General features: G+C 50.3%; 5 protein-coding genes and 1 pseudogene across 9 annotated transcripts; 1 reads left to right on the top strand and 5 right to left on the bottom strand.

Annotated features, from left to right (window-relative positions):
• Positions 1-12311: 12311 nt before the first annotated feature.
• PPP1R2 (protein phosphatase 1 regulatory inhibitor subunit 2) lies at positions 12312-39982 on the bottom strand. Its single transcript, XM_084638781.1, has 6 exons — positions 39694-39982; positions 29146-29253; positions 28498-28578; positions 28051-28157; positions 23622-23816; positions 12312-13813 (listed from the first exon to the last, which is right to left on the bottom strand). Exons 1-6 carry the CDS (start codon positions 39867-39869, stop codon positions 13746-13748), a joined length of 735 nt encoding a protein of 244 aa, XP_084494907.1. The 5' UTR covers positions 39870-39982; the 3' UTR covers positions 12312-13745.
• A 24825-nt stretch (positions 39983-64807) lies between these two features.
• APOD (apolipoprotein D) lies at positions 64808-74192 on the bottom strand. Its single transcript, XM_084638780.1, has 5 exons — positions 73970-74192; positions 71763-71916; positions 71003-71124; positions 66930-67015; positions 64808-65272 (listed from the first exon to the last, which is right to left on the bottom strand). The coding sequence occupies exons 2-5, from the start codon at positions 71883-71885 to the stop codon at positions 65037-65039; spliced, it is 567 nt and encodes a 188-aa protein (XP_084494906.1). The 5' UTR covers positions 71886-71916; positions 73970-74192; the 3' UTR covers positions 64808-65036.
• Positions 74193-81647: 7455 nt separating this feature from the next.
• LOC311525787 (very long-chain specific acyl-CoA dehydrogenase, mitochondrial-like) lies at positions 81648-136519 on the bottom strand. Of its 3 annotated transcripts, XM_084638123.1 has the most exons (21): positions 134162-136519; positions 133651-133978; positions 124819-124933; positions 122424-122487; positions 121453-121525; positions 120675-120739; positions 119850-119984; positions 118208-118352; positions 117453-117582; positions 115657-115779; positions 112776-112974; positions 111695-111799; positions 109888-109974; positions 103748-103810; positions 103497-103598; positions 100211-100308; positions 96488-96560; positions 94681-94753; positions 93649-93721; positions 92980-93055; positions 81648-83224 (listed from the first exon to the last, which is right to left on the bottom strand). In XM_084638123.1, exons 3-21 carry the CDS (start codon positions 124899-124901, stop codon positions 83087-83089), a joined length of 1905 nt encoding a protein of 634 aa, XP_084494249.1. In that variant the 5' UTR covers positions 124902-124933; positions 133651-133978; positions 134162-136519; the 3' UTR covers positions 81648-83086. The 3 variants fall into 3 exon arrangements, with proteins under 3 accessions (XP_084494249.1, XP_084494250.1, XP_084494251.1); XM_084638124.1 differs by lacking the exons at positions 133651-133978; positions 134162-136519 and adding an exon at positions 125214-126561; XM_084638125.1 differs by lacking the exon at positions 115657-115779 and having other exon boundaries at positions 133651-136519.
• Positions 136520-140398: 3879 nt separating this feature from the next.
• LOC311526413 (D-beta-hydroxybutyrate dehydrogenase, mitochondrial-like) lies at positions 140399-189437 on the bottom strand. 2 transcript variants are annotated; one of them, XM_084639420.1, is made up of 5 exons: positions 189255-189437; positions 171787-171897; positions 152959-153100; positions 145202-145354; positions 140399-143540 (listed from the first exon to the last, which is right to left on the bottom strand). In XM_084639420.1, the coding sequence occupies exons 1-5, from the start codon at positions 189420-189422 to the stop codon at positions 143071-143073; spliced, it is 1044 nt and encodes a 347-aa protein (XP_084495546.1). In that variant the 5' UTR covers positions 189423-189437; the 3' UTR covers positions 140399-143070. The 2 variants fall into 2 exon arrangements, with proteins under 2 accessions (XP_084495546.1, XP_084495547.1); XM_084639421.1 differs by lacking the exon at positions 171787-171897.
• Positions 151021-151351, bottom strand: LOC311526414 (large ribosomal subunit protein eL33 pseudogene; annotated as a pseudogene). The gene has a single exon. The product of its transcript is annotated as a large ribosomal subunit protein eL33 pseudogene (transcript).
• Positions 189438-189479: 42 nt separating the features above from the next.
• Positions 189480-233961, top strand: BDH1 (3-hydroxybutyrate dehydrogenase 1). The gene is made up of 7 exons (XM_084638961.1): positions 189480-189565; positions 201155-201286; positions 207854-207926; positions 212895-213005; positions 219772-219913; positions 226532-226684; positions 231559-233961. Exons 2-7 carry the CDS (start codon positions 201201-201203, stop codon positions 232026-232028), a joined length of 1035 nt encoding a protein of 344 aa, XP_084495087.1. The 5' UTR covers positions 189480-189565; positions 201155-201200; the 3' UTR covers positions 232029-233961.
• Positions 233962-246625: the final 12664 nt, after the last annotated feature.

Genomic DNA, 246625 nt, shown 5'->3' with positions numbered 1-246625 from the left:
TCGAGCCCGGCTTGGGCTGCGCCCCTCGTGTCGCTTCATGTTAAACCCAGCCCTGGGGGCGAGAGCCCTGCCCGCCCGCCAGCGAGGGAGCGGCCCCCCGGGAGAGCTTGCTGCAGCCCTCCAGCCATTAAAGATTAATCTTTAATTAAAGATCGCCACGTGATGAAATCTCCAGGAATTCCTCCAACCAACGTCAACAGCCCTGCTGTGGCGGAGCAAGAACATGAGACAGTAAGAGCCCTGTACAGGTGTGTTATCCCACAACCCGCAACAGCCGCCGTGGTGCAAGACAGAAACCACAGGACAGACCTCAGTTACAGTCCTGACTCATACTTAGACCCTTTGAATGCAGGGGATTCTTACCCATGAACTTCTTCCGTAAGCATTCAAGAAGCAGACGCCCTAGTAATATGTGAATAGTAACTGCTGTATTTTAAAAGCAGTGAGTAAATATTTAATTACTGACAACCTATTAAGACAATGCTCCTGTGGTGATTTGACTCACTCTAGGGAAGGGTTCAGTCAAGCCTCTGCTCTGGTCATAAAGAGAAACAGATGCAGTTTTACTCGTTTGCAAGGAAAATTGTAAATTGTGATGTTCAAGTCATCACAGAAACCCCGAGTCCCCTTAAATTTGCTCTTTATTTTTATACGTTTAAAGCAGCCTGGACTTTATCTACATTTAGTATTTTTGTGCGTTACACATACATAGAAGAAGAAACATCCTTGGTTTGATTAACAACTGTTACACAATTCAGAATATGATTTTGGACAAATTGCTCAGTCTCTGACTCAAGTTTATCCCTCTGTATAATGAATATAGTAATCGTTACCTCATGTAGATATTGCAAAGCTTCCTTAATTGAGAACAGAAGAATGGGCATACTGGTAGAATCTAGCCCCATATCCTGTCTTCTGACAGTGGCGGCTGCTGCCACATGCTTCAGATGGAATGAACAAAATGGGGTAGTTTTCAAGTGATCCATCCCCTGTCATCCAGTCTCAGCTTCTAGCAGTCAGAGGCTTAGGACACCCATAGCAAGGGGTTGCATCCCTGCACATCTTGGCTAATAGCCATTGATGGTGGACCTATCCTCCATGAACTTACCTAATTTGGAATTAATATTTTTATTCTAGTAAGGATCAGGGCATCCTTGTGTTATGCATTGTACAGACAAGTAACTCAAAATCAGTCCCTGCCTTGGAGCCACCACGCTCTAGGATTCGATGGCTCTAGGATTCTGACAAGATAAACAGCTTAACAACAGACAAATAGAGTTGGGTAACACTACAGAAATATATGCTTGCATAATTAATAGTCAGTGTAAAAAATGATAGCGCTAAAAACATTGAGATCCTCATTTCACATGGAAGCTGCTACAGCTATGCAAAGTGTTGTTACAAATAGGTGGAATTTTCATGTCATTTCCTGCAGGGAAGCACAGAAATCTTGCGGGGGGGGGGGGGGGGGGGGGCTTTTCTGTGGAGTACCACAGAATTCCCCCAGGAGTAATTCTAGGAATAGATCAATACCATACCCATGTTAGGATTCCTTTTGTTCCTAATACACTTTGAAAACTCTTCACTGTCCTTAACTCTGCTAGCCCTTCTTGTGTCATGTTGCACAATTTTAGCTTCTGATATTTATCGCTATCAGTTTCTCCTTTTTTTTTTTAATAGCTGCTTTTATTTCCCCTATAAGGTTGTTTTTTTAATACCAGTTGAGCCTTCTCTCTCAGTTGTGGCATTTTGGGCAATTAGTAATGTATTCTTAAACAGTTCCCTATCATCATTCACATTTTTTCCTTTACATTTGCTCTCCTAGCTTCCATGGGAAGACAGATTAAAGAGACTGGAACTGTACAGCAGGGGCAAGAGACACCTGAGAGGGAGGAATATGAATAGTGTGGATAAAGTCAATAGGGAAACGTTATTTACCTCTTCACATAACAGAAGAACAAGATCACACAGTGAAATCAATCGGCAGAAGGTTTAGAACAAACACAAGAAAGTATATTTTCACACAATGCACAGTCAACCTGTGGACCTCGTTGCCAGGGCATGTTGTGAAGGCCAAAACTGTAACAGAGTTCAAAAAAGAACTAGATTAAAAGCCATTGATAACCCATTAATTTACCAAGATGGTCAAGGATGCAATCTCATGCTCTGGGTATCCCTGGCCTCTGACAGATAGAAACTGGGACTGGAAGAGAGGGGATGGATCACTGGATGATTGCCTCTTCTGTTAGCTTCCTCTGAAGCACCTGGCACCAGCCACTGTCGGAAGATAGGATACTGGGCTAGATGGGCCTTTGGTCCGACCATTCTGACAGAATTCCCAACAAGAATAGTCTGTCCTCCTTGGATGGTTGGAAATCTCTTTGTGGGCGCAGTTGCTTGTCTTTTGGGTTGGGCTTTGTAGCCATCCAGGTCCCATACAATTCTTTATTCCATTAGATCAACCAGATCGTCAGCAATATTTTCTTCAGTTTCCATGCTAAGAACTTGATAATGATTGTACACTTCTACCTATGTGTAATTCCTCCTGGTCCTGTTCTGTCTGGTGGTTGCGGCCTGCTCATCCACATCTGCCGCTAGCAGTGCGGAATGCCACCTGGTCCTCTTGCGTCTGGTGGTAAACTGCCCACCACCCTCTCTGGTCTCCACACTCTAGTTCCTTAGTGGCTGGTTTCTTTCTTTCTTGAACCTGGGGTTGTGATGCTTTCTGAATCAGGTTGTCCAAGTACTCCTTAACCTCTCTGATGCTCTGTCATGTCTGTACTTTGTCCTTCCAGGCCACAAATCTTTTCTTCCAGTGCACCCACCAGCTTGCACTTGGAGGAAATCCGTTCTGGCAGGAAAAACGTGACATCTGTCTACACTGGCAGGTTTCTGCGCAGTAAAGCAGCTTTCTGCGCTATAACTCCCAAGGCGCACACACTGCCAAGCCACTTAGTACGCAGAAACTGCACAGTTGCAGCACTGTAAAAAAAACTACCCTGACCAGAGGCGTACAGCTTTCTGCGTTGGGACTAGAGCGCGCGGGGCCAGTGTAGACACCGTGGTGGATTACAGTGCTGCAATTGGCTTCTGAGAGGTGTCCCACAGTGCCTGTTCTCGCCCCTGTTCATCGGTTTGAACTCTACTGCCCTGCCCTCAGGCTGCCCAACCATCATCCCAACCCCGTAAATTCCTTTGGAATTTTGAAAGTCCCCTTCCTGTTTGCTCGGTGATGCGTGCAGTGGTCTCAGCGCATCTTTCCAGGTGACCATGCCTGCTCCATGCATCAAGCGATTCCCCTCTTGGAGCAATGCTGAGCTGCTGGACCTCATCAACATTGGGGAAGAGGAGGCTGTCCAGTTACAGCTGCGCTTCAGCTGTAGGAATTATGATACCTATGGACAGATTTCATGATGCATGACAGAAAGAGGCCATGACGAGGGGACACTGCAGTGCAGGATCAAAGTGAAGGAGCTGTGGAACGCCTACCACAAGGCGTGGGAGGCAAACGTCCACTCCAGTGCTGCGCCCATGAGCTGCCAGCTCTACAAAGAGCTGGGCACAATACTCGGCAGCAACCCCACCTCCACTGCGAAGGCCACTGAGATACCTGTGCCAGTCGAGAGTGGACCGAGCCAGGAGGAGGAAATCTTGGACGACGATGTGGAGGGGCACAGGGACCCAGAGGCAGAGGACGACTCGGAGGTCAGAGATGCATGCAGCCAGGAGCTCTTTTCTACCCGGGAGGAGGCTAGCAAGTCACAGCTGTCGGATCTTGGCAAAGCGCAAACAGGAGAGGAGGCCCCTGGACAGTGGATTTGATTTTGGGAATCGCTGAAGCGAGTTGTTGGGGGCAGGAGGGTTGCAGAAAGCAGGCTTGTGTCTGTATGATGCGTATACCACCACATGTCTAGTCTGAGTGGTGGAACAGGCTGTTGATTGACTCCCTCACTTCACGGGAATCTGCCTCAGAAACCTCCAGGAAACTCTCACGGAGACACTGAGCAATCTTCTGCCGCAGGTTCTTTGGCAAAGCTTCTTTGTTTTTTGCCCCAATAACAGCAACTTTCCCGTGCCACTGTGCTGTCACGGGGGGGAGGACACCGAGGGGGCAAGGAGAAGACCATTGCTGCACACAGGCGAGCCACATCGGGGCCAGGGCAGAAGCCACAGTCTTGGAGAAGACCCTCCCTTGATTCCCTGCTCACCCTCAGCAGCGAGATATCTTCCATAATGATCACATCCTGTGGAAAGTGTGGGGACAGGAATGATTTTCAGGGCCCCTCATACAGTGCTGGCTGTGCCCAAGGGCCACGTGCCCAGTGTACAGTAGGGTCCAGGAAGAGTGATTTACCCTGCCGCTGCGGCTACTCACCATTTTGGGGGTCTTGTGGCTCATGTCTGCTTGCCTGGGGTCAGCCAGTTAGTGACAGGTATGTGAATAGTGGCTGTGTTTTAAATCACTGAATCAGTGTTCTGTGAATTGCAAACAATACTGCTTCTGTAAACTGTTGCATTTTGGCTTCACAGAGATGACCTTGGGAGCCCAGCTTCCCTCTTTGTTATCGCCAGCTGAACGGCTACGCAGAACTAGAAAGAGAACTAAGGACGACTTTCTGCATAACGTTATGATGCAGTCCACGGCCAAGAAACAGGAATTGTAGGAGTGGCGGGACAATGAGAAGAGGGACCGAAAGGAGAATGCTGCACGCCAGAATGAAGCCACGGAGTGGCTCTTAAATGTTATGGAGCACCAAGCGGACACACACCAGGCGATACTAGCTCTGCAAACTAAGCAGCTCTGCATCCACCTTCACCGCCAATACACTCTTATCAACCTCCTGGTTTCTGCCTGTACCCACGGCACTCCACTCCTGTCCCATCACAGTCCAGCCCTGCGGACTCCCAGTACCGACTGCACTCAACACCTGTCCTTCTGCAGTTTGGCCCTGCTGAAGTGCAGTACCTACTGCATTGTACTCCAGGGATCATATCCAACCTTCTCCTCTGGACATACTCAAATCTTTAGCTGTCCCGGGACCTCACCTCCTCCTGGGACCTTCCATTCCCCCATCCCCCTCAGTGCTGATGTGTTTTTTTGTTTGACTCTCTCCGGCTGTTTTTTAATAAAAGAAGTGTGTTGGTTTGAAAGCAATCTTTATTCTATTAATTGAAATCAAACAGAGCCCTGCAAAGCAACAGACAAATTATCTTAAACCTTCATATTGCATCGTCTGCATCAATCGCAATCACCTCCTAGCATTACAAGCACCGCACTCCCGAGCATAGCAACAAATATTAGTGGCTTTCAGCTTCAAATTGCTGCCTCAAGGCATCCCTGAACCTTAAGACCCTGCGCTGCAGCTCTCTAATAGCCCTGGTCTCTGGCTGCTCAAACTCAGCCTCCAGGCACTGAGCCTCTGCGGTCCAGCCCTGAGTGAAGCTTTCACCCTTCCCTCCACAAATATTATGGAGCGTACAGCACGCAGCTATAAGCATAGGAATATTGTCATCAGCCAGGTCCAGCTTCCCATATAGGCAGCACCAGTGGGCCTTTAAATGGCCAAAAGCACACTCAACAGTCATTCTGCACTTGCTCAGCCTGTTCTTGAACCACTGCTTGCTGCTGTCAAGGTGCCCCGTGTATGGTTTTATAAGCCATGGCACTAGGGGGTAGGCAGGGTCTCCCAGGATCACAATGGGCATTTAGACTTCCCCTATGGTGATCTTCTAGTCCAGGAAGAAGTCCCTGCTTGCAGCTTCCTGAACAGGCCAGTGTTCCAAAAGTTGTGTGTGTCATGCACCTTTCCGGACCAGCCTGCGTTAATGTCTGTGAAACGTCCATGGTGATCCAGAAGTGCCTGGAGAACCATTGAGAAACACCCCTTGCAATTAATGCACTCAGTGGCTAGGTGGTCTGGTGGCAGAATTGGAATGTGCGTGCCATCTGTCGCCCCCTCTGCAGTTAGGGAAGCCCATTTGTGCAAAGCCATCCACAATGTCACACACATTGCTCAGAGTCACGGTCTTTCAGCGCAAGATGCGATTAATGGCCCAGCACACTTCCATCAACACGAATCCAACAGTCGACTTTCCCACTCCGAACTGATTAGCGACTGATCAGTAGCTGTCTGGAGTAGCCAGCTTCCACAGTGCAGTTGCCACATGCTTCTCCAGCGACAGGGCAGCTCTCATTCTCGTGTCCTTGTGCCGCAGGGCTGGGACGAGCTCAGCACACAGTCCCATGAACGTGGCTTTCCTCATGCAAAAGTTTTGCAGCCGCTGCTTGTCATCCCAGACGCGCATCACGATGTGATCCCACCACTCAGTGCTTATTTCCCGAGCCCAAAAGCAGCGTTCCACTGTGGTCAGCACCTCCGTGAATGCCACAAGCAATCTCGTAGCTACTATGTGTGGTGAGATCAAGGTCACACTCCTCCTGCCTTTGTATGGAATGAATCACAGAATATCAGGGTTGGAAGGGACCTCAGGAGGTCATCTAGTCCAACCCCCTGCTCAAAGCAGGACCAATCCTCAAATTTTGCCCCAGATCCCAAATGGCCCCCCTCAAGGATTCAACTCACAACCCCAGGTTTAGCAGGCCAATGCTCAAACCACTGAGCTATCCCTCCCCTTAGTTTAAGGACTAACTCCACTGCCACTCGTGACATGTTGGTCAGAGCGAGCAGCATACTGGTCAACAGTGTGGGACCCATTCCTGCAGCCCAAAGAGGCAGGGCACACAGTACACAAACCATTGAAAGACGGCGCCCAATGTGGACGGAAGCACAGGGATTGCTGGGATGTGAAGCAGTGCATCACGGGGCATTGGGAAAGGAACCAGGATGCCCCACGACCCCATCAGCCTTCTCACAACTCTTAGCGGCAGAAGAGGAAGACATGCTTTGTGGGATAGCTTCCCAGAGTGCAATGCTCCAGATACCACTGCAAGTGCCGCAAGTGTGAACACACTATTGCACAGGCAGCTGACAGTGTGAACACACAACAGCAGATTCCCTTCAGTGCTCTCTGAGCAGCGCTGTACCTGCCGGTGCTGTAACTCTGGCCTAAGTCTTCTCTTTGTTAAGCTAAATAGATTGAGCTCCTTGAGGCAGCAATTTTCCAACAGCCTGATTCTCCTTCTAACTTTTTTTTCTTTCAGAGGACCCCAAAAGGGAATAATGAATGAAATAGTTCATCCTCTCACTATTTTGTCCATCAAGTAGGCCTAATTTCTGAGACACCAATTTTGGTCCATTATTTCTCTTCTCCACTTCTCTTGTTTACCAGGCATGATCTTATCATAGTCTTTGAGTTATAACAGTAGGACTTTTCATTTGGATTAATTCAGTCCACCTCCCTTTTGCATCTTTTCCCCAGCAGTATTTACTGTTGTAGGTTATCGTGTCTTTTATGAACTTTCACTCACTCTTCATAGTTCAGCTCACAATTAGGGTATATTTGTAGGTCCCATTATTACTACCTCACCCAGCATTCTCGTTGCCAAGGCTAGCTCTCCCTCTTTAATCTCTCCTCAACTCTCCTCCCTGGATACATGTCTACTGCTGGTTAGTCTCATGGAGTTGAGGAGAGCTGCAGAGGCAGTTTCATGACTGAAACACAAGTTAAATGTCCTGGTAACGAGTTCTTCAAAATGAAAAAAGGAAAAGGACTGATTCTAGAGATGAACTGATGGATATATAGAATGTCTTCTATGATAGTCATGTGTCTGCATTCGATGGACACTATGTAAGCACCACCTCCACAGAACAAAGTACATTTCTGGTAACAGTGGTGCCATTGGGTGCCGGTCCAGAACACCTACACCATCACTGTCAGTCCTGCTGTCAAAACAAGGGGCAAAGGCAGTTCTTTGAAGGCATATCTTGGTACTGGAAGGGCTTGATGGTCTGTACCAGGGCAGGTGTCTGCATCAACATTGGTGCCGGTACCTCTGTCTCGCAAACCTTCTTCACCAGGGCCTTGCTCCCGTCCCTCAGTGTCAAGCAGGATTTGGAAGACTTGCCTTTGAAAGAACACTTTGAGTCCTTCAGGGGACAAGCACACTGTTCTAAGCTTGCACTCAGTGCGGGTATATTCCTTGGCACCTGAAGTGGATGGCATGCTGCCAGATCTCTCTGCCCTGGAGCTGGTGCCAATGTCTGCCAGGGCTGCTGGTGGCGGTATTGGAATCCTTTCAGCCTTTTCCCCAATGAAACCAGGGTTCTGGTGCCTGGTTACTGGGGTACGTGGCATTGATAGCTGCCATAGCTCTGGCTTGGAGGATGTCTCTTCTCCAGGATCAGACGTGACTTTCATGGATTACTCCAACAGATGTCACTTAAGCTTAATGTCTCTTGATTTTGGGATGCAGGAAGAGAAGGAACAGATCCAAACTTGTGGGATGTGTCCTTCCCTGAGGCAGAGGAGACACCTGCTGTGCACATCAATTAAGGGCATAAGACCACTACTTGATGAACAGGGTTTAAACCACATGGATTTAGGTCTGCTGGGCCACTAGCTGCCGCAGTGCTTCACGCTTCCCATACAGGAGGTGTACAGTGGTGTCTCCCCCAAACCTTTTATTTTTTCTTTGCAATGTTCAATGAAAAGTTAATTACGATGAGAGCGAAGATGGATTTCTTCAGGAAAAGGCCGAGTTTGACATTAGTCACATATTAGCCAGTTGGCCACTCTCCAGGTTTCATCGTGCTGCCCTGGGCAATGCCAGGGAATTCAGGGAGGGCTGTGGCCACACCGCCCCTTTTGCCCAGCACAGGGTGCCTGCCTGGTTCCTGCCGCTGCCATTCAAAACATTCTGATCTCATGCACGAGGAGCCTGTGCACCTACAGTGGGATCCCTACTAAGACTTATGGCTGCAGATACTGGTTAAAGCAGCAGAATGTGTGTGTTACACTTTTGTATATGTTGCTAGACTTCAGTGATGGATAGCTGATGCAGCTTTTATTGTTATGAAAGTTAAAAGGGAACCTCTAAAGGAAAAAGCTGGAAGATGGGGAAGATTGTTCCTTAATGAAGTATGAAAGTAGTTTGAAATGTGTGTGTGTGTGTGTTTGGGTTTTTTCTACACATGAGGAAGCTTTTACATTAGAAATTATCTTTTGAAACACTGCAGCTGCACTTAAACAAGCAAATATGTCAGGATGTGTAAGGAATGGGGATGAAGGATGATACTGAAAACACACCATTGTATAAATCCATGGATACTGTGCGCAGTCACCCCATCTCAGAGTCAGAGGGGTCAGAGGAGGACAAAGATAGATTAGGGGCATGGGAACAACTCCTTTGGAAAGGTTGGGATTGTTACCTAGAAAAGGAGAGAGGTGATATAATCAAAGGGAAGGTGGGGCGGTTGGATGGGGCGGAGGTTCTGGGGGGCAGTCAGGGCACAGGGAACAGGGAGGGTTGGGAGTGGGAGTCCTGGGGTGCCTATCAGGAGGCGGGGATGTGGATAGGGGTCAGGGCAATCAGGGAACAGGGCAGGTTGTATAGGGGGTGTGAGTCCCGGGGGGCCTGTCAGGGGCAGGGGTGTGGATTGGAGTCGGGGGGGAGTCAAGGGACAGGGAGTGGGGGGTTTGGATAAGAGGGTGGGATCCCAGGGGGCAGTTAGGGGTGGGGAGTCCTGGGAGAGAACAGTCAGGGGACGAGGAGCAGAGGGCAGTTGGATAGGGGGTGGGAGTCCCCAGGGGGTGGGGGTGTGGATAGGGGTGGGGGCAGTCAGGGGACAGGGAGAAGGGGGGGGTTGGATAGAGGTCCCAGGGGGCAGTTAGGGTCAGGGGACAAGGAGCAGAGGGGTTGGGAGGTTCTGAGGGGGGCAGGAAATGGGAGGAGGAAGATAGGGGGCCACGGCCAGGCTGTTTGGGGAGGCCCAGCCTTCCCTACCCGGCCCTCCATACAGTTTTGCAACCCTGATGTGGTCCTTGGGCCAAAAAGTTTGCCCACCCCTGTGCTAAAGCAACCGAGTGCAGGCTCTGGCTAGCCTGTGGGTGGGTGGCACCCCCAGCCATGACAGACACTGGACAAAGGGTTCAGGGAAGGGATTTGGCTGCAGGGCACTTCTGTCATCAGAAACAGCAGCTCCTCAGTTGCTCCCTGTAGAAAGAGAACTATTGGCCCTGGGGCCAGCCAACCAGAAGGGCCCAGCTTTAAATGGGGTGTTCCCCTTCAACTAGCTGTTCTTGAGACAGTTTGGCTGTTGAAAGCATGGAGCAGAGAGGAGGTGCCCCCAGACTCCATATCCAGAGGAAGAGGATTTCTCTGCTTTTATACACCACATTGCAGTACTCAGCACCTGACAACCACCATGATATTACAAGTCCATAAGCAATCTGACGATCTTCTTCCTATTAGACAAGCTAAGGAGACTTTTTTCCTTTTCCTCTCCTTTTCCCCACCCTCAAAAGGTGGGCTATTTTTCAATATGGCAGATTTACAACAAATGGCAGGTACCTTGTACAGTTTTTTTTAAAAACTATATATACTGCATTGCAATAATCACAAATTTTGAAACAAATTTACCTAATTTTAGCCTTTCAAATGTCTTGAGATATTGGTGTGGATAAAGCCAAGTAATCCCAGTTTCCAGATTGAAACAACGTTTAAGAAACACCACGTTGTGCCCAAAACAAATTAAATGAACCAACCACCAGCAATAAAACAGAAAATATACACACAATAATATTTTTATAGTGATGGCAAGTGTTAAAGAAAATGTAACATAGAGGATCATCTTTATCAATAAAAACCCACTTAAGAAAAAGATAGATTTGTATTTCAGTTGAACTTAATTTATCCCTAACTGAGGTATCAGGGAGATCATGTGTAGCTTGTTTTTGAAGATCCCTTAGTCAAAGAGCCTATGTGCTCAAAACAAGTTGCCCAAAGTTAATGAAAGCTAGGGGTGTATAAGGAATTCAAGATAACCCTTCCGCCAGGATAGTACAGCCCACCCATACCTGGTGTATTATGGCTTGTCATGGAAAACGGATTCTTTTTAAGATCTACCTTTGTTTACTTAGAAGTAAACAATGTGTGTGTCTATAAAGAAAATCCTGCCCAGGTAGTACTGAGGATGCTAACAGCAGCACCCCCTTGGGGCATTGGCTGTAAATGCGATTCTGTACAAGCAAGAATGAAAAGGGGGGCAGGAGGGAGGGGGGCAAAAGAGAACAAGTGGCTTAAACTGCTCGCTCTTTGGCCCAATCTAGTCTATAGAAACTGCCACGTTTGACACTGAGTGATAGACAGCACATGCAGCATTGAAACTGTAGCTTTACTGCTATGGAGCGGGTCAACACCATTCAGCAGCTGTTTAGCTCCTTTCTTGTAACTGGACAGTTTGTTCATAAGTGATGTCAACCCATCCACAGAGCGGCCCTGTAAATCTAACAAACCAACAATATAAATGGACACATTTAGGAAGACAAGCACAGCAAAGAACTCCAACAGCCACATCCTGGCTCTTGTTTTGGCAGGGGGAGGAGTGGAGAGGTGAAGGAAGAGAACGCCATCCTTCATGGGCACAGGTATCTAGCAGTTAGTGCTTTCTTATATGAACAGATGCTAAAAATTCTCATCTATCAAGAGAACTGGAGAGGGTCTAATCCTTGAGTGCTATGTGCCCTTCAACTCCTGTACTTAATCAGGCCAATGGATGTCAGCTCCCACTAATCACCTCACCTCTCATGGGAGCCCCAGCATCTCTCATGGTTCAGCCAAAAGTGACCAGAATCAAGTTTCAATCAATATTTGTGCAATAACAACATGATCTTTAAAAAAAGATTGACTGGAAAAACTGTAGCAAATAAAGCAACTATTTTTCATATAATCAAGCAAAAACAGATGGCTCACACAATCGCTCCTTACTTCCAATTAATGGAAAAGACAATTACAGCCAGAAATCAAATCAGGCCTCCACCAAAATTATGAGGTTTTTGTTTGCCTTTTCATGATTGAGCCTTTAGGATTCACGTTTTCAAATTTTTACTCCACAACCATGAGGGCTAGAAATGTTTTTATTAATCAATAATGAAAGTTGAGATTCTCACCACTCACACAAATCCAGAAGCTGGGGCTAAGAAATACTAAGTATTATAAGAGCTGGCAACACAGTTATCTACAAAATGGGACACTGACCAGAGACTTAGGAATCCACACACTAATTCGGAATAGCTCATCCCCACACTTTTGGCAGAAGATTCAATCTAGTGAAACATTCCACGTGATTATATTTTTCCAGTGATAAATATGGCATTCTAGTGTTTCAGAAAAGCTCACACGTGAGTTCAAATTAATTGTAAAGTAACTTTTTCATTCTTTTATTCAGACTTCATAAATACATTTTGGACAGGAAGTCACTTTAAAATAGGTCCGTATAATTACAGACGTTTGGAACGTATCAAATTTAATTCAAATTTAAAGAGAAATACAGACATAATTGAATACAAAATATTCCATGACCAACCCACAGCTTTAAGTGTACTTCATTTGCGGAATAAAACCAAGTACTACTCTGAATACCAGTACATCCACACCATAGTCAAGATCTTTTGAGTGGGATGTTATTGTTTACAGTAATCTGTAGGTTCAGTACTCTCTCTCCATCAGGGCTATAGAACCACACTGTTAACAGCACATAAATTATACATTATAGGACAATCTCCCTTCTATTCTTCCAAATAGCCTTCATCTTACAAAAGCAGCTACTGCAAGTTACATTGGATCAGGAAACTTCTAAACCAGTGGTCTTCAACATACAGATTACAAGTCCCAAGAAGGAAATAGGTCATCAGCAGTTACTAGGCAGAGTGGAAGGCTGGCACGATACAAAGCTACGCCATTCCATCTCCATAGCACTGAAGTAGATTTGCTCAGATAAATACTTATCCTCAGATGCTAGCAGCGCGAGTTCACATCACAGCAAGTCAGAAGGTGCAAAGGATCCTAAGGCAGATCTTAAGAGAATCAGTAGAGAGTGACATTTGGGGGGCCTGAGGGGGAAAATACTGGAAAGAAGTTTTGAGATCTGAACAGATAAATAAGGAAAGTTCCAAAACCCATCCATCCCCAAGGGAAGAGAGCATCACAATCAGATGCAAAATCAAGGTCTGCACATCTCCAGTGTACAAATATCCCACCAGTTGTTAGTGTTGTCTTAGTCAGGAACTAGTAACCGATTCCAAACAGATTTCTTTTTAGACCACAAAAATAATGCAGCTCTTCTCTTATAAAGATTGAGAAAATAGGAGTCATGACATACCTCCATCTAGAGTAACAGGTCAAAAAAATTCTACAAAAAGTTACGCTACTAAAATCATCCCTTTTTAACTGCTAAATTCGCCTGATAGTACATATCAACCTGTTTGCTGCACTGCTTGGTTCATGAATTCCAAAACCCTTCTACTACAAGAGATACCACAACAGAGTCAAATAAATAATCAACAAAAGCAAAGATACTGATTTTTTGTATAGTTTAAAGCACGTGGTGACAATATGCGCTACGCAAGTTAATTTGTCTCAAATTTCTGGTTTGATGGATTATGAAGCTGTACTCTCCATGAAATACTAGGCACAAGAATAACCAGTTAGGCAGCTTTTCTGCCTAATATACGAGTCTCTAAAGTTAACATTCTTGGCAATACAACACTATAACTGACATGCCTCTCAATACTTAAGAGTCGCAAAACCATGAAGCACCGTACAAGTTTGTAGCTTTGACAAGCAGTTACAGTTCTGGGCAGATCTCTTCTATGCTGTCCACTCTATTCTCCAGCTGGTCACTAGTAGCATGCGCTGTATAAGAGAAAAAAGGAGAGAGATTATGAAACAGATTTAAATAAATATTCATGGTTTGAACCACATGCACTCACAAGGCATTCCTTTGTTGCCACAAAGAGCAGAGGTAACATTTGGCAACCCTGAAACATACTTGACTCAGGGTATGTCTACACTGCAATGTAAGCCCAGGGTTTGAACTCAGACTCAAGCCTACCCCACCCCCTTCCATCTACATACAAATTGTGCTAAACCAGGGTCCCAGGATCCCACCAGCGTGGAGGGTGCAAGCCCAAGTCAAGTCAGGACCCAGGTTCAAACCCTTTTACTTTGCAGTGTAGATGCAGCAAATGAGAGTAGATTATCAAGCCTTAGGGTTAACAAACCCAAGATCTGTTACCTCAAGTTATACTAACCATGGGCTTACGTTGAAGTGTAGACATACCCTCTGCAACCTGCATTTTTTTCTGGGACCTCAGCCACTACCAAAACCCTCCCAAATAGTTCACTTTATTTTCTCCTAAAATGCTGAAAAAACAGAACCTCTTAGCACAGGGGTGGCCAACCTGTGGCTCCGGAGCCACATGCGGCTCTTCAGAAATTAATATGTGGCTCCTTGTCTAGGCACCGACACCGGGTCTGGAGCTACAGGCACCAACTTTCCAATCTGCTGGGGGGTGCTCACTGCTCAACCCCTGGCTCTGCCCCAGGCTCTGCTCCTATTCCACCCCTTCCCGTGCCCTCCCCTGAGCCTGCTGTGCCCTCTCTCCTCCCCCCACAGAGCCTCCTGCAGGTCAGGAAACAGCTGATCGGGAGGTGTGAGGAGGGAGGGGAAGGTGCTGATTGGTGGGGCTGCCGGTGGGCAGGAGGTGCTGGAGCAGGGGGGAGCGCTAATGGGGGGCTGCTGACGTATTACTGTGGCACTTTGGCAATGTACATTGGCAAATTCTGGCTCCTGCTCAGGCTCAGGTTGGCCACCCTTGTTTTCGCACATACACAGCATGTGAGAACACAGGATCCTTGCTGCACTACGTGGGACCCTGATATATCCTACAAAATTTCTGAGAAGCTACTCATTTGCAGAGCCCAACATACAAAATTCCTGAAACATAGGCACACTCACCACTTTTTAGCTCAATCTTTACTCCTGGGTGGACCTCCTATACAGAGTTTTGAAACAAAGCAGCACAGTACTATAGTGAAACGCTGCATAATATAGTTACAATTAACACATGCCCTCACTTGCTATTTCAGCCTCACCACACTATATGAATTAAAGAAACTAGCACATTAAAGAAAATCTTAGAAGTCATGGGTAAAGGATTTCTGAATCAGACACACCCAAATTTCAGCTCCATACAATATTACAGAAGAAACTTTTGCATTAAACACACACAATACAACAAAAGAATGATCTTATTCCAACCCTATAAGTAACTAACGCCATCTTGCAAATCCCAAAGGGCTTAAGAGAACACCAAAAAAACAATGCTTCCCACTTACCATCTTGGCAGAATGCAGTCCTAAAGTATTTTTATGTAACCCAAGTATTAATTGGTTCAAAGCAACTGTCTAGTGGCTAGAACAAACAAGGAAATTTAAAAACAAGAATAAGAACTTTTGTCTTTGATAAATGATTTGAAGAGCCCAATTTAAAAGGTATCGGGGAAAGTGTTAACAGCCTCCAAATGCCAAAAGGAGTCTGAGATACAAGGATAAAGTCTTTTGAGCAATCAAATGGGGGAGTGAAGATATCCTTTGTGGCACTGATATGAACTTTAAAAAAGAAAGGCTCCCCCACACCCTGACCCCTTTGCTACAGGAAAAGGATTAGTCAAGCTGCCAGCACAGCCACATCTAACCTAAAAAATCTTGCTACAGGGCAAAGCTTTGACTACAGTCACTAAACTAAATTTTCCACAGCTGCATGAATTCCATACAATAGAAATTTGTGACTCAGTCCTGGGCAGATTTTAGATCAATAAAATAAAGTTTCCTGTGCTTAATAGGTTATGCAAAACAATACAGTGGTAAACCTCAGCAAGGACAAAAGTCTAACTAGTGGCCCTACTGTTTCTGGAGGGAAATCAATGAACAATTGCATTGAGAGCTGCCTATGACACCCAGTTCTATCCAGGAATTTGATCTGCGCAGGGGAGATTTCAGAGGGCACACAGCACAACTGTGGTTTTCCCATTTTATCACTAGTATGAGTATTTTGAACCTAAAATTTCCTATCCCCAAGTCAGTCGAGCCAAATGTTCTCAAGTCCGCCTTTTTGAAAACACGCCCACAAATGCAAAGAGTGAAGAATCTGTTGTGAAAAGTCTGTGTTTCTTCCTAAATGGATATAAAACCTAGTTAAGCAAATTTTATCTCCTTTACATTTAAAAATCCTGTACAAGATTTTTTAACTTTGTTTCCTCTTGCACTCAAATCGGAGTTGAGTTGATTTGGTTGGATTTAACCAGGTAGCAATGAGATCAGCCTACATTTCATATAAAGTGGCTTCAAAATGACTGACCAAAATCTACAACACAGAAGCCAAAAGATTATTGTTTAACAACTGAATTCGAGCCTTTGCTAGTTTGTTAATAGAATGAGTCAACTGTGAAATACACTAATTCTTCCCCTAAACAGAGCAAGGGGGGGGGGAGGGAAATCAAACTGAACCCAGATGTAGTACAAGATGGATGCAATAGAAAAATCTTAACAGAATAAAGTGAAATAGACAAGGCAATACTGTTTGTTTTATATCCTCTCTGATTATACTAGAGAGGAGAAAGAGACCATGACCTGGCCTATCAAACACCTTCTGTATGAAAAATTTAACTCAGTTGTTAGGATTAATCAATATTCCCCATTTCTAGCTGGAAAACTGGTCTCCCTGGAACATCCTTTATTGATAGTCCCTGGGGAGGGATAAAACCCATTTTGGATGAGAATTACAAAAGAAGATGGCCCAACTGGATCCTATGCTTACTTAACATTTCCCTCAGAAGGAACTATCAGAGCCCCACAAAGGGATAAAAGACATCTCCAGAAGCAGTGTCCTGATCAGAACCCAAACAAGCACTGAAGTTACAATCTATAAATCAATCAGTTGGGCAAACAGTCCATGAGGTAGAAATTCTCTCCTACAGATGATCCCAAAGGGAGTTTGTCTCAGGAAGCAGATACAAGTTTACTGACATCCAGGGAACCTTATCTTGTCTGAGGACCCTAACCAACAAACAGAAGCCATAAAGAGAGAGTAGACAGGGCAATTCAGAAGGAACTGAAGTAATGCAGTATATAATCCTAAAGCAAATCTACACAACTATTAACACCATGCTTTGCATTAAAAAAAAAAACAAAAAAAACACCACATGACAAGGATAACCAGAATACCTGAAAGCAGAGTCACTTGACACCAGAAAGGAATGATTTAACAGTCTGGCCCACAAACGCACAACATTCAAGGACAGAACAGGAAGGCACAAATATACATTAGGTGGTCTGGCTGTTACTGAACTGGATTGATTACCTTCATCTCTCTCAGATAATTGTAGGTTGTGAGAGATCATATGCACTGACAAGGGCAACTCTTAAATTAGCAGGACCTAAGATGGAGCTTGAGTAAGACCAAAATCTCTTTAAGACCTCTGTTCTGGTGACAATTTCCTCACCTTTTGACAATGCAGAAAAAGGACACTGGACTGGTAGAGTTAAAACTCATTAGCCTTAGGATAAAACAGAAGGGCAGGAATCCACAAGGGAAGGAAGAGAGCATAGGGTGGGAGTGGTATAAAAAAGGATGAAGGGATAGTAATGAACATAATGTCACATGTTTGCCAATGGACTCTGCCACTGCTTGGAGTCCTAATCAAGAGGAAATGCTGAAGACACCGTTTTACTCAGCTTTTTCACAAAAGCACAGATGAAAAGTCCAGATCTTCACACCTAAATATAACTGAATCAGCTTCCTAAGATAGAGACTTTCGGCAGCCAAATCATTCCCCACAAGAGAGTAAGAGACACCCCACGCTTACATACCATGGGAGAAGAGAAAAAATTAGAAGAGACTCTGCTAGATCTATGTGCCATCTCAGAGATATGACAGATGAATGAGAAACCTCATCAACAGACTCTCACTGGTATAATGTGAATTAAGTAAAGCCAAGGGCTCAACAGAAATTTGACTAAAAGCCAACACAGGAAAAAATACAGGATGTATCAGTTTCCTTACTAGCCAAAACAGAAGATGCCTTATCAGAAACTTTGGGTGGAGACTTATTATACGGACTCTGCTATGTAAGTAGACATCTGAAGTGAAGTCCAGCATGCAGAGCCACATATGTGCACAAGGTCATGTGCCCCAGTAGTTGTAGGCAGAAGCTAGCTGTTGTCCATAGGTTGGATTTAAGGCTTCCAGACAGGCACTATGGACTGAAACTTGCCCATTCAAAGGTAAGCCATGGAGGCTGGAGCATCAAGCACTGCTCTTATAATAATTATTCATTGTGTTGATTGTAATGTTGATTTGCCTACATTCAGTTTCTTGCCTACACAAGAAAATAACAATCTCATGACAATGATGTGGTTTTGGACAAGAGTGACTGATCTTCTCCAAACCAGACAATCATCCAGGTACGGAAATATCTGGACACAATTCTAAAAGAGAGACAACTTCCTGAAGCAATACACAGTCCTGTGAGATAGGTCCATGGTAAGGGATAGGAGGGAGCTGAACTGGATGACATGTCCCTCCTTTACAGTGCTGGGCACTTTCCATAGGGAGAGAGGTGAGATATGGTCAGCGTGTTGTCCTTAATCAAACAGTCAAAACAGCTGCTTGAAGGCTGAAGTAGTCTGATGAGAAGGGCCCACTGGGGATGATGCTGACTGGCAATGTCTAGGAGACTTAGGCCTTCTTTTGAAGGTGTCCTGAGACCTCTACTGATATAAAGCTCTGTAGTATAACTGAGGTTTAAAAGATTTCCTCTTTGTTACTGTGGTTTAAACCCCCACTAAATGAAGGGTGGCATTGGAATCTTTGAAGGTGTGCGTGGAGTCACCTGTTGTCTGGGAAAACAGTCAAACCCTTGAAGGGTAAATCTTCTATTGTATTTTGCAGCTCCCTCAGGACACAAGAGGCCGCAGCCAAGAGGAGCCTTCAATTAAGATGGCTGCAGCCATGGAGCACGAGGCAGTATCTGCAGGGTCGGTGGCCACTTGAAGTGATGAACAGCTAGCAAAGTGTCCCTCAGAAACTATGGCCAAGAGCTGTCCTCAGTACTCCGCCGGCACTCTGTCTGCAAATTTGGAGACTGCTGACCAATTAGTAAAGGTGTATTTAAAACAACAGTGCCTGGCAATTTGACACTCTTCTGAAGACTGGCTGTGGTACAGGTCTTCCTGCCATTTAAGTCCAGCCTTTTAAAATCCCCATCTTTAGAGTAGCCTGGAGTGAGACAGCCTGGAATGCTCGTTAGCAGCCATGACCATGAGAGAGTCTAATCAGGTGGGCAAAGAAATAACTGAAGTTTTGCTGAGGAACATGATAGCCTCCGTCCACCTGTTTGGCAGTGGGTGGGACAGAAGCTGACATTTGCTGGAGGGTTTTGGCCAATTCCAGCAAGGCTGGAAAGGGTGACCCTTCCCAGGGCAGGGCTCTGTAAGAGATCTAGCTACCTGTGCCAGTTATCTTTTGCAAGCTCTGCCCATGCTCCCAGAGATGTGGCCACCCTTCTCATAAGATCCTAGAACACTTTAAAATCCTCCAGAAGCGAAATAGATGTTGACTTCTGGGTGACAGCCTCTTCTGGAGAAGATGAAATATTTGGTGGGGGAGCGGGGAGAGAACATCTACAGGTTCCTCCAGTATTGCCCTGTCTTTTGTAGGCTCCAACAAGGGAGGAGGCTGAGGGACTGTAGAAGGGGCTTCCCTAGAGGTCCCTGCTATGGGTGAAGGTGACCTCCTTTTAGACTCTGGTGGAGGTCTAGACCTTCCTGGAATAGTCCAAGATGCTCAGTATGGCTATTCCCTTGGGGGCATTCTACACTTCATACTGCCCCGCAATGTGGTGGGTGCCACACCAGGGCCTTGTAAGAGAGTCAATCATAACTTTTAGATTTGTTATCCCTGGAGAGAGGTCTGCAATGTGACCTAGGAGACCTCAGAGAAGAAACTGGCTTCTTGGGGCCCAAGTCCGAAGAGAAGATGTAACTCCCCTCAGTAAACAGAGATGTTCATGGAGCTCTTGGTGCTTCTCTCTCAATTTTAGTCTCAAAGCTGTGCACGTTTTATAGATGGAGAGTCCGTCCTCTTGTTGTCAGGGTCCAGCTCCGAAGAAGACTTCTCTTTCTTTGGTGTGGTATGGAAGGAGGTACAAACTGAATGTCTCCCCCACCTAGACAAATTAAGCAGATTTTGTACCTACCTGTGACAGGGATCATGGTCCTGCAAGTGGCACATTGCTTAAACCCTGGGTATTTTTTCCATGTTAATGAATTCCTGAAACAATATCTAACTATCATAAACCATACTATACTAAATTTAACTAGAACTATATAAAGCGAGAAGAACTCTTTAGAGAGGCTAGTGAACCAAAGCTAAATAGCTACAGGGAGCTCCAACTCTCACCATACGTAATAAGAAGGAACTGAGAGAGAAGTGGCAACAATGCCCCTTGTATGTCCTCAGCTCAGCTCAACACAGGAGGAGAGTCTGGGCATCTACGCCATTTTGTGGTACTGCAGGTAAAATCGCCAACTCAAGTGCATTGAGTGTATACCTACAGTTGAATGTGTATGTCCACAATCACTTGAAGAATAACCAAGAGTTGTTCCCTGCCTGTAGACCTATTAAATCTGAAAGCCTAACTGAGAGCTGTCGGTTCTCTTAACATTAGCCTCATTGCAGACAATTTTCGGAAGGTTGGTAGGAATTTAAGACAGGGACAAGACATTTACTAACACAGGTTTGCTTAAAGTTAATTCCACTTTTATCATTCCTACTCCCCTAAAAACTATACATATAATCAGTTACTCAAGAGAGAACTTTCAATCCACTAGCAAAGATAAAAATGAAGAGAGATTGGATTTTCAAGAGAAAAATAATTAGGCAAACGGAGCAAAAGTGAATCAGATATTCAGCCTATTACGTAGAGATTAAAAGGTGATGAAGTATTTCACTGGATTAGGCACAGTGATATAAATGAAAGAATAAACTAAACTGCAGAAAGTTAAGCAACTAGTTCACAAAAAGGAAAACTCAAGCTAAACTAGTTAGGAGAGTTACTGGACTGGTAAGCTGGTAAATAAAGCGTTAGAAACTTATACAGTTAATTGGGCATGAGCAGTCAGTCAAGAATTGATAATTACCAGATGCAGCTCAGAAATCAGATTATGAAGCAGGATGGAGTGATGTCAAACAGCAGAGATGGAAAAATACTGCAAACGCGTGCCCGTCTTTCCCCTGGAGAGTGCAGCTGGGGAGCGGAGCTGCCTCCCTGCTTTATAGCAGGGAGCAGAAAGAAGATGGCAGCTTCAAGCCATGGAGAAAGGCCACAAAGATTCCTACTGGTGTCCTCCTTTCCCCTGGAGAGTGAAGCTCTAGTAAATAGCCATTATATGTCTTAGGATTATGCATTACTAGGACCCTACCAAATTTACAGCCATGAAAAACGCGTCACAGGGACCATGCAATCTGGTCTCCCACCATGAAATCTGGTCTTTTGTGTGCTTTTACCCTATACTATACAGATTTCACAGGGGAGACCAGTGTTTCTCAAATTGGGGGTCCTGACCCAAAAGGGAGTTGCGGGGGGCATCAGGGGGTCACAAGGCTATTTTAGGAGAATTGCAGTATTGCCACCCTTACTTCTACGCTGACTTCAGAGCTGGGCGGCAGGAGAATGGTGGCTGCAGGCCGGGAGCCCAGCTCTGAAGGCACAGCCACGGCCAGCAGCAGCGCAGAAGTAAGGATGGCATGGTGTGATATTGCCACCCTTACTTCTGCACTGCTGCCTTCAGAACTAGGTGGCCAGACTGTGGCAGCTGCTGACTGAGGGCCCAGCTCTGCGGGCAGCAGCGCAGAAGTAAGGGTGGCAATACCATACCATACCATCCTTACTGCAGACTGCTGCTGGTGGCGGCTCTGCCTTCAGAGCCGAACTCCCAGCCTGCAGCTGCCGCTCTCCAGCTGCCCAGCTCTGGAGGCAGCACCGCCGCCGGCTGCAATGCAGACGTAAGGGAAGCAGTCCCGCACCCCCCTATAATAATCTTGTGACACCCTCCCCCCAGCTTCTTTTTGCGTCAGGACCCCCTACAATTACAACACCAAGAAATTTCAGATTTAAATAGCTGAAATCATGAAATTTATGATTTTTTGACTCCTATGACCGTGAAATTGACCAAAATGGACCATGAATTTGGTAGGGCCCTATGCGTTACCATAGAAAGCTAAACAATCAGTGGGACTGAGAATGACAAAAGATGCCTCCCCAGGAGCAGTTATTGTGAGCTTTAGCCCCACAGTAATACATATTGGTACCAAAATATGTGATTTTAGTCAAGAATTGAAAATACCAGTTGCCCAGTCACCTTTCCTGGAGACGGTGGGAGCCTAGACTATTTCTGTAGAATTTCTCATTTTACAAAAGACTGTAGTTTATAGTGTTGGGAAGAAAACCTTCCAAATATCAACTAAATGTAAACTAACGCAACACCTTCCAGAGTGCTGACAGCTCTAGTGCCTCTGCTACTCACAACTTTGCCAAGCAGCAGCTCAACAAGGTTAAGACTTCAGATTCATGGCTACTACAGTCTTGCGAGCACCAGTGAAATGGGGGCGGGAGGGAGAGAGAAAACACATCTACTTCATGATGCCCACAGCTGTTTCAAAGAGCTGAGCTGCAGCAAAAGTAGGCACTATAGTTCTTAATGGGGAGGACACCCCAAAAACAGTCTGGGGGGAAGGAGCAGCAGGGTAAGAGATGAAAAGAGAAAGCATGCTCGCTCTCTCTCCCTCTCTCCCCACAACAGCTAGAAGTGGGATGAAACTTCATATTTATAAAAAATTGCTAGCCCGAAGCTGATACAAAGAATGGAGTCCTGAAACAGATTCCATAAACAGCACCCAGCTAGAAACCACAGAACTCTTCCAGCAGGCGAGATGGCTGGGCTTCTCAGTGCAGATACAGAAATGTAAAGTCATTATATAAAATAGGAAACCACATACCAATGTCCTAACTGCTTAGTTGCAAAGTTGCAGTAATGTAAGTGGAAGATTTTAGCTAGAATGGTAGAGACCTGCTCTGCTCTACTCTAACACTAGATTAGTACTTATGAGGTGTGGTGCCAGCCCACAAAGTGGTATGGCAGCACAGCGGACAGCAAGTGCAAAGAGACACTCCGACATGCCCAGTGTTATTTCAGTCATCAGTACAGGTCTTGCTCCCACCTCAGTCAAAGTACTGGCAGCTGCTGCAACAAGGGTCAGCTTGCTCAGAGGAAGTAGGACTGGCTGTAGAGAACTTCTGACGTATTTGAAACAAATGGGCTTACTTGTCCATTGTGTCACCACGAAGGAGAACCCCTGCATTTGGGACAGCAACAATACCAATTTGGTGTATTTCTAAAGCTAAGAACCTAAATGTCAAGATGGTGCCTAGATACTACAATGATGGAGGCTATATAAATATAGCAGAGGGAAGGGGATATTCTCAGCCTTTGTGGTTACAAATTGAGTGGAAGAGAAGGGTAAACCCCTTTGCTTTTCTGCAATTCTGGCAGTTCAAAGGACCACCATGCTTAAACATTCCTTTGACGATTAGCTGCTCACCAGGTTCAATGGTTTCTGTACTCATGTTTTCTACATCTCCAGCATCAGGCATTTCTTGATCTTCATCCTCCTCCTCCTCCTCCTCATCCTCCTCCTCACCATGTAGTTCTTTTGCAATTAGCTGCCTAGCCAATTTGATATTTCGTCCTTCGTTGTAATGCATTTTTCTCTTCATTTCAAACTGTTTCTTTTTTTCTGTGGAAAGAGCAGGAAAAGATTCTTAGATATATTCTTACACTAGTTCTTTGAAAACATTCCAACATATCACTGTTTGCCAGGTAGGAGTTACCTCTCCCAGAGTGTATGTAATCTTTATGTCGTTTAAGTTATTGTATGTTTCGAATATAAAATGTTTTCTTTAAGTAATTAGTTTAAAATATTCTATGGAAGGATTCTGTGTTAGCAAACTATAGCTTAGTGCTCTTAATTACTAGTCAAACTAACAATTAGCAAAATGGCCATACAAATTTTGCAAAGTGAAAATACGTCATCTCAGTAGAGTGGGGCACAACTTACTCCTCGCATGTCCTTACTAGGGGATTAACTCTGTTTTGGGGAGATTTAGAGATACAGCCCCAGGAAATATGGGAAGAACCACAATTTAAGAATTATATTTGTTGCCACTTAATTACCCATAAACAGTTATGGAGGTGACACTAAGAAAAAAATCCTGACGTATTTTAGTCAGCTTCTTCCCCAAAGAAGGAAATCTGAATGGATTTGAGGGAGTCTTAAAAATGCTAGAGAAGCCAACTAGGGGGGGCGCTTTTCTTGACCTGCTGCTCACAAACCGGGTAGAATTAGTGGGGGAAGCAAAAGTGGATGGGAATCTGGAAGGCAGTGACCATGAGTTGGTTGAGTTCAGGATCCTGACGCAGGGAAGAAAGGAAAGCAGCAGGATACGGACCCTGGACTTCAGGAAAGCAGACTTCGACTCCCTCAGGGAACGGATGGCCAGGATCCCCTGGGGGACTAACCTGAAGGGGAAAGGAGTCCAGGAGAGCTGGCTGTATTTCAAGGAATCCCTGTTGAGGTTACAGGGACAAACCATCCCAATGAGTCGAAAGAATAGTAAATATGGCAGGCGACCAGCTTGGCTTAATGGTGAAATCCTAGCGGATCTTAAACATAAAAAAGAAGCTTACAAGAAGTGGAAGGTTGGACATATGACCAGGGAAGAGTATAAAAATATTCCTCGGGCATGTAGGAATGTTATCAGGAGGGCCAAATCGCACCTGGAGCTGCAGCTAGCCAGAGATGTCAAGAGTAACAAGAAGGGTTTCTTCAGGTATGTTGGCAACAAGAAGAAAGCCAAGGAATGTGTGGGCCCCTTACTGAATGAGGGAGGCAACCTAGTGACAGGATGTGGAAAAAGCTAATGTACTCAATGCTCTTTTTGCCTCTGTCTTCACGAACAAGGTCAGCTCCCAGACTACTGCACTGGGCAGCACAGTATGGGGAAGAGATGGGCAGCCCTCTGTGGAGATAGAGGTGGTTAGGGACTATTTAGAAAAGCTGGACGTGCACAAGTCCATGGGGCCGGACGAGTTGCATCCGAGAGTGCTGAAGGAATTGGCGGCTGTGATTGCAGAGCCATTGGCCATTATCTTTGAAAACTCGTGGCGAACCGGGGAAGTCCCGGATGACTGGAAAAAGGCTAATGTAGTGCCAATCTTTAAAAAAGGGAAGAAGGAGGATCCTGGGAACTACAGGCCAGTCAGCCTCACTTCAGTCCCTGGAAAAATCATGGAGCAGGTCCTCAAAGAATCAATCCTGAAGCACTTGCATGAGAGGAAAGTGATCAGGAACAGCCAGCATGGATTCACCAAGGGAAGGTCATGCCTGACTAATCTAATCGCCTTTTATGATGAGATTACTGATTCTGTGGATGAAGGGAAAGCAGTGGATGTATTGTTTCTTGACTTTAGCAAAGCTTTTGACACGGTCTCCCACAGTATTCTTGTCAGCAAGTTAAGGAAGTATGGGCTGGATGAATGCACTACAAGGTGGGTAGAAAGCTGGCTAGATTGTCGGGCTCAACGGGTAGTGATCAATGGCTCCATGTCTAGTTGGCAGCCGGTATCAAGTGGAGTACCCCAAGGGTCGGTCCTGGGGCCGGTTTTGTTCAATATCTTCATAAATGATCTGGAGGATGGTGTGGATTGCACTCTCAGCAAATTTGCGGATGATACTAAACTGGGAGGAGTGGTAGATACGCTGGAGGGGAGGGACAGGATACAGAAGGACCTAGACAAATTGGAGGATTGGGCCAAAAGAAATCTGATGAGGTTCAATAAGGATAAGTGCAGGGTCCTGCACTTAGGATGGAAGAACCCAATGCACAGCTACAGACTAGGGACCGAATGGCTAGGCAGCAGTTCTGCGGAAAAGGACCTAGGGGTGACAGTGGAGGAGAAGCTGGATAGGAGTCAGCAGTGTGCCCTTGTTGCCAAGAAGGCCAATGGCATTTTGGGATGTATAAGTAGGGGCATAGCGAGCAGATCGAGGGATGTGATCGTTCCCCTCTATTCGACATTGGTGAGGCCTCATCTGGAGTACTGTGTCCAGTTTTGGGCCCCACACTTCAAGAAGGATGTGGATAAATTGGAGAGAGTCCAGCGAAGGGCAACAAAAATGATTAGGGGACTGGAACACATGAGTTATGAGGAGAGGCTGAGGGAGCTGGGCTTGTTTAGCCTGCAGAAGAGAAGAATGAGGGGGGATTTGATAGCTGCTTTCAACTACCTGAAAGGGGGTTCCAAAGAGGATGGTTTTAGACTGTTCTCAATGGTAGCAGATGACAGAACGAGGAGTAATAGTCTCAAGTTGCAGTGGGGGAGGTTTAGATTGGATATTAGGAAAAACTTTTTCACTAAGAGGGTGGTGAAACACTGGAATGCGTTACCTAGGGAGGTGGTAGAATCTCCTTCCTTAGAGGTTTTTAAGGTCAGGCTTGACAAAGCCCTGGCTGGGATGATTTAACTGGGAATTGGTCCTGCTTTGAGCAGGGGGTTGGACTAGATGACCTTCTGGGGTCCCTTCCAACCCTGATATTCTATGATTCTAACTGCTACTCACCAAACATAAGTGATGAAATCTGGACCAAACAAAAACACATGGGAACTTTTCATTCGGGGAATGCAACAGCATACCTGCCCCTATTAAGTGATGCAAGACTAACTTCTCTTTAGTCCTATAGAGAACTTGAACAAATCACTGCAGAGGCCAGCAGATCAAGCCTTGCTTGCCAGCTAATTGCCAAGAGGCAGCTACCAGGGGCATATTTTCCAATCGTAGAAGAAAACCTCTTTCCACCCTTCCCTAAGATCCCAACCTCTGAACATGTTCTGTAGTTTTTCCCTATGAAATAGGTGCCTGGTTAGGGTATGACAATTCACCACAACCATATTAATCTTTGCTTCTTGGCAGCCCCAAGTACAGCTTCAACTTCCTTGTCAGAAGTGAAACTGAAAGTTCACACTCTAGAAATGGAGAAGTGGGACCAGAAAAAATGAGAAACAGCAATACCTCTCTGCAGTCTACATCAAACACCTGGGTTTGAAACCCAAGATGTTTCACGGTTTGACCATTCTGTTAAAATGCTATAGTCCAAGTTAATTCAGAGTAGTGTCTGCTTTAAAGCTATACTGAAACAACCTATTGAGGAATCGCTACGGATAGCCTGCTAGCTCCCTCTTCCAGCTGATTCATGGAATTACATTGGCTGGAAAGTGTAGTTGCTTTTCCTGCCCATTGAGAGGTAAAAGTGCTATACAGATAGCAACAGACAGGTATTAGTGATAAAGTCTAGGGCTGTCAATCGCCATTAACTCAAGCGATTAACTCAAAACAAATTAACCTGATTAAAAAATTGATGATTAATCAGTTTTAATTGCAAATATTTGTAATAAACAATATAAAGTGAGCACTGTACCCTTTGTATTCTGTGTTGTAACTCAAATCAACATATTTGAAAATGTAGAAAACACCCAAAAATATTTAAATAGTATTCTATTATTGTTTAACAGTGCAATTAAAACTGCGATTAATTTTTTAATCATTTGACAGCCCTAATTAAGTCCAACTGAAAGGTGTGCAGATTAAGGGGTAACCTTCCAAAATAAAACCATCTCTGGGTCAATACACTAGCATTTGTGGAAACTACTCCCATTACCCTCATCTACAAGAGCTCCTCCAAGACAAGTGAGCCTGATCTTTATGCACTTGCTCCCAGACTAGTTTAGTAGCTGCAATTTAATCAAACCAAATTTGGAAGTATCCAAGTTAACAAGGAATCTAAGTTACCTCCAGAGAGCTGTTTCTCCATTTTCAGATCACAGCATCTTTCTGATGGATGGTACATCTCTTCCTCCTCAGACATTTCTTACTGAAAGAAAAACTATTCAACAACAGAAAAAATAAAACCTACCTCGTTCTTCAGGTGTTAACTCTTCATCCTCATCCTCCTCCTCCTCTTCCCTGCACTCTTCTTCTTGAGCTAGAATCTTGGGTCCTTTACCTTCAGCTGCCACTAACCTAACAAAAACGTACACGAAGACGTGCTGAAGCAGAGTATCAACATCTCATAACAATTAAGTACTCAGCTTGTATGTATACATAAAAAACCTTCTGGTATACATAAAGATACCTTTGTCCATCATTTAGGACTAGTGTCTCAAGTTAAGTTCGAATTTACTCTGCAGAAAGTTTTGTTTTCAATGGTGTCATTTGCATAGGAAGCTACTACTCAGCATGAGTAGGCATAGCAAAATCCAGCTCTTAATAAAAACAGTAACATCTACCCAAAACCAAGAAATTACTCTGAAGACAGACAATTTTCAAACTTTATCAATATTCTATTGCCAGCACCACTTACTTTTTAGCTAACACATCTGCTGTTACAGGTTCATTCAATTCTGAATCACTCACTGCATCTTCATCGTCCTCTCCAACCATACTAGAAAGACAAACATGCAAGAGAATTAATTCTAAACTATCTCTGATAAACATTTTGATCAGTAGTGCAGACATTAGACAGCTTTACTTATTTCAGTTCAACTATTCCTTTAAAACTCAATTCCAGGTTTTTCTTTTTCTGGTTTAAATATTTTGATGCAAACAGTTTTGTTTCCTGTTACACAGATACTAAGTCTATTCATTGCAAGACCCTGCAATGTAATCTACAGACAAAAATGTGTAAAGCTTAAAACATTTAAAGCTTCTCAACATCAATTTATCCCCATTAAAAATGCTACAAAATATTCACCCTAAGCCTTTGTTTAAAACATGTAACATACTTCCAAATGTACCCTAAGTTACTGTTGTCTCATCCAACTCTCATTAACTCATCACTTACAATTCAGATGGATTACCTGAACCCTGTCACGCAGTCAGCTATAGTTCTAGCAGATACAGTATCATTCACAAGCTTAAGTACGCTGCTAAACTACTTAGGTGTAGTCAAGTATTGCGTCATACTCAATTATTAAAGAATGTTTAAGTGAGAATGTTTAAGTGAGTTTACCTATGGTAGGGAGTGCTTGGTTCATCTATTTTCATTAAACCATAGTCCTTGCCTGCTGGATGGTACGTAGCTAGGATGTTCATTTCATCCCACTTTTGGGACTTTTTACTGAAATGAGAAAACAAAGAAAGTTCGTTTCCCCATATGCTAAAAGACATTTTATTCTCTTTTGACAAGGAAGCAGAACATGCAGGTCCTCCTTTGGTTTCCATTTCCTGACATGTACAAATAGGGAAAGGTCAAGCAGATGGCTGGGAGATTCCTTGAATTAATAAGCAAGGAAAAAAACTAATAAAATATATTTTGAGACAAGCACTGTTATAAATTATAACTTCATAGTTCTAGTAAGTGAGCGGTTTTCAATATTTTTTGCAAAATAGATGTTAGACCTCTTTATAGTGCTCTGCTATTAAGTATTTGCTAAATGGAGAGACAGTGACCGAGCAAGTTATGAAAAATGGAGGTAGAAGAGTATGAATTACTGAGTCTTCTGCCTGTCATGAGTATTTATACAACTTAAGTGTTAGTTATCATGTGTATTTTTACACTGTCATGGGGTACACATGAATGTTTTCCCTATAATCTCTGTTCACAATAAGGACTATTACACTAAACAAGAACTTAGAACCACAGAGTTAGAAGGAACTGCAAAGGTCATCTAGTCTAACCCCCAATGGGGAGCCTCAGGTGCTGGTTATTATGTTAGAAAATCCTACCAGATGCCTGATCATCTTTAGGCCCCTAAGATCTGACCCCATATCCTCCAGGGTTTTAAAATTAAATAGATCTCATCTTCTCTCACTGGATCCGGAACAAATCCCTGTGGAACTCCACTTGAGACCTCCTTCCAATCTGCCATCCTTTGATTAATAGTTACTCTGTTTGTGGTTGTTTAACCAATTATGTACCCACTTAATGGTAGTTCCACTGAGCCTGCATTTCTCCAGCTTACTTATAAGAATGTCATGGAATCATAGAAGATTAGGGTTAGAAGAGACCTCAGGAGGTCATCTATTCTAACCCCCTGCTCAAAGCAGGACCAACACCAACTAAATCATCCCAGCCAGGGCTTTGTCAAGCCAAGCCTTAAACACCTGGAAGGATGGAGATTCCACCGCCTCCCTAGGTAACCTATTCCAGTGCTTCACCATCCTTCTAGTGAAATAGTTTCTCCTAATATCCAACCTAGACCTCCCGCACTGCGACTTGAGACCATTGCTCCTTGTTCTGTCATCTGCCACTGAGAATAGCCTAGCTCCATCCTCTTTGGAACCCATCTTCAGGTAGTTGAAGGCTGCTATCAAATCCCCCCTCACTCTTCTGTACTGCAGACTAAGGGCTTGGCTACGCTTGCAAGTTACAGCACAATAAAGGAGCCCCAGGCGCACTAGCTCACTACCTGTCCACACTGGCAAGGCACGTAGAGCACTCTGATTCTGTGGCTACAGCACTGTTGGTACTCCATCTCGGCGAGTGGAATAACATTTGCTGCGCCCCCCGCTGGAGCACCGCAGTGCCAGTGTGAACAAGGTGTTGCATTACTACGCTCTGATCAGCCTCCGGAAAAGTCCCATAATCCCCTTAAGTCAAGTGGCCACTCTTGTCATTGTTTTGGAACCGCTGCAGGAATGCGGATATGCCCTTTGAAAGCTCTGTTTCTGACAGCCAGTATGCTTATCTGCTCCGAGACAAAGCAACCATTAGCGTGGAATGCTGTGAGAGAGAGGGGGAGGCAGAGGGGTGAGGGGGGGTCTGCTGCTGTCTGAACTTACAAGAGAGTATGCTGACATTCTCTCAGCCCCACAAAAACCCACTCTCTCCCCCCACATACACACAACACACTCCCTGTCACACCCCACCCCACCCCCATTTGAAAAGCACGCTGCAGTCACTTGCATGCTGGGATAGCTGCCCATAATGCACCGCTCCCAATGCCGCTGCAAGTGCCGCAAATGTGGCCACACCAGTGCGCTTGAAGCTGTCAGTGTGGACAGACTGCAGCACTTTCCCTATTCTGCTCTCCAAAGGCTGGTTTAACTCAAAGCGCTCTACATCTGCAAGTGTAGCCATGCCCTAAATAACCCCAGTTCCCTCAACCGCTCCTCATAAGTCATGTGCCCCATACCCCTAAAAATTTTTGTTGCCCTCTGCTGGAATCTCTCCAATTTGTCCACATCCTTTCCGTAGGAGAGGCAAAGCTGCTTTTGTAATGAGCCAGCTACTCCCATTCCCTATTCAAGCCCAAATTAATGGTATTAAATTTGCAAATGAATTTTAGTTCTGCTGTTTCTCTTTGAAGTCTGTTTCTGAAGTTTTTTTGTTCAAGTATAGTCACTTTTAAATCTGTTATAGAATGTACAGGAAGATTAAAGTGTTCTCCTACTGGCTTTTGTATGTTACCATTCCTGATGTCCGATTTGTGTCCATTTATTCTTTTACGTAGGGACTGTCTGGGAGAAGGGCATTGCTGGCACAATCTGCAAGGGCACCAAAGAGGGGCTACAACTGATTGTGTTTTCTTTTTCAGATGACTAATGTGCTTTGGAAGCAAAAACCAATCCAGCACCAAAGAAATTCACTAAGTATAAGAAACAGATCTCAACATTAAAAATCCTACCCAAATGTTCTGTTCAAATGTAGTGTGAAGTAAATGTTACTAGGAAGTGAAAAACCATATGGTGATGTTTTGTAAATTGAAAAAAAAAAAAATCCGTGTATTAAAACTAGGAATTAATATTTTGAATCAATTGTACAAATTTTAAAAATACGTATTTTTAAAAATATTTATTTTAACACTTCAGGTAAAACTAAAAATAGTAAAAAAAAAAGATTGATATGCCATAAACTGGAAACAGGTCCAAATGACTTAGGCCCTGTGTACACTGGCAAGTTTCTGTGCAGTAAAGCAGCTTTCTGCATTGTAACTCCCGAGGCACACACACTGCCAAGCCACTTAGTGCACAGAAACTGCGCAGTCGCAACACTGTAAAAAAACCACCCCGATGATAGGTGTACAGCTTTCTGCGCCAGGAGTACAGCACTGCAGGGCCAGTGTAGACACCCTGGTCGATTACAGCGCTGCAATTGGCCTCCGGGATGTGTCCCACAATATCTGTTCTTGCCTCTCTGGTCATCGGTTTGAACTCTACTGCCCTGCCCACAAGTGACCAACCGTCATCACCAGCTTGTAAATTCCTTTGAAATTTAGAAGTCCCCTTCCTGTTTGCTCGGTGATGCGTGCAGTGGTCTTAGCGCATCTTTCCAGGTGACCATGCCTGCTCCATGCATCAAGCGATCCCCCTCTTGGAGCAATGCTGAGCTGCTGGACCCCATCGGGCATTTGGGGAGAGGAGACTGTCCAGTCCCAGCTGCGTTCCAGCCACATGAATTATACCACCTATGGCCAGATTTCACGAAGCATGACAGAAAGGGGCCATGACCGGAACACACTGCCATGCAGAGTCAAAGTGAAGGAGCTGTGGAGCAAACTGCCGCTCCAGTGCTGCGCCCATGAGCTACCGATTCTACAAAGAGCTGGACGCAATACTTGGTGGCAACCCCACCTCCACTGCAAAGGCCACTGTGGATACTTTGGTGGCTCACATGCCAGTCGAGAGTGGACCGAGCCAGGACGAGGAAATCTTGGATTTCGATGTTGAGGGGCACGGGGACCCAGAGGCAGAGGTCAGAGATGCATGCAGCCAGGAGCTCTTTTCTACCCTGGAAGAAGCTAGCCAGTCACAGCCCTCGGATCTTGGAGAAACACAAACAAGAGAGGAGGCCCCTGGTAAATGGATTTGATTTTGGGAATTGCTAAAACAAGTTGTTGGGGTCAGGAGGGTTGCAGAAAGCAGACTTGTGCCTGTATGATGTGTGTACCACCACATGCCTAGTCTGAGCGGCGGAACAGGCTGTTGATTAACTCCCTCACTTCATGGGAATCTGCCTCAGAAACCTCCGGGAAACTCTCATTGAGAAACTTAGAATCTGCTGCTGCAGGTTCTTTGGCAGAGCTTCTTTGTTTCTTGCCCCATAACAGTAAGTTTCCCACATCACTCTGCTGTCACGGTGGGACCACTGGTGCACACAGGCAAGCCACAAAAGGGCCAGGCAGAAGCCACAGTCATGGAGAAGACCCTCCCTTGATTCCCTGCTCACCCTCAGCCACAAGATATCTTCCATAATGAACACAGCCTGAGGAAAATGTGGGGACAGGAATGATTTTCAGGGCCCCTCATACAGTGCTGGCTGTGCCCAAGGGCCATGTGCCCAGTGTACAGTAGGGTCCGGGAACAGTGATTTACCCTGCCCCTGAGGCTACTCACCATTTTGGGGTTCTTGTGGCTCATGTCTGCTTGCCTGGGGTCAGCCAGTTAGTGACACGTATGTGAATAGTGGCTGTGTTTTAAATCACTAAATCAGTGTTCTGTGTTTTGAAAACAATACTGCTTCTGTAAAATGTTGCATTTTGGCTTCACAGAGATGACCTTAGGATCCCAGCCTCCTTCGTTATCGCCAGCTGAACGGCTGCGTGGAATTAGGAAGCAGCCACGAAGAACTAAGGAGGACTTTCTGCGTGATGTTATGATGCACTCTGCGGCAGAAAAACAGGAATTGAAGGAGTGTCAGGACAGCGAGAAGAGGGACTGAAAGGAGAATGCAGCAATCCAGAATGGAGCGGCTCTTAAACATTATGGAGCGCCAAACAGACATGGTCCAACTGATACTAGCATTGCAAAACAAGCAGTTCCGCACCCGCACTCCCCTGCAGCCACTGTCACAGAACTCTTTCCCATGCACCCCCCAGACACCACCAGTACACTCTTATCAATCTCCTGGATCCAGTCTGCACCCGCAGCATTCCACTCCTCCCCCATCACAGTACAGCACTGAGGACCCCCCATTCCCACTGCACTCAACAGCCATCCCTCTGCAGTTTGGCCCTGTTGAAGTACAGTACCCCCTGCACTGTACTCCAAAGGAGAAGGCTGGATATGATCCCTGGACATGCATAAATCTTTAACCATCCCGGTACCCCACCTCTTCCTGGGACCTTCCCTTCCCCATCCCGCTCAGTGCTGATGTGTTTTTTTGTTTGACTCTCTCCGGCTGTTTTTAATAAAAGAATTGTGTTGGTTTGAAAGCAATCTTTATTCTGTTAACTGAAAACAAACAAACAGAGCCCTGCAAAGCAACAGACAATTATCTTAAACCTTCATATTGCATCGTCTGCATCAATCGCAATCACCTCCTAGCATTACAAGCACCGCACTCCCGAGCATAGCAACAAATATTAGTAGCTTTCAGCTTCAAATTGCTGCCTCAAGGCATCCCTGAACCTTATGGCCCTGTACTGCACCCCTCTAATAGCCCTGGTCTCTGGCTGCTCAAACTCAGCCTCCAGGTGCTGAGCCTCAACAGTCCAGCCCTGAGTGAAGCTTTCACCCTTCCCTCCACAAATATTATGGCCAAAAGCACACAAATATTATGGCCAAAAGCACACTCAACAGTCATTCTGCACTTGCTCAGCCTGTTCTTGAACTGCTCCTTGCTGCTGTCAAGGTGCCCCGTGTATGGTTTTATAAGCCATGGCACTAGGGGGTAGGCAGGGTCTCCCAGGATCACAATGGGCATTTAGACTTCCCCTATGGTGATCTTCTAGTCCAGGAAGAAGTCCCTGCTTGCAGCTTCCTGAACAGGCCAGTGTTCCAAAAGTTGCGTGTGTCATGCACCTTTCCAGACCAGCCTGCATTAATGTCTGTGAAACAGTGATCCAGAAGTGCCTGGAGAACCATTGAGAAACACCCCTTGCAATTAATGCACTCGGTGGCTAGGTGGTCTGGTGCCAGAATTGGAATATGCATGCCATCTCTCGCCCCTCCACAGTTAGGGAAGCCCATTTGTGCAAAGCCATCCACGATGTCATGCACGCTGCCCAGAGTCACGGTCTTTTGGAGTAGGATACGATTAATGGCCCTGCACACTTCCGTCAACACAAGTCCAACAGTCGACTTTCCCACTCCGAACTGGTTAGCGACCGATCGGTGGCAGTCTGGAGTAGCCAGCTTCCACAGTGCAATCACCACATGCTTCTCCAATGGCAGATCTCATTCTCATGTCCTTGTGCAGCAGGGTTAGGGCGAGCTCAACGTGCAGCCCCATGAATGTGGTTTTCCTCATGCGAAAGTTCTGCAGCCACTGCACGTCACCCCAGACGTGCATCACGATGTGATCCCACCTCTCAGTGCTTGCTTCCTGAGCCCAAAAGTGGCGTTCCACTGTGGTCAGCACCTTCATGAATGCCACAAGGAATCTCATGTCATAGCGAGATCAATGTTGCACTCCTCTTGCCTTTGCAGTTTAAGGAATAACTCCACTGCCACTCATGATGACGTGTTAGTCAGAGCAAGCAGCATACTGGTCAACAGTTTGGGATCCATTCCTGCAGACCGAAGAGGCAGAGAGCGCACAGTATGCAAACCGTTGAAAGATAGCCCCAAATGCAGATGGAAGCACAGGGATTGCTGGGATGCAAAACGATGCATCACAGGGCATTGGGACAGGACCCAGGATGCCCCGCGACCCCCTCCGCCTTCCCACAACTCTTAGCGGCAGAAAAGGAAGACATGCTTTGTGGGATAGCTCCCCAGAGTGCACCGCTCTGAATACCACTGCAAGTGCCAACGTGCTATTGTGCAGGCAGCTGACAGTGTGAACACACAACAGAGGTTTCCCTTCAGTGCTCTCTAAGAGGCACTGTAACTGCCAGTCCTGTAACTTTGCCAGTGTAGACACTCTCAGGGTTAAATCTATTAAGGAAATACAGTATAATAATATTCAATTTATTTATATGCCAGTGTTATTAACTTTTACCGATCTACAGCCATCTAAAGAATTGTGCCAACTTGAAACTGGTCAAAAATGGTTAAAGAACTGTTGAAAGAACTTTATGGAGAAAAATTTAAACTTTAAAATGTATAAACCCGCTGAGATGGGGCAGCAACATAATGGGAGGAAACCTGACAGGATCAGCATGGGAGCTGAGCTGTTTTAGACTGGTATGTCACTCTGAAACCAAGCTGACATAGATACGCTGGAGGAACATGACAAGGCATTTCAGTAGAAGCTAGCAGCATGCACTGAATGAGTAAAACCAAGGGCTCATTAATGACACTTTATTAACTGTATATAATATACAATGTAACTGTTTACAATAAAGTACAAGAAAGTTAATTTGTTACCATATAAGGTAAAAAACAAAAGCAGTAACATGCAGTACATGGAAGACACATGCTATACAAAATAAAAGTGGCCTGAAGTGATATAAAGCAAGAAAAAATGTCCTTTTATCACCACAGAGAAGTAAAAATTTGGTACAAGGGAGGTAACCGTAATTGGTGCAGGATAAAAAAAATATTGAACAAGGGTCCAAACCATTAAGTTACATGTGTGGGGGTGGGGGCGGACTTAGGAATGTTACCATTCGGAGTACTGGAAAGCAATACAACCCATATGGTTTGTTTTCCCTCCTCAATTACTGCTGCAAGACAATGAGAAGGTCTGGGAAGCCCAAGACTTTTATTGCTAGTCGCACCTGGCGGACACTTACATGTCCAGGTATAACGCCTTACAGACCGAGCTGCCAGCATGTGGGTTCAACACGTGGGAACAGTGTCACTTGAGAGAAGTGACAGGAGTCTAGGGTAATGTGCTAAAATGGTTTGAGTCCTTCCTAGAGGGATGCACCCAACAAGCAGTGATAGTAAACTGCACCGCCACCCTACTAGACCCCTCATTCATGGGGTTCCACAAGGATCAAATCTCTCTTCAGTCCTTTTCAGCATCTATATGCAACCATTAGATGAACTGGTTAGTCAACATGGACTCACGTGCCAGCAATATGCAGCTGACACACAACTCTCTACCTATCGTTCACGGTATACGAGCACACCACTACTGCCACCAAGATGGCACAATGCTTGATGAGATCAGTTGGCTGAATCAGAACCTGAGAAAAACAGAAGTGATGCTTGTAGGCAGAAGAAAGAATTTTGAAGAGTCTGCAGTTATGGTGCACTCTGACGGAAAGTCTACACCCCAACCTGGCCAATTCAGTCCGTAGTCTAGAACTATTTCTGAATTCCTTGCTGACACTGAGCTCTCACATTGCAATGTCCATAAGTAATGCTTTTTAACATCTGGGACCAATGCTTTCCAACGTATCTTGGCAGATGAAGACCTAGCCTCAGTTATTCATAGAATCATAGAACATCAGGGTTGGAAGGGACCTCAGGAGGTCATCTAATCCAACCCCCTGCTCAAAGCAGGACCAATCCCCAATTAAATCATCCCAGCCAGGGCTTTGTCAAGCCTGACCTTAAAAACTTCTAAGATTCTACCACCTCCCTAGGTAAAGATTCTACCACTAAAGATTCTACCACCTCCCTAGGTAAAGATTCACACCTTTATCACTTCTTGGCTGGACTACAGCAAAGGGAAATACTTGAACACAAAACCTTCAGCACTTAGGAAACTCCAACTACTACAAACAGTTGCAGCGCACCTCCTCAGCAACACAGACTACCATCACACCTGTCTTCTGCTCTCTTCACTGGCCTCTCACTGAATTTTGCATCATTTTCAAGATCTCAGTCCTTATCCTCAAAGCACTCCATATCTTGGGCCCAGCACACTTAAAAGACCATTTAATGGGTTGGGACAAAGACCGTGGTCAGCAACTTCACTCCTCTGGCACAATAGAACTCTTCTCTAGGGGTGATCCGAGACTGCGGAATAAACTACTCCAGAAACTAAGGACTAACACAAACCTCATCACTTTCCCCGCCAACTGCAAGGCGCATTTCTTTGACCTTGCCTTCTCTAATCTAAACACACAGCAACAGGTATATTAAAAAAAAAAAAGAAAAGAAAAGACAACTCCACATGCTTCTCCCTCTGGAAAGAGAATGAACAGCACATAACATACACATAGAAAAAACACTCACATACCAAGGAGATGATTGTTATATAAAAACCTATATAGAGCAGAACATCACAGAGCAGGCAAAGTACTGTAGTGGTGATCACACCTGAATAACTGAAGATGTATCAGTAAAGCCACAGAATGTTGTTTTGTGAATATGCAGCAGACATGTACGTATTGCTTTAGGTCTGTACCCACCAATCTATCATATTGTACAGTACTGCAGGGGTAGTCAATAGGTGGATCGGGGGGACCAAATCCAGACTGCCAGATGCTTTTGAACAGACCCTCAAATCTTTTTATTTGCTGATCATCATTAATGTTATTTTTACTACACTCTTGTCTGGAATCTGGACCTTAACTAGACCTTGCCCAAGAAACATGGACCTTGGCAAAAAAATAACTGACTATCCCTGCAGTACTGTGTGTATATATATGAATAAGATTGTGACCTCCTTGGGGCACAGAACCTGTTTACGTATGTACAGTACCATGCACACCACAGGTACTCAATAACTTATAAGCCACTTTGATCTGTAAAGTGTTCACAGGGCTCTAGAGGTTCCTGGCAAGTCTTCAGTGTATATACCACCTTTACTTTTCAGAAACACTGTGAAATGAAATAAGTATAGGAATTGTTTTAAAAGGACACTTTCAGAACAAACCCCATGCATTTAAAGTGAATCCTTTGCCTGTGCCACTAACACCACCTGAAGCAAGACTCCTGAAGTTTAGCTATTAATGTGGTTTGATTTTACACTTTCACCAACAGGGGCATAACACCCAACGGATCCATTCCTGTCACCGGGCTGGGCGAGGAAAGGGGGCTGACTGGAGGAGAGCTCGCATGGGCCAGCGCCAGCCCAAGGCGCCCACACACCAGTGCCCAAGGGCCTTGGGCTAAGGGGCAGGCAGAGACTCCTCCGCCCCGCAAGGAGAAGGGGCTGGTGGCCTGCAGGGCCAGTCCCGCTCCAACCCCTCCAAGAGCAAACTGGCCCCAAGCCTGCCGCCCCAGGGCCGGCTGCTCCAGGGATCCCCTCAGCTGCTCCCTGGGGCGGGCTCCCGGGCCCGGCGAGGGCTGCCCCCGGGGGGCGCCCGACGCCGGCGGCTCCCCGCGCAAGGGAGGCAGGGAAGGAGGGACGGCCGGGCCGGGGGAGGGGAGGGGAGGGGCGGCCGAGGGGGGGGGGTCGGGAGAGGCGGCCGGGCCGGGGCCAGGCCTGAGGGAGGGGCGGCCGGCCCGGGGGGGGGGGAGGGGCGACCGAGGGGGGGGCAGGCCTGGGGGAGGGGAGGGGCGGCCGGGCCGGGGGGGGGAGGGGCGGCCGGGCTGGGGCCAGGCCTGGGGGAGGGGCGGCCGAGGCGGGGGCAGGCCTGGGGGAGGGGTCGGGAGAGGCGGCCGGCCCGGGGCCAGGCCTGGGGGAGGGGCGGCCGGCCCGGGGGAGGGGCGGCCGGGCCGGGTCGAGGGGCGGCCGGGCCGGGGGGGAGGCGGGCCCTCCGGCTCTCTCCCCCTGCCCTGGGCTACCCGCGGCTCTGACGGGAGTCGGGAACCTGCCCCGCCCGCGGCTCACCCCTGCTCGTCCTCGAAGGGCCCGGGCGCGGGGCTGGGGCGGCGCGGGGGCGGCGGCGCCGCCGGAGGCTGCGCGCTGCTGCGAAGGCCGCTGCCGCCTGAGCCCCGCTTCTTCAGGATGCCTTTGATGGGCCCGCGCCCCGCCGCGCCCGACGTGGAGGGGGCCGGGGCCGCCATGGCCGGGCCTCTCACGCGGGGACGGGGGCGGCTCCGGGGGCCCCGCGCCGCTTCGCTCACTCGCAGGCCCGCGCCACACAGCAGCCGCCCGCGCCGCGCCGCCACTGCGCATGCGCCCGGGAGGCCAGGCCTGCGCCGTGAGGACACGCGCGCCGCAGCCCCCGCCTCCGTCACAATCGGCGAGGGGCGGGGCCGGGCGGCTGGGCCGGAGCTGCGTGCGCAGCGGCTACCCCGAGCCCAACCGAGGCGGCGCGCCCGTTGGCGGCATCGCCCTCACACCCCGCCACTGCCGGGTCAGCGCCTCGGAGGGCGCGGCGCGCTCCCGCGGCAACGAGCCGCCCCTCCCCCACGAGCTGCCCCCTGAGGACGCGCGCCCCCGCGGCAACGAGCCGCCCCTCCCCCCACGAGCTGCCCCCTGAGGACGCGCGCCCCCGCGGCAACGAGCCGCCCTTCCCCCCACGAGCTGCCCCCTGAGGACGCGCGCCCCCGCGGCAACGAGCCGCCCCTCCCCCACGAGCTGCCCCCTGAGGACGCGCGCCCCCGCGGCAACGAGCCGCCCCTCCCCCACGAGCTGCCCCCTGAGGACGCGCGCCCGCGCGGCAACGAGCCGCCCCTCTCCCACGAGCTGCCCCCTGAGGACGCGCGCCCGCGCGGCAACGAGCCGCCCTTCCCCCACGAGCTGCCCCCTGAGGACGCGCGCCCCCGCGGCAACGAGCCGCCCCTCTCCCACGAGCTGCCCCCTGAGGACGCGCGCCCGCGCGGCAACGAGCCGCCCCTCCCCCACGAGCTGCCCCCTGAGGACGCGCGCCCGCGCGGCAACGAGCCGCCCCTCTCCCACGAGCTGCCCCCTGAGGACGCGCGCCCCCGCGGCAACGAGCCGCCCCTCTCCCACGAGCTGCCCCCTGAGGACGCGCGCCCGCGCGGCAACGAGCCGCCCCTCTCCCACGAGCTGCCCCCTGAGGACGCGCGCCCCCGCGGCAACGAGCCGCCCCTCTCCCACGAGCTGCCCCCTGAGGACGCGCGCCCGCGCGGCAACGAGCCGCCCCTCCCCCACGAGCTGCCCCCTGAGGACGCGCGCCCGCGCGGCAACGAGCCGCCCCTCCCCCACGAGCTGCCCCCTGAGGACGCGCGCCCGCGCGGCAACGAGCCGCCCCTCTCCCACGAGCTGCCCCCTGAGGACGCGCGCCCCCGCGGCAACGAGCCGCCCCTCTCCCACGAGCTGCCCCCTGAGGACGCGCGCCGGCGCGGCAACGAGCCGCCCCTCTCCCACGAGCTGCCCCCTGAGGACGCGCGCCCCCGCGGCAACGAGCCGCCCCTCTCCCACGAGTTGCCCCCTGAGGACGCGCGCCCGCGCGGCAACGAGCCGCCCTTCCCCCACGAGCTGCCCCCTGAGGACGCGCGCCCCCGCGGCAACGAGCCGCCCCTCTCCCACGAGCTGCCCCCTGAGGACGCGCGCCCGCGCGGCAACGAGCCGCCCCCTGAGGACGCGCGCCCGCGCGGCAACGAGCCGCCCTTCCCCCCACGAGCTGCCCCCTGAGGACGCGCGCCCCCGCGGCAACGAGCCGCCCTTCCCCCCCACGAGCTGCCCCCTGAGGACGCGCGCCCCCGCGGCAACGAGCCGCCCCTCCCCCCACGAGCTGCCCCCTGAGGACGCGCGCCCGCGCGGCAACGAGCCGCCCCCTGAGGACGCGCGCCCGCGCGGCAACGAGCCGCCCTTCCCCCCACGAGCTGCCCCCTGAGGACGCGCGCCCCCGCGGCAACGAGCCGCCCTTCCCCCCCACGAGCTGCCCCCTGAGGACGCGCGCCCCCGCGGCAACGAGCCGCCCCTCCCCCCACGAGCTGCCCCCTGAGGACGCGCGCCCGCGCGGCAACGAGCCGCCCTTCCCCCCACGAGCTGCCCCCTGAGGACGCGCGCCCCCGCGGCAACGAGCCGCCCCTCCCCCCACGAGCTGCCCCCTGAGGACGCGCGCCCCCGCGGCAACGAGCCGCCCCTCTCCCACGAGCTGCCCCCTGAGGACGCGCGCCCGCGCGGCAACGAGCCGCCCCTCTCCCACGAGCTGCCCCCTGAGGACGCGCGCCCGCGCGGCAACGAGCCGCCCCTCCCCCACGAGCTGCCCCCTGAGGACGCGCGCCCGCGCGGCAACGAGCCGCCCCTCTCCCACGAGCTGCCCCCTGAGGACGCGCGCCCGCGCGGCAACGAGCCGCCCCTCTCCCACGAGCTGCCCCCTGAGGACGCGCGCCCGCGCGGCAACGAGCCGCCCCTCCCCCACGAGCTGCCCCCTGAGGACGCGCGCCCGCGCGGCAACGAGCCGCCCCTCTCCCACGAGCTGCCCCCTGAGGACGCGCGCCCGCGCGGCAACGAGCCGCCCCTCTCCCACGAGCTGCCCCCTGAGGACGCGCGCCCGCGCGGCAACGAGCCGCCCTTCCCCCCACGAGCTGCCCCCTGAGGACGCGCGCCCCCGCGGCAACGAGCCGCCCCTCCCCCACGAGCTGCCCCCAAGGACGCGCCCCCGCCAACGAGCTGCCCCCTGAGGAGGAGCCCCCCCAGGCCAAGCACCCCTCCCCAGCAGGTAGCGCAGGGCATGATGGTGAGGGAGGCCTCACTGCACTGGAGGCGGAGTGCATGGCGCTGCACATGCTCCTCAGGCTGCAGGGCCACCCATCAGCCGCTGACCTGACCTTGCACCGCCCTTTGCACCCATTGGGCCTGGGACACGCACGCCTGAGGGAATTCTGTGCCACGGTGCATGCGCAGAATTTATGTCCCCTGCAGATTTCTTTGCTTCCCCACAGAAAAATGACTGTGACGCGGAAGCAAAAGGAAGCCACAAGAGCAGTCATATGACCCTCCCCAGCAGTATGTCTCAGTGCCCAGGGCAGCCAGCAGCGAGGTAAATCACTGGCAGGGCAGGTGGCGGGACTGGGAAAGACCTGGCTGGTGCCTCCTACCCTGCACTGGGCTCGGCTACTGGTCCTGGCTGGGCTGGGGAGGACGGGACTTCCTCTTTCCCTGCATGGCATCAGGGGTGTGTCAGACCCACCCCCAGATTTCTCTCCTGCCTGGAGGAAGCTCTGCAAACTGTCCCTCCCATGCTTCCTCCACCCATCCTTCCACAGCTGCAGGGGAGCTGCTCCCCCATCCACCCAATCCTTGTAAATCAGGACCTCCTCATAACCAGACCCTCCTGCTGAGCCTCACCCCTCCACACAGCCAGAACCCCCCCGACAAGCCCCACATCCCCTGCACCTGAACTACCCCAATGAGGCACCCGGATCCCCACCTTACTGAGCTCCAACCAGCTGCACCTGGATCCCCACCCCACTGAGTCCCACTCCCACACCATCTGGATCCCCCCCACTGAGCTCCCCAGGCCCCCTGCCGAGCTCTATCCCGCCCACACTCAGACCCCCACACTGAGCCCGAATCTCCTTCACCTGGACCCCCCTGCAGATTCCCAATACCATTGTACCCAGAATCCCCCAATAAGCCCTTGTGCATCCAGTTCTCCCCCGCACCCGGATCTCCCATGGGGCCTCCCACACCCAGATTGCCCCACACAGAAGAACCCTCTAAACCTACATCTGGATTCCCCCACATTAAGCCCCTCCATACTTGGATCCTGCCTTGCTGAGCCTGCCTGCCCACACCTGGTCACTTGGCATGGAGGGGCATGGCCCTGGGGTGTTTCTGGGGCAGGCCCAGTCCTTGCGCTGTGTCAGAGATGGGTGTAGCTCACTGCTGAGCCCGTCTCCTGGAGGAGAGCTGCACAGTCATCTCCCATCTCTGTGCAGCCAGTGGCCTGTGCTTCCCAATGCCATGCTGGAGCCTCCACATTTATTTGACAAATAAAATTTGCAGAATTCTGCAGAACGTTAAAATACTGTGTGCATAATTTATAATTTTTTGGTGCAGTATGTCCTCAGGAATAGACATGATGTGCTGGGGGCAATAGTGTCCTACGTGGTCAGTGCCCTGGGCTCCAGCTGCTCCCATTTGCAGCCCTCCTCTGCATACCCCTCTGGACACAGGCTTGCCTAGGGTTGCCAACTTTCTGACTGCAGAAAACAGAACTCCCCCTGCCTGCCCCTAGGCCCTGCGCACCCTCCCTGCATCCCCCCTCCCTCTGTTACTCGCTCTCCCCTACCTTGGGACAGGGGTTGGAGAGCAGGAGGGGAATCAGAGTGAGGACTCCGGGTGGCCCTTACCTCAGGCAGCTCCCAGAGGCAGTGGCATGTCCCCCCATCCAGTTCCTAGGCACAGGCAAGGCCAGGCAACTCTGTGCGTGCCCCCCCGCCGGCGCTGCCCCTGCAGCTCTCATTAGCTGTGGTTCCCAGCAAATGGCAGCTGCGGAGCCAGAACTGGGGGCAGCACGCAGAGCCCCCTGGGCCGTGCCTCTACGTAGGAGCCAGAGGGAAATGCCAACTGCTTCTGGGAGTTGCATGGAGCCAGGGCAGGCTTAGCCCCGCTGCGCCACCAGCCGGACTTTTAACGGCCCGGATCCACCAGGATCCCTTTTCAACAACCGAGCGTTCTGGTCGAAAACCGGACGCCTGGCAACCCTAGGCTCACTCCCCACCCCCTATATACCAGCTTCCCAGCCTCCTCTCCATGCAGCGTGGACAAATAGGTGCTGGAATTAGGGGTCCTGAGGGTGCTGCTGCAACCCTGGCTTGAAGTGGTTTCCATCATAGACAGGGTTTACAGTTTGGGTCAATGGCTCTGAGCACCCCCACTACACACACTGTTCCAGCACCCCTGCGTGGGGAGCCAGCTCGTGCAGCTCCCCTGCAATTCCAGGCTCTGGTCAGCCTGCTGATGGCCCCTCAGCCTGTCTGGTGCCACCTGGGACTCGGCTGGTGGCATTGAGGAAGCTACCCCACCTAGAGCAGCTCCATGTGCTGCTTTCTAGCATCATGGGGCTGCCACAAAAACAAGAGCCACAAATTGTGCAATAAGGAAAATGATCAGGGTGTTAACAAATAGCCACTTTGGGGAGCATGCCCCTACCCTCAGCTTCACTAGCGCCCAGTCTGAGTTACCCCTTTGGGGCTTCAGAAATTTTGACAAGTAGAATCCAGAGATGCTGGTGCTCAAGAATTGTGTGGATTTGGATTATGCTGGAATTTGGATTTATTTTCTAATTTTCTTTTTGTTATGCTTTGATAAAGAAGGCATAATAAACAGTATTATTATTTTATTGCTTTTATATAAGAGAATTGTATGATTAATTTGGGGAGCTAGCGAACAAGAGCAGCTAACGGGAGTTTCGTGAGGGAGTTCTCCAGGTGAAGAAGGAGCAATTATGTGACTGTTGAGGTAAGTTTGTTGTCAGTTGTGTGTGTGTTTGTGGTGGTGTGTTTGCTGCTTGACTGAAATATATCGTATGGTCTGTTTGTTTGGGGTACCATGGGCTGAGCCTAGCAGCCTGCTAAGCAAGGCTGAGAGCTTCTTAACGAGGCTTTGATCCCTAAGCCCTTTAGCACCCATCAACCCTTAACCAGGAGGCAGGGCTACTCAGGAAGACTAGAGCTTTAAAAAGCCTACTCTTAAGCAACCAGAGAAGCTAGGGAACAGGTGCGGCTAACGGGAGGGAGTTTAGAGGCAGAGTGTGTGTGTGGGGGGGGCTAGATACACTTAACATTCTTTAAACTTAAAGCCATAAACACCCCCTGATAAAACAAAAGAACAACAAAGGAACGAGCTGCAGGAGTAAAAAGAGAATACAGTCAGAAGTCCAGCAACAGAGTGGGAGCTATCGAGTTTATTGCACCCGATACAACATGAATGATTACCTGTCCTATGGGCAGGTGGCATATGTATGCAGGAAGGAGCTCCTGGCGCTCAGAGACCGTGTATGGGCTTCGGAGACCAGAGTGGCTGAGCTGGAGGAGCTAAGGGAGACAGAGAGGTACATAGATGAGACTTTCCAGGACACAGTAGAGCAGTCCCACCCCCAGTCTGACAGCCTCTGTGCTGTTGAGGAGGATGAAAGTCTCAGGGAAGGAGACCATCCAACTGGAGCAGAGGGAAACAATCCCATAGTTGGGACTCTCCTTCCAGATGATGTTGTGGTATCCTCTTACACTGAGGATACCTCTCTGAGGAGGGAACTCCAGTTATTGGGAAGAGACAGGTGGGCAATTCAGTCATTAGAAACATAGATAGCTGGGTTTGTGATGACCGGGAAAATAGCATGGTGCCTGGTGCGAAGGCTGCAGATCTCTTGAGACATCTAGATAGACGTACGTGCAGTGCTGGAGAGGAGCCGGTGGTCTTGATACATGTAGGTACCCATGACATAGGGGAGGACAGGAGAGAGGTCCTGGAGGTCAAATTTAGGCTTCTAGGTAAGAGATTCATGCCCAGGACCTCCATGGTAGCATTCTCTGAAATGCTTCCAGTTCCAAGCACAGGCCCAGTTAGACAGGCAGAACTGCAGGGTCTGAATGCATGGATGAGACAATGATGTAGGGAGGAGGGGTTTAGATTTATTAGGAACTGGGGAAACTTTTGGGAGATGGGGAGCCTGTACAGGAAGGATGGTGTCCACGTAAACCAAAATGGAACCAGAATGCTGGCACTTAACGTTAAAAAGGTCATAGAGCAGTTTTTAAACTAAGGGCTGGGGAAAAGCTGACAGGTGCGGAGGAGCACGTGGTTTGGACAAAGACATCCCTTAGGGGAGGATCTATTAATGGAGATTCTCCATGTCCCAGTCAGGAGGAGAGGATGGAAGATGATAACATACAGGTAGGATCTGATGAGAAACAGTCAAATGAAAAACGTCACATTCAATTACATCATGTAATGGCAGACAGCTAAAAAGTGACAAGTTTTTAAAGTGCTTATATACAAATGCTAGACGTCTAAATAATAAGATGTATGAGCTATAGTGCCTTGTATTAAATGAGGATATTGATATAACAGGCATCACAGAAACTTGGTGGAATGAGGATAATCAATGGGACACAGTAACACCAGGGTACAAAATATATCGGAAGGACAGAACAGATCGTGCTGGTGGGGGGAGGGGCACTATAGGTGGAAAAAAAGCTTATAATCAAATGAAGTAAAAATCTTAAATGAACCAAACTGTATCACAGAATCTCTATGGATAATAATTCCATGCTCGAATAATAAGACTACAGCAGTAGGGATATATTACCAACCACCTCACCAGGATGGTGATAGTGACTGTGAAATGCTCAGGGAGATTAGAGAGGCTATTAAAATAAACTCAGTAATAATGGGGGATTTCAACTATGCCCACATTGATTGGGTACATGTCACCTCAGGACGGGATGCAGAGATAAAATTACTTGACACCTTAAATGACGGCTTCTTGGAGCAGCTAGTCCTGGAACCCACAAGAGGAGAGGCAATTCTTGATTTAGTCCTAAATGGAGCACAGGATCAGGTCCAAGAGGTGACTATAGCTGAACCGCTTGGTAATAGTGACCATAATATAATTAAATTTAACATCCCTGTTGTGGGGAAAACACCACACCAGCCCAACATGGTAGCATTTAATTTCAGAAAGGGGAACTACACAAAAATGAGGAGGTTAGTTAAACAGAAATTAAAAGATACAGCATCAAAAGTGAGATCCCTGCAAGCTGCGTGGAAACCTTGTAAAGACACCATAATAGAGGCTCAACGTAAATGTATACCCCAAATTAAAAAAACATAGTAAGAGAACCAAAAAAGTGCCACTGTGGCTAAACAACAAAGTAAAAGAAGCAGTAAGAGACAAAACGGCATCCCTTAAAAAGTGGAAGTTAAATCCTAGTGAGGAAAATAGAAAGGAGCATAAACTCTGGCAAATGATGTGTAAAAATATAATTAGGAAGGCCAAAAAAGAAGTTGAAGAATAGCTAGCCAAAGACTCAAAAAGTAATATCAAAATTTTTTTTAAGTACATCAGAAGCAGGAAGCCTGCTAAGCAACCAGTGGGGCCACTGAACGATCGAGATGCTAAAGGAGCATGCAAGGATGATAAGGCTATTGCAGAGAAACTAAATGAATTCTGTGCATTGGTCTTCAAGGCTGAAGATGGGAAGGACATTCCCAAACCTGAGCCATTCTTTTTAGGTGACAAATCTGAGGAACTGTTCCAGATTGACATGTCAATAGGGGAGATGTTGGAACAAATTGATAAATTAAACAGCAATAAATCACCAGGACCAGATGGTATTCACCCAATAGTTCTGAAGGGACTCAAATGTGAAATTGTAGAACTACTAACTGTAGTCTGTAACCCATCATTTAAATCAGCTTCTGTACCAAATGACTGGAGAATAGCTAATGTGACGCCAATTTTTAAAAAGGGCTCCAGAGGTGATCCCGGCAATTACAGACTGTAAACCTGACTTCAGTACCGGGCAAACTGGTTGAAACTATCATAAAGAACAAAATTGTCAGACACATAGATGAACATAATTTGTTGGGGAAGAGTCAATATGGTTTTTGTAAAGGGAAATCATGCCTCACCAATCTGCTAGAATTCTTTGCGGGGTCAAGAAGCATGTGGACAAGGGGGATCCAGTGGCTAAAGTGTACTTAGATTTACAGAGAGCCTTTGACAAGGTCCCTCACCACAGGCTCTTAAACAAAGTAAGCTGTGATGGCATAAGGGGGAAGGTCCTCTCAGGGACTGGTAACTGGTTAAAAATAGGGAATAAAGGTTAGGAATAAATGGTCAGTTTTCAGAATGGAAAGCAGTAAATAGTGGTGTCCCCCAGGGGTCTGTACTGGGCCCAGTCCTATTCAACATATTCATAAATGATCTGGAAAAAGGGGTAAACAGTGAGGTGGCAACATTTGCAGATGAGACAAAACTACTCAAGATAGTTAAGTCCCAGGCAGACTGCGAAGAGCTACAAAAGGATCTCTCAAAACTGGGTGACTGGGCAACAAAATGGCAGATGAAATTCAATGTTGATAAATGCAAAGTAGTGCACATTGGAAAACATAAATCCCAACTATACATATAATGATGGGGTCTAAATTAGCTGTTACCATTCAAGAAAGAGATCTTGGCATCATTGTGAATAGTTCTCTGAAAATATCCACCCAACATGCAGTGGCAGTCAAAAAACTGAACAGAATGTTGGCAATCATTAAGAAAGGGGTAGGTAAGAAGACTGAAAATATCATATTACTTCTATATAAATCCATGGTACACCCACATCTTGAATACTCTGTGCAGATGTGGTCACCCCAAAAGATATATTGTAATTGGGAAAGGTTCAGAAAAGGTCAACAAAAATGATTAGGGGTATGGAACAGCTTCCATATGAGGAGAGATTAATCAGACAGGAACTTTTCAGCTTGGAAAAAAGATGACTAAGGGGGATATGATCGAGGTCTATAAAATCATGACTGGAGTGGAGAAAGTAAATAAGGAAGTGTTATTTACTCCTTCTCATAACACAAGGACTAGGGCCCACCAAATGAAATTAATAGGCAGCAGGTTTAAAACAAACAAAAGGAAGTATTTTTTCACACAATGCACAGTCAACCTGTGGAACTCATTGTCAGAGGATGCTGTGAAGGCCAAGACTGCGTTCAAACAAGAACTAGATATGTTCATGGAGGATAGGTCCATCAGTGGCTATTAGCCAGGATGAACAGGGATGGTGTCCCTAGCCTCTGTTTGCCAGAAGCTGGGAATGGGCGACAGGGCATGGATCACTTGATGATTCCCTGTTCTGTTCGTTCCCTCTGGGGCACCTGGCACTGGCCTCTGTCGGAAGACAGGATACTGGGCTAGATGGACCTTTGGTCTGACCCAGTAGGGCCATTCTTATATATTTATGAGAAGTGTTAGAGACAGCATATTCTACAAAACTGTACCAGGTGTGAACACAGCTCTTGACAATTGTATTAGCTGACATGATGTTGAATTTGGTTTGTTCTGACTGTGTTGACCACAAAACCATGGATCAGGATCAAATTTCATAGTGGACAGTAAGGCACTATGAATATACAATTCTGGCTGCTCCAGCAGGGGTGCATGAGGGAGTGTGGTGGTTTTTCATAATGTTTCAAAGGGGGAAGATGAAGCTTTGTGGGGTTCACTGTCAAGCTGCTGATGCTTGCCTCCACTATCTGCCCACTTCTTAAGATTTTAATGCTATACCTTTGTGCTTTCTCCCATGCTGGCCCACAGGCTTGGAAGGCACTTCTTGTAAATTTCCACACAGCTACCCCTTTATCCACCCTAAAATTCCTCCTTAAAACTTCCCTTTGCCATAATACCATCAAAAATCTTGACAACAGTTAGACTGCTGGTGTGTTGAAACTATAGCTACTACACTGACCATTGTCTCATTGTTTCCTTGTTTCCTTCCTCCATCAGTCTGTCTCTGGCCAACTGTAGTCTCTTCTCTTATCATTAGACTGTAAGCCCTTGGGGCAGGGACCATCTCTTTGTTCTGTGTCTGTACAGCATCTATAACTAGGACCCCATGTGCTATGGTAATACAAATAATGAAGTGCATTTGAAGGAGAAACATGAAGCGGGAGAGGGTGAAGTTTCAGGGATACGGCTGCATGGAAGAAGGCATGAAAATGGGAGAGGGAGAAGGAAACGTTTGTTCTGACTGGTTGTGTGGCTTGGGTGGAGGCAGCGAGGGGTTGTGTGGAAGTGTGAGGCAGGTATTTAGACACCTTGCACAGCCCTACATTAATACAAAATATTTTTTTAGAGGAGTCTATCACCTCAGGTAATGTTACTCTGTCACCTGAAGTTAAGAGGCACCAGTTACCAAAGAATCAATACACAGAGCACAGTGACACCCCCCACCCCTCTCCTCGAGTAAGGTTATTATGGAAAAAAATGTTGAAACCATGGAAAGAAGTGAAAACAAGCAGGACTAAAGCAGCAAAATCCAGGAGCTTTCAGAACAGATCCAGGATCTGAGAAATGTTGCAAACTTTCTCTTAATTAGGCCTCAGAGAGAGCAATCCAGAGAGTGACCAGGTTGCTGCTCCCTGAGAATACTGTTCAGAGTATATCTAGGACAGGTGTTTGTAGAAGAAGGAGAAGGATATTACTTTGCACTACTATAGCTTATGAGGCTTTCCAAGAGCCTGATTCTGCCCCCCTCACTAACACTGAGTAGTACTTACCTCTGCGAGTGGTTCCAAGGTCCTTATTTATATACTGTAATCAGTGGGACTTCTTACAGAGTAAGGGACTTCTCAAAAGAGCACTGTGTGGGACTGAAGTGGTACCTAGGCCTTGTCCTAGCCTACTGCACAAGGGGGAATCTCACCTGCTGTGAATAAGGGTGGGATGATTACAAAGAGTGGATGGGTTAGCTTGCTATGTTACTGTGACACAGTAGAGGGAGATATTGCTTGGCAATTGAGCGTATTTGGTCACTTGATTACAGACCTAAAAATTGCAATTCTTCAACAAAAAAACTTCAAAAACAGACTCCAACGAGAGACTGCTGAATTGGTATTAATTTGCAAACTGGATACAATTAACTTAGGCTTGAATACAGACTGGGAATGGATGGGTCATTACACAAAGTAAAACTATTTCCCCATGTTTATGCCAACCCCCCCCCCTCCTCAGACGTTCTTGTCAACTGCTGGAAATGGCCCACCTTGATTATCACTACAAAAGGCTCCCCTCTCACCTGCTCTCCTGCTGGTAATAGCTCACCTTAAGTGATCACTCTCGTTATAGTGTGTATAGTAACACTCATTGTTTCATGTTCTCTGTGTATATAAATCTCCCCACTGTATTTTCCACTGAATGCATCCGATAAAGTGAGCTGTAGCTCACAAAAGCTTATGCTCAAATAAATTTTTGTTAGTCTCTAAGGTGCCACAAGTCCTCCTTTTCTTTTTGTCAAAGAAATAAAGCGTAACAGGAGTGGTGTACATAAGACACAGGAGGTAATGGCCCTGCTCTACTTAGGCTGGTGAGGCCTGTGTCCAGTTCAGGGTGCAACACTTTAGGAAAGATGTGGACAAACCAGAGAGAGTCCAGAGGAGAGCAACAAAAATGATCAAAGGTTTAGAAAATCTGACTTACGAGGAAAGGTTAAAAGAACTGGGTATGTTTAGCTTTGAGAAAAGCAGACTGAGGGGGGACCTGATAACTGTCCTCAGATATGTTGCGGGTGGTTATAAAGAGGAGAGTGATTGATTGTTCTCCATGTCCACTGAAGGTAGGACAAGAAATAATGGGATTAATCTGCAGCAAGGGAGATTGAAGTTAGATATTAGGAAAAACTTTCTCACTATAAGGGTAGTTAAGCTCTGGAACAGGCTTCCAAGGGAAGCTGTGGAGTCCCCATCACTGGGGGTTTTTAAGGACAGGTTGGACAAACACCTGTCAGGGCTGGTCCAGGTTTAGTTGGACCTGTCTGGGTGTAGGGGGCTGGACTTGAGGATTTCTTGAGGTCACTTTCAGCTCTACATTTCTATGATTCTGTGTAGGAGGAAAAACCCCAAAGAGATATTGTTGAAACAAGCTCAGTAAAGCCAGATAAACTAAATAAGGACGTTGTGGATCATTCTGTCCTGTGAAGTTCAAATCCAGAACTGCAGCTGCAAGAGGCTCCATTACCTTTGCTCAAGACGTATAGGGAGGCCGTCGAGCTCTACCTCTATTTTCCCCCCGTTAATCTATGTTAGGGATTTATACTGCCACCCATCGCTATAGTATCGAGTGCCTTCCACATAATGTCAATAGAATAGCGAAGTCCCTGGTGGACTTCATGGAGTCTCTGGCGCATCTCCCTTTATGGGGTCAAAACTCTGATTGGGGTATGTTTTTGTGTTTTGTTTTGTTTTGTTTTGGCAGGGAAGATTGGGAGGAGTTGCTTAGGTCACAGGCCCCAACTTTTCATTGAGCCAGGGGATATTTGACCCCCAGTTCTGCCCCAGGCCCCTCCCTCACTCCACCCCCTTCCCTCAATGCCACACCCCACTCCTTCCCTCCCCATTCCGCTCCTCCCCAAAGCGTGCTGCATCCTTGCTCCTCCCCCCAGCCTCCTGCACAACATGAAACAGCTGATTGTGCTGGGCGGGAGGCATGGGGAGGGAGGGGCAGGCGCTGATCAGCGGGGCCTGCTGGCAGGCAGGAGGCGTTTGTGGGAGTGGGAGGTACTGATAGGAGGGCTGCCAGTGGGTGCTCAGCACCCACCACTTTTTCTCCATGGGTGCTCCAGCCCCGGAGCACCCACACAGTCAGCGCTCATGGATTGGGTTTTGAGAATAAAAGGGATGTTCAAACTGAGAGTGACATGTATAGTGGAAAGATTCTCAAGCGGAAATCTTTGCAACATTTCCTAAAGATGGCAATGTGATGACAAAAGATTTTATAGAGTCATAGAATCATAGAATATCAGGCTTGGAAGGGACCTCAGGAGGTCATCTAGACCAACCCCCTGCTCAAAGCAGGACCAATCCCCAATTAAATCATCCCAGCCAGGGCTTTGTCAAGCCTGACCTTAAAAACTTCTAAGGAAGAAGATTCTACCACCTCCCTAGGTAAAGCATTCCAGTGTTTCACCACTATCCTAGTGAAAAAGATTTTTCTAATCTCCAACCTAAACCTCCCCCACTGCAACTTGAGACCATTACTCCTCGTTCTGTCATCTGCTACTATGGAGAACACTCTAGATCCATCCTCTTTGGAACCCCCTTTCAGGTAGTTGAAAGCAGCTATCAAATCCCCCCTCATTCTTCTCTTCCGCAGACTAAACAATCCCAGTTCCCTCAGCCTCTCCTCATAAGTCATGTGTTCCAGACCCCTAATCATTTTTGTTGCCCTTCGCTGGACTCTCTCCAATTTATCCACATCCTTCTTGTAGTGTGGATGTGGACACAGTACTCCAGATGAGGCCTCACCAATGTCGAATAGAGGGGGACGATCACGTCCCTCGATCTGCTCGCTATGCCCCTACTTATACATCCCAAAATGCCATTGGCCTTCTTGGCAACAAGGGCACACTGCTGACTCATATCCAGCTTCTCGTCCACTGTCACCCCTAGGTCCTTTTCCGCAGAACTGCTGCCTAGCCATTCGGTCCCTAGTCTGGTTTTTCTGTCCTAAGTGCAGGAGCCTGCACTTATCCTTATTGAACCTCATCAGATTTCTTTTGGCCCAATCCTCCAATTTGTCTAGGTCCCTCTGTATCCTATCCCTGCCCTCCAGCGTATCTACCACTCCTCCCAGTTTAGTATCATCTGCAAATTTGCTGAGAGTGCAATCCACATCATCCTCCAGATCATTTATGAAGATATTGAACAAAACCGGCCCCAGGACCGACCCCTGGGGCACTCCACTTGACACCGGCTGCCAACTAGACATGGAGCCATTGATCACTACCCGTTGAGCCCGACAATCTAGCCAACTTTCTACCCACCTTATAGTGCATTCATCCAGCCCATACTTCTTTAACTTGCTGACAAGAATACTGTGGGAGACCGTGCCAAAAGCTTTGCTAAAGTCAAGAAACAATACATCCACTGCTTTCCCTTCATCCACAGAACCAGTAACCTCATCATAGAAGGCGATTAGATTAGTCAGGCATGACCTTCCCTTGGTGAATCCATGCTGACTGTTCCTGATCACTTTCCTCTCATGTAAGCGCTTCAGGATTGATTCTTTGAGGACCTGCTCCATGATTTTTCCGGGGACTAAGGTGAGGCTGACTGGCCTGTAGTTCCCAGGATCCTCCTTCTTCCCTTTTTTAAAGATTGGCACTACATTAGCCTTTTTCCAGTCATCCGGGACTTCCCCCGTTCGCCACGAGTTTTCAAAGATAATGGCCAATGGCTCTGCAATCACAGCCGCCAATTCCTTTAGCACTCTCGGATGCAACTCGTCCGGCCCCGTGGACTTGTGCACGTCCAGCTTTTCTAAATAGTCCCTAACCACCTCTTTCTCCACAGAGGGCTGGCCACCTATTCCCCATGTTGTGATGCCCAGCGCAGCAGTCTGGGAGCTGACCTTGTTAGTGAAGACAGAGGCAAAAAAAGCATTGAGTACATTAGCTTTTTCCACATCCTCTGTCACTAGGTTGCCTCCCTCATTCATTAAGGGGCCTACACTTTCCTTGGCTTTCTTCTTGTTGCCAACATACCTGAAGAAACCCTTCTTGTTACTCTTGACATCTCTTGCTAGCTGCAGCTCCAAGTGCGATTTGGCCCTCCTGATTTCATTCCTACATGCCCGAGCAATATTTTTATACTCTTCCCTGGTCATATGTCCAACCTTCCACTTCTTGTAAGCTTCTTTTTTATGTGTAAGATCCACTAGGATTTCACCATTAAGCCAAGCTGGTCGCCTGCCATATATACTATTCTTTCAACTCATCGGGATGGTTTGTCCCTGTAACCTCAACAGGGATTCCTTGAAATACAGCCAGCTCTCCTGGACTCCTTTCCCCTTCATGTTAGTCCCCCAGGGGATCCTACCCATCCGTTCCCTGAGGGAGTTGAAGTCTGCTTTCCTGAAGTCCAGGGTCCATATCCTGCTGCTTACCTTTCTTCCCTGTGTCAGGATCCTGAACTCAACCAACTCATGGTCACTGCCTCCCAGATTCCCATCCACTTTTGCTTTCCCCACTAATTCTTCCCAGTTTGTGAGCAGCAGGTCAAGAAAAGCTCTCCCCCTAGTTGGCTCCTCTAGCACTTGCACCAGGAGATTGTCCCCTACGCTTTCCAAAAACTTCCTGGATTGTCTATGCACCGCTGTATTGCTCTCCCAGCAGATATCAGGAAAATTAAAGTCACCCATGAGAATCAGGGCGTGCGATCTAGTAGCTTCTGCGAGCTGCCGGAAGAAAGCCTCATCCACCTCATCCCCTTGGTCCGGTGGTCTATAGCAGACTCCCACCACTACATCACTCCTGTTGCTCACACTTCTAAACTTAATCCAGAGACACTCAGGTTTTTCTGCAGTTTCATACCGGAGCTCTGAGCAGTCATACTGCTCCCTTACATACAGTGCTACTCCCCCACCTTTTCTGCCCTGCCTGTCCTTCCTGAACAATTTATAACCATTCATGACAGTACTCCAGTGATGTGAGTTATCCCACCAAGTCTCTGTTATTCCAATCACGTCATAATTCCTTGACATCACCAGGACCTCCAGTTCTCCCTGCTTGTTTCCAAGGCTTTGTGCATTCGTATATAAGCACTTGAGATAGCCTGCTGATCGCCCCTCATTCTCAGTATGAGGCAGGAGCCCTCCCCTTACAGACGTTCCTGCCTGTGCTTCCTCCCGGTATCCCGCTTTCCCACTTACCTCAGGGCTTTGGTCTCCTTCCCCCGGTGAACCTAGTTTAAAGCCCTCCTCACTAGGTTAGCCAGCCTGCTCGCAAAGATGCTCTTCCCTCTCTTCATAAGATGGAGCCCATCTCTGCCCAGCACTCCTCCTTCATGGAACACCATCCCATGGTCAAAGAAACCAAAGCCTTCTCTCCGACACCACCTGCGTAGCCATTCGTTGACTTCCACGATTCGACGGTCCCTACCCAGGCCTTTTCCTTCCACGGGGAGGATGGACGAGAACACCACCTGCGCCTCCAACTCCTTTATCCTTCTTCCCAGAGCCACATTTCTAACCCACATTTCTAACCCACAGCTGTCACAATGGTTCATAGATCAAAATTTGGTCGCCAAGGATGTGGGGCTTAATCCATTAATTGCTTCAGAAATGAGAAACAAGGCCTTAAACTGGCAATGGAAGCTGACTGGTCCAGTAGAGCGAGAGCACTGGCCTGATATGCTCACAGCAGCCTGAGCCATGCAGAAGGCGGGCAGACACAGTCTGTACCACCTGGAGCTTGCACATCATCTTCACATTCAATTTCAGATACAATGAGCTAAAGTAATCCAGCCAGGAGGTGACAAATGCATGGATCACTCCAAGAGCATCAGAACTGGTGGGGGACCAGAGGCCATGTCCCTCCCACTTTTGAGAATGTTCCACCACCGCTGGATCACTGTATGGATGGATTTCTCTACCCTTCTCCACCATGTAGGGCTGTTCTTCCTGGAATCAGGGGACTGTTGCCTTCTCCTAGTCATGCATGCATCAAGAAGGACCATCAAAACTAAACAGGCCATTATGAAACATCACAATACAAAGACTGGGTTGATGGCCCTCTGACTCCCATGAAGGTGCTACCTGCAAGAAAGCTTGTCCCATCAACATGAATTATGGAAGAAGGAAATAAAGATAGCTGACATGAAAATTTTTCATCTCTTTTACTCTTTGGACTCTCATAGGGCCGGAGTTAGGAAAGAAAAGCAAAGATTTCAAGGATCAACCTGGGTTAGCCCTAAAAGACATTTAGTGCTGGCAAATTACTACAGCTCTGTAACCTTTTGGAACCATAGACTGTAACTCATTTGTCTAGATAGGCTGCCTGCTTAAACCTATAATGAATCTCATTTCTTTTTCCTAGTTAATAAATCCTTAGTTAGTTTACTCTAGGACTGGCTATATGTATTGTCTTTGGTATGAGGTCTGAGATACAAATTGAGACAGGGTAAGTGACTGGTCTCTTGGGACTGGAAGCAATGTGAATCTTTTGAGATCTTTGACGTATGGCAACCAACTGTCACTAACTCCAGCTTGCCTGGATGGTACAACAGACTGGAGTACCCAAGGGGACAGTCTGTGGCTCCATGGTAAGACTTTTACAGTGCTTCAGGAGTTCCCATCTGTTACTGGGTGGGTGAAATCTCATGATAGACCTTACACTCAGTCTGGGGGGTCTGCCCTGAGGTTGGCACTCACAGTCATGACCCAGCACGACAACACTGATTCCCTGATTTAAGATTTTTGCATATGTAGTTCCAAATGGCCATTACTTACACTGTATGGAGCAGTGCTGAGCAACCCATCCCCTGCCGTAGTCTACTGCTTATCTGGTTATTACTCATTGTTTACATCACAGTATGTGCCTAAGTCTTCAGTCAGGGCCCTGTTGTGCTAGGCACTGTGTAACTAGGGATTAAAAATCCAAGCCCAGTATCAGAGCTCACAATTTAGATTAGAGAAATGACACAACAGGGTGATGAAATAAACAAAGGGATAGGGGAAGGTGGGGAAGTAACAATAACACAGAGACTTTCTGAGCACAATGCCACCTGTGATTGTGACCATGGCCTTGCAAAATTGTCTTGAGAACTAGGGGAGAAAAAGCCTGCTGATATTTTATGCACTGGCTAAAAGAAAAGGAACAAAAGCCCTAGTGCAGGAGAGCCAGCAAGTTGGATTTTGTAAACCTGTTTTAGGAACCTTTCATAAAGCTCTTCCTGGAACCCTTTCTTCTCCATCTCTCCTACAGTCAGTGAAGAAATGAGAGACAAGGAGCTGTGATTGCACATGATCACAGCGTCATTTCTTACATACATTTTCCTGCGAGCAGAGTGGGTTGCAGGCTGCTGTGCAAAGGCTTTTCATCCCATCACAGTGTTCACTCCCCTCCCCGCAGCATTCACTCTGGCTATTATGACACTCTAATTAGAGAGAAAAACTGACATTAACATCCCTGCGTGAGGATTCAGTGCTCTCTATCTCCAAAACCAGCCGCTTACACTAACAATAATTCTGTCTTTATTAGCCACTGGGATGTAGATTATAAAGTTTACCTGGTCTCTGGTTCAGATTGCCCCCACAGTATCTTTTTTAATCTTCACTCAGTTCAAATCCGGGGGGGGGCAGACTTCACTCTGTGTCCCTTGTTCAACCACCTTCTCCTCCGTAGATCAAAGCCAGTTCAGTCTCCTATTTGCACTCCACTGGCTCTCTCTCTTATATGGACCTCAAATTCCATACATGAATTTGCCTATATATAAAACAACACCTCCCATTTTGCTCTCCTGAATCCTTGCTAGATGATCAGGGACGTCTCTTCATACAGACATTATTAGACACATACATAAACACAATATTTTAGCGAAGAGGCAACATGGCTTTTGTAAGGGAAATCATGCCTCACCAAGCTACTAGAATTCTTTGAGGTGGTCAGAAAACATGTGGACAAGGGTGATCCAGTTGATAGAGTGCACTTGAACTTTCAGAAAGTCTTTGACACGGTGCCTCACCAAAGGCTCATAAGCAGTCATGAGATAAGGGGGAATGTCCTCCCATGGATCAGTAACTAGTTAAAAGACAGCAAACAAAGGGTCAGAATAAACGGTCATTTTTCACCATGGCGAGAGGTGGGATTCCTCAAGGATCTGTACTGGGCCAGTGTTGTTTAAGATATTCATAAATGATCTGGAAAAAGTGGTAAACTTTGTGGATAGTTCTCTGAAAACATTTGCTCAATGTGCAGCGGCAGTCAAAAAAGCAAATGGAATGTTAGGAACCATTCGGAAAGAGATAGATAATAAGAAAGAAAATATCAGAATGCTACTATATAAATCCATGGTACACCCACACCTTGACTACTGTGTGCAGTTCTGGTCATCCCATCTCCAGAATGATTTATTGGACTCGGAAAAAATACGGAGCAGGGCAACAAAAATGATTTGGGGGATGGAACAGTTCCCATATGAGGAGAGATTAAAAAGACTGGGATTGTTCATCTTAGAAAAGAGAGGACTAAGGGGGGGATATGGCAGAAGTTTATAAAATCATGACTGGTGTGGAGAAAGTGAATAGGGAAGTGTTATTTATCCCCTTCACATAACATATGAACCAGGGGTCTCCCAATGAAATTAACGGGTAGCAGATTTAAAACAAACATAAGGAAGTACGTCTTCATACAATGCACAGTCAACCTGTGGAACTCATTGCCAGGAGATGTTCTGAAGGAAAACAGTATAACTGGATTCAAACAAGAATTAGACAAGTTCATAAAGGATAGATTCATCAATGACTATTAGCCAAGATGGTCAGTGATGCAACCCCGTGCTCTGGGTGTCCCTAAACCTCTGACTGCCAGAAGCTGGGAATGGCCGACAGCAGATGGATCACTCGATACTTGCCCTGTTCTGTTCATTCCCTTTGAAGCATCTGGCATTGGCCCCTGTTGGAAGATGGGCTGCTGGGTTAGATGGACCATTGGTCTGACCCAGCATGGATGTTCTTATAGCGATTTTAAACAAAACTTCACTCATTGCAAGTCCCTCTCCTTCTTACCTCCAGTTTTGCATTTATAAATCATGCTTGTGGAATAGTACTGCTGGTCACACGGACACAGCCTTTTGTCCTACCACAACTGTGCTCAATCATGTGTATTATAAAATATGAAATGAGCTGGGTGCCCTCATGCTAATCCCTGCTAGCCAGACACATGTAAGGCAGACCAGTAGGTAGGTTGTTCCCTTCAGAAAGGCCCAGGCATAGCCCCGGTGATGACTGAATGCGAAGGTGCTTTAGTCAGAGCTGTACTGGGAAGTTTATACAGGGTCTGCCATCACTGCACCTGCCCCCAGCCAACATTCTCCCTTTCCGCCTCTGAAAGAATTGGCAAGAACCCTTTGTTTAGTTATTTAATGTATGTTACCGAGTGACATTTCTATAGCATCTGCCATCTGAGAATGTCTGTGAACAGTGATGGATGTGGTCTCACAACTCTCCTGAGAGGTGGGTATATATTATCATCATCTCGCTTGTGTTGATGGGGAAATACGGCACAGAAAGTTTAAATCACTTTCCTAAGGTACGTAACAGAAGTGAAAGCAGAACCCAGCTCTCCTGACACCATGGCCTGGGCATCCTTTTTCTGAATAGTAGTTCTGGGCTCCAGTTTGTAAATGCAGTTGAATATGGCTCTAGACTTTGCATCAAGGACAGCTGTGGCAGTAGGAATTAGGGCTTTCCTGTGATAACAGATTAAACATGGCAGGCATCTCTGATCGCTACAAGATCCCTCCCTTTGGAGACAAAGTATTTATGCAGTGCTGATTCCCTGCAGTGTTATCAGGATGCCTCAGTGCAAGAGCATGCTTTGCCATGTACTCCACACACATCAGGGATCCTCGCATAATGAGTATGTACCAGCTTAGCCAGTTGTAGCTGATTGCAAAGATGACAAAACAAAACTACTGCCAATTGCCAGCCTTGCCAAAACAAATATATGGGTTTGTTGGAATTACTGAGCTACTGAGTTAAGCTGGCACTGCCAGGACCTGGGATCACTACAAAGATTCTGACGGCTGCCAGCCTGTGTTCGCTCAAGCACACAATTACCTTGAAATCATGTCGGTTGCATTTAGTTTTGCTTTTGACAATAATGTTTTCTTGGCCTTTTCCTGTGTCCGGTTTCTGAATCTGTTGCTTTCTCAGGTACTCCCTCAATGGCACCTGCATGCTATATGGAATCCTCACCCACTGCCTCGCTGCAGTCCAGCCTCAGAATTTGCTACAGACCTAGTGATGCAGAGTGCTGAATGACCGGGGTTCCCACTGACTGAGTGGATGATACAGGGTGCCTTGCACGCTTGAGCACGCTCATTTGTTTCTTGACATAGGAACCAATATGTCCCATAAATATCCCATAAGCAGCTGTGCATTAGCCCCTGTTTACAGTAGTGAATAGATGGCAAACGCTGACTCCTGCTGTCTGTCTTTAACAAGGATGAAGGCTGTCACAATGCTTTTTCCAGTGCACTAGCTGGTGCTCACGTTTAATAGACAAGATTTCTGGAGACTAATTTGACCTGTATTGAATTTTCATTGACACTTCAGCCTCCCCAGAATTCAGATAACCAGGTGGGACGTTCGCGTTTTTTTGCTCTTGTCATAGCGGTAGCTCTGTAAGTGTACACATGCTGAGCTGTAAGTGTGCACGTAACACCTGTGACACACCATCTGCTGTAAACAGCTTCCCTGCCACACAGAGCTCCCTCCCTGCCATGAGGACCACACAGAGATAGGTGCGCTGGCTCTAGCTGATGCATTTCACAGCATGGGTGGATTGGTGGAGGTTTTGCCCAGGAGGCACCTCAGTAAACAGTAGCTGGGAGGTTGTTCTAAGCAGAGGGTTTGGCAGGAAGCCCTTTTCAGCCCCAGACAAAAGGGGTAGGTAGGAGAGGTGCAGAACAGAGAAACTCAGTGGCACAGGATGGTACTTTCCTCTCACAGCCTGACTGTCCCTGGCCTTTTCAGTTCTGCAGAAAAGGACCTAGGGGTTACAGTGGACGAGAAGCTGGATATGAGTCAGCAGTGTGCCCTTGTTACCAAGAAGGCCAATAGCATGTTGGGATATATAAGAAGGGGCATTGCCAGCAGATCGAGGGATGTGATCGTTCCCTTCTATTCGACATTGGTGAGGCCTCATCTGGAGTACTGTGTCCAGTTTTGGGCCCCACACTACAAGAAGGATGTGGATAAATTGGAAAGAGTCCAGCGAAGGGCAACAAAAATGATTAGGGGTCTGGAACACATGACTTATGAGGAGAGGCTGAGGGACCTGGGATTGTTTAGTCTGCGGAAGAGAAGAATGAGGGGGATTTGATAGCTGCTTTGAACTACCTGAAAGGGGGTTCCAAAGAGGATGGCTCTAGACTGTTCTCAGTGGTAGCAGATGACAGAACAAGGAGTAATGGTCTGAGGTTGCAGTGGGGGAGATTTAGGTTGCATATTAGGAAAAACTTTTTTACTAGGAGGGTGGTGAAACACTGGAATGCGTTACCTAGGGAGCTGGTGGAATCCCCTTCCCTAGAAGTTTTTAAGGTCAGGCTTGACAAAGCCCTGGCTGGGATGATTTAGTTGGGGATTGGTCTTGCTCTGAGCAGGGGGTTGGACTAGATGACCTCCTGAGGTCCCTTCCAACCCTGATCTTCTATCATTCTATGATTCTTTGCATGAATGCACAGGGCTGGGAAGCTGTGTGGCCTAGGGAAGCTGCATTGCTTATGCTTCCCCCCACCCCCGTACACCAGGCAGCCACACTCTGTCTCTGAGCTTCCCCATGGCCGGGCAGTATCTGGGGCCAAAGGGAATTAAACCAGATACATGTATGTTCAAAGGCAGCTTTACTTTGAGCAGCACTGACCCAGCACGCACCTGCCCTGAGACAATTGCTCTCATTGACAACCTGCAGGCATCTTTTAAGCATCAGCCACACCTGTCTTCTCTCTGCAGCTATTGTGGAACTAACATTTGTTGTGACTGTTTCCAGGGAAATCCCGTTCACAGTAGCGGTTCCTCCTCCAGGGGCCAGGCTGCAGCAGCAGTCTGTATCACACACAGCTTGCAGAAAGTTATCTCCTTTGTGAAGACAGTGCCCTGGGACACCTAGCAAAGGTTATGACCATTATCTACTGTGTTTGGGGGCAAATAGGATGGGGATTGATCACCCTAATTTTATCCTAGGATCCAGAATGTGACCCTGGTTCCCCCTGTTCCCAGCACAGGATGGCATACAAGGGATAGCTGTTGTCTAGCAGAGTGCGCACAAGACTGGCAGCAAAGAAATGTGGGGCCTATACCTGGTATCACCACTGAGGTCACAGTGCAACCTTGGGCAAGTCACTTAGCCTCAGTGACCTCATCTGTATAAAATACCATCAAGGGGGAGAATTAGGCTTATCCCACTTCTGTAAAGTGCATCTGTAGAGGAAACACTATGTATATAATTGCAATTATTATTGACAGAAGCAGATGCTGAGGAAGCAACACTTGGAGAATGAGCCTGAACTAAACCAGCTGGAAGAGTCCAAGCCTTTTCCAAGTACCACCCCACTACATCATCAGATAGGAGATACCTGCTTCTAGCAAAAGGCTTTCTACTGTACGTCACTGTGGACTTGGCTTTGTTTCTTTTTATGGCCAAACGGAAAGGAATCTCCACCTTGGTAAATCTTTCTGCTCTCCTGGAAAACACCTTTTGCTTCCAAAGGAGACAAAGACATAGAGCTAATGAGAGCGGAGCCACATAGGAAGAGCCGGAATGGGCGGATACTGGTCAGCGGTGTGACATTACAGGGAGAGGCAGAGTCTGCGTTCTGGGGAAGGACTATGCACCCCCAATTCCCCATGTCTGAAGGAAAAAGTCTATGCAGCCGTACCGCAGGTATGTTGGTTTCATTTGTAAGGAGCTGTATTGTTACTACGTATACAGAGTCATCTTGACTCCTGAACATCTGTCAGGGGAAAAGGTGATGTCCCGGCTATATCCCAATGAATAAAAAAGCAGCAAGCAGGATGTGAATGAAAGCCTTCCATTGACAGAGTATTTAGATGAAATCCTTGAAGTACAATACACTTACAAGGCAGGGTTAGAGCTCCATTTGCCTGTCACTTGGTCAGCCTCTAGCAGCGGGAAGATGTTCTTTCTCTCCCTGCTTGTTTACAGATCTCAGAAGCCGAGAGCAGTTTAGGTTAGGACACAGAATAGACGCTGCTCCCTTCTCCCCTTACAAAACTGCTTCCATCATAGTTACAGATAGGAGAGGGCACATTCTCAGACGGGGGTATGGGCGACTGGTGCAGACACTCTGGGATGTATTTAGCAATCTGAGATTTGGACATACAAGGCCTGACCCAAAGACCAGTGAAATCACTGAAGAGTTCTGTGGCCTTCACAGCAGCTTATGTCCATGCTGGCGAAGCCATTACATTCCTCAAGTAAAAATAAACATCTCTCACCATAGAGCTGCCAGCGTAAACAATGGACAAAAGTTCTCTCTGTAGAGAATCTTGGCTCCCAAATTCTGGCCTCCCTACAGAATCCCTCTTATGTCAATAGGATGCTGTTAGAGAGACGATAGTGATGATGTCGCTGATTGAGCCGTGTGCTGATAACAGGCCTACCAGACATCAAGACAAATGCGAAGAACCAAGCCTGCCAGATGCCATGAGAACAGTTTTCCCCAGGGGACATTTGTATGCTACAGCCTACATCCTCCTGCATCCATTCCTGAGAACTTGTATTGGCCACAGAACTTCAGAATCGGCACTCAAAGCCTATTTAACTCTGAAAGAACAGTAAGGATGGAAAGGGTTTTGGTATAATTTACTCAGGCTTCTCAAAGTACATGAGAGAGGTTACACAGGCAGAGTACCAATGCTACGTAGCTGCTATCACACGTAGACATTACAGTCAGGGTTTACAAGCTACCATTAGCAAAAGAGTTTGTTATTCTAAATTAAGAGGTTTTAACCAACACTAAGAAAGCAACAGAGTTCATAACTATCCTGGACTTGTTCTTCTAAACAGTGGGATCTACATCTCAGGAGGACAATTAATTTGATCAGTTGGCCTCATTTTCTCAGTGTCAATCTTGTAGGAACGGAGAAGGTTCTTCAGGCGTTCCACAGTTTCTGGCTGCAGCTGGGGAGTTCTTGACAGAATCCAGGCATATTCAACGTGGAAGAGCCAGATAAAAGTAGTGCAGGAATACACCATGGAGTAGTTTTCATAGTCAGTGGAGAGTACCCAGTAAGGGCTAGAGGGCATGACTAGAAAAACAGCAGGGGCATCATTAGAAAATATGATTAACCAACATTTGATTTTCCTTGGTGTATGTTAAGCAGTTAGAGGAGTTACGGTAAGTCAGGACTCCTGGGTTCTTTTCCCAGTTTTGCTACTGACTTGCTGTGTGACCTATGAAAGGGCAGGAAGTTATTATGTAGAGCTTTCATGTTACACCTGATAGATTCAAGAAAGCCAATAGAATTTTGAACTAAAGACTCATTACTAGTTATGCTGGATGTGTAATACAGCCTAGTGCCAACAGCTAATCCACAGTTAAAAACCAAACCCCCACCACACGCTGGAATGAAGGGGAGTTTGGTGCACATGAGAACAGACATCAGGGGGTACCGGTCATGTTGGTAGGCCCAGAGATGACTCCACCACACCTCACACCTGGTGTCTGCCCCTGCCCCCTTAGAGTCACTGGGTCAGACCTGCAGCTAAAGCCAAATAGTGTAATTCCCTTTTCCTGTTTTTATTTCATGATGTTCAGCCAAAGACACGCGGGGGGCAACACGGGGGGAGGGGTCAAGTGCCCCCCCCGATTGGCCACCGGGAGGGCGGGAGAGGGGCTCTGTCCTCCCACTGCGCCTGTCCCCCAGCAGACTCTGCCCCTGGCAGTCAGGCCCAGGGGGAGCGGACAGGGTGGGACCAGACACTTCTCATGCCACCAGCGATTCTGGGTCACCGCTCCATGCAGCGCAGCAGCTGCCTGAGAAAGCCTGGCTGGGGAGGCAGTGGCAGGCTGCCCTCCGCCCAGGCCCGGCTGCCAGGGAAGCCAGAGCCCCCTCTACATAGGGTACAGTAGCACCATTTATTCATTGAGGATCTGGCTGACACGCCTAATTCTGCTCTCCGTTAGAAGAGACTGGTCTAAATTTAGATTGTTGACTTAAATGGAGTTCGAGTTAGGTCAGGTTGACATCAGTCTGATGGAGGGAACTTGGTCCAGCCTGACGTACTCGTGAGAACACAGGTTACAGGGTTCATCCCTTGATCCAGACCTGATTCTCCACTGCCTTGTACCAAGGAAAATGGTAGCACGTTTCACTCCCCCAGTGTGCGAGTGACATCGTGCATGGCAGCGCAGAACTAGCCCTTCCCTGGATTACTTTTTGTGAATAAGAATAGTCTCCTTCCCCACTCCACGCACACAGGAGACATCAGAGCAGCCATCAAACCTCTAACAAGGCAGCAGGAAGATGTGAGGAACAAATGTAAAGGTGGACAAAGGGAATACTTTCTGAAACAATATTGTGCACAAGGAGAAACGGGCATGTAACAACGATGGTAGAAGCCTTGATGGCATGATAACAAGTGAAAGAAAAGAAAAAAGCCACATAATTAAATTAAAATAAAATCATTGTCCAACTTCCTAGTCGCCACAGAAACATTTATCCTGAACCGTTTCTCATCTGGGGGCCTTACCACTGGGCCTGCTTTCCTCTCACTTGAACTAGTTTTACACCTATGGGATTCCACTGATCTATACCAGTGTGCAAACAGAATCAGGACCCAGCTCTGGGCAGAATTCATGGTGCTACTGAAGCCAATAGCAAGACCCTAGGAGCAGGATTTGGCCCAGTGCAGGGAATGTCTTTAAACTTCTTCCAGGATGAGCCTTTAAACAAACACACTTACACCAGTAAAAGCTGACACCCAGCTTGGCCAGCTCATCGTCTGCCTGGACAGCCTCCCCCTCGATTTGATTAATTCTGCCGTCAGAGCTAAGGGGAGAACAAGAGGTTTGGAAATTAATGGCACAGGTTTGCAATCACATTTAAACAGTTATTTCCAGTAACTCACTCTCTTGAGGTGGTAATCTACATATAGTCGGTTAAAATCCAAAGTAAAACCCCACATAACGTGTGTTCCAGTTAACAGCAGCTTCCCAATAGGCACAGAATCAACTTTTAGATGACATGTTTCGATTTCCAGTAACAGCACACTCTAGATGTCATGCCATGCAGAGCAATCTAGATGGCAATATAGGAACGTCGTGATTGCCATACAGGATCAGAGCTGGGGGCCACTTAGCCCAGAACAACCAACTGCCTCTCTGGTGTATTTTCCTGCTTTGTATGTTGCTGAACTGAACAGCTTGTGTCAGCAGAATGTCAGTGTGTGTTTTGCAACTATAAACCCATGGTATAGTGTATGTACAGTCTATTAATATAAAGAAAAGAAATTAAAAAATCCCCAAATTGTCATGTAGGAGACGAAGAGAGAAAAAACCCAAGCAAGTGACAGATGTTTGTCATGTAGCTTACTACACTGCTGGAAAGCTCTCAGACATGACAGTGATGAGGATAAGATTGAGGAGATAACTCCTCAGGGCAGAGACTGCCCTTTTTTCTCCGTTTGTACAGTGGCTAGCACAGTGGACCCTGATCCATCACAATGCAAATAATAGAAGCATAGAATATCAGGGTTGGAAGGGACCTCAGGAGGTTGTCTAGTCCAACCCCCTGCTCAAAGCAGGACCAACCCCCAACTAAATCATCCCAGCCAGGGCTTTGTCAAGCCTGACCTTAAAATAATAATAACAATAGGAAGGAGGGGAAGGAAGGGGAAGTGTGACTTGTTTGGCACTCCGTCCTATTGCATAGCCCTGCATGTGCTCACATGGTGCAGGGAATGTTTAAGAGACATCATTTCCTATTCACTTCTCCTTTCTCTCTGAAATTGAGATCCCAACCCCTGAGCAGGCCAAGATCTGCTTAAAATTCAGAAATTGTCATTGGTCTTTCCACGATGCTTCAGTTTTCCCTGTCCTGGTTTCCTTACAAAGTTAACTCATAATAAAATAGCCCCCAGGGCCTGATTCTCCACCATCTGTGGACCAATTCTCTACTTTCCTGTGCTTTGGGTGGAGACTTATACCTGTGCAAAAAGGGTATAAAAAGCTAAGTGTCTGGAGCATTCAGATTTGATAGCACTTCACGCTCACTTTGCATGGGTGAAAGAGGTGCAGCACAAGGACACCAGCTCTCCTCTCACTCACACTGGTGTGAATATGGAGTAACAGGCAGCGTCCACTGGCTCCCTTGACGCCTTTGAGGAGCAGTGGGCACTGTCCGGGGTTCTCTGCTCAGTGTCCCCGTCAGGCTCCCTTCTTTTAACCCTTTGACCGCACTCCTGTCCCTGTTATTTCATTAGTTGTCCCCCGGAATCATTTGGTTTCCAGGTCCTGTGGATCCTCCCCTTAGGCTGGGGTGGGGGTGGGGGGTCCTATAGCAGTGGGCGGGCTTCCGCCCACCCACTTCCCGGAACCCAATAGGTACAGGAGGGAGGGTCAGTCCGCTTAGGCTGCCCTGCTGGCTGGAGCCCTCCCTCTTCTCTGGCTGCCCTGCTGGCTGGAGCTCCTTCTCCCTCCCTTGAGCTGCTGCTGTTGCCGGCTGGAGTGCTCCTTCCCTGGACTGCTGCTGACACCGCTGTTGAGAAAAAAAAAAACAAAAAACACACACCACTGAATGGAGAGGCGGGGCGCAAGGTCAGTGTAAGCGACAGGAGAATCAGGGCAAGTCTACGTGACAAACTTAAGTCATGTCGACATACAGCCAACATAGTAATTACATTGGTTTCAGCTGCTGGGGCTGACAGCCAGAACAGACCAATGGAAGTGCTGACACTGCGTTGACCTAACTACATCGACCGAAGCGCAACACCTCTCGCGGCGGTGGAGTTATTAGCTTGGTGCAGTGGGCGACTTGCATCGGCCGGAGCAATACTGTAGTGAGTAGACACTGACAGAGCGAGGTTGATGTAACCGCCACACACACAATGCCAGGCAGTGGGGATCAGGCCTCTGCTGTTAAAGGGTAGGAGATGCTGACATCCCTCCTCCGACTCCCACAGAACTTGCCCAGCGTCCAGCAATCGTATCACATGTTCACACCTGTCTAATTGCCCGTGTCCTACTTAGATTAAAGCATATTATTCCCCTTGCTTATTACATGTCCCAGTTTAATAAAGTAAGATTTGTTTAATTACAGACTCTGAACTATCGTCCCAACACCTCCACTCAACAGCAAAAACCCCTATAACAAGAACTGCCCACTTTTGGGGACTGGCAAGGGAGAGGTCACATGGTCTGAAGAAATGAGCATGGGATTACGAGACAAGAGATCCTGAGCTCTATTCCCTATTCCACTGACTCTGTGGCCTTGGGCAAGTCATTGTACCTCTTTGCCTCAGTTTCCCCCATCAGTAAAAAGGAGAAAGTTACAATACTTGCCCACCTGCTTCCTGGGGCCATCGTGAGAATTAGTTTGTTAGTACCAGTACAGTGCTTTGAACATACAAAATGGTAGAAAATGACAAGTATTATCTGTTATGGTTGCTGCCTTGCCCCACCAAGAGCAGAGAGATTGGAAGGGGCTGAAGTATGAGCGCTGAGAATGTATGGGTCTATGCAAACAGCAAAAAACATCCCTGGCTCCTTCTCGTGGCAGCCTCCTCCATCTGCCATTGCATTCAGGGCTGTATGCACAGGAGGGCTGGTGTTCTTTACCTCGAACAGCTCGAGTTATTCTGGAGCTCTCAGGATCCTGAACAGAGTGAAATCATTACACAGACCGTCAGTCACATTACAACCTCCCCCATCTCTTGCAGTTTAATATGGACTCAATGAATTACCCTGCTGTTTGTCAGGCCCTTCTTTGGCAAAGAAGGAGAGGAGACAGTGCTAAGCAGATACAGAGGAAAATGGGCACAAAGGCAAACGGGCACTGCTCATCTGCCAAGCACAAAGAATGGACTGAAATGTTGTTATGTGCAGTAGAACAAAGCCACCATGTCATGCCAGGGAATGCAAAGAACCTTTCATTCATTCACTCACAACAGCCTCCTGTGAAAGCTGAGACTATCTGACAGCACTATAGAAAAAACACCCGGACCAGTCCCTGCAAAAATTCAGAAGAGCTCTGGGCTTGCAAATCACAAGTAAAATACCACAAACAATCTATTTACAATGCTCATTGGTTTACGTGGGTAGCTATTTCTGGCACACATTACACAGCAGGTACTACCAGAGCTAAGTGAATACTGCAAAAACAGACTTACAAATACTTGCTTCACTGAAAATGGCCAATATACTTGGATTGGGTTTGTGGCCTCTTAACTGGTATTTTGGTGACATCCGCCCGTGAGCAAGGGGCCAGCACTGGGCCCAGGCGCTTGTTCAGCACCAAGCGGTGCAAGGGCCTCGTGCTGCCTCTGCCCAGGGATGAACGTCACCCTGAGACTAGTAAAGTCACATCAGGTTCAGGCCAGCGAGGGCTGCAGGACAGCACGTAATACTCAGCACATGCTCTTTTACCAGTGGCTGTACGCACTGATGTATTTCCTATTCGCGGGTCAGGCTTGCAGTGCGACAAGACATGCCGGTGCTCAAAGGGTACAGCACAGAGACCAGAGACCCAAGCTAAAGCACAAGGAGAGGGATGAAGTGCGGCTGGGCCATGCATTATCTCTGACAACAGATCTCTGGCTTGTCCTGCCAGCTGAGTTACTGAAACCATGAGGTGAGCATCCCCTCTGCATTGCATGGTGCCCTCTGGAAGTGAGATGAGGCTGCGTTGGCAGATATGGAGAAAGACAATATCAGCCAGTTAGTGTAATTTAAGAGATTCTCTCTGCTCAGCGGCAAGAAAACTCAAGGCTCACTGGGATCCTGCTGCAGCAAGGATACAAGCTTGGAAAAAGGTACTTACAGGAGCTCTTGATTTACCACTTTAATCTTCCCATTTTCCTTCAGTGAGTAATTGGCTTGGATGCAGATTCCCTTCTCAAAGCTTGCAGGCAGCTTTTCGATTTCATACCATTTCCCAACATACTGAAAAAAGAAAACCCAGAACAAGCCTTGTTAGTGTCCTCAGATTCACAGGGATTCAATGGATGTGATCAACAGGCTACAGGGCAGTCTAGTTCCTTCATTAACATTGTCCTTATTCTGCTCAGTTCAAAGAAACTTTTCTACGTTTGTGTGAGAATAACCACATTGGTCCACAGAAGGGACTAAACTGGCAACCTTTAGAATTAAATGCATGTATCCCTACAACTTGAGCTAGAAAGCCAGGCTCTGTAGGCAGGAGAGGCTGTACCAGTATGGCCTAATGGACAGAGCGCCGGACTGGGATTCAGGACACATGGGTTCTCTACCACTAGCCTGCTGTAGGACCATGGGCAAGTCAATGTACCTTTGTGCCTCAGTTTCCCCGTTTGTAAAATGGGGATATGGTACGTACCTCCTTTGTAAATCGCTTTGAGACCTATGGATGAAAAGCACTGTCACAGAGCGAAGGGTGTCACTATTAGACTCACGTCCTCTGTGGAGTGGGCACAAGGGAAGGCATAGCACATGGAGCGCAAAATCTGCTCCACTGTTCAGCCACCCTGGCAGGCTGGCTGATCTTTACACACCCTCTTTGCCTTAATTGCTTTGAGCCAGCAGGATTTTAGAGTTCTTCACACCTTGGTAACATCAAAGTTCTCCTGGACTGGTGGATCCAGACACGGTCCCCAGCTGAACGTTTGCCCCTCGGTGATGTGGAGGAGACTGAACAGAACTGAAAGCAGCGCCAAAGTCCCTGGCATGGTCACTTGTGGATGCAAATGGGAACCGGACCTAAAAAGAAATAAAACGTAGAATGCCTGGCCTCCCGGAGGAGCAAATCTGTGCACGGGGTGACACGATGACAAACAGAGCGTTAGCGACAGGATGAGGTTAAAACCACAGTCAGAGGAAAAGGAGTGGAAGGACGGAAACCACCAGCACTCCGCTGCGAAGGCAGTCTTAAAATGGCCAATAGCCCAGTGCCTACCTCGAGCATGGCCAAGCCCATCCCCAATGCTTCCTGGTGAAGCAAACTGCCACGCCTGCGTCTGCATATGGTGAGGAGAGCAACAGCAACCTGGAAACAACGGTTTGTAGGCACTGCACAGCCCTGACCGGCAGTGAGATCCAGGGGCGCTGAGGGCATTCAGCACCTCCCAGGCTTGCGCTTTAAGGCTAGTGCTGGGGTTCTTAGGACAAATAATTTGGTGGCCACAGAGTACGGCCACCAACTCTTGCTGGTGGCTGCTCTCACGCTTTTTCCTAAAATACTTAATTAGCGTTAGGAAAAACAAATAAATATGCACATATACATGTCCAAATCGTAATTTATTTATTGCTAGCTAGTAAGTCTGTTGTGAAAAGTGATATTAACTAACATACAGGTATCACTTTTCACAGCAGACTTACTCAGCCCTGGCAAGTTTGGGGACAAAACAAGCCCTGGATGGGGGATCGGGGGAGGCAGCTGGGGCCAGGAAGACAGCGGGGGGCCGGGCCCAAAGCTCCATGGCCAGAGGACAGAGCCCAAAGCCATGCACCTGGAGCCTGCCGCCCCGCAGCTGGATCCCAAGACTGAAGCCTGAAGCCCTGCTCCAGATCCAGAGCCTGTCACCCACCACCCCAGGGCCTGAGTCCCACGGCCCCTGGGAAGGTGGGGAAACCATGGCTGCCTGCTCCTCCACCGTTGTGCCCCAGGTGTATCCAGAGGGGGGCAGGGCTCAACCCCGATGGTGGCCCCAGCTATCAACAAACACCAAGGCAGTGCATCCGGGAGCACCAGGGAGGGGGGCTGCTACTTTGGCACCTCAATCTCAGTCCGGGAAGCTGTGGCCACAAGAAAAGCCCCTGGTAGCCACACGCGGCCATGGTGGCCACATTTGAGAAACGCTGGGCTAGTGCCCTGATCCAAGGGGAAGCTGCATCAGTACTTTGTGTAAAACGCTGACCGGCGGTTAGAGAAGAAACCCCACCACCACCTGCTCCCAGGGAGCGTCAGTGAATGACTTTGAGGGGCTGTAATGAATGGCCCCATCCTGAGGGTGGGTCTGTAAACAGGCAGGGGGCTTTGGCTTTGCTGCCTGCGGCTGGGGCTCTCTGGGACAGAAGCAAGCAGACAGGAGAGCTAGTGAAAGAGACAGAGCAGTGGGCTCCATGGGTGAATGCAGCCCACCCTTTAGTGCCACCTTTCCTGGTGTTTCCCTCCTGGTGGCTCTCGCTCTCCCCTTGCTGGGCGGCACCCAAAGGAGCTCTGGTGTATTTCTCTTTTCTCCCTTTCAAAGCTGAGCACCTCCACCAGGCATTAGAGGGTGTGCAACTCACTGGCAACAATACGAGGGAAAATCTTCAACCCTAGACCCCCTACCCCTGACAGGCAGACAGCCCTTAACCTTTCCTGGCTGTCCCAGCACACTTCCAAAACATACATTAAAAATAAATCCAATCAAAGCATTTTTGGCTTGCGGGCAGGGGCACGAATACAGCCATTAAACCAAACTGTAAACCCTGTATATGACTGAAACCACTTCAAGGCAGCAGGGTGGTGCCCCCTGCAGCACCCCTCGTTCCAGCACTTACGATTTCTTCTGGACAAGATCGGGAGTTGCTGAGTGCTGCAAAAAGCAGCAAGAAATATCCCTGGCGAATGAAGGTGAGTCCTGCTAAGGATTAATAATAAAAAATATCGGGATGGGGTGGGGCAGGGGTGCTAAGAAAACAGTCCCTTATTTTTGAAATACAGTGTCAGCACCCCTGTCTACAAGGAATACGACAACCACAGGGCACAAGAAAGCAGCTCCCATTTTATACTGACATGCACCTTCAATCAATTAATTTGGCAACATACCTTTGCTGAGAAGGAGAAGCAAAGTGCTGTTGATAGAGGCCCGGGTTATGAGGAACAGCTGTCTAGCGAGTTGCCCTCACTTATTTTATAAGTGTGCTGGGGTCATCATTCCTTAACGCTGGCACAAGCCACACCCTGATCCCTGACACGCTTGTTTTTTTGGAATGCAGCTCGGATGGCTTAAATCTGCACCCGATGCAAAACTGCAGAGACTTTCTGTCTTTCAGCCACTCCCCGAAGGGAGACAAGGGAAGACGTGTTTCTGGGCAGAGCACTTGCAGCCGCAGCGACTTTGCAGCTGCGAGCGACTGCGTGGCAAGGGGCTGTCAGCGCTATTGAAACAGCCAGTTTTAAAAGGGTGACTTTAAATGTCGCTCTCACTGGAGGAACTGCTCCCAGCCCCGCTGGGGACTGGAGATCGGGGCCAGCTTGCGATCTCAGTTACGCCAGAGAAGGCCAGTGCAGTTGCTCTGGATTTATGCTGGAGTAACTGGCTGATGATGTGCTGAGACCACTGCCAGTCATGCTGACCGATCATTGTATCACCATTTCTTTGTGCACCTCGTCTGTCTCCATCTATCGTCCCATGTCCTAGGCCAGGGGTGGGCAAACTATGGCTCGCGGGCCGGATCTGGCCCCTCAGGGCTTTGGATCCGGCCCACGGGATTGCCAGCCCCATGGCGCTGCAGGCCCCACGCCGCTCCCAGAAGCGGCCGGCACCATGTCCCTGCGGCCCCTAGGGAAGGGGTGGGAGGCAGAGGGCTCCGTGCCCTGCCCTCGCCTGCAGGCACCACCCCTGCACCTCCATTTGCCTGGAACAGGGAACCGTGGACAATGGGAACTTCAGGGGAGGTACCTGGAGGCGAGGGCAGCGCGTGGAGCCGTCTGCCCCGCCATCCTCCAGGGACCACAGGGACATGGCGCCAGCTGCTTCTGGGAGCAGCGCACGGCCAGGGCAGGCAGGGAGCCTGCCTTAGCCCCTCTGCGTGCCGCTGTCACCCCAGAGCTGCTCCAGGCAAGCAGCGCCGGGCCGGAGCCCTCACCCCGAACCTCTCCTGCACCCCACCCCCTGCCCTGAGCCTCGCCGCACCCACACCCTTCCTGCACCCCAACCCTCTGCCCTGAGCCTCCTGACGCACTCCTCCTGAACCCCAACTCTCTGCCCTGAGCCCTCTGCTGCACCCCACACTCCTCCTGCACCCCACCCCCTGCCCAGAGCTCCTGCCGCACCCCTCCTGCACCTCAACCCCCTGCCCTGAGCCCTCTGCTGCACCCCACACTCCTCCTGCACCCCACCCCCTACCCTGAGCTCCTGCCGCACCCCTCCTGCACCTCAACCCCCTGCTGCACCCCACACTCCTCCTGCACCCCACCCCCTACCCTGAGCTCCTGCCGCACCCCTCCTGCACCCCACCCCCTGCCCTGAGCCTCGCCGCACCCACACCCTTCCTGCACCCCAACCCTCTGCCCTGAGCCTCCTGACGCACTCCTCCTGAACCCCAACTCTCTGCCCTGAGCCCTCTGCTGCACCCCACACTCCTCCTGCACCCCACCCCCTGCCCAGAGCTCCTGCCGCACCCCTCCTGCACCTCAACCCCCTGCCCTGAGCCCTCTGCTGCACCCCACACTCCTCCTGCACCCCACTCCCTGCCCTGAGCCCCTGCCGCACCCCTCCTGCACCTCAACCCCCTGCCCTGAGCCCCCTGCTGCACCCCACACTCCTCCTGCACCCCACCCCCTGCCCTGAGCCTCGCCGCACCCACACCCTTCCTGCACCCCAACCCTCTGCCCTGAGCCTCCTGACGCACTCCTCCTGAACCCCAACTCTCTGCCCTGAGCCCTCTGCTGCACCCCACACTCCTCCTGCACCCCACCTCCTACCCTGAGCTCCTGCTGCACCCCTCCTGCACCTCAACCCCCTGCCCTGAGCCCCCTGCTGCACCCCACACTCCTCCTGCACCCCACCCCCTGCCCTGAGCCCCTGCCGCACCCCTCCTGAACCCCAACTCTCTGCCCTGAGCCCTCTGCTGCACCCCACACTCCTCCTGCACCCCACCTCCTACCCTGAGCTCCTGCTGCACCCCTCCTGCACCTCAACCCCCTGCCCTGAGCCCCCTGCTGCACCCCACACTCCTCCTGCACCCCACCCCCTGCCCTGAGCCCCTGCCGCACCCCTCCTGAACCCCAACTCTCTGCCCTGAGCCCTCTGCTGCACCCCACACTCCTCCTGCACCCCACCCCCTACCCTGAGCTCCTGCCGCACCCCTCCTGCACCTCAACCCCCTGCCCTGAGCCCCCTGCTGCACCCCACACTCCTCCTGCACCCCACCCCCTGCCCTGAGCCCCTGCCGCACCCCGCCTGCACCCCACCCCCTGCCCTGAGCCTCCTTCCGCACCCCCTCCTACACCCCAACCCCCTGCCCTGAGCCCCCTGCCGTACCCCACACCCCTCCTGCACCCCAATCCCCTGCCCTGAGCCCCCTGCCACATCCCTCCTGCACCCCAACCCCCTGCCCTGAGCCCCTTCCTGCACACGGCACCCCCTCCCACACCCCGCACTCCCTCCTGCACCCCAACCCCCTGCCCCAGCCCTACATTCATGGCCCTGCATGCAACTTCCCCACCCAGATGTGGCCCTCGGGCCAAAATGTTTGCCAACCCCTGGACTAGGATCTTACTGAAGACAACTGTTTTTGACATGTTTGAAGATGTTTCCCTTAGGAATAATGAAGTTCTCAATCTTTGTGCAACACGTACTCATGACAGTGAAGAGTTGTGCAGCTCCGCCTAGTGATGTGCCAGGCACATGTAGAAATGCAGTCTGCTGCCAGCTTTCTGACCCGCCCCCTCACTTCAGCCAATCAAAGGGATTAGCCGTGCTCTCAGATGGTATCACAAAGATAGGGAGTACTGGTGTGAAATTTAATTTCTCCTTTTGGGGGGGGGGTATAATTTTATAGTTGTGGAGTCTGATAAACCTAGGCCGTGTGGCTCTGGGTGAGATGGGATTCTGGGCTCGGATTTCAAATTGAAAGGACTTCGGGGCAGCGAAGAGATCTCCTCTGCTTTGTAAATCATTGGACACACTTATAGTGCTATAGGAATGATGCAGAATAATTGAAAAAGGTGCGGTATTTCTTGGAGTGCAGTTGCGTGCAGCTTCCAGTCTTGTACCGCTGGCTGTCAAATGTGTCTAATCAGCAAACTCCTCTTTTCACTTTTCCCTCCCTCTGCAAAAAGCTTGCTGAGAATGCCTTGTTTTGGAGAACTTCAGTGTTTGGTTCCGTGTGTGTGTGTTTGCATGCACATGGGTTGAATGGTTCCCTTGCACCGTCCTTCCCTCTTCCCCAAGTGACAGCCCCGCCGAGATGGCTGCTTGCAAGCGAGTGGCTCAGAGCAGCCATGCGAAGGCTCCCGTGCCACACTCCCCACCCCCTTGACCCTCCCAACTACTGGCATCGCAGGTCCCACAGCAACAGCTCCGCAGTGCCACCGTCCACAACACAGATCTTTCTTAAGCCTTGTCCCACCCTTCCCAACTCTTTTTGCCAAAACCGGGCATATGTCCCATTAGCTCTTGCCAGCTGCTGATCAGATGGCAAGTGCAAACAGGACACATGACCAGTTTTGCCCCAGAAGTGGGGTGCGACCCCTAGCGGGGCCCGGAGGAATGTGCAGGTGCAGGTGGGAGGGCGGCAAGGCCAGCCCTGAGTGGAAGGGAGGGAGGGCTCAGGAGAGCAGGCTGGGCTGGGCCCGCCCCACAGGGGAAGGTGGCTTCAGGCTGGCCCTGTGGGGGGGGGGCCTCGGGCCGGCCCCGCCTGGTGTCCCATTTGCCCTTTGTATGGTCACCCTACTGCTTGTTAAAGCTCTTTTTAAAACTCCCTCCCCCACGGGCCAGCATCTTCACAGCAATGCACCTGGAGGAAGGAGATGTTCCTACTGCTTTCCATCTGCTTCCAGGCCGGGCACTGCATTACCGCAGCCCATTTCTTGTAGGGTCATTTTTTGAACCATGTGATTAATCGTGATTCATTTTTTGAATCCCTTGACAGCCCTAAAATAAATCTTTAGATATTAGATACAAAAGGATTGGCAACAGCGTGATTATTGGTAAGATCTGCGTTATACATTGAGCTGGGTATGTGACTCATCTCGAGATTAGAAGAACCGTCTGGTGAAATTGATTTTCAATAACCACTCATCCTTACATCTGGTGTCTGGGTTGTGACAAGGGCTGGGATTCCTCAGGATACTGCATGCCTGACTTCTCATTAGCCAGCCTGGTGAGACAGAAGTTTGCTTTTGTTACAGCTTATGGAAGAATAACTGCCACTTGCGGGTGAGTCTGCCCTATTTCTCAGCAGTTTGTCCTGAATCTGGCATCCTCAGTGTGACCCACTGAGGCACAGTGACAACCGGTGACTGGGGAGCACAGCCCAGTGGGCTGGCAGACGGCCACGCATCCACAGCCTAGGGAAACCCACCCTCATGCCCTGGTCTGCATGCGCTGTGCCCACACACACACGCACGCACAGGGGAGAAGCAGCCCCTGCAAACCATGCGTTGTGCCACACCACACTGGGCCACAGCCTGGCCAACACCAGCAAGAGCCAGTGGCCACGCTCGCGGAAAGATCTCCGTCCTCCCATCGGCAAAGGATGGCCATAAACACCAATGAAAACATGCATGCCCTCAGCCAGGCCCGGTGCACCCTCTGCGCCCAGGCTCCACACCCCAGTTATTCAGCCACCGCCGCATGCTAATCCTGTCCCAGTTCTGCCTTCTCCCTTCCTGCAGCCACCACGCTGCCCTTCCCACACAAAGGGAGCTGGCAGCAAGTTCGGCCACTGCAGTTGCCTGCATGTCGCAGTGCTGTGCAGCAGAAAGCAGCACGCAGGGCCACAGCCCCCCTCACAGCATGGCCCCTGTGCTCTGCAGAAAAGCCAGTCAGGGAGGTCACGCCGCCTCCCCACCCCGCACCCGGCTGGGCCTGGCCTACTGCAGTGCCTGGCTAGGGAGCCGTTTAGTCCTCCAGCGTGCGCCGCGCTGCCTCGGCCCTGTGATACCACGTGGGTTGTGCAACAAGGGGTGTGGCACCTTCCCCCCACGATGGCTCTCGGCCAGCTGGCCACACACCCAGGCCAACATGGCAGTCGTGTTCCCCACATCTAGATCCAGGCACCAAAACGAAACCAGCCTGAGTGCCAGAGATGCAGGGTCCCAGAGGGCTCGTGGGTGCTCAGCCTCGGGCAATCAACGTGATGCCAGACTGTGGCATCTCACTTGACAGCATCGGCCTCCTCATGTGCTCACAGCGATGGTAACTGCACCCCTGCACCGGGGAGGCCTGGTCTGCCCTGGGCCCCTGGGATTCTGAGCCTTGTCTAAACACCACATGTGCCTGCCAGGGCTTTGCACCAGTGGATCATTGGGAGAGCCAGAAGCTTCAGCAGCAGCCTTCTCCGTGACCAGCCACGGCCCCCATGACCAGCGTCTGCAGCAGGGGTCAGGGACCGAGCCAGAGGCCAGAACCCAAGGTCAGAGTGGAAGGCAGAAATCAGTGACGTGCCAGGACTGAGTTACCGGGTCTGAGGCAGGGCTGGCAACAAGCAAGCAGAGAACCTCTTCCAGCTGCTGCTTCAGAGCCGGTCTGCTGACTTCTCCAACCAACCGGCCGAAGCCAGTCAGGCAACCTGCTACAGCCAGCTGCACTCGTTAGGTGGCCAGAGCCTGGCTGGGCTGCAGGCTGAGTCGTGACTCTCTGCCCCGCTCTGGCCAGTGCTGCCCTGCGCTGCTCTATCTGCCATTTGCCTGCTGGGACGTGCCGAGCCGGCTTTGTGACCATGACACTAACATGAACATACCTGGGAGCATGGCCTGGGCATACTGGCCGAGGGCCAGGCATTCCTGAGATCAGTCAGTCGTGTGCAACGGAGCTCCTGCCTTTGGATGCCCTCTGCTTGCAGCTCGTGAACGCTGTGCTGTGTGCTCAGCACGGGGCATCTCTGTTCTCGCCTGTGCTGTTCAAGACTGCTCCGCGGGCTTGTTGCTCTGTGTGTCAGCCATGGCCTGCCCCAAGAAGATGCTGTCCTGGAGACCACCACCGGCTCACTGTCTGCCCACGACCCTGCCATGCTGGCCCCGGCCCCCAGCACTGTGCCGTACAACCATGCCAGTGCCATTCACTCCAGGACTGCAGTGCCCATGGCCACATCCTGTGTCCAGACAGCCGGTCAACTGCCCTGTCGGGATCCCGTCCGTCAGTTGCTTGTGATGGGCTCCTTGGTGCTGCCACCCTCCCTTTATTCCCTTCCTGTGTCTATTCAGTCCCATACCCCCAGGGTCCCCACTGACCCCTCCGGGAGCGGCACTTCGCAGCCCTGGGGCCAGCGTGACAATGAAGTTGCTGCTCCAGATTGCTGCCATTCACTAGTGCTACGGGGCCTCCTCTAGGCCGGGATTGAGACGTCAGCCTGGCCTCCCAGTGGCTGAGCCTCCTGCCCTCCCCCGGCCAGTGTCCACCCTGCATCTACAAGCCCCGAGAGCCGCTTCACTTGGCTTCTTTCCTGGGCTGCTCCCCAGCGCCCAGGTGTGTATGCGCTGGGAAGACACATAGTGCTAGGCTCACCCCCTTCCACCCCCGCGTGGTTCTCACCCAGACCTGCCCATCCTGCTCAGCGCGTGAGCTGGGGCTGATCTTTCAGAGGCGCTGAGCCTGTTTTGCAGACATTGCTCTTATTTGCCGTCCTAGGGGCTCTGCCCTTCTAAAATCTGAAGGACAGGATCATGGGACTGATTTATTTCCCCCACGTATCCTGTGCTGCTTCCCATAGCATGGGGCATGGCTTCTGCTACGCCTTTCCACGGGCATGCAACCTCCCACCAGGTTGCTCCACATCCCCCCCATGTGGCAAGGAAATGTACAGGAGACACAATGGGGAGCAGGGGAGACACCCTGATTGTGGGAGTGTGTTGCCCTTGCTCTAGGGCCAGCTGCTCTATTGTTAAAGCAGAGTTCTGCTCCACTCTGCTAGAACAGCAGCTGCTTTCCAAGCCATATCTGGGCCATGCATGCATGCTCCAGCCTCCAGGATGCTGCCTGCACACGGACAAGGGTTTGCTGCAAGATGAATAATTTGTGGCATTCCACAAAAATCCTTTTTGTACAGCACCCTCGCCCCCAAATGTGTCATTGGCTGCAGCACCTGGGCCTGCCTCATTTCCAGCGAGCTCTGTGTGTATGACTTTGCCTGTGGAATCTACAACTCACGCTGCACCAGCCTCTGAATCACACAGCATTCAAACAGCTCAGCTGCACGGGAGACAAAGGGAAGTGCTGCGTGTCAGGGGTCCGGATTCGATGGGCTCCTCTAGGGAGCGGGGGAGACTGCAGCCCTGGCTGAGACAGCATTTAAATCTGCCAAATGATACGTGCTTGATTGTTTAATGTGGAGGAGACAAAGGCGGATGAGTGTCCAAGTGAGAAACATCCCACCGAGCACAGAGCCCAACGTGTGGGACCTGATTAGGAAACAGGTTTGTGTTCTTGGTTCACTGGATCTGGAGTGTCAGCCTTGCTGAGCTCCCACTGGGGGCTGCCTGCTTTCAGCAGCTCCCTTTCTGTTTTCACACAGTCAGGGTGATACGCTGTGGTGGTGTAACCATGTCACTCCCAGGATATGTGGTAGGGACTGTCTTTTATTGGACCAATGTCTGTTGGAGAGAGAGGCAAGCTCTGGAACCACACAGCGCTAATGAAGGGAAAAGACATACCTCACCCACCCTGTCTCTCTAATGGTAGTATTCATGAAGTATTTTAATTAGTATCTGACCTAAATCAGCTCTGCTGAATTAGATCACCAGAGCCCCAGCTGCTCCCGGCACCTGGGCCTGGGTGCACAGCTCACCTCAGCCAAAGAGGACCAAGCCCTCAACACACATCAGAAGCAGGGCTTGCCCCAGCCGTCATGGAAATGCAGCAGCCTCTTAGCAGTGCTCAACAACGTTACCACCGCTGATACCATGCAGCCCTCTGTGAGCAAACCCCAGTGCACATGCCCCAAGGGACGTGTGCGTCAGAGTCACTGGGCTGTGCCCCTAAGGCCTGCAGGCTGACAGCTGCAGGGATGTGCCCACCAGACACTGGAGAACGTGGCCTCCCAGAACACGAGCCCCTTCGTTTCCAGCCCCGGGGCCCACATCCACCACACACGAGCTGAGCTAGCCCTGCCAAGGTAGTCCCCGAGTTTACAGGGATGAGGGCTGCTTGCCTGGACTCTCCCCTTGACGCCAGCCCACAAGCAGGCAGAATCTAATCTCTGCATGAGCTGCAGGCAGCTGGCAGCATCTCCCCGAGAGACGGTCACCAAGACTGACCCCCAAAGCCAGCATGCCCGTGCAGGCCCACGCTGCACGCAGCCCTGGCTGGAGAAAGCACCTCCCGCAGCCAGATCCCAGCCCACTAAACCAGAGCTCACCTCACGTGGCATGTAAAGACAGCGAGAAGCTCGCAGTCCACTGCGCCAGGGTCAGTAAAACCCTCGGCCAAAGATCACAACAGCCCCAGGCTCACCCTACAGCAGCCCTCGGTGATGCACGAGGCAGAAGACCGGGAGATGGCCAGGAGTCTGTGTGCACTGACTTAGCCAGGATCCTCTCCCCTTCACCCAGAGAACCACGGACACAATGGGGGGACCTAGCAGCCTTGGCTCAGTGCATCTTGGGGTGACCTTCTCTATCCCTCAGCAAAGGCCTCAGCGGGACCCCTGGAGCAGGCTAGAAGAGTCCAGGCAAGAGGCAGTTAAAACCTGCCCTCAGCTGGAACCCATGTGGCCCAAATTAATCTCCTTGACCAGGATGGAGGAGTGGCGGGGAGCTGCTATGCATGCAGGCTGCCCCAACAACCCACAGTGGGGGGCCTTTATGTCCATGTGCTCAGGGTTCTCAGAAAGCGGGACAGACGCACGGCCCCTCGCTGCAACCCACATGCAGTGACGCCGTGGCACAGTGTTGGCTTTTCTCACAGACAGAAGCCAACTGTGTGTCATGTAATATTTCTCTATATAATAGGATTGATTTGTAGCTTTTGCTCATTGTCAACCAAAGCAGCATTTCTGTTCAGAAGCCCAGTGGGTGTGCGGCTAGGATCCCTTGGTTCCGTACAACAGCATTAGATATTAGCTTCATGTTAGCAAAGGACTGATTCCACGTAGACGATTTCACTGCTCGGAGATTCTCTCTCACTCGCTCAAATGCCTGCATTGGACAAAGAAACACCCAGTCACTTACTTGTTATTAAACCATATGCTGTAACTCTTGTGCAGTCAGATCGAGGGAGTGATTTTACATGCAGTGGGCCAAGCTTTCAGGACTGGCTCCATGTGCATACAACAAGTAGCCACTATCATTCTGCAGCCACACGTACGTTCGATCAGAAATCCCCTTGGTGCTCTGGTATCAGAGATCAGTCACCTCCTGCAGCCAGTGCAATGCTTGTGACAGGAGCTAGGGTCCCTGAGCTGGACAGGCAGAGATCCAGAATTCACACCTTGAGCTGTTACAGTGACGCTAATGACAGAGAAACTGAAACCAGTGTCACAGGTCAGTGCAACTCCACCTGTATTCCCCCTCCATGGTACGTACGGTATTAGGGTGACCAGGTGTCTGGAACACCCGGCTGAAAAGGGACCCTGGCGGCTCCAGTCAGCACCACCGACCAGGCCGTTAAAAGTCCAGTAGACAGTGCTGCCCGGCTAAGGCAGGCTAGTCCCTACTTGTTCTGGCAGCATACTGTGCTCCAGAAGTGGCCAGCAGGTCTGGCTCCTAGGCAGGGGGGCCACAGGGCTCTGCATGTTACCCCCACCCTGACCACTGGCTCCACACTCCCATTGGCTGGGAACAGGCCAATGGGAGATGTGGGGGGGAGGGGCGATGTCTGCAGGTGAGAGCAGCGCGCAGAGCCGCATGGGTACCTCCGCCTGGGAGCCGGACCTGCTGCTGGCCGCTTCCAGGGCGTAGCACAGCCCGCAGTGCCAGGACAGGCAGGAAGCCTGCCTTAGCACCCTTGCTGCACCGCTGACTGGGAGCTGCCGGAGGTAAGCCCGTGCCCCAACCCCCTGCCTCAGCCCTGAGTCCTCCCAAACCTGGAGCCCTCTCCTGCACCCCAAACCCCTCATCCTTGGACCCATCCTAGAGCCTGCACCACCATCCCACAGCCCTCACACCCCAACCCCCTGCCCCAGCCCAGAGCTCCCTCCCACACCCGTAACCCCTCATCCCCAGCCCATAGCCCTCACCCCCTCCCACACCCCAACCCCCTGCCTCAACTTGCAGCTCTCTCCCGCACTCCATATCCCTCATCCCCACCCCCACCAGCCTCATGCATCCCAAACCCCTCATCCCCGGCCGGAGCCCAGAGCCCACACCCCCAGCCCAGAGCCTGTATGCCCTCCCACACCCCAGCCCCCTGCCTCAACCTGCAGCCCCCTCCCACATTCCAAGTCCCTCGGCCCCAGCGTGGAGCCCCCTCCCGCACCCTGAACCCCTCATTTCTGGCCCCACCCCAGAGCCCATACCCCCCAGTTAGAGCCCTCACCCCCACCCACACCCCAACCCCCTCCAGCCCAGTGAAAGTGAGTGAGGGTGGGGGAGAGCGAGCCACCGAGGGAGGGGGAATGTAGTGAGCAGGGGGGCGCCTCAGGGAAGGGGCGGGGCTAGGCTGTTCAGTTTTGTGCAGTTAGAAAGTTGGCAACCCTATATGGTATCCTTCACCTTAAGGAGACAAAGAAACCGAGCAATTTGATCTGGGATGGGTCCTGGCCAGGCGAGCCAGTAAAAAGCTGGAAAGGAGACTGGGGTGAGAGAAACCATCTTGAACAAAGACTGTATCTTGCTAGGTTATGTTTAGGCCTGGTAGATGCATGTTTCCACTTGTCTTTGTTTGTAGCCGTTTCTGACTGTATCCCTGATACCTGAACTCACACCAAACCTCTCTTTTTGATTAAATAAACTTATTTCACTTTTATTCTAAACCAACCCTGTGCCACGTCTGCCTTGACATGATTATTAACTCCAGTTAAACTGCTCAGCTTTTGTCTCTTTAAAGGAGCAATGGACCGATTACTCCTCTGAACGTCCCAAGATAGGGCTGGCCATTTCAGAGCAGAAGGTCTGGGGGAAATTCGGGACTGGGAGCGTGCTGGGGTCACTGGTGGAGACTGGGGTGTGGCTGTGGAAGAACAAGCCGGCGGCTGGAGCTGCTGGCCCAGGGCTGCATAACACCCAGACATGCAGGGCCGCTGGCCGCAGAGTCCAGACATGTGGCAACAGTAGCAAAGCAGTTTAAGGGCCTTGGGGTTACAGGCCAAGCGGTGACACAACCAGTCACACATCTGAACTGCACCCCAAACCATGACACTGAGGGTGCGGAGTTTGCATCCACCTCTCCCTAGGCATTCCCTGGGAAATCCACCTACCATTTCTTGGTCCAAGAGTCCACTCCTTTCTGGTACATTGTTCACTATCGTCCCTGGATCCCCCAGGCCTCACCTCTGTCCCATCTACCCCTGGAGGGTTTACATACAACCCCAGCTCAGAGGGATTCATAAACCGTTCCTTGAACTACGGACCCCAAAGAGACTGACAATGAATTCAGTCAGTCTCCCAGGGCTAGTGCAGGAAATCACCATCTTGGTCACAGGCAGCCTCAGGAGACAACTGTGCCGGGCCAGGCCATTTGTGCCATCCAGGCTACAGAAACAGCCCATCTCCACTCCTGGCCACCAGGAGGGCCCACGTCACGTGGAGATCCACGTGCTAGCATGTGGAGCTGGCCAGCCAAAGCCTGACATTTGGCCAGTACGCACATGCTGACAGCAAACTCCACTCTGAACTCTGTCTGTGTAGCCCATGCACCGAGCCAGCCAGAGGGCCAGGGTCTGTTGCGGACACAGCTGAGGAAAAGGGCAGCCCACTGGAATCCCCCATCCAGGCTGTGGGCCTTCCCTCCTCATCACTCCCCTCCTTCTGCTGCTCTGCCCCCTTTACTGCCTGAGCTCACGGGGGCTCGGTGTGCCCACCCCTCCCACCCCTCCCCTCTCTGCCCAGCCTCCATGGGTTCTGTAGGTGTCTGCAAGGAAAGCCGGGGGGCCACACACCTCCCGCCCACTTGCTACTCGAGGCAGGAAGGGCTTAACCCATCACTGGCCTAGTCGGGGTAAAGCTTCCAATGACGTCAGCAGTGCAGGATCAGGGCAAAGGCATCTGGGCCTCTGCTCTTGCTGCCTTCCCAGCTCGTCGGGCCGCACCTTCCTGCTCGAACGCAGGCCAGGCAAACAGTGCTACAGAGCGCCGCACACACACCTCCACAGCCCTGCGCAGCCACGGCCCCGCACAGACCACGCGGCAGATCAACACCCCCGCATGTAGCCACGGCCCCGCACAGACCACGTGGCAGATCAACGCCCCTCACGTAGCCACAGCCCCGCACAGACCACACGGCAGATCAACACCCAGCACATAGCCACGGCCCCGCACAGACCACGCGGCAGATCAACACCCCACACGTAGCCACGGCCCCGCACAGACCACGCAGCAGATCAACACCCCACAAGTAGCCACGGCCCCGCACAGACCACGCGGCAGATCAACACCCCACACGTAGCCATGGCCCCGCACAGACCACGCGGCAGATCAACACCCCCGCACGTAGCCACGGCCCCGCACAGACCACGTGGCAGATCAACGCCCCTCACGTAGCCACGGCCCCGCACAGACCACGCGGCAGATCAACACCCCCGCACGTAGCCACGGCCCCGCACAGACCACGTGGCAGATCAACGCCCCTCACGTAGCCACGGCCCCGCACAGACCACACGGCAGATCAACACCCCACACGTAGCCACGGCCCCGCACAGACCACGTGGCAGATCAACGCCCCTCACGTAACCATGGCCCCGCACAGACCACGCGGCAGATCAACACCCCACACGTAGCCACGGCCCCGCACAGACCACACGGCAGATCAACGCTCCTCACGTAGCCACGGCCCCACACAGACCACGCGGCAGATCAACACCCCACACGTAGCCATGGCCCCGCACAGACCACGTGGCAGATCAACGCCCCTCACGTAGCCACGGCCCCGCACAGACCACGCGGCTGATCAACACCCCAGCACGTAGCCACGGCCCCGCACAGACCACGCGGCAGATCAACACCCCACACGTAGCCACGGCCCCGCACAGACCACACGGCAGATCAACGCTCCTCACGTAGCCACGGCCCCACACAGACCACGCGGCAGATCAACACCCCACACGTAGCCATGGCCCCGCACAGACCACGCGGCAGATCAACGCCCCTCACGTAGCCACGGCCCAACACAGACCACGCGGCTGATCAACACCCCAGCACGTAGCCACGGCCCCGCACAGACCACGCGGCAGATCAACGCCCCTCACGTAACCACGGCCCCGCACAGACCACGTGGCAGATCAACACCCCTCACATAGGCACGGCCCCGCACAGACCACGCGGCAGATCAACGCTCCTCACGTAGCCACGGCCCCGCACAGACCACGCGGCAGATCAACACCCCCGCACGTAGCCACGGCCCCGCACAGAACACGTGGCAGATCAACGCCCCTCACGTAGCCACAGCCCCGCACAGACCACACGGCAGATCAACACCCAGCACGTAGCCACGGCCCCACACAGACCACGCGGCAGATCAACACCCCAGCACGTAGCCACGGCCCCGCACAGACCACGCGGCAGATCAACGCCCCTCACGTAGCCACGGCCCCACACAGACCACGCGGCAGATCAACGCCCCTCACGTAGTCACAGCCCCGCACAGACCACGTGGCAGATCAACGCCCCTCACGTAGCCCCGGCCCCGCACAGACCACGTGGCAGATCAACGCCCCTCACGTAGTCACAGCCCCACACAGACCACGTGGCAGATCAACGCCCCTCACGTAGCCACAGCCCCGCACAGACCACGTGGCAGATCAACACCCCTCACATAGGCACGGCCCCGCACAGACCACGCGGCAGATCAACGCTCCTCACGTAGCCACGGCCCCGCACAGACCATGCGGCAGATCAACGCTCCTCACGTAGCCACGGCCCCGCACAGACCACGCGGCAGATCAACGCTCCTCACGTAGCCACGGCCCCGCACAGACCACGCGGCAGATCAACACCCCCGCACGTAGCCACGGCCCCGCACAGAACACGTGGCAGATCAACGCCCCTCACGTAGCCACAGCCCCGCACAGACCACACGGCAGATCAACACCCAGCACGTAGCCACGGCCCCGCACAGACCACGCAGCAGATCAACACCCCTGACGTAGCCACGGCCCCGCACAGACCACGCGGCAGATCAACGCCCCTCACGTAGCCACAGCCCCGCACAGACCACATGGCAGATCAACACCCCTCACGTAGCCACGGCCCCGCACAGACCTCGCGGCAGATCAACGCCCCTCACGTAGCCACCTCCCCGCACAGACCGCGCGGCAGATCAACGCCCCACACGTAGCCACGTCCCCGCACAGACCGCGCGGCAGATCAACGCCCCTCACGTAGCCTCGGCCCCGCACAGACCGCGCGGCAGATCAACGCCCCTCACGTAGCCACGGCCCCGCACAGACCGCGCGGCAGATCAACGCCCCTCACGTAGCCCCGGCCCCGCACAGACCGCGCGGCAGATCAACGCCCCACACGTAGCCACGTCCCCGCACAGACCGCGCGGCAGATCAACGCCCCACACGTAGCCACGTCCCCGCACAGACCGCGCGGCAGATCAACGCCCCTCACGTAGCCACGTCCCCGCACAGACCGCGCGGCAGATCAACGCCCCTCACGTAGCTACGGCCCCGCACAGACCTCGCGGCAGATCAACGCCCCTCACGTAGCCACGGCCCCGCACAGACCGCGTGGCAGATCAACGCCCCTCACGTAACCACGGCCCCGCACAGACCACGCGGCAGATCAACACCCCACACGTAGCCACGGCCCCGCACAGACCACGCGGCAGATCAACGCTCCTCACGTAGCCACGGCCCCGCACAGACCACGCGGCAGATGAACGCCCCTCACGTAGCCACAGCCTCGCACAGACCACGTGGCAGATCAACACCCCTCACATAGGCACGGCCCCGCACAGACCACGCGGCAGATCAACGCTCCTCACGTAGCCACGGCCCCGCACAGACCACGCGGCAGATCAACACCCCCGCACGTAGCCACGGCCCCGCACAGAACACGTGGCAGATCAACGCCCCTCACGTAGCCACAGCCCCGCACAGACCACACGGCAGATCAACACCCAGCACGTAGCCACGGCCCCACACAGACCACGCGGCAGATCAACACCCCAGCACGTAGCCACGGCCCCGCACAGACCACGCGGCAGATCAACGCCCCTCACGTAGCCACGGCCCCACACAGACCACGCGGCAGATCAACGCCCCTCACGTAGTCACAGCCCCGCACAGACCACGTGGCAGATCAACGCCCCTCACGTAGCCCCGGCCCCGCACAGACCACGTGGCAGATCAACGCCCCTCACGTAGTCACAGCCCCACACAGACCACGTGGCAGATCAACGCCCCTCACGTAGCCACAGCCCCGCACAGACCACGTGGCAGATCAACACCCCTCACATAGGCACGGCCCCGCACAGACCACGCGGCAGATCAACGCTCCTCACGTAGCCACGGCCCCGCACAGACCATGCGGCAGATCAACGCTCCTCACGTAGCCACGGCCCCGCACAGACCACGCGGCAGATCAACGCTCCTCACGTAGCCACGGCCCCGCACAGACCACGCGGCAGATCAACACCCCCGCACGTAGCCACGGCCCCGCACAGAACACGTGGCAGATCAACGCCCCTCACGTAGCCACAGCCCCGCACAGACCACGTGGCAGATCAACACCCCTCACGTAGCTACGGCCCCGCACAGACCTCGCGGCAGATCAACGCCCCTCACGTAGCCACGTCCCCGCACAGACCGCGCGGCAGATCAACGCCCCACACGTAGCCACGTCCCCGCACAGACCGCGCGGCAGATCAACGCCCCTCACGTAGCCACGTCCCCGCACAGACCGCGCGGCAGATCAACGCCCCACACGTAGCCACGTCCCCGCACAGACCGCGCGGCAGATCAACGCCCCACACGTAGCCACGTCCCCGCACAGACCGCGCGGCAGATCAACGCCCCACACGTAGCCATGGCCCCGCACAGACCACGCGGCAGATCAACGCTCCTCACGTAGCCACGGCCCCGCACAGACCACGCGGCAGATCAACGCCCCTCACGTAGCCACGGCCCCACACAGACCACGCGGCTGATCAACACCCCAGCACGTAGCCACGTCCCCGCACAGACCACGCGGCAGATCAACGCCCCTCACGTAGCCACGGCCCCGCACAGACCACGCGGCAGATCAACGCCCCTCACGTAGTCACAGCCCCGCACAGACCACGTGGCAGATCAACGCCCCACACGTAGCCATGGCCCCGCACAGACCACGCGGCAGATCAACGCTCCTCACGTAGCCACGTCCCCGCACAGACCGCGCGGCAGATCAACGCCCCTCACGTAGCCTCGGCCCCACACAGACCGCGCGGCAGATCAACGCCCCTCACGTAGCCTCGGCCCCGCACAGACCACGCGGCAGATCAACGCCCCTCACGTAGTCACAGCCCCGCACAGACCACGTGGCAGATCAACGCCCCACACGTAGCCACGTCCCCGCACAGACCGCGCGGCAGATCAACGCCCCTCACGTAGCCTCGGCCCCGCACAGACCGCGCGGCAGATCAACGCCCCTCACGTAGCCACGGCCCCGCACAGACCGCGCGGCAGATCAACACCCCCGCACGTAGCCACGGCCCCGCACAGAACACGTGGCAGATCAACGCCCCTCACGTAGCCACGTCCCCGCACAGACCACGCGGCAGATCAACGCCCCTCACGTAGCCACGGCCCCACACAGACCACGCGGCTGATCAACACCCCAGCACGTAGCCACGGCCCCGCACAGACCACGCGGCAGATCAACGCCCCTCACGTAGCCACGGCCCCGCACAGACCACGCGGCAGATCAACGCCCCTCACGTAGTCACAGCCCCGCACAGACCACGTGGCAGATCAACGCCCCACACGTAGCCATGGCCCCGCACAGACCACGCGGCAGATCAACGCTCCTCACGTAGCCACGTCCCCGCACAGACCGCGCGGCAGATCAACGCCCCTCACGTAGCCTCGGCCCCACACAGACCGCGCGGCAGATCAACGCCCCTCACGTAGCCTCGGCCCCGCACAGACCACGCGGCAGATCAACGCCCCTCACGTAGTCACAGCCCCGCACAGACCACGTGGCAGATCAACGCCCCACACGTAGCCATGGCCCCGCACAGACCACGCGGCAGATCAACGCCCCTCACGTAGCCTCGGCCCCGCACAGACCACGCGGCAGATCAACGCCCCTCACGTAGTCACAGCCCCGCACAGACCACGTGGCAGATCAACGCCCCACACGTAGCCATGGCCCCGCACAGACCGCGCGGCAGATCAACGCCCCTCACGTAGCCACGGCCCCGCACAGACCGCGCGGCAGATCAACGCCCCTCACGTAGCCACGGCCCCGCACAGACCACGCGGCAGATCAACGCCCCTCACGTAACCCCGGCCCCGCACAGACCTCGCGGCAGATCAACGCCCCTCACGTAGCCACGGCCCCGCACAGACCGCGCGGCAGATCAACGCCCCTCACGTAGCCACGGCCCCGCACAGACCGCGCGGCAGATCAACGCCCCACACGTAGCCACGTCCCCGCACAGAACACGTGGCAGATCAACGCCCCTCACGTAGCCACGGCCCCGCACAGACCGCGCGGCAGATCAACACCCCCGCACGTAGCCACGGCCCCGCACAGAACACGTGGCAGATCAACGCCCCTCACGTAGCCACGTCCCCGCACAGACCGCACGGCAGATCAACGCCCCTCACGTAGCCACGTCCCCGCACAGACCACGCGGCAGATCAACGCCCCTCACGTAGCCACGTCCCCGCACAGACCGCGCGGCAGATCAACGCTCCTCACGTAGCCACGTCCCCGCACAGACCACGCGGCAGATCAACACCCCCGCACGTAGCCACGGCCCCGCACAGAACACGTGGCAGATCAACGCCCCTCACGTAGACATAGCCACGGCCCAGCACAGACCGCACGGCAGATCAACACCCCTGACATAGCCACGGCCCAGCACAGACCGCGCGGCAGATCAACACCCCTGACATAGCCACGGCCCAGCACAGACCGCGCGGCAGATCAACGCCCCTGACGTAGCCACGGCCCCGCACAGACCACGCGGCAGATCAACACCCCTGACGTAGCCACGGCCCAGCACAGACCGCACGGCAGATCAACACCCCTGACATAGCCACGGCCCAGCACAGACCGCACGGCAGATCAACACCTCTCTCCCTGCACAAGCCATATGTCAGATCAACACTCCTCACGTAGCCCGCACTGAGGCCATGGGGGCAGAGGCAGCATATTGTACATGGGTGCTGGGCACATGGAGGGCATGCAGGGCTCTCGTGCAGGGTGCCCAAGGCATGCAGGGGGGAGGGCCTTTGGGCACACAGAGAGCACGTGGAAAGGTGCCCAGGGGTCCACGCGGGGCTCTCATACAGGGTGTGCATGGGGGAGCTCAGGGCATGCAGAGAGGCACTCATGGCACACGGGGGGGGCATGTGGAGCTCTCATGCAGGGGCCCAGGGTGTGTGGGGGAGGCCCAGGGCATGCCCAGGATGCACGGGGGGCGGAGCCCTCAGGGCGTGTGTGGGGCCCAGGGCACGCACACTGACCATGCAGGGCTCTCTTGCAGAGACTGGCAGCAAGCTCACAGGCTGGCTTGTTGACAAGCCCATAAGCCTGCCACAGCGAGTGAACCAAACCCGGCCCCTCAGCCGCCTGTAGCCTACCTCGTGGCTCCACGTTTGACACAAGAGCTTCTCGTGCTCAGCGGTGGGTTGTCCCAGAGACAGAGAGCGGCTGGCCCTGCGGAGACAAGACGGTGGCCACGAGGGAGGGGCCACAGGGACAAAGGACTTTGTGAGCGCAGAAAATGCACTTGTCAGAACGGGTTGGAGCAGGAAAGCGGAACAAGCCCAGCCATAGAGCATCGCCCCAAAGCGACCAGGTTCCAGAGGACAGGATTGGACTCCCCTGCTTCCCTGGAGCCCTTCCCTGGAGAACGAGCAGCTGTGGCATGTCCCACTCATTCCCACCATGCTCACCCCGACACCAGCGGCTGGATCTGACCCTGTATTAGAGACGCCCGGACTGGGTGAGCAAAGGCACAGTCCTGGCTTTCGAGGGACATAGGATCTCACTCGGTTTTGTTTGGCTTCCCAGGTGCTACAGGGATGAGCCCATTCGATGTGCACAGAAATTCCCACGTGTGTCAGGCGCTCTCCTACCGCCACTCGCTCTGCACTGGCTGCTGTGGCAGACAAGCTATTGGGGCAGGGACAAGTCTACACAAGCACCAAGTGCCCACAAGCGCCTTCCGCAGCCTGGGAGGGTCAGAGGGCAGCCAGGCCAGGAACGGCGTTCCCAAGCACTCGCTCTCCTCTGCTAGCCACACGTACCTGGAGATCACCACAGCCATGCCATAGATGTCAATGGCAGCGTCGGCCACGCGTTTCAGATGAAACTGTTCGTCTGGGAGAAGAGACGTTGGTGAGACGGGGCATGCGTGCACACGCACGTGTTATGCTAGTGAAAACTAACAGCAGTTCCGCAGCACTTGCACGGAAGCCAGTGAACCGGCTCTCACCGCGCAGATACATTGGCAGGCCAGAAACTGCTACAAGGACCCACCCACTGACTGGAGACCCTGGGAGGGGGGTGATGCCGCCGGAGCCTGGCACAGGGCGCTCACTGGGCTGGTTGGCTCTAACACGCAGACTGGAGCGTTTTCCTGAGCCAAATGCTCAGCAGCACCCTACAGTGCGGCCCCAGCCCCCAACGAATTAAACAAACCAGCCAGACCCATCGGTCAATCACTTCTGGTGCCCCTGTTGGATCCTGCCTCTGCGCACTCAGCTCCCCTGGGTGTTAATGAAATGTCATGGGCACACTGAGGGCAGGATACGACTCACGTACAGCTGTTCAGGAGCCCTGGGAGACCATCAGGATCAGGGCTGCATGATGCTGGTGCTACACACAGACCTTGGCCTGCGGAGCTTTGTGGGGCTTTGGATGCAGAGCAGGTACACAGGGCCATGCGGACACCCCAGCTGCACTGCAGTCCTGCAGCCCAGCGACGCTCCAGGCTGGCACGGGGGGAGCTTTCACCCCGACGTGCCGCAGTGAGGAGACCCATATCGATCCCCAAGGGATGGACGCACACCACCTAGGTCTGTATTCAGAGAGAGGTGCGGTGGGCAGAGCAAGGAGCGTGACGCGGGAAGGAATTCATAGGGGAAATGGGGAGAGGATGAAGGGGAGAGAAGAGAGCGTTGCAGGAGGTGACAGAAGTGCTGCTCTGGGAGCACACCCTGGGCCCTGGCTCGGTGCCCCAGTGATGGGTTTTACGACAGGCCAAATGGTGGAATGTCGTTTAACGTCATCTGATGGCTGGTTAGAAGCAGGCTGACAGCAGCCACAGAGGCACCCACCTTTCACCTTCTCGCCGTACTTCAGCAGGAGGCTCTCAATAGCTTCACCAAACAGGTCAATGGCCCTCGTCACCTTTACATGGACACAGAAGAACAGTTCATTTCCTTTCCAAGACAGCTGTAACTTTCAGCAACCACTGCTGGGTGGGTGGGTGCCTCTGGGGATCAGGGAGCAGCGCTGGGAAAAGCGCGTCCAGCACAGGGCACTGGGCTGGATCCTGGGGACCAGTTGCGCTGTGTTCGGACCTGGACGCGAATAGGCACTAAGCCACTTTCCAGCCCCAAGCTTGGAGCTGATTCAGCCCTTGGCATGACTTTGAGCAGCCTCAAGGCTGCCCCAACTTCCACTGGCAGGACTGGCCTCCTGGGGCCACTCTATCAGCTGGGGATTGCTGGAGCACAAGGCGCTCCTGCCCTGCCTCCATACCATGAGGGCTGGGAGCACGCGGTCTGAAGCCAGCTGCAGCTGCTCTACAACACCCAAGGATTCTCTTGGCCAGGGGATTCCCCAGTTGCCCCCGGAGCAGCCCCTGTGCTTTATGCTGCCTGAGCAACACAAAACACCCAGGCGGGCACTGGGGACTGGCCCTCTGGGTGTCACTGAAACTCAGAGAGCAGGGTGGGGCTGGGGAGCTGGTGCTCAGGAACCAGCTAGGGAGAACCCTAGCTCTGCCGGTGACATAGGATCCCAGGGTCCCAGGAGAGCTGCTGAGGGTTTGGGGTCCTCCGCAGACCAGAAACCACCATCACAACTGGGCCCTTGGGGATATGCTCAGCAGTGAGGCCTGTAAATGAATGGGCCATGGAGACAGAATGGCCATCTCGCCCCGCAAGGGCACAGCTCAATCACTTTGGCAGGGCAGTATGCATCGGTGCTGGAACTAGGGGTGCTGGGGGTGCTGCTCCACCCCCCGGCTTGAAGTGGATTCGATTATATAGAGGGTTTGCAGTTTGGTTCAATGGCTCTCAGCACCCCCACTATACAAATTGTTCCAGCCCCCCTGGCAGTACGTGGGGACGCTTGTCTCCTGTACTGGCAGCTTTGTCTTGTGGGTCTCCATGTGCGCTTTGCCCACAATTTATCTTAGATGAAGGGAAAACAACAAGAATGAAGTAAAGCAAAACCCCCAGGAGAAAGTACAGCCCCTACAAGAAAACAGAGAGAGAGAGAGAGAGAGAGAGAGTGTGTGTGTATCCGTGTTCACATTCATGTGTGGCCATTTGTGTGTGCATGTCCATCCATGTGTGTCCCTCTCTAACACTGTGAGTGATGGAATGTGCTTAGAGATCTGCTGATGCCAAATGCTACTAAAAATGTAAATTATTATTATTGTGCCAGAGACAACAAATCTGACAAATCAGATTGACAAATCTGAAAGAGTGAAATGACAGCTGGGCAATGGTATTTTAAACGTGAAAATGATGTTTCAGTCTGAATCTTGAAAGTTCATATTTAGCAAAGACTTTTTAAAGAGCTAACACTTCATTTAAAACACAGGCTTCCAGGTTCATTCCTAACTGTAGGCTACAGAAACATTCCTTGCATGAACTTCGTCTAAAGCAGATGCTAGATGAATGCTGTGAATCACAAAAACGTCATCATTGGTGAGTAGATGCTGTCATGAAAATTATTTGCTTTAAGGCTAAAAATGCAAGAAACGTACAAAATAATTCAGATCTCATAATACGACAGACAATTTAAGGGTCAGGCCCTGCAGCACTGGAGATGACAGCAGGTTTACCAATGACTCCAACAGCTGCAGGGTCAGGCTCTGAGAAATAAATCTTTCAGAAAGAATTCCCTTACCAGGTATGCACTGTTGTCTAGGCCTGGGTGAACGATTCCCTCCAGAGACAAGCCAGTGGGAATCCCAACTTTACTGCAAAGGGAGAAAAGAGATGAGCAAAAAAATGAAAGGACAAAGGGTTTAAAACACAACGCAGCAGCTCATCCAGGAGCAACTGCATGGCAGTCACTGGGGACTATTTTGCACTACAAAGTTAGGTTCGCTTTACTACATCACTATGGGCAGTGAAAAATTCACACCCTATGCGATGTAGCTAAGCCGACCTAAGCCTGGTGCAGACAGCGCTAGGTGAAATTCTTCCATCGACCTAGTTACCACCTGTTGGGGAGCTGGATTTACTACAGAGAGTGAAGAACCCCTTGTGTCACTGTAGTAAGTGTCTTTATTGATGCTGCCAGGTTCCTAGTGCAGACATACCCTGGAGCTGGAGGTAAAGCAGGGATGAATTTGGCCCAGTATCATTTCAACATAGGGTGACCAGACAGCAAGTGTGAAAAGTCGAGATAAGGGGCGCGGGGTAATAGGAGCCTATATAAGAAAAAGACCCACAAATCGGGACTGTCCCTATAAAACTGGGACATCTGGTCAGCTTATTTCAACAACTCATTTCTAAGGTTCACTCCTACCATAAAAGAGTTTGAGTTCAAACAACTGCAGCTAAACCCGGCAGTGCCCGATCTCCAGGAAGTGCCCATACCAAGATCAGCCTTTCTACATGAACAATTTCCTCCCACCTTTATCACATGACGCATGTGACGTACCATGCGCACCATTCTGGGCACAGGACATTAGGTCTGACCTTGCAAAACTCCCACTGAGGTAGCAAAGTGTGAACACTTAAATGGACACTTGGCCAGACCACCTGGTCTAACACCCCAACCAGGTGCGCTGGAACTGGGGGGGCCAGGCTGGCAGCTGGAGCCCGGGCAGCCATGTGGGAGACACAGATCCTCCACCTGCCCTGGGGGTGGGGACACAGGCTGGGAACAGCTCTTGGGCTCTCCCACCCCGGGTAGGTGGAGGGTCCTCAGCTTCCTGGACGAGCTCTGGCTTCCAGCTTGGCTGGGGATGGGGCCTCAGGGGCAAAGGATGGAGCCATAGAGGGGCAAGGGGCCTAGTCCCCCACTTTTGGGAAGGCTTTGCCGTCCCTGACCCCAACTCTTGCAAAAAGGGCTATAGGCAGGTGTGACACCCTGACACCTCAATATTCACCACTGTCATGTAATTAGGATATGTTTTGTACAAAGTATGTCTTGTGAGGTATCATTCTAAAAGTCTGGATCTGCTAGACAGTAATATCTCGTTGGATTGTACATGCTATCATCGTATGTGAAGTTATGAAGTTTGGCTCTGTGTGTGTTACTCAAACCTGTTCTGAGGTTGAACACACCCACAAGCAGCCTTTCAGGTACAACAGTAAAATGGCCAAACAAGGTTAATGGCTTGTTGAGGAAATGCACACAAGCACCAGGATTACCCCAGTGTGAACAGGAGCACCAGGATTACCCCAGTGTAGAGGCAAAGTTGCGGAAGATTGGCGAGGAGCTAAGTGGCGGATCACGTACATGACTGAATGTAAGCGGAGGAGGCAGGCAGTTTCAATTACCTTTGTCCGACAGACCCTGCCAAAATATATATCTTAGCATAGCTCAGCATATTTTTTGCCTGTAAACAAGTCAGTTTATATAACAAGCATAAATCATACATGTAAGAACGTAACCAGCTGTTGACCCTATGTAACCCCGAGATAAGCACAGAGAATATAACACTGCAGAGGACTTGCTCCCAGCGGAGTCCTGCCTGGTCAGCTCTCCCGAACAGCGAGAGTCCCCTGCAGCCCCTCTGCATGCCCTAGGGACTCCCCGCGCAGATTGGAGCGTAACTTCTTCCTTCAGTAAAGCATAGCTTGCTGTTTTCAGGCCTGAGTGTCATCCGTTCGCTGGTATCCCCCATCTCCCCCACCCTTGCAGGCACACCCAGGAACTGTGTACAACAAAAACCTCTCAGAGACACAGTGGGAACTGTCTGACCCAAGTCACAGCAAAAGAACTTTCCAGCAAGTGGGAAGGAGATATAAAAGGGGGAAATGACATCACAAAGGTACCTCACTCTCCCTGCAACACCTGGAAACACCTGAGGGGCAAGGACTGAACTGTGGGAAGTGATGGTCCCAGGCTAGAAGGATTTTTAGCCTGTGTATGAAAACCTGGGAAAGCCAAGGCAGCTTGTACCTTGAGAATCTTCCAGCCGGTTTATCACTCAGGGTGAGAATTTGCTAATTTATATCTTACCCATCTAGTTTGCAGTTTTTGTTTATTTACGAAAGTAATCTGCTTTGATCTGTTTGCTATCACTTATAATCACTTAAAATCTATCTTTTGTAGTTAATAACTTGCTTTTGTTTTCTCTAAAACCAGTCTGTGGAATTCATAACAGGGGGACAAAAGGCTGTGCATATCTTCCTCCACTTTGAGGGAGGGAGCGAATTTCAATGAGCTTATGCTCTGTAGTTCTCTCTGCAGTGCAAGACGACACAATTTTGGGTTTACACTCCAAAGGGGGTGTGCACTTGAGTGCTGGGCAATTCCTTAGCTGAGTTTTCCCATGCAGAACTGATCCCAGCACCTGTGTGAAGCTGCAGCCATGTGTGTGTGTGATGGAAGGGGGCTTGAGACCCTGTCACAGCAGCACAGAGTAAGGGAAACGCAGGCTGGTGGGACTGGCGAGCTCAGTGGTATCCCAGTTCCAAGTGGCACCCCAGAGGGAACCAATCACAGGAAGGTTGCCAACTTGGTAATATTTAAAAAACAGACACTTCAGCAGGAGTGCTGGAACCTCCCCTGCCTCTCCCCATCCCCCCTAAGGCCCCACCCCTGCCCCGCCCATTCCTCCCAAAGCCCCACCCTTGCTCCACCTCTTCCCCTAAGCCCTCACACCTCCCCCACCTCTTCCGCTGAGGCCCTGCCTCTGTCCACTCCTCTTACCCCTCCCACCTGTTGCTCACTGCTTTTTCCCTCCAACCCCCCACCGCCTGGGTCAGGAGGGACTTGCCTGCAGAGCTGGGGCCTAGGGCTGCAGCTGCCTGACGAAGGTAGGAGGAGATCCTGGCTGAGTAAGGGCTGGAGCAGGTGATGAACCAGTGCCTTCTCGCCTCTCCCACTCGCAGAAACTGGTCTTTGGGTGTCTGGTCAGTAGATCTGACCGGACACTGTCAGGCCCCCTTTTCAACCGGACTTTCCAGTCGAAAACCAGGCACCTGGGCACCCTAGCTATAGGATCCTTATGACCACAAATGCTCAGGAATTTGGTTTTACAGCTGGTCTGAAAGGAGGCACCATCAGTGTCACAGCGCCCCTGGTTCCGTGCTGGAAGACTGGCTCACTATTAAGCCTCTGCTCTGGCATCGCAAGCATCACTTCTGATTTCACTGCATGCTCTCAGGACCAGAGGGGCTGGGACTAAGGGTGGAGGGGTGCTACTGCACCCCCTGGCTTGAAGTGGTGTTCATCATAGACAGGGTTTACAGTTTGCAGGCTTCATCGTTTACAGGGTTTACAGTTTGCAGGCTTCATCGTTTACAGGGTTTACAGTTTGGTTCAACGGCTCTCTGCACTCCCGCCATACAGAAACATTATTCCATCGCCCTGCCAGTAGAAGCAGCATGTTATTTTACACCACTGTAACTGACAGGCAAACTGTAACAGGTTCTCTGTGCTGCTTACCGCTTTGCTCTCATCCCAATATCTTTTAGGATGGTCTCAGTTTTCCCTGATGGATTCATGACAGTTGTTCGCAGATTCTTTAACTGGACCCCAGCATACTGAAAATGTTTTAAAAATGATTAAAGGAATTTAATTACACACACTCTTAGGGCTACCCCTGCAAAGGGACATGCTCAGGATGAGCCTCAGGGGATTGATACAGCAGGTTCCGAGTTGTGCCGGGCATCTCTGGGTTAACTATACAGTAGCACAGGGGTTCTCAAACTGGGGGTCGGGACCCCTCAGGGGGACACAAGGTTATTATGGGGGGGGCGGGGGCACAAGCTGTCAGCCTCCACCCCAAACCCCGCTTTGCATCCAGCATTTATAATAGTGTTAAATATATAAAAAAGTGTTTTTAATTTATAAGGGAGGTCGCACTCAGATGCTTGCTAGGTGAAAGGGGTCACCAGTACAAAAGTTTGAGAACCCCTGCAGTAGCGAAATATGAAAATCTACCACCTTATTTTCTGCAACTAAACCATATTTCAGGGCCTTAGCTCAGTGGAACAGATTGCTTGGATTCATGAAGGATTTATGAAGAATCATTTCTGCATTACAACATTACATGGTACCCAGATTTCTGTCCATCCACCTAAGTGTTTGTATATACAGCACCCCCAACAAGGGGGCTCCATTCACTGCAGAAGAGAACAAAGTCTACAGCATTAAAAATTGGGATGGGAATGTGTCTAAGATGGGTGACGGATCTGAGGACCTGTCCCAGATGGAGGTGTCAAGCGAGGGGGTTTTGAAACAAACTGATAAATCAACCAGTGACGAGTCACCCGGACCAAGTGGTATTCACCCAAGAGTTGTATAGAAAGTCAAATACAAAATTGCAGAACTACTAACTGTGGTATGCAACCTGTAATTTAAATCAGACTTTGTACCAGATGACTGGAAGGTAGCTAATATAACACAGTTTATTTTTAAAAGGCTCCAGAGGAGATCGTGGCAATTACAGGCTGGATAGCCTGACTTCCGTACCAGGCAAACTGGTTGAAACTATAGTAAAGAACAGAATTATCAGACACAAAGATAAACACAATATTTTGGCAAAGAGGCAACACAGCTGTTGTAAAGGGAAATCCTGCCTCACCAACCTCTTAGAATTCTTTGAGGGTGTCAACAAGCATGAGGACAAGGGTGATCTAGTAGATATAGTGTACTTGGGCTTTCAGAAAGCCTTTGACAAGATCTCACACTAAAGGCTCTTAAGCAAAGTAAGCAGTCATGGGATAAGAGGGAAAGTTCTCTCATGGATCAGTAACTACTTAAAAGATAGGAAACACAGAGTAGGAATAAACGGTCAGTTTTCACAGTGTAGAGAGGTAAATAGTGGGGTCCCCTAGGGATCTGTACTGGGACTAGAGCTGTTCAACATATTTATAAGTGATCTGGAAAAGGGAGTGAACAAAGGAGGTGGCAAGGTTTCCATTTGATACTAAATTACTCAAGTATCAGAGGGGTAGCCGTGCTAGTCTGGATCTGTAAAAGCAGCAAAGGGTCCTGTGGCACCTTATAGACTAACAGAAATATTGGAGCTTAAGCTTGCGTGGGTGAATACCCACTTTGTCATACATCTGATGAAGTGGGTATTCACCCACGAAAGCTTATGCTCCAATACGTCTAAATTACTCAAGATATTTAAGTCCAAAGCAGACAGTGAAGAGTTACAGAGGGATCTCACAGAACTGTGTGACTGGGCAACAAAATGGCAGATGAAATTCAATGCTTATAAGCGCAAAGTAATACACACCGGAAAACATAATCCCAAGTACACATACAAAATGAGAGCGTCTAAATCAGCTGTGACCACTCAAGAAATATGTTGGAGTCATTATGGATAGTTCTATGAAGACATTTGCTCAATGCGCAGCGGCAGTCAAAAAAGCGACCAGAATTTTAGGAACCATTAGGAAAAGGATACATAATAAGACAGAAATAAGAGAATAAGACACTTCTGCCTCCTCCCCTGAGCGTGCCGTGTCCCCGCTGCTCCACCTACCTCCCAGCGCTTGCCACCGCCAAACAGCTGTAGCAAGCAAGGGAGGGGGAAGAAGCGGGGCGGGGGTGGGGATTTGGGGAAGGAGTCGGAATAGGGGCAGGGAGGGGGCGAAGTTGGGGCGGGGACTTTGGGGAAGGGGCTGGAATGGGGGAGGGGGTGGGGCAGGGGTGGAGTCGAGGTGGGGCCGGGGGCAGAGCGGGGTCAAGTACCCACCGGCGCCAGTAGAAGTCGGCGCCTATGCCATGGTACGCCCACATCTTGAATACTGCGTGCAGTTCTGGTCGTCCCATCTCAAAAAAGATAAATTAGAATTGGGAAAAGTAAAGAGAAGGGAAACAAAAATGACTATGGTTATAGAACACCTATGAGGGGAGACTGAAAAGACCGGGACTGTCCATCTTGGGAAAGAGATGACGAAGGGGAAATATGGTAGAGGTCTCTAATATCACGGCTGGTGTGGAGAACGTGAATAAGGAAGTGCTATTTACCCCTCCACATGGGAGCAGCACAAGAGCTGGGTACGATTGTTATTACTGAAGTCAATGGAGTGCAGAATTTGGCCCATACCATCAGCAATGGACTTTTGCCACAAAATTCAATCAGGTTCCAAATTCCAAAACATCCCCCTGCCCATCCCTGGCCCAACCCCCCACCCAGCCCCTCCTGTCACAGCTTCGGGTGTTTGGACGGAGGGTTTGGTTCAGCCAATTTCATACGGCTCCCTCCAGCTATGAAGCGTGGATCTGGATCTGGGTTTAGATTCAACCCCCAGTGCTGGGACTGTTCGGATCTGAGCACATTTGATTCAGGCCCATCTCTACAGCCCATACGTTACCCTCCCACGCGATTCTGGAGAGGGCTTTCAGCAGCAGCGGCTAACGCTCTGCGCTGCGGGTGGTGTGAGGAGGCTGCACTATGGCTGCAGGGTTCATAGCTGACTCCACTAGAATCCCTTCAGAGCCAGCTGCACCAGCCTGAGTGCTCCCCCCTGCATCCAGCCAGCCCAGCGGGCCAGTGTGGGGCAGAGGCATAGCCCTGCCCGCACCCCACCCTGGCTCCCTCCGCACTGCGTGGAAAGGCTGTTGCTGGAGGCACTGGAGCAGTGCAGGGACTCTGCTCCTAGTCGCAGGGCAGATTCCTGGCCCCCTCTCCCAGCTGGGCCGTGCAATGCTCGCTCTGTGCCGGAAAATGCCAAGGCCTTTAAGGGGAGGTATTTGCCCACAGAGAGCCCCTTACCTCAATGCCCGTCAGTGCCACAAACAAGCGAAGGATATCATTGGTGCCCTCAAAAATGCGGAAAATCCTCAGGTCCCTCAAGACTCTTTCGACACCAGCTTCCTGTGCAAACAAAGACCTTAATAGACTCAAGTGATCCCTGCAAGAGGAGTGCACACAGCTGCCTTGGCAGAGCACTGCGAGCTCCTGAATACAGCCTTAAAATGATGCATGTGGTTCTGCTCGGGGCGGATGGAGCCAAGGTCGTTTACCTGCATGTATCCCATTCCTCCAAGGACCTGGATGCACTCATCTGTGACGTGCCAGGCTGCTTCCTAAAGATAAAAACATCACAGTGCAGCAGAGGGGAATGTTTCTAGTCTCAATGTGATAACTCAGATGTGTCAGCATAATAGCAGTTAGCCCGGTGGCTCTGGGCAGTCCTAGGTGGGCCTGCGTTTGTTATAATACTGTAATGGCAAAGGTGGTTACCTATTAGTTACCTGTGCTGTAACTTAGTGACATGCTGCACGTGTCCATCCCACTTCAGGTGGGTGCACACCCAGGGCAACAAAACCAGAGACCCTTTTCCCCAGCAGAACCCCTTGGGGCAGCCCATGTGCACACCCCAGGGTCATGTTACCAGGTGAGGGTATAAAGGGAGAACCCTCCTGAGTGGGTTTGACTCCAGTGTAGAGGGGAGGAGATGGGTTGTGGGACGGACGTGTGCAACACACCTCAAAGGACAACAGTCACAGAACAGGTAAGTAGCCATTTTTTCTTCTTCAAGTGATCGCACATCCCCATTCCACATCAGGTGACGCACAAGCACTTTGGCAAGGACAATGGTTTTGGAGTCTGTCTGAGCAAGGACTGCAACACCGCTCATCCAAACCCATCACCATCGCTCAGTGCCTGGGAAACAGCTTCATGTCTAGTGAAAGGAGGCACCAATGACCAGGCTGCAGCTCTGCGAATATCAGTAATGTGCACCTGATGCAGGAATGCAGCTCACGCTGCTTGAGCTCTTGTAGAACGCACTGAAACTCTTGCGGGCAGAGGGGCCTTAGCCGTGGCAGAGCACAGTAGGGTGCAGGACAAGATCCAGAAAGAAATTCTCTGCCCACAGACAGGGTAACCCTTCAGTCTGGCAGACAAAGAAATGAACAGCTGAGGAAACAGCCTAAATTGTTTGGTCTTGTCCAAGTAACAAGCCAACGCCTTTTGGACATCCCAAGCATGGAGCCCTCCTCATCGTTACGAGGTTTCAGAAAAAAGCTCGGTAAGTAGGTAGCCTGATTAAGGTGGAAGTGCGAGACAACTTTGGTCAGAAATGTAGGGTAAGGATGCAAATCAACCTCATCTGCAAACTACATCTGGAGGGTCAGCACCTAATGCACGCCGCTCTGCTACCCTGCTGGCAGAAGCACTGGCCACCAGGAATGCTGCTTTCATGGAGAGATGGAGCAAGGAATGTGGAGCCATCGGCTCAAAAGGTGGAACCATTAGAGCCGGCAAAAGCTGTAGGATAAATACGACATTAAAGAGTTAGCATTACCTTAAGTTTGGTTAAGGAAATATCTGTAATATGAAGAAAGGCCCTGACTAGCATGTAGAAGGAAGGCCTTGAAAAGAATGAGGTGCAAGGCCAGAAGGAATGAGGGAGGGAGGGTGTTTGGTTTGAGAATAACTGAGGAGATAAGGGGAAGGCCTCAGACCGACAGGGATGGCTGCGGATGAGGATTATAAAGGTGTTCTCCTGCCCAAGTTTGCATAACACTCTTGGAATCTGAGGGACGGGATTAAAGGCATCTAGTAGCTTGTCCTTCCATGACGACAGGAAATCATCTGATATAGATCCTGGGCTGTGACTTGCTCTGGAACAAAACAGGTGACACTTCCTGTTCAGACGAGTAACCAAGACATTGATTTCTGGTACCCCCCACGACTGAAAGATGGATCTTGCAATGTCTGCTCTAAGGGACCACTTGTGATCCCTGCTGAATGATCTGCAGAGACAATCTGCCAGGCAGTTCTGAACACCTTGGTAGGTGTGAAGCTTTGAGTGTGATTGTATTTTTGATGGAACCCTCAAACCCCCATAGATCTACAGCCTCTGGGCAAAGGCGATCCCACCTGGCACTCCACTGCCTGTTCACACAGAACACAGCAGCAGTGTTGTCCGTGAGGACCTGTACTGTACATTCCTCGAGGTGTGGAAGGAAGGCTTGACATGCCAAGTGAATAGCTTGTAGTTCCAGAACATTTCTGTGGAAAGAGAGTTCTTGATCTGACCAAAGACCCTGAGTCTGATGGTCTTCTAGGTAGGATCCCCACCCCAGGGATGAAGCATTTGTGACCAATGTCACGGAGGGCAGAGTCGAGGAGAAAGGAACCCCTTTGCATACATTGGCAGGGTACACCCACCAATCTAGGGATGACAAGCCGCTCGCAGGTACGTGAGTCAGCATGTCCAATGGGTGATGAGATGGTCAGTAGATTGACTCCACCTGCCTTGCATGGCTCTGTGGTGAAAAGGCTGCCATGCTGAGTCACATATGTGCCAGCTGCCCTGTGCCCCAGAAGTCTCAGGCGATTCCTTACTGCTGTGCAAGGATGGGCGCTGAGGTCTGCACAGAGGTCCTGTCTTGCTTGGACTCTGGCCAGGCTCAAGTGCGCGCTTGCCGAAGTGGAGTCTAGATCTGCCCCAATAAGCCCGATTTTCTACACAGGGGTGAGAACTCACTTATCCTTGTCAGAACGAAGGAGTCTCTGGATCTTGTTGATGCCAACCTCCCCCTAATGTCTGGAGCGTCCCTGAATCAACCAGTCATCCAGGTACAGGAATTCCTGGACAACTGCCTTTCTGAGATGCACTGTCTCCATAGCCATGCACTTTGAAAAGACTCACAGGGCTGAAGATGGACTGAAAGGCAGGACAGTGAATGGATAATGAATGTTAGCCATGATGAACCTTTCTCCTGCAGCTCTGGTGGATAGCCTTGTGGAAATCATTCAAGCTGAGAGTGGCAAACCAGTCATTGGGATCTAGAGATGGATAACAGAGGCTAGAGTTACCAGGGGAAATGTTATCTCTTTATGTATTTGTTTAGGTTTTGCAGGTCCAAAATAGGTTTGAGTCTTCTCTCAGAAATAATGGGAACAGAATCCCTTCCCCCAGCGTTAAGGAGAGACCTCTTTGGCTCCCAACTGTAAACTAGACTGTATTTCTTGGATAAGAAAAGCCTTGTGAGATTGGCCCCTGAAAAGGGACTGGGGCTGGGTAGGTAGGTATGGGGAATAGAGACAAACTGCAGGGAATATCCTCATTCCACAGTGCTCAGTATCCAGTATCTGGCTGAAATATGGGTCCAATCAGCTAGGAAGTGGGCTAACCTGCTGCCAAAGGGAGTGATAGGAGAGATGAGATTCAGACACAGTGGTACTTTGGCCTCGACTAAGAAGTCCAATAGGCTGCTTAGAGGTCGAACACTGTCTTGATGAAGTTGAAGCAGATGGAGGAGGAGGTAGCCTTATCCTGTGGAATTTATGTCATCTCTGCTTGATCAGGCTGCCTCCGAGGGTAAAATGGCACCACTGGGTTGTCTGATGATGAAAGTGCCTGAACGTTCCTTCCCAGCGATCTAAGTGCTGCCCTAGAATCTTTTAGGGAATGCAGCGTTTCATTGGTTTTCCCTGTAAACAAATTAGGGCCTTTAAATGGGAGATCCTCAATTGTCAGTTGGATCTCTGCTGGAATCCCAGATGCTTGCAGCCATAAAGAGTGTCACATCATAGGCACAGATGCCATCACTCTAGCCTCAGCCTATTCAAGACGGCATGATGGGAAGATTGGACAACCCTTGTTAATCACAACTCAGTATTCCTGTCTAACATCTTCTGGCAGTTTGTCAATAAAGTTAGCCTGTTAACAGAGACTGGGAAACTGTATCTGACCAGGAGAGCCTGGTGATTTGCTATCCTGACCTGTAACCCTGACATTGCATAAATGTTTCTTCCAAAAAGATTTTGCAGTAAAAGAGTTTTTTGAAGTCATTATTTTGAGGTGGATTTGGCGTGACCTTGGCATGATTTATCATTGACTACACTCACCACCGAGCCCAGGGTAGGGTGAGAATAGAAATGTTCATGACCTTGGAATGGCACTTGGTATCTGCTCTCTGTTCTCTTGGCAGTGGGAGGAAGTGATCCTGGTGTTTGCCATATAATTTTTGTAGGCTCCAAGATGGCTTAATTAACCAGTAGAGCTACTCTACCAGGTCCTGAGGTACGTAAGACATTTCTCCAGACATTTCTCCTTGTCTCAGAGGTGACTTAGACAACTGAGGTCTCGGAGAAGTACGTAAAGTGGATGGAATGCTCCATGGGTTCCAGAGGGCCCATGGATAAGTCCTGGGGCCCCAGTGAAAAGTAGCCCTTGGCCCCTTGTCTCTAGACCTGCCCCTGAGAGAGCCCGGGTACCAAGATCTGGATCTCTGCGAGGAGGATAGAGAATTATGAGATCTCCTAGAACAGGACTGGGATGCATAAGGTTCCTTGGAGGCACAGTACTCCATGGTGCAGGTGACTGGGACTTGTGGCTGGATGTGGCAGTAGTGGGACAGCATGGTGGCTGACCCCGGGAGAGTACCAAGTGTTCGAGTTCCAGCTGCTATTCGTAGGTACCGACATTTGCCGTGCTGAGGCTGTAATCGAATGGTACGGCACTGATGGCGTAGACAGCTCCAGAGCTTGTGAAGAAATAGCTGCTACCTATGACTCTAGCTCTTGTACCATCGGGGAGTCTGGTATCAAAAGGCAAAGCAAGTCTCTCGCTGCTGCGTACAGGCTGTTGTTGGTGTCGAGGATGCCATGTACCTGTATGCAGACAATACAGATGGCCCAGGCCAAGGAGTTGGTCTCAATGGAACAGAGGATGGTACCAGAGTCCAAGACTCTACACATATTGCCAAGGAAGCATGTGGTACTGAGGAGCACGTAGCCAGGGCTGGTCCATATCTGACTGACTCCTGGAAGGGCCGGTCAGGGACTGGGAGATCCTTGATGAGGAAGATCTGTTAGGCTTAGAGGCATGTGGGTCACAGGATTCAGCTTCTTCTGGGGCCCTGGGGAGGGAGAACGATGTCTCCCTTCTGAACCTCTCTGAGGAGGGATAACGGAGACGTCCGGAGGTCACCCCATGGTGGAAGTAGAGCCCCAAGGATTGTGTGCCAAGCAACAGGGCTCGGAGGGAGGACGCAAGTTAGCTTGCATCAGAACACAAGAAAATTTCACTTCCTGAAATGGTTTGGTCCTAATTCTGAACCCACTACAAATCAGGTACCTACCCCGAACATGGCCCTCCCCCAAACCCTTCAGCCACTGGTAGTGAGAGTCACGGACAGACAGAGACTTATTAGAGCCAGAACTTTGTTTAACACCTGGGGACTGAGGCATGCCCTGGCACTGCGCGTCGACAGGGCTAACTACAAGTCTGAAAAGCCAAGAGAAAATGGACGGAAATGAGCCACTATCTAACCAATGAACCAAATTATTTACAACAAATTACACACGTCGCTCAGAGGAAAAGGGAAGATTTGTGCAAGCAGGCACACACGCGCCCCCTCCCGACCATGGGGTGGTGAGGAGGAACTGAAGGGGGGCTGGGGCGGCTCTGCCCCTTTATACCATCAGCTGGTAGCATGAGCGTGCAGAGGTCGCACGTGCCGCCCTGACAGGTACCACTCAGGGAAAAAGTTCTCCAGCTTCAGCACGCTGGGCATGCAGACACCTGACGTGGCCTGGCCATGTGCAATCACTCAACGAAGAACTGCAGGTACCGAACTGCCGGGTTCTGCTGCTGACTCCACAGGGGCTGCGACAGCACAGGACTGTGGCGGCAGCTGGGCAGTCAATGCAGGCAGTGCTGGGGGAAACAGCCTGGTCTGGAGAGAGACTTGTAGGAAAGCCAGCTCCAGTGGACACTGCTTAGTCACACCTGCCTGAGCAGTCTCCCTTTGCATTGTCCATGCCCAGCAGTGAGAGCGCAATGAGAACTGGGTGGTTTGGGGCGGAGGGATCTTCCAGGAGAAGGGTGGGACAGGAACAAGCCGCCTGCTAGAAGCAGGAGAGGCCGATCGCAGTCCGGGAGGGAGCTGCTCTCTGGCTCCAGGGTTGATGCCTCAGGCGGGGTTCCTGCAGGTGTAATCCCTGGGATGCAGTGCCACCAGAGAGGAGAGAATAGCTTGTCTCTGCAGCACGCCTTTCCCTTCCAGTGGGACACCGACGTAGCAAAGCCCTGACACCTGCTACTGCTCAGCAACGGGGCAGCATGAGCCCGACTCTGACAGGCCATGCTTGCTCTAACCCCTCCTTGCGGAGACATCTCGCGCTGGGAATCAAACACACTTACTGAGGCAAAAATCTTGCTGATTGCAGCTTCGAGCATGTAATCGGGCACCTTCATGTCCATGTTGGCGCTCACCACGTAGGCCATCGACTGCAGGGAAGCCAGCCATTTGCCTTTGGTTACACGGTGTATGTGCCAAAGACACCATCCCACACCCCAAGGTATGCTGTATGGAGGGCCTGGCTTGGCTCGGCTCCATCCTCTCCCTCTCTTCTGCAGCGGGCACTGCCCATCAGAGGTCCCATCTCAAAATCTAGTCCTCCCATGCTGTCCCCTGCAGGCACAAGGCTCGTCCTGACCTGATTCATAAGGGCACTACCCTCTCCTCCTTTCATCCCCCCTCAGCCCAATTCCCTGCCCTGCACACAAGAAGCCAGTCAGCGAAGGGCAAGCTGAGGGGCAGGAAGATGCAGTGGATTTCAAACCTGTGTAACCCTGGGATCTTGTCATCATTAGCCTCATCCCCCTCCCACCACACACCGCCAGGGGTCGTTATGCTCATTTGTTCTATCTCATTTCCAATTAGACTGTAAATGCTGGGGCAGGGACCAGGCCTTTCCCAGTGCTCAGATGCACAAGGGGACCGGATCCTGACTGGGGCAGCTGGGCACTGCTGCAATAAAAACCACCTTAAACCAGCTCATAACAGAGACGGCTGCTAGTCATCCTGCCGCCCGCTTCACCCTCGGCGAGCACACAACTGCCCGAGGGGGCACAGCCGCTCCTGCACAGCTCAGCAACGGGCCACAGCCATTAGGGGAAAATGCATGTTTCAGGTAATAGTGGGAGGAAGCTGTGTGGGTGACAGAGAGAGATACAGTCCTCCTCTCCTGCAGGGTGGATTCCCTGGAATTGTGAGTTCCTGGATTGGTTGGCCAGGATGGGAGAGGAAAGAGGTGTTTTGTTGGGAGGATTGGGGTTGCTTGTTTTTTTTAAACCCAAGGCTGCTTCCAATCCGCAGGACAAGAGGAATTTTAAAGGGCCAGAGCTGTGGGCAGCATGGAATTACTCACGCTGGAATTTGGCCGGGATGCTGAGGTTAACACAGCTCCAGTCCTATGAACCGGTCTATGGGAACATTGCCAAAACTCAGCACAGGGCTCCCAATACCACTCTGGGGCACTGGCTCAGAGTCAGAGGGCCTGATTCTTCCCAAATGCACATGGGTTTCAGGCCAGCTTTATGCCAGAGTCTTTATGGCACGACTCCCACTTTACACCAGTGTAGGCAAGCACAGAATCAAGCCCAGAGAAATGAGGGCTGCCCAGTGATTTGCCAACACCACCTGGAAGTCTCATCCAAACACTGAACCAACCCAGCCTGCCAGCTCAGCCTCTGAGATATGACACCAGCACAAACTGGGATGGCAGCAGGTACAATCTGTTCTATTTGATATAGATTTTTATACCATCTGCATCACTGTAGTATCTGAGCGCCATCCACCTATGCATTAAATAACATATAATATCAAGTGTGGGTCACTTTCTCTCATCCACTCCCCAGAGGGAGAACTGGGTGTGCAGTGGACTGTTTTGTTTTTTCATTGTGTTTATTTATATGACAACACTGCTCTGTGTTTATATCAGAGAAGGCAGGTCAGAGAATGTGCCTGGGGCTTGAGAAGGAAGCAGGGAGGTGTGGGATGGTTCTTAGTCCATGGTAAACTTCATTCCACAGTCTGGGGTGGGACCAGCCCCCCAGAACGCCCTGTCTCCTGAACAGACAAGCTTTACCCTGAGAGTTCTGCTGTGCCTGTACAATGGAGTTGTTGACCATGGTCTTGATCCTGCAATTAAGAGGAATTTCTCACCTCCGTAACATAGTGCAGCATGGCCATCCGTGCAACTTTCTCCTGAATAGCCCCATAGTTGCTGATCTTGTCTCCAAACTGCTTACGATTAGCAGCATGATCAACCTGGTGTTACATAAGAACCCATGATCACAGCAAGAAGCTAATGTAATACAGACAAGAGGAATTTAGTCTGTGTCCAAGCTGCAGGATTTGACCATATATTTCAATTTTAAACAAAATCAAGTTAGCTAATGTTTATAGGAATATCTATACTAGGATGTCAAGCCCTATGTAGCTTGTGTCGGCCAAGCTTGCTGCACACCCCAGGGGCTCCTGGCATCTCTCCCATCCCCACAAGATCCCTGTGAGCCACCTCCTACCCCCTCTAGTGCACAGACTCATTTCAACCCTCCCATTCGCTCCCCCAGGCCACAGGCTCTGTGTATATTCCATTTCCCCCTTTTGGGTTTTCCAATTTCCACCAAAATCAATAGGCTTCTGCCCAGTGATGCCTAGAAAAATTTCTGAAATTTTGCAATTGATTGGATACAGCGTTCCAAAGGTATCACATTACATCCAACCAGAAACACCACCAAGTTAATTCTAAGGGTCTTGTAAGCTCGGCCATCAACTTAACTCCAGCCCCAAAACCCCAGCCCTTAGCCCAATCTCATCCCATTACACAAAAGAGAGAAGAAGAATTTCTGTCTAAAAGACTAACCAACATATGCAGCTAAGTAAACTAAGGCCCCAAATCTGGACACGTCTTACAAGCATGCGGAGAATCCCACTGAAGCCATCAGGACCAGACATATGCTTAAAATTAAACACAGACATTTCACTGTAATTCTATTTGTCTAAATGCAGATCTTTGACCTGTTGGCTCTTCCAGCATCAGCTCCTATCTCTCTCTCTGGATACACATGTAACATGGGTTTCCCAGAGCCATTCCCCCATGGGGATGTCCCACAGAATAACTGACCCTTGCGTCTCACTGACTACGCTCTGCTAACATGTGGGACAGGTAGACAGTCCATTGTCACTTGTCCTGCACAAACCATCCGCGTGATCTAATCCTGTTTCAAGAACAAGAACGTACGGCTTTGACAATCACTCCACGCATGGTGCCTGCCAGGGCGGAGGCCATCCCAAAGCGCCCATTGTTCAGTATGTTCATGGCGACCAGGAAGCCTTTTCCAAGCTCCCCGAGCAGATTTTCTGCTGGCACCTTCACGTTATCAAAGTGCACTTCAGCTGTATTGGAGCACTTGATCCCCATCTTCTTCTCCGGGGGGCCACTGACAAAACAGAAGGAAACGAGAGATGACCTCAGCCTGGCTGTGACCTTTGGACATGCACACCTATCTGCATGTGCAGTTTCTGCATTTGTGCCTGCAAATGAGCATTCTCACATGCGTGCTGGTAACTGCGCACCCTGGCCCTGACCCTGCAAAGGGGCAAGTGCCCTCGAACTCACAGTGAAGTCAATGGAAGTTGAGGCGACTCAGCTTCTGGTAGGATCCAAGTTACTTGATCTACATGTGATAAAACCTGGCAGTGTGCAAAGGTGGGTGCACATTTACATGTGGTAATTCTGTGTGCCAATAAAATGTTAACACAATGTCCTATATAGAAACAGGGAGCAGTTTAAACATAAACTAAATAACCATTGCCCATTTCTAAAGGCTCTGGAACATTGTACCCTATGCCAGACCATGTAGCTGCATAATCTCAAGCACTGTGCCCTGGTAATGCCAACACTTCTCTCCTAATGTTTGTCATACTCATTGTAGCAAATCGCTCAGCAGAGGGAAGTTTAAAGGAGCATGGATTATATTTTGTTATAAATGGAAAGTGAAAGTGGTGCGTGAACATAATGGTCTAGCACCCTCTTGTGGCTGGAGGCCTGGAAAGCAGATCCAAGGACTTCAGCACCTGATAGACAGCTGGATAATCATTATAGCATCCCTGGTTAAAGTCCCACACTATGGTGCTTGACCCTACAAGGTGCTGAGTCCCTCCAGGATCAGGCATGGCATTTGGCATGGCAGGACGGTGTGGTCAGATGTTTGGCTGCGAGCGTGCGTTCTCCTAGTGTGCTGTCCCAGCTCTGTGCAAACAGCTGGCACAGCAGACCTTGAGCAAACTGCCCAATCATCACAAGATCTGTTAAGGTACGAAGGCACCCAAGCAGGTTTATTGTTGATATGGTACTAGTATCCCACAGACTCTACTGGACCACTAATACTTGTATGCCTGTAACAATGGACCAGCTCAGTGAACGGCGGGACTTTCTGTTCCTCCCTCGGCCAGGGGAAGACACTCCCTTTGAGGCAGTGATTGTATACATCAATACAAAGAAGTTACGTACTGCCCCTCTGAGGTAGTTAGTTGACACCTTCTGACGTAGACGGTTACACTCCATCACCTTGTACATCTTTATCCATCACACTGTCATCCTGACCCTATCTTTAGGATGGGTCAGTGTGCTGCTGTTACCTTTAGGGAATGTGTTGGTATCGGGGTGTTCTGGTACCACCCTTCTGGAATGTGTTTGTGCAAGTGCTCTGTGCCCAGCACCTCTTAGGAACGTGTGTTTTGGCAATATCAGCCCTGTTCTTGCCAGAGTCTGTGAGCAGGGCCTGCCTCTAGCTCACAGCCTGACTTTGCTTGATATTAGCAAAGTTTTGACCGTTACTTTAGCCCAGGCCTCAGGACTCATACCAGGCCTCTGATACAAGGCCTTATGTCTCAGTCTCTCTTCCTTCTACATTCCCCCACTTTTTGTCTTTTTATGGGGAGAATGTTTACCCATCATCCTGGAAAAGCATAATGCAATGAGGAAAATAGCAATAAATAACAACACTTAATATTTATTACACTTTTCGTTGTTAAAAGTGCACAAACTGGCCAATGATAACACCACTTTTGGGTGGCAGGGAAGTATTGCTATCACCCTTGAACCGACAAGGGAATCAAGGCATACAGCAGTTAAGAGACTTGCCGAAGAGCATACAAGTCAGTGCTGGAAACACGGTTCCTGGATCTTAGTCCTAGGCTGAGCCTTGTAAACATAAGGACATAGGAACATAAGAATGGCCACAGTGCAGGGGTTCTCAAATTTCATTGCACCGCGACCCCCTGCTGACAACAAAAGTTACTACACAACCCCAGGAGCGGGGACTGAAATCTGAGCCCATCTGAGCCCCACTGCCCTGGGTGAGATGGCAGGACAAAACCCAAGGGCTTCAGTCCCAGGCAGGGAGCCTGTAATCTGAGCCCCAATGTCCAGGGCTGAAGCCCATGGGCTTTGGCTGCAGCCCCAGGAGGTGGGGCTCAGGCTTCGGCCCCAGGCCCCAGCAAGTCTAAGACAGTCCTGGTGACCCCATTAAAATTGGCTCACGACTCACTTTGGGGTCCGGACCCACAGTTTGAGAACCACTGCCATAGTGGGTCAGACCAAAGGATCATCTAGCCCAGAATGCTGTCTTCCGAAAGTGACCAATGCCAGGTGCCCAGAGGGAATGAACAGAATCTGGCAATTATCATGTGATCCATCCCCTGTCACCCAGTTCCAGCTTCTGTCAATTAGAAGTTTAGTGACACTCAGCGCGTCGGGTTCCATTCTGATAGTAGCCATTGATAGAGCTATCCTCCATGAACTCATCTAGTTCTTTTTTGAACCCGGTTATAGTTTTGGCCTTCACAACGTCCCCTGGCAACGAGTTTCATAGGTTGACTATGTGTCATGTGAAGAAATACTTCCTTTTGTTTTAAACCTGCTGCCTGTTAATTTCATGGGTGACTCCTGGTTTTTGTGTGATGTGAAGGGGTAACACTTTCCTATTCACTGTCTCCACACCAGTCATGATTTTATAGACCTCAATCATATCCTGCTGAGTCTCTTTTCTAAGCTGAACAGTCCCAGTCCTTTTAATATCTCCTCAAACCGTGCCTGTTAAGTTATAAACTTCTCTCACCTGGTCACGCCCCCAAACGCTCTCTCCACAATGAAGGCTGAGATTTTGTCCTTCACTTCCCCTGTTGGCTGCTTTACCGGGGTCTTGGCGAACACTGTGAAGATCTCAGCTATCCCTCCATTACTGGAACCCAAAGCGATTAGGGAAACAGTGAGTCCCAGCTCCCGATCACCTGTATTTACTCAGGCTCTTCTCTTTCCCTCTCAGTGATTTCCCTTTTTCCATTACATCCTTTTACGCACACTTTTTTACTGCAGTTAATAACAACAGCAGCTAGCCTGTGTGTAATTAGCCCTAGCACAACACTTCATGCTGTCAGAGACAAACAATAATTCATCTTCCTCTCCTCCTTAGAGGGAGGTAATTAGACTGCATTATCCAGAGACAATTCAGAGGTGAGGCAGATGGTGGATAAATTACACACCCTGGTTGAATGAGTGCATCCCACACACTAAGGCTTGCATATATACACAAGTTGTCATGCTTTACCCACACCGGTCTAGTTAAAGTGATACAATGCCCCTAGTACAGACACTATGGGAGGAGGAATAAGCTATAGCGCCATACGGACCCTTTATACCAATAGAGTTGAGTGCATACCAGAGGTTGTACCAGTGTGAGCAATTCGGTAAAAAGTCACACCCCTACCTGACAAAGTTATACTAGTGCCAAACCTGTGTGTGGACCAGGCCTATGGGGCAGAAGGGGAAGGCTGTAGCAGGAAAAGGAGCCAGGGATGGGTAAGGTAAAGTCGAGCCCCTTTCTTTTAGCTAAGACCTTGTTATACCTTCCTGCTGGCTGTCTTCCCTGATATAAACCTGCTCTTCCACCCCCTCACCGTAACTTTCCCTGACACCTGATTACTGACATACAGCTGGAACCACCCATTACATACCTTAGAACGTGACCTAGAAAGACAAGGGACTTGCCCAAGGCCATACAGGGACTCAGTGGCAGAATGGGGGCTAGAACTCAGGAGTGCCTCACTCCCAGCATGGTGCTCAGTACATTCTACTACACTGCCTCTCCTTGGGCCACAGGAAAACATCCTGATTAATTCACTGGGACCTAAGCATGCGCTGAAATGCTATCTTGGCTCAGGACTATAGTTAGCCCTGATCACGGATGCTCTAACATCTTATACCCTAAACAGCAGGGGCAGGGGAGCTGGTTCAACCGACGTGAGAAACTACTCTTCTGAATCATCACTCCAGTTCTGCACCATAAGGTTTGGGGAAGTCCCACATCTCCTCCTCCTTCCAGGCCCACAACTGCCTCTCTGTACCAGGGTGTGACGGGGTCTGCTTACCCCGCACGAGCCCAGACAGGGTTAAGTCCATATTACTGACAGCGGAAGTCCTGCCTCCCCGGCGGGACTGGGCATGCTCCAGATGCTCTAGCAATATAAAGGGAGGAAGCCCAGCTCGTTCTGGGCTGGAGGCTGTAGGCAAGGACCTGTCTGGGAAGCTCCTGCGGAGGGCCAGCTACAGCCCTTGACTGTGCTGGGATTCAGAGCCTCCCCAGGCCCACTTGAACCCCAGCGACTGGAGGAGCCACAGGAGGCTGACCCCAAGCAGGGCTGGGCCCAGGCTGCAGGATTCATCCCGTCCCCCCTGCCGAGGACCCTGGGCCGGATCTCACAGGCTTTGGGAGCTCCAGTCGAAGTGCATTTCCTGCTGTTATGCTGAGCAAGAGCTCTGATGGCTTTGGACGCTTCCTGTGTCACCGGGGCCTGCAGAATCTCCCGGCTCTCATGGGACCTCGAGGAACCCTTTCAACCTCCCGACTTCTCTCACCTGATCCATATTTTCCCGCCGTTCAGCGTGTAGAATTTCCCACACTCGCTGAGCTCTGCGAGGGTTTTAATAGATGCTGCGTCTGAGCCACTAGACGGCTCCGTCAGGCAGAAGGCAGCGATGGTCTCTCCTGCAGAAGGGAGCAGAACGGTCACCAATGGCACAGACTTTAACAGCATAGAGAACACAAAAGAACCCACACGCAGCCAGGGCTCTGCCGGGGGCCCAGGACCCGCACTGCCCTGAGGACTCCCCACCTACACAGCAGGGAGTGAGTCCATGGCAGGCAGGCACGTCGGGCGGGATGAGGATGGGGTGGGGTACATCCATGCACACCCCAGGGCAACCAGCTGGCCGTATGTAAACAGACAACTACAGAAAGCTGCACTTTTCTGCAACTCAGCCGGTGCCTTGCCTTGGGTATCCCGCAGATCCCCTGCTGGCACAGCGACATGCCAGCCTGCAGTGTGAGCTCGAAGGCTGTGCTCTGACGGGGCTTGAGGGCTTCTGCACTGAACTGGCAGAGCAGTGCAGAGAAGCTTGCACAGAGCTTGCCTGTGCTAGACCTAGCTCTCCCCACTGCTGTCAGCCGCCCGCCGTCACCACCCCTCCCCACAGCCTGCAAGCAGAGTGCTGAAAGCCCAGCTCAGAGCAGTGTCTGGGAGACCTGCAAGAAGCCAGGAGGGTGGGTAAAGATCTACATTATACCTTTCATAGGGCACAACAGAGTGAAGAAAACAGGCCCTGTTTCCTACCAGATGCTAGCTTGGGCAGGTATTTCTCCTTCTGACTCTGGGTCCCAAAGAGCAGGATTCCCTTAAAGCCGATTGACTGATGAGCACCAAGGCTTATGCCCACACCAAGGTCGTGCACTCCAACCACCTCCACCATCCGAGCATACTAAAGGGAAAGCAAAAGAGAAATGGTGGGGACGGGGATTAGGTTGGAACCGCTGCCCAGTTTGACCTTCAGATACTACAGCTTCTGGGGACTAGCAAACACTCCACATCAACACTAATATTAACACTGCTCCCATCTGCTCCTCCTAATCACCCCTGCCAGGGCCCAATGCAGGACACTGGGGGCACAGACCAGTCATCAGGAGCCTTCAGACACTCTCAGGCGCATTCAGCTGGCTGATCCCTGCCCCGCACTGTGTCTGGCTCACAAGGGCAGAGGGGAGGAGGTAGGAGAAGGTTTGGGTAGAACTTTTTAAAAGAGGAAAAAGAAAACCCACACCTAGCGAGATATGCACATTGGAGATGTTACTGATACATCATCTGTCTACCACTGTGTCTGTCTTGTCTATTTAGGGACTGCCTCTGACTGTTTGGCCGAGCAACACCCAGCCATGCGCTACTGCAGAATTGATGGTAATGAATATTTATTGATGGAATTACTAGAAAGCAAGACTCAGGGAAGTGACTAGACTACTGTCATATAGCAAGAGGAAACCAGGTCTGGGAACAGAATCTGGTTCTCCCAGCTCCCACGCTGGTTCCCTATCCCACACTGCCTCACCTCTGAACTATCCAGGTGATATTTTCACACTCCCTAGCTACTATAACGGGCACAGGATAAAAACCTAGCTGGAGGGATTGGTGGAGCTCAGCACAGCAGCTGGAGGCTTTCCAGTGACTGTTGGTCTACTGCCTGTAGGGACAGCCCTGGTCTGTGTGGGGCTGACAGGTGACGTGGCTTCAGAGCTCTCAGATCTTCCAGAGGGTTAGGCCAGGTGGGTACAAACTGGCTAACCGTCTTTTCTGTGCTGTTACAACTAAACCCTGGTAGAGCTTGGACCCTGCATAGGGAGGTGAAGCTTGTCCGCACAAACTGACACGTAGCTGTCTGTGGCTCACTGGGGACTGAGAGAACGCAGCAAGCTGGATTCATATGCCCGGTGCACAGGACCACAGGAATGGAACGTCATGCACTTCAGCGTCAGGCTGAGCACAGCCATGCTCCCCAGGCAGGGCTTCATTTGGAATGAAAGAGGTGCCTGGGATCCAGCAACTTTTTACTTTCATACCTGATGCAGCAAGTCCAGCGGGGCCGGGCTCTGAACTGCCAGGCTCTGGCACAAAGTAAGCACTGCCCCTTCGCCTCTGAATCACAGCCCCGCTCTTCTCTGCTCCCGACCTCCTCCAGGAAGAGACTCTACCATGTTACAGTGGGGGAGGGGCCACGAGAAGAGAGAACGGGCCCACCTGCCCGCCAGGTGAGGACAGCTCTCACGCTCCGAGTCAAACCCGGGGGAGGCTGGATCTGAGTTCCATGCCTGGCCCCCCCATCACAGGCCTGAGCCAGACACTGGCTCCAAACACCCGACCTCAGGGCGAGTTCAGATCCCGGCCCCTACTGTCCCGTCATGCCTGCACCCCCAAGGCTCTGTCTTACCTGGGTGTTTGTCAGCCCAACTCCCCCCAGCTCCTCAGGCACCTGCAGCCCAAAGGCTCCCATCTCCTTCAGCCCCGCCAGGGTGGTCTTCTCAATGCTCTCCAGCTTCTCGTTCTCCACAGGATCATTGACCTCCTTCAAGTAATGAAAGGGAGCGAGTGAAAGGCAGGTGCCACGCCGAGGCGAACGCTGCATGGGGCAAGGCCGGAGGGGCCGGCAAAGTCGCCGTTTACGCATTGCCTACCGGGCACCAAGGAGCTGCTGGATCCTAGAGCAGGCAATCTGGGCACTGGTGTGTTAGTGTCCTGCTGTTGCTGTGCGAGTGAGCCCGAGGGTCAGTGTGTGTGTGTGGGGGGGGTAAGCCTCGGAGTGAGCGATCTATGACCTGATTGCCCTTCCCCTCTGCCTCTGCCCCACGCTCCCTCCCTCCAAGCCTGTTCTCTATCTCTGGGGAGGGCCAGGCCTCGCAGAGCCACCCTGTCTTTCAAATATCCCTGCGGAAAGGCCACCCACATGAACTCCTTCACTGCCAACACCCAAACAGGTAACCCACGCCTCGGTCTGACAGACTGGTGGCGCGTTGTATGAGACATGGCCATTAGCGGCACTCAGGAAATCACAATCAGGAGGAGAACGTGGATGTGCACTTGTGCATCCTCCAGGCTTCAGAAAGAGGGTAGATTCGCCAGGAGAAGTAATTTTTTTAATGGTGGTGAGGCCAGCCGTCCCACGTCACTGTCTGAGGAAGACAGAGTCCTTTTCTTTTGTTTACAACACACACTTCAGGCTATTCCGTAATCAAACAGGCAGCAGACTGCCACTAACCTTGAAGAAGCGGGTGCAGGGATCTACCAGGGCTTGCAGGAACTGCATCTGCTCCATTGAGAGCACTAGGGAGGGGCAAAGTTACAGCTAGATTAGCAGGATGTGTCTAACCCTCATCACTTTATTACATGATTTGACACAAACACCCTTATGTGAGGAGGCACCTTCTAAGACTGGATGTTTGTCTAAGAGATCTGCTGTAGTCCAGAAGGGGTGGAATGGGGCAGGGCTGGGGCAGGAAGGGCGGGGGGGCGAACAGGGGTGGGGGCTTTGGGGAAGGGGTGGAATGGGGCGGGGCTGAGGCAGGAAGGGCGGGGGGGCAAACAGGGGTGGGGGCTTTGGGGAAGGGGTGGAATGGGGCGGGGCTGAGGCAGGAAGGGGCGGGGGGGGCGAACAGGGGCGGGGGCTTTGAGGAAGGGGTGGAATGGGGCGGGGCTGGGGCAGGAAGGGCGGGGGGGCGAACAGGGGTGGGGGCTTTGGGGAAGGGGTGGGAGGGGTGGGGTCTTGGGGAAGAGGTGGAGGGGGGCTAGAGCAGCACGCAGCAGTGCAGGTGTCCTACACAGCTGCATACTTTGCGTATGGGTAGGGATGGCCCTGTCTGGTCAGCAGACTGAGCCGAGAGCTCCATGGAAACTCAACTAGCCTCTCGCTGGGGGTGGGAGGAGCACATGGCCTGTGTTCTGTGACTTTGGTGGCTTTGCTCTGCTATGCCATTAAACCAGCAAAGGTCACCATCAGCACTAAATCCATAAGGAAATTTTAAATAAAAATATCCTACCTGCGGGAAAAGGAAAAACATTGTCAGGTATAAGCTTCCCGTTGAACAGGTTCATGACAAAGGATGTGGATTCCTGGAGGAGAGAGATGATAACAAGAGCACTTACACACATGAGCCCTGCAGAGCGGAGTGATACTAGGAGAGGGAAGTTCATGGTATGCTTTCTGCACAGCTCAGAGGTGGGGAGTCCAGGAGGAGAACCGCTCCTGTGCTGACTGCAGAACCATGGCACCCTGCAGGACATGCTGAGAAGCACAGTGAAAATGTGCGTAAGTGAAGAGGGTATTTTTGCCTTTGCGGAGATCTCGGGACTGTGGTGCACCCAACGCCCACAGAGAGGTTGCACCTGTTCTCAAAGGCTCAGAGCTCTCAAGATCACGGACAGCTGTTCTGATGATGTCATGCTTCCACGTCGTGTTTCATTGGCTGGGCATATTGTCACTCTGCAGTGTGGCCTCTTGGGAGAGGCTGCCAAGACCCCCCTTTACTGTCATTGTGCAGCAGACGGGGAGGCTGTTAAGAATTGAGCTGCTTTTCAGATTTTCCTCCCAGTTCTTATTCACACACTTGCCTCAAACACAACGTGAATCTCATTAGATGTCAGGCCTCCACGCTTGTGTGGTTTGGCACCATTACAGTACCATACCCGCTGTGTTACCCTAGAGCCAGCAGAAGCAGCATCAGGCATCACTTTATTTTCTTCTTTGGTGCTTTATTTTTTTATATGCCAATGCTATTCACTGCCTCTGAGGCTGACCAGATCTGATTGCCACGCCCAGCTGAAGTCAATGGGAGAGGAGTGAGCTGAGAATCAGGCCTACAGTATCTATGAAGTACAGAGGAGTCCCCCCTGGGGACAGTGGCAGTCTCACCATCAGTCATTAACACAGTCCGGGACAAAGCACTGAGCGCAGACCTGCAGCCACTTCCCAAGGCTTTCAAAGCAAAATTATACAAGCAGTGTGACTTACCTTGTTCGCTTTATTTGAGTATCTCCCTTTTTGATGTGTTATATAGTATGGAGGCGATGTCAGTCTGGGGAAAAGAACAAAATCGCTGTGACATCATGCAAGTGCAATTTTCACCATCAGTCACAAGCATTTACTTGGGTGAGTGTCAGCAGTGGAAGGCATGTGTCTGCGGTTTGATGGTCACGGCACAGCACCTTTAAAGAAAGCCCGAGAGACCACCTGGAAAACTGTAAAAGGAACCTGCTTCGATGGCATCTCTGATCTCCATCTTTACTACCAGGGATTTTGCACAAAAGCAGTATTTTAGGTTCTTTCGCCAGCTGGTACTTTATTGGGGAAAACAGGCAGACGGGAGTTTATTTAGTAAGAGTAATTAACTACTCAGGCTCCCCAAACAGATATGGATCTTGGGAACTAGCACTGGAGTTGGCTTTTTAGGGTACGTCTTTGCTTTAAAAAAAAAGGGGGGGGCATGTTCTTAACTCAGGTTAGGTAACCCAGGATAAAACAGCAGTGAAGCACAGTAATTTGGCTTTTAACTTGAGTTAGCCACTCGAGTTAAAGCCGATAGGGGAGCCTGGGGTTGACTTGACCTGCTAACTGGGTTAAACACAGAGTTGCCATGTCTTCACTGCTATTTTAGTCCAGCAAGCTAACCTGGGTTAAGCACACATATTTTTGGAGGGGTGGGGGGGCGCAATGAAGACATACCTCTAGAATCTAACTCCATCTGTCTTGCTGCATAGGTATTATGGTGCTGGGCACACCAAAAATACTTCGATATTTGAAGTGTTAGCTAGAAACAGCTTCCATAAAGCCCTCCTTTAACTTTGTCTTATAAGTTTGATCTGATACCTGCCAGATACCGTCCAAAGTCAAAGGAGAATGTTTCTACACACCTTGAAGAAAGCTTGTCAACCTGTCTTTGAGTTACAGAGCTTTAAAGTGCCCTGAGGTGAAGCTCTGACTTCTCTTAATTTTTTTTGTTCTGGTTTGGCCCCTGGACCCTCACGGTCGAGTTACAGCTCCTTGGAGTGCGGCGCTAGCCAGCTTTGAAGAAAATAGGCTGTAATTAAGCAAACTGGATGATTATTTTTGTGTGTAGTTTTGGGTCCAATCCTGCTCCCACTGATTTTGATGGAAGTTATGGGCACGTTTGTTTCTTTGTCCTTTATAAGAATAACATATCGGTTTGTTCTATGTTGTGAACAATGGATCAGCCTGCTCCCCCCTCTGCTTCTGTAAACAATGGGTCAGTCTGCTCCCCCCTCCCTCCTGCAAACAATGGGTCAGCCTGTTCCCTCCCCCATAAATAATGGATTAGCCTGCTCCCCCCCACACACAAACAATGGGTCAGTCTGCTCCCCCCTCCCCCTGAAAACAATGGGTCAGCTTGCTCTCCCCCCCTCACAAATAATGGGTCAGCCTGCTTCTCCCCCCTCTACCCCCGCAAAACAATGGGTGAGCCTGCTCCCTCCCCCACAAATAATGGATTAGCCTGCTCCCCCCCCCCCCACAAACAATGGGTCAGCCTGCTCCCCCCTCCCCCTGAAAACAATGGGTCAGCCTACTTCCCCCCCACACACACACACACAAACAATGGGTCAGCCTGCTCCCCTCTCCCTGTGAAAACAATCATAGAATCATAGAATCATAGAATATCAGGGTTGGAAGGGACCCCAGAAGGTCATCTAGTCCAACCCCCTGCTCGAAGCAGGACCAATTCCCAGTTAAATCATCCCAGCCAGGGCTTTGTCAAGCCTGACCTTAAAAACCTCTAAGGAAGGAGATTCTACCACCTCCCTAGGTAACGCATTCCAGTGTTTCACCACCCTCCTAGTGAAAAAGTTTTTCCTAATATCCAACCTAAACCTCCCCCACTGCAACTTGAGACCATTACTCCTCGTTCTGTCATCTGCTACCATTGAGAACAATGGGTCAGCCTAATTCCCCCCACACACACACAAACAATGGGTCAGCCTGCTCCCTTCTCCCTGTGAAAACAATGGGTCAGCCTGCTTCTCCTCCCCCCCACACACACATACAAACAATGGGTCAGCCTGCTCCCTCCTGTCTCCTCTCCATCCCCGCCCAGCTGTGCTGGAAAGGGCAAGAGGGGGCGAAGAATCCCTGGCGCTGCCCCCAGGGCCAGGCTCGACAAAGGGAGTTACTGCATTTTAGCTATGGCGCAAGGACAGAGACTCATAGACGTTATGGCCTGACAGGAGCATCATGATCTAGTCTGGCCTCCTGCTCATGGCAGGCCACAGAACCTCACCCACCTGCTGCTGTGATGGACCCCTCACCTCTGGCTGAGTTACTGAACTCCTCAAGTCACGGGTAAAGATTTCAAATCCGCCAGCTGTACTCATAAATTGAGCTCAGTTTACTCTACCTGAAGTGGGGCGTAGCCAGAGCTTGTGCCCAAAGTTGCCTCCACCAGCTGGCACTCAGTCTAGTCCTGATCAAACGAAGCATTCTCTCTGCAGGCACTGCTCAGCTCACTTCCTCTGCGGAAAAAGGAGGAGGGTGAACACAAGACAAGGTGTATGTAGCAATTTATCCCGAAATCTGAACCATTTCATCACTCCAGTCAAGGCCAACATCACCAGGGGACCTATCTCCCTTCTAAACAGCCTTCCCCCAACCCCTCCTTTTTGGGCTTGATCCCAAATAGCCCCTACCAGGGCTTTCCCGCCTCCATTGTATGGCATGTGTAGCCTATACAGGATCTTCACTATTTCCCATCCCAAAATTCAGCCCCGATCCCATAGTGGGCTTGTGACTTACTCCTAGAAAGCCACTGGGAGGAACACCTTGCTGAGTAGGTTGGCACAGAGCTTTTCTGCTGTGGAATCTTGATAAAGAAGTGCTTGCTTCTGCAATGTGACATCATTGCTTCAGGGGTGATGTCACTCAGGGTATTATGATGTCATCACCTGTATTATCTATATTCTATTACCATCCAGGGGAACCAATCAAGAATCAAGGCCTCATTATGCTAGGCGCTGCATAGGCATACAATAAAAGGTCAGCCACGACGAGCTAGTAGTCTTGGTAATCAGAACCAACAGGTAGATGAGATAAACAAATAGGGAGTAGAGGTGGGGAAAAGAGGGAAGATGAAGTAACTGTGACATGAGCAAGAAGTTATCCATGATAAGCAGCAGTCTCATCGCACCACCTGCCTACTCACTGCTAGCTGGTCATAAGCTGACAGCAGAGGAGAGTTTTAAGGAGGAGGAAATAGATCTGGGATCACTTTAGGCACATCTCTCTCCACTAATAACTCATCCAAGCATCGTTTGATGCTACCTAGTGACACATAAACATCCTGAACTTTTCCAGATCATTGTGAATAAAGAACACCCCAACAGAATGGAAATGCCTGATAATTAGCATCATAAATTGTGCTCCTAGCTGTACCAGTTCAGAATAGGGTTTGAGAAATAAGCAAATGCTGCATTTCCTGGTTTGCTTCTGTGGTTTCAGCTGCAGATACATTACTGCCTCTTGTGATGCTATTCACCCTTGCTCTGCAGGCCTGAGTTGGATTGGTAGAAAATGGAGTAGGAAGCCAGATCTGGATGGCACAAGGTAGTCACAGGAATGTATAGATCATCACAGCCATCATTACAGGGTTAAACTCAAATCTTATTTGCCAGAGGTGTGGATGTGGAAACCTCACATAGCCAGGCAGGATTTTATTGTTATTTACATGCTGACATAGGGTACATGATGCCTTCCATGCAAAAAGGAGACCAAAGGCCAAATCTACATCTGTGTAAAAATCTGCAGTCACTGCATTAAAGGTAGCGTACAGCAGGGTAGCAGAGATTAACCCTTTCTGGCCATGTAGTAGCACCAGGGCCCAATCGTGCTCTTACTGAAGTCAGTGGGAACTTTCCCACTGACTGAAATGGGAATAGAACTGGGTGCAAAGGGGCCACTTCTGCAACCCCCTTATTCCCATAAATAACCCCATGAACACAGGTTTGCAGGATCGGGCCCTTTATCAAGACTTCACAAGGGAAGGTACTGAATACTGGGGGAAGAGAGAAGGGTTGCAGCAATGCGAGTATATAGTGGTGTTGGTTATCAATGTGCATAGCTTAAATTCCCTGAACTATACAAAAATAAAAAAGCAATTTAAATGGAAATTAAAAGAAGCAGTCACAAGGGTGAAATGCCTGGAAATTGCATGGAGACTATTTAAAAACACCATATTAGAGGCTCAAACTAAATGGATACTCCACAATTACAAACAAACAAACAGTAAGAAGACCAAAGATGCAGCGTGAAAGAGGCACTTAAAGGCAAAAAAGCATCCTTTAAAAATTGGAAACCAAATCCTACTGAGGAAAATATAAAGGAACATAAATTCTGGCAAGTCAAATGTAAAAGTGTAATAAAGCAGGCTAAGAAAGAATTTGAAGAGCATCTATCTAAGGACACAAAAAGTAACAGCAAAATGTTTTTTAAGTCTCTCAGAAGCAGGAAGCCTGCCAAACAGTGAGCAGGGCTACTGGGTGGAAAAGGGGCCAAAGGAGCGCTCCAGGAAGACAAAGCTGTTGCTGAGAAGCTAAATGAATTATTTGCATCAGTCTTCATTGCAGAGGATGTGGGGGAGATTCCCACACCTGAGCCATTCTTTCTAGGTGACAAATCTGAGGACGTGTCCCAGATTGAGATGTCAGTAGAGGAGGTTTTGGAATGAATTGGTAAATTAAACAGTAATACATCACCAGATGGTATTCACCCAAGACTTCTAAAGGAACTCAAATATTAAATCGCAGAACAACTAACTGGTGTGTAACCTATCATTTAAATCAGCCTCTGTACCAGGTGACTGGAGGGTAGCTAATGTAATGCCTATTTTTAAAGAAAGGTTCCAGAGGCGATCCTGGCAATTAGAGGCCAGTAAGCCTGACTTCTGTACCAGGCAAATTGGTTGAAACTATCATAAAGAGCAGAATTATCAGACACATAGATAAACACAATATACTGGGGAAAAGTCAACATGGCTTTTGTAAATGGAAATCATGCCTCACCCATCTATTAGAATTCTTTGAGGGGGTCAATAAATATGTGGACAAAGCTGATACAGTGTACTTGGACTTTCAGAAAGCCTTTGACAAAATCCCTCACCAAAGGCTCTTAAGCAAACTAAACAGTCATGGGATAAGAGGAAAGATCCTCTAATGGATCAGTAACTGGTTAAAAGATAGGAAACAAAGGGTAGGAATAAATGGTCAGTTTTCACCATGAAGAGAGGTTATTTACCCCTTCTCATGACACAAGAACCAGGGGTCACTCAATGAAATTAATAGGCAGCAGGTTTAAAACAAACAAAAGGAAGTACTTCTTCATATAACACACAGTCAACTTGTGGAACTCATTGCCAGGGGATGTTATGAAGGCCAAAAGTATAGCTGGGTTAAAAAAAAAATTAGATAAGTTCATGGAGGTTAGGTCCATCAATGGCTATTAGCCAAGATGGTCAGGGATGTGACCCCATGCTCCGGGTGTCCCTAAACCTCCAACTGCTAGAAGCTGGGACTGGATGAGAGGGGATGGATCACTCAAAGTTATCCTGTTCTATTCATTCCCTGTGAAGCATCTGGAGATGGGGCAAGACCTATGTTATTAACTGTTGTGGTATGTGCAATTTTTCTAAAAGCCCCAGCTCCTTTAGTCAAGAAATTAGGTGAGAATCTCAGCTTGCATTTTTTAAAAGTAAGTTTCTAGCTCGGGTGGTTGCAGCAAAAAGTTGAACACACATATCTGGACATCTGACCCACAAAGGTGGGATTGAGTGATTTACAGTGGAAAGACAAAAAGGATCAAAACCCAAAATCTACCACTCCTCCCAGTTTAGTATCATCCGCAAATTTGCTGAGAGTGCAATCTACACCATCCTCCAGATCATTTATGAAGATATTGAACAAAACCGGTCCCAAGACCGACCCCTGGGGCACTCCACTTGACACCGGCTGCTAACTAGACATGGATCCATTGATCACTACCCGTTGAGCCCAACAATCTAGCCAGCTTTCTACCCACCTTATAGTGCATTCATCCAGCCCATACTTCCTTAACTTGCTGACAAGAATACTGTGGGAGACCGTGTCAAAAGCTTTGCTAAAGTCAAAAAACAATACATCCACTGCTTTCCCTTCATCCACAGAACCAGTAATCTCATCATAAAAGGCGATTAGATTAGTCAGGCATGACCTTCCCTTGGTGAATCCATGCTGGCTGTTCCTGATCACTTTCCTCTCATGCAAGTGCTTCAGGATTGATTCTTTGAGGACCTGCTCCATGATTTTTCCAGGGACTGAGGTGAGGCTGACTGGCCTGTAGTTCCCAGGATCCTCCTTCTTCCCTTTTTTAAAGATTGGCACTACATTAGCCTTTTTCCAGTCATCCGGGACTTCCCCGGTTCGCCACGAGTTTTCAAAGATAATGGCCAATGGCTCTGCAATCACAGCCGCCAATTCCTTCAGCACTCTCGGATGCAACTCGTCCGGCCCCATGGACTTGTGCACGTCCAGCTTTTCTAAATAGTCCCTAACCACCTCTATCTCCACAGAGGGCTGGCCATCTCTTCCCCATTTTGTGATGCCCAGCGCAGTAGTCTGGGAGCTGACCTTGTTCGTGAAGACAGAGGCAAAAAAAGCATTGAGTACATTAGCTTTTTCCACATCCTCTGTCACTAGGTTGCCTCCCTCATTCAGGGAGGCAACCTCTATGCACAGGTGTTTTGGGGTCTAACGCTTGGCGTCTACTGCTCAAGCAGACTCCCACGTATACTGAATTGTAGCGGAGCCGCCAGTAGAGGGAGTTACACGTTAGCAGTTCAGAGTACAAGGGCTGAAGCTAGAAAGATCTGGGATAGTCACATCTCCTTCAGTCTGTGCATTCTGCTCTCCTTGACACCAGCACAACCCTGGAGTAACTGCACTGACTTACACAAGAGTCTCTTGAGATGTACACGGCAAAACAGGTCGGAATTTGAGCCCAGTATCACCATCACGCTAGCCTTTATGACATATAATTAAGCTTTGATTTAAAGTCACATCAAGTGGATTTACTTACCTACTATTTTCAGAAGAATCATTTGTATAAAAAGTTTTAAAGTTTGACTTCAATGGGGCTATTTATGGGCTTACAATTAACTAGGCACTTAAGGGCATCCAGAGTGGTCAGCTTGTTGCAAGACCAAGCCCATAGTCCACCCCTTGCCAAAGAAGAATTTGCATGGATTCCTGAATGCTTTGTGCAGCTGAGTTTTAACTGTCCCAAGCAGTGCAGTGAGGTTTCCAACACGTCCCTTGGGAGACCACTGCACAGCCAGATACCACACATCTTACTGAGTTTTCCCTCAGATTCATTCAAAGTGGGATTTTTGTTATTTGGCTGGGTTTAATTCCATCCTTCTCCTACCACCACCACCCCCCATTCTCCTTCCCATGATTGTTTTGCTCCCTTCACCTACAGAGGGATGTTTATTACAACCCTCCCATCACCATCATTTGGACACATTTCGTTCTTTTAGCCTTTCCTTACAAGTCAGTCTCTCTCTAATTTTTTTTGCTCTTCTCTGATTTCCCTCCAATTTGGCAGCATCAGCCAATGAAGAAGTCTGGTGTATAACTGTAGGCACTTTTCTTTATTTTAAATAAACAGCCACTCTATTTAATGGACAAAATGTACCATTAATTATCTGTGTTATCAAAGAACCTCAGAGCTCTCAGTCCTGGACCAGGAGGACTCTATTGTGCTAGGCATGGTGCAAACACAGAACAAAGACGATCCCTGCTGCAAAGAACGTGCAATCTAACTATAAGACAAGAGACAGCAGACGGATACAGACAGATGGGGGAGTCCAAGGACCCAAGGAAATACAGATCAGCATGATGGGCTGTGGTCACTGCTGTCACGTTTTTTGTGGCCATCACAGCAAAGGAGAGTTTTGAGGAGGGATTTGGAGGAGGGTGAGATAGCTTTGTGGCTGTTTATGAGCTCCTCCCAGGCATGAGGAGCAGCATGGAAAAAAACATGAAGGTGCCTGTTTGAAAATTAAACAGGTGGTCAACAGTGGCTGACTTCATGGGCTGACGGGAGTTAGAAGCTGATACATGGATAGCGAGTGAGAGATGATCGGTAGGGTGGGGACAGGCCGTGACGGTGAAGACAAGCAGCCTGTGTCTGATGTGAGAGACCAGGGAAAGCCAGCAGAGGGGACTGGCCCACAGCAGGTGTAAGCTCTAATGCTCCCTGAGCTAGGTGAGATCTCCAAGCAGTAAGGGCTCTGCTTTAAATCACTGATGCAAGGGAAGGGGCAGGATGAACCAGGGGTCTGTGCAGCCCAGGTGAGCAGAACATGTGATCACAGGCTCAGGCTGGCTCAGCCATGGGCAGGACCCTTCCTCTCACCTGAAACACCTCCTGCTGCCTACATACCCAATGGGGCCAGGTTTTTACTGCTGTTCCTCCCCTCCTCTCCTGGACAGCACACCTTGCAGTGGGTAGCTGTGAACAGAGAGGCCCAAGAGGTTCATTTCAACCCCGTTTAACTTGCACAGAAGAGATGGTGTCAATATCCACAGCCTCGGAGCTGATGTTCATTTTGGCACCTTGACTGACTGAGTTTTTTGGTGCATTCTGTAGCTGCCACATCAAATATTTACACGGAGGAAGATGCAGCGAGCTCTGTATGTTAAACTGCTGAGACAACAAGCACAGCAGGGTCAGAGAGCTGTGGGCTTGGGGGACCCTGCAGTGAGCAAGCTTTGACAACGGACATAAATGCACAATGCTAATCTCCATGCGGGGAGTGGGCCTGCACCCCGGTGCTGGAGGAGAGAGAGTATGCCAGGGGTGTCACAGGTTAGATGGTCTTTGAGTGTCCTGCTTTGGTGCCCCATAGTGCTGCTGCTAAAAGCAGGCACATCCCGAGCGTCTCTCCCACACACTAGCGAGGCAAGGCCCAGGATGTTATAACTCGAAACATACTCCTCATGCTGTGTGCCGAGAATCTCAGACATTACAAGGGGTATGTTACCATGTCTGCCAAAGAAGTACGAATCAGTAGGTGGTACTAGGCACACAGGTGGGTAATAGAGATTCAGCCACTGTATGACTGTGGTCCACAAATCCTGCCATTTATTGAGACCTCAATTTCAATCTCAGTTGAAGCCCTGTAGACAGTGGAAGACAGCAGCACTTGCTACTATTTTGGCACCACTGTGGTTTGTTTGCTTGCACAGGTATAACCCAAGAACAATTCAGAGAGACAGACACAAGACAGGGAACTATTCTGATTGGTTACATTCTGAGCTTCTAAGAGGATGGGCATCACAGCTGACAATAAGCATTTCTCCCCATTCTAAAGCCTACATGTTAAAATAAGTAAGATATAGCACTGTCTGTAACATCACCATCCGGTGACTCCCAATAACTTTACATAATTTACATTCAGTATTGTACAATCACCATTGTCCTAATTCTCACTGAAAAAATGAAACTACACTACAAGACTATGGAGAAGGGGCAACCCCAGCTGCTGTTTGCCTGCTGTCTCTCTCAGTACTTTGACGTGAGTGCCTAGAAATAGAAACCATGTCAACAGCCTGCCACAAGCCACTTCCTTTGCAGTTCCAGACACCTAGAAGAGCCTCCTGTGCTCACAATCTTTGTTCACATCTCTTCTGAACACATATTTTCTCCCCTGTGCATTTTGATTCCTTGTATCCTTTGCTATTACTTGTTATTTCACTCTGGGAAGTGCTGGAGTTATGGCTGGAATCACAGCTGCTGTGGGGTTTGGAATTTTGTTTTGTGGTCAAGACAGACAAAACCTTAGGCTATTAAGAGTGCACCAGGCTGTCCAGACAGATGCACCCTGCTCCCTGTTAAAGATTCTGGGAGGTCTTTCCTGCACTGAATAGAACTAGAGCAATCCCTAGGGGAAAACCTAAACACAACGAGTCCCAACACATTCCCCAGATCTGTGCACAAATCCCCCTTCTGCTGAGCAGAAAGGGGAGCCAAGGGTGCTCTCCACAGGGCAGCATTCGTGAGGGGGGCAGAGGATGTGCATTAGTCCTCCCTAGAGCTCTACATGGACTACCTGGAAAAGTTGATCTAGTTCTATGGGCCCCTGTGCACCGGGCAGCTAATATGGACCATGGGGAATCTCTGGCAGCCCAGCTCCTTCAGGGCTGCGCCACCCTGGGCCTGGTGGGACCCCACGGACAGATGGGAGGCAAGGGATCTCTGCACAGCTAGTCCTGTGCTTTCCTGCAACCTAGGAGATCTATGAGGTTTGGGGTCAGAACCCCCCAGCAGCAGGGTTTGGCAGGAACTCTGCGAGGAAAACTCAAGGAATTTTCCTTCACCTGGTCCCCTCCAGCTCTGTGTGCATTTGTGTTACTCCTAGGTAGAGAAACCAGGGCCCACCCCTGCAGCCCTTGCTCCAATGAGGAATCAGGCCCTAAAGCAGCACAGATGCTCTGCGGGGAGGGAGAGACAATGTTTCCTCCCAAAGGCCGCATCCTGCTCTCAGTGGTAGGTTGGTTCGCTGCTGGAGGGCAGAACTGGCTGCTGCGGTGGCTGCTGCAGAAAGTGCCTTTGATGTGCGCTACACAAGGAGCGTCACAGCACAGAAGCAGGGTCAGGCTCAGACTGACACAGGGCACCTTAAACATTTAGAGTGTGCGCATGGGGCAAAGCTCGGCACCACCGCAAACGGGCACCTTTCAATGTGGTCCATTAGCCAAACTCACCCATTTTGAAGTTATGATGAGTTACATATTTAAATACAAAATACTCATCCTGACAAACTAAGGCAAGACAAGAGCTGCCAGACCGACAGCAGGAGTGGATCAGTCACTGTGCCATCGGGGTTACAGCAACCCGCGGGAGAAAAATGTGCCCTGCTAACAGAGCCTGATCAGAGACTGCCATGATGTGACTCACGTGGGGGGGGGGAAACTCGGATGCACAAGTTAATGAGTGTCAGCAAATGCTCCACCACCACGAGGAACCACTTCTCGAAGTGAAACAGCATTTTCCCTGTGCAACAGTTCAGGGAGCGCATTTAGGAAATGATAAAGACCACAACGGCTCAGACGTATCCAGCATCCAGCTGAAAACAGCAGGGGAGTGCAGATAGCCAGCAACTACACACCTGGAATCTGGCCAAGACACTTGGCCAACTCACCTCTGCTTGCAAGGTGTTTCATGGGCTCTAATAACCACAGGTCATCATGACCTCAGTTTTCTGCCTCATCCAAAAGGAACTTAGTTTCTCTGACCCATTTCAGGGATTTTTGCCTCTGTCTGCAAGAGATTTCTGAGGAACAGGGCCGGCTCCAGGCCCCAGCTTTTCAAGCAGGTGCTTTGGGCGGCAATTAGAATGGGGCGGCAGCTCCGTGTCCCGTGGCAGTTGTTGTGGCGGTGGCCATTCAGCGGCGGCTGCTTGGGGCGGCAAAATTGGCAGAGTCGGCCATGCTGAGGAAGTCACTTTCTTCTCCCCACTCTGACTAAAACTGGGAAAGAGCACAGAGAAATTGCAGCTGTGTAAATAGCACTCAGATTTCCTTCACAAACCAAAGCGGATTAAAAACCATTGCAGCCTAACAGGAAAGTAACTGATTTATTTGTAGACGAGGGCAGGTCTAACTAACCTGCTCTGGCTTGGAGCTGATGAAAGGCCAGTCCGCTCTACTCACCTGCTTTAAACTCCTATTTCTCTGCAGTTGGTTAAGTATTTTCTTATCTGGTATGAAAAGTTTACTGTGCAAATATTCACAAGAGCCTGTATCTTTACGGCTGCAGTGATTCAAGCTGGTTAGGAATGAATTCTTTTTTATACTGTGTTTGCATTTAGTAACCAGAGACTGAAACAAATGGCCTGCTCCTGCAATTGCTTCATTTTCCATTAACCTTCCACAGATTGTCTATATCCAGTGAGCTTCCATGTTTCCATCTGCAGGGGTCTCTTTAGTGCAGAGGTTCTCAACCTTTCCAGAGCCTGATTTGTCTTGTGTACCCCCAAATTTCACCTCACTTAAAAACTAACAAAATCAGACATAAAAATACAGAAGTGTCACAGCCAAGCTATTACTGAAGAATTGTTTTTTCTCTCATTACCATATGATAAAATAAATCAATTGGAATATAAACATTGTATTTACATGTCCGAGTATCGTACAGAGAGCAGTAGAAACCAGTCAGCGTCTGTATGAAATGTTAGTTTGCATTGACTTCGCTAGTGCTTTTTATGTGGCCTGTTGTAAAACAAGGCAAATCTCTAGCTGAGTTGTCCCCCCTTGGAAGGCCTCTGATTACCCCCAGGGGTACACATGCCCCTGGTTGAGAACCACTGCTTTAGCATCTTTATGTTACCTACTGTTGATCTTATAACAGCCACTACTGTTCTCATGCTATGGCTATTATAACCCTCGGGTTCCCCAGTATTTTCCTGTCCTGCTTTCCTCTCTGTCCAGTTCTTTAGATCTGACCTTTCTATTCATATTACAAAGTCAGTGTCAATTGCAAAACTCCTTTTAATTCCAAGAAGTAGCATTAGGGATTCAGATCAGAAACATACTAATCCCTGTGCTACTGAGATACCTAGCAGAAGTATAAAGAGCAGATTCAATAAGAACTACAAAGAGTTTTTGGCTTCCACAGCTTGGTGCCTGGCTCCAGTTGGTGACAAAGGAGAACAAGTCACCGTCTGGTGAACTCTAAAAAGTAAAGGTATGGAGCCAGATTTACAAAGTGCAGCACTTCCATCAGCGAACACACCTTTGCACACACCTAGTCACCCATGGAAGTGCCCAGTAAGCCCACCCAGATCTGGTGTTTGCATGTGCACAGGACCAATTATGTGTCCAAGTGCTCATGTGTGCATCAAATGAGAAAACTGGGTGCACACAATGGGATATTTGTACAGGTAAGTTAAGTAAACACAATGGCACTTCCATTTGACTGTAGCTTGTAACTTCCTTATCACGCCCATGACTGTCTGCATACATAACAATTACATACTCCCGTGTTCAGAAAGAAAAGTCACTGCCACCGTACATGAGGAGGCACAGCAATGAGCCCCATAATAAGAACAAAAGTTTAACTTCATGGCATACTGTGACTACCAACAGAATCATGAACCCAGCTATGGAAAGGAACACTTGGGCCACCTTGGCCATCCCCTGCCTGCTCACAGTTCACGTAACTCCCTCCACTGTTAATAAAGAAGTATTTATCTGATACTTGTTATTCCAGAACTGCAAGTTTGAGCCTTTCAGTGGTGGGAGTTGTCTGCACAGAGCTGTCACCGCAACAGGAAGAGATACTGGTGATTGACATCTCATCTAAGAGTTCTTAAAGGGGCGGAGAAGAGGCATGCAGCAGCAGTCCAAGGACAGGCTGGGAACCCAGAAGTTCCTGAGTTCTGATCCTAGCAGTGACACCTTGGGCAAGTCACGGACCCTTTGAATTTCAATTCTCCATCTGTGAAAAGAGGATAATTCTATCTGGCCCGATAGCTCTGTGTCTGTGTGATTGTCTGCAGAACGCTAAGCCGACGAGCAGTGCTGTGAATGCGCACCATCAGTCAGCTTGAATGGCGGTGCTCTGAGAAAATTGCACCATGGAAATAGGGTTGCCAGGCGTCTGGTTTTCAACCGGAACACCCGGTCGAAAAGGGAACCTGGCGGCTCTGGTCAGCATTGGCGACCGGGCTGTTAACAGTCCGGTCAGCAGTGCAGCTGGGGGTCAGGGCTAAGGCAGGCTCCCTACCTGCCCTTGGTCTGTGCTGGTCCCGGAAGCGACCACCAGGTTCCTGTGGCCCCTAAGCACTGGGGTGGCCAGGGACTGGGAGGCTCTGCACACTGCCCCCCCTCAGTGCTGGCTCCGCAGCTCCTGTTGTCCGGGAACTGTGACCAATGGGAGCTCCAGAGGTCAGCACCTGAAGACACAAAGGCAGTGCACGCCCTGCAGAGCCGCTCGGCCACCCAAGCGCCTAGAGGCCACAGGGACCTGGCTACTACTTCCTCAGAGCCATGGTAAGCGCCACTGGGATCCCGTACAACCCCCTGTCCCTCACCCCAGAGCCCACACCCCCAGCTGGAGCCCTCATCCCCCCACACCCCAGCCCCCTGCCCCAACCCAGAGTCCCCTCCTGCACCCGAAACCCCTCATCCCCAGCCCCACCTCATAGCCCACCCCCCCACACACCCCAAACCCCTTGGCCCCAGGCCAGAGCCCCCTCCTGCACCACACACCTCATCCCCAGCCCCATCCAAGCCTGCACCCCCAGCCAGAGCCCACACCCCCTCCCGCACCCAACCCCCTGCCCCAGCCCAGTGAAAATGAGTGTGGGGAAGAGTGAGTGACGGGGAGGGGATGGAGCAAGTGGGGGCAGGGCCTCGGAGAATGGGTGGGGCAGGAGGTGTTCGGTTTTGTGCGATTAGAAAGTTGGCAACCCGACATGGAAAGTATAAAATAAAGCTGCGGTTTGAGTCGCTGAGCTTCCTTGCGCACTGACGGAGCAGTGGCTTAGTGATCAGCTACATCCCCACGACCAGAGACCCAAGCAGACAGCGAAGCTGGGCGGAACGTTTCCTTGCTACCACAAAGATTAAAGATGTTCCACCAACAAGAAATGATTCCCAAGCCCAGTCTGGATGCGGAGAAAAGACTCAGAAAGCCCTTCTGGGACACCCGCTCAGTTTCAGGCTTTGTAAGACTTCTCTGACCCTGGAGCTCTTCCACCCATCTGCACCAACTGGGACTGCATGAGGAAAGCTCCCCTGCACAGCAGTCTTCAATAACCCAGCGAACCCAGGGCAGAGGGATGGGCAGGTGGTTAAAGCCCTGGCCTGGGACTCGTGAAACCTGGGTTCAACAGCCCCCTCTGCCAGAGACTCCTGGTGTGACAAGTCAGTCACCCCCTTTGCCTCTATCCATAACATGGGGATAATAATCCTTATTTGTTCTGTCTTGCCTACGTAGACCCTAAGATCTGTGGGGCTGGGGACCTCACTGGACATCTGCACAGCACCCACCACAATAGGGCCCAGATCTTGGATGTGGCCTTCAGGGGCAACCATAACACCACTAAACCAAACAATAATGAGCAGAATTGGCTGGGGAGCCTGTGAACCGCAGCCCTCGACTGATGGACGCCGACCTGCTCTGGTGTTTGCAGCCACGCGTTGGGGGTCTGTCAAGAGCAGGGGTCCCAAACACGCGGCCGGCGGGGTTATTTTCTGCGGCCCACCAGCTCCCCCAGCATTTACCGAGAGCGGCTCCAGCCCGGCACGCACCGGGGGCAGGGCAGGCTCCCTGCCCGCCCTGCCCCCACGCCGCTCTGGCAAGCGGCTGGAACCTGGGGGGGGGGCACAGGGGGCTGTGTGTTGCGGGGGAAGCTCCCATTGGCTGGGAACAGGGGAACACGGCCAATGGGAGCTTCGGGGGAGGTACCTGGAGGCGCGGCCAGGGCAACACACAGACCCCTGTGCCGGCCCCCCCAGGCCTCGGCTGCTTCCCAGAGCGGCGCGGGGGCAGGGCAGGCAGGGAGGGAGCCTGCCCTGCCCCCAGTGCGCGCCGGGCTGGACCCGTCCCCGAACCCCTCCTGCAGCCGAACCCCCTGCCCTGAGCCCCCTGCCGTACCCCACACCCTGATCCCCTGCCCTGAGCCCCCTCCACCCCTTCTGCACCCCCTGGGGGCAGGGAGGGGGCAGAGATTTCAGGGAAGGGGTTGGAATGGGGGCAGGGAAGGGGTGGAAAGAGATGGGGCAGGGGCAGGGCCTCACGGAAGGGGTGGAGTGGGGGTGGGGCCAGGGCAGCGGGGCGGGGCAGGGTGATCAGTGGTGCGGCCCTCGGGCCAATGTACTAGTCCTCATGTGGCCCTCGTGGTCATTTGCGTTTGAGACCGCTGGTCAAGAGCCTCAATGGCGCTGAGCCACGGCAGTATTTGTTCAGTGCATGGGGTGTGTGGGGGCGTGTGGTAGCTGACAACCACGCTACCAGGGCAGGCTACATACCTCTTCATCCTTCCCTCCCTATCGGCACCATAGAGTGCAGGTCCGTTTCAGTGACAGAATATGAACTCCTTCGATTTTAAAAGCCACATAAAACTCAATCCTGGAGCCCTTACTTACCTGAGTCCCTTTACTCCAATGGGGCTACTCAGGTAAGTAAGTGCTGCAGGCCTGTGATAGACCTGGCAATATCCTGGACAAACCTTATTGAGTTAAATGTGTGTGTCACTGTGGGCCAGGGGCTGTCTGTAATTTCCATCAGGGAGGGAGTCCTCGGGTCTCCAGGAACTAAGAACAGTGGGGGGCAAATTCACTCATGTTATAACAACTCCTGCCAGGCACCACTGCCTGAAAAGGCTCACAGATACTGGTTCCAATTGGATTCTCTAGATCAGAGGTCTCCAAACTTTTTGGTTGATGCACCCCCAGGGTGAAGACCGGAAGACCAGCCGCAGGCAGGCCGCTGCCGGAAGACGACCGGAAAACCAGCCACAGGCAGGCCACCGCCGGAAGACGACCGGAAGACCAGCCACAGGCGCGCCGCTGCCGGAAGACGACCGGAAGACCAGCCACAGGCGCGCTGCTGCTGGAAGACGACCGGAAGACCAGCCACAGGCGCGCCGTTGCCGGAAGACGACCGGAAGACCAGCCACAGGCGCGCTGCTGCCGGAAGACGACCGGAAGACCAGCCGCAGGCGCGCTGCTGCCGGAAGACGACCGGAAAACCAGCGACAGGCAGGCCACCGCCGGAAGACGACCGGAAGACCAGCCACAGGCGCGCCGTTGCCGGAAGACAACCGGAAGACCAGCCGCAGGCAGGCCGCTGCCGGAAGTCGACCGGAAAACCAGCCACAGGCAGGCCACCGCCGGAAGACGACCGGAAGACCAGCCACAGGCGCGCCGCTGCCGGAAGACGACCAGAAGACCAGCCACAGGTGCGCTGCTGCTGGAAGACGACCGGAAGACCAGCCACAGGCGCGCCGTTGCCGGAAGACGACCGGAAGACCAGCCACAGGCGCGCTGCTGCCGGAAGACGACCGGAAGACCAGCCACAGGCGCACTGCTGCCGAAAGACGACCGGAAGACCAGCCACAGGCGCGCCGTTGCCGGAAGACGACCGGAAGACCAGCCACAGGCAGGCCACCAGAGGGGAACACCAGCTGTGGACGTGCAGAGCTGCCGCCAAAGAAAAAACATGGCAGAGTGCCGTCCGGCAGAGCTCCTGCTGCTGCGCACCCACTGGGATCCTCTCACGCACCCCAGTTTGGAGACCACTGCTCTAGATTATCCAAAAGTACATTTTTTGTCGGTTAATCGGCTGCATCTAAATTCTAAAGTGACTCAGGGCCTGCTTTCTGATCCAGCACCCGGACAGGCCCTTCTATCCAAGGCAGGGGCCCCACTCCTTTCTGGGCAGGGTTGAAGGGACTTGACCTACTCCCGGGGGTGCTTGTTCTGAACCTGTCCCCACAGGAAGACCCCGGTGTGGGATTTGAAGGACTGATTCCTACCAGAGCCGGTGCTGGGGTGATCACTGGTAAGCTCTTCAGCATGCACATAGGTTCTTTTATTGTTTTCAGTGTTTTCTTTGTCCTGCTTTCACCCCAAGCATGCCCTTGTTTAGAAAGGGCTGCCCAGTAACTTACACCTATGGATAATTATGCTGTTGAGAGCCTCTGAGGGGAAGGCACAGCAGTCAGCTCAGGCAGTCTGACTGCTGGAGAATTCACATTGGAGGCAGGGAGCTGTGCAGCTCAGTAGGGAGAGAGACACAGGTCTCCACCTAAGAGAGGTGGCGGCTGAGGAGCTGGGAGCTTGAGAGCGGCTGCTGTGCTGGACCAGAGATGCCCTGATCTGTGACAGAGCCCACAGAGAAAAAGAGAAAATGTAAAAAATACAAGAATTGGAAAAAACATGTTCTCTATAAATCTCCTTTATTCTCCCTTCTGTGTAATGAAGTGGTACTTAGTGTTCCCAGAATTTCACAGTGCAGGTGACACAAAGGATACAGAGGACAGCAGACGTGCAGTGCTGTAGCTTGACACCAGGGTATCTTATCTTTTCCAGTAACAGGCAGCCTGCATCCCTGACATTCTCTGTACACTTGTGATCTGCAATGGAAAATAGCCCTACAGCCCAGCGTTTCCAATCCTTATTTATAACACATGCCCTCTCCACACAAGCTCCACGTGAAGCCTCCCTTACTCTCAAGAGGTTTCACGACATCGAACAGCATTTACAGCTGGATTTGGAATCCAACCACAGGTACAATCTGAGTCCTATAAAATGCTGTAACTCATGTAGGAGGGCAGGGTCGGGATGAGTGACAAACTGGTTTTCCACTGAATGCATCCGATGAAGTGAGCTGTAGCTCACGAAAGCTTATGCTCAAATAAATCCGTTAGTCTCTAAGGTGCCACAAGTCCTCCTTTTCTTTTTGCAAATATAGACTAACACAGCTGCTACTCTGAAAATTGGTTTGAAATTCACTTTTATCTCACATCAGTTTGAAACAGAACAAACAGCGGCAGCAGGGGGCGTGTGTGCTGTATACCTGTGCTGAAGTTGGACGATCGATCCCCAACCTGACCAGCAGTGCCGGGAGTCAGATCATGGTCTTACAAGCAGTCACTCCTTAGAGAAGGGGTGAGGTGCTGAGCAACTCCAGCACTAGCAAAGACAAAGCACCCCGATGGTACGAACAACAGGCCCCATCCCCGAGCCACCAGACACATCTACTCTCATTAGCTGCAGAGATAATAGGAAGGTTTCTGAGGAGACACTTATTGTCATATTGCCATTTCACTGTGAAATACTAATAAAAGGAAAGAAATGGTGCCCCTTGCAGCATCCACTCAGGGCTTTGTACTCAGACTATCCAGGCATTTCAGTGTCCTGTGGGGATGGTTCTTATTCAGTGTGGGTGTCTGGAGGTTGTTGAGAAGGCAGGCTAGGCAGGGCCAAAGGGGGGCCAGCTAGTGCCAGCCATGAGGATGCTATTTGTGCTGGGGACACCCACCCACTGGGAGCTGGACTGAACCTCCCCCACCCCAACTCATTCTCCCTAGCACACTGAGCACCCAGTGACTGTGGCATCCCTACCCTCTCAACCCAGAGGGGGTCCAGGACAGCAGTAGGGCTGGGGGCTGCATGATCGGGAAGTACTCACAGGACACCCTGGGTTAAGCAACAACAACAATCCCTCTCGGCTGTTTCCTACAGGGGTTCTTGTTTAACCAACAGACCTGAATGGCACAGTCCCTGGCTACAGCCCTTCACAGAGTTAATGACCTCAACACTGAACTGCCAGCCAAGATCCCAGGAAGCACCACCCATCTCCAGAGAGCCCTGTCCTGACTTTTGATCAGCAAACCATTGCTTCTCCCTCTGAGGGCCCTCATCCAGCCCTCTAGTGAGCACTAAGGAGGCCCAGCTGCATGAGAGCCTTCGCTCAGCCAGGTGCACAGCTGAGATGCTCAAGCCCCTGACAGGGATTATTAACCCATAAATCTCCATGCTGCTGGCTTGGTCAGCATGGCTTTCTCCATGGGATCCAGTGAGCCAAGCTACAGCAGGATCCATGAACTCTGTCACAATGGACGGGATGTGACAATCTGCCCGGCCCATCCCCAGGGCAGTGGATCTGGGTGGGAGATTCTCAGTAGGAACAACTGGTGTCTTTGGGGCCGGAGGGGCAGGAGCAGCTGCTGGGGCAGCCCTAATGTGGTTTTATTCCAAAACTGGGCCAGAAGCCAAGTGCCTGTTTGTCTTCCAGCGGTGAAAGTCTGCCCACGAAGGGGCATTTCTAGGGCTACCTAAGCCCTGGTCTCAGGGCCTGTCACTCCAGCAGCCAATGAGAGAGTCAGGGAAGGTTCCAAACCCCTTTAGACGTGCTCCCTCCCAGCCCACGTCTGGGCCCTGGCTCTAGTAGTGGTTCCGTCTGCTCCCTGGTTACAGTGCCTGGAGAGGACGGCCTCTCTCTACTGAGATTTTGCACTTGCGGAGCTGTCTAGTTTTTTCCTAACCTGACCCTGCATAATTAAGCCATTTAGAGGTCATGCTGCTGTTATCCCTAGAGAGCCGTGTGACTCAGCAATATCACGAGGACAGGAAGCAGAGAAGTTGTGACTGACCTAGTTCTGATCTAATGGAAAAGGCTGCTTTTGTTTCCCATTTTAGCTCTTTTCTTTGAGATATCTACGAGCATTGCCACAACCAGCCTGCCCTTGGCAAGATCTCATTAATGAGAGAAATCCATCCTGGAGGGAGCTCAGCTGGCCTCTTTACACCAGGAACAGATTTGTCCCATTATAACAAACCTTCCCCTGCCTCCTCCACAGCGCAGTGGAAAATGCCCTTGGAACAACAGGGAGTATGACGGAGTGAGGACTAGGAAGGGGCCAGACCCCGTCTTTTCTCAGTGTTCCACAACACAGATGTGGGCCGAAGCCCTGATCCTGCCCCAACCACCTCGTGCAGAGAGACGTGGTGTTCCAGAGCCGGTCCGTCTCTAGCTACCACTGATCAGTTTTAAGATCCGAATACACACAGTGAGTGGGTGCTGTCAGGCCAGTTATTTAAAGTGTGGCTCAGTAAATATACAGCCAGTCTGCAAGTGCAGTGGGTAGGTGCGTCATGATGTGCAGCCTCACGCGCCAGTGGGCCTCCATGGGATTGTACCGGGTGTAAGGGTACTTGGAAGTGAGCGCATCCGTGATGTCGTTCAGGACGAGTGACATGTCCTTCAGGCCGCTGTTAATGAAGGTCTTCATCAGGGTTATCTGGCGTGTGAAATAGGGTTTCCCATAGTCTTCCCGGACAGTTTTGCTGGCTCCTCTCCACAGCTCCTCTGCTTGGGCTTCGATGCTCTCACGCGTCAGAATACCAGTAGCAGCTACAAAGTTGCTGGGTTCAATGAGGATAACGCGGACTCCCCAGCGATACATTTCCTGCCGGAGGCAGTCAGAGAAGGCTGCCACGCCAAACTTGGAAATGCAATAGGAGGAGCGGGAAGGGCTGGCCATCCGCCCTAACATGCTGGTGATGTTCACCACACGACCTGGAGTGGACAGAGATAGGAAAAGGAAATTGGTAACCTCTGTTCTGAGCTAGGCAGGATAGACACCCGAATAGACTGGTGACAGGATAACCTGTTCAGGGAATAATCTCCAGACAACATAAACTCTGTGCTGGAGGACAAGGGGCTCCTCAGCCAAGACATGGCAGCAAGCACCCTCCTTTGATCCTCATGCTACTGACACATCCTCTCCCGCAGCCCTGGCTGCTGACTGATTTCCAGAAATCACGCTGTCGTCAGGGCTCCCCGACACAAACATGGTTAATCTCATCACCGGTCATCCTCTCAGTCTACCCCCTCTCCTTCCTGTGCCTGGAAGACCTTGCCCCTTTCCAGCTCCAAACCAGAAATAATTCCATTGATACTCATGTTGTATTTGCTATCTGGGTGTTAGCCAAGGAGGAGCAGGGGACAGAAGATGAGGCAGCCATGTTTGTTGTGGGCACATGGATGGGGATTTCCGAGGGCCACGGCCACTCCATCCATTCCATAAACTCACCAAAGAGCTGCAATCCCCATTTCCAGGTAATAATGAATACTGAGCAAAACCTCAGACAGGGCAAGCTTAGGAGCATTTGGGGCCCAAAGCTGGGAGCCCCAGGACTCTCTAGGTGGCCTTCTCTCCCACCCCCACTTCCCCATGCCAGTGCAGGGGAGGTTTCTCTGGTGCCTATTCACATATTGGTCTGTGTCTGGAACTGGGGCGTGCGTGTGTGGAGAGTGATGGGAGAGAGATGGAGCTTTCCTGTTAAACAGGAGGGGAGGGAGCTGTGATTGCGGCCCTGCTGCAGCTATGATAAAGGAGAGACATCCTGATCCCTCAGGGACAGCCCATACTCACCACAGTGCTCTGTCAGCGCAAAGTGGTTTGTACTCCAGCAGGGCTGGGAGCAGTAAACCTCCTCTAGCGTTTCATCCAGCTCCTGGGGAGCAGTGCCCTGGGGAGCCTGCAGTCGCATGTTCAGCTACATTAGCTGAACTGACCCTGAAAATCCTCTCAGCTATTGCAGTAATAAGGAGTTTTATGGGGCCAAGCTTTGGGGCTTGAAATGTTAGAGCCACATGGAGCAGAGTGGCACACTTAGTTTCTACACTGTTGTTCACACCCTGTATGCACCTTCACCATGACAACGGAACAGGAATAACAATATATAAACTTGGCTGGGCAGTTACTTATAGGGCAGCTGGGATATATTTAGTAGCACACAATATAAATGATATCTGGAAAAAACATCTGTGTGTCACCTCTTGTGTGTCTGTGTCTCCCTTCCCAGAGCAGGAGGCTGGGCTTGCATCTGCCTACTGCCTCCAAAGTCCTCATATTTATTACCTCACTGGCATGCTGGGCTGGCTTTTTGGGAAGCATCTAAAATGGCTCTGTGCATAGATATTGTTATAACCTCATTTATCATCCTTGCTATAGCTCAGGTCCCCTCAACAACAGGAGTTACACAAGGTGATTTGCTATAGATCTGCAAAGTGCTCATATTACGGCCAAATACTGCTCTCCATCATGCCTGTACAGCCTCAGGGGCTTGCACAGGTGTCACTGAAGGCAGAACTTGAGATGGTTTCTAGTGGCTTTTCCCTGTTGCTTTGCAAAGCTTCTCTCTGACTGCGACCATGCCAGATGCCATCTGTACCTTTAGCTCTGCGAACAAGGGGCAGGAAAGCCTTGGTCACTCTGACAGTTCCCCACAAGTTGACGTCAGCCACCTCCTTGTACTTGTCTATGCTTGTGAATTCCACCTCTCCGAAGGCTGATACTCCAGCATTATTCACCAAGCCCCAGAGACCTGACAATAAACAAAAGAGTTAAAGGGTTTAAGTGGGGGTCCCTCAGGGAGAAACAGCTCTTCCGGGATTTCATCTTCTCTCAGGGTAAAACAACCTGCTGGCAAAAACAGGACTTTTTCATCTAGGACAGTGAAATACACCAACAACACCGCAGTGGGCTACTGTAACATGGGAATAACAGGAGTAGGGATGTAAATATTGTTTTAAAAGTTAATTGTTTAAACGATTAAAAATATTTCATTTAAACGGTTAACCGATTAAAGGGCCAGTCGGCATGGCTGGGGCTGCTCCAGCCGGCGTGGGGGTTAATAGTTAAGGCGCGTTAACCAGTAAGACAAATGCTTAACGGTTAACATTTTACATCCCTAAACTGGAGAGACAGAAGAGCATCAAGGCATTGACTCAAAGCACCAGGGAAGTTAGTGAGGGGCCAGCACCTGACCCTCAGGAACGTTGCTTGCTGTGATGTCGTTGGCTCTCCTGAGGCTGGGATGGACCTGTATCTGTCCCACTAACCATGGCCCACTCTGGCTGGTGTTTGACTGAAGAGCACAAACAAGAGAAATAGGCAAGAGCTCCCCTGGAGCAGCTGCCTCTCCAGCAGCAGCACAGTGACCTCTTCCAGCCAGAGAAGATGAAGGATAACACTTGATTTGGGGAGCCTAACCTGGGGACTGATTTCCAGAGGGGCTGAGCAGCCATGGGTCCCACCTACTTGTGGGGGAATGAGGGTGCTCAGCACCTCTGAATAAACAGGCTCAAGATGGGCACCCAAAACATCAGAGGCCACTTTTGAAAGTCCTGACTTAACTGTGGCACCTCTGCAGGGTTCTACCATCCAAGTTCTTTCTCCGGTGTTTGCAGAGGGCAGCAACTTGTAACCAGCCCACAATTTGGCTACTTTCAATCCTTACTACAGCAGAACCTCATTCGTTTGCACTAAAGACACAGTTGTCTTTAGGATTGTCTGCAGGATTGAGTCCTTAGATTTTACGTTCTTCAGAGTAAGGACTCTGTCTTTCTTCTAAAGTCCTGTTTATATCCATATGGTGTGATGTAAGCAATAACCAACGATAATGACAGAGCAAACAATAGGAAAACAAGGATCAGACATTGCAAAATTCTGACCAGTTATTTAGTCATGTATTTATTATTATTTCTGTTGTGGTAGGGCCATCATTATCAGGGTCCCCATTATACTTATCTGCTCACCTGTCCTACCACATAATGAACAGGCCCCTCTGCCCAGCCAACCATGGCAGACTCCAATGTCCCTTGTCCTCTTTGAGCAAGTTCTCCCATGCTGCTCCTTATGCCTAGAACGCTCGCTCCTATTCAGTTCCTTTACCCTCTTTCAAATCGCTTCTCAAATCCCGTTTCTACTGTGATGGTCTCAGCTAGCTAGCTCAGGTAACAGGTAGGCAGGTGGCCTGTTGGAAGAGCCACTGAAACCTCGTGTTCATTTATTTTGGTGTCTGTGTACATATGATTATTTTTAATTGAAGATTGTAAATTATACAAATAGCTAATCCAGGCAACGCTGTGTCTCTGTTTCTGCTACACATACTGTTCCCATCCCCTAGTCACATTCTCCCTGTGTTACACACCCACCTGCTAAGCGTTGTCCTTATTGTAGACTGTAAAGTCCTTGGGGAAGAGACTATCTTAAATTATATCTTTGAGCTGCACCCAGCTAAATGAGGCCCCGATCCTGATAAGGGTCTGTGTTGGGGTAGCACCCACAGATAATAAATAATGATAAGAGTACTACGGTATTAGGACACAGAGTGCCTGATTAATCTCTGGTGTAATTTCACAGAAGTCAGAGAGTTCGGCAGAGACTTGCATTGAATGAGTTTGTTATGACTTCCCCGAGGCAGAGAGAGAACAGGGCTTACAGCAGAGCTCTGGCACAGGAGTTCTTGGCTCCCTGCCATGTTCTGGAACAGGTCTCTCTGTAACCAGAGCCTGTATAATAAATTTAGTACATTTAGAACCATTTATGAAAAAGCTAATTAAAGCAGTTAATCCTTTATGAGATTCCATCATTAGTCAATCATATCATAGTAGTCTGTAACATAACTTTGATAGTCATCTGGCACACGTTTAAAGAGCATTATCATTATTATTTGTTCAATGTCAACATTGGTGGGTGCCGCCCAAGACCAAAGAGAAACAGAGACACCACCCACCCCAAAGAGTTTAGCATCTCAAAGCCCAGACACTCCGTCTGTAATGCTGTGCTTTCTGTGTGTTTTGGAACAAATTCTACTCCTGAGGGCATTCTGCACAAAAAAAATTAGAATTTGGCACACAATATTTTAAAATTCTGCAAATTTTATTTGTCAAATAAATGTGGAGGCTCCAGCATGGCACTGGAGAGCACAGGCTAGTGGCTGCATAGAGGTGGGAGATCACTGTGCAGCTGCCTCCTGGGACATGGATTCAGCAGTGAGGCTGCACCCAACTTATGAAGAGAGACTGAGGGAACTGGGATTGTTTAGTCTGCAGAAGAGAAGAATGAGGGGGGATTTGATAGCTGCTTTTAACTACCCGAAAGGTGGATCCAAAGAGGATGGCTCTAGACTATTCTCAGTGATAGCAGAAGACAGGACAAGGAGTAATGGTCTCAAGTTGCAGTGGGGGAGATTTAGGTTGGATATTAGGAAAAACTTTTTCACTAGGAGGGTGGTGAAACACTCGAATGCGTTACCTAGGGAGATGGTGGAATCCCCTTCCTTAGAAGTTTTTAAGGTCAGGCTTGACAAAGCCCTGGCTGGGACGATTTAGTTGGGGATTGGTCCTGCTCTGGGAAGGGGGTTGGACTAGATGACCTCCAGAGGTCCCTTCCAACTCTGATATTCTATGATTCTAACCCTGACACAGCGCAAGGACCCAGCCTGCCCCAGAAACACCCCAGGGCCCTGCCCCTCTGTGTGGGCAGGCAGGCTCAGCAAGACAGGATTCAAGTGTGGAGGGGCTTAATGTGGGGGGATCCAGGTGTGGGTTGAGAGGGCTCTGTGTGGGGCAACCTGGGTGCGGGCAGCTCAGTGGGGAATCTGGTTGCAGGGGGGATCTGGATGCACAGGGGCTTGTTGGGGGTTTCTGGGTGTAACGGTAATGGGATTCTGCAGGGGGGTCCAGGTGAAGGTGGTTGGGGCTCAGTGGTGGGGGAGCCTGGGAGTAGGAGGGATAGAGCTTGGCAGGATAGTCTGGGTGGGGGACTCAGATGCTGCGGGAGCGGGGCTCAGTGCGGTGGGGATCCAGGTGTAGCTGGTTGGGGCTCAGTGGGATAGGGATCCAGGTGCACCTGGCTCATTGGGGTGGTCCAGGTGCAAGGGAAGTGGGGCTTATCAGGAGGGTGAGGCTCAGTGAGAGGATCTGGGTATGAGGGGGTCTGGATGAATGGGTGTTGGGTGGGTGGGGGAGCAGCTCCCTCTACAGGAATCCCTCCCCCTGCAGCTGAGGAGCAATGGGTGCAGGAAGCTGGGGGGAGAGGGGAGCAGTTTGCAGAGCTTCCTGCAGCTGGGAGAGAAATCTGGGGGTGGGTCTGACCCAGCCCCAGATGCCGTGCAGGGGAAGAGGAAGACCCGTTCTCCCCAGCCCCGCTGGGACTAGCAGCTGAGCCTGGCACAGGGTCAGAGCCACCAGCCAGGTCTTCCCCAGTCCCGCCTCCTGCCCCACAGTGATTTACCTCTCTGCCAGCTGCCCTGGGCACCCACAACATACTGCTGGGGAGGGTCGCATAACCGCTCTTGTGGCTTCCCTTTGCTTCCCCTTCAGAGAGTCAGAAAGCCAAGGAAAGTGTGGGCCCCTTACTGAATGAGGGAGGCAACCTAGTGACAGAGGATGTGGAAAAAGCTAATGTACTCAATGCTTTTTTTGCCTCTGTCTTCACTAACAAGGTCAGCTCCCAGACCGCTGCGCTGGGCATCACAACATGGGGAAGAGATGGCCAGCCCTCTGTGGAGATAGAGGTGGTTAGGGACTATTTAGAAAAGCTGGACGTGCACAAGTCCATGGGGCTGGACGAGTTGCATCCGAGAGTGCTGAAGGAATTGGCGGCTGTGATTGCAGAGCCATTGGCCATTATCTTTGAAAACTCGTGGCGTACGGGGGAAGTCCCGGATGACTGGAAAAAGGCTGATGTAGTGCCAATCTTTAAAAAAGGGAAGGAGGAGGATCCTGGGAACTACAGGCCAGTCAGCCTCACTTCAGTCCCTGGAAAAATCATGGAGCAGGTCCTCAAAGAATCAATCCTGAAGCACTTGCATGAGAGGAAAGTGATCAGGAACAGCCAGCATGGATTCACCAAGGGAAGGTCATGCCTGACTAATCTAATCGCCTTTTATGATGAGATTACTGGTTCTGTGGATGAAGGGAAAGCAGTGGATGTATAGTTTCTTGACTTTAGCAAAGCTTTTGACAAGGTCTCCCACAGTATTCTTGTCAGCAAGTTAAAGAAGTACGGACTGGATGAATGCACTATAAGGTGGGTAGAAAGCTGGCTAGATTGTCGGGCTCAACGGGTAGTGATCAATGGATCCATGTCTAGTTGGCAGCCGGTGTCAAGTGGAGTGCCCCAGGGGTCGGTCCTGGGGCCGGTTTTGTTCAATATCCTCATAAATGATCTGGAGGATGGTGTGGATTGCACTCTCAGCAAATTTGCGGATGATACTAAACTGGGAGGAGTGGTAGATACGCTGGAGGGGAGGGATAGGATACAGAAGGACCTAGACAAATTGGAGGATTGGGCCAAAAGAAATCTGATGAGGTTCAATAAGGATAAGTGCAGGGTCCTGCACTTAGGACGGAAGAATCCAATGCACCGCTACAGACTAGGGGCCGAATGGCTAGGCAGCAGTTCTGCGGAAAAGGACCTAGGGGTGACAGTGGACGAGAAGCTGGATAGGAGTCAGCAGTGTGTCCTTGTTGCCAAGAAGGCCAATGGCATTTTGGGATGTATAAGTAGGGGCATAGCGAGCAGATCGAGGGACGTGATCGTCCCCCTCTATTCGACATTGGTGAGGCCTCATCTGGAGTACTGTGTCCAGTTTTGGGCCCCACACTACAAGAAGGATGTGGATAAATTGGAGAGAGTCCAGCGAAGGGCAACAAAAATGATTAGGGGTCTAGAACACATGAGTTATGAGGAGAGGCTGAGGGAGCTGGGATTGTTTAGTCTGCAGAAGAGAAGAATGAGGGGGGATTTGATAGCTGCTTTCAACTACCTGAAAGGGGGTTCCAAAGAGGATGGCTCTAAACTGTTCTCAATGGTAGCAGATGACAGAACGAGGAGTAATGGTCTCAAGTTGCAGTGGGGGAGGTTTAGATTGGATATTAGGAAAAACTTTTTCACTATGAGGGTGGTGAAACACTGGAATGCGTTACCTAGGGAGGTGGTAGAATCTCCTTCCTTAGAGGTTTTTAAGGTCAGGCTTGACAAAGCCCTGGCTGGGATGATTTAACTGGGAATTGGTCCTGCTTCGAGCAGGGGGTTGGACTAGATGACCTTCTGGGGTCCCTTCCAACCCTGATATTCTATGATTCTATGATTTTTCTGTGGGGAAGCAAAGAAATCTGCAGGGAACATAAATTCTGAGCATGTGCAGTGCTGCAGAATTCCCCCAAGAGTAAAATTCTGAATTATATTTTCAGTAAAAATTTAGATTCTAAATGGACACAGCATCACTCTGATTCTGTGCCCCCTGGTTTTGTCAAGAAGGTTGGGTTGGAACTTAGCACAAAGCAAGCCACTGTTTCTATGGGCATGTGTTACTTTCGCCCAGCTGTCTTGTGTTGTGTTGGGCTTGCCACCAAGAGTCACAGTGTGGTGTTTAGTACTGTACACATAGGCACATCTCTTGCCCAAGTAGAATTCAGTCTTGTCCCAGGTCTAACTCCGTTAATTTTCAGAAGGGCAGTATGATCCCTTTGTTTTGGAGGCCACACTTATAGCCAGCAAAAATGACCTTGGACCACAATCTCCCAGACATGGTGTTGCCCTGAAGTCTTGATCCCAGCAGGCCCCCATGGCTCTGGCCCAAGATGGCAGTGAGAGGGAGCCGCCATTAGCATGCCTATGGCAGTGAGTGACTACATAAATCTCCACGAAGGAGGGACTGCCCACCTATCAGATGGAGAAGTACACAAGAGATACTGTGCCCATCCCTGCTAGGAACCAGACTTTTATCTCATTGCCACTGTCTGAGAAACAACAGTGAGGTTTGCCTGAAAGCTCTCATTCTGTACAGCATAGCTCTGGGCCGCTGCTGCTAACCTGTTCTGCGTGAAAAGTTTGGGGAGGTGTGAGAAGGTGTGGAGAGGAATCTGATGAGACAGGGCAGGTGTGGAATGGTTGTGCAGGAAGGACAGAATTGTGCACAGAGAAAGCACATTCAGGGGAGGAGGTGGGAATTGACTTCTGGTTATTTCTTCCTTATATTTAATAGCATCATTCATGTAGGGATTAAGGACCTTGTTGTGTACTTTGAATGAAGTTTGGGACTATCTTTCTGCCACACTTTTAATGTGCCCAGCACCTTAACACCTGCCAGGACCAAGGAAAAAGCTACTTCTGGCCCTACCCCACCTCTTGGATGGAGCAAACCCCCAAGTGCTCCTGTGAGGATGTCCCTGGACAGAAAGCTGTGAGGAGATGCTCACTACCCTGACATGTCATGTGCTTATCATCAGTCCTGGTCTGAGGCTGGTGGCTGGTTTACTCCCATGTGGGTGGCCAATCAGGCTCTATGAATACAGTGGAACAGGCATAGTGTGATCCACTGGGGCCAAGAACCCTCACAAACTCCCCGAAGCAGGCTCAGATACAGAGGGGAGAGATGGAGAGGCACAGGGAGGTCCCATTTCAAGCTCCATTCCCCACAGCCAGCCTGGTTACCTGCAGTGCTGCCGAGTAGTAACTTTCTTCAAATCAAGCAGGAGCCAGGCCGTTCGTAGTAAGAGGCATAGGTGCTGACTCCATGGCTGGAGCACACACGGGTTAAAATTAGCCAAGCTCCCCTTACCCCTCGTCCCAACTCCTCCTCCTCCCCTGAGCGTGCCACATCCCCGCTCCTCCACCTACTTTCCAGCGCTTCCTGCCCAGCCACCGCCAAACAGCTGTTTGACAGCGTTAGCACACTCTGGGAGGGAGGGGGAGGAGCAGGAACGTGGCGCACTCAGAAGAGGAGGCGGGGAAGAGGCAGGGCTGAGGTGGGGATTTGGGGAAGGAGTTGGAATAGGGGCAGGGAGGGGTGGGAAGAGGCGGGGCCTCATGGAAGAGGTGGATTGGGGATGGGGCTGGGGGCAGAAGGGGGGAAGTCGCTGCCTATGGTAAGAGGTGGCTGCTGTCTGCCAGCTTGTGTCTGCTGTCATGCAACAGTCCAGCTCCCCTTTGCACCTTCCAGAATGTGACAACAAAAAACTAAAGCCAGGAAATGCCTCCCACACAACAGTCAGATCCATTACTAAGCCACTCAGATAAACTTAACTCTGCCCTAGTGGGGTAATTCCTCCTTAACAAGGGTTCATGTAAGTGAATTAAAAAGGCAACTGGCCTGAGAGCAAAGGCTCCCCCAGCTTGTAATGTTATCCCCACTACCTTTCTCCGGCTCCTTCAGATTGTTCTTCACAAACTCCACAGCCTGAGCCACTTCTTGGTCACTGCACACATTTAGCTGCAGCACTTTCATGCGATCTGATTTCATGCTCTCCAGCTCCCTGGTGCCATCTCCATTCTCACCCTGCCCAAGAGAGAAAGGAGAGAGAGGATGCCCTGCTCAGACAGAACAGCAGTAATCTAGCCCCGCACCAAGGACACAGGCTTGCATACAGAGGCGGCGCCCAGATGGCCTATGCAATCACACAATGCCAGTCCAACCTTTGGGAATTTACCTCCCATTTCTGTCTCAATTTCCCCACCCAGCAAATAGACTGACTCTGTTTCTCCCTTCCTCACAGGTGGACTCATTGGTTACTGTTTGCCCCGCACTTGGAGGGTGTAGAGAGTTAGGTAAGTGCTGACCAGTGTCAGTGCTCTGTGGGTAACAGAGCCAACATTTTCAAAAGGATCACAGAAGTCCAGATTTTCTGGACTTGAGAGTAAAGGCTTTTCTGGCAGCTTCTCTGAATAGCTCACTCTCAAAATTCCTACCCATTCTAATTAAATGTATTCTTTCATTCTCTTTCAGAAGCAAATGCAAGACTACAATGCCAAAGGCAATTCCTTGCTGGCTGAGTCTGAGAGCAAACAGTCTAGTGCTATAAGAAAGGAAAGGTATAAAACACTGAAAGGTGAACATTCTGTATAACAATTTGCATCTTTTACAAAAGAGATCAGGAGGCATAGTAATGGAAGTATCAGGGAGATGCAGTGACCTCTGTGGGGAGAGTGGCAGCCATTCAGACACCTGGTTCACAGCAAGATGGGAAAAGGAAACGCTGGGTAAGGACATCAGAACAAAAGCTTACTCCACCCTGAATAATGAGGTCAACTCCACTTTTCTTTATGACCAGTTTCTTGTCCAGTTTTACTTCCAGGATCTCATGCAATAGCACAAAGCTGCAATATTTAGTTTGCAAGCACTGAAATGAAAATTGAGGGACAATATTTCCCTTGGAATTTTAAATAGAATAATGGAAACCGTTCTTAGGTGCTTAGTTTTGTTGGGGTTATTTTTGGTTTTGTTGCTGTGTGTATTTTGTATTTGTTGCTGTGTATTTTTTTTTTTTTATTAAACAAAACTTATATTTGAGACCAAATTCCAAATTGTACCTGGTCATTGCCAGGCAAAGCAGGCAGGATTTGGGACTTGGCTTTAAGGTCTTTTTGGGGGTGGGGAAGGAATGAAAAACAGAACAAAAAACAAACACCCCTACAAGGTGGAATTCAATTTCCCTTAGCTCAGCCATGGACTCCAGGGAATCCAGGCATCTTAGAGCTGATATATAGGTCACCATTTCCTCCCCTCCTTCTTATCATCAATTTTATCAGGGAGGAGACATTTGCATTTTGATGGGCTGCTATTAGTCAAAAACAACAAGGAGTCTGGTGGCACCTTAAAGACTAACATTTATTTGAGCATAAGCTTTTGTGGGTAAAAACCTCACTTCTTCAGATGCACTTCTGATTGATCTGATTTCTCCTGTACTTGCATACTAGCTTCCAATTATTGTGGGCAAAAAGGACAAGTCAAGTGTAGTCCCACATCATGTTACAGTAGGTGAGGAGATTGCCTGTCTTACCCCACAGGTACCTGCTCGACTGCCTTGGCAGGAAGGCTGAAGTAAATATTGCATATTTACTTAGTTGCTTTTATTTGTGTTGCAGATTACCTGTCTCCTGTTCAAAAGTGCCTTCCTCTGACAACTTCAGCTAAGCAAAAGGGTCATGTGGTTAGTCAGAATGGCCTAACTTCCCACCTCAGTCATGCTGATACAGATGGGATAACTCCATTAACTTCAATGTGGAGTTACTCCAGTGTTACACCAGTGTAACTGAAATCAGGATCTGGTCCCACAACATTTCCTTTTAAAACTTAAATGTTTCCAGGCATCACAGAAACACAGGACGAAGCAGTTGAACTTCCTGGGTCACTGGACACAAGACACGACAGCACTGCTCACACCTTTCTATGTACGTGAAAGGAAACTTCCCAAAGTGTGATGTTGGCATTTTGGTAGGCATTGTGTCAGCATCACAATGTTATGCTCCCTTTTAAAGCAAATTGTTTATATGCGGTACACTGCTGCTCACTGTATCTTGGGAAAATGTTGTTAAAACTTAGCTTTGGATCATACAAAGAGCTTTTCAGCTGCTTCACAGTGAACGAAGTGAAGCCCATCCAGCTCACGAACAGAGACTTACTGTATCTGGGCTCAAGGCACTTCTTGTTAGCTCAGAGTGCTAAGAACCAGGGCTCCCTAAGCAAGTTTTCTCCCCCCTCAGCCCTTACTAAAATAAAAAGAAACACATTTCCAGTACTTCTGCCAAACAGCCATTGATCAATGACTTGGAAAAACAGTGTTGCTCTTTAGTATTTCTCACCTAAAACAAGAATTTTCTTCTTCAGCCAAGGAGGATCAGTTACTGCCCTAAACTCCTGCAAATCACTCAGTGCTGAGAGAGTATACTGATTTGGAAGGTCTATTTTTATATCAAATAAGCATCAGAATAACTGTCTGACATGGCTGCCCACTGCAGGGCTGGCCCTGCCCCTCCATGGTTCACCTCTTCCTTACCCCTCTGGGGCGATGTGAGCTCTGGGAGGGCTGCGGGAGTGCTCAGGCGAGGCACGCTTCCCAGGACTGTTGGGGTGTCTCACCATATCCCCCCAAGGGTTCTGCTCTGTGCCTCCTACTCCCAGTGTCTCCTGAAGGGTCTGCCTGAGTTGCCTCCTGGGTGGTTTTTTAGGGCTGTGTCACTGACCCTCGCTGCTCCTGACTCTGCACCATGATGTCCCCTCGGGTCTCTGGGGGGGAGAAGAGATCGTCCAAAAGAATGGACATTAGGTACAAAACACGGAGGGAAGCATGCAGACCTGGTATTCCCAGTGCGCCATCTGCCTCCTTTTCTCTCCTGGTTCCTGGTGAGTCCATACAGGGGACTCGTCCCTCTTGCAGACAGATCCTCATGCTAAATGAAAGTGCCCACAAAACCTCGTCCATGTCGCCGTGTTGATTTATCAGCAGAGTCTGGGCTCGGTGCCCGGATTCCAACAGCAGCATCTCCATCACCCAGCAGACACAACTTCTACCCCTTCGCCTGCTCTTTGTTTTATTTGTTCTTTCTACGGCTTCTGTGCTTTCAGGCTGGGAGGGGAAGTTTAAACTGCATTATAATGTGTGACAGACACAAAATGAGGGGGTGATCTCTTTTATTGAACCAACTTCTGTGGGTGGAAGGCACAAGCTTTCGAGCATCCCAGAGCTCTTCTTTGGGTTTGGGGAAATGTTTAGTCATGAGGTGGTACTGTATGAAGCATACTGCACCCTATCTTTGCTGAGTGACGGAGGCAGTCGACACTCTTTTTTTTACAATAAAACTGTTGTGACTAGCACCTATCTTGCCTCTGTGTGTGTGACTAACACAACATGGGGTCAGAAGATAAACAGAAACGGCAGAATTTTGTCAAAATGCTAAAGGTCCCCCACTCCAGAGAGACTCAGCTTCAACAGACCGTCCGACTGGCCCAACTGGATGGAGCACTTTGCATGTTTTTGCATTACAACTAAACTCCACAACGAGACAGGGGAGGGGAAAGCTAGTTCTCTCATCTGTACCATGGGCAGGGAAGCTGAATGTGTCTTTCAATCCTTGGCCTTTGGAGACGAGAGCCACAAGAACAATTACTCTGCGGGGGCTGGCTAAGTTTGATGAGCATTTTATACCTCAACCTAATGTGGTTTATGAGCGAGTGTGTTTCTACCAGCATGTCCAAACACGGGGGAGGCTGTGGAATCTTTTATAGGAGGCTTGTATGACACGGCAGAAAATTGTGATTTTGAGGATAAAAGGGAAGAGCAGACTACAGACAGTGCCTGGCATTTTAGCAACAGACTATCAGAGAAACTGCAAATAAAGAGAGATTTCTAGATAATACTAGTCTAGATAATACTTAGTCCTGCCATGAGTGCAGGGGACTGGAAGACCTCTCGAGGTCTCTTCCAGTCCTATGATTCTATGTAACCCTTCAAACAGCAACAGAAATGACAAGACAATTGGAGAGGACTAAAAATCAAGAGAGACCAGAGGCTTCCAGAAAGAGAACTAGAGAAAGTGACTTACAGAGTGACGACAGGAGATTGGCACAGCTGTAAAAAGCAATTCAATAAATCCTCAAAGGCAATGTTTGGGGCTTTGAGGATTTATTACAATTGCTGCGTATGATGTGGGAAAAGTCACAATCCAAGAGGTGATTGTCCACCCAAAGGAGCCACATGCCATAAATGCACAAAAACTGGACATTTTGCCACCGTCTGCCCATGAAGGGGTTGACTCTCAAATAGCGCCTTCTTTTGGCTGGGCGTGGCATAGCAATTCTCTCCACATCATGTACCTTCTGCTGCTGGTCATTCCAGTGCTGTGGTCATCTGCCTCTTCCTGTGACTTGGACCATCAGCCAGGTCACTTTAAAGTCTCTCCTCTTCTGGGTAGTTAATGAACAAAAACAAGGGGAATTAACAAAGATGTTCATCCCAAAGCTGGGTCAAGGCTCTCTTCCTTCAGAGGACACTCATCAGTCTAGGGCCCTAACCTCCATTTGCAGGTAATAGAAGGCAGTGGTTCCCTCTCAAGGTGAGTCAGCATCTGACCCTCCCTCCCCTCAGGAAGGGGCTGTTGGGCAGCAGTCAGCTGGGGAGCTCTGCTTCCAGTCTGCCCTCTCTGCAGCAGCTGAGGACTGAAGGTCTGCTCTCCTCCCTGGTCTGCCAACAACTGAGCTGGGTTCTCCCTCTTCATCTCCTCCCTCCGAACCTGCCATTTCTCACACCTGCTATGGGGCAGCGACACCTGAGCCCACACTAGCTCATTAACCCCATGTTGTCCATGTGGGGTCTGCATACCGCATCACCCTGCTGTACACAGGCAGTACAGGAAGTGAACACTGAGAGTCAAGAGACCTTTTTTCTGGGCTCAGTCACATGTAATGACACAGAGCCAGCCTGGAAGCTGAAACTGAGTATTTGAGGCAAGACTTAATGTTAAAATAGATTCAGGTGTGGATGCAACCGTCATACCAGAAGGGCCTTCTAATCACCTTCAACCTCTCCTAGAGCTGAAACCAGCAGATACTGTCCTAAATAACCCCCCAGGTACTCTGGCAGCACTGGACAGTTTTTCACAGAAACAACCTACAATGTGTGACAAAGTTCCTGCTCTACCTTGGTGGGTCTTGCGCTTATTGGCAGATTCGCTCGCCTTGGAGCTTCACGGCAACCCTCAGCTTGGCTGCTTTTCTGAACCCAAGTCCAGGTCAACTCCTCCTGTGTCTGACCAGGAATGGGGAGGATTTGGGGGAACCCGGGCCCGCCCTCTACTCCGGGTTCCAGCCCAGGGCCCTGTGGAATGCAGCTGTCTAGACTGCCCCCTGGAACAGCTGTGTGACAGCTACAGCTCCCTGGGCTACTTCCCCATGGCCTCCTCCCAACCCCTTCTTTATCCTCTCCACAGGACCTTCCTCCTGGTGTCTGATAATGCTTGTACTCCTCAGTCCTCCAACATTCTGCGTTCTCATTCTCAGCTCCTAGTGCCTCTTGCTCCCAGCTCCTCACACGCACACCACAAACTGAAGTGAGATCCTTTTTAAACCCAGATGCCCTGATTAACCTGCCTTAATTGATTCTAGCAGCTTCTTGATTGGCTGCAGGTGTTCTAATCAGCCTGTCTGTCTTAATTGTCTCCAGAAGGTTCCTGATTGTTCTGGAACCTTCCCTTTTACCTTACCCAGGGAAAAGGGACCTACTGAGCCTGGGGCTAATATATCTGCCTTCTATTACTCTCCTATAGCCATCTGGCCCGACCCTGTCACAAAAGACAAAAGCTTTAATGTTACCGTGGATGTGATCAGAGGCTGACAATCTCCTCTGTTTCAGTGTGGTTGCCATGATGGGTGGTGTGAGAAAGATGGAAGAAGGAGACAGACTATTTGGTGTACTTGATTTTTAAAAGGAGATGCAGTAGAAATGCTGCTGAACCACATAGTATATATATGACCCACAGAATTCCTATCCCATTACTTCATAAAGTAGAAATGGAGTTAAAGAGAATGGAAAAGAGTGACAGAATTGAGAAAAGCTCTGAGCCAACTGCATGGTCTGCACCGATGGTACCTGTTATAGAGAAAAATACGAACTTGCATGGATCTTAAAAGACTTATTGAAGCAGTAACAAGAGAAAAATATATCCTTCCAGCACCCAGAGACTTTCTTCCTTACATGGCAGGTGCTACTGTGTTCTCCAAGCTTGATGCCTCAAGTGGTTTCTAAGGGAGTGCTACACTGACTACATTAATTACACAATTTGGGAGACTGTGCTTTCAAAGATTACATTTTGGGATTACCAGAATTCCTGACATTTTCCAAAGAAAGATGGCAGAGCGGCTAAGGAACATAAATGAGGTTGTCATTTTTATGGACAAAATTTTAGTATATGGGTCATCAGTGGAAAACAAGACAAAACCCTCAGTAAAGTTCTGAGCTTAATCAGTGAGCCTGGACTCAAGCTAAATAAAGAAAAGTATGTTTTCCACCTACACCAAAATGAATTTTGGGGACAGATAATAAACAAAGATGGAATTAGTCTTCGCTCTGAGAAACTAAAAGCAATTAGAGAATTGAATGCATTTGTTCCAGAACTGAGATGCTTAATGGAGATGGTACATTATTTTGGCTAATACCTGCAAGACCTTTCTTCAGTGACAAAATCCTTGAATGAACTAGTAAAGTGCAATACATCCAGTTTATAAGGGCCAGTTTCAATGTTCAGCAATGCAAACAAACACACAGTGATCACTGCCAGTGCTAGTAGCTATGTCCTTGGTGGTGTACTGTTGCAGGTATGTGGGTCTGAGTGGAAACCAGCTGCGTTCAAAAACGATATGCACCGATTGAAAAGGAGTGCCTTGGCACGGGTATGAGCATGTGAGAAGTCCTACAGATATCTGTGTGGATTACGTTCCTTTAAACTGATAACTGCCCATAAACCTCTTCTAAATTTATCAACGGAAAAGACCTTTATCAAGTATCAATGAGATGCCAATGTCTTTTGAACAGGCTCATGCAATTTAACCCAATCACTGAATATACTCCTGGTAAAAAATCTGGTAACAGCAGACACATTGTCATGGAGCCCCACATTGCACTCAAATATCTGTGGGATAGAAGATGATGTAAAGGCTTTTGTAGATGCTGTGGGAACTTACAGACAAGTGTCAGGCAGGAAACCCGCTGCAAAGAGCAACATTAAGAAGTTTTTAGCTACATTTGGGCACGTTGGCCCTAGTATCTGAAGAACACAATGGCTGTGACAAGAGACTGCTTTGCTGTATGCAGACAATTAAGCAAGTCCAATGGCCTAATGATTAAAGGTGATTGTACTATCATCCAAAATGCTTTGAGAGGAGAAATTCTAGACCTCATCTATCCAGGACATCAAGTACTAGCAAAATGCCATGAATGAGCCAATCAGTCAGTGTGGTGGCCTGGAATCAGCAAGGACATGAAGAATAAAATGTCTTCATGTGAACACTGCAGAACTAACAGACCAACATAACACAAAGAGTCTCTAATAACAATACCTCTACCAACTTTCCCAGACCTAGAGAAGAGCTCTATGTAGCTCAAAAGCTTGCATCTTTCACCAGCAGAAGTTGGTCCAAAGAAAGGTATTACTTCCCTCACCTGTCTCTCTAACACCTTTACCAGACAGCCCCTGGAGGAGGCTAGCAGCAGATTGATGCATATTCAGAGGACATCATTACCTAGTTGAAATGGATCATTTTTCTAGATACATTGAAATAATATATTTGAAAGATTCAACGTGTTGCAGTGTTACCAAGAAATTAAAGAGCGCATTTGCCCATTCTGGTATTCCAGAACAATTATTGCTAGACAACAGACCACAATTCACTGCAGCTGAATTTACGTCATTCCAAAGTATGACTTTGAACACACCACTAGCAGACCGCATTACCCACAAGCAAATGGAGAAACTGAGAGGGCAGTACAGACAGTGATGAAATACTGAAGCAGGAAGATCCATTCCTTGTTCTTCCCAGGTACAGGCCAACACCAGTAGTAACTACTGGGCATAGCCCCGCCCAGCTTCTGATGGGAAGGCAACTCATATGTACTGTTCTAACCCTGGAAAAAAATCTAGCCCCAAAGTGGCTAGTGAGAGGAGTGGCTGAATTAGATCAAAAGGCAAAAACTGGTTATGAACATTTTTACAACCAATGTCACTTAGAATCGCCTGATCTGGAACCCGATGGCCATGAAGGAAAAGGATGGAGAACTCAAGTTGTTGTAAAGAAAAAGAATGCAGCGCCCAGGTCACACACCATTGAGACAGATGGCAGGGAGTTCAGCAGAAACTATTGACATCTTCAGTTTGTTCCTGAGACTCAATAATCAACTGAGAACAAGATGCAGAACAAGGAAGAGGAAGATGAATCTACTCCGAACGTGCCAGGCGAGCCATTGCAAGGGAAAGACAGCCTAGTCGCCAAGATGTTACCCATTGTGGCTATATGAAGAACCATTATGATTCAGGGATGAGTAACACACAGACATGTATTGACATTCAAAAAGTAAGTTTGGAAAAAAAAACAGTTTTAGAGTTTTAAAGTTATTAAAATACAGAAAAGACCAAAAGGGGGGAGATGTGATGGGAAGCTTAAACTGCCTTATAACATGTAGTCACTCGGTGGCACTGGGTGAAGCGTCCAGTCACACATATTGGCAGACTGTTGGAGGCAGGCTACACTTTGTGTACAGTAAAGTTTAGTGTGGTGGCTAGTGCCCGTTTTGCTGCTATTCCTGGGTGGCTAACCTGGTACAGCCATGTCCCGCGCACTTCCCTCCCCCTGCCCTTGGGAAGCTCGCCCTCCCTCCTTGCTGCAGCTGCTCACCACAGGCGCCTTTCACTGGAGTTGACTTTGCTCTGCCCTGCCTGCTTGTGTCATCACAGCCCTTCACAGCGCAGTCCTCGCCACCCCCTCTGCTCGGGGGCTGCTCTGGTGCTTGGGGGCCAGCAGCAGAGCAAACCTTCCCCTCCATGTGGGCAAGTCTCTTCGTTCTTTCCTTCAGTTCTCGCCTCTCTCTGGGGATGGGAAGTGCCCATTCAGTCCTGACACGGATCATGATGTGGGTCAGGCCGGTCACAGCAAGGCCCATGTGGTGTGGGGTCATGTCATGGGGCAGGCAGGTCTCAGCGATGCCCTTGTGGGGTCATGTCACGGGATGGGCAGGGCATGGGGAGGCCTGTGGAGTGTCGTGGGGTGGGGATGCTCAGGGGGGCGCAGCACCGTGAGGTGGGAAGGGCACAGGGAAGTCCTTGTAGCATGGTGTCATGATGTGGAGCAGGCGACGCAGAGGGAGGCCTGTGAAGCACAATGTCACTGGGCAGCGTAGGTGGATCGCGGGGAGGCCTGTGGAACATCACCGGGCAGGGCGGGTGGGTCACCAGGAGGCCCGTGGAGTGCGGTGTCGCAGGGTGGGGTGGGGTGCGGGGGTTTCACCAGGAGGCCCGTGGAGTGCGGTGTCACAGGGCGGGACAGGGGAGGTCACCAGGAGGCCCGTGGAGTGCGGTGTCACAGGGCGGGACAGGGGAGGTCACCAGGAGGCCCGTGGAGTGCGGTGTCACAGGGCGGGACAGGGGAGGTCACCAGGAGGCCCGTGGAGTGCGGTGTCGCAGGGTGGGGTGGGGTGCGGGGGTTTCACCAGGAGGCCCGTGGAGTGCGGTGTCACAGGGCGGGACAGGGGAGGTCACCAGGAGGCCCGTGGAGTGCGGTGTCACAGGGCGGGACAGGGGAGGTCACCAGGAGGCCCGTGGAGTGCGGTGTCACAGGGCGGGACAGGGGAGGTCACCAGGAGGCCCGTGGAGTGCGGTGTCGCAGGGCAGGACAGGGGAGGTCACCAGGAGGCCCGTGGAGTGCGGTGTCACAGGGCGGGACAGGGGAGGTCACCAGGAGGCCTGTGGAGTGCGGTGTCGCAGGGTGGGGTGGGGTGCGGGGGTGTCACCAGGAGGCCCGTGGAGTGCGGTGTTGCAGGGCGGGGTGGGGTGGGGGAGGTGTCACCAGGAGGCCCGCGGAGGGCAGAGTCACAAGGGAGGATGTGGTGGGGTCACCAGGAGGCCCGTGGAGTGCGGTGTCGTAGGGAGGGACGGGGGGGGGTCACCATGAGGCCCATGGAGCACAGAGTCGTGGGGCAGGTGGGATGTGGGGAGGCCCGGGTGGTTGTGGTGAGTTTTATTGGGAGTAGCCCAGGAATCAGCGCTGCTTCCAAGATGCCATGGGAGACCTAGAGGATTTTCTCTTCACACGGCTCTTAACACCAGCTCTGATGCAGGATGTTTCCATTCTTATTGGAATCAGATTACTTGTGATCGCTTAGTCCAAACTGGCTCCTTAGCCCAAAGCCCGTTACCAGGGAGTTTTCACAAATGCTGCCCATTAATGCAAATTCGGAAGAAACGCTGAAGACCAGCATCTTACTACAGAAGGGCCTGACCTCAGGGGGTGCCAGGTGCTCCCAACTTCCACCAGTGTCGAACAGGTCCCACAGCCTTGGACAGCTGCTCCCTGCCTGGGCTGCTATTCTCTGAGGGGCTCCATTCACCATTCCTGTACCACGCCCTCGCTGCCACCTCACACGCAAGTCAAGAGGCTGCTCTGCCATATCCCTGTTGTTTGAGGAACCCACAGAGGAAGTGCTGCAATTTAAAACAGCTGTGCCCATTTGTCTCAGCAGGACAATCTGGAGCTACAGCCTATAAAACAGAGCTGGAGAGGAAGTGTTTAATGACTTGGGCCCCGATAACTACCATGGGGGCCAAAATGCACTGCGGGAGCTGTGAGAAGTAGCAGATATGGGGTATGGCTCCCTTGGAATGTGACCCCGCCACCGTCCATTGCTGAAGGGGCAGTGGAGACCTCTCAGTGACTGTAAGGTTTCTGGAACGTGACAGCATCAGGGAAACAAGAATAAAAACCCTGTGCTCTGATAAAGCAACCAACAGCAAGCCACAAAACAGACAGGTGATAGTGATGATTCCATATGACCTTTCCTCCAAGGATCTCAGAGCACTTTACAAGGACGGGTGAGTATTACTACATTCTTTGTACATATGGGAAACTGAGTCACAGAGTGCTAGTGTAACTTGCTCAAGGTCATGCAGCAAGCCAATGATACCACTGGGCATCGACCCTACGTTTCCTGATTCCCTGACCCCACCTCTAAATGCTAGACAACCAATGGACCACAACCCCAAGGCGTCATGAAAGGCAAGCAAGGGACGTGTGCTGTGGATGTTGCAAGGGGTTGAAAAATTTATAACAATCTCTAAAGCGAAAAAAAAAAAAACTTGCTGCCCCACTCCCTGCATAAACTTTTCCCTTCAAGGTCAAGTATTTGCTCTCAACATCTAGAAACACATCCAGCTGTAAGTCCTGTAGGCTTAGGATGGTTATCAGTGAGACATTTTTTATTTTTACTTTTATAGTAAGTGTAAGGAATGGTGGGGGTGATGAAAATAATTTTTTACTTTAAAGGAGGCATCACCAACCTAAAAGACTGAGAAACCCTGCACTGGACCACTCTGCCTCCTAGGCCAATACCGGTTGGGGTCAGGTTTTAACTTGTGACCAAGAGGTGAAACTTCCTTGCTTCTGAAAATGACCAAACTGGTCATACAGAACTCGAGATAGTCTGGCTGACTGTGGGGTCAACTTAGTTCATTTATTTGCCCTCTCTGCTCTCCACTGGTGTGCATATCTCCTGAAATAGCCCTCCCTGTTAAGAATGATTCCACATTCACTCCATCCTTCCACCTGCTGCTCCCATCCCATGCCTGAGCACGCTGCAGTGAAAAGTGATGCAGCAGCAAAGGGCCAGTTCAAAGCACCGCATGACGCTAGTAAGAGAGGATTTACAGAGCCTTTGGATGGAAATTTTCACACAACGGCAGTTGTCCAACAGGACTTTCTTCTGCCAGGTTATGAAATATGTCAGCTGGGGTATCTGGCCTGGCCAACTTTCCTCTCTGGTGCAATGACAGAACGTAACCTTCATTGACACTGGGCAGCCAGGTGGGTTATGTTCGAATTGTACTGCGGGGGTTTCTGGGAGTACAGCTGTGGTCTCCAGCCATCCAAACACCTGGATACATAGAATCATAGAATATCAGGGTTGGAAGGGACCTCAGGAGGTCATCTAGTCCAACCCCCTGCTCAAAGCAGGACAAATCCCCAATTAAATCATCCCAGCCAGGGCTTTGTCAAGCCTGACCTTAAAAACTTCTAAGGAAGGAGATTCTACCACCTCCCTAGGTAACGCATTCCAGTGTTTCACCACCCTCTTAGTGAAAAAGTTTTTCCTAATCTCCAACCTAAACCTCCCCCACTGCAACTTGAGACCATTACTCCTTGTCCTGTCCTCTTCTACCACTGAGAATAGTCTAGAACCATCCTCTCTGGAACCACCTCTCAGGTAGTTGAAAGCAGCTATCAAATCCCCCCTCATTCTTCTCTTCTGCAGACTAAACAATCCCAGCTCCCTCAGCCTCTCCTCATAACTCATGTGTTCCAGACCCGCATCATTTTTGTTGCCCTTCGCTGGACTCTCTCCAATTTATCCACATCCTTCTTGTAGCGTGGGGCCCAAAACTGGACACAGTACTCCAGATGAGGCCTCACCAATGTCGAATAGAGGGGGACGATCACGTCCCTCGATCTGCTCGCTATGCCCCTACTTATACATCCCAAAATGCCATTGGCCTTCTTGGCAACAAGGGCACACTGCTGACTCATATCCAGCTTCTCGTCCACTGTCACCCCTAGGTCCTTTTCCGCAGAACTGCTGCCTAGCCATTCGGTTCCTAGTCTGTAGCTGTGCATTGGGTTCTTCCGTCCTAAGTGCAGGACCCTGCACTTATCCGTATTGAACCTCATCAGATTTCTTTTGGCCCAATCCTCCAATTTGTCTAGGTCCCTCTGTATCCTATCCCTACCCTCAAGCATATCTACCACTCCTCCTAGTTTAGTATCATCCGCAAATTTGCTGAGAGTGCAATCCACACCATCCTCCAGATCATTTATGAAGATATTGAACAAAACCGGCCCCAGGACTGACCCCTGGGGCACTTCACTTGACACCGGCTGCCAACTAGACATGGAGCCATTGATCACTACCTGTTGAGCCCGACAGTCTAGCCAACTTTCTACCCACCTTATAGTGCATTCATCCAGCCCGTACTTCTTTAACTTGCTGACAAGAATACTGTGGGAGACTGTGTCAAAAGCTTTGCTAAAGTCTAGAAACAATACATCCACTGCTTTCCCTTCATCCACAGAACCAGTAATCTCATCATAGAAGGCGATTAGATTAGTCAGGCATGACCTTCCCTTGGTGAATCCATGCTGACTGTTCCTGATCACTTTCCTCTCATGTAAGTGCTTCAGGATTGATTCTTTGAGGACCTGCTCCATGATTTTTCCAGGGACTGAAGTGAGGCTGACTGGCCTGTAGTTCCCAGGATCCTCCTTCTTCCCTTTTTTAAAGATTGGCACTACATCAGCCTTTTTCCAGTCATCTGGGACTTCCCCCGTTCGCCACGAGTTTTCAAAGATAATGGCCAATGGCTCTGCAATCACAGCCGCCAATTCCTTTAGCACTCTTGGATGCAACTCGTCCAGCCCCATGGACTTGTGCACGTCCAGCTTTTCTAAATAGTCCCTAACCACCTCTTTCTCCACAGAGGGCTGGCCACCTATTCCCCATGTTGTGATGCCCAGCGCAGCAGTCTGGGAGCTGACCTTGTTAGTGAAGACAGAGGCAAAAAAAGCATTGAGTACATTAGCTTTTTCCACATCCTCTGTCACTAGGTAGCCTCCCTCATTCATTAAGGGGCCCACACTTTCCTTGGCTTTCTCCTTGTTGCCAACATACCTGAAGAAACCCTTCTTGTTACTCTTGACATCTCTTGCTAGCTGCAGCTCCAGATGCGATTTGGCCCTCCTGATTTCATTCCTACATGCCCGAGCAATATTTTTATACTCTTCCCTGGTCATATGTCCAACCTTCCACTTCTGGTAAGCTTCTTTTTTATGTTTAAGAGCCGCTAGGATTTCACCGTAAGCCAAGCTGGTCGCCTGCCGTATTTACTATTCTTTCGACTCATCGGGATGGTTTGTCCCTGTAACCTCAACAGGGATTCCTTGAAATACAGCCAGCTCTTCTGGACTCCTTTCCCCTTCATGTTAGTCCCCCAGGGGATCCTACCCATCCATTCCCTGAGGGAGTCGAAGTCTGCTTTCCTGAAGTCCAGGGTCGTATCCTGCTGCTTTCCTTTCTTCCCTGTGTCAGGATCCTGAACTCAACCAACTCATGGTCACTGCCTCCCAGATTCCCATCCACTTTTGCTTCCCCCACTAATTCTTCCCGGTTTGTGAGCAGCAGGTCAAGAAAAGTTCCCCCCAGTTGGCTCCTCTAGCACTTGCACCAGGAGATTGTCCCCTACACTTTCCAAAAACTTCCTGGATTGTCTGTGCACCGCTGTATTGCTCTCCCAGAAGATATCAGGAAAATTAAAGTCACCCATGAGAACCAGGGCGAGCAATCTAGTAGCTTCTGCGAGTTGCCGGAAGAAAGCCTCATCCACCTCATCCCCCTGGTCCGGTGGTCTATAGCAGACTCCCACCACTACATCACTCTTGTTGCTCACACTTCTAAACTTAATCCAGAGACACTCAGGTTTTTCTGCAGTTTCGTACCGGAGCTCTGAGCAGTCATACTCCTCCCTTACATACAGTGCTACTCCCCCACCTTTTCTGCCCTGCCTGTCCTTCCTGAACAGTTTATAACCATCCATGACAGTACTCCAGTCATGTGAGTTATCCCACCAAGTCTCTGTTATTCCAATCACGTCATAATTCCTTGACATCACCAGGACCTGCAGTTCTCCCTGCTTGTTTCCAAGGCTTTGTGCATTCGTGTATAAGCACTTGAGATAACCTGCTGATCGCCCCTCATTCTCAGTATGAGGCAGGAGCCCTCCCCTCACAGACGTTCCTGCCTGTGCTTCCTCCCGGTATCCCGCTTTCCCACTTACCTCAGGGCTTTGGTCTCCTTCCCCCGGTGAACCTAGTTTAAAGCCCTCCTCACTAGGTTAGCCAGCCTGCTCGCAAAGATGCTCTTCCCTCTCTTCGTAAGATGGAGCCCATCTCTGCCCAGCACTCCTCCTTCATGGAACACCATCCCATTGTCAAAGAATCCAAAGCCTTCTCTCCGACACCACCTGCGTAGCCATTCGTTGACTTCCACGATTCGACGGTCCCTACCCAGGCCTTTTCCTTCCACGGGGAGGATGGACGAGAACACCACCTGCGCCTCCAACTCCTTTATCCTTCTTCCCAGAGCCACGTAGTCCGCAGTGATCTGCTCAAGGTCATTCTTGGCAGTATCATTGGTGCCCACGTGGAGAAGCAGGAAGGGGTAGCAATCCGAGGGCTTGATGAGTCTCGGCAGTCTCTCCGTCACATCACGAATCTTAGCCCCTGGCAAGCTGCAGACTTCTCGGTTTTCCCGGTCAGGGCGGCAGATAGATGACTCAGTCCCCCGAAGGAGAGAGCCCCCGACCACCACCACCCGCCTCCTTCTCTTGGGAGTGGTGGTCGTGGAACCCCCAATCTCAGGACAGTGCATCTCATGCCTTCCAACCAGCGGAGTCTCCTTCTGCTTTCTCCCCCCAGACATATCATCTGGATACAATGGCCACCTTCAAATATTTCCTAGTCAGCTTTAAATTATCTTAAAGGAACACAGAAAAGTAAAAAATATATAAAAATTCCTGCATTTCGTTTCATCTGTTATTAGTAAAATCTTCAATTGTTATATCAAAACCTGAATTGACTTGGCCCTCCCAGTTGCTCCTTTTTTTATTTTCCTCTAGGCTTGGCCCATGGAAATAGACAGGCCATGTCATTCCCCAGGTCTCCTGCACTGGGGTTACCCCAGGGGGCTGTTTGGAAGATGAAGTCAGAGCAGAAAGGTGCTGCCCGCCATTCTGGTAGCATGTTGCTCTGGAGCGCCATACTCTGTACTCACAGCCAGTGACCCTAGAGCGTTTGGGATCCAGCTTCCTGAGGGATCCATATCTGCCCAGGGGATATCACCATAGGTGCAGGCTCTGTGGGTGCTCCGGGGCTGGAGCACCCATGGAAAAAAATAGTGGGTGCTCAGCACCCACCAATCAGCTTTCCGGGGGGGCCCCACATATCAGCTGTTCGGCAGCAGGCGGTGGGAGGAGGGGGTAGAGCAGGGGCAGGAAGAGGCAGAGTGAGGGTGGGGCCTTGGGAAGGGGCAGAGTGGGGGCGGGGCCTCAGGGCGGAGCAGGAGCGGAGCACCCACCTGGAAAGAAGAAAGTCAGTGCCTGTGGATACAACTACAGCTACAATTGTTGGAGACACTTAAGCTAACCACAGCCCTGGCTTAAAGCCGGGGGGCCGCAGGAGGGGGAGGAGAGTGGCCTGCTGGCCGCACATTTGCCCTGAGTTGTCTGAAGCTCTGGAAGTCTCTCCCTGCGTTGCTTTTCAACACCCCAAATATGCTATGTGGCCTCTCCCGCCAACCAAGCAGAGTTCACAAGAGCTCTGGCCGCTGCCCAGGAACTTAGAGTCTACACTGATATGGCAGAACAAGTGAGGGGCACACACAGGCAGAGGAGGGTGAGTAGGACAATGATAATATCACTAGCTACCTCACTATCCCCTTCAAATCCACCCCGTGCCCCACTTTGCTGAGGTGCCTACAAAAAACATGACATTGGTTAGGCTGCTGGTGTGCAGAGCTCACTGCCTGTCATGCCAAGCAATATTCTTTCATTGTATACTTCTCCTCCATCTATCTGTATCCTGTTGTCATTTGTCTTATACTGAGGCTGTAAGCTTCTTGGGGCAGGGGCTGTCACTTTGTTTTGTTTTTGTACAACACCTAGTGCAATGGGGTTCTGGTCTATGATTAGGACTCCTACGCACTACAGTAACACAAATAAATACATGGCAGCCATCTGTCTCAACAGACAATGGTGTAAGCACTGAAGCAGTTCAGATATTGTGTGTCATGTTACAATATCATGAATGGTTAATAAATCGAATTCCTGAGCAACAGCAAATAAAAAAAATTATCTTATCATCATGCGTTTGACTTTGCTTTTTGCTCTTAAGATATGCGATGTTGAAGACGTTCCCATCTGATCTTGTACGGGAATGTACTGCCCTGGTACTAGATGAGAAAGTATGATCAAGCAGGAGAGAGAAGACTATATCAGAGTGTTGGTGCCTAAACACATCCCTGTTGGACACCCCTGCAGATTTCAAAGCTGTTGGATTGATCACCGTTACACTGGATTGTAGCCTTCATGCCATCATGGAAAGATAAAGATCAGACTGAGGAGGACTGGGGGCCAGCCAATCCTCTCTAGTACTCAGAAAAGGCCCTTTCTGCTGATCAGTTCAAAGCCTTTGTTAGATTTATGAAGTCAACGTAGAGAGATTTTCCTTGTTCTTGACACTTTTCTTGCAGTTGCCTCAGTCTCAAGACCATGTTGATAGTTGATCTGTCAGGACAGAAGCCTCACTGACTCTCTGGATATACATGTTCAGCAAGAACTTGCAGTCTTTTGAGAATGACCCACACAAATGCCTTGCCAACACTAAAGAGGGAGATTCCTTTGCAGCTGCTGAAATCACTCCAGTCTCCTTTGTTTTTGTTCAACATTATGATGTTGGTGTCCTTCATGTCTTGCGGTCCTCCTCCTGCCCTCAGGCAGGACAGCAAGACATTGTGCTTAAACATATGCACAATCTGATGTGTGACCAGTTACCTCTGGCCTGAACCTTCCTAAACCGGAGTTACCTCTGAGCCTGCCTAAGCCTGATGAGTCATCAGAAGCATCCTGTGGTAGGCCCCACACATCCAACCAGGGTTCAGCCAATCCACAGGTGAGGACCCACCCAGCTGATTCCAAGACAGGTACACAGGCTCCTAAGGGAAGCAGTCTCTCCAGTCTGCTCAACATCACTACCAGGCCGGGAACACACCCATTGCCTAGTAATTCTGACAGACTGCTTCTACTCCATCCAGCCCTTGATCCTGTTGCAGCCTGCTCCAGCCTTTGCCTGCTTCTTGCCAGCTCCTGTCTCAGCTGGCTGCCCAGAGAGTCTGACACATGTCCTCCTTTCTTCTGTACTTCAGATGGAATTCTGTCTTTTCCTGTAGCCATTCCTGGTGCTAGGAGGTGACTGACTTTACAGACGGTTCTATATCAAGATCTTGGGTAATCTAGAGATCTCATTTAGAGCTACTTCAGAAACAGTGGTTTCACATGAACAGAGTTCCTGAAAGTGTTCCACCTGGCATTGCATCTATTTGCTTCTGTCGATGATGTCTCTAATAAGAGATTCGAGTGGGATGGTTTTCTTGGCTGAAAGACCTATTGATTTGATAGTCTGTTAGGGCTTTTCCACAGCTAGCTGCTTTGACTCCGCAATGCTGAGCAAGAAATGTGGAAGTCTAAGTAAAAATATGTTTAATTTGAATTTTTTTTAAAAATGCAGAGACATTTTCATTGATCACAGGCTTTAAATCAGCATGTTACTATCCCATTAAAATGTGCCCTTCACAACCTCTAACAGAGTTAACTTAACATAGTACTCACCATCAGCAAACAGCCAGCAAAGACAGTGAATCCCTGTGCATGCAGCTGCTTTGCCAAGGCATGTCCAAAGCCTTTGTCACAGCCTGTTATTAGCACTGCCTTCCCGTCAACCTGTGCAGGGGAAGCCAACAGTTTAGAGGGAGTGGATACACTCTGTGATAGCAAGAGCTATTACAATGCTGCAGAAGCCCATTAAAATTACAATACATAGCACCGGTGCAGCTCGCAGCCCAACGAGTAGGCTTAGCACATGTCAATAGTATTTTAGTAGGGATATTGGCTACACCATATGTCAACAAGCCCTAAGTTGTTTTGAAGTTGTCCTGATTCTACCCCACCCCTTGCACTTCCATTTACACTCATGCACAGTGAGTGTGAGACATTACCAGACTCAAAACCCTCTACACATTTATAGCATTTCACACCCACTGTGCACAGCTGTAAATGACACCACCAGCTGCAAGGCACAATGGGCCTGACACTGCTGTCACACTGATTTTACACCAGTCTAACACCATTGACTTTCTCCTGGTTGACACCAGTGTAACTGAGATCAGAATGTGGGCATTTTTGACCAGAAATGCAATGAGCTCTCTCTTGAAAATGCACTGTACAGCACATAATACATGCTTCCATTCTAACAAGAAAACCAGATTTATGTTACAATGGCACTGACAACAGTTCCCTTTTTAAAAAGTAAATCAACGTAGAGAGACAGAAAAAGGCAGCAAAATTTCAGACACCAGCAACAAGAGAAGATGACACCAAAATTCCACAAAACATATTCAGACTCATCTAGTAGGCTGGACACAGCAGTTGGGAGGAGCAGTGGACTGGGACTTCAGAAACCTGGGGTCTATTCACAGCCCTGCCTCTGCCCTGCTGGGTGACCATGGACAAGTTACCGCATTGCTCTGTGCCTCAGTTTCCTCACCTGAAAAAATGGGTCTAATGCTACTTATGTTGCTTGAGCTCGATGGATGAAAAAATGATGTATAAGAGCTAGGTGGTATTGTTATTGCTCCCCATCAGGATGGACACAAAAGTTGCTCATGTACATGTGAAGAGCAAGTGCAAAACTAAAATAATAAGAACAACTCACAAAGATTAACCTGTGTTTAATGTATAAACAGACCTGTGAATTCTTATTCACATGTTCAAAATGAAAACAACTGGTCAGTTATTGCTGCAATATAGGAAAGATAGAATCATAAAAATGTAGGTCTGGAAGGGCCCTTGAGAAGTCACCTAGTCCAGCCCCTGCACTGAGGAAGGACCAAGTAAACCTAGACCAACCCTGTCAGGTGTATATCCAACCTGTCCTTAAAACCCACCAGTGATGGGGATTCCACAACCTCCCTTGGAAGCCTCTTCCAGAGCTTAACTACCTCTGTAGTTAGAAAGTTTTTCTAGTATCTAATCTAAATCTCCCTTGCTGCTGATTAAGCCCATCACTTCTTGTCCTACCTTCAGTGGACATGGAGAGCAACTGATCACTGTCCTCTGTATAAGAGCCCTCAACATATCTGAGGACAGTTATCCGATCCCCGCCCCGCACCCCCAGTCTGCTTTTCTCAAGACTAAACATGCCCAGTATTTTAACCTTTCCTCATAGGCCAGGTTTTCTAATTGTTTGATCATTTCTGTGGAATACCTTACTTAATGATATTTTAGAGTGATTCAACAGGGCATGCAAGAATGCAGAATGTATGTTAGCAGGTCTTTTTGATACACTGCAAAGTCCAACTTGCCAGTGCATGAACACTTAATCTGGCTTTAAGGTATTCGATTGGTATTATCTTTTTTCAATGGGTGGGTACACTGATGCACAATGATTCAATGTCTTGTCTAATGTCATAAGAACAGCCATACTGGGTCAGACCAAAGGTCCATCTAGCCCAGTATCCTGTCTTCCGACAGTGGCCAATGCCAGGTGCCCCAGAGGGAATGAACAGAACAGGGAATCATCAAGTGATCCATCCCCTGTCGCTCATTCCCAGCTTCTGGCAAAGAGGCTAGGGACACCATTCCTGCCCATCCTGACTAATAGCCATTGATGGACCTATGCGCCATGAATTTATCTAGTTCTTTTTTGAACCCTGTTATGGTCTTGGCCTTCAAAACATCCTCTGGCAAGGAGTTCCACAGGTTGACTGTGTGTTATGTGAAAAAATACTTCCTGTTGTTTGTTTTAAAGCTGCTGCCTATTAATTTCATTTGGTGGGCCCTAGTTCTTGTGTTATGAGGAGTAAATAACACTTCCTTATCTACTTTCTCAATCATATCTCCCCTTAGCCATCTCTTTTCCAAGCTGAAAAGTCTCAGTCTTATTAATCTCTCCTCAGACAGAAGCCGTTCCATACCCCTGATAATTTTTGTTGCCCTTTTCTGAACCTTTTCCAATTCCAATATATCTTTTTGGAGATGGGGCGACCACATCTGCAGACAGTATTTAAGATGTGGGCATACCATGGATTTATATAGAGGCAACATGATATTTTCTGTCCTATTATCAATCCCTTTCTTAATTATTCCCAGCATTCTGTTAGCTTTTTTGACTGCCCTGCACATTGAGTGGATGTTTTCAGAGAACTATCCACAATGACTCCAAGATCTTTCTTTCTTTCTCTTGTGTTATGAGAAGGAGAAAAGAACACTTCCTTATTTACTTTCTCCACACCAATCAGGATTTTATAGACCTCTATCACAGGGGTTGGCAACCTTCGGCACGCAGCCCATCAGGTTAATCTGCTGGTGGGCCGCGAGACAGTTTGTTTACATTGACCGTCCACAGGCAGGGCCCCTGCAGCTCCCAGTGGCCACGGTTCACCGTGCCTGACCAACGGGAGCTGTGGGAAGTGGCGGCCAGCACATCCCTGCGGCCCACCGCTTCCCGCAGCTCCCATTGGCCGGGAACAGTGAACCATGGCCACTAGGAGCTGCGGGGGGCCGTGCCTGCAGACGGTCCACGTAAACAAAATGTCTCATGGCCCACCAGCAAATTACCCTGATGGGCCGTGTGCTGAAGGTTGCTGACCCCTGCTCTATCATATCCCCTCTGAGTCGTCTCTTTTCCAAACTGAAAAGTCCCAGTCTTATTAATCTCCCCTCATATGGCAGCCATTCCATGCCCCTAATAATTTTTGTTGCCCTTCTCTGCACCTTTTCCAATTCCAATAAGTCACACAGTAAGCCAGTGGTAATTTTGAGCACAGAACCCAGAAGTCCTTAAACACACAATCTTGTGCTCTAACCCCTAGGACATACTCCTTCCCCCTTTGACTGAACTCCCCGTCCCCTATTCTGTTCATCATGGTACTGTCAGTTATGTGAAACAATTAAATTTAAAAGCTTAAGTGAGCCAGCAACACCAAATTGTGTGTCCTGTTTATGACTGTAATGTTCTATAGCTCTCCAAACTGAAGCTAGGGCTGTATAATATAGAGTTTGTATAGGCTTCCTTGCGGCACTATCTTTCAGGCGATGATGATATACAATAAAAAATAGTAAGAGGAAGCAATAAGGAACTTAGATTTAAAATGTCTCTGGGGAGTGGCTTGCAACCCAATATTCCCTGTGTTACGCTACAAGAGACAGTTTCTGGAATAAGGGCCTCGCACTCTGGCAACTTGTCCAGCTGTCCCTTCCAGATGCTCATGCTCCTATTTTTTGTTTTTGCTGATGTATGTAGCAATAATAAGGTAAGGGGATTAATGTGGAAGAACTACAGTGTGATAAGGATCAGATCATAGACAGAAGCAGACAGAGCAGAAACTGATAAGGGAATGAGTTACATCCCATCCTTTACCCACTGAATCATAGAATCATAGAAGATCAGGGTTGGAAGGGACCTCAGGAGGTCATCTAGTCCAACCCCCTGCTCAAAGCAGGACAAATCCCCAATTAAATCATCCCAGCCAGGGCTTTGTCAAGCCTGACCTTGAAAACCTCTAAGGAAGGAGATTCCACCACCTCCCTAGGTAACCCATTCCAGTGCTTCACCACCCTCTTAGTGAAAGAGGTTTTCCTAACATCCAACCTAAACATCCCCCACTGCGACTTGAGACCATTACTCCTCGTTCTGTCATCTGCTACCACTGAGAACAGTTTAGATCCATCCTCTTTGGAACCCGCTTTCAGGTAGCTGAAAGCAGCTATCAAATCCCCCCTCATTCTTCTCTTCTGCAGACTAAACAATCCCAGTTCCCTCAGCCTCTCCTCCTAAGTCATGTGTTCCAGTCCCCTAATCATTTTTGTTGCCCTCCGCTGGACGCTTTCCAATTTTTCCACATCCTTCTTGTAGTGTGGGGCCCAAACCTGGACACAGTACTCCAGATGAGGCCTCACGGACGCCAAATAGAGGGGAACGATCACGTCCCTCGATCTTCCGGCAATGCCCCTACTTTTTCACCCCAAAATGCCTTTAGCCTTCTTGGCAACAAGGGCACACTGTTGACTCATATCCAGCTTCTCGTTCACTGTAACCCCCAGGTCCTTTTCTGCAGAACTGCTGCCTAGCCATTCGGTCCCTAGTCTGTAGCAGTGCATTGGATTCTTCCGTCCTAAGTGCAGGACTCTGCACTTGTCCTTGTTGAACCTCATCAGATTTCTTTTGGCCCAATCCTCCAATTTGTCTAGGTCCCTCTATATCCTATCCCTACCCTCCAGCGTATCTACCATTCCTCCCAGCAACAATAAGCCCATTGAGAAGGGGTGTTTGTGATAAAGCACTAGGCTGGGACTCAGGACGTTCAATGCGTGGCTCTGCCACAGATTCCGTGTGACCTGCGGCTAATCACTTAGTGGCTCTGTGCCTCCGTTTTCTCCATCTAAAATGGAGACAGTAGCACTGCCTGGCCTCACAGGGTGCCATGAGCATAATAAATACATTAATGACTGTGAGGTATTTGGATACTACTGTGATATAGAAGTAGTTAGACGCACTGCACACACATCTCCCAGTGTTTGTGTACAAGTGATTGGTTTGTGTGAGCAAACACCATGAGCACACACACTCACACACAGTGTTGTACACCCATTCAGAGTTGTGGCTGTGCAAATGTACACCTTTCAAAATAGATCTCTGTGTAAATACCTCATGTTCCTGCTCTTTATTCCAGCTCATAGAAAGACTGCTCATAAGATATTCAAATGACCATCACCCAAGCAGCACCCCTCAACATTTTAAAATCAGGTTAACCGAGGCCTTGTCTACACTACAGGGGAAATTCAATCTAAGCTACGCAATTTGAGTTACGTGAATAGCGTATCTCAAGTCGACGTAGCTTAGATCTGCTTACTGCTGGGTCCACGATACGAGACGTAAACGCTCTTCTGTCGACTCCCCCTCCTCTTCTTGATCCGGTGGAGTACAGGAGTCAATGGCAGAGTGATCGGCGGTCCATTTAGTGGGTCTTCACTAGACCCACTAAATCGACTGCCAATGCATTGATAGCCGGCTGCTCATTAATCCCCAGTAAGCGTAGACAAGCCCTGAGTGCTTGTAAATGTGAAGGTCCAACAGTCCCGAGTAGAGCAGGCAGACGCAGCATGGTTGGCAGGCAGCTCAGGAATCCGGCCACATTCCTGACACCGAGTTGCTGGAATGACCTCAGGCAAATCACTTAGCCTCTCCATGCCTCAGTTTGTCCCTCTGTGAAACGAAGATACTACTAGTTAGCTGCCACTCAAAGGATGGTGAGGGTTCTCTCACCAATATTTGTACAGTGCTTGGAGACAGCAGGTGTTACAGAGTAACCAGTGTGTAGGTAACTCACCCCACATAGTTCTGCCAGCGCACCTTGGAGCTGCTGACATGCTGGAACACAGAACTCTTGGCTTAGTGATGGCTTTGGTGGGATGACTCAGTGATATCACGTGTGCTAGCTCACTAATCTATACGCACGGCACTGCTATATCTAGATGACATTTTCCACAAAGGCAAGTTGTGTGTCTAAGTACTTTACAATAAATATTCACTTAAACCTGCACCTACATCAACACATTTACAGTTTACTTATTTTTTTCAAAAAAGGGTCTGATTTTCTTTAAAATAAACTGAACAATTTCCACACATGCTCAAAATTAGATCCACTGATTGCAACAGAGGCAAAGTCAAGCAAAGTAGCTGGATAACCTCAGCCTTTCCAGATAATTTGAGAACCTGCACACACTCGTCTAGACTTTTTCCTATTCCCTCTCTCGCTGTCATTTGTTTTTCAAGGCCCCATTCCCTGTGAACCCATCCTTGACACCCTCCTTATTATCTGGTGCAGCATGGATTCATTTTAAGTTCAAAACAAGCAGTTACAATACTGAACTTTGTCTGTTCCGACAACAAACACTTAATTTCAGACTGCTTTACCAGGCACTTAAGGGCTTCTGTCCTAGTAACGGAACCGTTTCAAATGTACCATAATACTCAGGCAACTTCACAAAATATGAACCAATCTGGATTATAACTACTGAGAGACGATCCAGAGTCTGGTAACATTCCTCTGCTGAATGCTGATCCCCCCTCTGAGTTGCTGATTTTTCTAATTTTCTTGATAATATGAATTAGCGAGTAACAGGGTGGTGCTGCTTTGAGAAGTTTGTGTGTGAAAAGAATCGCTGTTTGCTTAGGAGGTCTGCTCCCTGTGTAGGGGGGCTGGAACAATGTGTATAGTGGGGGTGTGGAGAACCATTGGACCAAACTGTAAACCCTGTCTATGATGGAAACCACTTCAAGCCATGGGGTGCGGCGGAACCCCCAGCACGCCAAGTTCCAACACCCATGTCCCTCTGTGTATTCAGCCAGATCCACTGATCTCAGTGGCACAAATCAGATTTACTCCTCTTGGCCATGGGTAGCAGAGCATGGGCTGGGTTCTCCTCCTGGGGACTCTGCACACACTGCATGAAAATGCAGTGAGGATTGGGGTCTGTGGACTCCTGGCAGCAAAGGCACAGGGGCTTATTTTATACATTTTCTGACAAGTTCATTATGTAAAAGTGGCGGGTCTTTAGTTTCCTAAAAATGTAAGTGTATTTCTCTTCATTGAGGAACACAGGAATCGCCAACCTCGATCAGACCTGGAGTCCATCTAGTCCAATATCCTACCTCCGACAGGGGCCTGCACCAGATGCTGCAGAGGAAGGTGTAAGAACCCCACAGCAGCAGATGTGGGATACTGCCTTCAACATTACGGCTCATCCTGATCTCTAATCATTAGAGACAGTCTTAAGCTCTGAGGCGCAAGGTTTGATGTCCCTTCTACAGGATTTTTATCATTAATTATAAGTCTGCATATTCTTGATATCCATATAAATGCTCAGTCCTTTTTTGAATCTTAAATTCTTGGCTTCAATGATTTCTTAGGGCAACGAGTTCCACATTTAATCATGTTGTGTTTAATCATAAAGTGTTTCAATTTAATCGGTTTTGATTTGCCCACCATTCCATTTAATTGAATGTCCCCTTGTACTTGTGCTATGAGACAGGAAAAACAGTTCCTGATCTCCCTTCTCTAGACAACTCATCATTCTACATAGTTTTTATCATGTCCCTTCTCACTCATCTCCTTTCTAGCATAGCAGTCACAGTCTTTTCAATCTCTCTTTGTACTAGAGTTTTTCCAGGCCCTTGATAGTTCTTGTTGCCCGTCTCTGAACCCACTCTAGTTCTGCACTATCCCTTCTGAAATGGGGTGGCCAGTTCTACGCGCAGACTTACAGCTGGGGACACACCATTGATTTAAATAAAGGCATTAAAATAGTCTCAATATTATTCAGCATCCCACTCTTCACGCATCCTAACATCTTGCTTGATTGTTAGCAAAAGCTGCGTATTGAGAAGTCTTCACTGAGCTATCCATAATAATGCCCAAGTCCCTTTCTCTGCAGTGCCCTGCCTCGGTTTCTCCTTCTGCTCACGTCCCCTTAAGAACTCCACATCACAGTCCCATGGTAATTAAAACTCTTCCCCTCTGGGGTTCATTTTATTTAGTCCTTACACACATTGGCCTTTCAGGGCCTAATCCCAGATCAATATTTTCTGAGGCTTCTGCCATGTGTAGCACTCCTAACCCCACCTAGCTCCTTTCTGCAATGACTATCCCAGGTCTCTTGTCCTTTCCTCCCTCATCTCCCCAGGCCTGGCCTGAGTTAATCACATGACCTCAGCCATCTGAGGAAGTGAGCTGACCTTGTCACAGGTTAGACTGAAGTCCCATTTTCCCTTAAAGGGGCCAGCCACCCTCTGACAAGTTGAGAAAGTTTATTTAGAACCATGAGAGTGGCAGGAGTAATTTTTTCCCTCCAATTTCCATTACTTTGCCTTTGTCAAAATTAAAAGTAATTTGCCATTGTGTTGCCCACTCATCTAGCTTGTTTAGGTCTCTGAAGTTCCTCACAGACGTCTCTTATCCTAAGTAACTTTGAGTCATCTGCAAATTTTGCTACCTCCCTGCTCACCCCTTTCCCAGATCTTTAATATATTAAGCAACGCTGGAGTAAGTGACCTGCTCCCAAGAGCACACAGGAAGTCTGTGGCAAAGCGGGACTTGAACCCACAGTTCCAAAGTCATAGGCTAGTGTTCTGGACCATCTACCTCCCCTTTCAACTGATTGAAGCCACAACTGCCTCCAGTTAAGACAGCCTTTCCCTACAGCCTCTGGAGATAGCAGTGAGGTACAGATGACTACCGTCTCCCCAGCTGTCTTTGGGGAAGACGGCCACCTCCACTGGGCTCTACAGTTTAGAAACAGAATAAAAGGGGTGGGGGTCAAGGAAACATTGGAGGAGCAGGGAGATTGAGCAGGTGGCAGAGAACAAGAACTAGAGGGGCAGGAGATTATTAGACAGCAGAGACACACAATGTGAGGGAGCAATTCCAGTGGCAGCAAGACCAAGCATAGAGTTTGAGTCACTGTATAAGCACAAGACGCACTTTCACATACTCCCCACAGACTACAGTGGTGCTGTCTGGGAGAGCAGAATTTGGCACATTTGTCAAAGCTTACAAACAAACCAAAAGACATTTCATTTCAAAAAGTATAAAGTGGGACATCAGGTCTGCAATTCTGTGCCAGTCGCTAGGTTCACTTTTTTCTTCTACTAATTTCTAATTTTACAGTACTGCGAAAAAAATTTAAAAATCATTTTTTCCATTATTTTCACTATGAGTCTGTTAAGTAAAATCGAGGTCTTAGTTGTGTGAGAGAGTGCTCAGTTTTGCAGCATCCCAGATACCATCCAATCTTTTCCCACTTATTACAAGAGTTGACAGACTTCAAAAAAATTCTTCCAAATATTGATGCTTCAGGTACATCTGTACATAAGAACACAAGAATGACCATACTGGGTCAGACCAATAGCCCTCTAGTCCAGTGGCCTGTGCCAGATGCTTCAGAAGGAATGAACAGAACAGGGCAATTTATTGAGAGATCCACCCTGTTGTCCAACCCTATCTTCTAACAGTCAGTGATTTGGAGCAGTTAGAGGTTTAGGGACACCCAGAGCATGGGGATGCATCCCTGACCATCTTGGCAAATAGCCACTAATGGACCTATCCTCCATGAACATAGCGAATTCTTTTTTTAACCCAGTTATACTTTCAGTTTTCACAACTTCCCTTGGCAATGAGTTCCACTGGTTGACTGTGTGCTGTGTGAAGAAGTACTTCCTTATGTTTCTTTTAAACCTGCAGTCTGTTAATTTCATTGGGTGCACCCCTGGTTAGTGTGTTACGTGAAGGGGTAAATAACACTTCCCTACTCACGTTCTCCACACCAGCCATGATTTTATAGACCTCTGTCCTCTCCCCCAAGTCGTCTCTTTCCCAAGCTGAACAGTCCCAGTCTTTTTATTCTCTTCTCATACGGAAGCCGTTCCATGCCCCTCATCACTTTTGTTTTCCTTCTCTGAACTTTTTCCAATTCTAATCTACCTTTTGGAGACACGGTGACCAGAACTGCACCCAGTATTCAAGGTGTGGATTTACATAATAGCATTATTATATTTTCTGTCTTTTATTATCTATCCCTTTCCCAATGGTTCCTCACATTGTTCGCTTTTTTGACTGCCATTGCACATTGAGTGGATGTTTCCAGAGAACTATCCACAATGACTCCAAGATTTCTTTGTTGAGTGGGAACAGCTAATTTAGGTCCCATCATTTTGTATGAATCATTGGGATTATGTTTTCCAATGTGCATTCCTTTGCATTTATCAACGTTGGGAAACAAAATGGCAGATGAAATTCGATCACCTAGTTTAGTGAGATCCTTTTGTAACTCCTCGCACTCAGCTTCGAACTTTACTATCTTGAGTAATTTAGTATTGTCTGCAAACTTTGCCACCTCACTGTTTAACTAAAGTGTCCCATCTTTGTAATGTCCACAATAGCATTTCTGCTAAATCTTCTTTATTCCAAGCAGCTGCCAGATCAGATCTGGTATCTGTGTTATATGTGTACTTCTTTTTACATCACATACACCTTAAATTGGTATATGCATGGGACGAGAACCTGGGCTCAGAGGGATAGTTCATCTTGTAATGCTATCTGTTTGAATCCAGCCAATGAATCTCTATAATTGCTAACAGACCAGGCAGTGCTGCGTGGTATTAAATTGCACACGAGAACTTCCCAACTAAACCACTAGAGATGAAGTCTTAGCTACTATGCAGTAAAAGGGCATTTTGCCATTGATTCAGTGGGGCCACGATTTCAGCCTAGATCCTCTTCTGACTTACCCCAGTTTGGCCCAGCTGTTAGGCATGAGAGAGCAATTTAGGCTTCTGTGCTCACCCATTCCTTGGTCTGTCTGCTGAAGATAGTAGTTTCACTAACTCAGGGCAATTGAGGTGGTGGGTTTTGTGGACCTTGAACTGAGATCACCAAATTCCTCCCCACCACACAGTGCAAATATGGACTCTGCATGGGAACAAGTTCACACACGCATCTCATGGGCCTGGTTCGCTAATATCTCATTAATATCGTTCTGCGAAACCCAGGAAGCAACAAAGGAAAACAGCCCTTACATAGGCTCAGTTTTCATCAGTTCTACTCTCCTAGTGGGTGGCAAAGTCATCAGGCACCAGGTAGAAGTATGTTACTGGAATTAACATCTGGGTTGGTTCATATTAGTGTCAACTCCAAAAACAGGGGGGCAGATCTCCACTCTGTGGGATTTCAAATCCCTCTTTCGGTTCATACGGTTCTGCTCTCTATGATTAACCGCTTCCTGAGCTAGCTGCTGAGATGCTCCTTCTTTTACTTGAGTGGAAATCATTAGAGCTGTGTCAGCGCTTTCATAACTGAGGTTAGAACGTGGCTGTAAATAAAGAAGCATCCACTCTAGGCTGGAGCATAGCACATAAGGGAGGTTCTGTGGTCACTGCAATGTAAGTTGCACGAAAGGGCTGCAGCTAATGGACAAATATAAGAAAAATGTACATTGTTGTGCTGTGTGAAGTGCTAACAGCTGCGGTAGCTGCACCCTGAGCAGGACTGCATCCCTGCCCAGTGATCTGACCTGGGTCCTCCCAGAAATGGAGAGACCTTCAGCCGTGCTCTTCATGGGCTGTAAAGGGCAGCCCAGGGCAACTGTGAGAGCACTGGAGTGAGTTGTGAGCTTGGGGAAAGATATTAGGAAAACCTTTTTCACTAGGAGGGTGGTGAAGCACTGGAATGGGTTACCTAGGGAGGTGGTAGAATCTCCTTCCTTAGAGGTTTTTAAGGTCAGGCTTGACAAAGCCCTGGCTGGGATGATTTAGTTGGGGATTGGTCCCGTTTGAGCAGGCGGTTGGACTAGATGACCTCCTAAGGTTGCTTCCAACCCTGATATTCTATGATTCTAACAAGCTCTTGGGACTGGCTGCCCATTGGCACTTCCAGCCTATGGCCAAGGTTCTTTACGTTTCAGGTCCCTCGGATTGGAGAAGGGGCTGTGGCCCAGGGTTCTCGGGGCCCTATAGGCAGCTGGGGAAGGGAAATAGTGGAAGGCCCCTCTCCCACATAACTAGAGTACATCTGTACTCAGTGGTAACAGAGATGCGCTGCTCAATCCCACCAGCTCGTCCAAATGCCAAGGGTTCAGAACTGACCGGGTCGTGCTTGCTGCTAGGGAACATGAGGCGGCTGAGGAAAAGGCACACAACGTCCCAGGAAATGGCTAATGCTTGCTCCTGCTCTGACTGTCATGTGACCCATCTCAGGTAACAGATGTGAAGAGGAAGAATGTCCAGGACGTGTTTGTGTGACCCAGCATTAGCTGGGAGAAGGAAGGAGCCGAGGCCAGGACACAACAGCAGGGTCGTTCCTGTGCTGCAGGGATGGTGAAATCCTCAAGTGCCCAGCCTAGTGTGGCTCCAGGGCCAATTATATTTATTCTGGCCCATGTGATTGACTGTTCTGTGTAATTCCAGGACCGGCACAGAACAATCTGACAGCAAGGCTAGGACTCTGCGCAGAGCTGCAAAGAGCGAATGCTCTGTTTGGCGGTGGTGCATTTCTGGTAGGAATCCTGGAGACAGCTGAGTTACTGCTGCTTGTCAGGCACGCTAGACAGAACTCAGAGGCCGGGTCCTACTGCCATTGAAGTCAATGGCAAGGCTCGCATTAGTTTCAGTGGCTAGGGGATGTGGCCGTATGTTGCAGAAGCCAGGAGCAGCAGCATAAATACAGCAGTGCCCATTAGGAGCTGAGGAAAATCTTAGAAATTCGGTGACAATTTGCTTGGTGTCAGTTACAAACAGCCAGATTTCTCTGCACGGTCTGATCCTGGGGAATGATTCCAACCGCCCTTTAATACCGCGACTGACACTTAGGAGGTGGTTAGTACATGTATCTCAAAGGCCCCTGAAATGCAGCGTTCCTTGCGAGGGCAGCACAGTTATTTCAAATGGTGGCTGCGTGTCCCACATCTCTCTCCTGGCAGGTACAGCCCAGGGCTCAACAAGAGCCTCTGAAATCTGCTCTAGGAATTCCTGTGGGGAAGTTCTCTGGCCTGTGTTATCCAGGAAGTCTGACTAGATGATCACAATGGTCCCTTCTGGCCTTGGAATCTGTGAATCTATAATTCCACTGCTGTTAGTGAAGTTCCTCCTGATTTACGCTGGTGTGAGAGAAGAGTCAGGTTAAAGTAGCTTTTCTGTGTCAGTTAAAGAGGCTAAAGATTGAAAGACACAAATAAAAGATTAATGGAAGTAAACCTTGAGAGGAAAGGAAGGGAGAACAGGGAAGGGCAGAGAAGGAAGGTGGAGTTACTGTGAGGGATTCCTTGGTCTTGCCCTTCATTCTTTACCCTTCCCTGCAGTGTTTCTCCAAAAGTTTTTTTTTTAAAAGATGGGCCTGAACTAGAAATGAGCTCCGTTTCACATGTGTGGGTCCCAGCCACTCCCTGGGGGTATGCACATGTGTGGGTCCCTGTCCCCCTCATTGAAGCAGGTGTGCAGGGTTACTGCCCTGGGAACCGCATGGCACCAGTAGGCGTGGAGTTGGCTGCAGGCGGGGGGCGCAGGCCGGGGCCGGGCTGGCTGCGGGCAGGGCGGGGGGTGCCGGGCAAGGCTGGCTGGAGGCGGGGTGCGGGGCAGGCGGTGGGGTGCGGGGCAGGGTGCGGGACTCGGTGCGGGGCAGGCGGCGGGGTGCAGGGCTCGGTGCGGGGTGCGGGGCTGGCGGCGGGGCTCGGTGCAGGTCGGGGGGTGCAGGGCAGGAGGCGGGGTGCAGGGCTCTGTGCGGGTCAGGGGGGTGCGGGGCTGGCGGCGGGGTGCGGGGCTCGGTGCGGCTGGCGGGGGGTGCGGGGCTCGGTACGGGTCAGGGGGGTGCGGGGCTCGGTACGGGGCTCGGTGCAGGTCAGGGGGGTGCAGGGCTCGGGGCATGGCGGGGCTGGCGGGGAGTGCGGGGCTCGGGGCTGGGCTCAGCACGGGGCTCGGGGCAGGTCAGGGGGGTGCGGGGCTCGGTGAGTGGCGGGGCTGGCGGGGGGTGCGGGGCTGGTGGGGCGGGGTGCAGGGCTCGGGGCGGGGTGCAGGGGGTGCAGGGCAGGAGGCGGGGTGCAGGGCGGGGTGCGGGGCTCGGGGCTGGCGGCGGGGTGCAGGGCTCGGTGCGGGTCAGGGGGGTGCAGGGCTCGGTGCGTGGCGGGGCTGGCGGGGGGTGCGGGGCTCGGTGCGGGTCAGGGGGGTGCGGGGCAGGCGGCGGGGTGCAGGGCTCGGTGCGGGTCAGGGGGGTGCAGGGCTCGGTGCGTGGCGGGGCTGGCGGGGGGTGCGGGGCTCGGTGCGGGTCAGGGGGGTGCGGGGCTCGGGGCGGGGTGCAGGGCTCGGGGCGTGGCGGGGCTGGTGGGGGGGTGCGGGGCTCGGTGCGGGTCAGGGGGGTGCGGGGCAGGAGGCGGGGTGCAGGGCTCAGGGCGGGGCTCGGTGCGGGGTGGGTCAGGGGGGTGCGGGGCTCGGTGCGGGGTGGGTCGGGGGGTGCGGGGCAGGGTGCGGGGCTCGGGGCAGGAGGCGGGGTGCAGGGCTCGGGGCGGGGCTCGGGGCAGGGTTCGGGGCAGGTCAGGGGGGTGCGGGGGCTCGGGGCGGGGTGGGTCAGGGGGGTGCGGGGCTCGGGGCGGGGTGCAGGGCTCGGGGTGGGTCAGGGGGGTGCGGGGCTCGGTGCGGGTCAGGGGGGTGCGGGTCAGGAGGCGGGGCTCGGTGCGGGGTGGGTCAGGGGGGTGCGGGGCGGGGTGGGTCAGGGGGGTGCGGGTCAGGAGGCGGGGTGCGAGGCTCGGTGCGGGGTGGGGTGCGGGGCTCGGGGCGTGGCGGGGCTGGCGCGGGGTGCAGGCCTCGGGGCGGGTCAGGGGTGTGTGGGGCAGGAGGCGGGGTGCGGGGCTGGGTGCGGGGTGGGTCAGGGGGGCTCGGGGCAGGGCAGGAGGCAGGGTGCGGGGCTCGGTGCGGAGTGGGTCAGGGGGCTCGGGGCGGGGTGCGGGGCTCGGGGCGGGGCTCGTCAGGGGGGTGCGGGGCAGGAGGCAGGGTGCGGGGCTCGGTGCGGAGTGGGTCAGGGGGCTCGGGGCGGGGTGCGGGGCTCGGGGCGGGGCTCGTCAGGGGGGTGCGGGGCAGGAGGCGGGGTGCGGGGCTCGGGGCGGGTCAGGGGGGTGCGGGGCTCGGGGCGTGGCGGGGCTGGCGGGGGGTGTGGGGCTCGGGGCGGGGCTCGGGGCGGGTCAGGGGGGTGCGGGGCTCGGGGCGGGGCTCGGGGCGGGTCAGGGGGGTGCGGGGCTCGGGGCGGGGCTCGGGGCGGGTCAGGGGGGTGCGGGGCTCGGGGCGTGGCGGGGCTGGCGGGGGGTGCGGGGCTCGGGGCGGGGCTCGGGGCGGGTCAGGGGGGTGCGGGGCTCGGGGCGGGTCAGGGGGGTGCGGGGCTCGGGGCGTGGCAGGGCTGGCGGGGGGTGCGGGGCTCGGGGCGGGTCAGGGGGGTGCGGGGCTCGGGGCGGGGTGCGGGGCTCGGCTCGGGGCGGGTCTGGGGGGTGCGGGGCAGGAGGCGGGGTGCGGGGCTCGGGGCGGGTCAGGGGGGTGCGGGGCTCGGGGCGGGTCAGGGGGGTGCGGGGGGTGCGGGGCTCGGGGCGGGTCAGGGGGGTGCGGGGCTCGGGGCGGGTCAGGGGGGTGCGGGGCTCGGGGCGTGGCGGGGCTGGCGGGGCTCGGGGCGTGGCGGGGCTGGCGGGGCTCGGGGCGTGGCGGGGCTGGCGGGGCGGGGCTCGGGGCGGGGGGCGGGGCTCGGGGCGTGGCTCGGGGCGGGTCTGGGGGGTGCGGGGCAGGAGGCGGGGTGCGGGGCTCGGGGCGGGTCAGGGGGGTGCGGGGCTCGGGGCGGGGTGCGGGGCTCGGGGCGGGTCTGGGGGGTGCGGGGCAGGAGGCGGGGTGCGGGGCTCGGGGCGGGTCAGGGGGGTGCGGGGCTCGGGGCGTGGCGGGGCTGGCGGGGGGTGCGGGGCTCGGGGCGGGTCAGGGGGGTGCGGGGCTCGGGGCGGGTCAGGGGGGTGCGGGGCTCGGGGCGGGTCAGGGGGGTGCGGGGCTCGGGGCGTGGCGGGGCTCGGGGCGGGTCAGGGGGGGCGGGGCTCGGGGCGGGGGGCGTGGCTCGGGGCGGGTCTGGGGGGTGCGGGGCAGGAGGCGGGGTGCGGGGCTCGGGGCGGGTCAGGGGGGTGCGGGGCTCGGGGCGGGGTGCGGGGTGCGGGGCTCGGGGCGGGGTGCGGGGTGCGGGGCTCGGGGCGGGTCTGGGGGGTGCGGGGCAGGAGGCGGGGTGCGGGGCTCGGGGCGGGTCAGGGGGGTGCGGGGCTCGGGGCGTGGCGGGGCTGGCGGGGGGTGCGGGGCTCGGTGCGGGTCAGGGGGGTGCGGGGCGCGGGGTGCGGGGCTCGGGGCGGGTCAGGGGGGTGCGGGGCAGGAGGCGGGGTGCGGGGCTCGGGGCGGGTCAGGGGGGTGCGGGGCTCGGGGCGGGGTGCGGGGTGCGGGGCTCGGGGCGGGTCTGGGGGGTGCGGGGCAGGAGGCGGGGTGCGGGGCTCGGGGCGGGTCAGGGGGGTGCGGGGCTCGGGGCGTGGCGGGGCTGGCGGGGGGTGCGGGGCTCGGTGCGGGTCAGGGGGGTGCGGGGCGCGGGGTGCGGGGCTCGGGGCGGGTCAGGGGGGTGCGGGGCAGGAGGCGGGGTGCGGGGCTCGGGGCGGGTCAGGGGGGTGCGGGGCGGGGCTCGGGGCGGGGCGGGGCTGGCGGGGGGTGCGGGGCTCGGTGCGGGTCAGGGGGGTGCGGGGTGCGGGGCTCGGGGCGGGTCAGGGGGGTGCGGGGCGGGGTGCGGGGCTCGGGGCGGGTCAGGGGGGTGCGGGGCGGGGCTCGGGGCGGGGCGGGGCTGGCGGGGGGTGCGGGGCTCGGTGCGGGTCAGGGGGGTGCGGGGTGCGGGGCTCGGGGCGGGTCAGGGGGGTGCGGGGCGGGGCTCGGGGCGGGGCGGGGCTGGCGGGGGGTGCGGGGCTCGGTGCGGGTCAGGGGGGTGCGGGGTGCGGGGCTCGGGGCGGGTCAGGGGGGTGCGGGGCTCGGGGCGGGGTGCGGGGCTCGGGGCGGGTCTGGGGGGTGCGGGGCAGGAGGCGGGGTGCGGGGCTCGGGGCGGGTCAGGGGGGTGCGGGGCTCGGGGCGTGGCGGGGCTGGCGGGGGGTGCGGGGCTCGGGGCGGGTCAGGGGGGTGCGGGGCGGGGCTCGGGGCGGGGCGGGGCTGGCGGGGGGTGCGGGGCTCGGTGCGGGTCAGGGGGGTGCGGGGCGGGGTGCGGGGCTCGGGGCGGGTCAGGGGGGTGCGGGGCTCGGGGCGTGGCGGGGGGTGCGGGGCTCGGTGCGGGTCAGGGGGGTGCGGGGTGCGGGGCTCGGGGCGGGTCAGGGGGGTGCGGGGCTCGGGGCGTGGCGGGGGGTGCGGGGCTCGGTGCGGGTCAGGGGGGTGCGGGGCGGGGTGCGGGGCTCGGGGCGGGTCAGGGGGGTGCGGGGCGGGGCTCGGGGCGGGTACTCACGGGGCGGGCGGCGCGGGGCAGCAGCGCTCGGAGCAGCCCCAGCAGCAGGGCGCCGCCCAGGCCCAGCAGAGCGGCCGGGGACCCGGCGGGCGGCAGCCCCAGGAGCGCCAGGAGCCCCAAGGCCAGGGCCAGGGCCAGGCCCAGCGGCGGCGGCGGGGCCCGCACCATGGCGGCGGCGGCGCGCGGCGCGGGGCGGGGCGGGGCGGAGTGAGGTCACTTCCGGGCCGGCCGGGCCCCTCAGCCCGCGGCGGGAAGGCGGGTCGCACAGTGGCCGGCGCCGGGCGAGCCTCGCGGACACGCGGCTCCTGCAGGTAACTCCGGGCGGGCGGGCGAGACCGGGCGGCGCTTCCGCGAGCACCGAGCCGCCGGCAGGGGATGGAGCCGCCGCCGCCGCGCGGGAGACAGAGACACGCGCCCAGAGAGAGAGAGAGAGAGAGAGAGACTCACACACACACACACACACACACACACACACACAGAGAGACGCGCACACACACCACAGCACGGACAGAGAGACGCGCGCACACACACACAGACGCGCGCGCGCGCACAGCACACGCACACCACAACACGCACAGAGGCGCACACGCCACAACACGCACAGAGAGGGGCGCGCACACACACACCACAGAGAGAGACGCGCGCACACACCACAACACGCACAGAGAGGGGCGCGCGCACACGCCACAACACGCACAGAGAGGGGCGCGCACACGCACCACAACACGCACAGAGAGGCGCACACGCCACAACACGCACAGAGGCGCACGTACACACACGCACACGCCACAACACGCACAGAGAGGCGCACACGCCACAACACGCACAGAGGCGCAGGTACACACACGCACACGCCACAACACGCACAGAGGCGCGTGCGCACACGCTACAACATGCACAGAGAGGCGCACACACACACACGCCACAAGACTCACAGAGAGGCGCGCGCGCGCACACACACACGGCACAACACGCACAGAGGGGGCGCACGCGCACCACAACAGGCACACACAGCGAGAGAGAGACACACGCACCACAACACGCACAGAGAGGGGCGCGCACACACACACCACAGAGAGAGACGCGCGCACACACCACAACACGCACAGAGAGGCGCGCGCACACGCACACGCACCACAACACGCACAGAGAGGCGCGCGCGCTCACGCATCACAACACGCACAGAGAGGCGCGCGCGCACACGCACCACAACACGCACAGAGAGGCGCGCGCGCACACGCACCACAACACGCACAGAGAGGCGCGCGCGCACACGCACCACAACACGCACAGAGAGGCGCGCGCGCACACGCACCACAACACGCACAGAGAGGCGCGCGCGCACACGCACCACAACACGCACAGAGAGGGGCGCGCACACGCACCACAACACGCACAGAGAGGGGCGCGCACACGCACCACAACACGCACAGAGAGGGGCGCGCACACGCACCACAACACGCACAGAGAGGGGCGCGCACACGCACCACAACACGCACAGAGAGGCGCGCGCACACACACACCACAGAGAGAGACGCGCGCACGCGCCACAACACGCACAGAGAGGCGCGCGCACACACACACCACAGAGAGAGACGTGCGCACGCGCCACAACACGCACAGAGAGGCGCGCGCGCACACGCGCCACAACACGCACAGAGAGGCGCGCGCGCACACGCGCCACAACACGCACAGAGAGGCGCGCGCGCGCACACGCGCCACAACACGCACAGAGAGGCGCGCGCGCGCACACGCGCCACAACACGCACAGAGAGGCGCGCCGCGCACACGCGCCACAACACGCACAGAGAGGCGCGCGCGCACACGCGCCACAACACGCACAGAGAGGCGCGCGCGCACACGCACCACAACACGCACACACACACAGCGAGAGAGAGACGCGCACACAGGCGCTGGGGGCCTTTCCAGGTCGGGCCTGGTGGAGAAATGAAGGTCAGACAGGGCGATGCCACCTGCGCCCCGCTCTGGCAGCGAGCCGGCCGGGAGGGGCGTGCGGAGGGAGCTGGCTGTTGTCCCTGGTGACGGGTGGGCTGGCACCACTTGTGCGTCCCTGGCAGCGTGATGTGGAGACACACGCAAGCAAGGGCACCTCCTTACGAGGCCCAGGCTGCCTCCATCCCACGCCCCTGCTCTGATAGGCCGATGATGCAGTTCTGAGGCGGGCACGTCACCTCGTCAGATGCCGAGGGCTGGCTCCGCCTGGCCCCTTGCCAGCCCAGGGTGTGCGCTCGGGATGCTGCTTGTGCTGAAATGTGGCCGGGCAGGTTTAAAGGACTCTGCTTTGTCTGAGCCTTGTGCTGAGTGCTTGGGGTGTGTAGCCAGCCCAGACCGGATCTCTGCAGTGTGTCGCTGGAACCAGAAAGTCGGATGCCAAGGGACTGTTGCTGATCCAAACAAAACACACTCATGTCTCCCATTGACTTCATTTATACCTGTGTTAGGGAGAGGGGAAATGCTGCCACACCAGAATTCCCCCCTCACTCACACCAGCAGCCATGGTTAATACCCACATTGTGCGGGGAGATGACTACGCCAGGTGTAAAGGGGGTGGAGAATCAGGCCCAGTGGATGTAGTGCATGGGTTAGTGTCAGAGTAGGGGCACCAGCCCTGTGTCCTGAGTAACTTTATGCAGGAGACGAGACTTTTTTTTTTTTTTAATGGGAAATAGTGGCAAGCATCAAGGGCAGAGCCTGGCCCTAAATGGACGAGGTTTAATTTATATTATTATCCTCTTTGATACAGTACTTTTAAATAGATCTTCCAATGTATTTCCCTCATTTTGTTAAATTAAAAAAAAATCTACACAACCTGAACCTGTTAAACGTTATTAGTTTATGAATATGTAAATATTTTTGCCATTTTTGACCATTTTTCACCCTTATTAATCACAAAACAATTAATGATACATAGCATTTCTCCTACCAGGATCTTTATTAATATTTACTAATTAAGCCTCCCGATAAGCATCTGTGAAATTAGGAAGTTTATTGACCCCATTTTATGGACGGGTAAACTGAAGCACAGAAATTTGTATTGATTTGCTCAAGGTCAGACACCAAGTCATTGATGAAGCTGGGAATGGAATTCAGGTCTGTCTCCTTAACTAGCCCCTAGACAGCACTGGGTTTCCTGTATGAACCAAGTTTACAACTGAAGAAAAGAGGGCCCAGGTTTTCACTGCTTCTTCAGGTGACTTGGTGCTGGAAATCTAACAATCACTGCTACACTTTCACACAATTTGTGTTCCAGGCCTTGTCTACACTACAGAGGTAAGTCGACCTAAGTTACGCAACATACCTTAGGTCAACTTACTGTGGTGTCTACACCACCCTGGGTTGACGGGAAAGCGATCTGCGGTCAATTTTGTGGGTCTTCTCTAGACCTGCATTGATCACCATGGTGTTGATCCTGGGTAAGGGTAGACATGCCCCCAGTCTGTTCTGTATAAGGACTTGTCTACATTAGGGATTTTTTACGTGAGAATGGCTGCCTTGGTGCAGCTAAACTTGTGCAACCCCCCCCACTGTAAATACACTGCACCAATGGGATTTCCCCTAATCTGAAACTGGGATAATTGCACTGGTGTAAACCCTGTCCAACCAATGCAGTCAACTATTATAACTGACCTGGTAGAACATATGAAATCACTACTAGTAAAGTTTGCAGATAACATACAAATTGGTGGTGTGGCAAATATTGATGGGGTCAGGTCAGTTATAGAGGCTGATCTGGACTTCTTGGTAAGGTGGCTCATTTGAACAACGTGTTTTAATATAGCCAAATCCACATAGGAACAAAGACTGTAGGTCAGAGCGAGTATCCTGGAATGCAGTGACACCAACAAGGACGTAGAGGTCACGACAGATAGCCAATGAGCATGAGTCCGGTACATAAGAAGGTTAATGCAATCCTGGGTGTATAAGCAGGAGTAGGGATGTGCTATTACCTCTGTAACAGCACTGGCAAGATCATTACTGGAATAGTGTGTCCAGTTTTGGTGACCACACTTCAAAAACCATGTTGAAAAATAGTAAAAGAGCTACAAAAATGATTCCACTTCTAGAAAACCTACCTGATATGAGAGACATAAGAAGCTTGATCTATTTAGTTTATCCAAGAGTTGGTTAAGAGGGGACTTGATCACAGTCTACATCTACCTACCTGGGAAGAGATTTCTGATGGAAGAGGGCTATTTCATCTAGAAGAAAAAGGCCTAACAAGATCCAATGGTTGGAAATTGCAGCTAGAACTTTATTTCAGACTGGAAATAAAGTGCACATTTTTGATACTGAGGTAATTGACTACTGGAACAACGTACCTAGGGCTGTGGTGGATTCTCCATCACCTGCAGTCTTTAAATCAAGACTGGCTGTGTTTCTATTAGACATGTTCAGCCAGAAGTTATGGGCTTGCTGCAGAAGTTACAGAGTGAGGTCTGCTGGCCTGTGTAATGGAGAAAGTCAGACAAGATGATCATAATGGTCCCGTCTGGCCTGAACATCTCTGAATCTACACTGGGGCTTTGCACCAGTGCTGCACAGCTGCATTAGGGCTTTGCACCACTGCTGCACATCTATGCTAAGGTGCAACCGGTGTAAACATTCTTAGTGCTGGCCTCTGGTTTGCTAAGTCCATTTTGTGCTACTTGAGCAGAACAAAGTTGACATAAACTGGCACATGGAGAACCCCCCACACAGGGGAGCTCTTTGATGGCCTAGCTCTGCTGGCCCAGGAGGAGGCTGTCACCACAATCTCCCCGTGCCTGGTATAGGGGGAAGGTGTGTCAGGTTGTGCCTGGGCAGGCAGGGAGTAGCAGAATGGAGCTCTGTGGGTTCAGCTCTTCACTGGCATCCCATCACTCAGAGACCTGTGGCATAAATTACAGGTGCTTCTCAGCAGCTCTGATTTACACCAGGGCTTGGTGGTATGCATCCGGAAAGCTGCCACCAGCCTCCTGACACAGAAACTTGGACTCAGCTGAGAATCTAACCCTTTATATAAACAAACAGTAAGATGTTAATTAGGCAGAGAATGCATATTCCATCCACGTTTTCATGGCTGCAAAGGCTTCTTCAGAGTAATCCTGGATCTCTCTATGTAGTTAGGGACTTAAAAACAACAACTGGTAAATATGTACCTATGTCTAGAGATAGCAGAATCTCAGCTACATTGATGTATGTTTCTGTAACTAAATACACAGTGATCCTAATAGAGCAGAGGAGCCCTTCCATTGATATGGGTTTATCTGGTGTGTTTAATCCCCTTCCTGTCTTTGAGCTTTTAGGGCAGGGACTAAAATATGCTACATCAATAAGCCTTCTTTAAATTTGAATGAGTTAAAGGGTGCTGCGTTTTTACTTATATACAGAATGAAGGGGAAACATCTTTAACTTTTGAGGTCTACTCAAGCCTTTTCAATATGTCACAATATCCTCACTGCATTAAGTTCCTATATTATATTCAGTCTTTTCAGGGGTGTGAGTACTGGTACTTACATTTTTCCAAATATAAGTACTTTCAGTTTCTCTTGTGCAGAGATGGATTTGCCTGAATTACTTTTGGTTTTAATTTAGCTATCAGGTGCAGAGGGAATACTTTCTTCATTTGGACTAATTCATTGAACGTTGAGAAACTGATGGGGAATTGAAAAAAAACAGAAAATCTTGTTTTCGTCATCTCATCATTGAATAAAGACAGGTGGGAGACTAGCTCTAAAAGCGTTGAAGCATGTGGGGCCAGATGATCATAGGGATTTGGGCACCTAAGGATACAGACAAGCACCTAGACAGGTTTCCGAGTAACAGCTGTGTTAGTCTGTATTCGCAAAAAGAAAAGGAGTACTTGTGGCACCTTAGAGACTAACACATTTATTTGAGCGTAAGCTTGCTCACGAAAGCTTATGGTCAAATAAACTGGTTAGTCTCTAAGGTGCCACAAATACTCCTTTTCTTTTTGACAAGCACCTAGTGGATTTTCAGAAGCACCTGTGGTTAGGTGCCTAACCCCCTTTGATTTCCACTCCCATTGATTCCAATGGGAGTTAGGCACTGAACTTGCTTATGTGCTTTTGAAAATCCCAGTAGGTACCAGTGTGCATCTTTAGGCATCTAAATACCATTGACAGTGTGGCCCGTGGTGTCAAGAAAGTCAGTTCTCTAGCTACCGTGACTATTTCCTTTGTTTAATAAATCAGTTAATTTTAAATGCAAAACATTTTTTTTCTCGTGTATTGAAGGACATTTAAGATAATTTTTTAACTAATAAAAATAAAAATGCTGTCTTTCTACATTTTTAATTGAATTTCAGTTTCCAGGGCAGCTTGACACAAATCCCAAGTAAACAATTACCATCTAGGAAATCAGAAATGTGTTATTCACCAATTTCTAACATAATAAAAAAGTAAAAAATTAAGAATCTGAAAAAAGTATATCAAGATATATAATTGCTTAGCTCTCTGTGTACAGATGTAATTCATCCTCTTGGCTAGCAAAAGGAAGTACAAAATGTTGTGTAAAGGCTCTCTTTATTTGGAAATCCACACATTTTAATGACAGGTTTCAGAGTAGCAGCCGTGTTAGTCTGTATCCGCAAAAAGAACAGGAGTACTTGTGGCACCTTAGAGACTAACAAATTTATTTGAGCATAAGCTTTCATGGGCTAAAACCCACTTCATCCGATTATACAGTGGAAAATACAGTAGGAAGATATATATACACACACACACACAGAACATAAAACAATGGGTATCATCCACGCTATAATGAGAGTGATCAGGTAAAGTGAGCTATTACCAGCAGGAGAGAAAAAAACAACCTTTTGTAGTCATAATCAAGATGGGCCATTTCCAGCAGTTGACAAGAACGTGTGAGGAACAGTAGGGGGAAAAAAAGAGACTGCTCACTGGAATTAATTTGCAAACTGGACACGATTAAATTAGGCTTGAATAAAGACTGGGAGTGGATGGGTCATTACATAAAGTAAAACTATTTCCCCATGTTTATTTTTCCCCCCTACTGTTCCTCACACATTCTTGTCAACTGCTGGAAATGGCCCATCTTGATTATCACTACAAAAGGTTTTTTGGTTTTTTTTCTCTCCTGCTGGTAATAGCTCAGCTTACCTGATCACTCTCGTTATAGTGTGTATGATAACACCCATTGTTTCATGTTCTCTGTGTATATATTGTGACAAAGTTCCTCCTCTATCTTGGTGGTCTTGCGCTTATTGGCGGATTTGCTCGCCTTGGAGCTTCACGGCAGCCCTCAGTTTGGCCATTTTCATGAACCCACAATCCAGGTCAACTCCTCCTTTGTCTGACCAGGAGTTGGGAGGTTTGGGGGGAATCCAGGCCCGCTCTCTACTCTGGGTTCCAGCTCAGGGCCCTGTGGAATGCAGCTGTCTAGAGTGCCTCCTGGAACAGCTGTGTGCCCTGGTCTACTTCCCCATGGCTTCCTCCCAACACTTTTTTTATCCTCACCATAGGACCTTCCTCCTGGTGTCTGATAATGCTTGTACTCCTCAGTCCTCCAACAGTATGCCTTCTCACTCTCAGTTCCTCACACGCATGCCACAAACTGAAGTGAGCTCCTTTTTAAACCCAGATGCCCTGATTAGCCTGCCTTAATTGATTCTAGCAGCTTCTTGATTGGCTGCAGATGTTCTAATCAGCCTGTCAGTCTTAATTGTCTCCAGAAGGTTCCTGATTGTTCTGGAACCTTCCCTGTTACCTTACCCAGGGAAAAGGGACCTACTTAACCTGGGGCTAATATGTCTGCCTTCTTTCACTCTCCTGTAGCCATCTGGCCTGACCCTGTCACATTATGCGCAAATAAATTTGTTAGTCTATAAGGTGCCACAAGTACTCCTGTTCTTTTTACACATTTTAATGATTACCAACCAATGAGAATGTTTAGGAACAGAACTAAAACATACAAATGCAAAACAAGATTAAAATCAGCTACTTCAATGAAGGATTTCCTGCTTCTTGATTTAAATCATTATTGAAATCAGTGATTTAAAATCACTTGGATTTAAACCCGTCCATCCCGGGGAGAAGCACTGAGGAAGTGGAGCTGCTGGGATCCCTGCTTTTCGCTCCCAGCAGCCTTGGAAGAGGGAAAGCAGTCATCTCTCCCTCCACCATCGCCCTTCCTCCTCCATGTGACAGCGAGCAAAGGAGGGAGACAGAATAAATGCAGCCTGCCATTGCTTTAACATAGGCCTGGTTCAAGAACAACCAAGCCTCGCTGGAAAGCTCCTTGTTAGCAAGACCCTAAATTCAGCGTGCTGGTGTAATGACCGCCCCCCCCACCCTGCCAGGGGCATCAGCTGGCATTGGACACTACCAGTGCAGGCCTCTGAGACAAAGGAGTAACTCATTTCAGTCATTTCAGAACAAGGGTGTGGGTTTGTGGAGAGAGATCAGATTATAGCTGGGGGAGGGGCTGTGATGTGCCCCCTGCAGACCCATGGTTCCCCAGCGGCTCACTGGCTAGAATGGCTAGGGCTCCCAGATGTGGGCTCAGCCCATCCGTCCTTTCCTGTGGGGCTCCTGATTGCGTGTATGCAGCTCTCCAAGCCCCAGGGGCAGGGGAGACCTGGGTTCCTGGGAGTGCAGTTCATCCAGCGTGCAGGGAGAGACACAAGTGGAGACCGGGGAGCACCCCGGGAGGGGGAACATAACGGGGGTAGGGGGGCCCAGGAAGGGAGGTGTAATGGGGGACATGGCTCCGGGGGATGTAACTTGGGGACAGGGCTCCAGAGGGGCATGGGGGCAGGGTGTACAGGCCCTGAAGGAGGGAAGTAATGAGGGGACAGAGACTGTAGGGGGGGAGTGAAGAGGAGGGGGGAGAAGCTAATCACCCTGTTTCTCCTCAGCCCGCCCCCCTCCCTGAGGCACCGAGGTGTCACCTCTTCCCACGGAGGGCCTCAGGCTGGCTGTGCCCAGGAGAGACTGGAGGAGAGACATTCTCCTGCCCACAGAGCAGCCACCCCAGGGGCTGGAGGTGTCGCGCATGGGAGCTGTGACTAGGACAGGTCGGGGGGAGGGTCAGTCAGGGAGCCCTGTGCGGCAGCCAGCGGCTTTGCAGTGTTTGTAAAAGTGTAAATAACAAGGTAAGCAAAGAACATTGGGAGCCTGCACCCGACCTGCCCCCTCCACAGTACCTGGCTTTGGAGCAGATACAGCAGCATCGAAGCCTGCCTTGGGGAGGCGGGGCTTGGGCCTTTGCAGCTGTGACTTTGGCAACCCAGTCTGAACCAGCCTGGCGTGTTTGTATCACGAGGCTGATGTGACCAAGCCCTGACAGCGCAATGCATGGTGCAAAGTCACCCTTGCCGGGCTAGGGCATCACCCTGCAATTTCTCTGGGCTCACTTCAGCTCCCATTCAATGAGAACCCCTTTGCTGCTCCTGGACACAGCTCTAAAGCTATTCTCCCATCAATACAACGGGTTTACAACTAGCAGAAATTAACTGCAGGGGGACTCAGGCACAAAAATCTCGAGCAGGCACATGGGATTTTCAATATCACATGGGACCAATGCCCGTCTGCTCTAGTATCTACAGCCCAGCTAATCCCTCTGGAGTGCTCAGCACCGCACAGGATTGAGCCCTCATTTCCTGGCCAGGCTCTGGCCGGCTGCTCAGACCCACAGACTGTTGTGTCTCCTGCATGCTGTGCTCCAAAGCAGGTTTTACTGGACCGGTCACTCTCCATTGACAATATGAGGGTCAGCAAGCTAGTACTGTACGTTTCACATGGCAGTCCCTAGTGCAGGGAGCCTGTGGGCGTGAGCAGAGCAGAGAGGGGGTTGGGGGAGAAGGGAAGGGCAACCAAGGGTGAGGAGAGGGGAACAGCAGATTAAAGGGAAGGAGCAGAGTAGATTTCGTGGTGGGAAGGCAGATAGAACAGAGGATGGGGGCGGGGCAGAGCAGGTACAATGGGGAGTTGAGTGTGCCTATACAATAGGGGTGAGGATGGGAGGAAGAGCAGATGTAACAGGGAGGGGCAGAGCAGGCACAACAGAGCTGGAAGAGAAGCAAAGGAAGAGGAAATCGACTGGGAGACACCAACCCCCTTCTCCAGTCCTCCAAGTCACATGGGAATGCACCATAACCTCCTTCCCTCCTGTGTTACTTCCATCAGGAACACAGCTGGCTCTCCCTGAGACACATGAGGAGAGAGGGGAGGTAGCTGTCATTCCAGAGAGTGCTCTGTTTAATGTACGGTTTCAGAGCAACAGCCGTGTTAGTCTGTATTCGCAAAAAGAAAAGGAGTACTTGTGGCACCTTAGAGACTAAATTGGTTAGTCTCTAAGGTGCCACAAGTACTCCTTTTCTGTTTAATGTAACAGCTGTTCCTGGCTCTGGCTGTGTGGGGCAGACAGATGACACCAAGGGGGGAGTTCAGAGTATGGGCAGAAAGCTGCTCTCCCACCCATGGAAAGGGGTGGGATGGACAGCATTGGAAGTAGCGAGTACAAATCAGGGGAGAAAACCCCAATCATCTTCCCTTCCTTTGCAACCATCCCATGACATGCAGCCAGGCTCCATGTGACCTGGGCTGAAATCCATCTGCTCTGCACTTTGGCAGTTGTGCAATGATGTACATAGAGTTAAAATTCTTCTACACAAAATGCTCATACCCTGAAGCCTGAGGGTTTATTACCCTTGTTATCATTATCTCTGCTTCCATAGATGTAGAGTTTATGAATGGTCATAAAATGTTCTTGGATTTTTTAAAAAAATCTAGACAGCATTAGTAGTTCTGCTCACCCCCATGCCACTGTATCTCCACTGTCTGACCACAGAAGGTATTTCTCTCCTTTCTTCTCAATGTATTGCCCGTCAGTTTCATGCAGTAATCTTCTCACCTGAGCATCAGTGGCAGAACAGACCTGAGCAATGATGGAACCTTTGATCTGTATGAGAACCCCGAAGTTCAGATGCTTATGGGAACCCGGAAAACCTGAGTTTGTAAAGCTGTCTAGCACAAACTTTCATGAGAACAGGCTTTCTTGCAAGATTTCCAGTATTTCCCTCTTCTGACCAAACTGTAAAGGCCCTCACAACAACACCTTTCATGGAATGATCTCATTTCTGGCCAACCTCTGTTTCCAGACAGACCCCAGAAGTGCAATAACAGCGTAAAATAAAATATCTATCTATCTATCTACACACACATTAAAACTGGACCAGTATTTTCCAGCTTAAAAGAAAAAAGGTTTGATTCAGGTTTTAGGAGAAAATTGAGATCAGATTTTGTTTTATACAAAATTGATTCAGTCTTGGAAAGGCCCCTTGTTCTTATCTCCTGCTTTTGTGCAGTTTTCGTTTTTAGAATACCCTTTTCAGTGACTTCCTGGGCTTGGATCTGTATTGCCAGCCATTTGGGGCATTACATTTCAAAGAGCTGCACACATTTTTTAGCCAACTGGCTACCACTGGCATTAAAGCCCAGGGAATGTTTTGAAAATATAGGATTTAACTTTGCTGAGTACACTGGATTTACATTAAAATGGTAAAGTATTTCAGACAGCTGACTTAAAACTATGTTACTTGAGGAATTAATTTATTTTTTTTCTAAATGTTTAAGAAAATGCAGAGATTAGGAAGCAATAAATCAATGAAAATGGAGATTTTTTTTTGTAAAATGACCCATTGCTTTTCTGTTTGCTTAAACCCCTTCACTTTAAAAAAAAAAAAATAAGTAGTTTAAACTGGTAGATGTTGCTTGAGCTATTTATCTCTCTGTGTGGGGTGGAGGGGGGAAAAGATGAGCCTACTTTGGACTTCATTTTATTGTTAAAATACTAGGAGTCAGCATGACTATAAAAGTACAGAGCAAATAAAGGAGAGGTGCTTTCTTGTGTTTCAGAGCTAAAGGAGAAAGAGCTTGCTGTTGGTACAGTTTGTGGACTGCAATGATGCTGGCTACCAGGATATCCCGGCCTCTGTCACTTTTATCTATGAAAACTCTGAATTTCAGGGACATTGGAAATGGTCTCAGGTAAGGAACCTGGGGGGCATGGGAGAGTGTGAGGTCTAGCGTGACACACACATCAAGGCTCCAACGTGGCTCCTTCATTTCAATGGGATTAGTTATTTGCGTGAGTAGGAACCAGTTGCGTCTGTAAGAGTTAGTCCCAGTTCCTCAGCTGCAATGTATTTCTGTGACTCTATTAAACAGGTACTGAAACAAATAAAACAACAGAGAAATTTGGAAGGGAGGGAGGGAGTTGTTTATGAAGATGACCTGGACAAAGTAATGAAGTTGCTTCTCTCTAAATGCAAGCAGAAGATTAACCATTTAGATCTATAATCCTGGCTCAGACAAAACCCCCTCTTAATTCGGACCCAAAGTCTGATCTGAGTTTGACTGGTCTAAATTCAGAGTAACTCCCCTCACTTTACAGGACTTGTTCTCAGAATTGGACTCGCAGTGAGAGCTGTGCTTGAGCTAAGACTGCAAGGTTTGGTCTGAAATTCAGGAATTTGAATGGAGGAATCAAATTGGAAAATTAGGTTGGAGTCTAAACTCCTGTATCCCACAAATGCTGTCTAAATATGTCACTGATTTATAAATAAAGACAGGTGTTGGATAATGAAGTCAGATGTTTGTAGCCCAGCAGAATTTCATTTTAAATTATAGTGTAAAAAATGGCTTCATTTGTTCACTTTCAGGGCCAATTCTAGCTAACATTTCTGACCAAGCATAGCACTTGCTGCCGTGAGTAGTCCTTTAAGGTCAATGGGACAATGTTTAGTAGCAAATGTTTGCAGGATCAGGCCCTGAAAAAGGACTTAAATGTTATGAAGGATCGTCTTTCCAACTCAAGTTAAATAACAAGAACTGTTGTTAGAACTCACTTGTTTTCTTTTATGTAATTTTTTAGATTTACACTGAAATCTCCATCCTTTCCTCTTGGCACTTTTACAACAATTAAATCGTACTTTATAACAATAGAATCAGGGCATGAGGACTGACACACAACCAAGTCCTCCTCCAAATTCATAATGCACGTTATTGACCTGTCACAGTAATATTAACTCTAATGTGCCCACAACTGACTATATCTGCTGTTCCTAAATCCACCTCCCACACCAGGGCCAGATCCAAAGCTGGCTGAAGTCAATGAGAGTCTTGCCACTGACTTCAATGGGCTTGGATCAAGCCCTGAATGTCCAAGATAAATGAGAGACCAGTTCGGGGAGGGAATATATTTTATTGGACCACCTTCTGTTGGTGAGAGAAATGAGCTCTTCTTCATGAAGAAAGAAGTACTTTATAGCATACCTGGAAAGTTAATTAATCCTGGCTATAGATATAAAATGATGGGGTCTAAATTGGCTGTTACCACTCAAGAAAGAGATCTTGGAGTCATTGTGGATAGTTCTCTGAAAACATCCACTCAGTGTGCAGCGGCAGTCAAAAAACTGAACAGCATGTTGGGAATCGTTAAGAAAGCGATGATAATAAGACAGAAAATATCATATTTACTCTATACAAATCCATGGTTCGCCCACACCTTGAATACTGCATGCAGATATGGTCACCCCATCTCAAAAAAATATATTGGAATTGGAAAAGATTCAAAAAAGGTCAACAAAAATGATTAGGGGTATGGAACGGCTGCTGTATGAGGAGAGATTAAGAAGACTGGGACTTTCCAGCTTGGAAAAGAGACAACTAAGGGGAGATATGATAGAGGTCTATAAAATCACGACTGGTGTGGAGAAAGTAAATAAGGAAGTGTTATTTACTCCTTCACCAAATGAAATTAAAAGGCAGCAGATTTAAAACAAATAAAAGGAAGTATTTTTGACACAACGCACAGTCAACCAGTGGAACTCCTTGCCAGAGGATGTTGTGAAGGCCAAGACTATAATAGGGTTCAAAAAAGAAGTAGATAAGTTCATGGAGGGTAGGTCCATCAATGGCTATTAACCAGGATGGACAGGAATGGTGTCCCTAGTCTCTGTTTGCCAGAAGCTGTGAATGGGCGACAAGATGGATGACTTGATGATTACCTGTTCTGTTCATTCCCTCTGGGGCACCTGGCATTGGCCACTGTCGGAAGATGGACCTTTGGTCTGACCCAGTCTGGCCGTTTTTATGTTCTTATGTTCTGGCTCTGATGGCCCCAGGTGAGTTCCAGGGATGCGGGTGGGAGGGAGCGGCTTCACAGAGAACACTGTGCCAGCAGCCCCGCCCAGGCCAAACCAGGAGGGCCACAGCCTGACTCTGTGGTGGTACATGGGGAGAGAGGCGGCCAGGCTCCCAGGAAGCCACCTACCAAGCATTCAGGTTCGTAGGAAGCACCAGGAAATAGTTCTGTTCCATTTGCCATGTGTGTCTGGAAGATGTGGGGGCCACATCAAACCAATGGCAGCTCGCAGGCTTTGCATTTGTGGCCCCTCAATACTAGTCAATAATGGCCCAGCCTTGGACTCTTCACTCAGGCAAAACTCCCACTGACTTTGTTTATCAGACCATCTCACTTTGAACCCAGCCCTGAAAGGCGCTGAGTCTGCCCCTGCTGATGGTAGAGGGCCTTGGACTTTGGGGGCGGGGGGTTGCCTGAGTGAAGAGTGTGGGATTGGACCCTAAAAAACATTGGAAGCTTTGGCATTGGTTACTAATGACTTCGCAGATGGCTCATGGAGCTGACAGTTTTAAACACTGAAGACTGAACAACTTTGTAGAGATTTCTTGTACAAACAGCATGAAACTTTGGTCCAGATACTGCAGTCAGCCCCACCCAGGCAGACACCTGCACCCAGGAGGAGCCCAGTGGGGCTACGGTCACCTTTGCTCACAATACATTTCTGTTTCCTAAATGCACACCTTGTTTCTCTACTCTGCATGTTCTAACGCACACACGGACTGCTAGCCAGAGCTTCAATGGAGGTCTCACCGTTGACATGAATGGTAGTGCTGTTGCATAGTCAATGCTTTAATGCAATGGGATAACGTTTTGCACACTTGAATCATGACAAATTCTGTCTGAGATTTGCATATAGATAAATTAATCAAAGCTAATAGATTAAAGAGGACAAATTAAATTCCATAACCCTCAGCTCACTGTAGAGTCAAAGGTCTCTGATGTGCTCGCTAGAATTCAGTTGTTGTATAAGGCTGATTAAACCTACTTCACACCATAAAAGCACATTAAGAGGCCGAGCATCATGCACATTTGCTGGGACTTTCCTTTGCTGGCATCAGTACTGATCAGCAACTGACCTTCATTTCACTCGGCTACCCCACAAAACAAGATACAGTAACTCCTCACTTAACGCTGTAGTTATGTTCCTGAAAAATGCAACTTTAAGCAAAACGATGTTAAGCGAATCCAATTTCCCTCTAAGAATTAATGTAAATGGGGGGGGGGGGGCGGTGTTAGGTTCCAGGGAAATTTTTTTCACCAGACAAAAAAACCATATATATACACACACACACACACACAGTATAAGTTTTAAACAAACAATTTAATACTGTATACAGCAATGATGAGTGTGAAGCTTGGCTGAGGAGGTGAAGTAAGAGGGTGGGATATTTCCCAGGGAATGCCTTACTGCAAAATGATGAACAAGCATTCGGCTGAGCCCTCAAGGGTTAACACATTGTTAATGTAGCCTCACACTCTACCCTGTGTGAGAGAGAGAGAGACACACGCATTGCCCCTTTAAGTATGCTGACCCCACTTAAGTACTTTGCCTTTTTAAGTAGATCAGCAAGTTGAGAGAGCAGCTGCGGCCAGCAAGCTCCCTCTGTCCTGAGCCCTGTCGTGTCCCCACCCTGCCCTATATGGAGAAGGGGTAGGCTGGGTGCAGGAGTGGGGGGAGGGGGACACCCTGACATTAGCCCTCCTCTTCCCCCCACCCCGTACAGTAACCAGGAGCAGCTCCAAGGCAGAGGGCAGGAGCAGCACATGGCAGTGGGGGGAGGGTCAGCTGAATTGCCGGCAATTGGTAGCCTGGCCAGCGGCTGCCACACAGGGAACTTAGGGGGGTGGGGCGCTGATGCGGGGGGCTGCTGGTCCACCCTGGCTCCAAGCCCCCACCTGCTAGCTCCAACGGGCTGCTCTTCCTGCAAGCAGTGGACAAAGCAGGCGACTGCCACAACATTATAAGGGAGCATTGTGCAACTTTAAACGAGCATGTTCCCTAATTGATCAGCAACGAAACAATGTTAACCGGGATGACTTTAAGTGAGAACTTATTGTAGACCAAATTCACAGTAATCTGCAAAAGTAATCTGCAACAGCACAGAGACAACAGTCAATCAATGTGTTTTAAGTAAATCGCAAACGAAAGATGACTTTGAAAAATAAAAATGTTTCATGCAACTAAGATGAACATTATGAAAAGGTTGTGAGCTGCTAGAATACATAAAGATGTTTAGCTAGAGAAATAAAAGCCCCAGGCCAGGATCTCAGTTCAGTATTCTTAGACACAGCCAGTTTGTGACCTGCGCCTGACCTCCGCACCAATTAACCCTCTTCATGCTTGGCTTCTGCTATTTCAAGAGGACGCAGGGCTTGTGACACTGCAACTGAGGTAGAGAAGGAGCTGGCCTGTGGAATGGCAGGTGAACTGTAGTAACCCGATCGGTCAAACTTGCCAATATCAGTTCCGTCCAACTAGGAGAGGATTCCACCTTACCCGACTGATTCGTAGCGCCTTTCCTGTCACAGCTCCATCCAGCCCTAGATGCAGCAGAAGAAGCTGAGTATGTGTAGATCTTTGTACAACGTGCTGCAGCATCACACGCATTGTTTAGGGGGGACCTCTGGCATCTGATGAGAATCTGCTTGCAAGTAGCTGAACCAATTTACGAGAGAAAGAGAGCACTGCTCCCTGGGGAAAAGTGTTTGAGAGACCCAGCCAGGGGATAGCTAATGAAGCACAGAGGGAAGCTGAAATACTTGCAGGGAACCGAGGGGAGAGAGCCAGGAGACTGTAGCAAGATGCAGCCCAGAGGCAGCAATAACAGTGAGTGAAGGAAACAGAAAGAAACTGACACAGCCCAGAGGAGAGATGATTGCTTGGGGAAGGAATTTGGATTGCTCTCATGGATGTTCTGACTGAGCCCTGGCTTTAAACGATCTTTGTAAGCTGAGGGAAGAGCTAAGCGAGTGAGTTGTTGCCAGTCACACAGCTTTTCTAATGGATGCTCATTCCGTGGAAAGCACCATCTCTTCCATGCCACACTGCATTTGGAAATGCAGTATGTCTGGAGATAAGCTGTACAGAGGGGATTGTAACCTGTATGGCAGGCATGGCTCAAAGCCACACAAGCTCTTAGTTAATTATTAAGAGGGGATGTGAGAACTCCATAAGAGCGTCTGATTGGTGCAGAGGCCAGGGCAAGAGAGGTGTTATTTAGGGGATGGGAGGGGCTGTAATTAAGGGTAATGAGGTAGAACTGAGTAAGGGAAATTTTAAGGGCATGCGACACTTGCAGATGTAGTGCGCTTTGAGTTAAACCAGCCTTCGGAGAGCGCAGTAGGGAAAGTGCTGCAGTCTGTCCACACTGACAGCTTCAAGCGCACTGGTGTGGCCACATTTGCGGCACTTGCAGCGGCATTGGGCGCCGTGCATTATGGGCAGCTATCCCAGCATGCAAGTGACTGTAACTTGCTTTTCAATTGGGAGTGGGGTGGAGTGTGACAGGGAGTGTGTTGTGTGTATGTGAGGGGAGAGAGAGAGTGGGGTTTTGGGGGGCTGAGAGCATGTCAGCATGCTGTCTTGTAAGTTCAGACAGCAGCAGACCCCCCTCCCCGCCCCCGCCTCCCCCTCTCCTTCCCCCTCTCTCTGACAGCATTTCACACTAATGGTTGCTTTGTCTTGGAGCAGGTAAGCATACTGGCTGTCAGAAACGGAGCTTTCAAAGGGCATATCCTCATTCCTGCAACGATTCCAAAACAATGACAAGAGTGGCCACTTGACTTAAAGGAATTATAGGACGTTTCCAGAGGCTGATCAGAGCGCAGTAATGCAAGACCTCGTCCACACTGGTGCCATGGCGCTCCAGCAGGGGCGCAGCAAACGTTCTTCCACTTGCACAGCAGCGCTGTAGCTGCAGAGTCAGAGCGCTCTACGTGCCTCGCCAGTGTGGACGGGTAGTGAGCTAGTGCGCCCGGGGCTCCTTTTTTGTGCTGTAACTCGCAAGCGTAACCAAGCCCTCAGCTGAATATCACAGACCGTCTCCTAACAGTGAGTTTTATTGGACTGTGGAATGATTGCCACCAAACCTGCTTTCTGTGTACTGTCCATTTCATGTTTGGGTGTATCTGTGTGCGTTAGATTAGTGACTGTTTCATAAGGTTCAGTAGTGGTATCCTGGCAGCTTCAGCTACTGGGAATAGCAACAAGTCTTTTGGGAAAAAATGCTTGACACAGTGGAGAAGAAATAGGTATAGGGAGATTTGCAGACCGAGCCCTCTGTTCTCAGATTACATCCTATGCCATGGACAGGAGCAAAACTAAATTACCTCTTTGTGGCTCTTGCCAAGGTTTCAAGGTCGGTGGCTGGGAGAAAGTCTGTATCTGATTGTTCTCGTTTCTCTTGCAGGCCTGTGCAAGGATTTTGCTTTCCTTTCTTGACTCCAAGTGGCAGACGTTCTTATGCAAGTGAAATAGATCAGGTGAGTGTGACAGTACTTTAAAACAGCTGTCTCTGACGAGCTAGGATTTTTAACACAAAGATAGAAACCTTGTGACAAAATTCTCCTCTCTGATCCGCACTACAGAGCCAGTGTTGGACCTCTCCAGCATATTCCACATTCTTTCCTAGTGTGTAGTGTCCACTGACGGAGAAGAACACGTGCTGTTAATGGGGGAATTGAACACCCAGACCAGTGTTTTTTCTACTACATTAGGAAGTCACCGGTTTGAAAGCTCCCCTCTAAGGAAGTTTATACAGTGTATACAGGACTATGTACAATAGTCCTGCCCCCGTGAGTGGATTTTAGGTGCAGAATTCTTTGCTGGTGGAAATTGGTGTAGCTCCACATTATGCTACTCTGAAACCTGACAATATGTTCTGTGGCACCTTGAGGAAGAAGAGGGGTTTACAGCGGACACATTGCCCAGTGGTTAGGGTGCTAGCCTGGGACTCAGAAGACCTAGGTTCAGTTCTCTGCTCTGGTACTTGCTTCCTAGGTGACCTTGGGCAAGTCACTTAGTCTCTCACATCCCTATGTGTGAAATTCTTTCCTTGATTTTAAGGCCAGACAGCACCATTACGTCAGTTAGTCTGACCACCTGTATAACACAGACCCAGTTACTCTGGTACTGAGCCCACTGACTTTTGGGAATAATAGCACTTGTGTTGAGGATACAGCACTTCAAGGATTGTGCGTCGCTCACACGCTCTGGTCTTGGGACCTGCCATAGATAGTGTCCTTGGTCACAGTTCTACCTTCTTACTGTGCTGGGTGCCCTGGTGTCTGGATTTCAGGGGCTGGGAGCATTGTGGTCTGTGAAGCACTTTGGGATGAAAGCACCATGTAAATGACAAGGAGCATTTTTCCATGTGCATAGTGCACCTCCCAAACACTCACCACGGGGCAGTGTTTAAAACGTGTTTTCTGACAGAAAATCTCCATGGCCATAGTACCAGGCACAATTATTTGTATTGCTGTAAATTACAGTTAATTAAGGGTCAGATCCTGCCCTGTGCCCTGCGTGGTGGGCAGCCATGCACCTGCTGGAGTCCTCAGGAGCACAGCTAGATCAGCCTGCCCAAATGCCTCCTGGGAATCACTGGGGTGTACTGGCTGAGCAGTACCCTCCCCCACGCTCACTTTAGTGAAGGTACCATGTGCTCCCCCTTTGGTACACAGATAGCACTGTTAGCTGATCAGGGGCATGGCCCCATCCCTCCTCATCTCCTTCCCGACAGCTAGTGCCTACCTGCTGGAGCACCGGAAGGACTATGTTCCCCGATATGCTTGTGGCCAGGCATAGGGAAGGGAAAGCTGCTTGTACCCTCCTGCCTTTGCACATGGCACAGGCCTGACATTATAATAATTCCTGACTGCATTAATCACAGATGCTGCTCCAACCCCGAGTGGCTGACGGAATCTGGTGGAGAGTTCGGTCAGACTAGCTAATGTCATTGTCGCTCAGCCCCAGTGTGCCCTGGGGGAAGCCAAGTGTCTAGTTTTCAACAGAGGCCACGGTAAATGGTTCTTAACTAATGGTACCAATAGCAGTACCCTCTCTATGTGTAATGCCTGGCGCAAATTGGGCCAGCACATCAAACCTAGACACAGTGGCCTGGGCCTATATCTAATCAAAATGGCGGAGTCAATTCCTTTGCTCCTAAAGGATGTCAGAGCACTTCACACACTACTTACAGGGATTTGAACATCCTCCACCACTGACCTCCAGCCATTCAATGCTCTTAGGAGGAGACGTGAATATTAACTTTCCCTTTTTGACCTTCATAATGAAAAATAGCTAGGCAAAATAATATCTTACATTAACCAACTGGTTTCCCATCCAAATATTAAATATTAATATTAAATATTTCCCATCCAAATATTAAACCAGTCAGATTCTGCTTAGCTTATGAGATCTGCTGAAATTGTAACTAGAGGAAAGGAGGACTTGTAGCACCTTAAAGACTAACAAATTTATTTGAGCATAAGCTTTTGTGAGCTACAGCTCACTTCATCAGGTGCATTCAGTGGAAAATACAGTGGGGAGATTTATATACACAGAGAACATGAAACAACGGGTGTTACCATACACACTGTAACGAGGGTGATCACTTACGCTCAAATAAATTGGTTAGTCTCTAAGGTGCCACAAGTACTCCTTTTCTTTTTGCGAATACAGACTAACACGGCTGTTACTCTGGGTATGTCTACACTACGGAATAAGGTCGAATTTATAGAAGTCGGTTTTTTAGAAATCGGTTTTATATATTTGAGTGTGTGTGTCCCCACAGAAAATGCTCTAAGTGCATTAAGTGCATTAACTCGGCGGAGTGCTTCCACAGTACCGAGGCTAGAGTCGACTTCCGGAGTGTTGCACTGTGGGTAGCTATCCTACAGTTCCCGCAGTCTCTGCTGCCCACTGGAATTCTGGGTTGAGATCCCAATGCCTGATGGGGCTAAAACATTGTCGCGGGTGGTTCTGGGTACCTATCGTCAGGCCCCCGTTCCCTCCCTCCCTCCGTGAAAGCAAGGGCAGACAATCGTTTCGCGCCTTTTTTCTCTGTTCGCCTCTCTGGTTTTCTGGTAGGCTTGCCTCAGCTCCTTCAGTTTCACGCGGCACTGCTTCGGGTCCCTGTTATGGCCTCTGTCCTTCATGCCCTGGGAGATTTTCACAAAGGTTTTGGCATTTCGAAAACTGGAACGGAGTTCTGATAGCACGGATTCCTCTCCCCAAACAGTGATCAGATCCCGTACCTCCCGTTCGGTCCATGCTGGAGCTCTTTTGCGATTCTGGGACTCCATCATGGTCACCTGTGCTGATGAGCTCTGCATGGTCACCTGCAGCTTGCCACGCTGGCCAAACAGGAAATGAGATTCAAAAGTTCGCGGTTCTTTTCCTGTCTACCTGGCCAGTGCATCTGAGTTGAGAGTGCTGTCCAGAGCTGTCATAATGGAGCACTCTGGGATAGCTCCCGGAGGCCAATACCATCGAATTGTGTCCACAGTACCCCAAATTCGAGCCAGCAACGTTGATTTAAGCGCTAATCCACTTGTCAGGGGTGGAGTAAGGAAATCGATTTTAAGAGCCCTTTAAGTCGAAATAAAGGGCTTCATTGTGTGGACGGGTGCAGGTTTACATCGATTTAACGCTGCTAAATTCGACCTAAAGTCCTAGTGTAGACCAGGGCTTAGAAACCTGTCACTTAAGGTGAGCTATTACCAGCAGGAGAGCGGGGGGGGGGGGGGGGACCTTTTGTAGTGATAATCAAGGTGGGCCATTTCCAGCAGTTGACAAGAACGTGTGAGGAACAGTGGGGGGGTGGGGGGGATAATAAATATGGGGAAATAGTTTTACTTTGTGTAATGACCCATCCACTCCCAGTCTTTATTCAAGCCTAAGTTAATTGTATCCAGTTTGCAAATTAATTCCAGTTCAGCAGTCTCTCGTTGGAGTCTGTTTTTGAAGTTTTGTTGTTGAAGAATTGCCACTTTTAGGTCTGTAATCGAGTGACCAAAGAGATTGAAGTCTTCTCCGACTGGTTTTTGAATGTTATAATTCTTGACGTCTGATTTGTTTCCATTTATTCTTTTACATAGAGACTGTCCAGTTTGACCAATGTACATTGCAGAGGGGCATTGCTGACACATGATGGCATATATCACATTGGTAGATGTGCAGGTGAACGAGCCTCTGATAGTGTGGCTGATGTGATTAGGCCCTATGATGGTGTCCCCTGAATAGATATGTGGACACAGTTGACAATGGGCTTTGTTGCAAGGATAGGTTCCTGGGTTAGTGGTTCTGTTGTGTGGTTGCTGGTGAGTATTTGCTTCAGGTTGGGGGGCTGTCTGTAAGCAAGGACTGGCCTGTCTCCCAAGATCTGTGAGAGTGATGGGTCGTCCTCAGGATAGGTTGTAGATCCTTGATGATGCGATGGAGAGGTTTTAGTTGGGGGCTGAAGGTGATGGCTAGTGGCATTCTGTTATTTTCTTTGTTGGGCCTGTCCTATAGTAGGTGACTTCTGGGTACTCTTCTGGCTCTGTCAATCCCAATGTGATATATGTGAGTGTATTTGGTCACTCGATTACAGACCTAAAAGTTGCAATTCTTCAACAAAAAAACTTCAAAAACAAACTCCAACAAGAGACTGCTGAAATGGAATTAATTTGCAAACGGGATACAATTAACTTAGGCTTGAATAGAGACTGGGAGTGGATGGGTCATTACACAAAGTAAAACTATTTCCCCATGTTTATTTCCCCCCCCCCTCCACTCCCCACTGTTCCTCAGATGTTCTTGTCAACTGCTGGAAATGGGCCACCTTGATGATCACTACAAAAGGATTCCTCCCCCGCTCTCCTGCTGGTAATAGCTCACCTTACCTGATCACTCTCCTTACAGTGTGTATGGTAACACCCATTGTTTCACGTTCTCTGTGTATATAAATCTCCCCACTGTATTTTCCACTGAATGCATTCGATAAAGTGAGCTGTAGCTCACAAAAGCTTATGCTCAAATAAGTTTGTTAGTCTCTAAGATGCCACAAGTCCTCCTGTTCTTTTTGCAGATACAGACTAACATGGCTGCTACTCTAAAACCTGTAACTAGAGGGTTTGTGTGTTATAGGTTGGCCACAGAAAACAAGCAGTGAGTAGGATTAAACTACAACCTTTCTTTAATCACATTGACATATTTCTCCCCTTGTAAATTCTTGTTTGCATATTGCATTTATTCATTCCTGTTCAGTTCAGCTAACCCTGAATACAGCGGTTAATATTTGGTGCCTTTGGGATGTGCCAGATTCCACTAACTGGCCCACAGTTGGGAGGACGTCCCTGGGAGAGGATGCCTCTAACCTCATATATGGGTTTTATCCCTTCTCTGCAATTCACTTGTTTCAAACACTCTCTTTTAATATGTTTTATTTATTTTATCTCGTTTTACAGATTGGTAGCAAAGCTGTGCTCATTACTGGCTGTGACTCAGGATTTGGGTTCTCTTTAGCCAAACACCTGCACTCCAAAGGCTTCATTGTCTTTGCTGGCTGCCTGTTTAAGGTAGGGAAATAAAAGAGCTTGGTCCTTCATCTAATTCACATGCACTGTAACACACTGTGCAATTTCCGAGCAGTGGGTGTCACACCAGGAAATGACACAAGCATTTGTTTCACTTCCATGAGAATCGGAGATGGGCCAGGACCAGAACCCCAGAGCTACCCACCCTGAGATTTGGGGGAATTACACATCTGAATTCAGATCCAAATGTCATGGCTCTGAGCCAATTTAAAAATGGGCCAGAACCTAAAATCTGGACACAGTGACTTGGGACTGTCTCAAATCAGAATGTTGGAGTCAATTCCGGGCTGGGTCTTTGGACCTAATCTGATAAAGCCTATTTATTTAAAGTGTATTTTGACTAATATATTAGTGCACCCACCCCCTGACCCTCTGGTGACTAGATGACACATGGTACAAATTTACTATTTTCCAGAATCAGAGGTATGTCTAATCCCCAGTGTAAATCAGGAGTGACTCCAGTGAAGGCAGTAGTACTGATGGAAGTGAAGTCAATTCCTAGGTATTCTAGTCAAATTCTGTCTTGATTTTCCTGTTTATTACAGTGAGGGTTTCAATGGGGTGTAAGACGGGCCAGAATGCAGACCACTGTGTCAGCGTGAGGCCCTGGAATGGTTTCATAGAATCATAGACTATCAGGGTTGGAAGGGACCTCAGGAGGTCATCTAGTCCAACCCCCTGCTCAAAGCAGGACCAATCCCCAATTTTTGCCCCAGATCCCTAAATGGCCCCCTCAAGGATGGAACTCACAACCCTGGGTTTAGCAGGCCAAAGCTCAAACCACTGAGCTATCCGTCCCCCACCCCTCCAAAGTCCAAACACATTACCACTTCCTTATTTAGGTATTCAGAAACCTGCTGCCAACCCAGTTTCTTGTGAGAACATACTTTGTTCTCAGTAGGATGCCAAAGAGTGGTAACTGTGCCCACGTCCAAATTATTTGCTTCAAAGAGACACTGCCAGGTACTTTTAAAATGTTTTCAATATAATTCCCTCGTTTTTGCCTTTTCATTTATTTTTTTAAATTGTATAATTTTTTCCCCCTCCTGCATTGTTTCAAATGAAGGAAATTTGATTTTCAGCGTCTCTGTCAATTGTGGTAGTGCAGCTCTGGAAAAGGGGTTCATTTATTAACTCCGGCTCCCTCTACTGGCTATGCAGCAAAAGAACATCAGAGGACTGTAGGTCCATGGAAACTGTTGCTTGTTTTAAAACTACCTGAAGGACAGAACAGTGGCCGCTTGTTTTCTGAGTATTTCTACTGAGCTTTTGCAATAAAAGATAAACATTATGGTCTGTCAGTGTAGTCTGTGGCAGAGCTAAAGATTAAAACAACGAGGAGTCTGGTGGCACCGTAAAGACTAACAGATTTATTTGGGCATAAGCTTTTGTGGGTAAAATACTTCTTCAGTGGGGGGGTTTTACCCATGAAAGCTTATGCCCAAATAAATCAGTTAGTCTTTTAAGTGCCACCGGGCTCCTTGTTGTTTTTGTGAATACAGACTAACATGGCTATCCCTCTGATACTAAAGATGAAAGAGATGTAGAATGAACATCAGCACCTGGGCAGATCCGGCAAAAATGTTGAGAAGCGACTAGTGATTTGGGGGGCCTTGGTTTTTGGCTGCCGACCTGAGAGACCTTAAAGGGGCGGATGTTCAGAGGGTGGGTGATCTGCACTGTCTGAAACTCAGGCTCCTTTATGGTGTCTCAAGCTGGGCACCTACAATCTCTGTCACTTCAGAAAACCCTGGCCTGTGACAATTCCCACATAAGCCATGTTTTGGGCCTGAACTGCCTGGCAGTGGCTCTGGGGATGCATTGTTGTGAACGCCATTCCAACGCTCGGCAGAGTGTGTTCCATATAATGCCTCTCACTCAGGAATTAGATGTGGCACTTTCTGCTGGACTCCCCTTGGTGTGTTCTTCAAAGAGTGAGACCATAGCAAGTGCTGCCAACAGGCCTTCAAAGGGGTTATCAGCAGAAAAGTGACTGTGAAAATGGCAAAAGCCTACTCAGCAGATCTGCTCCCAGTGAGTCTTCAAGTCATATCCTGACATTATGGACTAATCCAAGTTTCTGTTGTTAGCCCTGCAGAACCAGTACTGCTATGGGAGAGAGACCTGAATTTGATTCATGCCTCAAGCATCATTAGCAAAACTGAGCAAACTTCTGATTGCAGAACGATTATACTGGTGATGATCTTAGAGGCAGAAAGAAACCCAGCACGGTTTTCAGATCCCAGATAGAATTTCTAGAGGTGGGAATAAGAAGAGTTGTCTTTTAGTATGTAAATTAAGTGAATTGATCTAGAAGTGATTGGTGGAAAATGAATGCAGTACTTCAGAGTATCATTTTCACGTTGTCACCTTTGCAGAGTATAGCTGCACTTCAAGGCCATAGGTTTGATTGACAACGTTTTTCCGCGGCCTACTCCACATGCAAATGAATAGTGTGTGTGCAATGAACATCTGGTGCTACTTTTTAATTAGTCAAAATCTTCTGTTGGGATCAAACCCTGAGCTCCTTGCTTGATTTTTACACAGGGAAACTCAAACTGCAGTCAGGGAGAGTTTTGTCTTGAATCAGGAATGAGTGGAAACCAAGTAAGCAGCTGAGGATCTGCCACTGTGGTTCTATAAATGCATCATTTCACAACCAGGTGCTTCCAAACATTTTGATTCCTTGCCAAAGATAATGGCAGCTTGGATCCAAGTAAGCATCACCCTGCAGCAGCCTTATTTCACCTCTTTGGTTAATAGCTATAGGAGCCAGATGACACAAGATGAAGAAGGTATTTTTCCAGCAACATATCTGTCTCCATTGGACCTCTCTGATATCTACACAGCTGCTAGGCGTGTCATGGAGTCCTTGCTTGCTTTGCTCTCACATGCTCAGGCCTTATGGCGTTGTTGGGGAGTGAGTAGCCAGGGGAATGGGGTAGCAAATGAGCATGTGAACAGTTTATTGAAAGGCCCATAGGATGGCACAGGAGGCTCCCAGGGCTTGAAGATGAAATGCTGCATTGCAGGGCCACCATGACCAGGCTGATGGGGCCACCAGGTCGTAGCCCGGGGGCACTGGAGGGTAACCGGGAAACAGAAAGATGGCAGCAGGGTTCAGATCCGGGGCTGAAATCTTGCCCCTGTAGAGCCAGCATGCAATGGGGAAAATGGCATAGACAGCATCTCCTCTCCACATAGCAGAGGGCAGGATGTCTGGATACTGCTCCAGAGGTCACTAGGAGATGAAAACAGAGTACCGCGCCAGCCCATGCACCGTATCCCCAACACGGCATAGTCTGCTGGCGAGGGCATCTGCGGTCAGCACAACTGACTCTGCTCCTTTCCAGAGGGGGCAGCACTACATCCTTGTGTCCCCTGGCCACTGCTTGTTCTCCACCCTGGCCATCAGGGTCCCACCCCTTGTCCCTTTCTCAGCACGGGTCAATGTGGGGTTTAGCTCAACATGTCGGGTGGGGGGGACAGAAGAATCTGGTCCTGCCAAGGTAGCTCTGTAGCTGTGGGAGGGAGAAGGGGCAGTGGTGAAGTGGCCAGGGGACCTTACGATGCTGAAAAGTATCTCTAGAAGTAGTTGTGGCACAGAGGCCTGGAGGCTGTGCAATGGGAACTGAATTCTCACAAAAGATGCCTGTTTCTCTGTGTAGTCCTGGCCAATACCTCCAGCACTTGGTGACATGGTCATTGTGACCCACCCCACTGAACCTGGGCTGCAGGATTTTCTTCTCTGGGAGTTGATTTCCCAGCTTCTCCAAGGTTTGCCATGGGGGCAGGGAGAGGTATTTTTTTGTTTCACTTGTCCTCTCTTACTTCTTCCGGCCCTGTCTTCTGATTGTGAGGAATTTGCATGCTTGCATTTTGTGACTTCTTCCTGGCATCTCTAGATGTGCTGTATGTGTGTTGTTTGACTTTTTTGGCCTACACACAGTGACCTCAGCACCACCTGTGTCTGAGCAGGCAACCAACATCTGCACTAAGCTGTCTTTCCAATCACAATCAAAACAAGCAATCCAAAAAGCTACACATGGGTCTGAACGTGCTGCATTTTCATATGCATCTCTTCAGAATGTTTCTGTGTGAATCAAGCACATGATGCCTTCTTATAAGGGCAAATACTAATCACTGCTAACACAGCCCACACTGGAACAGGAGAGGCATGCCAAGGAAAGATGGAGAAGAGAATAGACAAGACATCGGAGATATGAGTTAATGAACTCCAGAGAAATCCTACCACGAACCAGAGCAGATGAGGCCTGGGAAAGGAGGAGCCTTCAGGAGAATCCTTGGAAGAAGCAGAAGTACAGGGACTTAGGGATCAGCGGCCATCATTCTGCCAACACAGTGAGATGTTGGGATTGGACAGATGGGAGGATCAGCCTTCTGGTTGAGTGGGCTCTGAGCTAGGGGAAAGGTAGGCTGAGGGTATGTCCGCCCTATGGAGACTATCAGCATTGCTATGTCGGCATAGCCTTATAGTGTGTAGACAGCCTACACCAATGGAAGGGGTTGTTCTGTCGGTGCAGGAACACCACCTCCCTGTGTTGATGGAAGCACGGAATAGCTACATCCGTCAGGGATTTGTGGTTTTCACACCCATGACCGGTGTAGTTTATGTTGATATCACTTCCAAGTAGAGACCAATCCTCAGTCTCAGGGAGAACGTAGGCGGTGGATAGCCTGCCCAGGGAAGCAGGGGAAGCCCTGTCACTTGGGCTATTTAGAACTAGACAGTACAAAGCACTGGAGAATGTGCCACAGAAACTGGCCTGCCCCAGCATTGTGGGCTGGGTGCTCTGACAGGTCTCTCCCAGCTCTCTCATCTACAAGTCTAGAGAGGAGGGTGAGGGCAGATTTATTCTCTCAGGGATGTTTTGCCAAATCAGTTGTAAAAGGTCAGAAGAGAAGAGCCCTAAAGTGCTTGCATATTAACGCTAACCAGCAGGGAACTAATGCAGAGCCAGCTAGAGAGGGTACAGCAGGAAGGAGACTGGAGCTCGGCTGCCGTCACACAAGGGACGAGCTGTGTGACTGGCTTGTGCAGAAGAAAAAGAGAACTGTTTCCCGATGACACGTTGTGGAGGGGAGGCAGAGGGAGTTTCTCGCAATAAGGAGAGGACACAAGGCTTTTCAAAGCCAGACTTTCACCATCGTCACCAAGGGATCTGTGCAATGGCCATGGCTGTCCTGTAGCTAGTGCTGTCTTGCCAGTCAAGGGACTGGTCCTGAGAAGGGATTAGCCTGTGAAATTCACAGCCACATCTCAGCATCAGGTCCAAACCGTGCCATGTGGAGAGGGAGGAGCTGCGGCGTGTGCTGGGGGACAGGAGGCAAGAGCAGAGAGAGCTTAGAATACAGTGTAAAACGTGACCGAATGAGAGTCCAGGTGGATACGTGAACACAGCCCACATTTCCACACCGCTGGGGGAACCGCTCAGAGCAGACATATCAATGAGAGCGAGCTTGCTGAGAAAGAGGTGTGTAATAAAAGGATGCAGTGAGAGTAAATGCAGCCAAGGGGATGTGCCCATGTGTGATCTCTGGAGCAGTGTCAACGGTTTGGAGTGTCCTGCTGCCGGATGGCCTGGATCAGCTGGAGAGAAGGGCAGTAAAGATGGTGAAGGGGTTAAGATGTAAATTCTGAAAGGACCCACTGAGGGGATTGGGCATGTTCAGCTGAGAAGAAAGGTGCCAAGAAGGGGAGATAGGAACAGAGAGAGGGAGTGATCAGGAGCCGGCCCTGGGGAGAGTCTCTTCCATGGTCTATCTGTTCTGGGAAAACTGCTGAGAGAGAGAGGGACAGCCAGGTTCTTTGGCCTCGAGGCACTATCCTGAGCAGTAGCAGGGCCACAAGCACCTCTGATCTGCATGTTCACCTCTGTGTGTGAGAACCCAGCATAGCCAGTGGCTTATAGGAAAGAAGGGTGCAGAGATGCCCACACGTTATGAGGGGCTGGACTAGGTGCCCCAGTGCCCTTCCAGCCCTGATTCTGTGATTAAGGACGGGTTTGTGCTAAGCTTACAGCCACTCTTGCTGCTGGGTGATTTTCTGCACACGATATGTTATCGTTTCCCAGCCAAACATGAATCTTAAAGAGCAAGTCTCAACTCAACTCAACTCAGCTGAGTTACTTGCCCAAAGGAAGGAGGGACCCAGCCCCCTTTCGCTCTCAGTGTGGGGCATTACCGAAGCCCCATAAGTCTGAGTCATGTGGAAGTAAATCTCACACTCTCTCTTTCCCTCAGAAAGGAGCAGTTCTTCAAAGCAGATTAAGTGGGAGACTCAGCAGCCAGGGCTAAATGGTCAGGGGAGGGTCTCCCAGAGGGATATTCTTCCAGGGGGAGTAACTCCCTCCTTATGAAAAGAGCTTTCCCCTCCATCCCAGAGCTGCAGGGGCAAGCCAGCCATCCAGTAACCACCCACTGAACTCTCATGACAGGTTTCAGAGTAACAGCCGTGTTAGTCTGTATTCGCAAAAAGAAAAGGAGGACTTGTGGCACCTTAGAGACTAACCAATTTATTTGAGCATAAGCTTTCGTGAGCTGTAGCTCACGAAAGCTTATGCTCAAATAAATTGGTTAGTCTCTAAGGTGCCACAAGTCCTCCTTTTCTTTTTGTGAACTCTCATGGTTTTCTTTTAGCAGCTGGCTTGTGTTTGGCCCTTTTCTTCTTGCACAAACTTCACACGAGTCCCGAACAGATGTAAACTGATTTTTTTCCTCTGCCTAGGACCAAGGAGAAGCAGGTTCTCAAGAACTGGACAATATGAAGAGTGAGCGAATGAGAACTATCCAGCTCAATGTCTGCAACAGCCAAGAGATTGACCGAGCGGTGGAGCATATGAGTGCCAGTTTGAAGGACCCCCAGAAAGGTGGGAGATTGTTCATTGGGTTTTGTGTCACAGACTTACACGGAAGGAACTCTCTTGGCTTCAGCCTCAAGTGATTTTCAGGGCAGGCTCTAAAAGCTGTGTGTGAAAGGGATAAAGCTTCAGGCAGCAGCAGTGCTAAGCAGGCTGTCCCATCCAGACCCCCCAGATCACTGTGAGACTCTCTGTCACTAAGGTTAAAAGTAGCCTCACCTATCCGAATGTGTGACTTGCCAGGAGCATGCTGAGTGCCCCACATGGCTCAGGCCCCATGGGAATTGTGCTGCCCACCTCCAGCTCTGCTCTGATACCTCAGCACGAGCTGCTGCAGCATGCAGCCAGAGCCTTTATAAGCCTCTTTCATGCTGCAGCAGGGCCCTGCCGTGACTGCCAGGCACAGCAGGGCATCTTCTGGAGCATCCCAGTGGGGCAGGAGCCACCTGAAGCAATGTAGACAGCAGGGTATGGTTTGAACGGGAATTACATTTTGAAATATGTGTTAAGAATCAACTGGGTGCCAGCTGCTATCTCAGTTACTCATCCCCCTCTCCCGCACTCTCCCAGTTAAACAGTGACTCCCACTGGCTCTCTACACTCTCCTAGTACAGAGCTTTGGCCCTGGGCTACGCCAGCACAGTCCAACACATGGGGCCCACTGAGGAAAGTCCTGCAGGAGGGGAGAGCAAAGCATCTGAAACCTCCCACTTTCCCTTCAGGAGCTGAGAACAGTTGGCCAGCACAGCCCCAAAAGTGAGTGATCCAGAATGGCCAGGGGATGCGTGTATCTCACAGTCTCCCCTGGAGGTCTGCCATGGAGCCCCAGCATAAGGGAGAACATCCCCCATTTGGTGAAACCCCCAGTGGGAGGATGCTGTTGCAAATTGCCTGTGAGGGTAAACTTAGGGCTATATCCACAACATGATTTAAGAACGACCATACTGGGCCAGATCAATAGTCCGTCCAGCCCAGTATCCTCTCTTCCAACAGCAGCTGGTGCCAGGTGCTTCAGAGAAAATGAACAGAACAGGGCAATTATCAAGTGATCCATCTCCTGTTGCCCATTCCCAGCTTCTGGCAGTCAGAGGTTTAGTGACACCCAGAGCGTGGGGGTGTCCCTGACCATCTTGGCTAACAGCCATTGATGGACCTATCCTCCATGAACATAGCTAATTCTTTTTTAACCTAATTATACTTTTGTCCTTCACAACATTTCCTGACAATGAGTTCCACAGGTTGACTGTGCATTGTGTGAAGAAGTACTTCCTTATGTTTGTTTTAAACCTGATGCCTATATATTTAATTGGGTAACTACTGATTCTTATGTGAAGGGATAAATAACACTTCCTTATTCACTTTCTCCACACTAGTCATGACTTTATAGACCTCTATCCTATCCCACCTTAGTTGTCTCTTTTCCAAGCTGAGAAGTCCCAGTCTTATTAATCTCTCCTCACACGGAAGCTGTTCCAAACCCCTAATCGTTTTTGTTGCCCTTTATTGAACCTTTTCCAATTCCAATATATCTTTTTTGAGATGGGGCAACCACATCTGCAGGCAGTATTCAAGATGTGGGCGTACCATGGATTTATATAGAGGCAATATGATATTTTCTGTCTTATCTATTCCCTTTCCTAATGATTCCCAACATTCTCTTTGCTTTTTTTGGCTGTTTTCAGAGACTATCCACAATGATGCCAAGCTTTCTTTCTTGAGCGGCAAAAGCTAATTTAGACCCCATCATTTTGTATGTGTACTGGGGATTATGAGGGAGACAAGGTGGGGGCGGTAATATCTTTTATGGAACCAACTTCTGTTGTGGGAGAGAGACAAGCCTTTGAGCTTACACAGAGCTCTCCCTCAGATCTGGGAGATGAACTCAGCTGTCACAGCTATACACAAGGTGGAACAGATTGTTTAGCATAAGGAGTTAACACATATTTCAAGGGACCGTTTCAGGGGAAGTAGCCTGTTAACACCTCTCCAGTCATGGGGAGAAGGGAAGTGGGAGGGCGGCAGCTGTGTGTGTACGGGGGTGTGTTAGTGGATTATAGATTAGATTCATGTCTTATTCCAACGGTCTCTTTATTCAAATCTTAATTTTTAGGGCCTAGAAAAGTTATGGGGCTGCCTGGGCTCCCTTGTCTGTGTGTCTTGGGAAGCTTGCAGAAGGTCCCCGTGGTGGGCTTGTGGGGGATGAGGTTGTAGGATTTCTTTGGGAGTTGTCTGGGGAAGGATTTGATGATATCCTTACATTTCTGGGTGAATTCTGGTATGGGGTCTTCTCTGAGTTCTGTAGAGCAGGTGCTATGTGAAGAGTTGTTGTTTGGCCTCATTAGCATAGTCATCATGATTGAGGACTACGATGGCAGCCCCTTTGCCTGCTGGTTTGGTCACTCTCTGGTGGTTGGATTTCAGGGGCTTTATAGCTACCCTCCCAGCAGTGGAGAGATTGTGTGGATATGGTGTTTGTTAGGGTTTCACAGTCAATGTTTTCCCTGAAGCAGTCAATGTAACGATCAAGAGTGTAGGGTGTCCAGTCAGATGACTCTCTTTTCTTATGCCTGTCCGTAGGGGCATGGTTTGTGTGGGTGATCTCATGATTGCTGTGACAGAATTCTTTCAGGCAGAGTTACCGGAATTCTAGTCCTCTGAATGTTAGTATGATATCAGGGTCTGTAGTGGGTCAGAAATTCAGCCCCTGGAAGAGGACAGATAATTCAGCGCCGGCGTGGGGTAGCGCTGATAAATTGATGATGTTGGGGTGTCAAGTGGTGTCCATGTAGTGGATTGTATCCTTGAACAGGCCACCCAAAGATCCCAAGAGAACCTGCTTCAGTACAGAAATAAAACCCCCTCTGACCTCACACCCCTAGTTGTCCCCTACCTGCCCTCACTGGAACCCCTCATGTGGGGTACCATCAAACAACTACAACCCATACTCAACAGGGACCCCATCCTGAAACCCCCTCTTCAGGCTTTCAAAAAATCCCCCCAAAATTCCAGCGGCGGCAGGGCACCGGTTCACGCCAGCGGTGCCAGGCTCGAGCTGGGTGCTGGCCCTGAGTTTTGATGAGCCAAACTTTTCTTCATCCTGAATGGAAAACCTGCTTGTGTTATCAGCGGGACTGGTGCCATGCACGCTTTGGGCACCAGGTGGTGCCGTGCCAGAGCTCAGCCTCTTAGTAAACTAGGGGAGAGGTTGGCATGGAACCAGCTGTGTAATCTGCCCCTATTATAAACCCCACTGTGAGGCTGGAGAAGTTTCCTCATGTTCTGTCCGGATTCAGTTCATCTGCTAGGCCTCCTGGAAGCTGAGGGGACTTCATCTGCAGGGTTGTAATAACATCTCTTTGTGCTGCTGTGTCTGTGTTCTCCCAGTGCCTCACAAACCTCCCCACATCCTAGGGAGCGAGCGTCATTAGTCCCGTTTTACAAGTGGGTTAAATGACCTGCCTCAGGTCACATAGCGAATCTGGGAAGCAGAACCCACATCTCCCACCTGCAGGCTGCCCATTGGAATCTAGTCCAGATTGGCTGTGTGTATAGGTGAAAGCTGCTACCACCTCACGTTTGTTTGGTGGGTCTCCATCCAGATTCAAACAGAGAGGTGACCACATCGCAAAGTAATCCTGTCAGCATTGGTACCCTCCTTGGCAGTGCCAGTGGAGATGTAGAGAGAGAACTCGCTTCCGAAGTTGGTCGTCCTGGAAGATCACGGCTGAAGCACCCAGGACAGTGTGGGGAAGCTTGTACCAGTGAAGGCTGCTCCATTCCCAGAATAAACAGCAGCCAGTGGGGCTCCACTCACCTGCTTAAAATTAAGCACCAGTTTAAGTGCTTTGCTAGACTGGGGCCAGAGTGCTCCGCCCCTAGAAGGAGCGATCCCTCAGTCTCTGGAGCTGTCCATCCCGAGACTGCCAGCAGTTTTGTTTTGCACTGTTCATTTGCTATATCAGACCATTGTGCCTTTGTGGTGTTCACTTTACAGGGAGGGAGAGAGGGTGGGTGGAGGGGGAACACGGCCCTGCCCTAGTGGGCGAGGGAGGAATTTCTGAGTACTAGTCTCAGGTCTGACACATACGGCAAGTCATCCGCTGAGGCTGTGTCTCATTTGCCCAATGCAGACGTTGAGGCTTGCCTTCTGCACAAGGGCACTGTGAACATTAACTAGTTAGTGGAGCCAGTCCTAAAGGCCGTGTGCACCCAGAACTCCCACTGAGGCCGTTAAAATCCACAACAGTTCTGGATGCGCAAGGCATGCAGGACTGGGACAAATGTTGGTGAAAAGAGTTGAAGATCGGTGCTAATTATGTTTTGTTTATTAATTAATACATTGCAGCTTGTAAAGTAACAGGCATAATTAGCCCCATTCAGAGGCAGCAGAGGCCTGGGGAGGAGGATCATTAATGGATTCCCTTCCCATATTCATGTGCTGAGCTGGGCCAGTAGTGGATGCCATACTGCTCTCTTGTAAACCCAGAAGGGCAATCGTGAGGCCACGTCTGGACGACTGGAGATTAGAGACAATGTTTTTTAGAAGACCACATCAGCTAAGCAAATAATTCATAGAAACGGAGACCCCTCTGGGAAGTTTCCTGCAAAGCTGGTTCGGACTGTTAACGCTTTCTCAGATTGTACTGGCTCCAGCGGGGAGGCCGGAATTGACTTGTCTTCAGACTGAGTGAGAAAGACGTGTACTCACCGGAAACACCTCACTGTGAGGAGAGGACAGCACTTGAGCTTCTGCTCTGTGAAAGCCACAGCTGCCCACGGGCATCTGATGGAATGTTAGGAACACTTAGATAACGGGCAATTTCCTTCCCCTAAAGAATGTCCTTAATTCAGCCCTGGTAGCAGAGAACTGCCACGGGGAAGAGTAAGGCTCTAACTGAGGTAATACAGAGGAAGCCAGAGACTAATTGTTCTGTAATTTGTATAAAATAAACACATTACTGTGATTAAGTACATGTCTAAACGTCCAACAGCCCAAAATTCTCAGCTGCAGATTAGGAGTTTGCCCTCTGTGGCTTAATTCCCAGAACATGGGCTCTGTCAAACACCCCCAATCAGCAGGTAGCATTTGGCTTTTACTAGACAACAAACCGAAGCCATCTCATGGGACTTGGCAATAGTCTTTTATGGCAGGTAGATTCCTGTATCAAGTTGGTTCAAATTATGTCACATTCCTCCTCTAGCCATTCAGTAATCACTGATGCCTGATGAGAACAGCAGTGGTCAGTTTCCTCTTCTTTCTCCTAGAAGAAAGAACAAAAGGAAGAGGCAGGAGAGATGTGCACATATCAAACACTCCCCTCCCCCGGCATTGCAAACCTTCTGGCTTTTATGTTAGCACTACAGTTTTTAGCTCAAATTAGCGGATTGACAGTTACTTTGAGGCAGTTAATCCATTTGTAAAAGCTAGTCTGGACACTTCCTACATGTTTGTTCCAGACTACAAAAGTTTGTCATTTACCTTAGGGCTTGGGGGAGTGTTCATACTAGCCTTTACAAATTGGTTAACAACCTTGCGGTGCAAAGCTCTATTGCAGATAAGCCCTTTATGGAGAGGATGTCTGGCTTTTGCTTTTGGATGTAGTTTCTTTTTAGTCCAATTCACAAAGAATGTTTCTCGGGTTATGAAATAAAGTGGCACAGATCTGCACTGTGCCCTGTAATGTGGTTACCTGGGTTTTATTTCACCATGAAGATAACATGGAGGTCTGAGGAAGGGACAATCTGAATCTGCATCCAGATCTCAAACTTTGATCTTTCTCCTTTCAGTCATTTTCAGGATCTCTGCACCTCCTGAGTGGAAGCACCAAAGTACTGTTAGGCTCTTACAGTATTGCAGGCCACGGGAAATATGGGCAGCTATGTGTTGTATGAGAACTAATGCTCTTGTGATGATCTCATGACATTTCAGCCCAGTCTAGCTATGATAAATTTGGATTTACAGAGACAGTTTGTTTGGCATTTTCTTTTTCCAGTGTCTCTTTCCTTGTATGCCTGCACTGCGGCACGTAACTAACTCTGGACAACACTCCATTGTCTCTGCTCGATCTCACCAGTTCTTGTTTGCATTTGGAGACAGGATTTTTTTTTTCCTATGTTTTAATCTGATAAAGGAGAAGGAAGGAGATTCTGTATTTATTTCATTTAGAATTTCATTAACATGATTTGTAATGCTCTCCCTGAGTTAGGTGTTGCTGAACAGATTGTGACGATGGTCTGCTCAGTTAGGTGAGCACAGATTTGGGTTCTTTCCACTCTGGAATTCATCTTTATGGGTTAAGATGGGAAGGCAGTGAGGCCTAGTGGATAGTCTGGAACTCAGGAGACCTGGGTTATATTCTTGGCTCTGCCACTGGCCTGCTGGGTGATCTTGGGAAAATCACATCACATCTCTGTGCCTCACTTTCCCCATCTATGAAATGGGGGAAATGATGCTGACCTCCTCTGTACAGTGCTCTGAGAGCCACAGATGAAAAGTGCTATCAGACCTTGGTATTATTGTAATTAAAAGCTGCACAATATGATTCGATAATCCATTAGAAAGCCCTTTCCCAGGATTCTGTCATTAATCGCAAAGTGGTGATTTTTCGTGCTGGATTTAATCTGCAGGGCTTTGGGGGCTGGTGAACAATGCTGGGATCTCCACGTTCGGAGAAGTAGAGTTCACCAGCTTGGAGACCTACAAGGAGGTAGCTGAAGTGAATCTGTGGGGGACAATCCGAACCACTAAGGCTTTCCTCCCTCTAATCCGGAGGGCCAAAGGTGAGTGATTTCCTGCATGTTAGCATCCCCCAAGCATGTTTGTAACCCTGCTCTCCTGCTTCTCGGGTGTGTTATTGGACGAAGGGCTGATTCCCATTGTCCTGCTCCTGGTGTGAGGGATGTGTGAAATGCTACCAGCAGAAAAGGGCAGTGTTCACACCTGGACACAGTGGGTGCGAAAGAACACCACTCAGTGAAGGGCAACAGAGAAGCCGCCCAAACAGTCTGTGAGTGACTTTCCCCCGAAGGGCAGGGTTCTATATTATTGTCCATCACATCATATCTGAGTGCAGGGTTTAGTCCATCACCAGATGGGTTTCATAACTCCTTTTAACTGCTTTGGAGTTGCTGGACATGGTAGATATGTGGCCAAAAGCACCTCCCAAGTTGCCCTTCTGTAAATAAACTGGCTCTGCTCTTGCTGGCCTGGAGAAGCTACAGTGGCATCAGGGAAATTGTTTCCTGCTGCATCTCAGGTGGCCCTGGGTTTGTTATTGTAGGGTGGCTAGTCACACTGAGTGCGGAGCGACCGAAATGGGGACTGTTAGTGTCGGGTGGCTCGTCATAGTGAGTGCGGAGCGGCCGACACAGGGACTGTTAGTGTCGGGCGGCTCGTCCTGGTGAGTGCGGAGCGGCCGACACAGGGACTGTTAGTGTCGGGCGGCTCGTCCTGGTGAGTGCGGAGCGGCCGACACAGGGACTGTTAGTGTCGGGCGGCTCGTCCTGGTGAGTGCGGAGCGGCCGACACAGGGACTGTTAGTGTCGGGCGGCTCGTCCTGGTGAGTGCGGAGCGGCCGACACAGGGACTGTTAGTGTCGGCTGGCTCGTCCTGGTGAGTGCGGAGCGGCCGACACAGGGACTGTTAGTGTCGGGCGGCTCGTCCTGGTGAGTGCGGAGCGGCCGACACAGGGACTGTTAGTGTCGGCTGGCTCGTCCTGGTGAGTGCGGAGCGGCCGACACGGGGACTGTTAGTGTCAGGTGGCTCGTCATAGTGAGTGCGGAGCGGCTGACACGGGGACTGTTAGTGTCGGCTGGCTCGTCCTGGTGAGTGCGGAGCGGCCGACACAGGGACTGTTAGTGTCAGGTGGCTCGTCATAGTGAGTGCGGAGCGGCTGACACGGGGACTGTTAGTGTCGGCTGGCTCGTCCTGGTGAGTGCGGAGCGGCTGACACGGGGACTGTTAGTGTCGGCTGGCTCGTCCTGGTGAGTGCGGAGCGGCTGACACGTGGACTGTTAGTGTCGGCTGGCTCGTCATAGTGAGTGCGGAGCGGCCGACACGGGGACTGTTAGTGTCGGGCGGCTCGTCCTGGTGAGTGCGGAGCGGCCGACACGGGGACTGTTAGTGTCGGGCGGCTCGTCCTGGTGAGTGCGGAGCGGCCGACACGGGGACTGTTAGTGTCGGGCGGCTCGTCCTGGTGAGTGCGGAGCGGCCGACACGGGGACTGTTAGTGTCGGGCGGCTCGTCCTGGTGAGTGCGGAGCGGCCGACACGGGGACTGTTAGTGTCGGGCGGCTCGTCCTGGTGAGTGCGGAGCGGCCGACACGGGGACTGTTAGTGTCGGGCGGCTCGTCCTGGTGAGTGCGGAGCGGCCGACACGGGGACTGTTAGTGTCGGGCGGCTCGTCCTGGTGAGTGCGGAGCGGCCGACACGGGGACTGTTAGTGTCGGCTGGCTCGTCCTGGTGAGTGCGGAGCGGCCGACACGGGGACTGTTAGTGTCGGGCGGCTCGTCCTGGTGAGTGCGGAGCGGCCGACACGGGGACTGTTAGTGTCGGGCGGCTCGTCCTGGTGAGTGCGGAGCGGCCGACACGGGGACTGTTAGTGTCGGGCGGCTCGTCCTGGTGAGTGCGGAGCGGCCGACACGGGGACTGTTAGTGTCGGCTGGCTCGTCCTGGTGAGTGCGGAGCGGCCGACACGGGGACTGTTAGTGTCAGGTGGCTCGTCATAGTGAGTGCGGAGCGGCTGACACGGGGACTGTTAGTGTCAGGTGGCTCGTCATAGTGAGTGCGGAGCGGCTGACACGGGGACTGTTAGTGTCGGCTGGCTCGTCCTGGTGAGTGCGGAGCGGCCGACACAGGGACTGTTAGTGTCAGGTGGCTCGTCATAGTGAGTGCGGAGCGGCTGACACGGGGACTGTTAGTGTCGGCTGGCTCGTCCTGGTGAGTGCGGAGCGGCTGACACGGGGACTGTTAGTGTCAGGTGGCTCGTCCTGGTGAGTGCGGAGCAGCCGACACGGGGACTGTTAGTGTCGGGTGGCTCGTCATAGTGAGTGCGGAGCGGCCGACACGGGGACTGTTAGTGTCAGGTGGCTCGTCCTGGTGAGTGCGGAGCGGCTGACACGGGGACTGTTAGTGTCGGCTGGCTCGTCCTGGTGAGTGCGGAGCGGCCGACACGGGGACTGTTAGTGTCGGGTGGCTCGTTATAGTGAGTGCGGAGCTGCCAGCAATGGGGTTTCTAAACTAAAGATCACAAACCTGGGGTTCACATGGATTTTGCAGAGAGACGTAAGGGGAAGGAAGTCCCATATTGAGCCAGCTAAGCTATTAAATTTCAACTCTTAACCTCAAAGCACACTACAGGTATGACAGCTGTGTCTGGGGTGTTACACTAACAGCAGTGAGAGACAGAAAGTGCAGGAAATTACAACATCCAATTAAATGGCACTAGTCGAGGTTTCCAAATGGCCTCTAGGCACAACCGCAGGCCGGGGGCATCCGAGCCATGCCATCGCAGGAAAAGAGTCCTCCAGGGCTGAACCCCGCCTGCATGGGCCCAGCCTTTTAGCCCAGCAGAGGTGTGCTCATAGCACTTGGTGCTGCCAAACCAGCAAGGACCCTTAGGCTGCTCCACTCACTGCATGTCCATGTCCTCAGGAAGTCTCCTCCTGGCAGCCTGCGTCACCCTGGACCTTTTATCCTCACTATTGTACAAACTCAGGGGCTTTGAGGACAGCCATTCATGTGGTCTGAGAGTTACATAAAGGCCTGCTGCTGAGCACCCTTAATTCCCACCGCACAGGATTGGCCCAGCTCCTCGTCCCAACCTCTGCTTAGTGCCTCACTGTCACCCTGCATGTAGTGCTGATTCTGATGTGACGAAGGTCAGAATCTAAGGGCATGTCCTGCAGCTGTCTCCTCCTTGCAGTCTTTGCATTTGTCAGACATGCCGGGTGAGGCTGACTTTGGCCGCAGAGTTCTGCTCCCGGTTCTTCCTAGTAGTTCTCGTCCCTGGGCAGGCGCAGGAATGCTGGGTATGTGGGTGGCTGCACTACCCTGTGCTGCTCTGGGAGCAGCTATGCCAACAGCCTCGCTGTGTGGGAATCAGCACACGCCCACGAGTGCCTTGCAGCCGGCAGGTTTGTTTGCTTCCCCGCCGAGACAGTGACGCAGAAGGGCAGCAGAGGCAGCAGGAGGAGCTGAATTTAGAGAACGTAACTTTGTGTCAGTTCTAACTTGCTATTTAAATCTGCCTCCTGGAGAACAATGTAAACTCCATGGCGGGTGGGTGGCTGTCGAGAGCACTGCACTGCTTTCCATGGGCACGTGCCCATCCTGCACTGCAACAACCCACAGCTAGAGCCACCAACAGAATTAAATCTGTCTTCAGACTGCAATTGTAATCAGGGGTCAGCAGCCCACGAGGCCTCTCGGTGCAGCCCAGCGACAGGTTTCCTAGATGCCCAGGGGATGACTTAGCTCCTAACTGCTTCTGTTCATATTTTCATACACTATGAAATACCAAACTGTGCTCTCGATTACCCACTCAGAAACTCGGAGCCACTCCACTAAAGTTGGTGGGTTGCCTCTGGTTTCTAAGGTTGTTGCTGGGAGCCGGCTGTTTTCCTGTGTTCGTATTGCTAACTCAGCATGCCCAGGCTGGTGCTCAGAGAGACCCTAGAGTCCTGCCTAGCTCTGGCGATTAGCTCTGTCCTGCCAGTCCATGTGGCTGAAACACCGTTTCTGAAAGGGTTGTGACTGATGGCCAGCTGTTATGGAAACAGAGGAATGATCTCCAAGGTATTTCAGGCAGAGGGGCAGATTGCAAAACACCCTCCTCCCTTCCAGTGGGTTGGCGGCTGTTTTCTACTCAGGCAGATCTAGCTCTTTGCTGATGACCCTCCAGTCTCTCTATATGCTGCAGCCCATATGCAACTGTCTTGTAACGACTGGTGCACTTTGCTGTACACTCACACTGCTGCCGTGCCTTTGGCAACAATAATGAATTTGGATACAACCAAGGCACTAAGCATCCTTGAAACACATTGTGCAGCTGGACTGTGTATCTCTGTGCAGCCACATACCTGTACGACTGACAACACAGCTGCACTGCCCCACCCCTCCCAGGGAAAATCCAGACAGACCCTCTGGTTCAGCAAAACTGAACAAAAACATGAGACAGAAATTCAGTTTATCCCAGCACAGGGATAATCTCTGACCATTCTCCTCCCTTGCGGGGTGAGATTAGCTGCTGGGCAAAAGGGCAAGGGCTGGGGACTTGGAACTGAGAGGAGCCCAAGGAACTATGAGGAAACTGGTCTCAGCCCTGTATTTCTCAGGAAATTTGCACTGGGTGCCTTTGCTTTCATCAGCTGTCCTGAGTCCCTCCCTGCGCTGGCATGTCAGCTTCACTGGCTGAGTAGCCTTTTGTCCCTGGTTTGCTGATTACCACAATTAGCAATTGACATGCACTGTTATCCCATTTGCACACACAGTCACAGTGATTACACACAGTACTCCACACCCAACTAGAAAAAATGCCCAAGGCCCAGGAGATTTCAGGAGCATCAGAACAGGCTCTGAAGTCAATCGAATGTGTTGAGTATGTAGTGCTCATTCCTTCTGCTGATGTCCCTGTGATTTACCTGGCACCTTCCTAGGTCGTGTGGTGAACATCAGCAGCATGATGGGTCGGATGGGCAGCCCTGCTCGATCGTCATACTGCATCACTAAGTTTGGGGTGGAAGCCTTCTCCGATTGCCTGCGGTACGAGATGCACCCCCAAGGAGTGAAGATCTGTGTGGTGGAACCTGGGAACTTCATAGGGGCCACCAACCTGTACACCCCTGAGCGAATTAAAGCCATAGCAGAGAAAATGTGGAAGGAGCTTCCAGAGACTGTGCGCAAAGACTACGGCAGGAAGTACTTGGATGAGCAAATCACCAAGATGGAGAGTTACTGCAACAGTGGCTCACCAGACACCTCGCCAGTCATCAACAGCATCACCCATGCACTGACGTCGTCCTCCCCCTACACCCGCTACCACCCCATGGATTACTACTGGTGGCTGCGCGTGCAGATCATGACGCACTTGCCTGCTGCTATTTCGGATCGGATTTACATTTACTGAGGCATCTCGTCGCTAGGCTGCCAAGGTGGGAGGTTAATTTCAAAGGGCATGTTGTACAAATTTCCCGTTAGTCACTTTTGTATTTTTTTTAGCTGATTTCAAGGTACCATAATTTAGATCTAAAAGGTTAATTTAAACATTTGAATGTAATTTAAAAGGCAGTAATTGTTGCATGGGACCTTTCGTAGGCAGGAATGTGTTTATGTATATTGTAGGGACTCAGCTCTGTACTATTTATTTCAAATATTCCTTCTTTTTTCCAAAATCAGATGCCAAGTTACGCTCCTCATTGAATTTACAATTGCTCTGAAGGGATTTTCAGTCTAGTTTCCGCTGACCGAGTTACACCAGCTTTGACCATTCCTGACTCGGAGGCAGCCTTCACACCACAGACCGCAGGCCCTCCTGTCGCAATAGCATATTGCTGCAGATCGATGGCTAAGGGCTGCAAAGATTGTTACGGGGACTGGTCATAATAGCACAAGATCCTGCTGGTTTCTTTAATTCAGGGATCCCATCTTATAGCACTCTAAGCACTGAAATTAGCAGCTGATCCTGTCCTTTAATCATTACATTTACGAAGATGGAAACTGTGTCAAGGGGAGCTGTTCAGTCTTTCTCTCCCATACACTTCCTTTCCAAGGAGTTGGATAGATCATGTGCCCAACCCTGAAGCCCTTATTCTCAGCTGTTCTTTCCTCACATGAGTATTCCATTGAGGCCAATGAGTGTGAGAAGCATTGCACAGGCGAGTAAGGCTGCAGGATCAGCCCATGTTAATATTTCTCATTTCTTCAGCAGTAGCTGAACGCTGTGACTTCAAAGTAAAAAGCTTTGAAGTATGTTTAATTGCACTAGTGTTGACGTAATGTAGTGCAGCAGCAGCACTGACCCATTTCCATATGAGAACCAGTTTTCCTGTATTTTGCCAGGATCATTCAGAACCAACCGTTACATTCACCTTGACGATGAATGTCATTTTTTCACTTGGGACCTCAGATTTACATCACCTTCTTAGCACGGATTGAACAGTGCCTTGCACAATGGGGCTCTGATCTGATTGGGTCTTCTAGGCCTACTGCAGTACAAACCGTACATAATAAGAGTAATAATTTACATGGAAGGAGTCATGGAGCTGAAACATTTGTCTAGCTAATGTAGTTTGGATATGATCTTCAGTAGAAAATCAATTTAAAAAAGGAATAACCTTTAAGGGCAGTTTAATATCCATGATGGTTATTATGTTTACATGACTGAGAAATAAGGCTACGATTTTGTCATAAAGGTCATAGTGATCACAGAAATTGTGAATTTGAATAAAGTCCATGAAATACTGGAAATGGCTGTAAAAACACATTTGACTAGGCCTCCAACCTGAGTGACGTTGCAACCTAATCCATGGTGTGACACTCAGGTTTGGCCCATTGATCCCTCTACAAAAGTGCAAAAGGGCCAAACTTGAATGGCACTGAGACCTCTTGTGCCAGGTCACAAGGCTGGGAGTAGGGAGCCAAGCCTTGCCGCATAGGACAGGAGCCACTGCCGTGAGGTGAGTGTGGGGTGGGCTCAATCTCCCACCCCTCCTCTTCTGTGACTTATACATTTTCCCCCACACCTCTGCCATGAAATTTACTAAAAGAATTGCCAACATCGCAGCCTTACTTAGAAACATTATTTTGTACTGTAAAAAAAAAACAGAAAAATACATCCATAAAAATCAACACCAGCAACAAAAAAGCCTTTCTCAGAGGAGTGCTGAGTGTTACATTTTTCAAGCGTGGGAGGTGAGCAAAAATGTAACTGCGAGTTAATTTTCTTAGAGAAAATGGAGAGAGAGGATTTGTTGCACTGTTGTAAGTACTGTAGCAAGTAGAAAGAGGAAATGATCAAAATATCCTTTGGCTTGATTAACATTAAAACTAATGGTGATAAAGTCCACAGGCTCCAGCTTTTTGTTTTTTGATATTTAAGGTGAGAGGCTTACATCTGGACTTGGCCCAACATTAACACCTGAGTTCTGCAGGTTTGGTACCAGAGGACATGTGCACGCACACACTTTACACAGCTGTTGAATTGTAATAGGTTTCTGTGGTCTTCTAAATTCCAAGTTGGGCTCTTTAAGATTCTGACTATAAGTAATTAAATCAGTCTAGTCTATCTCATGACAAATACCGGACTCACACATAGTGACTACTTAGACCCGGACATCTAGGTCTTATTCTGTGTAAAATGCCCATTGACTTCAATGAGAGCTGTACACATTAAAAAGCTATAGGGTTGAGCCCTGTTGAGCCTAACCAGGGACACCAAAAATGTTGCATTAATTTGATGGAATAAGTGGTCCCAGAGTGTCAAAGATGTTAACAGGACCCTGAAACTGTCCAACATTAAACAGGTTTCAGTAAGGTTCCGGGTTTGGCATCCAGCGACCTCAGCCTGATTGGTACCATGGCAAACACGCCTTTCAACAATTTTTAACCTTTTATTAAAGCTATAGAAAAAGAAGGAAAAGCAGTTAAAACATTTGAAATGTAAAGTATTAAATAAGGCCTTTATTTTAACCATATTTACTTTCCCTGTAGCTGCAGGGAGTTTTATAAGAAAAGACACCTTGCCCGACGCTCTTTCAGATAGCATGACAGTCGATGTGCTCATCGAAAGAAGTTAGTTGAGATGGGGTGGAGCTGTTGTTGCTGAAGTCCGATCCCATTTCCTAAAAGACAAAACAATGCACAGGCACAAAGGAGAGAGAAAGGACAACAAAGATAGGAAATGCAGCTTCTGTCTCTGGTCTCGACTCTCGTTTGCATCCTCACTGCTGGAGAAACAGCCACAGCACATAGTATAAGAGTCACTCTGAGACCTGGTAAACTTGTATCGGGAGCCGATTGTTTATGGCATTTCTTTTAACTCCCTCTCTGGTCAGAGGCTTATAGCAACATTACAAAATATACAGTCTTGTCTGGCAAAGCCAGACTCCTATTAAACAGAAGGCAAAAGGAGAGAGAGAGAGAGAGAAAAGAACTTGGGGGTGGGGGGGATTTGAAGGAAATGACACATGCCAGGTGCTGGCTGGGGTTTAGCTGAGCTGGTGGAGATTGTGATGTCATCTGGGTCCCTTTCTCTGACTCGGTCAGGTCAGGACATCTCCCAGAATCAGGCCCAGTGCTCTTCAAAATGGCACCCTCTGTGGGCACTGTATGCATGAGGGCATGCCAGCAGGGGCAGGGTCACGCCGGAGGGGTAGGCCTACTCCATCGTTGGAAGTACCGGACTGTCTGGTAGTCTGGGGATGCAGCAGTGGCCACCCTATGTGCATTGGGGGGGAGGAGTAGGACCCCCATGATACACTCATAAGTGTAGAGTTTGGGCAGAAGCCCCCTAGAAAAAGCATCCATGAGAATGCCAGACTAATTCAGTAATTAACTATGTTCAAATCAGTTAAGCATGTTAAATTGAGATCTCTGGCTCACATTTCCCCTAACGAGGATTGTTGATCCTAAACAAGCATTGGCAGTGCTTAAGGGGTCAGCAAGTCAGTATTTTAATGGTGAAGAGGAGCCACTTTTAAAAATAAGTTCAAAGAAGGTGTTGAAAATTCTGGTTGTTGAATTATCCCACATTCAGCTAAGAAAACGTGACACTACATTGTGAACAAAGCGCTCTGTCTCATTTGTAGTGTGTTTGTTTCAATGAGGAAAGGAAGGAGTCTTTCCTAAAGACACAGAGCTATCTACAAAGGTAGGGCAGGGTTCTGATTACAGGGGCTCAGAGCCAGAGAATGCGCTCTCAGATACGAATGGAACACAGCAGAGAAGGTGGCTTGTACAAAAGACAGGTTCAGCAATTCAAAGGGCGCCTACCCCTTAGACTCAATAGCTGTGAGTGCTGGGGTGCCCCACCATGTCCGCATGGAGATCTATAAACTGGACCCAGACCATGGTTCTGTTTGAAACGGTAACTAGCGATGTGTGTGCACTGCTTTGTATTTATTGCTAATGAATTCAAGCTAGCAATTTCTACATCTCTGTCCAGGAGAATGCAAGTGCATGCAGACATGGTCATGTGCATTTTTAGTTACTATTTTACAGTAGGAACATTTATATGCATATTTGCCTCAGACCCTGGGCTCCTGGCAAGCTGCCAATGCAGCACTTGATGTTGCCAAGCTTAGGACCCCTTGGTTTAGTGGGATTCCCAGCCACTGTGTCCCGATTCAGCGCATACAGGAGCATATTACCAATATGATGGGCTTGATCTGCCTATAGACACACAGATTCCAAGGCCAGAAGAACATAAGAATGACCATACTGGGTCAGACCAAAGGTCCATCCAGCCCAGTATCCTGTCTGCCGACAGTGGCCAATGCCAGGTGCCCCAGAGGGACTGAACATAACAGGTAATGATCAAGTGATCTCTCTCCTGCCATCCATCTCCACCCTCTGACAGACAGAGGCTAGGGACACCATTCCTTACCCTTCCTGGCTAATAGCCATTAATGGATGTAACCTCCATGAATTTATCCAGTTCTCTTTTAAACCCTGTTATAGTCCTAGCCTTCACAACCTCCTCAGGCAAGGAGTTCCACAGCTTGACTGTGCCCTGAGTGAAGAAGAAAGAACCATTGTGATCATCTAGTCTGACCTCCCGTACAGCCCAGGCCAGAGAACTGTCCCACAGTCATTACTGGAGCAGAGCTTTTAGAAAAACATCCCGTCTTGATTTCAAAATGGTCAGCGAGGAAGAATCCATCCCTACACCATTGTGATTTGCAGCATGACTTCCTGGCCCAAGCCTTGCTCTGTTTCAGGAAGTGATTGGAGCACAAAGTCTCTCACTCGTCTTACCTGGGGAATGGACTTGGTTGATCCAGTAGGGCCCAGAGGGAGGGCTGTGATGACCAAGCAGAGCTTAGTGGAGGTCTGTGTTTTGGGGTGGGGTTCTCCTGGACTACCCAGGGAATCCTGCCCACTCTCCGTATCTGATGCTTGCCAGTATGCGTTAATCACCACAGCCGGGGCTCAGCCAGTCAGACAGTGTGGGTGGGGTCTTTAAAGGGCTGAGCAATTTCCGGGCTGCCAAGAGCACTGGAGCGCTGCAGGCTGAGTTAAAATGGGCAATTGACTCTCATGCTTCAGGGTGCGTGCTGTTTGCCGTGGGGAAGGGAGGGGCAAGAGCCATGTCAGGTAGAACCCCCCTCACCCCCAAAGTACTGGGCAATACCCGTAGTTTGTCAGATGTTTGTTGGGGGCCTGAGGCAGGCTACCTTCCTCTAGAGCATCCGGCATTAACAATGCTGGAGGCACAATTTCTGGACCCAGTGGGCTGGTCTGAATGGCAAATGCGATACCCACCACTGCAAGGCATCTGTGGTGCAGCTAGCGTCCTTGCTGCGCTCAGTGCTGGCCAGAACACATTGGCCTCATCCGTTCCCCGGCCAGCCGTATGCTGTACACACTCTTGAGGGGGATGGTGGTATCTGTGCTGAGGAAACAGAAGAGGGGAAAAGCTGAAGCTCCCAATTTTGCAGCCGACCCAAAGACTGGGGGAGGCCTGCAGAGGACAGGTCACTAACACAGAGCGATCTGACTCGCTTGATAAGCTGGGTGCAAGTCAACAATATTCCTTTTAATGCAGCTAAATGTCTATGTAGGCCCCTCTATTCGCGGGGCCTCGGAACTTAACTGGGAGTGTTCCAGCTGGGACGCTGCAGTCCACCCTCAGAGATGACAGTTCCCATGATGCCTTGGGGAAGAGAGAGACTTCTGCGTCCGCGGCGAAGGGACCCTCGTTCTGGATACAGAGGCAGCGTGCGGCAGGCTCCCTGGTGTGGGGGGAGCTGAGAGCCGGGCCAGAGGACTCAGGCAGCTTGTGGCCCTCTGTCCGAGCTGCTGAGAGTCTGCAGGGGCATCGTGCAGGCGGGGAGCCTGTGGCTGGGTGTCAGCAGAGGGGCAGAGACTGTTGCTGAGCCCAGAGCTGACTGAGGCGGGCCTGCAGTGCAGGCAGTGGGAGTAACCACCTCCTGTCTTGGTTGGGAAAGTGCTTACGGGGAAGGGGGACAGGGACAAGACTGTAAGGGCATGCCTGAGTCTAAGAAGAGACGAAGCGGCCTTGTCGTCTAGCCAGGAGCCAGGTTCCTGGCCTCTGGGAAGAACAGCTTCCATCTCCAGAGGGGCTGAGCGGCATAGAAAGATCTCACAGTAGAATCGCCCTGCCCCGTGTTGTCTCAGCCAGACCAATGGAGCGCTGGCCCCAGCTTTAAGGTCTTCACACGCACCCACAACTCTGCAGTCAGAGGACTGCACGCTCAGGAGTGGGGTAAGTGGTGCTAGTGTAAATGGGAGTTGGGTAAGCTCTGTTTACTACTGTAAACTGCATTTATTAAATGATTTATTGACGTGCCCCCTGCTGATTTAAAGTGGTTGTGACATTTTAATGGTCAGTCTTTTGTATCATGTTTTTCTAGATGGTTAAGTAAAGGGGTGTTTGTACATTGTTCGTATATTGTTTATAATTGGTACTTTTGGGTTAGACCATTGCATAGCTTAGCTCAGGTATATTCCTGGAGGCTCCCAAGGCAGGCCAGTGAGAGTGTACAGGACCCAGCTAGGTGGAGACACCACCAAGCTTCATTTCCTTTGTAAGTAAAAGGGCTGCAGCAGAGGGGTGGCTAGCAGATCCCCACCTACCCACCATCACCACTGGGAGACTCAGGATCACCTTTACTGTCAACATCAGGCACCCCAGCATACAAGGGAGTGTTGCCTGCCCCAGAGTAACCCAGGAAGGCGGGGGAGGGGGGTGTGGCAACATATCCATCTAGGAACAAAGAATGTAGGCCATCTGTGATCAGGATCCCCAGGGAGCTGCACTGACGTCACTCAATTAGGGTGAATTGCAAAGAATGGGGCAAATAATCCCCAAAGCTGGTGGATATTCCAACACTTAGATTTACCAAACCAGCACAAAACAGCTTCTGTGATATCTCACGGGTCGCCCAGAAGCCAATAACACAATTCCCTTAAAGCAACCCAGCCTTAGGCCTCCACCCAGACACCCAGGTCAAATATGATGAGGATTACTGAAAATCTTATTCACCATATAAAAAAATTCTACCAATCCCAAAGGATCAGACACATTACCTCCCAAATTAATGATCTTACCCAAATACTCGCTTACAGCCAATTCTTATTAACTAAACTAAAATTTATTAAAAAAAAGAGAGAGTATTGGTTAAAAGATCAGTACACATACAGACACGAGTACAGTTCTGATATCAGATTAATAGTAGAGATGGTAAGCTTTATAATTGCAAAGAGGTCTTTCAGAATTAGTCCATAGGTTATAGTCCAATGTTCATATTCAGGGTGATCCAGATTAGGACTGGAGATCTCAGTCTTGTGACTTAAGCTTCCCCTGCATGAAGCATCAAGCAGATCTGAGATGACAGGATCAGAACCCCAGACATCTTTATACAGTTCCATGTCTTTTTTGACAGCTTGCAATCCTTAGGCGAACAATAGGGAATCCTAGAAACTTTGAAGTTAACCTATTTTCTAAGCATCACCAGTAATTAGCTACATGGATTAATATAAGGCAATTGCCTGTTTTCCACCATTCGTAGGTGATTTGCTGTACATTTCAAAGAGAGATGAATACAGTGATATCACTATGTTTACAGTTCATTTAAATGTTAATAGAAAAGGAGTACCTGTGGCACTTTAGAGACTAACCAATTTATTTGAGCATAAGCTTTCGTGAGCTACAGCTCACTTCATCGGATGCATACTGTGGAAAGTACAGAAGATCTTTTTATACACACAAACCATGAAAAAATGGGTGATTATCACTACAAAAGGTTTTCTCTCCCTCCACCCCACTCTCCTGCTGGTAATAGCTTATGTAAAGTGATCACTCTCCTTACTCACCTTTTGTAGTGATAATCACTCATTTTTTCATGGTTTGTGTGTATAAAAACGTCTTCTGTACTTTCCACAGTATGCATCCGATGAAGTGAGCTGTAGCTCACGAAAGCTTATGCTCAAATAAATTGGTTAGTCTCTAAGGTGCCACAAGTACTCCTTTTCTTTTTGCAAATACAGACTAACACAGCTGTTACTCTGTTAAATGCTAGTGTTTCCTTTTGATCTCTGAATTAACAGAATACAGCATAGACAGGGACTGCTTGATTACATTGTTAACCTCTAACAATATATATGTAAACACACAAAACCACAAACATTATCTACCAATATGTCCCTAAAGGTTGAATCTGGGTCAATTAGCAAGCTGCTTAACCCTTTCTGGCTATGGGTCACACCATCTTATAGGATGGTGGACTCTAACCTGGGAAGCAGTGTTTTGGGGGAGGGGTTAATCAGCTGAACATGAGCTCCAGTGTGATGCTGTAGCCAAGAAGGCTAATGTGATTCTGGGATCCATAAAGAGGGAAATCACATGTAGGAGTAGAGAGGTTATTTTCCCCTCTGTATTTGGCACTGGTGTGTGACCACAGCTGGAATGGTGTGTCCAGTTCTGGTGCCCAGAATTCAAGAAGGATGTTGATAAATTGGAGAGTGTTCAGAGAATAGCTACAAGAATGATTACAGGGTTAGAAAAGTTTTTAGAGTAACAGCCGTGTTAGTCTGTATTCGCAAAAATAAAAGGAGTACTTAGAGACTAACCAATTTATTTGAGCATAAGCTTTCGTGAGCTACAGCTCACTTCATCGGATGCATACTGTGGAAACTGCAGAAGACATTATATACACAGAGACCATGAAACAATACCTCCTCCCACCCCACTCTCCTGCTGGTAATAGCTTATCTAAAGTGATCACTCTCCTTACAATATGTATGATAATCAAGTTGGGCCATTTCCAGCACAAATCCAGGTTTTCTCACCCTCCGCCCCCCCCCCCCCCACACACACACAAACTCACTCTCCTGCTGGTAATAGCCCATCCAAAGTGACCACTCTCCTTACAATGTGTATGAAAAACAAGGTGGGCCATTTCCAGCACAAATTCAGGTTTTCTCACCCCCCCCCCCAAAAAAAAACCCACACACACACAAACTCACTCTCCTGCTGGTAATAGCTTATCCAAAGTGACCACTCTCCCTACAATGTGCATGATAATCAAGGTGGGCCATTTCCAGCACAAATCCAAAACCTGCCTTAGAGTGACAGAGTCAAAGAGCTCAGTCTATTTAGCTTAACAAAGAGAAGGTTAAGGGGTGACTTGGTGACAGTCTGTAAGTATCTACAGAGGGTACAAATATTTAATAATGGGCTCTTCAGTCCAGCAGAGGAAGGTCTAACAGGATCCAATGGCTGGAAGTTGAAGCCAGACAAATTCAGACTGGAAATAATGCGTACATTTTTAAAAGTGAGGGCAATTAACCACTGGAACAATTTACCAAGGGGTGTGCTGGATTCTCTATCACTGACAAGTTTTAAATCAAGGTTGGATGTTTTTCAGAAAGCTCTGCTCTAGGGATTATTGTGGGGCAGTTCTCTGGTCTGTGCTGTACAGGAGGTCAGACTAGATTATCACACTGGTCCCTCCTGGCCTTGGAATCTATTAATCTGTTATTGATGATTTTTAGGAAGGGGCCCAGCCCCATTGTGCTGGCTAGTGCGTACACACAGACACACACACCAAGAGACAGTTCTTGCCCCAAAGAGATTACAGTCATAGGAGAAAAGACAGAAAAAGAGAGGAAACTGAGACACAGAGAGGGGCAGTGACCTAACCAAAGTCACACAGCAGTTCATTGACAGATACTTTAAAATCCAGTTCTCTTAATCTAAGTATTTGACCTCAAAATATCCATAGACCCCAGAACAGGTAATTCTGTTCAGCAGGCCAGACACCAAGCTGCACCAGGCACAGATGACATCTGGTTTAATACAGAATGATGAAAGTTAGACATGGCACGGATCAGTGAGGTTGCTGAGCCTGCCTCTCTACAATGCAGCATGCAGATCACAAAGAGATGATGCGTCAGACATGAAGCAGTGCCACTCTTGTTCTTAGCCAGACAGGAAACCCAAATAACGATACTGCACTTGACATCTACAAAACATCCTTTATCACAAAGAATTCTAAAGTACTTTGCAGGCTACCCACACAGAGATCACTATAGCAATGCCACCCACCACTGAAATGCAGACACTTCCTTCTGCAGAAGAAATGTGACAATGTGTACAGCAGTGTAGTGCGAAGAGAAGTCCAGGAGGCAGAATCTAATTAGCTGAGTTGGAATTTGGCCAGTACACTGGGGTTGACACCCCTGCTCTTGTGAAAAGTGGTGTGCAGTCTTCTACCTTTCAGAGGAGCAGCCGTGTTAGTCTGTATCCGTAAAAAGGAAAGGAGTACTTGTGGCACCTTAGAGACTAACCGATTTATTAGAGCATAAGCTTTCGTGAGCTACAGCATCCGATGAAGTGAGCTGTAGCTCACGAAAGTTTATGCTCTAATAAATCGGTTAGTCTCTAAGGTGCCACAGGTCCTCCTAGTCTTTTACCTTGAGGTCGATACCTAGTGTCTGGATAGGTGACTCTTGGAAACTGGAAGTGGTCACCAGCTAGGAGATGGGTCTGGCGGCTACACGGGCAGCGGGAGGGTTCTGACAGCTGCAAAGCAAATCTGTGGACTAGTTAGGTAGCTGCAAGGCAGCTGGAGTTCTGAGGAGTGAGTTTGCAGATGAATACGTTCAACCACTGTGTTCTGTCACTTAATGACCATCTGGCCAGATGATCCTCTGCATAGGTCCTGTCTGAAAAATGCTAACACATCACATCTCCCCCTAGTACGAAGTTAAGACATTCAGTGCTGATGTAACAATCAACCATTGCTATATCCTGCAACATCTGGGCTTTCCACTTATTAGCTATAGCTTCTTTTGCACTTCGAAGTTGATTTTATCAGCCAGTTTGTGGAATAAATAGCTATAGTAAATGGAGAAGGGAAATTTAGCCAGTCCAGCCTCTACCTGAAGGGCAGTTGGCACAAAAATACTTGAGAGTGATCTGGGGCCGACTGCAGCATGCAGTTTTGCAGGGAAATTAGGTCCCTTTGATTATTGTTTGACAGAAATGTAGGCAGCTGCCTTCACTTGTCTTATCAAATTAAAAGGGAAAATAATTACTCACTGCTTAAATTATGGAACACAGACTGTGCGAGCGCTGAAGGCTGTCATGGATCTCTCTGTTCTAGGTGCAGTACTGCATGGCTCAGTGTGCTTCAGCTCCCAGGGAAAAAAGACGATTGTCACCAAGGCTTTCTATGTAAAGACCATTTCAGTCTATATATAGTTTTTCCTGATGGAGTGGAAGGCAGCAAAGATGAGGTATTTTTAACCACAGCTGTTACATTTTGTTTCAGGTCTTAATCAGGGAAAACATGAGGTTTCACCGTCTTTCAGGACCTGTTGTCTGTCTTTGTCTTTTCGGGTGATGAATGTAATGTTTTGTTTTGAAATGTTTTGAAACAAGGTTCTGTCTGCTTATTAACGTGTCATCTGGATCTAATGGTGGGTTTTCTGCACTGTCTGGACAGAGTTATTCTGTAGCCATTAAATTAGATCACACTGGAGCTGAACCTTAGCCAGCACTTCCACATCGGACAATTCCAGGATGAAACTCCCAATTCTAGTCAAGCTGTGCTAGTTGAGGGACCCGGCCCAGCTAGCTCTCCCGGCCTGTTGAAGTGAGCATCTGAGAAAGTAAGTTGAGCACTGATGCGCTTACCCTGAGTGATGTGCCTGAGGTGTGAGGCAGGAGGATGGGACCACAGGGTCCGCTCAGCAGGGAAGCATGGAGCAGCTGTGGGAATGTGAATATCACATAAATTCCCCACATTCTGCGTAGCTATGCTGTTGTCTGCAGCCCTGGCCCTCTCTGTACATGGGCAGGGCACACTCCATGCCCCCCTTGGCTGCTCTCCCATGGGCCTGATGTCCATCTGCATGTGCAGTCAGGTCAGAGAGAGGGAGAAAGGTTCTTCGCTAAAAGGGCAGGAGCAGGTTATTGTCCAGGAGATGGGCACTTACATGAGCCTCACCCCACAGCACCTGCAAGAGGGGTCAGGCATGGAAGGTAGACCTGCTAGCCTTCCCCCACTCCACCCTTCCAGCCACAGCTAGTCATTGAGGCAAGGAAGCAGGGGGCTGCCCGTAGCAGGGGCATTCACATCCTGGTGAGAGAAGGCACTTTCCTGGGGAAAGGAAGGCTCAGGGATTGTCTACACTTACAGTGCTGCACCAGTACAGCTGTGCCACTCTCGCGCTTAGTGATGATGCTACCTATGCTGACAGGAGAGCTTCTCCTGTCAGCACCGTTAATCCACCTCCCTGAGAGGCGGTAGCTATGCCAACAGCAGAAGCCCTCCCCGTCACATAGTGCTGTCTGCACCAGGGGTTAGATGGGTAAAGCTGTGTCGCTAAGGGGTGTGGATTTCCACGATGTAGTTATACCAACAGAAGTTGGTAGTGTCAACCATGCTTCAGGCTATGTGAGTGGGAGAGATGGACCAGTGACAGTCCCTTCAGCACAGGAACAAATGTAACCCAGGTAGTAATGCCTGGCGACTCTGAATCCCAATGATGGGAAGTAACCCATGTTGTTAAGATCATCATCTGTGAAGTAGCTAACTGATACAGCTGTATCAAAGGATCAACTTTGTCTGGTGTTAGGTACAAATGACCTTGTACTGAATGCAGGGTAGTGCAATATGGTTACCAATTTTGTAATTATTGTAGGAATACAGGAAAGCAGGACTGTGCTTAACCTGTCCCAAAAGAGGGGGGCCACCCTCAGTCGAAAGAACCTTGTTAAGCAGGGGCTCGAATGTCAGAGCCCTGTGAAAGTAAGAGGGGTGGGGACAAGTATCCCTAGCCAGGAGACTGCACATTCTCAAGGGTCCTCCGTAGACTTGTTTAACCTGTTCCTCCCCACTGTTCAAAGAATAGAGCTAAATAGGCTTCATTAGGAGCCTCTTTGTTATGTTAAATGCTCAATCAGAGCTGAACTCAGTTGTGGTAGAACAGTGTTTCTGCCCTACCTGCTAAGAGCTAAAAATCAGTGACAGCTGAAATCACTTGGGATGGGGCAGTGTTTTTGCCCAGCCTGTAAAGAGCTGAAAATGACTAAGAGAGGCTGTGCAGAGGTCACAGCAGAGAGGCAGATGGCAGCAGAAGGCAAATGACAGTCAGCTGGTGTGGCTGACTGACGAGTGGCTGGTGTGGCAGAGAGGCATGATGAGCGGCCAGCAGGGTGGCTGGTGGAGAGGCGCGGAGAGAGTGGTGAGCTGGTGGCCAGCAGGAGCAGCCAGTGAGCAGCCAGCGGAGTGGCTGGCGGAGAGGGGCGGCAAGCAAGTGCCCAAGCAGCAGAGCAAGTAAGGTACCTCTTTACCCCTCCCGGGGGGAGGTGAACGCTGCAGACGCACCTTTGAACTCTGGGTCTGCACTGACCAAGGACAGCGACTGTGAGTGGGGTGCAGAGAAGGGTTGGGCATGTGAAAGGGGCTTTTGGGTTGCTGGACTTAAGAACCGGAGGGGAAAAGGACACTGCTCAACCTACTTGGGGGTGGGTGTTTTACTCACAGTTTATTATTTATGAACCCTGTTTGTGGTGTTTTCCCAAATTAACTCCGAGTTACTTCCCTCCTTTTATTAAAAGTTTCTTTTCTACACTCAGGCTCTTTGCTTGCAAGTGGGGAAATATTGCCTCTCAGAGGCACCCAGGCATGGTGTGTAAATTTCCCAGGTTACGGGTGGGGGCTCAAGCCAGTTCTGTGTTGGATCAATGGAAAGGAACCCCTAGATATTGAACCTGGCCCTGGTTGCTGCTGGCTCCACCTGGCAGAAGGGTTACACCATAATATAAATGATTGGTGTCAAAATATACAAACACAGTGATCATGGGGGCCTACTGCTCTGCAGTTCTACCAAAGCCAGGGGAGGGCATGCTGCAAACTGTATATTCAGCTGTAGGCAAATCATGGGTTGTGACCTCTAAACAGGATGCAGGGAGGGGCGGTTTCTGGCTAGCTTTCCAGGAGGGAAAAGATTGTGGGCTACAGGTACAGTGTACAGAGGGCCTGTAGCTCCCCACAATTCAGCTCACTCGCAGGAAAACTCCATGTGCTTCTCTTTTGTTTTTTCTCTACAATTACAAGTTCCCCACCCTATGCTGCAGGGGCTTAGTGGATTGCCACACACCCCTGGGAAGCTGCAAATGTGTATTTAAAGCAAAAGCTGTCCTGATAGTTGAACCTTTGGCTTTGTGCTAGCAAAGTATTTAATGGAATTTGGCACTTGTGCTGATTACTGAGCATTTAATTAAAAAACAGCTATTTCAAACTAAGTAAGGAGCTGACAGGCTTGTGGGTGGAGTCTTTCCCCCTCTCACATTAATGAATACAGGAAAAGAGAATGACGCACTGCAAGGCAGGGGTATTTTCATTCTCTGCACAAAACCTTTGTTGGTACCCCCACCCCCAGCCCCAGAGATGCGACCATTGTCTGATCCTCTCTGGGCCGTAGGGCAGCAGCTGAGACAAGCAAAATGCATGGCTAACTATGATATAATAA

Source organism: Lepidochelys olivacea (genome assembly GCF_965140295.1).
Source record: "Lepidochelys olivacea isolate rLepOli2 genome assembly, chromosome: 9".
NCBI lineage: Eukaryota > Metazoa > Chordata > Testudines > Cheloniidae > Lepidochelys > Lepidochelys olivacea.
Note: the sequence above shows the minus strand (reverse complement) of the source record. Positions and strands in the feature narration are given on the sequence as shown.

Excerpts from the sequence above, each read along its gene's own strand:
- PPP1R2 (XM_084638781.1), bottom strand. The coding sequence starts at position 39,869 with ATGGCGGCCCCGGCCCCCTCCACGTCGGGCGCGGCGGGGCGCGGGCCC. Across the intron at positions 28,158-28,497 it reads GCAGATGTGTTAGCTAAAAA|GTTAGTGGCAGCTGAAGGTA; the intron begins GTAAGTGGTGCT and ends CGTTTTTGTTAG. Across the intron at positions 23,817-28,050 it reads GTTAACACCTGAAGAACGAG|AAAAAAAGAAACAGTTTGAA; the intron begins GTAGGTTTTATT and ends CTCTTTCCACAG.
- BDH1 (XM_084638961.1), top strand. The coding sequence starts at position 201,201 with ATGATGCTGGCTACCAGGATATCCCGGCCTCTGTCACTTTTATCTATG. Across the intron at positions 201,287-207,853 it reads GACATTGGAAATGGTCTCAG|GCCTGTGCAAGGATTTTGCT; the intron begins GTAAGGAACCTG and ends TTTCTCTTGCAG. Across the intron at positions 213,006-219,771 it reads TTGCTGGCTGCCTGTTTAAG|GACCAAGGAGAAGCAGGTTC; the intron begins GTAGGGAAATAA and ends TCCTCTGCCTAG.
- LOC311525787 (XM_084638123.1), bottom strand. The coding sequence starts at position 124,901 with ATGCTTCGTTTGATCAGGACTAGACTGAGTGCCAGCTGGTGGAGGCAA. Across the intron at positions 120,740-121,452 it reads TGTTTTTCCTTTTCCCGCAG|TGCTCTCAATGGAGCAGATG; the intron begins GTAGGATATTTT and ends GCCCCTCCCTAG. Across the intron at positions 119,985-120,674 it reads CCTGCACCCGCTTCTTCAAG|GAGGTCAATGATCCTGTGGA; the intron begins GTTAGTGGCAGT and ends CATTACTTGAAG.
- APOD (XM_084638780.1), bottom strand. The coding sequence starts at position 71,885 with ATGCCAGGGACTTTGGCGCTGCTTTCAGTTCTGTTCAGTCTCCTCCAC. Across the intron at positions 71,125-71,762 it reads AGAACTTTGATGTTACCAAG|TATGTTGGGAAATGGTATGA; the intron begins GTGTGAAGAACT and ends TTCTTTTTTCAG. Across the intron at positions 67,016-71,002 it reads GTGGTAAATCAAGAGCTCCT|CTCTGACGGCAGAATTAATC; the intron begins GTAAGTACCTTT and ends TTCTCCCCTTAG.
- LOC311526413 (XM_084639420.1), bottom strand. The coding sequence starts at position 189,422 with ATGGTGCGGGCCCCGCCGCCGCCGCTGGGCCTGGCCCTGGCCCTGGCC. Across the intron at positions 145,355-152,958 it reads TCTGAAGGAGCCGGAGAAAG|GTCTCTGGGGCTTGGTGAAT; the intron begins GTAGTGGGGATA and ends GTTTATTGTCAG. Across the intron at positions 143,541-145,201 it reads CCTTGTTCGCAGAGCTAAAG|GTCGTGTGGTGAACATCACC; the intron begins GTACAGATGGCA and ends TGTCCACTCCAG.